Source organism: Oncorhynchus mykiss, chromosome 12 (assembly GCF_057628025.1).
Source record: "Oncorhynchus mykiss isolate SJ-2025 chromosome 12, ASM5762802v1, whole genome shotgun sequence".
Classification (NCBI taxonomy): Eukaryota; Metazoa; Chordata; class Actinopteri; order Salmoniformes; family Salmonidae; genus Oncorhynchus; species Oncorhynchus mykiss.
In genome coordinates, this window is record NC_143033.1 from 45,344,834 (window position 1) to 45,620,167 (window position 275,334).

The following is a 275,334-nucleotide window of genomic DNA, read 5'->3' on the forward strand; positions in this document are numbered from 1 at the left end:
TACCTTTCCACAACACACAGAGTCGAAATGGGATTTGTCCACGTGTTTACGTACAGATGACAGTCGGCAAACTCAGCATCACAACAAACAGGAGGGGCAGACACGGGGTAGCGACGTCGAATAATGATGTATTCATCTCCATGTCCGTTGACACGTCTGTGTGTTGCAGCTCGAGAATCGGGATGTTAGATTTACTCAGTGGATTTATTTTTTATTAAAACGTTTTTTTTTTGTTGTTAAAAATAAATAAATCAGGCTCTATTCATTCATACATACTTTTAACTCGGCTCTCGCACCTGAGTACATGGACAGAGAATTGCGTAGTCGGTACGCAAAATGCGTGCATGTTGTCAGGTCTGTAATAGGCCTGTGATACTGACCTGTAAACAACAGCCATATCTACAGTGTTGGTCACCAGGAGGTTGTAACCAACGACCTCAACTTCTGAAAAAAGTATTTATGTCGCTGTTCTCAATTAATCCTATTATTACATTTCATTTTTTTGTGATTTTTCACAGTTCCACAACGATTGTCAGTGTAACCAAACATTCCCTCTCTCCCACCTCTACATAGAATGTTCAATATACAGGGATGCAAACTGGTGAGGGGCCAAAAAAGGTTAAACTTTTTTTTTTGCACTGAATTAATTAATTAATTAACAAAGAATATGATCTACATGATCAGTCGCGTGAACCTAACTCACAGCTAAAAAATTTAAAGAAAGCAATCCAATGTTATTTGTGGGCCAGAATTTACCACAAATGACACTCAAGTCTTGAGAAGAAAAAAAAACACTAATATTGCAGTTAACCATGACAGCCTTTATAATAGAACGCTTGTGACCACACACATCTAAATGTTGCACTTGAAACAGAATGAAACAAACAGGCTTTCTATTTTTTTCTCTATTATAGTGGCCACTGTAGTAGACATCGATCAAGTGCACAAGGCTACATGTGTACAAAAATAACGTTCACCGAGTAAAAAATGTAATAATCACCCCTCACTCACACGTGTAACTGTCAAGTTCAAAACAACAAAAACAATATATTTGGGCTACACTGCACATGATTACATTGTACACTGTCTGCCTGTGGACATCTGTTCTACATTGTGCCAACAGAGCATGATACCCTTTGTTGGCATAATTGATCTCTTTTAGGCAGAGAGTACACCTGGCATACCCCTTTTTATCCACTGTATTGAAAAAGTGAGAAAGAGGTTAGGTATGTGGTGTTCCTTTCAACTCTATGGTGGCATCCAGTTTAAGCCAGGCCCAGCTCCAGCTACACTTGATCCCTGAATCCCTGAAGTAACGACTCATTTTCACCTACTTCTCTTATTCTAAATTGACCACATACTGTAGAGGGAAAACGTTAGTTCACAGATAATAGTTAGTTCATTAGCTATTTAACATTTCACGGATTGCCAGGGTCCAGAAAGCTACTAACGCGTTATAACTTGAGGAACAGCAAGGATCCGTATACCAGTTAATACTAGAGCGAATTGGTTAGGTTAGTAACGTTCGCTCACCTGATGTTGTAACGTTAGCTAGCTGACTTCATTAGCCATCAAATTTTCAGACCATAACTCAATTATTTGATCAGTAAAGTTGGCTAATGTTGCTCAACATTTTTCTGGCTAACTAACGGAGAATTCGATCAAACTAGCAATGGTAACAATACTTGTTCCACCACACTTTCTCCCTCACCTAAAACTTTCCAAATGCCAGTTGTTTTTAGGTTACAGCTCATGAAATACGCTTCATCACTTTCTCGCCCCCATGGTCAGGCTTCTCACCTACCTCTTTGTTATCGTTCAGGAGACACGCTGCTGTTAGCTGGCAAACTGCCATTGCCCTCTCCTCTCTTTCCAGAGCGCGCGCTGATGCTATAATTAGCTAATTGTTGCCTCTTCTCTCTTCAGTCGCGTGCTGCATTCTGTTGTTCTGTAAACAATGGGCTGAGCTTTGGATACAGACAGTATTGCCACAAACACGCATCACTCGTTCGCATACAGCCAGTAGTGATCCAAAGCCACCCCCTCGCCCAAACTTTTCTCATCGGATCTACACGAATCACACAGGTCACCTATTTTGGATTCAAAACAGCGGATTTCGCCGAAAGGTGACTAGTTAGCATACCTGAATATACCAATAGCTCCACCTAGCCCAATGTTAGGCTAGGGAGAGGTTCTGACCAAATGCTCTCTCCTCCCATCTAATCATTTCAGACGGGGGATTTAACAAAGTGGGTGTTTGAGATTGATTGCAGTAGTGATGTGATGCTCTCCAACATCTAATCCGTGTGGACGCATGTAAAAACAGACACAAGATGGATGGGTGACCACAATGGAAAAAACAAACAAACACAGGAATTCAATGCATTCCAAAGTGATGTAGCTAAACATCCAGCCTTGTTTTTTTTGGTGAAAGGGATAGTCCACTCAAAGTACCACCTTTGTTACCTTGCTAGCTATGTATAGTCATAGTAAGAGAGAGTGAGCAAGGTGGCCACTGTTAGGTTAGGTCGCAAATGGCACCCTTAACCCTATATAGTGCACTACTTTTAACCAAAGCCCTATGGACGCTGGTCAAAAGTAGAGCACTAAATATGGAATAAAGTACCAATTGGGGCGCAATTTTTGATGGGGTAATTTGTAAATTGTGTATAGGCCATCCTCACCAGGTACAGTCTGGTCCACCAGAGCCAGGCCCACGCAGCTGTTCTGACAGCTGGCTGAGAGACGACGACCGCCGGGGATACTCAGCACATCCAGCCACAACACACTGCAGAAAGAGGGCACAGTGAATACACACACACAACTGAGAGGCAACAGCAGACAGAGGGAACACAAACTAACTTGCTGGGCAGCTCAGGGATGAGTCTCCACTGGCTGCTCTTCAAATTGGTGAAAGGAAGAGTTCTATTGGAGAGAAAAGATGTTTACTCGTCTCCCACACCAAACATTACAAAACTCACTGTACACACACACAGGCACATAGGCTTACTTCCTTGTAAAGATGAATCCACTGGTCATGACCACTGAGCAGAAACACTGTCTCACTGCATCCATCTCCACACTACACTCTGGCAGAGTTGTTATTCATGTCATTAACAATGTAAGGAAGGGATAAACATGGTATCATCATGCCAGGCTTTTTTATACATTTTATGTAAATAGTCCAGTGGCCATTTGATTAATTGTTCAGCAGTCTTATGGCTTGGGGGTAGAAGCCGTTAAGGAGTCTTTTGGTTTTACGGGCTTTCCTCTGACACCGCCTATTATGTAGGTCCTGGATGGCAGGAAGCTTGGCCCCGGTGATGACATGGGCCGTACGCACTACGCTCTGTAGCGCCTTACGGTCAGATGCCATACCAGGCGGTGATGCAACCGGTCAGGATGCTCTCGATGGTGCAGCTGTAGAACCTTCTGAGGATCTGGGGATCCATGGCAAATCTTTTCAGTCTCCTGTGGGGGAAAAGGTTTTGTCATGCCCTCTTCACGACTGTCTTGGTGTGTATAGACCATGAAAGTTCGTTGGTGATGTGGACACCAAGGAACTTGAAACTCTCAACCAGCTCCACTTCAGCCCTGTCAATGTTAACGGGGGCCTGTTCGGCCCGCCTTTTCCTGTAGTCCACGATCAGCTCCTTTGTCTTGCTCACATTGAGGGAGAGGTTGTTGTCCTGGCACCACACTGCCAGTTCTCTGACTTCCTCCCTATAGGCTGTCTCATCATTGTCTGTGATCAGGCCTAGCTGTTGTGTCGTCAGCAAACTTAATGATGGTGTTGCAGTCGTGTTTGGCCACGCAGTCATGGGTGAACATGGAGTACAGGAGGGGACTAAGTACACACCCCTGAGGGGCCCCAGTGTTGGGGATCAGCATGGCAGACGTGTTGTTGCCTACCTTTACCACCTGGGGCGGCCCGTCAGGAAGTCCAGGATCCAGTTGCAGAGGGAGGTGTTTAGTCCCAGGGTCCTTAGCTTAGTGATGAGCTTTGTGGGAACTATGGTGTTGAACACTGAGCTGTAGTCAATGAACAGCATTCTCACATAGTGAAAAAGGGCAGTGTGGAGTGCGATTGAGATTGTGTCACGGTAGTGTGTACAATACTACTCTTTGCGGTAAAGCTGGAAGGGGGTGAACTGCAGCTCCAGGTTCAGACAGCTCTCTAAGAAGACAAAGCAATAGGCTATAATCATGTTCACTAGGCACTAAACAGAAGAAAATTATTCATAACAAAGTGAAAGGGGGAGCTACTATCTGAACTGTCCAATAAGAAACTGTTGTTTTCCATCATATAACATTTTGAAACACTTTACTATGGTGTTCTTAATTAACACAACCCTGCAGAACTACGTGAATACCAGAAGGGAATTGTGTGTTAACTTCTATGTGATTCAACTGCAGCGGGTGACAGATAACTTATGTGCAATGAACTCCAGGTTAAACTCTGACCATGGCTTGTAGTCACAGTAGATGTTGAGGAACAGAGTGGCTTTGTGTTATGGATACAGTGATGGATGAATACACTTTCAAATACCAAAGAGACAGAGAGAAGTGATCAGGGTCATATTATGTTCAGTAGTCAAGAAATATAAGAAAATGTCGTAAAACAGATGGAGAAACATGGAGGCACTGTCTGAACTTGCCCAGGAGAAAAGCTTTTTTCCAGTTGTCCTACAGTGTTGCCTAATGAACATGACCCATGGAGGATATGTGTATGGGTTGGATATGTGTACAAATCCACTCACTAGGAGAAGGGTGGGGCATTTAAGAATATCTTGATGGACGTTATGCCTACGACCAGCCCCCTGTTTGGTGGGGATTCGTTGATAGCATCAGTTGATACAATCTCTGCATCAACTGAAGAGACAGACATACATTAATTAGCAAGTTGACTGACGTTACACATTTTGTACACACGCACGCACATTTTGAACTTGTATGAGTCGATTAACTTTTATGGCTTTAAGACAGGATAGTACCTATTACTTCTGAGCGGATGTGGGCTCTCCTCTTGGGCAGGCGTTTATAAAAAATAAAAAAAATCACTGTCTTTCTTACAGAGAGCACACCTCACTGTCACAACCAAGTTCACCAGTGTAGCAATAATGCAACAGTAGCAGGATACATTACGGAGCTCTCATCTTCACCTGGTATGTAGATGTACTTCTTTAGCAACAGGTCTGATTTTCTGTTGGAGGTATTGGTACCTGAAACAGACAACTTTACCTTTCAGAGTAGCGGTGAGTAACGTTAGCTCTTGCTCTCTAGCCAGCAGAGTCCGTACATGTGTTACTCTGGGACAGAAAAAGCGTCTGAAACTATCCTCTGCGAAGGGACACACTTCTTTCCCCTCACGCAGCATGCTCTTGACCTAGTAAATGCCATTTATTTCATATTTATTTGCCAAAACTAGTGCAAAACACCATCTCATGTAAATAATCACAACTTCCCATCACCGGCATAGGAGCAATCGAACAGCACAACATCCGAGTGTGGGAGGAACCACGAGTCAAATGGTCAAGACTTCTAGCAAATCAGCGTGGAGTTCTTCAACCAATCACTTCACTTCACAGTTTAGCCACTGCAAAGCAATTTGTTAAATCAACCACTAGCTGTCAGCAAAATCTCAATAAAAAAGTATATGATCCTGTCTGTGGATGTTCCAAAGCAACGAAAGAAAAAGCATACACATTTCTTGGCGTTGTATATAAATATAAGTCATCCGTTGGTTTATTCAGTTTATATATTGACTTATTTGACTCAGTGTCCTCAAACGGTTTTCATTTGTGGCTTTAAGACAGGATAGTACCTATTACTTCTGATCCGATGTGGGCTCTCCTCTTGAGCAGGCGTTTATAAAAAATAAAATAAATCACTGTCTTTCTTACAGAGAGCACACCTCACTGTAACAACCAAGTTCACCAGTCAGTCCCTGACACATTTCTACATATATCTCTGTGAGTCAAGCATCTCTAATTAAAACAATTGTTATATTGAGGAGGTGAGATGAATGATGAGTTTTTTGAAGACCCCATATCAGACAGTAGGCTTAAACAATTTAGAATATGGTTATCAGTGTGTGTGTGTGTGTGTGTGCTAGTGATGTGCGGGTCAGTTGTTCATAACCCATCCGCAACGGGCCGACTATATGTGATTAAGTGAAAATCTGAGACCTGACCCGACCCTAACCCGCAAAAATATAAAATGCGCTTTACATTCAGTAATTTTTTTGATAGGGCGTGCAGGATCTTTTTTAAAGCCTTATTTAGATAGACCTATGTTCCTGCTTAATATTTCCGACAATTTGGTAGGCTATGTTAGACAACTTGTCTATACATTCAGCTCTTCTGTCTTTACTTGTTTCCCTAGAATACTAAATAGGCTGGGTTTCTGTATAGCACTTTGTGACATCGGCTGATGTAAAAAAGGGCTTTATAAATACATTTGATTGATTGATGGATTGATAAAGAGCCTAAACCCTTGCTCACCAGAAAATATGTCATACATCGATAGAATGCTTTAATCTAAGTGATATTGGTAAAGTTATCTTTCATATCTGCTTCTCTTGAGCAGCAAAGACATTTACAGTCCGGGGAGAACATGCAATAAGTCAACAACAAAAAAACAGGAAATATATTCCATGCAAAATTTCCAAATGAGATCATTTTGACCAGTTTTAAGGGAACTAAAAGCTGTGAAAACGATACATATTTTATTTGGATGAAATAGCCTACTAGCTGTTATGATGTTGATAAAGATAGGCCCTAGCACATTTCTCCACCCCTGTTCCCAAAATGTACATTTGATGTAGAATTTTCACAAGAACTGCTTCATTTTGTTCATATTTTATTAGGCTATGTGAGAGGTTCTAGACCTAGAGTCAGTGTCCAGATTTCATTTACTGTTCCATTTAACCCATCTGAACAATAGCCTAGCCTAGTTCCCTTGACATGCCATATTTGAAGTCCCCGTCTTATGACTGTCGACACATTTATGACACATTTCCCAAACATTAGGGTACTGTTCTGGCCCTCCCTTCTCTTTATTTTCTACTCTCCATTTTGCAGATTTTCTCTTATTGAATTAAACTCTGACATAGTCCTTTTTGCCTCAGTTGATCAATGTTAACATTTTCTGCCCAAATTCCCAAAAGCATTTGGCAATTGGCCTGTAGTTGGCACCCATGTAGTAAGGCCCTAAGGAACAGGAGGGTTTCTAGGTCGAAACTAGGTCTGACTGAAAAGATAGGGTGGAATAATTTTGTGCTCTGAGACTTGACGACTGTCGCCTCATCCATAGTGAATTGCACTCGTAAACACCCCACTGGGCACAGGTGCAAGTTAAACATTTACATTTGGTTGAGTTGTCAACTAACTGAATTCAACGCGATATCAACAAAAAAATTAACCATGACGTTGGCTTAGGTTAAAGTTGGGTGAAAAAAAATGAGAAGGGTGTAATTGCTGCCTGCAATTTGGGGCATTCCTACATTTGGGCATTCCTGCATCTGCTGGAACCCCTCTTTATACTTCTATTGGTCAGTTTATAAGCTAGAACAGGTGGGGGAGCACCATTACAGTAGGTGGCATTAATGCACAATGACGTTGGATGCCAACCGCCTATAAACTCCACCGAAGAAGGGGAGGGGGCGACAATGATAGCTAGCTAGCGAACAACACTGTGTGCTAGCTTAGCCAGCTAGTCCGGTACACAGCAGGCGGGGGCAACACTGTGTGATAGATGCTAGCTAGCATCTATCACATGTGCTAGCTAGCAAATGGTGTCCCTAACTAGCAAGCTAGCTAGTTAGGCAACACACAGTGTGCCCCAGCCTCCCGCCTGCTGAGCTAGCGACCGGTAGGCAGAAGGCGGGGGCCACACTGTGTGCTAGCTAACTAGTTAGCTAGCTCATGGTGTCACCCCAGCCTCTCGCCTTCTGTTCTAGCGTGTGGCAGGGGCGACTGGTAGACAGTGCCCTTTGCCCCTGCCAGACGGGTACTATTTTCCAACAGTTCTGTTAACGACGGTGAGGCGTTCATGCAGGAACCAAATAGGTGCTCGAGGGGGGCCGTTCAAGCAGGGAGACAGTTCCAGAAAAAAAGGAAGTCTGTTTTAATGAAAAACTGACTTTGTCTTGTCCTGTATTAGTCAGTGAGATCATTGGCAATTCTTGCGGAGTAATAATGAACTTGAGTATTGAATTGAAGAAGAATATGGAGAGAAACTAGGAGCAGATACATTTTTATGTATTGTTGAGGTTAGGCTACTTAAATTGCACTAGGAGATGAATGGAAATACTGTGTCATGGTGTAATACAGATTCTAAATGTTTTTTTTTTCTGGAGATGAGATGCTGAATTATTCTGATGACACCAATACCCTTCACAATTTTATTGGAGACAAATGACGTGATCTTTCCAGTTGTGGATTCCTAGGAACTTGGAAGATTGTATATGGCATATTGGACATGCAGATATCCTCATGGAAATGTTTTTTTAAATTTTAGGTAAGAAATCACATATGCACATTTTTGACAACTTATTTGCTTTGAACCAGTTGTCTATCAAGTTCAATATGACTATACGTTTTGGGGTATCTTTATCTGATATAAAAATACTGGTGTAATTCATTCATCATTTACAAATAGTTGAACTCGGAGGTTTACATACGCTTATGTTGGAGTGTAACGGCTTTCATCGGAAGAAGAGGAATCATCAGACCAAAATGCTACAGGGTACGTGTTCATCTTTAATAATTGCACTGAACACTGAATATACAAAACAACAAAAGGAAAACCGAAACAGTCCTGCAAGGTGAAAAACACTAAACAGAAATGAACTACTCACAAACTAAGATGGCAACACAGGCTACCTAAGTATGATTCCCAATCAGAGACAATGAAAGAGCTGTCCCTGATTGAGAACCATACCCGGCCGAAACATAGAAATACAAAAACCTAGACAAACAAATATAGAATGCCCACCCAAATCACACTCTGACCAAATAAAAACAGAAACATACAAAGCAATATACGGTCAAGGCGTGACAAAAGGTGCGGACTCCGGCCGCAAAACCTGAACCTACAGGGGAGGGTCTGGGTGGGCATTACTCCGCGGTGGCGGCTCTGGTGAGGAACGTGGACCCCGCTACACCTTTGGCTCGGCCCACTTAGGTGATGCCTCTAGAGCGAGGACCCTCACCGCCGACCCCGGACTGAAGGACGCCTCTGGACTGAGGGGCGGCGACTCTGGCAGCTCCGGACAGGAGGGCGGCGACTCTGGCAGCTCCGGACAGGAGGGCGGCGACTCTGGCAGCTCCGGACAGGAGGGCGGCGACTCTGGCAGCTCCGGACAGGAGGGCGGCGACTCTGGCAGCTCCGGACAGGAGGGCGGCGACTCTGGCAGCTCCGGACAGGAGGGCGGCGACTCTGGCAGCTCCGGAGTGAAGGGCGGCGACTCTGGCAGCTCCGGAGTGAAGGGCGACGACTCTGGCAGCTCCGGAGTGAAGGGCGACTCTGGCAGCTCCGGAGTGAAGGGAGAACCTGGAGGGAGAGGACGGAGAGACAGCCTGGTGGGTGGGGCTGCCACAGGGCTGGGGAGACCTACAGGAGGCCTGGTGCGTGGAGGAGGCACCGGATGAACCGGGCTGTGGGGGAGCACTGGAGCTCTGGTGCGCAGCCTTGGCACCACTCCTCCAGGCTGGATGACCTCTTAAGCCCGGCCCCTCCAGAGTGCAGGCACAGGTCGAACCGGGCTGTGGGGGAGCACTGGACATCTGGTGCATACCAATCTCATTGGTATGAGATATTAGCGATATTCCCCAGCCTGTGCCCAAGGTCCCTTGACGTCCAATATCTCCTTCCATGTCCATGAGTCCAACACTTTCTGCTCCCTGTTACCCCGCTGCTTGGTCCGTTTGTGGTGGGTAGTTCTGTAACGGCTTTCATCGGAAGAAGAGGAATCATCAGACCAAAATGCAGTAGGGTACGTGTTCATCTTTAATAATTGCACTGAACACTGAATAAACAAAACAACAAAAGGAAAACCGAAACAGTCCTGCAAGGTGAATAACACTAAACAGAAATGAACTACCCACAAACTAAGATGGCAACACAGGCTAGCTAAGTATGATTCCCAATCAGAGACAACGAAAGACAGCTGTCCCTGATTGAGAACCATACCCGGCCGAAACATAGAAATACAAAAACCTAGACATACAAACATAGAATGCCCACCCAAATCACACCCTGACCAAACAAAAATAGAAACATACAAAGCAATCTACGGTCAGGGCGTGACAATTACTATACTAATTGACTTGGAGAACTGAGAATGAAGGGTTTGGAATTATGAAGTTTCTGTGTTGATTTCCCTTACTTTAAAAGGAGTATAGAATATTTTGATATAGAAGCTAAAATCTAAATGCCTACATTAAAATGTAATGTCTATTATCACACAAGTGATAAGAGGACGGAATGTGATGCAAAATTTTATGTTGGTGCATTTCTATATTATACATTTCTGTGTACAATGTTTGCGCTTTTCTATAAACCAATATCCGTGTTAATGTAAGTGACTTATTGAACGAATCCTCACTATCAGTATCTGCAATTTGGCAGTACGCCCAGACCCTTGTTTTGAGAACTATATCACAGTTTCAAGGTATCAACTTAGAGAGAAGAAGCCTTGTGAGGTATTGGTCTGTCACATGCATGACCCATTATTGTTTTTTCACAGGAATGAAGCAAACATGAATGATGAATAAGCTAAGTCATGCAAATATGACTTGTCAGTACAGAAGAGAACTAATGGGACTGCCCCGTTAGCGCTCCTGACAGATGTTCACTCTGGTGCATCAAGTTTGTTGGAACCTCTCCAACGCGCTGACAATAAACAATGATTAATTTAAGATTGACTTTGAATGTCCCTGTTTAAGAGTTTCCACAACAGTGTGTTGTATGTAGAGACAGTGAGATCTCCTGTTGGACTATGTTCTCCAGTTCAGGAATAGCTTGTGCCACACTCCCAGTTGCCCTAATACCACCTGGATAATCTCTAGGCAGGATTACTGTCCACTGTAATCAATCAACCACATTGTCACCTAATATAGCATCCTCTGACTAAACACACACAGAGAGAGAGAGAGAGAGAGTCGGCCCTAGCTTTTTGGGGGCCTAAGCAAAACAGAAACAAAGTACATTTCCTGCAATTCTACACATTTTGCCATGGGGCGTAGAGAAAGTGATGCAGTTTTTAAGCAAGTTTACTGCAATTCAACACATTTTCCCATGTTAGCAGAGAGAAGATGTTTCAGTTGTATAACTTGTTTTCATGCAATTCTACTCATTTTGCAATGGGGTGGAGAGACAAATGTGCAGTTTTACAGCTAATTTCTTGTAATTCTGCACCTTTCCCATGGGGTGAAGAGACAGTATTTGCAGGTTTTGAAGCTAATTTATTGATATTCTAATAATCTTGCCCTGAGTTATGTCATGTAATATGATATTTGAGTGAGAGTGACGAATAAAATCAATGAGGGCCCCCTGGAGGTCAGGGCCTCTGGGCAAGTGCCCTGCGTGCCTGGTCGGTAATTCGACCATGATTAGTACAAGTTTAGATAGTCCAGTCAGCTAACATACCAATCTAAAAAAATGAGCTGACATGGGCTAATTGAGTGATTGTCACTGACTGACATAAAAAGAGAAAAACTGCTGATGCACAACCAAATTCCAGAATTGCACCTTGTGTGTTCTACTATTCTAACTCTCAAAAGTAAGTTGAGTGGCTAGGGTGTGCTCTGCAGACACACACATGCATTCGCACGCACACACACACACACACACACACACAAGCATGCACACACATGCACCTTACACACAAATGCACGCAGGCATGCACACACACACACATATGTATGCACATTACTATCTTACTCATCTCACTCTCTGTCACAGAAACACACACCCACACATAAAGAATAACACACACCGTGTTTTGTTTTCCTTTACTTTGTCTCAAGTCGATTGTGTTTGTTCTTCGTCTTGTTGAGGCAAGGAGCAGAGAATGTCTGGATTGTGCCTTTAATTATTCTGTATCAAATGATAAAAAGTAGTTCAAGTGTATTGATTGAATGATTGATTACACACATTACCATTCATGGGGAACTGTGGTTCAAATGCCGGGACAGAGCCACTGGGCACAAGCTGGTTGAATCAATGTTGTTTGAACGTAATTTGTCAACGTTTTGAAAAAAATGAATTATACACTAACGTTCAAAAGTATGGGGTCACTTAGAAATGTCCTTGTTTTTGAAAGAAATGCATTTTTTTTTTGTCCATTAAAATAACATAAAATTGATCAGAAATACAGTGTAGACATTGTTAATGTTGTAAATTACTATTGTAGCTGGAAACGGCAGTTTTTTTAATGGAATATCTACAGAGGCGTACAGAGGCCCATTATAAGCAACCATCACTCCTGTGTTCCAATGGTACATTGTGTTAGCTAATCCAAGTTTATCATTTTAAAAGGCGAATTGATCATTAGAAAACCCTTTTGCAATTATGTTAGCACAGCTGTAAACTGTTGTTCTGATTAAAGAAGTAAAAAAACGGGCATTCTTTACACTAGTTGAATATCTGGAGGATCATAATTTGTGGGTTCGATTACAGGCTCAAAATGTCCAGAAACAAAGTACTTTCTTCTGAAACTCGTCAGTCTATTTTTGTTCTGAGAAATGAAGGCCATTCCATGGGTAAATTGCTAAGAAACTGGAGATCTCATACAATGCTGTGAATACTTATGTAAATGTGATATTTCATTTATATATATATATATATATATATATATATATATATATATATATATATATATATATACAGTGCCTTGCGAAAGTATTCGGCCCCCTTGAACTTTGCGACCTTTTGCCACATTTCAGGCTTCAAACATAAAGATATAAAACTGTATTTTTTTGTGAAGAATCAACAACAAGTGGGACAAAATCATGAAGGGGAACGACATTTATTGGATATTTCAAACTTTTTTAACAGATCAAAAACTGAAAAATTGGGCGTGCAAAATTATTCAGCCCCTTTACTACTTTCAGTGCAGCAAACTCTCTCCAGAAGTTCAGTGAGGATCTCTGAATGATCCAATGTTGACCTAAATGACTAATGATGATAAATACAATCCACCTGTGTGTAATCAAGTCTCCGTATAAATGCACCTGCACTGTGATAGTCTCAGAGGTCCGTTAAAAGCGCAGAGAGCATCATGAAGAACAAGGAACACACCAGGCAGGTCCGAGATACTGTTGTGAAGAAGTTTAAAGCCGGATTTGGATACAAAAAGATTTCCCAAGCTTTAAACATCCCAAGGAGCACTGTGCAAGTGATAATATTGAAATGGAAGGAGTATCAGACCACTGCAAATCTACCAAGACCTGGCCGTCCCTCTAAACTTTCAGCTCATACAAGGAGAAGACTGATCAGAGATGCAGCCAAGAGGCCCATGATCACTCTGGATGAACTGCAGAGATCTACAGCTGAGGTGGGAGACTCTGTCCATAGGACAACAATCAGTCGTATATTGCACAAATCTGGCCTTTATGGAAGAGTGGCAAGAAGAAAGCCATTTCTTAAAGATATCCATAAAAAGTGTTGTTTAAAGTTTGCCACAAGCCACCTGGGAGACACACCAAACATGTGGAAGAAGGTGCTCTGGTCAGATGAAACCAAAATTGAACTTTTTGGCAACAATGCAAAACGTTATGTTTGGCGTAAAAGCAACACAGCTGAACACACCATCCCCACTGTCAAACATGGTGGTGGCAGCATCATGGTTTGGGCCTGCTTTTCTTCAGCAGGGACAGGGAAGATGGTTAAAATTGATGGGAAGATGGATGGAGCCAAATACAGGACCATTCTGGAAGAAAACCTGATGGAGTCTGCAAAAGACCTGAGACTGGGACGGAGATTTGTCTTCCAACAAGACAATGATCCAAAACATAAAGCAAAATCTACAATGGAATGGTTCAAAAATAAACATATCCAGGTGTTAGAATGGCCAAGTCAAAGTCCAGACCTGAATCCAATCGAGAATCTGTGGAAAGAACTGAAAACTGCTGTTCACAAATGCTCTCCATCCAACCTCACTGAGCTCGAGCTGTTTTGCAAGGAGGAATGGGAAAAAATGTCAGTCTCTCGATGTGCAAAACTGATAGAGACATACCCCAAGCGACTTACAGCTGTAATCGCAGCAAAAGGTGGCGCTACAAAGTATTAATTTAAGGGGGCTGAATAATTTTGCACGCCCAATTTTTCAGTTTTTGATTTGTTAACAAAGTTTGAAATATCCAATAAATGTCGTTCCACTTCATGATTGTGTCCCACTTGTTGTTGATTCTTCACAAAAAAATACAGTTTTATATCTTTATGTTTGAAGCCTGAAATGTGGCAAAAGGTCGCAAAGTTCAAGGGGGCCGAATACCTTCGCAAGGCACTGTATATATATATAAATTAGCAAACATTTCTAAAAACCTGTTTTTGCTTTGCCATTATGGGTATTGTGTGTAGATTGATTGGGGGGAAAACAATTTAATCAATTTTAGAATAAGGCTGTAACGTAACAAAATGTGGAAAAAGTCAAGTAGTCTGAATACTTTCCGAATGCACGTTATATAGTGCAAGAGAACAGCAAACCTGGTTTTAAAAAAACAAATAAAGCAACACCTCATGGCACAACGCCTCTCCCCCATGTGACCTACTTGTTGTGTGTATATACTGACGTGTATGTGTAACTGATTGATGCACACACACACACACACACACTACATTACATGATAATGTTTTTAAATGTATGTAAATTGAGTCTTTTGTCTGTAATGTATTTTTCGTTATATGTCGGACCCAAATAAGACTACCTGTTGCCATTGGTGTCGGCTAATGGGGATCCTAATAAATCAAATCCTAATGAAAAATGATCTATCTACAGCTAATGGGGGATCCTAATAAATAACAAATACAAACAATACCAGGGTTTTAACCAAGCCCAGCCTGCTTAGCTTTGATATTTGTCACTGACCACTACCAATGTGCTATCATGAGAATGATTATTAAGAGATCCCTTAATAACTAAATATAATCACTGTTGCTATTGAAATCAGGGTAGGTTAAAAAGAGCAAATGAAATGTAACCATACTTTATAAGTAATGTATCATCAATAATACTATTTAGGCCTATATTGCATTTGCAAAGTCATCAACAGCTATTGTTTCAATTCAACCCAGGATAAAAAAAAAAAATAGACAATACATATAAGCCTAGGACTTCAAGCTTTGGTTGATTTCAAATATATCTTCAAGTTAATCATTAAACTGGTGGATTTTGATGGGGACTTTTTTGTATTATGTTAATTAAGGATTTTTAATGTTGGATTCAAGTCTCCATCTCAACCAAAAATCGAAGTTAAAGAATAGGGCTAAATCAAATCAAACTTAATTTAAAGTGGATTTAAAGTTTGATTAGATTAGAATTAGGCCTATTCTTTCATTTAGATTTTTGGTTAAAATGGAGACATGAATCCGACAATATCAATGACTCATTTGTAGACAAACTGTATATTGAATTGTCAACACAACCAAATATAAACATTTGAAGGAGATGTATCTTCTGCTTGGATAGTTCCATCTCATCCATGCCAATGACTTAGTCTGGTTTTAATTTCAGTTTGTCTACAAATTAGAAATTGACATGTTGGATTAACGTCTCCATCTCTACCAAAAAATCTATGCAAAATTGTTGCAATATAATTGCAACTGGGTTGGGGATGTGTGCGTGTGTGTGTTTGTGTGTGTGTGTGTGTGTGTGTGTGTGTGTGTGTGTGTGTGTGTGTGTGTGTGTGTGTGTGTTTGTGTGTGTGTGTGTGTGTGTGTGTGTGTGTGTGTGTGTGTGTGTGTGTGTGTGTGTGTGTGTGTGTGATTGGGACTGACAGCAGTCTGCATTACTGGCTGGCCAGCAGATTTAGCCGACCCATTTTAGACACTCTAATCTGGATTAACCACTGCAGTGTGTCAGTGGGGACACGGCCCGCACCCTCCTTCACCCTCTTTATTCCTTCACCTGCTTCCCCCTCTCCATCCCTCCCTCCCTCCATCCACCTCACCCCCATCTTCCCTCTGCCACCTTGTTCCTCCTCCCTCCAACTCTCCCTACTCTCAATCTCTCTGAGTTTACCTGTGTTTTTCCTCCCCTCCTCTTTCCTATCCTCCTCCTTGACCGCCTTAGCCGATTCTCTGTAATCACTTCTGTCTACCTGTCCCCCTCCCTCTCTCTCTCTCGGTTTCTCTCTCTCACCTGATTCACTCTGTCCTCAATCTGTTTCCATCTCCCTGTCTCTCTAACTGCACCATCTTCAACAATTCCATCCCAAAGCTCTCCCGTAGCGTAATTTGGTGTGTGTGTGTGCGTGCGTGAGTGCATGTGTGCATGTGGGGTGCGGCACGTGGCAGCATGTGGCCAAGGATTACGGGGGCTCAGTCCTCTTCCTCTACTTCCCTAATTGCTCCTGCAGCTGTTCCACAATCTAGCCTGGCTGCATGTCTGAATCATCTGTATTATGACAATATGTAGACACTGAATAGTTGCTGACTGTCAATAAAAATGAAATATCAAAAAAGTTTAGAACAAAAGTGGTTAACTATTGGATTTTACCAAATATTTATTTGACAAAAAAAATCCTGAGGAAAATATCCAGCCTTAAAATTATTGTTTTGTCCAAATATTAATCAACATTGATCTCCAAAAAGACAGCTAACGAAAGCCACAACCACGTAGTTAATTTTCTCTTAGCTTGAACTGTTGACCAACACATTGGCACTGGCACACTCACACTCACACACACACACATGGGCATCAATGATGTTAGTCCACAAAAATGCGGTCGTTGTTCCATCTCGCTCGTTTCATGAGTTTGGTGACTTGTCTTTTCTGTCTATGTAAAGTATTTTTGTTGCTGTAACTTTTATTGTTTTGAGTTGCATGTGTAGAAGATATCTATATTTTCTTCATTTATATCTGTCTGCCAGCTGTCTGTACATCTCTACACCTCTCTGTCTGTCTGTCTTTATACCTACATGCCATTCTGTCTTCTTGTCTGTCTGTCCAAGTTGTCTATACTTCTCTTTATTCTATCAGCTGATAGCTCATTCTCTCTATCCTTGTTCTCTCCCTCTGCCACTGAATGGATTGCTCTTTCTTGCCTGACTTTATTTGAAGATAAGATACTTACTTTTCAGATGAAGTATATTATTATAGCTACATCGAATTAGCTTTGTGGATGTTTGTGAATCTGTGAGTGTGTGTTTGTTTTTACACTGGTTTATTACAGCTCACTGTAATCTTTTGATGATGTGTCAATGAATGCGTGAAAGGCTTGATTTGATGAACAGCAATTTAATGTGTGATGCACCTGTTCAATAACTGATTGAAAACCTTGAGCTGCAATTTAGAATCAAAGTTGAAGCCACATTCCTGAGTTTCAGCCAGGCTAAAAACCAAAATATACATTTTGGACATTTAGGCTACAAGTTGTAATATGCTAATAAAGCATAAGTTATATTCTTAGAGAATGGTTATATCATTGAAATTACCATTAAACAGAAGAACATATTGAAGATTGTGCAACAATCACCATCCTGTTTACAGTTGTGTTCAATCGTTTTGGTGCTATTTTTACAAGTTTCTGGTGAATTTTCAAAACTCTTACTACAAAACTCCAAACTGATAACACTTATAACAGAGCAAGTTTCATATTCAAAACTTTTTTCCCATGTTTTTTTCAATCACTTTGGTGCAATTTCCACAAGTATGTGGTACATTTTCCCAACTCTTAGTACAACATTCAAAAAATATATCCTCAAAAAAGCAGTTGTTTCAAAAACTATAAGCACATTTTCAATTGACTAAGTACAACACACAAAACCATGCAGACACTTTTTCATCAAATGTCATTGGTGTTTCGTCTAGAAATACACGTTCCTGTTAATATAAAGTAATTGCCTTTCACAAGGCAATGCTCACATTACTTTTGAAAATACATTTGACTATTGCTTAATATGACTGCTCTTAATTGATAATCACTTACAAAATGTAAATCTGATATTGACAAGATCAGATATGTACTGTACTGTATGTAACAAATGCATCCCCTATCCAAAATAACGTTTTTTTATGGGGAGTTAGGTAACACTGCGTTACTAAAATTGCATTGGCCAATGCAATACTGTAACACCGTAATATATGCCATTTACGTAGGAGCCACTTTTACCCGAAGTGACAACAGAGTCCACAAATGTTCATATGTGACCCCAGTGGGAATCAAACCCAACAACTCTGCTGTTGCTAGTGCCATGCTCTTACAAACTGAGTCACGTACAGAAGCACTACAATACATAAGTACAATACAATACTGTAAAATACAATATATGATTACAATAGAGGTAGAAGATGTATGATTGTAATCCCCATGAGCCCCACCCTCCTTGGGGGCAAGGATGAGGCATGCAATAACATCAATCCAGACCTGTCAGGCAAAATCTATATTCATCATCATCATAATAATACATTACGTATATATCATACTTTATATGTTTATACACCATAGACATACATCGACAAACCAGTTTAAAATCTATGTGATTACCAAACGGTTAAATTATTATAAATTAAGAGCAGTCGGATTAATTCAGAGTAAAATGTATTTTAACAGATTAGAAGAGGATCATTTCAAGTAATGTGGAAGGCAATTATTTTATATGAACATGTATTGCAATGTGAAACATGTAGGCCTATTTCTAAATGAAGCACTGATTCAGTTTGGTGAAAAGTGACCGTATGATTTTGTGTGTTGTACTTAGTCAATTTAACATGTGCTGTTGAAACAACTGCCTTTTTGAATATCTGTTTTTATTTTTGTAGTAAGAGTTGTGAACATTTACCACATACTTGTGAAAATTGCACCAAAGCAACTGAAAAAAACTGCAAATCAGTTTAATTTAAATAAAATTTGCTTAATTTGTCAAATTATTGGCAACATGTTTATTGTCCACCATATTCTAAATAAAAATGCAGTTTAGTTGGGCCAACATAACTCTACAAAAATCCCGTGAAAACATCGCAAAAACACATGTTTTTACAGATCAAATTAAACGAATATGAAATATTTTTCGGCGTATCACAAAAAAGTCAAAAGAAATTATGAATAAAATGTTGGTTCAGAGGATAGTTAATTACATCAACGTTTTAATTTGATTCCAAAGTAGGCTAATCGAAATGACTCTGGACCAACATTAACTAATTTCTCATTGATTTTCAAATTATAATTACAAATTGAAACATAAAATTATAGGCTTATTTGAGAATTTAATGGGAATATACTTTTTGAGTAATGCAATATATTAACCATGGACTCAATTCAGTCATTTTAATTACTATATTAATATAGTCCTAGGTCAAATATGTCCTCGGTATAATTTATAATATTATGTCTCGATTTCAAATGTTTAGAGAACGAATGTTTATCAGTTGTCGTTAATAAATCCTCGCATTTGAAAAAGTAGACTACAAAATATTATTTTTTGCTACAGCCCTGTATGTATAGTTTGAAATATACATATGTTCAACAAAAACAAAAAACGTTACCCAACCCATTACTAAGCAAAGATAAATCAGCCCAGGGCGTATATTATTTTGTTCCATGGAAATGTGACGAATGCGAAAATCTTAATGTGACATATTTCGTTTTCTACTACGAAAAAGTAGACCTATCTGCAAAATTGTTTGTAAATGTATCTGTGAATAAAAGTTTAATAGATGATGCGATGAAGTGTAGTGGGATGGGCAGAGACAAAATAGAGCGAGAAAGAGAGAGAGGGAGGGGGGTTCTGTGCGTCCACTTGGTACCTTTAATTAGCTCACCGTGTCTGTAAAATAAGTCAGTGTCGTGGCATCACCCCGCTCACCGGCAGCACCCACCTTTACCTGCTCCTGGCGCGCCAAAATATAAGAGTCCGCGCACTCTACTATGTCCTAAACTGCGGTGCGCAATTGTCACGAGGGTTGCACTTTACATTTTTTTGTGTTTTCGACAAGTCAAGTGAGAAACAGTAAGAGGGAAAATAAAGAAAGGCAAATAACTTTGAGACATCTCAAGATACCTTTGTCACTTGGCGAGGTCGATTTGGAGCGGGACCTAAACTTCAATACATTACCAACGGAGAGGGACTAGTGGGAAATAGCCAAATAAGTCCGTCGTGTGTGCCTGTTCAGAGAGACGACCAAGTGAGGGAGAAGGCATAAAAACCCGGTGCGAGGATGATGTCCTACATTAAGCAACCCCATTACGCCATGAACATGTCTGGGATGGACCTGCTACACACCACCGCTGGATACCCATGTGAGTAAAATAATATTACCTTTTTTTTATTGTCATTTACCTCCTTTTGTATTTTTTTTGTCAGAATTGATTTTAAAAAACATACACAACAACACAAAACATACACATAAAACGACGATAACATCACCCATGCCCAGACCCACCTGCTCATACCCCCATCTCCAGCGCACATATCATTCTCGGCCACATGGCCTCAAACTGCACCATTGTGTTTATCTCCATTGCCTACGCACTTTCAACATTTAGATAATAAAGACTTTACCACATTTTTTTCAATTTACCAATGTTTTTTCATTTTTCAAATATATATATATATATATATATTTGAAAAATGAAAAAACATTGGTAAATTGAAAAAAATGTGGTAAATTCTTTATTATCTAAATGTTGAAAGTGCGTTAGTTGGCCCAACTAAACTGCATTTTTATATATATATATATATATATATATATATATATATATATATATATATATATACTAAAACAAAAATATAAATGCAACATGCAACAATTTAAACGATTTTACTGAGTTACTATTCATATAAGGAAATCAGTTAATCAAATAAATTCATTAGGCCCTAATCTATGGATTTCACATGACTGGGCAGGAGCTTAGCCACAGGTGGACCTGGGAGGTCATAGGCCCACCCACTTGGGAGCCAGGCCCGCCCACTGGGGATGCAGGCCCAGCCAATCAGAAGGAGTTTTTCCCCACAAAAGGGCTTTATTACAGACAGAAATACTCCTCAGGGTGGCTGGTCTCAGACGATCCCGCAGGTGAGGAAGCTGGATGTGGAGGTCCTGGGCTGGAGTGGTTACATGTGGTCTGAGGTTGTGAGGTCTGTACTGCCAAAAAATTGTGTTGGAGGAGGCTTATGGTAGAGAAATGAACATTCAATTCTTTAGCAACAGCTCTGGTGGACATTCCTGCAGTCAGCATGCCGATCGCACGCTCCCTCAAAACTTGAGACATCTGTGGCATTGTGTTGTGTGACAAAACTGCACATTTTAAAGTGGCCTTTTATTGTCCCCAGCACAAGGTGCACCTGTGTAATGATCTTGCTAATGAATCAGCTTCTTTATATTCCACACCTGTCAGGTGGATAGATTATATTGGCAAAGGACAAATGCTCATTAACAGGGATGTAAACAAATTTGTGCACAAATTTTGAGAGAAATAAGCTTTTTTGTGCGTATGTAACATTTCTGGGGTATTTTATTTCAGCTGATGAAATATGGGACCAACACTTTACATGTTACGTTTATATTTTTTCTCGGGATACATTGGCCAAAGCTTGACGCTGCTCATGCGTAAAACAGTGTGCAGTGTATGCATTATGTCCATGCACCATGGATTTTTCAGCCCCTAAGGATTGGACCCTTTTTTTAAATTTTCGCCATAAAATACATACCCAAATCTAACTGCCTGTTTCTCAGGACCTGAATCAAGGATATGCATATTCTTGATACCATTTGAAAGGAAACACTTTGAAGTTTGTGGAAATGTGAAATTAATGTAGGAGAATATAACACATTAGCTCTGGTCTCCCCATCATCTTTGAAAAGCAAGAGAAAGGCCACAATGTATAATTCCAGTTTAGGCGCAATGTAGATTTTGTATGTATGTGCAAAGTTTTAGACTAATCCAATGAACCATTGCATTTCTGTAAAAAATATTGTACCAAGTCTGCTCAAATGTGCCTAATTGGTTTATAAATACATTTTCAAGTTCATTACTGTGCACTCTCCTTAAACAATTGCATGGTATTATTTCACTGTAATGGCTACTGTAAATTGGATAGTGCAGTTAGATTAACAAGAATTAAGCTTTCTGCCCATATCAGATATGTCTATGTCCTGGGACATTTTCTTGTTACTTACAATCTCATGTTAATCACGTTAGCGCACGTTAACTCAACCGTCCCACAGGGGGACACCGATCCTGTAGAGATTTTAATAATGTATAACAACATAACATAATAATGATAATAATAACTACAACAACAATAAGAATAAGAATATCAATGATAATATCAATAAGAATATCAATACTACTAATAATAGATTATTTTGAGACTTGTTCATGTGACAATATTCAACAAAGGGTAGGAAATAAAAGCGATTCCTATTCAAAAAGAAAAAATGAAATCATTGTGAGAATTGAAAAGAATAGAGAATAAAACAAAAAACAATGTCGATAGTCCAGGTTGGATAAATGTCAGAGTAGTCCTTTACATTCGGCTATGCATTTCTGTGTCAACATTTCTATTTTTGCATCTGCCATTACCATCATCACCAGTTGTAACACTTCTTCAACTAGCACACAATCACCATTTAGTGTAACACATATCTTCCCATATATGGGGAAAGACTAGTCAGGAAACTAATAGTTTTCTCATAGCCAACATTAGCATATGTGCCTTTCTTTTTTTTGTGCCTTTTTTTTATTACTAGGCTATGATTCATTTGGATATCTCAAAATACCATAAAGATAATAGAAACTATAGGCTATGACATTGCCCAATGACTTGTTTTACCATAGAGAGTGGTCATGATAGATATTGAAACCAATACCACTGTTATCAACAGATATAGCTACATCCCTTTACCAATGAACTGTATGACTTGCCAGCCTAATGAAATGCAATGTGAATGTCAATCACTTTGAGCACTGAGGAGTGCTACTGTCCATTAATGCCATTCCATCATACCATTATTGTCACACAGTCTCTGTGTCTCTGGATTTCTCAGCCACCCCGCGGAAGCAGCGTCGCGAGCGCACCACTTTCACACGCAACCAGCTGGATATCCTGGAGGCCATGTTCTCCAAGACCCGCTACCCCGACATCTTCATGAGGGAGGAGGTGGCCCTCAAGATCAACCTCCCCGAGTCGCGTGTACAGGTACGGTCTAATGATGATGGAATTATGTTTAACGTGATTTTTTCATGACTACCTTATCTCTGTACCCCACACATACGATTATCTGTAAGGTCCCTCAGTCGAGCAGTGAATTACAAACACAGATTCAACAACAAAGACCAGGGAGGTTTTCCAATGCATCGCAAAGAAGGGCATCTATTGGTAGATGGGTACAAATAAAATAAGCAGACATTGAATATCCCTTTGAGCATGGTGAAGTTATTTATTACACTTTGGATGGTGTATCAATACACCCAGTCACTACATAGATACAGGCGTCCATCCTAACTCAGCTGCCCGAGAGGAAAGAAACTGCTCAGGGATTTTACCTTGAGGCCAATGGTGACTGTAAAAAAAGTTACATGGCTGTGATAGGAAAAAAACTGAGTTAGTTACTCCACAATACTAACCTAAATGACAGAGTGAAGAAAAGGAAGCCTGTACAGAATAAGACTATTTCATCACATGCATCCTGACAAATTAAGTGTTCCCGAGTGGCCTAGTTACAGTTTATACTTAAATCAGCTTGAAAATCTATGGCAAGACTTGCAATTGTCTATCTATCAATGCTCAACAACCAAATTGACAGAGCTTGAAGAATTTTTTTTTTTTCAATTTTTTAATTTGACCCCTTTTTCTCCCCAATTTTGTGGGATCCAATTGTTTAGTAGCTACTATCTTGTCTCATCGCTACAACTCCCATACGGGCTCAGGAGAGACGAAGGTTGAAAGTCATGCGTCCTCCGATACACAACCCAACCAAGCCACACAGCGCCATCCAACCCGGTAACCAGCCGCACCAATGTGTCGGAGGAAACACCGTGCACCTGGCAACCTTGAATAGCGTGCACTGCGCCCGCCCCGCCACAGGAGTCGCTGGTGCGCGATGAGACCAGGATTTCCCTACCGGCCAAACCCTCCCTAACCCGGACGACGCTAGGGCAATTGTGTGTCGCCCCACGGACCTCCCGGTCGCGGCCGGTTACGACAGAGCCTGGCCGCGAATCCAGAGTCTCTGGTGGCGCAGCTGGCGCTGCAGTACAGCGCCCTTAACCACTCTTGAATAATTTTTTAAAGAATAATGTGCAAATATTAGACAATCCAGGTGTGCCAAGCTCTTAAAGACATACACAGAAAGATTCACAGCTGTAATCGCTGCCAAAGATTATTCTAACATGTATTGACTCAGGGGCATGAATACTTATGTAAATGAGATATTTCTGAATTTCATTTTCAGTAACTTTGCAAAAAGTTCTAAAAACATGTTTTCACTTTGTCATCATGGGTTATTGTGTGCAGATGGGTGAGAGAAAAATATATATTTTATCCATTTTGAATTCAAGCTGTAGCACAACAAAATGTGGAATAAGTCAGAGTATGAATACTTTCTGAAGGCACTGTAGATAAAGTAGCCAATATGAAAATATAAAGAAGAGATAGTGGCATATGCTCTCAGAGTACAATTCACCAGTATTGTGGTAAAGACTGTAGAAGGACATGTAGCCTACTAAATGCTCTGTACATACACATCCCACACTCGTGACAGTTTAGCTCACAGTTCTGTCCGATACGGTTTTGACACACAAATACTATCACAGAGTATACAGATGTAGGATCTTAAGTTGAGCCAGTATATTATGTGGATTATAATTAATGTAGACAGCCAGTATGAGGGTTTGCTTTCAAGCTAGTAAGAAAGGTGGGTTGTGCGTAGGAGAAAAAAATCAAGTTCAAAAGGTTTTTCCCTTACAAAAAAATGAATCAACCCTGACAAAAATGTCCATTCATTACAATCGAGAGTTCAAAAGGTACTCGCACTCAAACCATACAAAGGAATAACCCAAGGAGGCTGATTGATATAATTTAAGCATGGATTAAATAAAGTATATTATTTTAGCATATCAGCCTCCTTTGATTCTTCCTTTTCATGATTTGAGTGCGAGTACCTTTAGAACTCTCAATGGTATAATTAATGTACAATTTTGTAGGGAATGATACATTTTCATAAGGGAAAATCAACTTCAGAAGCATTTTTAAACCTCAAATATACAACAAGTTTTTTTCATTTCAATAAAGTTCTCTTGCAACAGGGTGATCAAATGAAGATCCTACATCTGTAGGTGCACATTGGCATAGTGACAGATATATCAACAATTATGTAGTAACATGATGTCCTTTTCCCTCCACCAAACAACTTACTTTCACAATCACAGAATTTCTACATATTTTCTTTCTCTATTCTAAGGGGTTGTGTTTGTCTGTCTCGGTCTCTGCAGGTGTGGTTCAAAAATCGCCGTGCCAAGTGCCGCCAGCAGCAGCAGCAGAGCAGCGGCCAGTCCAAGCCCCGCCCGCCCAAGAAGAAGGCGTCACCGGCCCAGGACCAGCCCAGCAATGGCCCCGACCCCTCATCCAACAACCCCTCTGGCTCCTACAGCCCCTCCCCCGACCCATCAGGCCCCTCCCTGCCCACTAGTGGCAACAACCCTGGCAATGCACCCATCTCCATCTGGAGCCCAGCCATCTCGCCACTCCCTGACCCTCTGGCCTCCTCGGCGCCCTGCATGCAGCGGCCCTCTGCCTACCCCATGAGCTACGGCCAGCCTCAGGCCTACGCCCAGGGCTACGCCGGCACCTCCTCCTATTTCACAGGCTTGGACTGTGGCGCCTACCTTTCGCCCATGCACTCACAGCTGTCGGCAAACGGCGCCCTCAGCCCCATCACCGTGCCCTCCATGGGGGGCTCGCTGAGCCAGTCACCCGCCTCGCTCTCCTCCCAGGGCTACGGCACGGCCGCTTCGCTGGGCTTCACCTCCGTCGACTGCCTGGACTACAAAGACCAGCAGGCGTGGAAGCTGGGCTTCAGCACCATGGACTGCCTGGACCACAAAGACCAGAATTCGTGGAAGTTCCAGGTGCTGTAGAGAAGAACAAGAACAAGAACAAGAGTGGGAGGAGTTGTGAATGAATGAGGCCCTCACCAGATACACGATCAAATACGATCAAATTATTCTGACAGATTACTTTGTTTTGGTTATTTCTTGTTTGTAAGTTTTGTTTCTCATTTATAATCTTGGTTTTTACAACCCCTGTAGAATGTGTTTTCCATTCAGGTGAGAGAGGAGAAGATAGACGCAGGGATATAATTGATACCTCCTGACTGTGAATGCAGGAGATCAGGTCCAGTTCATTTCTCATACAGTAGAAGGGAAGGATGCCCCTGAGGATCATACTATATGGAAAGACACTCAACTAGAAACGGACTTAAACACACAGGCCATGGTTCAGATGCATTGATTGGTCTGTCATGGAAAGACATCCTCAAGAGAATTCTATTGATACAACCACGCAATACTCAATCATTCCTCTGTTCTTTTTTCTGCTGTTTTCAAGAAACATATCAATAGATCATATTCACAGGGCTTTAATACTCTCTTAGTCTCTCTCTTTTTTGTTCTGAAAGACTATCAGTGTTAATTTGAGTTTAGTTGTTGTTATATATGCTACAATTTAAATCTTAATTTGGTTACTTTTAGGCTATTGGAGCTAACATGTTACTATGGTGTTAGGCTAGTGTCGTTGCTATTACATTTTGATGGGAGAAAAAAAAATGGCTTCTATGTTTTTTTGTGTGAAATATTAAAGCTAACTTTGAATCTACATTTATGCCCAACGAACGTCATTGTGATTACAAGTTTGAGTGACATTTTCGTTTCACAATTTATATGAAGGGGTTCAGGTTTTTTTGCATTCAAATATACTGTACATCATGTATTGGTATTCCCTATTTGGATTTTAAATTGGTTGAGTTGAAGTACAAAACTGACCCAGAACTTAACAAGTGGCCATGTTGTTATGTGTTATATTATGTGCGTGTAGTTTCTGTTGTGTTGCCCCCTTGGCCCACGAGTGCGTCTTGCTGTCAGGTATTTTTGCTGATCTGATTCTGGAGTGGCCCAATCCTCTTACCCTCCCTTTAGCAATGCCCTAAGTGAATTAGTCAGGATTACTCCTTTGTCCCCCTCTATCTCTCTTTCCTTATCTCTCTCCCTCCTTCATTCCCTCCCCATCTCTCTCTCTTTTCTCTCTACCTCTATCTCTCCCCCTCTTTTCCTCTTCCTTCTCTCTCGCAGTCTCTTTCCCTGTTTGTCGGTCATCTACATGTCTCTCAATCTCCTCTACCAATGGTCTCAATTTTTCCCTTTCTCCTTGAAAAAAGCTAAGTATACCCTATAAAAAGAAGGAAGGACACCCTTGATGATAATACTATATGGGAAAGACTTAACTAGAAACTGATTTAAACACACAGGCCATGGTTCAAACATATTTCAGATCAACTCAAACTCTGCTATAGAGGAAAATGAGTGACTCAGAGATGTCATCACTTCCTCTTTATTTATTTCCTTACAAAAATTGTTCAATGTCCAAAGAACAACCAAGGCTGTCATCTGTGACATAAAGTATTGTCTATCGTCCCTCAGGGTAACACAAAGAACATTTACTTCCTGCCGTATCCCACCCCTTCCCTCAAACCCATCTATTCCCCTTCATCTCTGCCAGCCTCTTATCCCCCTTTGCCTCCCTCCACACCCCCACTACTCCACCTCACCCCCCTCTTCTGACAACTCTTACAACTCAGTAATCCCTAGTTGACCTGGTTACATGCCATGCAATTTGACCACAAGTGGACATTTGTGTGCGGGTGTATACTTGTTTGTGAGTACAATATGTGTATTCAATGTGTATGCGATGTGTGTGTGTGTGTGTTCGTGTGTGTTATAAAATCGATGGACACTGAGTTACTCTGCAGCAATGTTCCTATCTTTGCCAATACGACATCTTCATTACAAATGTGTGTTGAAATCTAGACATTGCAAATGATGGATTCCATAAAAATGTTACAGTATCTGAAGATGACTAGATTCCTCATTAGGTGACAGAGTAACAATTTGTTACTTTAAACTTGGACAAATATGGACTCTGAAAATGAAAAACCTATTAATTTATAGAACAGAATAACTTTGTTTTTCAGAGTGGAACAAAAGTATATTTATCTAACAATGTTGCAAGTGAATAACATAGGAGGGTGATGAATTGATGAAGAGTTCCTTTGAACACAAACATAATAGAGTATAGCATTGAGAAAAGGGAAACTGGAGAGTTTTCCATAGCGCACTCAATACGCACACCACATACGCACTCAACTCGCTGGGTTAATCCCACACTTTAATCCCTCTGCCCTCCCTCTCTGTGATCTGATTGGTTAATCCCTGCCCTCTCTGTCTGGGTCCTGATTGGTTAATCTCTCTCAGAGTGTGCAGTGCGGTTGTAATCTGCCCGTCATCAGCACAGAGAGTTTTAGACAGACAGACATGTTGCCAGTAATCTCTGAAAGGAGCAGATGTGGTGGGGGATGGAGGAAGGACAGCAGCACTCAGCAGACCTTGGGGAAGGTGAATATAGAGACACAGCATTCCCAATGTGGGTCGTGTTCATTAACCACCAAACAGACACACAGGGAGGGACTAGCTGGAGTTGTCCAATCACAAACAACATCACAAACAACAACGTCCTACTACATACCCCAGCTGCAAAACTAACCCTGATATCTTCTTTTCCATTGCAAAGAGTTTTAAAATGTTGCCCATTGTCTGCCCTTCTATCTGAAGTATACTCACAAACTGTAAACCCTTAACACATAAGACGTAAATCACCAAATCATGACCCCTTAAAATATAGCATTTCCTTTCTCTTTAGGGAATAAGGAACACAAACACTCAACCACATCAGTTTAAACTTTTGAGTCCAATGACTACTCTAACTCAATGATGGAGAACTTAGTTCAGACGAGATGTGCGTACCCTAATGCAAAGAAACACTTATTCACACAATAAACGCTATTCACAAAATAAAGAGTGGGTCAAGTGGTATATGTATACAACATAAACCTGTATAAACCAGTTTTAAAAAACAAACAATTGTAAAACAATGGTCACCAACCCTGGTGATCATTGGAGAGCTACTGGACGTGGAGGTTTTACCTCCAGCCCAGCACAAAACTACTTCATTCATCTGAGTTTATCGAGACCTAGAGTTGATTAGCTGTATCAGGGTGGTATACATTCCACCGATTCTGTTGCAAAACATTTCTTAAACGGGAGCAAATGGAATGAAACGGGGAGGGACATACCTGAATGTGTTCAAAATAAACTCACATTTTGCTCTGTTTGCCTCCGTTTGGTTCTTAAACAGTAAATGGTTTCCGTCATGAATACACCCCAGGTGTTTTGGTGCTGTGTTGGCCGGAGAAAAGCCCTGCACACCACCGTACCTCTGCAGGACCAGGTTGATATTCATTAGTATCAAATTTGAGAGAATTTGTGCCTTTTGTGATAGAGGCACCACATTTCACACACAGCTAGGGCAAGTCCTACTACCTTCCCCAGCTGCCAAACTAACCCTGATTCAGATGACCATCCTACCCATGCTAGATTACGAAGATGTAATATAGATGTTTTTTTTATCCTAGCCCTTGTAGGAGGATGACTTGCCTATTTAAATAAAGGTTAAATAAAAAATGGAAGAAATAAACATAGGCTACCTGGGTCGTGTTCACTAAGCAAGAAACTGATGGAAAAAAACTGTCCAAAACAGAGAGATACTATTTTAACTTCAGAAACACTCATTTTCATTTTCCACCGCACGTTTGGAAACTTTTGGCAACTATATATCCCTACTAGTTGGTGGAACTGTAGCGCAGTACAAACTGTGCCAAATCTACTGCTGTTCAACTTCTTACCCCTCTGGTCAGGCATTGTAAGAGGAACTAGGAAAGAAAACAGGCATGTCTACCTACGCACACAGATCTCTGATGATGTAACAAAAATAAATACATTTACAAAGCTCTGACAACCTAATCTAACTTGGGATTCGCTATCTTACACTGCTATATAGCACATTTTCGACAATTCCTCTTGGAGTGGGCCACTAACAAAAGTGTAAGCAAGGAGCATAGGATTGCAATGCATATTCACATGCAAAAAGCAATTGGTTTCTATTGTGCTTTAGGAATGACATTCCATGAGAGCAACATTACTTTCAAAAACATGATTTCAAGCTGTATATCATTTGTTTGCTTTGCCTTATTGGCAAAGATAGGAACATTGCTGCAGAGTAACTCAGTGCCTGCAAAAACAAACATTTGAGTTCTAGCTCCTTAGTTTTTTGGATACGACAGGGCAGGGATGGGCAACTGTCTGCCGGCGGACCGCACCCCTTTCGAAGGCACTCATTCGGGGTCTCAACTTACTGTTGCAAGATAGAGGGGGAGGCACACAATGCAAATAGTCCGGGTAACCATTTGGTTACCTGTTCAGGAGTCTTATGGCTTGGGGGTAAAAACTGTTGAGAAGCCTTTTTGTCCTAGACTTGGCACTCCGGTACAGCTTGCCATGTGGTAGTAGAGAGAACAGTCTATGACTAGGGTGGCTGGGGTCTTTGACAATTTTTAGGGCCTTCTTCCGACACTGCCTGGTGTAGAGGTCCTGGATGGCAGGCAGCTTTGCCCCAGTGATATACTGGGCCATTAGCACTACCCTCTGAAGTGCCTTACGGTCGGAGGCCGAGCAATTGCCATACCAGGCAGTGATGCAACCGGTCAGGATGCTCTTGATGTTGCAGCTGTAGAACCTTTTGAGGATCTCAGGACCCATGCCAAATGTTCTATGTTTGCTGAGGGGGAAATCGGCAAGTTTCTCTTATGTGAGTCACTGCTAGTCACTCAATTAGCCCATGTCAGTTAACATTTTTTAGATTGGTAAATAAGTCTAGCGGTCAGGTATCTAAATTTAGTAATCATGGTTGAATTATCAGCCAAGGGTTTCCACATTGATTGTTTTTATTTAACTAGGCAAGTCAGTTAAGAACATATTCTTATATGCAATAACGGCCTACCCCGGCCAAACACTAAACCGGACGACGCTTGGCCAATTGTGCGCCACCCTATGGGACTCCTAATCACGGCAGGTTGTGATACAGCCTGGAATGAAACCAGGGTCTGTAGTGACGCCTCTAGCACTGAGATGCAGTGCCTTAGACCGCTGCGCCACTTGGGAGCCCTGTCAGTCTCACTCAGATATTAAAAACTGCAAACATTTCTCTCCAGTTTATGGCAAAATGTGTAGAATCACAGGAAATTAGCTCTAAAAAAGTTATTTCCTCTCTGCCCCATAGCAAAATTAGTAGAATTGCATGATGCACATGTGGGTATACAGACATGTGAGCAACCCCAGTCCCTCAATGACTTCAGATTTTTTGTGGCCCCCACCAAAAGGTTCCCATCGGTAATCTAGTTGCATTTATAAGTCATATTCTTTCAAATCAAAATGGGTAGCTCACCGGAATGTTTCATCAATCAAAACCCTACATCTCTTAGACTACGCACACAACAAGTAAAGAGCGAAACATTTGTAGAAAAGGAAACGGACAAAGACACCCATTTGGATATCTATTTATTACCACCATAATATGAGAAATTTGGAAAATACAAACATCAGCTTATTTAAACATCTGAAAATCTGGAGGAATAAGAAAAAATAAGAAAACAAACATGAGGTTATATTGTGTATCACAAATTTCGAGGAAAAGGACAGATTCTATCGTCAGAGCTAGAGACGTGAGAGCAACAGAAAAGAACCCAAACGTGCAGAGTAACTCTTGCTACTACAAAGTCAATTTATACAGATGTGACAACTCTAATGCTCATCTTAAGAGACAGAGATCAGGTAAAGAGATTGAGAGTAGCATCATGGATAATGACAAACTGATAGTGAGAAACGAAATAGGAAGGCGGCTGGTATATATCGGCCCCGTGTGGCTGCCATTGGAACAGGAGCTCGCTTATGAAACAGAGCTCTTCCTGATTGGTTTAAAAATAATTCTGTAAAAACAAGAGTTTCCCATGTCTGAAAACATCAATCACTTTTTTTCTCCTTATTCCTATTTTGACATCTCTGGCAGTTGTAAAAAGAAAATGTATGAATTATATATATATTTTTTAATGACACCATATCCACAATGATAGTAATAATAATACAAAAAATTAAGTAGCCAAGAAGAGATACTCGTTTGCCTTTGAATACAATTTGCTTGGCTGATCAGAGCTCTCACACCAACAGACTAATGGCGCTCCACAGACAACCACCCCCCAACCATCAATTTAGAGGGGCAGGAGAGTGTGGAAGGGCTGGATAGGGATCAGGGGAGTAGGCGGGGAAGGGGTCTGGCTGTGGTGGGCAGGAGGGTGCATGGGGAGAGTACCCCAGATCAGGTGTAGAGGATGGAGCAGGAAGTGGGTGAGAATGGGAGGTGGGCAGACAGGGCAGAGGCCCTGGGGTTAGTTTAAGTAGCACCCTGCTGTGGAAGTTGCCACTCCCCTTAAGCAGACTAGCCCCGGGCGACACCCCTATGGTCTGCCCCCGTGTGTGTGTGTGTGTGTGAGTGTTGCAGAAACCCGACGCCTGTCGCAAAACACACACACATGCCTGATATCTCCCCTGGTCAATCAGAGTGGTTTTGTTGTAGGAGAGCTGAGAATGCATGGTTCTAAGCATGTGTGTGTATTTGTCTGATCAGCGACTCCTACTACATGCACAAAAAAGATACCCTATAGCATCTGCTGAAGACAAAAACTATGAGAGACGAGACTTTTCAAACACATTTCTATCTCATCATAATCACTGTTACTCTAAAGTCTACCAATAAGAATACAGCGAGAGGGGGCTGAGGAGAGAGATGGAAGGGCGGGGGGAACGAGAGAGTGAAGGTGAGGACAGTTAGAGGTAAAGAAAAAAAGAGAATAGAGCTGAAACATTGGAGAAAAGAAAGGACAGCATCTAAGCACGCTCTCCACGGATGCGGCGTGCCAGCTGGATGTCTTTGGGCATGATGGTGACACGCTTGGCATGGATGGCGCACAGGTTGGTGTCCTCAAACAGACCCACCAGGTATGCCTCGCTCGCCTCCTGCAGACAGAATCATTTTCACACACACACACGCATGGTGAACAGTGGGTCAGCACAAAAATAGGAATTTTGAGATGTGTATAGGCCAATTAGGACATGATCTGGGTTAGGAGGAACAGAGCTTCACTCACACACAGCCACTGACCTGAAGTGCTCCGATGGCGGCGCTCTGAAAGCGCAGGTCGGTCTTGAAGTCCTGAGCAATCTCCCTCACCAGGCGCTGGAAGGGCAGCTTGCGGATAAGCAGCTCAGTGGACTTCTGGTACCGACGGATCTCACGGAGCGCCACAGTGCCGGGCCTGGAACCAACACACTGTCAGTATGACTAGGGGGAAAAAGTCATTATATTCTTTTCTCTTTTACTATAGTACTTCACTGCTCATATCCCCATGCTGAATGCTACTGCCCTGGTTGTTTCTGGCCATGGTAAACACTGAATGGTGACGACCGTTTACCAGCAGTCACTGCTTAGTTATAAGGCTTGTTGAACGGCTAATTGAAAACAGTGTCTGCGTCTGAAATGTCCCCCTATTTCCTATGTGTCCTGGTCAAAAGTAGTGCGCTATATAGGAAATAGGGTGGCATTTCGGACACACAGGGACTTATAGGATTGTCAAGTCATTTCCATAACAATATGGATTGGTAGCACCTGTGTGGTTTCACACAAGCTCTACATGTCATAATAGGGCTGTATCCACGTGTGTACTTTCAATGGTGAACACAAACTTTTATTTCTAGGGGTGAACCGATGCTTTACCTGTAACGATGGGGCTTCTTGACCCCACCGGTGGACGGCGCACTCTTGCGGGCAGCCTTGGTGGCCAGCTGCTTACGTGGAGCCTTTCCTCCAGTGGATTTACGGGCGGTCTGCTTGGTACGAGCCATGACGAGTTAGTTATACTTGAAAGACAGGAAAAACCACATTGGAAACGCGTTGAATGTGTCAACAACGCTCTGTTATACACATTCTGTGAGTTGCAAATATATTGAAATACAATTTTTCCAAGTGTTAAGCGTACTAGTCTGATTAATCAGACTAATACACAATTCATTGGAATATACAGCCTGATACATTTGTGTGGAAAATCTTGTAAATGTTCCTTACGAGCCAGAATGTTAAATAACAATACATTTAAACTTACTGTACCAGTTGTCTGTGCGGTTTGTCCTTCTGCTACTCAAAATGAGAAAAAACATCCATAGGAAAGTATTGCTAACCTGACTTTTTAGAGAGCTGGTTTATGGTTCAGTACCTAGGCAGTTTGTTTTATATTGGAAATTGAATTTTAAAAAATTAAAAAAGATCGTTCTCCATCCTCCCCTGATTCAGAATATACAAGTTTCTTTGTCATGTCATGCTTGCTTCAATAGGTACTGATGGAAAAAAAAAATCATAAAACTTTACCTAAGTCCCAAACAAATATAGGGCGCGTTCGCAAAGTATTCAGACCCCTGGACTTTTTCCACATTTTGTTATTTTGCAGCCTTATTCTAAAATGGATTAAATGTTTATCGTTTTCTACCCTTTATCAATCTACACGCATAATGACAAAGCAAAAACATTTTGGGGCATTTTTGCAAATTTGCAATAACAAAAAAATACAACAAAAAATACAAAAAGAAAAAAAAAGAAAAAAAAAGTATTCAGACTATACTCAGTACTTTGTTGAAGCACCTTTGGCAGCGATTACAGCCTTGAGTCTTCTTTGGTATGACGCTACAAGCTTAGCACACCTGTATTTGGGGAGTTTCTCCCATTCTTCTTTGCAGATCCTCTCAAGCTCTGTCAGGTCTCTCCAGAGATGTTCGATCGGGTTCAAGTCTGGGCTCTGGCTGGTCCACTCAAGGACATTCAGAGGCTTATCCCGTAGCCACTCCTGCGTTGTCTTGGCTCTGTGCTTAGGGTCGTTGTCCTGTTGGAAGGTGAACCATTGCCTCAGTCTGAGGTCCTGAGCACTCTGGAACAGGATTTCATCAAGGATCTCTATGTATTTTGTTCCGTTCATCTTTCCCTCGATCCTGAGTAGTTTCCCTGTCCCCGACGCTGGAAAAACATCCCCACAGCAGAATGCTGCCACCACCATGCTTTACTGTAGGGATGGTGCAAGGTTTCTTCCAGACGTGATGCTTGGCATTCAGGCCAAAGAGTTCAATCTTGGTTTCCTCAGAGCAGAGAATCTTGTTTTGTATTGGATATTGAACCTGGCTGGGGAGCCAGCTCTAGGTGGTTCCAAATTTCTTCCATTTAAGAATGATGGAGGCCACTGTGTTCTTGGGGACCTTTAATGCTGCAGACATTTTTGTTACCCTTCCCCAGATCTGTGCCTTGCCACAATCCTGTCTCAGCGCTCTCCAGACAATGTTTTCAACCTCACAACTTGGTTTTTGCTCTGACATGCACAGTCAACTGTGGGACCTTATATAGACAGGTGTGTGCCTTTCCAAATCATGCCCAATCAATTTAATTTACTACAGGTGGACTCCAATTAAGTTGTAGAAACATCTCAAGGATTATCAATAGAAACAGGATGCACCTGAGCTTAATTTCGAGTCTCATAGCAAAGGGTCTGAATACTCAAGGTATCTGTTTTTCTATTTCTAATAAATTTGCAAAAATGTCTAAAAATACATTCTCGCTTTGTCATTATGGGGTATTGTGTGTAGATTGATGAGGACTTATTTATTTAATCCATTTTAGAATAAGGCTGCAACGTAACAAAATGTGGAAAAAGTCAAGGCGTCTGAATACTTTCAGAATGCACTGTACCTACAAGCTCTCTTAAAAAGTCAGGTAAACAATACTTTCCCGTGGATATTTTGTCTGAAATTTTGAGCAGCAAAAGGCCAAACCACACGTACAACCGGTATAGTAATTGTAAATTCATTAAACATTCTGGCTTGTAAGGGATATTTAGCTGATTTTTTTGCAAACAAATGTCTCAAGTTTATATACCAATTTATTGTGTATTACAGCCTGATTAATCAGACTAACTAGTATGTTGCTATTATGGAGAAATTATGATTGAAATGGTTCCATCTGGAGTACTACTCTGTTATGACAACTTTCTATTTTGCTGAACAGCTGCAATGCTACAGCAACAGTGGGCCAGTCATGGAAATCTATTTCTCTGAGCCAGTATCCTACCCGTGAACACTCAGATACTGCCCAACCAATCAAACTAGTATGCAGATCGCCTATCGAAAAACATCCAATCCAGTGGGCATTTTTCTCGCTGTCGACCAATCAAGATACACTACTTAGAACGTAGGGATGGGTCCACAAACCATTGTGCCGCCTCTAACCGCAAGATTATGGCCGCAGATGAAGAGGCAATCGAATAGTCTACCAATGTACTGGCAAAGAGCGGGACATGAACTTTGAAAAATCTAATAAAAACAAAGCAAAATTCAGGACTAAGAGTATTAAAACATCAAAGTAGACAACTGTAGCTATCCAAAAAGTTGCTTTGAGTTGTATGTGAATGTTTGTTTACACCGTACAAGCGAAGTAAAACTATACATGAAATTGGATCAGAATTTTATATCTGCTTCCGCCAGTGGAAGTAGAAAGCCTCTGGCATCGCGGCAGTCGCTTTTCCATTTCTACACCGACGGAATGGAAGGATATTTTGAAATAAAATGAAGTTTAACCAATCTAAAACTTATATAAAAATGTGGCTAAATGTTTTAGACAAAACAACATGCTAAAATATGCCACTTACCTGACGTGAATATAAATGTTTTTTCGCAAGGAAATAAATGTTATGGTTGTCTAGCAGTTTCAGTATTTACTATCTCTCACACAATGGTGGGAACACGGCGTCCAGCAGGAAAATGGCTGCCGTGTCAATCATTCTACTCCCATAATGCAACGTGTTTCATTTTTGTAAACACCGTTTTCTGATGATCGAATCTTTCCCTGAAAGGAACATTTGCATTGCTTTCTAGTGAATTGTCTATCAATGTGAAGTAATATAATAAGAAATACCCTAAAGACCCTAAATACCCTAAAGAAAGAATATGGTAGTAACCACAGTTTTATCTGTCTGCTTTTCCAACAGCGTGTGCTATGCCAAAGAGGCAGTCTCCTCTTTCACTGCAACAGCCTACATTTATTTGTAGGCTAAAACATGTACGTAGGCCTATATTATGCAATAAGGCATCAGCTGGCATATAAAAGTTAGCTAACAATTTATTAAGCAAATACAATATATTCAAAACTATGAGGATTCTGTGTTATGCAATATAGCAGTTACCATATATGTGATTGAATATTATCTGCTGTTGGCTTGTGTGGATGTATGTGTTATGCAACATTGCTGACTTGAGACATTGAGGCTTTTCTCATGATGGAAAAATACAGAATAACATGAAGACAGGACCTGTGCAATGAGTTGGGGGGGGGCACATTCAGAACGTAGTGTTGCGAGAACAAACGGTCTTTTGTTAGATAACAGGAGCCAGGTGCCTGCTAACAGTATATTCTACACAGCTACAATGACTGACCGCTGAAGCGCTTAGGGCGCTGGGACCAGCCTCTGAGCCAACAATCAACGATAGGCTGGGTGAGTCTAAACCACACCCAGTCTCTACTCTGACAGGCCGGCTCGGAAGCAGGAACTACCTCTGTAAGAGTATATCTATAATATCTTTGTCAGGAACAAGTTAGTTCTCTGTTTTGCCCTGTGAGGTGGGACAGAGAGCCCGTATATACGAAAATTGCATTTACCACTTATTGCTTAGCTAATAAAAAATACATAGTATACAATCGGTGACTCAGTGTCATACTTATCCAGATAGCAGATTTGAATTGGCGCAACCCTAACAAAACAACCACACAATCTGGGAAAGGGTTAAGAAAAAAGGAGAGAGGCACAGATTGGTGTCATTGACCATCAAAGTGAGTGTCATGGACATTTAAAGTGAAAATCAAGGATAATTTAAGGTTTTGTTGATTAATCATGGCTGATTTGAGAGCTTCATAAAAAAAATATAATTTTATCGTTTAGAGATTAAGTAAATAATTATATTAATTTGCCTTACTGTAGGTCTGCTTTAAAACAGCCTTCCCATTGTGTGTGATGAATTGGATCACTGAATTACAGTGTTATTAAGAAGTTGTAACCACTGACATTTAATTCAAACAAAAAATAACACTTGATTTTGTAGGATGGTTTATTTTTTATGGTGGAAAGGCATGGTGTAGAAGGGTCAGACTTGATTTATGACTCAATGCTAAAAACCACATGAACAAGCAGAGTTTAATAGGCTTTTGAATTCAGTTTTAAAATATTTGTAAATATTGCCGCTTGTTTCTAATATTTCAAGTGAAGGTCTTTTAGGGGAGTATGCGAGGCACAGACATTCGCATAGGCTAGCAAAATTCTGCTAGGAGCAAACCATTAGATGTTGGTTTCATGTGCTCTGTCTCCCTCTAGTGGTATGGTTTGCTTCTGCTTCTCTGAAGTTCACCATCATGTGAATATTGTTTTGGAGAAAAACTACATCAACATAGATTGATTGACAAGTGTGTAGGCTACAACTGATGTCTAATAAATTATACATGTATTCCCCTATGTATTTATTTGGACAATGAAGCTAAACCTTTTAATTCGGCTCTCTCAGCATTTTGGATATGAGATACAATGGCTATAGTACAAAATGTCACCTTTTATTTGAGGGTATTTTCTTACATATTTGTTTTACCGTAGAAATGAAAGCCTTTTATGTATATAGTCCCCATTTGAAGTTGTTCAGAAACATATTCTATTCTTATTTACAATAAAATTGACTACAAAATCACCCAATGCATTATTTACTATACATTTCTATTGGGCACAACATAATCCGAAACAACCAAAACCAAATGCAAATGCTTCCAACAAGTTTGTAGAGTCACAAGCTTGATTTAGTCATTGCATGCTAGGAATATGTGACCAAATACTAAACTTTGAACTACATTTAATGCACTTGGTTCAAATACTTATGACACCTTCAAATGCGATACATAAAGTGCATTCATTTCTAAACTATAAAACAGATATATATGAAAATACCCTCAAATAAAAGGTGACATTCTGTACATTCTGTGCCTCATATAAAACATTTGATCTGAAATCCAAAATGCTGGAGCATAGAGACAAATTAAACTTTTTTAACTTCACTGTCCAAATATATAAGTAGGGGCGTGTATTTGATACATACAGTGCCTTGCGAAAGTATTCGGCCCCCTTGAACTTTGCGACCTTTTGCCACATTTCAGGCTTCAAACATAAAGATATAAAACTTTATTTTTTTGTGAAGAATCAACAACAAGTGGGACACAATCATGAAGTGGAACGACATTTATTGGATATTTCAAACTTTTTAAACAAGTCAAAAACTGAAAAATTGGGCGTGCAAAATTATTCAGCCCCCTTAAGTTAATACTTTGTAGCGCCACCTTTTGCTGCGATTACAGCTGTAAGTCGCTTGGGGTATGTCTCTATCAGTTTTGCACATCGAGAGACTGACATTTTTTCCCATTCCTCCTTGCAAAACAGCTCGAGCTCAGTGAGGTTGGATGGAGAGCATTTGTGAACAGCAGTTTTCAGTTCTTTCCACAGATTCTCGATTGGATTCAGGTCTGGACTTTGACTTGGCCATTCTAACACCTGGACATGTTTATTTTTGAACCATTCCATTGTAGATTTTGCTTTATGTTTTGGATCATTGTCTTGTTGGAAGACAAATCTCCGTCCCAGTCTCAGGTCTTTTGCAGACTCCATCAGGTTTTCTTCCAGAATGGTCCTGTATTTGGCTCCATCCATCTTCCCATCAATTTTAACCATCTTCCCTGTCCTTGCTGAAGAAAAGCAGGCCCAAACCATGATGCTGCCACCACCATGTTTGACAGTGGGGATGGTGTGTTCAGGGTGATGAGCTGTGTTGCTTTTACGCCAAACATAACGTTTTGCATTGTTGCCAAAAAGTTCAATTTTGGTTTCATCTGACCAGAGCACCTTCTTCCACATGTTTGGTGTGTCTCCCAGGTGGCTTGTGGCAAACTTTAAACAACACTTTTTATGGATATTTTTAAGAAATGGCTTTCTTCTTGCCACTCTTCCATAAAGGCCAGATTTGTGCAATATACGACTGATTGTTGTCCTATGGACAGAGTCTCCCACCTCAGCTGTAGATCTCTGCAGTTCATCCAGAGTGATCATGGGCCTCTTGGCTGCATCTCTGATCAGTCTTCTCCTTGTATGAGCTGAAAGTTTAGAGGGACGGCCAGGTCTTGGTAGATTTGCAGTGGTCTGATACTCCTTCCATTTCAATATTATCGCTTGCACAGTGCTCCTTGGGATGTTTAAAGCTTGGGAAATCTTTTTGTATCCAAATCCGGCTTTAAACTTCTTCACAACAGTATCTCGGACCTGCCTGGTGTGTTCCTTGTTCTTCATGATGCTCTCTGCGCTTTTAACGGACCTCTGAGACTATCACAGTGCAGGTGCATTTATACGGAGACTTGATTACACACAGGTGGATTGTATTTATCATCATTAGTCATTTAGGTCAACATTGGATCATTCAGAGATCCTCACTGAACTTCTGGAGAGAGTTTGCTGCACTGAAAGTAAAGGGGCTGAATAATTTTGCACGCCCAATTTTTCAGTTTTTGACTTGTTTAAAAAGTTTGAAATATCCAATAAATGTCGTTCCACTTCATGATTGTGTCCCACTTGTTGTTGATTCTTCACAAAAAAATACAGTTTTATATCTTTATGTTTGAAGCCTGAAATGTGGCAAAAGGTTGCAAAGTTCAAGGGGGCCGAATACTTTCGCAAGGCACTGTATTTCTCTATGCTTTATATCATTAAAGAAACAGCTGCTACCCTAAAGAGACACGGAGGAAAAGCCAAGAAGATGAAGGACTGTGGAACACCATCACCAGACAGGCTGAATACAGGCAACAGTGATGCACTCTCATGAAAGCCTTATATTCCACATAGGAATTATGATTATGCAAGTAAGTATTCTGTCATCTTATATACATTTTCATAGCCATGGTTTTGAAACTATTTTATTCAATTTGAAAGTAACAACAGCATTGCACTCAAACATAGTGAATGGAAAACTGTACCTGAAATTAAGTAAAGGATCTAAGGTTAATAAATGTAATCAGCGTTTGCACCTCAATGTTTCAAGTAAAAAAAGTATTGCAGTCAAGGGTTCTGTGGGGTGCCATAAACCTCAAGCAGCTGAATATGCAGGTCGGGTCATTTATGTTTTTCATATACGTTGCATAACGTATACGTTTCATATAGAGTACCAGTCAAAAGTTTGGACACACCTACTCATTCAAGGGTTTTTCCTTATTTTTTCCTATTTTCTACATTGTGGAATAATAGTGAAGACATCACAACTATGAAATAGCACAGATGGAATCATGTACAGTAGTAACCAAAAAAATGTTAATAAATCAAAATATTTTGAATATTTTTGATTATTCAAAGTAGCCACCCTTTGCCTTGATGACACGTTTGCACACGCTTGGCATTCTCTCAACCAGCTTCATGAGGAATGCTTTTCCAACAGTCTTGAAGGAGTTCCCACATATGCTGAGCACTTGTTGGCTGCTTTCTCTTCGCTCTGCGGTCCAAGTCATCCCAAACCATCTCAATTGGGTTGAGGTCAGGTGATTGTGGAGGCCAGGTCATCTGATGCAGCAATCCATCACTCTCCTTCTTGGTCAAATAGCCCTTACATAGCCTGGTTTGGGTCATTGTCTTGTTGAAAAACAAATGTTAGTCCCACTAAGCACAAACCAGACGGGATGGCGTATCACTGCAGAATGCTTTGGTAGCCATGCTGGTTATGTGTGCCTTGAATTCTAAATAAATCACAGTGTCACCAGCAAGCACACCGACACCATCACACCTACTCCTCCGTGCTTCACGATGGGAACCACACATGCAGAGATCATCCGTTCACCTACTCTGTGTCTCATAAAGACACGGCGGTTGTAACCAAAATCTCAAATTTGGATTCAGACTAAAGGACAGATTTCCACCGGTCTAATGTCCATTGACATTATTTCTTGGCCCAAGCAAGTCTCTTTTTCTTATTGGTGTCCTTTAGTAGTGGTTTCTTCTAAGCAATTCGACCATGAAGGCCTGATTCTCGCAGTCTCCTCTGAACAGTTGATGTTGAGATGTGTCTGTTAGTTGAACTCGGTGAAGCATTTATTTGGGCTGCAATCTGAGGTGCAGTTAACTCTAATGAACGTATCCTCTGCAGCAGAGGTATTTCTGTGTCACGAACGTTGTTGTAAGAATCGGATCAAAATGCAGCGTGGTTTGGGTTCATCATCTTTATTACGTGAACCGGCAAAAAACCCCAATAAAGAACAAAAAGAACGTGACGCTATGCAGTGCTCAAGGCAACTATACACAAACAAGTGGGAAAAAGCTGCCTAAATATGATCCCCAATCAGAGACAACGATAGACAGCTGCCTCTGATTGGGAACCATACCAAGCCAACCTAGAAATAAAGAAACTAGAAAGCCCACCCTAGTCACACCTCGAACTAACCAAAATAGAGAATAAAGGATCTCTAAGGTCAGGGCGTGACACTCTGGGTCTTCCTTTCCTGTTGCGGTCCTCATGAGAGAGCCAGTTTCAACATAGCGCTTGATGGTTTTTGCGATTGCACTTGAAGAAACTTTTCGTCATTGACTGACCATGTCTTAAAAGGAATGATGGACTGTCGTTTCTCCTTGCTTATTTGAGCTGTTCTTGCCATAATATGGACTTGGTCTTTTACCAAATAGGGCTTCCTTCTGGATACCACCCTTACCTTGTTACAACACAACTGATTGGTTCAAACGCATTAAGAAGGAAATAAATTCCACAAATTTACTTTTAACAAGGCAGACTTGTTAATTGAAATGCATTCCAGGTGACTACCTCATGAAGCTGGTTGAGAAAATGACAAGAGTGTGCAATGCTGTCATCAAGGCAAAGGGTAGCTAATTTGAAGAATCTCAAATATAAAATATATTTTGATTTGTTTAACACTTTTTTGATTACTACAGGATTCCATTTGTGTTATTTCATAGTTTTGATGTCTTCACTATTATTCCACAACGTAGAAAATAGTAAAAATAAAGTAAAATCCTGGAACGAGTAGGTGTGTCCAAACTTTTGACGGGTACTGTACATTCATACTAAATATGCTGTGTGAATTTAGCCTATGTCATTAAGGACAAATGTACAACAAATGATGATACACACACACACAAACACGTGCACCCATATTCTGCAATGGCAGTGGTCTAAAGTACTTAAGTAAAAATACTTTAAAGTATTACTTAAGTAGTGTTTTGGAGTACCTGTACTTTACTATTTATTTTTTGGAGTGTGCCCCTGGCTATCCATAAAAGTTTTTTTTATTTTTTATTGTGCAGTCTGGTTTGCTTAATATAAGGAATTTGAAATAATGTATACTTTTACTTTTACTTTTGATACTTAAGTATATTTAAAACCAAATACTTTTAGACTTTCTCAAGTAGTATTTTCTTGGGTGACTTTCGCTTTTACTTGAGTCCTTTTCTATTAAGGTATCATTACTTTTACTCAAGGATGACAAGAAAATAAGACTTTTAGGAGTGATGCCTACAGCAGCACTCCTACATATATGAGCCTGGGAGTTTCCCAGCCGTGCCTCCCTGCTTATAGAGGTCTTCTATATCAGCAGAAAAAGAAGGGCATCCAGAGAAAGGAGCGCATAGCAGCGCCTGCCGCCATGCCAGCCAGTAGCCCCAGTGCCACCTGTTCTCCTATGCCATCGTATGGGTCTCTCTGGATCAGTATGTGGTGGGTACCTGAGAGAGATGGAGGGTGAGACAGGATGCTTAATATATGGTGTACTACTGTATACAGGAGCATAGGTGAATATATGAGTGTGTTTTATAAGAATTTCCGGATTTGATATAACCAGGATAGTTTTCTCAACAACTGATTTCAGGGAGTCTTGGAAAGGATTGCTAGATTCACACTGTTTACTTGCTGACATCAGTCGTATTCACTAGGCACCAAACGGAAGAAAACGGATTGAAACAGGGAGGGACTACCTGAACTTGTGATAAACAATGTTTAGTTTTTTATTGCAAAAAGTTTTGCTACGGTGTGCAGTAATGAATATGACCCAGAGCTCGGGTGTGTTGTCTTTACCTGATCCAGGAGCCAGGTAGATGGTGTTGTGGCCGTCCATTGGGACGGACGGGTAGGAGTCATTATACGGGTCATACACAAACTGAAAAGGATGAGAAGATAAGATAAGGCTAGGGATAAAACAAGACTGTCCTCTGAGCATCCCAATAAACATTGATCATATACTGTATGCTATGAGTATATGGATATGGGATATATTGATACAGTACTCAGTGGTGCACGTTGTAGAAATATACTGGGTTACTTACTGGGTTTTGTCTCACCTCTAGAATTGTCAATTTCCACGCTCTGCCAAAACAGAATGAGAAAATGAGAAAGAAAGGAAGGGAGAATTAGAGAGAGAGTGAGAGAGAAATAAAGAATGTGTACTGTAAAACCGAGGGAGTGTGTGTGTGTGTGTGTGTGTGTGTGTGTGAGGGAAAGAGAAAGAATACAGACTCACAGTGCCTCGTCCTCACTGTTGGCACACAGGATCACTGTGGTACTGTCTTTAAGCTGCACCACCACCAGGTTTTCCCTGGGGTGGTTCTCTGGGGGAGAGAGACCTGCACAACAACAGAGACAGCTAGGGTTACACACACTTACACACACATTATTAGGGTGTCCATATTAGGACAGCCTCAGTATAAACTGGTGTTGTGTCAGTCTAATATGGACACCGTACATTTCAATGCTTTATTTGGGTCCACAGCAAAGTCACAAATCTTTTGTAGGTCAATAAAGATATTTGGACTCCACGTTCTTTCTGTAATAAAGAATACAGCATGTCTTAAGAAACTCTGGTCAAAAGTAGTGCACTATAAGCCCAGGGAATAGGTTGCCATTTCGGAAGCATCCATTGTCTGTTGAACACCCCGATCTTTCCATACACTCCCTCCTCACCTGCACACTCCAGGCCAGACTTGACGCTCACACAGCTGGTCTTGAGGCCCACTCGGTGCTCAAATTCTCGCCTACTGTCCGTCTTGTAGAAGGCCAGGGTTCCATCGATCCACAGGTCACACCAATTCAGCTTCCAGTGTTTTAGGATAGAGGCTGAAGGAAGTAAGTAAGGAAGAGAGGGAGGGAGGAAAGGAGAGAGGGAGGGGGAGATGGAGTGTGAAGTGGAGTAGAGTAGATTTCGGGTTAGTTTATGATGTCTAGTTTTCAATCGGTCAGGTCGAATTTGACAACTGTGTATACTTGTATTTAATTTATCCACATACTGAAATGCTCCAGCTATTTCATTTATTCACATGAACTGAAATGCACCGTCAGCCAGATTCTGTCTCAATTCAGCACAGTGGGTAGACCTACAGCCATTTTAAGTGTTTTTTATTTATATGGTTGAAGCTCTAAATCCGTTTTTGTTTTTCTCCGGCGGTTGTGGTTGGCTTGTGGCCTGTCTGTGTGAGTCACTGATTCGCTAACGCTCATTAGATTATGGCCAGGCTGCACAAGTAGAGTGAGGATTGGAATTTCACAACCATCGTAACATTCACCTTCTAGAATGATTCTGATCTTATTTAAAAGTCAAAATCAATCGATCTTGATGGCATCAACAGTCTTAAGAACATGGGAGAACAGTTTTTGGAGTGAGTGGCATGGACTGCGAATGGGAGAAAAGATTACTACAGACCTCACACGCCACTTAACCTGTCTTTCAAAGTGTACTATATAGTGCTGATATCACTCTTATACTAGTGCCCCACACAACTTCTTATGCTTTGTTGAGCCGTTGAGGTCTATACTTGGTAAAGATAGTACCTGTAAAGGCTAAGGCTGTATCCAAGACCAAAACATGTAGACACTAGGTTAGACTACAACATGACATTATTCGAGAGACATTGAAGCTACAGTACTCACTCTGTCTCCAGAGCCAGCCTGACTTCAGTAGAGCCATGGGTACGGTCAGTGAGCTGTCCACAACACAATTCCTCACCCCAAATAATATGTTTGTGACAGGAGTGTTTGTCCTGTGTATGTTGAGAGTTTGTTCTTGGTTGAAGAGCTGTCTGCAGAGAGACAGAGGGACATACGGTGCCTTTATTTTGATTCTGGCCCACACGTCTAATCTGAGAGCGAGGGGCGGAGACGGGGGCTAAACTAGATCATTTGGGATTAGTGGGCCTGGATTGGCCACACCTTTTCTCCTGACTCATCTACCTCTTCCCTCTCGGACTGGAATGTTCTCACTTCCTATCTCCTCCAACTCCTCTTCTTCCTCCTCTATTTACTCTGCTTGGCCTCTATTTATATTTTATGTATCATCTCATCTGCCTTTAGGAACTAGGGTTATTGGACTACTGCATATGTTGATAGTGTGTAGTGAAAAAGGCATACCACACTAACACACCTTAATCCCTGCATGAATTAGATAACTGTTACAGTTTCTTTGGGTCACTGGTGAGAACCTTTTTTCCTTAAACCCCCATTATTAGCCAAATAGTGGTCCTTCTGCATACATTTTTTTTTTGACCGGACCACTGGGCTAAAGTTTGATCAGCCCATCTGGCATTTTCTCAAACTGCCCTATGGCCAGTCCATTTCTGCTTCCTGTTTTAGCTCAGATGCCCTTGTGACCCGAGTATTCTTGAGTCACTGTTTTAATATCATTATGAAAGCTGTCCAAGTATTTTCACAAGCAGAAATGTGGGTCTGCTGAGAAAGAAATCATGATGCCAATTATATGACGTGAACCCAGTGGAAATGCTAAGGAGTATCAGATTGATTCAGTAGGGAATCACCTTGGCTCTATTTTAAACCTTACTAGAAGACTGTCTATTCTGTCCAAGTGAGCCAATCCCATGGAGGTATAATGATGACCTCATTTCTGTTGCCTGTATCATGGACACTGCCTCAGGTCAGTGCGTTATATAGAGGGTTTGAGTTTGAGATGGTTAGAATGATCTGGATATAGCCAATAAGAATTAGCTAAACAATATCAATAACTGTATTTATAGAAGTAAGAAACAATATCAGTAACTGTATTTATAGAAGTATACATACATTAGGTATTTATTGATGCATTATTACTAATCATACTGTAATAGTACACAATGAATGCCTCTATAACATAGTCCATCCCTGCCATGGTGGAACTGGGAATTTTGGGAAGTTGAAGCTCATGTACTGCAAGGAATTTTCTGGAAGTTGAAGCTCATTTATTACATTCCTACACTATTTAAAAACTCTAAAATGCTATTTGGAGAACAGCAAAAACAAGCACATATCGAATAAAATTGTATTTGTCACATGTGCCAAATACAACAGGTATTTCACCTTACAGTGAAATGCTTTCTTACAAGCCCTTTAACCAACAATGCAATTTTAAGAAAAATGTGTTAGGTAGAAAGTAGATAAGTAAGAAATAAAAATAAAAGAGCAACAGTAAAATAACAGTAGCGAGGCTATATACAGGGGTTACCAGTACAGAGTCAATGTGGAGGCTATATACAGGGGTTACCAGTACAGAGTCAATGTGGAGGCTATATACAGGGGTTACCAGTACAGAGTCAATGTGGAGGCTATATACAGGGGTTACCAGTACGGAGTCAATGTGGAGGCTATTTACAGGGGTTACCAGTACAGAGTCAATGTGGAGACTATGTACAGGGGTTACCAGTACAGAGTCAATGTGCGAAGGCACAGTTTAGTCGAGGTAATTGAGGTAATATGTACATGAGGTAGAACTAAAGTGACTATGCATAGATAATAATCAGAGAGTAGCAGCAGCGTAAAAGATGGAGCAGGGGGGTTGTTCAGGAGTCTTATGGCTTAGGGGTAGAAGCTGTTAAGAAGCCTTTTGTAGCTAGACTTGATGCTCCGGTACTGCTTGCCGTATGGTAGCAGAGGGAACAGTCTACAGTTGAAGTCGGAGGTTTACATACACCTTAGCCAAATACATTTCAACTCAGTCTTGTAATCCTAGTAAAAATTCCCTGCCTTAGGTCAGTTAGGATCACCACTTTGAATTAAGAATGTGAAATGTCAGAAAAATGGTAGCGAGAATGATTTATTTCTGCTTTCATCACAGTCCCAGTGGGTCAGAAGTTTACATACATGCGATTAGTATTTGGTAGCATTGTCTTTAAATTGTTTAACTTGGGTCAAACGTTTTGGGTAGCCTTCCACAAGCTTCCCACAATAAGTTGGGTGAATTTTGGCCCATTCCTCCTGACAGAGCTGGTGTAACTGAGTCAAGTTTCTAGGCCTCCTTGCTTGCAGACCCTTTTTCAGTTCTGCTCACAAATTTTCTATGGGATTGAGGTCAGGGCTTTGTGATGGCCACTCCAATACCTTGACTTTGTTGTCCTTAAGCCATTTTGCCACAACTTTGTAAGTATGATTGGGGTAATTGTCCATTTGGAAGACCATTTGGAAGACCATTTGCGACCAAGCTTGAACTTCCTGACTGAAGTGCACCAGCCCCTCCTGCAGCAAAGCACCCCCACAACATGATGCTGCCACCCCCGTGCTTCACGGTTGGGATGGTGTTCTTCGGCTTGCGAGCATCCCCCTTTTTCCTCCAAACATAACAATGGTCATTATGGCCAAACAGTTCTATTTTTGTTTCATCAGACCATAGGACATTTCTCCAAAAAGTACGATATGTGTCCCCATGTGCAGTTGTAAACCGTAGTCTCGCTTTTTTATTACGGTTTTGGAGCAGTGGCTTCTTCCTTGCTGAGCGGCCTTTCACGTTGTGTCGATATAGGACTCATTTTACTGTGGATATAGTCACTTTTCTACCCATTTCCTCCAGCATCTTCACAAGGTCCTTTGCTGTTGTTCTGGGATTGATTTGCACTTTTCGCACCAAAGTACGTTCATCTCTAGGAAATATAACGTGTATCCTTCCTAAGCGGTATAACGGCTGCGTGGTCCCATGGTGTTTATACTTGCGTACCATTGTTTGTACAAATGAACGTGGTACCTTCAAGCATTTGGAAATTGCCCCCAAGGATGAACCAGACTTGTGGAGGTCTACAATTTTTTTCTGAGGTCTTGGCTGATTTCTTTTGATTTTCCCTTGATGTCAAGCAAAGAGGCATTGAGTTTGAAGGTAAGCCTTGAAATACATCCACAGGAACACCTCCAATTGACTCAAATGATGTCAATGAGCCTATCAGAAGCTTCTAAAGCCATAACATCCTTTTCTGGAATTGTCCAAGCTGTTTAAAGGCACAGTCAACTTAGTGTATGTAAACTTCTGACTCACTGGAATTGTGATACAGTGAATTATAAGTGAAATAATCTGTCTGTAAACAATTGTAGGAAAAATTACTTGTGTCATGCACAAAGTAGATGTCCTAACCGACTTGCCAAAACTATAGTTTGTTAACAAGAAATTTGTGGAGTGGTGGAAAACGCGTTTTAATGACTCCAACCTAAGTGTATGTACATTTCTGACTTCAACTGTATGTCTAGGGTGGCTGGAGTCTTTGACAATTTTTAGGGCCTTCCTCTGACCCGCCTAGTATAGAGGTCCTGGATGGCAGACAGCTTGGCCCCAGTGATGTACTGGGCCGTATGCACTACCCTCTGTAGTGCCTTGCGGTTGGAGGCTGAGCAGTTGCCATACCGGCAGTGATGCAACCAGTCAAGATGCTTTCGATGGTGCAGCTGTAGAACCTTTTGAGGATCTGAGGATCAATGCCAAATCTTTTCAGTCTCCTGAGGGGGAATAGGCTTTGTCAAGCCTTCTTCATGACTGTCTTGGTGTGTTTGGATCATGATAGTTTGTTGGTGATGTGGGCACCAAGGAACTTGAAGCTCTCAACCTGCTCCACTACAGCCCCGTCGATGAGAATGGGGGCGTGCTCGGTCCTCTTTTTCCTGTAGTCCACAATCCTCTAATTTGTCTTGATCACGTTGAGGGAGAGGTTGTTATCCTGGCACCACACGGCCAGGCCTCTGACCTCCTCCCTATAGGCTATCTCATCGTTGTCAGTGATCAGGCCTACCACTGTTGTGTCGTCTGCAAACTTAATGATGATGTTGTAGTCGTGCCTGGCCTGCAGTCATGGGTGAACAGGGAGTACAGGAGGGGACTGAGCACGCACACCTGAGGGGCCCCCGTGTTGAGGATCAGTGTGGCAGATGTGTTGTTACCTACTATTACCACCTGGGGACGGCCCGTCATGAAATCCAGATCCAGATGCAGAGGTAGGTGTTTAGTCCCAGGGTCCTTAGCTTAGTGATTAACTTTGAGGGCACTATGGTGTTGAATGCCGAGCTGTAGTCAATGAATAGCATTTTCACGATGGTATTAATTTTGTCCAGGTGGGAAAGGGCAGTGTGGAGTGCATTAGAGATCGCATCATCTGTGGATCTGTTGGTGCGGTATGCAATTTGGAGTGGGTCTAGGGTTTCCGGGATAATGGTGTTGATGTGAGCCATGACCAGCCTTTCAAAGCACTTAATGGCTACAGACATGAGTGCTATGGGTCGGTTGTCATTTAGGCAGGTTACCTTAGTGTTCTTGGGCACAGGGACTATGGTGGTCTGCTTGAAACATGTTGCCATTACAGACTCAGTCAGGAACAGGTTGAAAATGTCAGTGAAGACACTTGCCAATTGGTCAGCGCATGCTCGGAGTACACGTCCTGGTAATCCGTCTGGCCCTGAGGCTTTGTGAATGTTGACCTGTTTAAAGGTCTTACTCACATCGGCTACGGAGAGCGTGATCACACAGTCATTCGGAACAGCTGATGCTCTCATGCATGGTGGGGCGGCAGGGTAGCCTAGTGGTTAGAGCGTTGGACTAGTAACTGGAAGGTTGCAAGTTCAAACCCCTCGAGCTGACAAGGTACAAACAAATCTGTCGTTCTGCCCCTGAACAGGCAGTTAACCCACTGTTCCTAGGCCGTCATTGAAAATAAGAATTTGTTCTTAACTGACTTGCCTAGTTAAATCAAGTTTTTTTTTATTGAATTTTTTTAATAATAATTTTTAAAAATGCTTCAGTGTTGCTTGCCTCAAAGCAAGCATATAAGTAATTTAGCCTGTCTGCTAGGCTCGTATCACTGGAGCGCTTCCCTTTATAGTCTGTAATAGCTTGCAAGCCCTGCAACATCCGACGAGCGATGGAGCCAGTGTAGTACAATTCAATCTTAGTCCTGTATTGAAGCTTTGCCTGTTTGATGGTTCGTCTGAGGGCATAGCAGGATTTCTTATAAGCGTCTGGTTTAGAGTCCCGCTCCTTGGAAGCGGTAGCTCCACCCCTTAGCTTTGTACGGATGTTGCCTGTAATCCATGACTTCTGGTTGGGGTATGTACGTACTGTCACTGTGCGGACGATGTCATTGATGCACTTATTGATGAAGCCAGTGACTGATGTGTTCTACTCCTCAATGCCATCGGAAGAATCCTGGAACATATTCCAGTCTGTGCTAGCAAAACAGTCCTGTAGCTTAGCATCTGCGTCATCTGACCACTTCTTTATTTACCAAGTAAATGGTGATTCCGGCTTCAGTTTTTGCTTGTAAGCAGAAATCAGGAGGGTAGAATTATGGTCAGATTTTCCAAATGGAGGGCGAGGGAGAGCTTTGTATGCATCTCTGTGTATGGAGTAAAGGTAGTCTAGGATTTGTTTTCCTCTGGTTGCAGATTTAACATGCTGGTAGAAATGAGGTAAAACGGATTTAAGTTCCCTGCATTAAAGTCCCCGGCCACTAGTAGCGTTTTCCTGTTTGATTTAAGTTTCCCTGCATTAAAGTCCCCGGCCACTAGGAGCGTTTTCCTGGTTTTTAATAGCCTTATCTAGCTCATTGAGTGCGGACTTAGTGCCAGCATCGGTTTGTGGCAGTAATAGACAGCTACGAAAAATATAGATGAAAACTATCTTGGTTAATAGTGTGGTCTACAGCTTATCATGAGATACTCTTCCTCGGGTGAGCAAAACCTTGAGTCTTCCTTAATATTAGATTAGATAAACAACAGCACCAGCTGTTGTTTACAAACATACACAGACCGCCACCCCTTGTCTTACCGGAGGCAGCTGTTCGACTTGCCGATGCAGCGTAAACCCTGCCAGCTATATTTATCCATGTCATCGTTCAGCCACGACTCGGTGAACCATAAGATATTACAGTTTTTAATGTCCTGTTGGTAGGATATTCGTGATCATAGTGCGTCTATTTTCTTATCCAATGATTGCACATTGGCTAATAGGACTGATGGTAGAGGCAGATTATCCACTCGCCGTCGGATCCTTACAAGGCACCCCAACCTACGTCGCCGATATCTCTTTCTCATGCGAATGACGGGGATGTTGGCCTTGTCGGGTGTCTGAAGTAAATCCTTCACGTCCAACTCGTTAAAGAAAAAATATTTGTCCAGTACGGGGTTAGTAATCACTGTCCTGATATCCAGAAGCTCTTTTCGGTCATAAGAGACAATGGAAGAAACATTATGTACAAAATAAGTTACAAATAACACAAAACGACACACACACACAATAGCACAGTTGGTTAGGAGCCTTTAAAACGGCAACCATCTCCTCCAGCGCCATTCAGTTTCCTCAGCCATTAATTATTTAAGGGATAATCAACAAGGAGCTATGTGTTCTCTGGAAAATAATTAATGACAAGGAAGGTGTGTTCCACAACACGCTAGCGGATTGGTTAAAACCTCATTCCAGCCGACAAAAGTTACCACTGGCTAAATCTATGACGTTAAAATGCCTATTTACTCTGTTCCATCTGACTGCGTAATCCACTGTCTCATCAGCCCAGCCAAGCAATTTATAAACTTGATATCCACTATAAAAAGCATCTTGACATTATCTCACATTTCTAATAGACTAACATTTAGTTTTCAACAGCGTAGAATTGTATGAACCTTGCCGTCTGTCACTCCAACATTTGCAACATTGTTTCAATATTCAAATTCGATCTCCAATTGTCCTATAGTAATGAACAAATCAGGATAATACAGACATGCATGCAGCGTTTCTCAGCCAGTCGAAATCATGAATCAGCTGGCATCATTTTTTTTTTCATATATCCAAAGAAATTGAAAAAAAGTCAAATGAAACAAAGAGCTTGCTGTTTTTCCATCTTTAGTTTGTTATTGGCTAGCTCCTCTGAACAACAGTGTCCTGACGAGTGAGCACATTTTCTACGCCAGGCGAAGTCGCGTCTCGTTCGCTCATTGTTATGGATGTATCCAAATAAATGTTACTATAAAACATCTTAAACAAATGCAAATGCAGTTACTTTGCTTTTATTCTGGCTGCACTTCTTGACGTGACTGTACGTTAGCCATAGTTGGCTAGCTAGCAAGCAAGGGATAAGAACATTGCCAGCCAGTATGGCAACGGAACATTTATAACGAATGAGTGGGTCACATCCATAGTTACAGTGCCTTGCGAAAGTATTCGGCCCCCTTGAACTTTGCGACCTTTTGCCACATTTCAGGCTTCAAACATAAAGATATAAAACTGTATTTTTTTGTGAAGAATCAACAACAAGTGGGACACAATCATGAAGTGGAACGACATTTATTGGATATTTCAAACTTTTTTAACAAATCAAAAACTGAAAAATTGGGCGTGCAAAATTATTCAGCCCCCTTAAGTTAATACTTTGTAGCGCCACCTTTTGCTGCGATTACAGCTGTAAGTCGCTTGGGGTATGTCTCTATCAGTTTTGCACATCGAGAGACTGAAATTTTTTCTCATTCCTCCTTGCAAAACAGCTCGAACTCAGTGAGGTTGGATGGAGAGCATTTGTGAACAGCAGTTTTCAGTTCTTTCCACAGATTCTCGATTGGATTCAGGTCTGGACTTTGACTTGGCCATTCTAACACCTGGATATGTTTATTTTTGAACCATTCCATTGTAGATTTTGCTTTATGTTTTGGATCATTGTCTTGTTGGAAGACAAATCTCTGTCCCAGTCTCAGGTCTTTTGCAGACTCCATCAGGTTTTCTTCCAGAATGGTCCTGTATTTGGCTCCATCCATCTTCCCATCAATTTTAACCATCTTCCCTGTCCCTGCTGAAGAAAAGCAGGCCCAAACCATGATGCTGCCACCACCATGTTTGACAGTGGGGATGGTGTGTTCAGGGTGATGAGCTGTGTTGCTTTTACGCCAAACATAACGTTTTGCATTGCTGCCAAAAAGTTCAATTTTGGTTTCATCTGACCAGAGCACCTTCTTCCACATGTTTGGTGTGTCTCCCAGGTGGCTTGTGGCAAACTTTAAACAACACTTTTTATGGATAACTTTAAGAAATGGCTTTCTTCTTGCCACTCTTCCATAAAGGCCAGATTTGTGCAATATGCGACTGATTGTTGTCCTATGGACAGAGTCTCCCACCTCAGCTGTAGATCTCTGCAGTTCATCCAGAGTGATCATGGGCCTCTTGGCTGCATCTCTGATCAGTCTTCCCCTTGTATGGGCTGAAAGTTTAGAGGGACGGCCAGGTCTTGGTAGATTTGCAGTGGTCTGATACTCCTTCCATTTCAATATTATCGCTTGCACAGTGCTCCTTGGGATGTTTAAAGCTTGGGAAATCTTTTTGTATCCAAATCCGGCTTTAAACTTCTTCACAACAGTATCTCGGACCTGCCTGGTGTGTTCCTTGTTCTTCATGATGCTCTCTGCGCTTTTAACGGACCTCTGAGACTATCACAGTGCAGGTGCATTTATACGGAGACTTGATTACACACAGGTGGATTGTATTTATCATCATTAGTCATTTAGGTCAACATTGGATCATTCAGAGATCCTCACTGAACTTCTGGAGAGAGTTTGCTGCACTGAAAGTAAAGGGGCTGAATAATTTTGCACGCCCAATTTTTCAGTTTTTGATTTGTTAAAAAAGTTTGAAATATCCAATAAATGTCGTTCCACTTCATGATTGTGTCCCACTTGTTGTTGATTCTTCACAAAAAAATACAGTTTTATATCTTTATGTTTGAAGCCTGAAATGTGGCAAAAGGTCGTAAAGTTCAAGGGGGCCGAGTACTTTCGCAAGGCACTGTACAGAACAAAAAGACTGAACGACTGGGATGCGTCTCTGGCAATGGAACCGTTAGAACAAATGATCAGCTGGTTTAGGTAGCAAACCTAGATTAGACCTAGACTATATCTTGTGGAAGGATGAAATAGTTTTTTTGTTTTTCATGAAAATATGTCAATCATTATTTGAATATGTTGGTAACCAGTTGTATAAAAGTGCCTTCGTCTTGGGCCTATAGGGATAGGGGACCCGTCCGCTGGACACCTGTCGACAACATCCGGTGAAATTGGAGGGTGCGCAATTCAAAGAAATAATCGTATTATTAAACATTATGAACATACAAGTATCTTATATCGGTTAAAAGCTTAAATTCTTGTTATTCTAACTGCATTGTCCGATTTACAATAGGCTTTACAGCAAAAGCATACCATGCGATTGTTTGAGGACGGCGCCCCACATCAACACATTTGTCAACCAGCACAGGCTTCATAAAATCACCAATAGCGATTAAATAATCACTTACTTTTGAAAATCGTCTTCTGTATGCAATTCCAAGGGTCCCAGCTACAACATGAATGGTTGTTTTGTTAGATCAAATCCTTCTTTATATCCCAAAAAGTCTGTTTAGTTGGCGCCATTGATTTCAGTAATCCACTCGTTCAACATGCAGACAAAGGAATCCAAAAAGCTTCCACTAAACTTTGTTCAAACAAGTCAAACTACGTTTCTATACAATCCTCAGGTACCCCAAAATGTAAATAAACTATAATATTTTATACGGAAAGAAGTATGTTCAATAGAAAAGGTAAATTAGCAAGTGCGCATCCTGTTTGTCACGCGCACACAGATTGATTTTCCACTGTGACTCTGTACCAAAACTCCAAATTCTACCTTGTTTTGGAAGAAATAAGCCTGAAACCTTGAACAAAGACTGTTGACATCTATTGGAAGCCATAAGAATTGCAATCTGGGATCTGGAATTGCATAGGACTCATAGCTTTCCATTATAAGAGCCTGGGACCTAAAAAAATAAAAAATAATTCTGGTTGCTTTTCCTTTGGATTTTCGTCTACCATACCACTTGTGTTATAGTCTAATACATTATTTTAAAATTTCTACAAACTTCAAAGTGTTTTATATCCAATGCTACCAATTATATGCATATCCTGGCTTCGGGGCCTGAGTAACAGGCAGTTTACTTTGGGCACGTCAGTCAGGCAGAAATTCTGAAAAAAGGACCCTAGCCTGAAGAAGATCCTCCAAACACCGGCTTCATAGGCATTATGACTTAAATAATGCACACTCTAGAATGCCCTTCAAGCTAATCAGAAACGAGTTTTCAACAATGCCATGGTACTGTATATACAGTTGAAATCAGAAGTTTACATACACTTAGGTTGGAGTCAATAAAACTAATTTTTCAACCACTCCACAAATTTTTTGTTAGCAAACTATAGTTGTGGCATGTCAGTTAGGACATCTACTTTGTGCATGACACAAGTATTTTTTTCAACAATTGTTTACAGATTATTTCACTTAATCACAATTCCAGTGGGTCAGAAGTTTACATACACTAAGTTGACTTTGCCTTTAAACTCAAATCAAATTTATTTATATAGCCCTTCATACATCAGCTGATATCTCAAAGTGCTGTACAGAAACCCAGCCTAAAACCCCAAACAGCAAGCAATGCAGGTGTTGAAGCACGTTGGCTAGGAAAAACTCCCTAGAAAGGCCAAAAACTAGGAAGAAACCTAGAGAGGAACCAGGCTATGAGGGGTGGCCAGTCCTCTTCTGGCTGTGCCGTGTGGAGATTATAACAGAACATGGCCAAGATGTTCAAATGTTCATAAATTACCAGCATGGTCAAATAATAGGTCTGGGACAGGTAGCACGTTCGGTGAACAGGTCAGGGGTCCATAGCCGCAGGCAGAACAGTTGACACTGGAGCAGCAGCACGGCCAGGTGGACTGGGGACAGCAAGGAGTCATCATGCCAGGTAGTCCTGAGGCATGGTCCTAGGGCTCAGGTCCTCCGAGAGAGAGAAAGAAAGAGAGAAAGAGAGAATTAGAGAGAGCATACTTAAATTCACACAGGACACCGGATAGGACAGGAAAAATACTCCAGATATAACAAACTGACCTTAGCCCCCCGACACAAACTACTGCAGCATAAATACTGGAGGCTGTGACAGGAGGGGTCAGGAGACACTGTGGCCCCATCCGATGATACCCCCGGACAGGGCCAAACAGGAAGGACATAACCCCACCCACTTTGCCAAAGCACATCCCCCACACCACTAGAGGGATATCTTCAACCACCAATTTACCATCCTGAGACAAGGCTGAGTATAGCCCACAAAGATCTCCGCCACAACCCAAGGGGGGGCGCCAACCCAGACAGGAAGATCACATCAGTGACTCAACCCACTCAAGGAACGCACCCCTCCTAGAGACGGCATGAAAGAGCACTAGTAAGCCAATGACTCAGCCCCTGTAATAGGGTTAGAGGCATATAATCCCAGGGGAAAGAGGGGAACCGGCCAGGCAGAGACAGCAAGGGTGGTTCGTTGCTCCAGAGCCTTTCCGTTCACCTTCACACTCCTGGGCCAGACTACACTCAATCATATGACCCACTGAAGAGATGAGTCTTCAGTAAAGACTTAAAGGTTGAGACCGAGTTTGCGTCTCTCACATGGGTAGGCAGACCATTCCATAAAAATGGAGCTCTATAGGAGAAAGCCCTGCCTCCAGCTGTTTGCTTAGAAATTCTAGGGACAATTCGGAGGCCTGCGTCTTGTGACTGTAGCATACGTGTAGGTATGTACGGCAGGACCAAATCAGAGAGATAGGTAGGAGCAAGCCCATGTAATGCTTTGTAGGTTAGCAGTAAAACCTTGAAATCATCCCTTGCCTTGACAGGAAGCCAGTGTAGGGAAGCTAGCACTGGAGTAATATGATCAATATGATTCTAGCAGCCGTATGTAGCACTAACTGAAGTTTATTTAGTGCTTTATCCGGGTAGCCGGAAAGTAGAGCATTGCAGTAGTCTAACCTAGAAGTAACAAAAGCATAGATTAATTTTTCTGCATCATTTTTGGACAGAAAGTTTCTGATTTTTGCAATGTTACATAGACGGAAAAAAACTGTCCTTGAAACAGTCTTGATATGTAGAGCATTGAAGTAGTCTAACCTAGAAGTAACAAAAGCATGGATACATTTTTCTGCATCATTTTTGGACAGAAAGTTTCTGATTTTTGCAATGTTACGTAGACGGAAAAAAGCTGTCCTTGAAACAGTCTTGATATGTTCGTCAAAAGAGAGATCAGGGTCCAGAGTAATGCCGAGGTCCTTCACAGTTTTATTTGAGACGACTGTACAACCATTAAGATTAATTGTCAGATTCAACAGAATATCTCTTTGTTTCTTGGGACCTAGAACAAGCACCTCTGTTTTGTCCGAGTTTAAAAGTAGAAAGTTTGCAGCCATCCACTTCCTTATGTCTGAAACACAGGCTTCTAGCGAGGGCAATTTTGGGGCTTCACCTTGTTTCATTGAAATGTACAGCTGTGTGTCATCCGCATAGCAGTGAAAGTTAACATTATGTTTTCGAATGACATCCCAAAGAGGTAAAATATATAGTGAAAACAATAGTGGTCCTAAAACGGAACCCTGAGGAACACCGAAATGTACAGTTGATGTGTCAGAGGACAAACCATTCACAGAGACAAACTGATATCTTTCCGACAGATAAGATCTAAATTAGGCCAGAACTTGTCCGTGTAGACTAATTTGGGTTTCCAATATCCCCAAAAGAATGTGGTGATCGATGGTATCAAAAGCAGCACTAAGGTCTAGGAGCACGAGGACAGATGCAGAGCCTCGGTCTGATGCCATTAAAATGTAATTTACCACCTTCACAAGTGCAGTCTCAGTGCTGTGATGGGGTCTAAAACCAGACTGAAACACTTCGTATACATTGTTTGTCTTCAGGAAGGCAGTGAGTTGCTGCGCAACAGCCTTTTCTAAAAATGTTGAGAGGACTGGAAGATTCGATATAGGCCGATAGTTTTTTATATTTTCGGGGTCAAGGTTTGGCTTTTTCAAGAGAGGCTTTATTACTGCCACTTTTAGTGAGTTTGGTACACATCCAGTGGACAGAGAGCCGTTTATTATGTTCAACATAGGAGGGCCAAGCACAGGAAGCAGCTCTTTCAGTAGTTTAGTTGGAATAGGGTCCAGTATGCAGCTTGAAGGTTTAGAGGCCATGATTATTTTCATCATTGTGTCAAGAGAAATAGTACTAAAACACTTGAGTGTCTCTATTGATCCTAGGTCCTGGCAGAGTTGTGCAGACTCAGGACAACTGAGCTTTGAAGGAAAACGCAGATTTAAAGAGAAGTCTGTAATTTGCTTTCTAATAATCATGATCTTTTCCTCAAAGAAGTTAATGAATTTATTAATGCTGAAGTGAAAGCCATCCTCACTTGGGGAATGCTGCTTTTTAGTTAGCTTTGCGACAGTATCAAAAATAAATGTAGGATTGTTCTTATTTTCCTCAATTAAATTGGAAAAATAGGATGATCGAGCAGCAGTAAGGGCTCTTCGATACTGCACGGTACTGTCTTTCCAAGCTAGTCGGAAGACTTCCAGTTTGGTGTGGCGCCATTTCAGCATTTCCGGCATTTCCGTTCCAATTTTCTGGAAGCTTGCTTCAGAGCTCAGGTATTTTCTGTATGCCAGGGAGCTAGTTTCTTATGAGAAATTATTTTAGTTTTTAGGGGTGCAACTGCATCTAGGGTATTGCGCAAGGTTAAATTGAGTTCCTCAGTTAGGTGGTTAACTGATTTTGTCCTCTGACGTCCTTGGGTAGGCAGAGGGAGTCTGGAAGGGCATCAAGGAATATTTGTGTTGTCTGTGAATTTATAGCACGACTTTTGATGCTCCTTGGTTGGGGTCTGAGCAGATTATTTGTTGCAATTGCAAACGTAATAAAATGGTGGTCCGATAGTCCAGGATTATGAGGAAAAACATTAAGATCCACAACATTTATTCCATGGGACAAAACTAGGTCCAGAGTATGACTGTGAGAGTGAGTAGGTCCAGAGACATGTTGGACAAAACCCACTGAGTCGATGATGGCTCCGAAAGCCTTTTGGAGTGGGTCTGTTGACTTTTCCATGTGAATATTAAAGTCACCAAAAATTAGAACATTATCTGCTATGACTACAAGGTCCGATAGGAATTCAGGGAATTCAATGAGGATGCTGTATATGGCCCAGGAGGCCTGTAAACAGTCGCTATAAAAAGTGATTGAGTAGACTGCATAGATTTCATGACTAGAAGCTCAAAAGACGAAAACGTCATTTTCTTTTTTGTAAATTGAAATTTGCTATTGTAAATGTTAGCAACACCTCCGCCTTTGCGGGATGCACAGGGGATATGGTCACTAGTGTAACCAGGAGGTGAGGCCTCATTTAACACAGTAAATTCATCAGGCTTAAGCCATGTTTCAGTCAGGCCAATCACATCAAGATTATGATCAGTGATTAGTTCATTGACTATAATTGCCTTTGAAGTAAGGGATCTAACATTAAGTAGCCCTATTTTGAGATGTGAGGTATCACGATCTCTTTCAATAATGACAGGAATTGAGGAGCTCTTTATCCTGGTGAGATTGCTAAGGCGAAAACAGCCATGTTTAGGTTTGCCCAACCCAGGTTGAGGCACAGACACGGTCTCAATGGGGATTGCTGAGCTGACTACACTGACTGTGCTAGTGGCAGACTCCACTAAGCTGGCAGGCTGGCTAACAGCCTTCTGCCTAGCCTGCACCCTATTTCATTGTGGAGCAAGAGGAGTTAGAGCCCTGTCTATGTTGGTAGACAGCTTGGAAAATTCCAGAAAATGATGTCATGGCTTTAGAAGCTTCTGATAGGCTAATTGACATCATTTGAGTCAATTGGATGTGTACCTGTGGATGTATTTCAAGGCCTACCTTCAAACTCAGTGCCTCTTTGCTTGACATCATGGGAAAATCAAAAGAAATCAGCCAAGATTTCAAGATTTCCAAAAATTATAGATCTCCACAAGTCTGGTTCATCCTTGGGAGCAATTTCCAAATGCCTGAAGGTACCACGTTCATGTGTACAAACAATAGTACGCAAGTATAAACACCATGGGACCACGCAGCCGTTATACCGCTAAGGAAGGAGACGCGTTCTGTCTCCTAGAGATGAACGTACTTTGGTGCGAAAATTGCAAATCAATCCCAGCAAAGGACCTTGTGACGATGCTGGAGGAAACGGGTAGAAAAGTATCCATAGCCACAGTAAAACGAGTATATATTGACATAACTTGAAAGCCCGCTCAGCAAGGAAGAAGACACTGCTCCACAACCGCCATAAAAAAGCCAGACTACGGTTTGCAACTGCACATGGGGACAAAGATCATACTTTTTGGAGAAATGTCCTCTGGTCTGATGAAACAAAAATAGAACTGTTTGGCCATAATGACCATCGTTTTGTTTGGAGGAAAAAGGGAGAGGCTTGCAAGCCGAAGAACACCATCCCAACCGTGAAGCACGGGGGTGGCAGCATCACGTTGTGGGGGTGCTTTGCTGCAGGAGGGACTGGTCCACTTCACAAAATAGATGGCATCATGAGGTAGGAAAATTATTTGGATATATTGAAGCAACATCTCAAGACATCAGTGAGGAAGTTAAAGCTTGGTCGCAAATGGGTCTCCAAATGGACAATGACCCCAAGCATACTTCCAAAGTTGTGGCAAAATGGCTTAAGGACAACAAAGTCAAGGTATTGGAATGGCCATCACAAAGCCCTGACCTCAATCCTACAGAAAATGTCTGGGCAAAACTGAAAAAGCGTGTGCGAGCAAGGAGGTCTGCAAACCTGACTCAGTTAAAAACCACCTCTGTCAGGAGGAATGGGACAAAATTCATCCAACTTATTGTGGGAAGCTTGTGGAAGGCTACCCAAAATATTTGACCCAAGTTAAACAATTTAAAGGCAATGCTACCAAATACTACTTGAGTGTATGTTAACTTCTGACCTACTGGGAATGTGATGAATTAAATAAAAGTTTAAATAAATAATTCTCTCCACTATTATTCTGACATTTCACATTCTTAAAATAAAGTGGTGATCCTACCTGACCTAAGTCAGGGATTTTTTACATTTTCATTTTGCACTAAACTATGGATTTCACATTACTGGGAATACAGATATGTTGGTCACAGATACCTTAAAAAATGGGCCTCACATTGGGCCTCAGTGTAAGGGCTGCGTGTTGGTGGCAGGAAAGTCAGGCGCAGGAGAACGAACTTGGTATAACGAACTTCCCACTAAGACAGCGCACCGTTTGACCAATCCCAGGATGACCAGAGGGTGACGTATGGGCCCAATAGATCAGCCGATCGTGGACTGCAGACGGAATGTACAGACGCCCAGCTGAACACAGAGGGGGAGTGGGCTCTGCACGTGACGCCCGCTCAATGTCCACGTCCAGCTCCCACACTACCGGCTCCACCAAACAAGAGGCGGAGAGTATGGGAGTGGGATCCATGGGCCGCTCCTCTCTGTCATACAGCCGGGACAATGCGTCTGCCTTAACGTTCTGGGAGCATGGTCTGTAAGAAAGGGTAAACACAAAATGGGTGAAAAACACGGCCCACCTTGCCTGGTGGGGATTCAGTCTCCTCGCCGCCCGGATGTACTCCAGATTGCGGTGGTCAGTCCAGATGAGAAAGGGGTGTCTAGCCCCCTCAAGCCAATGTCTCCATGCTTTCAGGGCCTTGACGACAGCCAACAACTCCCGGTCCCCCACGTCATAGTTTCGCTCCGCCGGGCTGAGCTTCTTTGAGAAGAAGTCACAAAAGGGCGGAGCTTCCGTGGCGTACCCGAGCGCTGAGAGACAGCTCCTATCCCAGCCTCGGACTCGTCCACCTCCACTATGAACGCCAAAGAGGGATCCGGATGGACCAGCACGGGAGCCGAGGTAAACAAAGCCTACAGGTGACTGAAAGCCCTGTCCGCCTCAGCGACCAAGCACTTTGTGCACCAGGGACACATGCTCGGCGCATGTAGCGGAGTATATCAAAATGTCATCAATATACACCACTATACCCTGCCCGTGCAGGTCCCTGAAAATCTTGTCTACAAAAGCTTGGAAGACTGATGGCGCATTCATAAACCCGTACGGCATGACGAGGTACTCATAGTGTCCAGAGGTGGTACTGAAAGCCGTCTTCCACTCGTCTCCCTCTCGGATACGCACCAGATTGTATGCGCTCCTGAGATCTAGTTTGGTGAAGAAGCGCGCAGCGTGCATTGACTATATCTCTGTGGCTATGAGCGGTACCTCACCGTGATCTGATTTAGACCCAATAAACTCGAGGGGACGGGTGAAGTGGAGGACCGAATGTACCCCTGACGCAAGGATTCGGAGACATATGTTTCCATAGCCTCTGTCTCCGCCTGTGAGAGTGGATACACGTGACTCCTGGGAAGTGCAGCGTCTACCAGGAGATCTATCGCACAATTGCCCCGTCGATGAAGTGGTTATTGAGTCGTCTTCTTTTTAGAGAAGGCAAGAGCCAAATCGGCATATTCAGGGGGAATGCGCACCTGGTCTGGACTATCCACCGTAGTAGCACCAACGGAACCCCCTAAACACCTACCTGAGCACGACCACCCGTGAGAGTCCTCTTTGGCCAAGAAACAGTGGGGTTATGACAAGCTAACCAGGGTAGGCCCAGCACCACTTGAAACGCAGGAGAGTCAATAAGGAAAATACTAATTTTCTCTGTGTGACTCCCCTGCGTCACCATGCCCCTAATGGTTGACTATCTAAAGTGTGAACAGGGAAGGGCACATCCACGGGAACAATGGGGGTCCCTTAACTATGAGCTAACGCTCTATCAATTAAATTCCCAGCCACGCCTAAATCTACGAGCGCCTTATGCTTGGAATGCGGGGAAAACTCAGGAAAAGTGACAGACAAACATATGTGCAACAGAGGACTCTGGGTGAGAATGGTGCCAGCTCAACTGGGGTGACGCCAGAGTGCCCTGCCTGCTGCCTCGATTCCCAGAGGAACCAACCCGGTACCGACCAGCAGTGTGACCTCTGCGGCCACAGATGGTGCAGAAGCGGAAACCCCCTCCGGTCTCCCTGCGCACCGCCCCTCCCAGCTCCATGGCTATCAGAGTGGGGGTGCGGGAGGATGGAACCACCAGACCCCGATCTGGACGTCCGCGAGTAGCCAGCAGGTTGTCAAGCCAGATGGACAGGTCCACCAGCTGGTCGAAAGTGAGGGTGGTGTCTCTGCAGGCCAGCTCCCGACGGACGTCCTCGCGCAGACTGCAGCGGTAGTGGTCGATCAGGGCCCTGTTGTTCCATCCCGCCAGGGTCCTAAACTCCAGGGCAAACTCCTGGGCGCTTCTGATCCCCTGCCTCAGATGGTAGAGGCGCTCACCCGCTGCTCTGCCCTCGGGCGTGTGGTCGAAGACTGCCCAGAAACGGCGGGTGAATTCCTCAAAATGGTCCAACGCCGCATCTCCCTCTCTCCACACGGTGTTGGCCCACTCCAGGGCTTTCCCGGTGAGGCACGTGACGAGGGCGGACACCCTCTCACAGTCCGATGGAGCTGGGTGAACCGTGGTCAGATAGAGGTTTAGTTGGAGGAGGAAACCCTGGCAGTTGGCAGCACTGCCGTCGTACTCCTGTGGCATGGAGAGACAGATCCCACTGGGTTCAGGCGGGAAAGGGGCGCTCAGGATAGACCCCGGTTGTGCTGGTGGAGGCGCTGGAAGAATTCCCTGTCTCTCCCAGCGGTCCATTGTCTGGACAACGCGATCCATGGCGGCGCCCAGATGGTAAAGCATTAACGCATGCTCCTGGACGTGCTCCTTCATCTCCATGACCGGGGTACCTTCTCCTGCTGACTCCATAGGGGGTTGGAGTTTCTGTAAGGGGTGCGTGTTGGTAGCAGGGAAGTCAGGCGCAGGAGAACAAACTTGGTATAAACGGAGTTGTTAAATAAATAAATGCTGACCAAACTCCAAAACAACCAAAATGTACAAAATAACAAAGTGGGTACAAAACCCGTCGCACACCAACACTAAATAGAACATCACATACAAACAAAACAATCTCCAACAAGGACATGAGGGGAAACAGAGGGTTAAATACACAACATGTAATTGATGGGATTGGAACCAGGTGTGAAGGAAGACAAGACAAAACCAATGGAAAATTAAAAATGGATCAGTGATGGCTAGAAGGTCGGTGACGTCGACCGCCGAACACCGCCCGAACAAGGAGCGGGACCGACTCCGGCGGAAGTTGTGACACTCACATTCTCTGGCAACAGCTCTAGTGGACATTCCTGCAGTCAGCATGCCAATTGCAAGCTCCCTCAAAACTTCTCAAAACTTAAGACATCTGTGGCATTGTGTTGTGTTACAAAACTGCACATTTAAGAGTGGCCTTTTAGTGCCCCCAGCACAAGGTGCACCTGTGAAATGATCATGCGGTTGATGTATTGTCTTGGCAATTGAGAAATGCTCACTAACAGGGATGTAAATACATTTGTACACAACATTTGAGAGAAATAAGCTTTTTTGTCCGTATGGAAAATTTCTGGGATATTTTATTTTAGCTAATGAAACATGGGACCAACACTTTACATGTTGCATTTATATTTTTGTTCAGTGTAGATGCATAATACAGCTATCAAGTCACAACAAGGTCGACTTCAAATGCCGATATCCATAGGCGCGGCACTTGAGTTTCAAGTTTGGAGAAGCAATTTTTTCACTATAAAATTGCATCTTTATAATAAACGATTGCATACATCTATCATCGCATTACTAGACTAATTTAAGATGGGCTATTATTCCTAATGTGATGAGTAGGTCATAATTTAGGATAATAATGTAACTCAATCCCTCTATGCTGGTGTCAATTGGAGGACAGATTAGAGTATTTTCTTTGTCTTCTCTTTTCAGCCATAGCCATTTGCTTTCTAAACTTTGTTTTTCTTACGATTGTATTGTAACATTTTGCAATTGGCTTATTTAACTGCCTTTCACTGACCGCTGCAACTCAACAATCAGCTATTTTGTAGACCATATGCTTCACACACTGCCCAAATTGCACACTTAAAACAATCTAAAGCTAATGATTCTCTGTGGCCAAATCATGCTCTCTGGTCTAGTATTTTGAATGATATAGCTAATTTTGAAATGATATAGCTAATTTTGGTACATTTTAATAAAATGTACATTAGGGGAAGCTTACCTTCTCCTAGCCTATTGGATGTGCCACCTATGCCAACATCAATGTGAAAGAACCAGTGCATAAAACAGCTGGCTGAGTTCAAATTCAAAGCAATAAACGCCTGACCAGCAAAGCAAACTGTCTGGCATTGTCTCTGCGCTCTGCTTTCTTAAAGTGAGAGAAAGGGGTGCAGGCTGACAGCTTCTCTCTGAGCGATTTAATCGAGAGTGGAATGATTTTAGTCTACATTTTTGTCGCCTACTTTTACATTTTTTGTCTTGAGCTAGGGTATGTCAGCATACCCTGCCAAACCAAACTGAAGCCCCTGTCTCAGGGTTTGACCTTGAACTAGACTCTATTTTTTCTCTCTGTACACTCTGTGGCCACTAGATGGTCCTATTTCTACCCCTATCAGTACCACACACTATTGTATTGAAGATCATGGTCAGCAAAGTCAGCAGTGACCCACTGAGTTCCATGACATTAAATTACATAACATGACAGTCCCTCAACATTCATCATAGCCCACCAAATGCATTTCTCTACTAGTGTGTTCTGTAGGATATTGTATCAGTGGTCAATGGTACAGATGTTGGTGACAGTAGCCCTATGTTTAGAGTATAAGTGTTTTTAGACACAGCCCACCAACTTCCTGTCCTGTTAAGATAACAGACCCTCTTTAACCCAATCCACTGGCCTGCCCGAAATAACACTGACTTCTAGCTGTTTGGAAAGCACTCTGTCGAAAGGGGCTACATAACGCATATCATATGTCAATAACATTCATGACAGCTAGTGTCTTGACAATTATCTCAACAATCATGATGATTGTTGAGGTAAAACACCAGCCAACTTTGCTTGGTAAAACACCAGCCAACTTGTAAAATAACTATCAGCTGTCACCTGTTATGACATTATTATGACAGCAATCAATTATATGGCTTCTAGGAAAGAGTGCTCAAGTCAAGTCATTCTGCAAACTGCACAGGCCTATCACATTACTTGTGGTGATAAAAGCAGAATTAGACTGCAGGGCCTGCAAATGTCAATAGATTTCAGAAGACTGTGCTCTCTGCAAATTAACACTCAGAGTTGAAGTAGGAGGGTTACATGCACCTTAGCCAAATACATTTAAACTCCGTTTTTCACAATTCCTGACATTTAATCCTAGTAACAAAATTCCCTGTTTTAGGTCAGTTAGGATCACCACTTTATTTTAAGCATGTGAAATGTCAGAATAATAGTAGAGAGAATGATTTATTTCAGCTTTTATTTCTTTCATCATCATCGTTTTGGGTAGCCTTCAACAAGCTAACCACAATAAGTTGGGTGAATTTGGGCCCATTCCTCCTGACAGAGCTGGTGTAACTGAGTCAGGTTTGTAGGCTTCTTGCTCGCACATGCTTTTTCAGTTCTGCCCACAAATTTTCTGTAGGATTGAGGTCAGGGCTTTGTGATGGCCACTCCAATACCTTGACTTTGTTGTCCTTAAGCCATTTTGCCACAACTTTGGAAGTATGCTTGGGGTCATTGTCCATTTGGAAGACCCATTTGCGACCAAGCTTTAACTTCCTGACTGATGTCTTGAGATGTTGCTTCAATATATCCATATCATTTTCCATTCTTCATGATGCCATCTATTTTGTGAAGTGCACCAACCCCTCCTGCAGCAAAGCACCCCCACAACATGATGCTGCCACCCCCGTGTTTCACAGTTGGGATGGTGTTCTTCGGCTTGCAAGCATCCCCCTTTTTCCTCCAAACATAACGATGGTCATTATGGCCAAACTGTTCTATTTTTGTTTCATAAGACTAGAGGACATTTCTCCAAAAAGTATGATCTTTGTCCACATGTGCAGTTGCAAACCATAATTTGGCTTTTTTATGGCAGTTTTGGAACAGTGGCTTCTTCCTTGCTGAGCGGATATAGATACTTTTGTACCTGTTCCCTCCAGCATCTTCACAAGGTCCTTTGCTGTTGTTCTGGGATTGATTTGCACTTTTCGCACCAAAGTACATATGTCTAGGAGACATAACGCGCCTCCTTCTTGAGCGGTATGACGGCTCCGTGGTCCCATGGTGTTTATACTTGCGTACTATTGTTTGTACGGGTGAACGTGGTACCTTCAGGCATTTGGAAATAGCTCCCAAGGATGAACCAGAAATATGGAGGTCTACAAATCTTTTCTGAGTTCTTGGCTGTTTCTTTTGATTTTCCCATGATGTCAAGCAAAAAGGTACTGAGATTGAAGCTAGGCCTTGAAATACATCCACAGGTACACCTCCAGTTGACTCAAATGATGTTAATTAGCCTATCAGAAGCTTCTAAAGCTACGGCATAATTTTCTGGAATTTTCCAAGCTGTTTAAAGGTACAGTCAACTTAGTGTATGTAAACTTCTGACCCATTGGAATTGTGATACTGTGAATTAATTATATGTGAAATAATCTGTCTGTAAACAATTGTTGGAAAAATCACTTGTGCACAAAGTAGATGTCCTAACCGATTTGCCAAAACTATAGTTTCTTCACAAGAAATTTGTGGACTGTTTGTAAAATGAGTTTTAATGACTACAACCTAAGTGTATGTACACTTCTGACTTCAACTGTACCTGCTGCTAGCTCACCTCACATCAAACCCTTACACCAAACTAGCCAAGGTAACTTAATAGATTCTTTGTCTGGTGTGTTTATCTTCAGTTGCCACTGTAAAGCTTGGCCCTAAATTCCGTTGCATGTTTTTGTCCCTTTACTTAACCTCCTGGTAGCTTTCTGGGGCTGAGGCTTTTGAGTTTTTGTTGAGTTTGGTATTTTGGGGTATTTTATTAGGATCCCTATTAGCTGTTGCAAAAGCGGCAGCTACTCTTCCTGGGGTCCACACAAAACATAAAACATGACATAATACAGAACATCAACAGACAAGAACAGCTCAAGGACAGAACTACATCAAAGTTGTTTTTTAAAAGCACACATAGCCTGCATATCAATACATACACAAACTATCTAGGTCAAATAGGGGAGAGGCGTTGTGCCGTGACTTGCCTAGTTAAATATAAAAAAAAAAAACAGGTTAGAATTTGGTTTTCTGTTGACTTGCCATGTTTGTCTGATTCTATAAAACTCAGTCAAACTATCAAAAAAAAGTGGGACTCCCACTGTTTGTTATCCGCATACAAAACATATTATAGTGCTATTATGTCCATCACTCATGATTGCCATGGCAATAGTGAAAACACAACAGAGCTCAAAAGGCAGGAATGCTAAGCATGTTTTGCAAAGTCATCTGGCACAAATCTCCAATTTGATTTCCAATATTTCTTATGAGGTCCGTAGCCTGCTAGTTTTCAGTTCTACCTGATAATTAAATAGAATGGAATAAATGGAACCGAGTCAAACATGTTGTTTCCATATGTTTGATACCCTTACATTCCATTCCAGCCATTACAATGAGCCCGTCCTCCTATAGCTCCTCCCACCAGTCTCCTCTGGTAGCGACACTTCTGAATTGGTCCCTGTTTGACATTCACCTATAAGAAAAAGTTCCTCCCATTGTGTTTGCAAGGTTTTACCCAAGACAGTACAATATGAAGACAGAAACTGATTTTTCAATATATAGCCTACGAGGTCTTAGCCTACTGGTTTTCAGTTCTACCTGATAATTAAATGGAATGGAATAAATGGAACACTACGTTGGCTAGCTAAGATCATGCGCATAAACAGTCATCAGCTCTAACGGTCGTCTCGCGCTGAACTGCGCATATGCAGACTGTCAAATCAAGGCTCTCCTTCAATATAAAGTTGTTTTTGACGAAAGCTTGTCCGTTTGAAAATAAATTATCTAAATTACTTCACAAACCCCAAACACCGGCCTGGTCTGCTTGGTCTGCTTCGCAAGCGTTCCCGGAAGTATCGCGATGTTGCGCCTCTGGGTTTAGAAACTCTGTGGTTTTACTGCCACTCGGATACCTCTCCTTTGCTCTCTCTCAATATTCCCATCCCCCCACTTTGTGTGGATGTCGACGTTACCAAAACGCTACTTAGAGAACCCACCGAAGTAAACCTTGGAGAAAACTGCCAGCACTGATCAAGGGGAAACAGTGACAACACCGAACTCGGCATATAATTAAAGGCAAGGTGCTCCACGATAACAAATTCCCTTTGACATTTGGTGAGTTTGATATTATAACGTGATCTAATATTTTAGACAGATGTGCCCTGAGAATGTAAATATATAGGTTTGCTATGCATATATAAAATATGTAATGGTCATGCATGGTTCAAAATATTACAGATGGATGAACTAGGCTACACGTTGCACGCCATAGATCCAAGGGCAAAGAAAACAAGACAATAGTGTTTGTGTGTAGCAATGCGGCTTGATGTGTGCAACAATGTAGCCTTATCGCGGTTGCAACGGCTTTGGATCTAAATGATGCATTGTAAAACATGACAGGGACCGAGAGTGAGTGCAAAGGAATTGCTGCCGACCTCTTGTCCCGGCTATACATTTTTCCTACTCATGCAGCAACATTTCGGCTGTTGGTAAAGGTTCGTGCTGCTCAAAATGGTGTCGGGACGTTGAATGTGTGACATAAAAAAAAACAAGTACATTTCTGAGCGCTGTAATTATTTCAGGACCGCGTCCACATGATAGAGAGGACAGATAGGGAAAACTATTTATTTCACTTTCTCACATCAGCTGAATCCAAGTCAATCTTTCAGTTTGATATAGGACAGGAGCTGACATTCATTGATGTGTTGTAGACCTATGCGTGCAATAGCTGCCAGGGAAATGTTTTATTACTTTTCTCTATTTGCGGTGGTGATTATGCTTTTGCAAAGTAGGCTAGTACGATGGCAAAATAGCCCCTTGAGTAGCTATGAAGTTACAATAGGCCTAGGTGGGCAAATTGTGCTTTGTGCAAGGTAAAAAAATAGGCCTTATGATCAAATCTAAACTGTTCAGTGATAAAAATAAAACGCCTAATATTCATAATATAAGCATGCATAATAAAAATGATACTGTAATAACACTACAATATAACGAGAATAAGAATAATACCACAAATATTGTAGTTGTGATTTTCATTTTGAAGGAACAGTTCACTAGCCAATAGCCTGTTGCATGTCCAAACAATTCACATTTAGAAAAATGTAGATGTCATTTGCTGCTGCTTTAGACAGGATGAGCAATCGTTAACAAAACCAAATATGTTGCTTTATTGACAATGCACTTTGCTTTAGGACTTTAAAACCATCATTTAGGCCTGTGTAGGCTTGCCACATTTGTGCATCTGAAATGGCACCCTATCCCTACATAGTGCACTACGTTTGACTAGAGCCCTATGGGGAGCCTTAAGGGGATGTTAATAAGACGGCACAAGGGGTGCATCTGAAATGGCACCCTTGGGCTAGGGGAATATGGTGCCATTTTGGATGCACACCTTGTGTTGGGTTGGTAACACCCCTTTATTGTTCTGGAAGGACAGGATGGACTGGCATGAGTGTCATCTTTATATTGTTGATGTTGATTGATGAAACCTCCAGAATCCATATAGACTTGTCTCTTTTGACTTAGATTTAGTGTAAAAAAATGCAAGCATCTGTATTTCAGATCTATCCCTTTCACTGTGCACTGGTAGCTACACTTGCAGTTACTTATACTTGCAGATACTACAGTTAACTGATGTAGCTTACAGGAAGGTCTAGATAGAGATTTGGGAGTATATCAACTACTTTCAATGTTGTTTTCAATTGCCAAGTACTGTATCTGCAGTGATATAACCCACTACACTCCTCCTGCCTCTCCTGGCTTTATCAAACCATGGATGTGCTTCACAATCACCCCTTGGGCTCTCCCTGCCTTTACCAACAACACAAGGGAGGGAGTGAGAGAAAATAATGACTGAGCAGAGCAATAGAGGAGAACGAGAGAGAGTGATGAACCAACATGCCCACGGCTATGACCAACTGAACAATTCCCCTGTCTCTGTCTTTGAAGACACCCCAGGGATGTTGAGGATTTTTTTCTTTGCTGTTTTTTCTTCAAATGTTTTATTTATATCCCACTTTATCTCTCCACGCTGTGTATGTGTCTTTCTAGTTGGTTTACCTGAGGCTGATGGGGATCTCCAAAGCTCACTGAGTCATGCAGCAAGGCCTAGGGCAGAGGCACTGAGACGAGTCTAGCTTAATGTCTCAATGTCACAATCTGCTTTTTTTGTGGTTTGTTTCACATCTACCATAAAGCGAATCTACAGAGATGACTTGTAAAAATGTAATGAAAACTCAGAGATGACTGCATTGGGTTAGCACTGGACACTGTGAACAGACACATTGGCAATGCAGGGCATTGTGGGATTTGTAGTTATGTGTGAAAAGGCTCATGCTGTCCTCACCACAGGACTGAAAGTCACATCAAACATGATGCCCCACATGGTCATGAACCTGAAGACATCCTTCAGTGCAGCAGAGCCATGTTCAATAGGCAAACATTGTGGAACATTTTAGATAGAAATGACATGAATCCCTATTCCACCCGTCAGAGGCATGTTTGTTCTACATAACATATTTCTACCTGAACGGTCCAGTTCCACTTCGTTGTGGCCTGCAGAACATGTTCCAGGTGTACACTGTGGCGTAGTGTAGTGTTGTGTTGCGCGAGGTGAATCTGCTGCTCTACCACCATCTGTGAGGGTGCTGCTGTGTGATCTGCCGGGCTCCAGAGGGCAGTGAGACAAAACACACCACAGAGATGTAGCGATGCTCCAATGTAATGAAAACTCTGTGGAAAGGCACTTGTTCCCGTGTTACTGTTTTAATGTGTCTAAATGGCTGATTTCTTCGTTAATGATATACCATTTCTCATTGTTTAATGACTAATCGTTTAATGTCTCGTGTAGCTCAGTTGGTAGCGCATGCAAGGGTTGTGGGTTCGATTCCCATGGGGGACCAATACAAAAAAAGTATGAAAATGTATGCACTCACTACTGTAAGTCACTCTGGATAAGAGCATCTGCTAAATGACTAAAATGTCAAATGTAAAAATGACTAAGGCCTACCCTGTTCCACCATGTCATGTTAAAACGGTTGTTTCTGCAAGTCCTTTATCTGGATACATACATAGTATATTGTAATTAATGTGTTGTTGGCCAGTGGCCAGGCTGTTTGTAGTGAAAGGCACAGTGCTGTAAAGTTGCTTTGAAGTTTTATCCGCTAATAGTTATAGTTAAGATTGGAAGAAGGGGAGCTGATCATTAATCTGTACTTAGGGGAAATTCAATCGCAGATTGAAGGGGAGGGGTCAGGTCCGTAGGAGGATTGGACCCGGCAGTAGGAAGCTGATTGGCTCGTTGCTCGGTCCTCTGGGACAGATGTGTCAGAGGGAATCTGAACTCTCTCTCACCTTAGGTAGCCCTGGGCCGCTGAAACAAGTCTCCACACACGCATACTGTCGAACACGCACAACCCAAACACACAGCAGGCAAAAACACTTGCATTTGCAACTCACACACACACACACACACACACAAGTTCTTTCTCTCTCTCTCTAACACACGCAAAGTGCACACACTCTCTCACACATTCACTGACTATACAAAACATTAAAAACACCTGCTCTTTCCTTTACATAGATTGACCAGGTGAATCCAGGTGCAAGCTATTGTAAGAATATTTCCTATGTTTCTCACCCTGATTTGCTTTGGCGTCTGTGTTATTGAAGAGTAACATCAACTGCTAACACTGATCCCTTATTGATGTCACTTTTTATATCTACTCCAATCAGTGTCGATGAAAGAGAGGAGACAAGTTAAAGGATTTTTAAGCCTTGCGATGTGGATTGTGTATGTGTGCCATTCAGAAGGTGAATGGGTAAGACATAAGCATTTAAGTGCATTTGAACGGGGTATGGTAGTAGGTGCCAGGCGCACTGGTTTGTGTCAAGAACTACAACGCAGCTGGATTTTTCACGCTCAACCATTTCCTGTGTGTATCAAGAATAATCCACCACTGGCCTCCCGGGTGGCGCAGTGGTTAAGGGCACTGTACTGCAGCGCCAGCTGTGCCACCAGAGACTCTGGGTTCGCGCCCAGACTCTGTTGTAACCGGCCGCGACCGGGAGGTCCTAGGGGCGACGCACAATTGGCCTAGCGTCGTCCGGGTTAGGGAGGGCTTGGCCGGTAGGGATATCCTTGTCTCATCGCGCACCAGCGGCTCCTGTGTGCACAGCGCAGTGTGCACTAACCAAGGTTGCCAGGTGCACGGTGTTTCCTCCGAAACATTGGTGCGGTTGGCTTCCGGGTTGGATGCGCGCTGTGTTAAGAAGCAGTGCGGCTTGGTTGGGTTGTGCATCGGAGGACGCATGACTTTCAACCTTCGTCTCTCCCGAGCCCATACAGGAGTTGTAGCGATGAGACAAGATAGTAGCTACTAAAACAATTGGATACCACGAAATTGGGGAGAAAAGGGGGTAAAAAAAATAAAAATAAGAATAGTCCACCACACAAAGGATATCCAGCCAACTTGACACAACTGTGGGAAGCATTGGAGACATGGGCCAGCATCCCTGTGGGTTGAGTCCATGCCCCAATGAGGGGGTGCAACTCAGTATTGGGAAGATTTTCCTAATATTTGGTATACTCAGTGTGCATACACACCTCAAAGTTATGAGGCGTGCAGGCTCACAGTGAATAGAGAAGGCTGACTGCTGGCTGAGGAATAATTTTCTCCGGGAGGAGAGCCATCTTGAGATGGTTTCTATTCTCAAAATTGAGGAGAGAGAGAAATTGCGATTCCTTGGCGGGTTCTATGCGGGCTCTATTAAAAACTAGTGCACTATATAGGAAATAGGGTGCCATTTCGGATGCATCGTAATCCTCTCTCTCTCTCTCCACAGCCCTGCAGTTCCTGTAACTGCTCTGTTTTGCTGTAAAGGAGGCACAAAAAACTCACCCCTCTCTACCGCTGACGTCATGGGTTCACTCCTTTCCTGTCTTCCTCTCTTCACCTAACCTCCACATGTTCATTTGAGCCCTTCCCTTCATTTGTGTGCTGTGTTTTGATGCAGAGCTGAGGAGCTGACAGACACAGGGTTATTTTCTATGGGGGAGATCTGCTGGAATGTGTGTACAGAATTCTCCGCTGCTGTTCCGTAGGCTTCCTCCTGTGGAATGATGGAATGTCGGAGTTGTTCTTTTGGAATGTTGTACCTCTGAACCCTGTCGAGGAGGCTGCCAAAGGGTGTGTGTTCGAGTCTACAATGACTCCGTAAAATGCCCATAGGATTAGGGCTGTGGCGGTCACAACATTTTGCCGGCTGGTGATTGTCAAGCAAATAACGGTCGGTCTCACGGTAATTGACCATTTAACATAAACACATTTAGCATCTCCTTGCTTACACACACAGCCTCCAAGCCATTTTAAAAAGTCGAATAAATACAGTTGAAGTCAGAAGTTCACATACACTTAGGTTGGAGTCATTAAAACTCGTTTTTCAACCACTCCACACATTTCTTGTTAACAAACTATAGATTTGGCAAGTCGGTTAGGACATCTACTTTGTGCATGACACAAGTCATTTTTCCTACAATTGTTTACAGACAGATTATTTCACTTATAATTCACTGTATCACAATTCCAGTGGGTCAGAAGTTTACATACACTAAGTTGACTGTGCCTTTAAACAGCTTGGAAAATTCCAGAAAAGGATGTTATGGCTTTAGAAGCTTCTGATAGGCTCATTGACATCATTTGAGTCAATTGGAGGTGTACCTGTGCATGTATTTCAAGGCTTACCTTCAAACTCAGTGACTCTTTGCTTGACATCATGGGAAAATCAAAAGAAATCAGCCCAGACCTCAGAAAACAAATTGTAGACCTCCACAAGTCTGGTTCATTCTTGAGCAATTTCCAAATGCCTGAAGGTACCACGTTCTTCTGTACAAACAATGGTACGCAAGTATAAACACCATGGGACCACGCAGCTGTCATACCGCTCAGGAAGGAGATGCATTCTGTCTCTTAGAGATGAACGTACTGTGGTACGAAAAGTGGAAATCAATCCCAGAACAACAGTAAAGGACCTTGTGAAGAAGCTGGAGGAAACGGGTACAAAAGTATCTATATCCACAGTAAAATGAGTTCTATATCGACATACAGTGGGGCAAAAAATGATTTAGTCAGCCACCAATTGTGCAAGTTCTCCCACTTAAAAAATGACAGAGGCCTGTCATTTTCATCATAGGTACAATTCAACTATGACAGACAAAATGAGAAAAAAAATCCTGAAAATCACATTGTAGGATTTTTTAATGAATTTATTTTAAAATTATGGTGGAAAATAAGTATTTTGGAAAATGTCCTCTGGTCTGATGAAACAAAAATAGAACCGTTTGGAATAAAGGAGTGGTTCTGCAGGTGGGGACCACAGACCACTTCTCAGTTCCTATGCTTCCTGGCTGATGTTTTGGTCACTTTTGAATGCTGGCGGTGCTTTCACTCTAGTGGTAGCATGAGACGGAGTCTACAACCCACACAAGTGGCTCAGGTAGTGCAGCTCATCCAGGATGGAACATCAATGCGAGCTGTGGCAAGAAGGTTTGCTGTGTGTCAGTGTAGTGGCCAGAGCATGGAGGCGCTACCAGGAGACAGGCCAGTACATCAGGAGACGTGGAGGAGGCCGTAGGAGGGCAACAACCCAGCAGCAGGACCGCTACCTCCGACCTTTGTGCAAGGAGGAGCACTGCCAGAGCCCTGCAAATTGACCTCCAGCAGGCCACAAATGTGCATGTGTCTGCTCAAACTGTCAGAAACAGATTCCATGAGGGTGGTATGAGGGCCCGACGTCCACAGGTGGGGGTTGTGCTTACAGCCCAACACCGTGCAGGACGTTTGGCATTTGCCAGAGAACACCAAGATTGGCAAATTTGCCACTGGTGCCCTGTGCTCTTCACAGATGAAAGCAGGTTCACACTGAGCACATGTGACAGTCTGGAGATGCCGTGGAGAACGTTCTGCTGCCTGCAACATCCTCCAGCATGACCGGTTTGGCGGTGGGTCAGTCATGGTGTGGGGTGGCATTTCTTTGGGGGTCCGCACAGCCCTCCATGTGCTCGCCAGAGGTAGCCTGACTGCCATTAGGTACCGAGATGAGATCCTCAGACCCCTTGTGAGACCATATGCTGGTGCGGTTGGCCCTGGGTTCCTCCTAATGCAAGACAATGCTAGACCTCATGTGGCTGGAGGGTGTCAGAAGTTCCTGCAAGAGGAAGGTATTGATGTTATGGACTGGCCCGCCCGTTCCCCAGACCTGAATCCAATAAAGCACATCTGGGCTACACTAGTTCATTTATCAGACAAGATTTGTTCAGAATTCCATGGAATATTTTATATTGTTTTATAGTATGAAGGATACAATTGAACAAAGCTGAATAAAATATATATATATTTTCTCCAAACGATTTGAGGGAGTGCGCACATGCGACTATTCTGTGTTGAGCGGTTAACAAATAAATAGGTACTCCTATGTGCTTAATTTAGAGTTATTCATGTAACTTGTTCTACAAACGTTGGGCTATATGTATTGATTTTTAATACATTGTAAGGCTGCATGATGAAACTCTAATGATGATTTGGTAGGCTACTAATGACCAGCAGCAGCATCAGAGCTTGATTACTGTGACTAAATGGTAATGTGGAATTTGACAGCCTTCATGACTTGTGACCGCCGGTGTGGCGTTAATACGGTCACCACAACAGCCCTACCTAGGATGCCTATCGGCTCTTAACCTGTAGGGTCATAGCTTTGTCTCCATAGGTACAGCCAGGTATGTCAAAAGAGACAAATCTCTACTTTACAATTCTACTAATTTCTCATCACTTATAGTTGAGGATTCAGCACTGGACCTCAACAAAAATAAAAACTATGGAGCCCTCTCGCTCTGCCATTTTGTTTACCTTGATCCAAGTGTCAGCGTCTGAGAACTAGAACAGCTTCTGTCGTGCTTCCCATGGCTGGTAAACACTTGTTTGCCGTCAGGGAGAGAGAAGTTAAGAATTAATTATCTCCTTTTTGGAGGCACTCTTGTGTTCGATACATGGGGCCTGGCGACAGACAGCCCACAGCAATCAGGAGTAGAGTAGTCCTGGCTGCAACGCATTCCAATCATGCACGGCTACGCTACAACGCTCCTACAAAGTTCCGGAGCTTGGTGTGCAATAGTGTTCTACACTCCAGTCGTCTCTCCTCTACATCTATTAAAGTGTTGCTCTCAGTGGCGTGTGCTACTAAAAGGAGACTATAAAAGGCAATAGATGGTGCTGGGTGATAGGGTGAGGAATGGGTAATTCAGGAAGGTTCTGGGTGATAGGGTGAGGAATGAGTAATTCTGGGAGGTTCTTCTGAAGGTAGGCTATCAGAATTGTGCAAATCATCACATTGACCTTCAATCCTGGCTGTGCTAAATATCAAGGTATTATCCTGGATGGGATCAGATCTATGTAGATGTATGGTATACACAGTAGAGGTCGACCGATTAATCAGAATGGCCGATTTAATTAGGGCCAATTTCAAGTTTTCATAACAATCGGAAATTGGTATTTTTGGATGCCGATTTGCCTATTTTTATTTTTAAATATTTTTTACACCTTTTATTTTACTAGGCAAGTCAGTTAAGAACACGTTCTTATTTTTAATGACGGCCTAGGAACGGTGGGTTTACTGCCTTGTTCTGGGATTCAATCTTGCAACCTTACGGTTACCTAGTCCAACTCTCTAACCACCTGCCTCTCATTGCACTCCACGAGGAGCCTGCCTGTTACGCGAATGCAGTAGAAGCCAAGGTAAGTTGCTAGCTAGCATTAAACCTATCTTTTAAAAAACAATCAATCAATCATAATCACTAGTTAACTACACATGGTTGACGATATTACTAGTTTATCTAGCGTGTCCTGCATTGCATATAATCGATGCAACGCTGGGGGATGATTTAACAAAAGTGCATTTGCGAAAAAAGCACACTCGTTGCTCGACTGTATCTAACCATAAACACCAATGCCTTTCTTAAAATCAATACACAGAAGTATATATTTTTAAACCTGCATATTTAGCTAAAAGAAATCCAGGTTAGCAGGCAATATTAACCAGGTGAAATTGTGTCACTTCTCTTGCTTTCATTGCACGCAGAGTCAGGGTATATGCAACAGTTTGGGCAGCCTGGCTCATTGCGAACTAATTTGTCAGAATTGTACGTAATTATGACATGACATTGAAGGATGTACAATGTAACAAGAAGATTTAGACTTAGGGATGCCACCCGTTAGATAAAATACGGAACGGTCCCGTATTTCACTGAAATAATAATGTTTTCGAAATGATAGTTTCTGGATTTTACCATATTAATGACCAAAGGCTCCTATTTCTGTGTGTTATGTTATAATTAAGTCTATGATTTGATAGAGCAGTCTGACTGAGCGATGGTAGGCAGCAGCAGGCTCGTAAGCATTCATTCAAACAGCACTTTCGTGCGTTTTGCCAGCAGCTCTTCGCAAGCACAGCGCTGTTTATGACCTCAAGCCTATCAGCTTAATGGCTGGTGTAACCGATGTGAAATGGCTAGCTAGTTAGCGGGGTGTACGCTAATAGCGTTTCAAACGTCACTCGCTCTGAGACTTGGAGTAGTTATTCCCCTTGCTCTGCGAGGGCCGTGGCTTTTGAGGAGCGATGGGTAACGCTGCTTCGAGTGTGGCTGTTGTCGATGTGTTCCTGGTTCGAGCCCAGGTACGGGCGAGGAGAGGGACGGAAGCTATACTGTTACACTGGCAATACTAAAGTGCCTATAAGAACATCCAATAGTCAAAGGTTAATGAAATACAAATGGTATAGAGAGAAATAGTCTCATAAATACTATATTAACTACAACCGAAAACCTCTTACCTTGGCATATTGAAGTCTCATGTTAAAAGGAACCACCAACTTTCATATGTTCTCATGTTCTGAGCAAGGAACTCAAACGTTAGCTCTTTTACATGGCACATATTGCACTTTTACTTCTCCAACAATTTGTTTTTGCATTATTTAAACCAAATTGAACATGGTTCATGATTTATTTATTTATTTGAGGCTAAATAGATTTTTATTGATGTATTATATTAAGTTAAAGTAAGTGTTCATTCAGTATTGTTGTAATTGTCATTATTACAAATATTTAAAAATCGGCCGATTTTAATTGGTATCGGCTTTTTCTGGTCCTCCAATCGGTATTGGCGTTGAAAAATCATAATCGGTCGACCTCTAATACACAGTATTATAAACAGGGTGGTTTGAGCCCTGAATACTGATTGGCTGACAGATGTGGTAAATCAGACCATATACCATGGGTAAACATTTATTTTTACTGCTCTAATTACGTTGGTAACCAGTTTATAATAGCAGTAAGGCACGTTGGGTGTTTGTGGTATATGGCCAATATACCACGGCTAAGGACTGTATCCAGGCACTCTGCATTGCGTCGTGCTTAACAGCCCTTAGTCATGGTATATTGGCCATATACCACACCTCCTCGGGTCTTATTGCTTAAATACATTCTGGTGGCATGGCTTTCAAGTGTCATGGATCATTAAATTCAATTATATTGCTTTGTTTGGTTTCCTTCCACCCACAGTTTTTTTGCATTTGCGCATCTGTCATACTGCTATATGTGTGCTCTGTGCTTCTACTTTAGAGGTGACCTACCTTGGCTTCTTCTGTTCAATTATCATGACCTATCTCCCTCACTCTTTCTCCACCTCTCTCTTTACCCCTTCTGTCTCCCCCCTCTCTCTCCTTCCCCCCTCAATGTCTCTTTCTCCTTCCATCTCTCTGCTTATGCTACAGTCATACCCTCTCACTGCTACCTCTCTCCCAGTTTCTCTGCTTCTGTTATAATCATGGTTCTTTTGTTCATTTTCACAGATTTGCATTGCCATTTCCTCCTCCGCTCCTACACTAGCATTGCCCCGAGAATGGCCGGCGGGCACCCCACCGACCAATTCAGTTTCTTGTACCAACCAGAAAGTGCTCAGAACCTGAAGAGGTCAGTGTAGAACAACTTCGATGCTTTAACCCCCCCATCCTCCCCTACCAATGTGATGAAATGGCCCAGAGTCTGTTCAGGAACGGAAATACGTTAGAGCGTTGAGCTAGAAATAGATTGTGTAGAATAGGGAATCGTGCTGGCTCTATCCGTTACACTTCTATCTGCAACGTTCTGAAAATTTTAACCTCACTGAATAGGCTACAGGTGTGAGGTTAAGGTTCACGAACTTTGACCTTGCTGACCTCCAAACATGTCACCAAATGAATATCTGAAAGTGATGAAAACAAAATTAGCAAAATGGATGACCACATCGTAAGTCCTTACAGTATGTATATATTACAGTATAACATGCTGACCAGACAGCGCGTGTGCAAGTTGATTTTGTCCACCCACACCAGGCGCGATCAGGACAAGCAGGTTGAAATATCAAAACAAACAACAAACTAATTATATTAATTTGGGGACAGGTCGAAATGCATTAAATATTTATGGCAATTTAGCTTGCTAGCTTGCTGTTAATTTGTCCTGGGATATATTGCTGTTAATTTGTCCTGGGATATAAACAATGGGTTGTTATTTCACCTGAAACGCACAAGGTCCTCTACTCCGACAATTAATCCACCGATAAAATGGTCAACTGAGTTCGTTTTTAGTCATCTCTCCTCCTTCAGGCTTCTTCTTCTTTGGACTTTATATGGCGGTTCGCAACCAACTTTAAGGTGCATTACCACAACCGACTGGAGTGTGGACCTCAGTTCATCTTTCAATGACCCATGTGGGTATATGCTCCTAAAAATCATTGAGGAGATGGTACATGGTTATATGCTCCAAAAAACCAATGAAGAGATGGGAGAGGCAGGACTTTCAGCGTGTCGAGCATCACAAATAGAACCAAGTTGTATTTTAGCGCCTAGCTACGCAGATGCTCGCGAGCAGTATGGGTGCAATGATTTAATGACATGTATGTGTACATTTATTTTGCAATGCTAGCGCATGTGACGCGTCCGGGTCTGGTCAGCATGTAATGGTGTTATATAATTTCACCTTTTTTTTCTCTCTCTTCTGCAGTATATGCAAAAATGAGTTGGTACCGAATTAACTGAATATATTGTAATTTTATTTCTGCATTTACTCGGTCACAAGCTTGGGTGGATGATGGATGTCCTGACATGTTCGCTACTTGTTTTTCTGTGTTTGAGATTTTTTGCCTATGACATTATTTTATTTCCCAACCTTTATGTACAGTACCAGTCACAAGTTGACACACCTACTCATTCAAGGGTTTTTCTTTATTTTCACTATTTTCTACATTGCAGAATAATAGTGAAGACATCAACACTATGAATTAACACATATGGAATCATGTAGTAACCAAAAGTGTTTAAACAAATCTAAATATATTTTAGATTCTTCAAATTAGCCACGCTTTGCCTTGACAGCTTTGCACACTCTTGGTATTCTCTCAACCAGCTTCAACTGGAATGCTTTTCCAACAGTCTTTAAGGACTTCCCACATATGCTGAGCACTTGTTGGCTGCATTTCCTTCGCTCTGCGGTCCAACTCATCCCAGACCATCTCTATTGAGTGGAGGTCGCGTGATTGTGGAGGCCAGGCCATCTGATGCAGCACTCCTTCACCCTCCTTCTTGGTCAAATAGACCTTACACAGCCTGGTGTGTTGGGTCATTGTCCTGTTGAAAACAAATGATAGTCCCACTTAGCGTAAACCAGATGGGATGGCGTATCGCTGCAGAATGCTGTGGTAGCCATGCTGGTTAAGTGTGCCTTGAATTCTAAATAAATCACTGGCAGTGCCACCAGCAAAGTACCCGCACAATCTCACACTACCTCCTCCCTGCTTCACGGTGGGAACCACACATGTGGAGATCATCCGTTCACCTACTCTGTGTCTCACAAAGACACAGCGGTTGGAACCAAAAATCTAAAATTTGGACTCGTCAGACCAGACCAAAGGACAGATTTCCAATAATCTAATGTCCATTGCTTGTGTTTCTTGGCCCAAACAAGTCTCTTCTTCTTATTGTCCTTTAGGAGTAGTTTCTTTGCAGCAATTTGACCACGAAGGCCTGATTCACGCAGTCTCCTCTGAACAGTTGATGTTGAGATGTGTCTGTTACTTGAACTCTGAAGCATTTATTTGGGCTGCAATCTGCGGTGTAGTTAACTCTAATGAACGTATCCTCTGCAGCAGAGGTAACTCTGGGTCTTCCTTTCCTGTGGCAGTCCTCATGAGAGTTTTTGCATCTGCACTTGAAGACATTTTCAAAGTTCTTGAATTGACTGACCTTCATTACTTTAAGACATGATGGACTGTCATTCCTCTTTGCTTATTTTAGGTGTTCTTGCCATAATATGGACTTCTTTTACCAAATAGGGCTATGTTCTGTATACCAACCCTACCTTTTCACAACACAACTGATTGGCTAAAACGCATTAAGAAGGAAAGAAATTGCACAAATACACTTTTAACAAGGCACACCTGTTAATTGAAATGCATTCCAGGTGACTCCCTCATGAAGCTGGTTGAGAGAATGCCAAGAATGTGCAACGCTGTCATCAAGACAAAGGATGGCTACTTGAATAATTTGTTTAACACTTTTTTGGTAACTACATTATTCCATATGTGTTATTTCATAGTTTTGATGACTACACTATTCTACAATGTAAAAATAAAGTAAAACCCTGGAATGACTTTTGACCGATACTGTATATATATATATATATATATATATATATATATATATATATATACACACACACAAACATTTTGCTTTCGACCCATTGGTCAATATATGCATTTTTGACCGGACACCCTACATACATGTGTTTTGCGTGAATATATGATCCTTCCTCTATCTCTCTAACTGATACTCAGGGACAGAGTATAGGCCTTGTTATACAGTGAAGTATAATCCTATACATGGACAAAACATACATGAGTTATGTATGAAAAAAACATAAGGGATTTCAAGCGTCTCCGTGCTATTTTGTGTGTGTATATTTGGACAGCCAATCGCTGGCACTCTGCTGTCATATGAATCCTCTGAGCCCACAGTCTTGATGCTTTTTGTGTGTAGCAGAGCAGCCTGTTTTTCTCAGCAAGAACCCACCAGTTTATTTAGGGAAGGCTGAGGTAGATGCCAGCCTTACTGCAGTGAGTGGGTAGCAGCTTGGAAGCCCTGCAGTGCTGTACCTGGGAATCATTGTATGTTTCAAGCTAGGTAATATATGTACATTATATAATATGCATGATTTATATGTGTAGTACACTGTATATGTGCAACATATAACAAATATATTTGTAGAATATGGCAAATATATTTGTGAAATATGGTCAACGTATGTTTAGTATATGGCCAATGTAGTATACAGTCAGGTCCAAAATGATTTGCAACCTTGATAAAGATGAACAAATAAGACTGTATGAAATAAATTATACAAATTCTGAGCTACAGTGCATTAGGAAAATATTCAGACCTCTTGACTTTTTCAACATTTTGTTACCTTAGTCTTATTCTAAATTTGATTAAATTGTTTTTTTTCTCTCATCAATCTACACACAGTACCCCATAATGACAAACCAAAACCAGGTTTTTAGACATTTTTGCAAATTTATATACATTTTTTAAACTGAAATATAACATTTACATAAGTATTCAGACCCTTTACTCAGTACTTTGTTGAAGCACCTTTTGCAGCGATTACAGCCTTGAGTTTTCTTGGGTATGATGCTACAAACACCTGTATTTGCGGAGTTTCTCTGCAGATCCTCTCAAGCTCTAAGGTTGGAAGGGGAGCGTCGCTGCACAGCTATTTTCAAGTCTCTCCAGAAATGTTCAATCGGGTTCAAGTCCGGGCTCTGTCTGGGCCACTCAAGGACATTCAGAGACTCCCGAATCCACTCCTGCATTGTCTTGGCTGTGTGCTTAGGGTTGTTGTTCTGTTGGAAGGTGAACCTTCGCCTCAGTCTGATTTCCTGAGTGCTCTGGAGCAGGTTTTCATCAAGGATCTCTCTGTACTTTGCTCTGTTCATCTTTCCCTCAATCCTGACTAGTCTCCCCGTCCCTGCCGCTGAAAACATCCTCACAGCATGATGCTGCCACCCCCATGCTTCACCGTAGGGATAGTGCCAGGTTTCCTCTAGACGTGACGCTTGGTATTCAGGCATTTTGTTTCTCATGGTCTGAGAGTCTTTAGGTGCCTTTTGGCATACTGCAAGCAGGCTTTCATGCTCCTTTTACTGAGGAGTGGCTTCCGTCTGGCCACTCTACCATAAATGCCTGACTAGTGGAAGGCTGCAGAGATGGTTGTCCTTCTGGAAAGTTTCCCCATTTCCACAGAGGAACTCTGGAGCTCTGTGAGAGTGACCATAGGTTTCTCCCCCGATTGCTCAGTTTTGCCGGGCGGCCAGCTCTAGGAAGAGTCTTGGTGGTTCCAAACTTATTCCATTTAAGAATGATGGAGGTCACTGTGTTCTTGGGGACCGTCATTGCTGCAGACATTTTTTGGTACCTTAGCCCTAACCCTAACCCTAACCCTCATTTTAGAATAAGGCTGTAATGTAACAAAATGTGGAAAAAGTCAAGGAGTCTGAATACTTTCTGAGTTCCCTGTATATTGCATTAACTTGGTAGGTTGCATGTATCTTTCTTTCAATGTCAAACCCACCACTGATGTGCGTGGCTAAAGATCTCTATTTACAGTCATGGCCAAATGTTTTGAGAATGACATAAATATTAATTTTCACAAAGTCTGCTGCCTCAGTTTGTATGATGGCAATTTTCATATACTCCAGAATATTATGAAGAGCGATCAGATTAATTTCAAAGTCCCTCTTTGCCATGCAAATGAACTGAATCCCCCCAAAATCATTTCCACTGCATTTCAGCCCTGCCACAAATGGACCAGCGGACATGTCAGTGATTCTCTTGTTAACACAGGTGCGAGTGTTGACGAGGACAAGGCTGGAGATTACTCTGTCATGCTGATTGAGTTCGAATAACAAGACTGGAAGCTTCAAAAGGAGGGTGGTGCTTGGAATCATTGTTCTTCCTCTGTCAATCATGGTTACCTGCAAGGAAACATGTGCCGTCATCATTAATTGCACAAAAAGGGCTTCACAGGCAAGTAAGATTGCTGCCAGTAAGATTGCACCTAAATCAATCATTTATCGGAGCATCAAGAACTTCGAGTTGTTGTGAAGAAGGCTTCAGGGTACCCAAGAAAGTCCAGCAAGCGCCAAGACCATTTCCTAAAGTTGATTCAGCTGCGGGATTGGGGCACCACCAATACAGAGCTTGCACTCACACCTGCCTGTTGCCATTCCTGAGCATCTGCACGCACAGTGAGATAAAGACTTTGAGCATGGCCTGGTGTCAAGAAGGGCAGCAAAGAAGCCACTTCTCTCCAAGAAAAACATCAGGGACAGACTGATATTCTGCAAAGGGTACAGGGATTGGACTGCTGAGGACTGGGGTAGTCATTTTCTCTGATGAATCCCCTTTCAGATTGTTTGGGGCATCCGGAGAAAAGTTTGTCCGGAGAAGACCATGTGAGCGCTACGATCAGTCCTGTGTCGTGTCATGCCAACAGTAAAGCATCCTGAGACCATTCATGTGTGGGGTTGATTCTCAGCCAAGGGAGTGGGCTCACTCACAATTTTGCCTAAGAACACAGCCATGAATTAAGAATGGTACCAACACATCCTCCAAGAGCAACTTCTCCCAACCATCCAGGAACAGTTTGGTGACGAACAATGCCTTTTCCAGCATGATGGCGCACCTTGCCATAAGGCAAAAGTGATAACTAAGTGGCTCGGGGAACAAAACATTGATATTTTGAGTCCATGGCCAGGAAACTCCCCAGACCTTAATCCCATTGAGAACTTGTGGTCAATCCTCATGAGGCGGGTGGACAAACAAAAATCCACAAATTCTGACAAACTCCAAGCATTGACTATGCAAGAATGGGCTGCCATCAGTGTGTGGCCCAGAAGTTAATTGACAGCATGCCAGGGCGGATTGCAGAGGTCTTGAAAAAGGAAGGGTCAACACTGCAAATATTGACTCTTTGCATCAACTTCATGTAATTGTCAATAAAAGCCTTTGACACTTATGAAATGCTTGTAATTATACTTCAGTATTCCATAGTAACATCTGGCAAAAATATCTAAATACACTGAAGCAGCCAACGTTGTGACACAAACATTAATTTCCATTCTCAACACTTTTGGCCAGGCTGTACATGTCATCCAACAAATGTAAATGCCTGGAATCTGCTAAACGGCATTGGCACTTCGATTGGAACCGGTTCTATGGTCAGGTGACATGAAAATAGAGCTCTTTGGCCATGCACATCAGTGGTTGGTTTTGTGTCGAAAGAAAGATGCATATGCAGAAAAGAACCCCATAAAAATGTATTTGGTCATGGATCTTTGGTGTTCTGGTGCTATTTTGCTTCTACTGGTCCTGGGGTCATTCTTAATGTCAACTATTGAAATTTGAATAGGGCAGTCCATTGGCGCAGAGGAAGGATTTCAAGGATCTGGAAAGATTCTGTATGAAGGAATAGTCTAAGATCACTATGTGTGTCCAAGCTCATAAAACATTTGAGAAAAAGGCTCAGTGTCTTGCGAAAATCTCTGAACAATTTTATTTAGTACAAAATATTTCCAATTTTTTTTGAGCATACAGTAAAGGTCAGTATTTGTAATATATACAGTTGAAGTTGGAAGTTTACATACACTTAGGTTGGAGTCATTAAAAGTCATTTTTCAACCACTCCACAAATTTCTTGTCCTAACTGACTGATAGTTTTGGCATCTACTTTGGGCATGACACAAGTAATTTTTCCAGCAATTGTTTACAGACAGATTATTTCACATATAATTCACTGTATCAGAATTCCAGTGGGTCAGAAGTTTACATACACGTTGACACCATGGGACCACTCAGCCGTCATACCGCTCAGGAAGGAGACGTGTTCTGTCTCCTAGAGATGAACGTACTTTGGTGCGAAGTGCAAATCAATCTCAGAACTACAGCAAAGGACCTTGTTAAGATCCTGGAGGAAACCGGTACAGAAGTATCTATATCCACAGTAAAACAAGTCCTATATCAACATAACCTGATAGACCGCTCAGCAAGGAAGAAGCCACTGCTCCAAAACCACCATAGAAAATCCAGACTACGGTTTGCAACTGTACATGGGGGAAAATATTGTACTTTTTTGGAGAAATGTCTGATGAAACAAAAATAGAACTGTTTGGCCATAATGACCATCTTTATGTTTGGAGGAGAAGGGGGAGGCTTGCAAGCCGAAGAACACCAACCCAACCGTGAAGCACGTGGGTGGCCGCATCATGTTGTGGGGGTGGTATGCTGCTGGAGAGATTGGTGCACTTCACAAAATAGATGGCATCATGAGGGAGGAAAATTATGTGGATATATTGAAGTAACATCCCAAGACATCGGTCAGGAAGTTAAAGCTTTGTCGCAAATGGGTCTTCCAAATGGACAATGAATCCCTAGCATAGTTCCAAAGTTGTGGCAAAATGGCTTATGGACAACAAAGTCAAGGTATTGGATTGGCCATCACAAAGCCCTGACTTCAATCCTATTGAAAATTGTGGATGGCTACCCGAAACGTTTGACCCAAGTTGAACAATTTAAAGTTAATTTTACCAAATACTATTTGAGTGTATGTAAACTTCTGACCCACTGGGAATGTGATGAAAGAAATATAAGCTGAAACAAATCGTTCTCTCTACTAATATTCTGACATTTCACGTTCTTAAAATAAAGTGGTGATCCTAACTGACCAAAGACAGGGAATTTTTACTAGGATTAAATGTCAGGAAATGTGAAACTGAGTTTAAATGTATTTGGCTAAGGTGTATGTAAATTTCCGACTTCAACTGTATTGTACATTCTTTGTTCATCTTTATCAAGGGTGCCAATATTTTGGGACCTGAGTGTATATGTCTGGTTTATCACCTCTCTGTTTGTCTGCTGTCCTGGACTTTCCCTAACCAGTTGTAAATATTCTCTCTTTCATATACCCCTCCTTCAGTTCATCAACCTTTTCTTCTCACCTTGTCCATGCATCAATCCAGCATCCCATCCCATCTCATCTCATCTCTCCTTATCTCATCTGTCTGTCACCTCTCTTCCTCCACCTTTCCAGCTCCACTGTCTGGCCATCATGTGATCATGTCTTTTTATTCTGTTTGTCAGTCATCTTTTTGTATTTCACTCTATTTTTTTATATCGTTTATCTTATTGATTTGTTTATTACTCTTAAACTCCCCCAGCGCATGCGTACACACACACACATACACAACCCATCCATCTCTTCACTCCTCTATCTGTCCATTCCTTTTGCTCTATCTCTCTGTCTCTGCAGCGGTTTCTTGGTTATTACATTTTTCTCAATTGCATAAAAGCATTTTTTGGAACTGAGGTCCAAAGTATCAACAGTAGAACAACAATGATCAAAATGCATTAATACATTTGCCCAAATTCTTGCCTTTGTATCTGGAATGCATATCTTCACACCCCTTTGCAAAACTATTAATTTAATTGGCATCAGGGAAATACTCTCCATCACGGTTGACAACTCCACAGTGCAATGAACCTTGACGTGACGTCGGGCAACAGCCTGCCATTCTCTGCTAAACAAACATCAGAGCAGTGACTCGCTCCTGCAGGTTCATGCTCTACAACATCCGTAGAGTACAACCCTACCTCACACAGGAAGCGGCGCAGGTCTTAATCCAGACACTTTACATCTCCAGTCTGGCCTACTGCAACTGGCTGTTGGCTTGGCACCTTGCTTGTGCCATCAAACCCCTGAAACGTATCCTGAACGCCGCAGCCCGCCTGGTGTTCAGCCTTCCCATGTTCTCCCATGTCACCTTGTTCCTCCGCACACTCCACTGGCCTCCAGTCGAAGCTCACGTCCACTATAAGACCATGGTACTTGCCTACGAATCAGCAAGAGGAACTACCCCTCTACCTTCAGGCAATGCTCAAACTCTACACTCCAAACCCGAGTACTCCGTTATGCCACATCAGGTCTCTTGGCCCTCCCATCCCTATGGGAGAGCAGCTCCCTCTCAGCCCAGTCAAAGCTCTTCTCTGTCCTGGCACCCCAATGGTGGAAACAGCTTCCCCCTCAAGCTAGGACCGCAGAGTCCCTGCCCATCTTCCCAAAAACATCTGAAACCCTACCCTTTAAAGAGGATCTGAAATAATCCCACAGCAGTGGTGTGACTGTCCCAGGTAAGATTGTGGAACTTAAATTCAAAGTTAATTAGTTAAAACATGAATACAATTCCCTTCACCCACTCTTGTTATTATGACACGCAAGCATTTTCAAGAAACAGTAGTCCCCAAATCTATTCAATATACAGTGCCTTGCGAAAGTATTCGGCCCCCTTGAACTTTGCGACCTTTTGCCACATTTCAGGCTTCAAACATAAAGATATAAAACTGTATTTTTTTTGTGAAGAATCAACAACAAGTGGGACACAATCATGAAGTGGAACGACATTTATTGGATATTTCAAACTTTTTTAACAAATCAAAAACTGAAAAATTGGGCGTGCAAAATTATTCAGCCCCCTTAAGTTAATACTTTGTAGCGCCACCTTTTGCTGCGATTACAGCTGTAAGTCGCTTGGGGTATGTCTCTATCAGTTTTGCACAACGAGAGACTGAAATTTTTTCCCATTCCTCCTTGCAAAACAGCTCGAGCTCAGTGAGGTTGGATGGAGAGCATTTGTGAACAGCAGTTTTCAGTTCTTTCCACAGATTCTCGATTGGATTCAGGTCTGGACTTTGACTTGGCCATTCTAACACCTGGATATGTTTATTTTTGAACCATTCCATTGTAGATTTTGCTTAATGTTTTGGATCATTGTCTTGTTGGAAGACAAATCTCCGTCCCAGTCTCAGGTCTTTAGCAGACTCCATCAGGTTTTCTTCCAGAATGGTCCTGTATTTGGCTCCATCCATCTTCCCATCAATTTTAACCATCTTCCCTGCTGAAGAAAAGCAGGCCCAAACCATGATGCTGCCACCACCATGTTTGACAGTGTTCAGGGTGATGAGCTGTGTTGCTTTTACGCCAAACATAACGTTTTGCATTGTTGCCAAAAAGTTCAATTTTGGTTTCATCTGACCAGAGCACCTTCTTCCACATGTTTGGTGTGTCTCCCAGGTGGCTTGTGGCAAACTTTAAACAACACTTTTTATGGATATCTTTAAGAAATGGCTTTCTTCTTGCCACTCTTCCGTAAAGGCCAGATTTGTGCAATATACGACTGATTGTTGTCCTATGGACAGAGTTTTAACCTTAAACTCTGACTGCCTTTTGTGTATTGTCCATCGGTGTGACATAATGTCCTATGGGGTGACACCAATAAATAGTGTTGCCTTGAACAAAACACAAAAAATAATGTTAAGCATGAGGCAGGTGACATCATCATAATACACAAGTAAACAAATAGCTTTTTATCTAGTTTTTTGTCAAATTACTTGATCTTCATTATACAACTGAAATTCCAGAATATAATTACTGATTTAAAAACAGAAGTAGCTAATGAGTAAAAATAATTTTGTCTATTTGAGAATCATTAAACCTTTTTATATTAGCATTAATTGTCACACCAAAGGACAAAATCAAGGCTTAAAAGCCTGAAATGGTTCATTTAAATTATATATTTTTTTATTAATTGAAGATGGCCACAACATTATGTTTAGACAGTTTATTGCAACTGTGTATAAAAAAACTTTAATTATGGAATACATTTTTTTTTTAAAACTTTTGTTTTGGCTATATGGCAACTACCCAAATACTAGTGGACAGAATTCTAAATGACTCTATTCATGTACAATATAGGGAACGATCTAGGCAATGGGGGACTGACTTTTTTTCTTTTTTGCATTTTTTTTATCAGGAAAAAATATTTGTGTATGACATTTTTTGTGACATATACAAAAAAGGAGAGAGCGCCCATAATATTGCACTTCTTGATAATTGTGTTTCCAATTTTGATCGTGATTATTTAGTGACTGCAAAGAAAATCTCTTGATTTAAATGGGATTTTTTATACAAAGACTTGCTTTCTGTTTTGTTGGCGGCTTGACTCAATGTGTTTGTATGTATGGTTGTAATCTCAGACACTCAGAACTAAAATCTTGTGTATTTGTGTCAGATGCTCGATTAAGTTCTGGACAGATGTTAGAAACGGGGACTACCTGAACTATTCCAATAAGAAACGCTTGTTTTCATTTTACATTTCTAAATGTTTTGCTACGGTGTTCACTAATGAATACAACCATGCTGTGAGTGGAAGGGTGACAGGGTCCATGTGAAAGGTCACATGAATCCCTTGAGGAAGGCATTTTCTCTCACACGTCAAGTGTGCACACATATTATCGTGTTTTTTTTTATCTGACTTAATATTATTGCATTGTTGAGGAAAAGCCTGTAAGTAAGCATTTCATTGTACTGTTGACAACTTTGATTCAATTCCACACACACACACTAGGAGAGATCTCTCTAATGTGTGGGAGGTCCTTTTGTTCCTGGTATACCCTCTAGACTGGGGATAGGCTCTTGGCTGGTTGGGTTACAAACAGGACATTTTATACATTTTTGTCAATAACCAGACACTCTTATCCAGAGTGACTTACAGGAGCAATTAGGGTTAAGTGCCTTGCTCAAGGGTACATCGACAGATTTTTCACTTAGTCAGCTCGGGGACTCAAACCAGAGACCTTCCTTTCAATTACTTGCCCAATGGTCTTAGTCTAGCGGTTAACTGCCTCCTAGAACGAAGAGAGAAGTGTGTGTGTGTCAAATCAAATGTTTTTTGTCACATACACATGGTTAGCAGATGTTAATGCGAGTATAGCGAAATGTGGGTGCTTCTAGTTTTGACAGTGCAGTAATATCTAATTCACAACAACTACCTTATACACACAATTGTAAATGGATGGAATAAGAATATGTACATATAAATATATGGATGAGTGATGGCCGTGCAGCACAGGCAAGATGCAATGATTACCGTATATCCTGTCTAGGACTTGAACCCCATTCCGCTAGCGCCAAATACAAATCAACAGAAATCTCATGAATCAAATTTCTCAAACATACAAGTATTAGGTACCATTTTAAAGATAAAATTCTCGTTAATCCAGCCACAGTGTCTGATTTAAAAAAATGCTTTACAGCGAAAGCTCCACAAACGATTGTTAGGTCACCACCAAAACCCAGCCATTTTTCCAGCCAAAGAGAGGAGTCACAAAAAGCACAAATAGACATAAAATGAATCACTAACCTTTGATGATCTTCATCAGATGACACTCATAGGACTTCATGTTACACAATACAAAGTAAAGTTCATATTTATATCCAAAAATCTTATTTTACATTGGCGTGTTAGGTTCAGTAGTTCCAAAACATTCAGTGATATTGCAGAGAGCCACATGAATTCACAGAAATACTCATTATAAATGTTGATGACACTTGAAAATTCAAGTGTTATGCATGGAACTTTAGATACACTTCTCCTTAATGCAACCGCTGTGTCAGATTTTAAAAAAACTTTACGGGAAAAGCATAATCTGAGAACGGCGCTCAGAGCCCAAACCAGCCAGAGAAATTTCCGCCATGTTGGGTAGTCAACATTATTCATAAATAGCATTATAAATATTCACTTACAGTGCCTTGCGAAAGTATTCGGCCCCCTTGAACTTTGCGACTTTTTGCCACATTTCAGGCTTCAAACATAAAGATATAAAACTGTATTTTTTTGTGAAGAATCAACAACAAGTGGGACACAATCATGAAGTGGAACGACATTTATTGGATATTTCAAACTTTTTTATCAAATCAAAAACTGAACAATTGGGCGTGCAAAATTATTCAGCCCCTTTACTTTCAGTGCAGCAAACTCTCTCCAGAAGTTCAGTGAGGATCTCTGAATGATCCAATGTTGACCTAAATGACTAATGATGATAAATACAATCCACCTGCGTGTAATCAAGTCTCCGTATAAATGCACCTGCACTGTGATAGTCTCAGAGGTCCGTTAAAAGCGCAGAGAGCATTATGAAGAACAAGGAACACACCAGGCAGGTCCGAGATACTGTTGTGAAGAAGTTTAAAGCCGGATTTGGATACAAAAAGATTTCCCAAGCTTTAAACATCCCAAGGAGCACTGTGCAAGCGATAATATTGAAATGGAAGGAGTATCAGACCACTGCAAATCTACCAAGACCTGGCCGTCCCTCTAAACTTTCAGCTCATACAAGGAGAAGACTGATCAGAGATGCAGCCAAGAGGCCCATGATCACTCTGGATGAACTGCAGAGATCTACAGCTGAGGTGGGAGACTCTGTCCATAGGACAACAATCAGTCGTATATTGCACAAATCTGGCCTTTATGGAAGAGTGGCAAGAAGAAAGCCATTTCTTAAAGATATCCATAAAAAGTGTCGTTTAAAGTTTGCCACAAGCCACCTGGGAGACACACCAAACATGTGGAAGAAGGTGCTCTGGTCAGATGAAACCAAAATTGAACTTTTTGGCAACAATGCAAAACGTTATGTTTGGCGTAAAAGCAACACAGCTGAACACACCATCCCCACTGTCAAACATGGTGGTGGCAGCATCATGGTTTGGGCCTGCTTTTCTTCAGCAGGGACAGGGAAGATGGTTAAAATTGATGGGAAGATGGATGGAGCCAAATACAGGACCATTCTGGAAGAAAACCTGATGGAGTCTGCAAAAGACCTGAGACTGGGACGGAGATTTGTCTTCCAACAAGACAATGATCCAAAACATAAAGCAAAATCTACAATGGAATGGTTCAAAAATAAACATATCCAGGTGTTAGAATGGCCAAGTCAAAGTCCAGACCTGAATCCAATCGAGAATCTGTGGAAAGAACTGAAAACTGCTGTTCACAAATGCTCTCCATCCAACCTCACTGAGCTCGAGCTGTTTTGCAAGGAGGAATGGGAAAAAATGTCAGTCTCTCGATGTGCAAAACTGATAGAGACATACCCCAAGCGACTTACAGCTGTAATCGCAGCAAAAGGTGGCGCTACAAAGTATTAACTTAAGGGGGCTGAATAATTTTGCACGCCCAATTTTTCAGTTTTTGATTTGTTAAAAAAGTTTGAAATATCCAATAAATGTCGTTCCACTTCATGATTGTGTCCCACTTGTTGTTGATTCTTCACAAAAAAATACAGTTTTATATCTTTATGTTTGTAGCCTGAAATGTGGCAAAAGGTCGCAAAGTTCAAGGGGGCCGAATACTTTCGCAAGGCACTGTACCTTTTGATCTTCATCAGATTGCACTCCCAGGAATCGCAGTTCCACAATAAATGCCTGTTTTGTTCGATAATGTCCATTTATGTCCAATAACTTCTTTTGTTAGGGCGCTTGGTAACCAAATCCAAAAGCGTGATCTGATCCAGTCGGACGAAAAGTTGAAAAAGTTATATTACAGGTCGAAGAAACTTGTCAAACTAAGTATAGAATCAATCTTTAGGATGTTATCATAAAAGTTCATTAATGTTCCAACCGGAGAATTCCATTGTCTGTAGAAAAGCCATGTAACGCAGGTTGCTCTCATGTGGTTGACATCTAGTGGAAGCCTTAGGAAGTGCAAAATAACCCATATCCCACTGTATTCGATAGGGGTGAGTTCAAAAACTACAAACCTCAGATTTCCCACTTCCTGTTTGGATTTTTTCACAGATCTTTGCCTGCCATATGAGTTCTGTTATACTCACAGACATCATTCAAATAGTTTTAGAAACTTCAGTGTTTTCTATCCAATACTACTAATAATATGCATATATTAGCATCTGAGACTGAGTAGGAGTTCACTCTGGGCACGCTATTCATCCAAAAGTGAAAATGCTGCCCCCTATCCCAAAGATGATATACATATGAGATGAGTAATGTAGGATATGTAAACATTATTAAAGTGACATTATACCTTTTTATTAAACCCATTTATTAAAGTGGCCTTGCCTTCTAAACTCATTTATTAAACTGACCTTGCCTTCTGGATGATAGCAGGGTGAACAGGCATTGGCTCGGGTGGTTGTTGTCCTTGATGATCTTTTTGTCTTCCTGTGTAATTGGGTGTTGTCGGTGTTGTCGGTGTCCTGTAGGGCAGGTAGTTTGCCCCCCGGTGATGCGTTGTGCAGACCGCACCACCCTCTGGAAAGCCTTGCGGTTGAGGGAGGTGCAGTTGCCGTACCAGGCAGTGATACAGCCCGACAGGATGCTCTCGATTGTGCATCTGTAAAAGTTTGTGAGGGATTTAGGTGACAAGCCAAATTTCTTTAGCCTCCTGAGGTTGTGAGGTTGAAGAGGCGTTGTTGTGCCTTCTTCACCATGCTGTCTGTGTGGGTGGACCATTTCAGTTTGTCCGTGATGTGTATGCCGAGGAACTTAACTTTCCAACTTCTCCACTACTGTCCCGTCGATGTGGATAGGGGGGTGCTCCCTCTGCTGTTTCCTGAAGTCCATGATCATCTCCTTTGTTGATGTTGAGCGAGTTTTTTTCCTGACATTACACACCTCCCTATAGGCTGTCTCGTCATTGTTGGTAATCAAGCCTGCAACTGTTGTCATCTGCAAACTTGTGTGTGTGAGAGAGAGAGAGAGAACGAGTACTCTCGCGAACCTTCTTTGAAATCTTGAACGAGCTAAATATGAATGGCTGTCGAGAGAGACAGAGAGTATGTGTGTGCGTGTGGTTCAGTTCTTGCATGCGTGTGAAAGAGATGGGTGGTGGAAACAGGTTGAGAAAGAGGTGGAGAAAAGTGTTGCAAACAAATGAGCTCAGGTTGAAGAATGTCCTAGTATGTCAGTCATGTTTGTGCTAGTGTCTTCTTATGTGACTGTTGAAGATGTTCAAAACAGTCAGAAATACCATAATACTCAATACAGAAATATTTGAATTTTACTCATTTTTATTTAGCAACAATTGTATTGTATGCTTTCGCATTTTCTACCTGATTTACTTTTATCCTGCGGAAATAAATTGCTGCCTTCTCACGAACATCGAAAAAAAACAACTTTCAAAATCAGACCTGCTACAATATTGTGAGTTTAACGGTAGTTTTTGTGGAGTACCTTTTAGTTTTTCAGATGTCAGATGTCTTTAAGCTGGCTATGGAACACTTCCAAGATGGAGACCTCTGAGCTTATGCATATTCTCAATGAATAATTATTGAATGCCATGACTTTCTTCTCACCATATGTTTGTATCTCGCTCTGTCTCTCGGTCTCTCTCTCTATCTGTTCTCCTTGCAGTAAGGGTAGACTATCTTCCAACATGAATCCTGTGTACAGTCCTGTCCAGCCCGGGACACCGTACGGCAACCCTAAGAACATAGCATACGCAGGTGAGTGCCAAATCAACATCAGCAATAACCGCATCAATGCCATACCAATACTGTGTGTGTATGCATGTGTGTAGGAGTGCGCATGCCCCTCCCACCTATTTCTTGTGTTTGAGGGGTGCAAAATCCACTTGTCACTTAAATCTCGCTGGATTGATTGCTTTCATTTTACACTTTCCCACTCTGGCTTGTGCCATTCTTTTTTAAAAAATTTTTTACCGTTAATGTAACGACAGCGGAAACGTTTGTAATGACCTCTCAAACACACCAGTAATAGCTGAAATGGGCTCAATGGAACACATTGGCTTTCCGTTCAATCTATAAAAACAATAATGCTTCGTCAGGGATTAAACTCACGTTCTAGACACAGTCGCTAATGAAAGTCTACATACCCTTTGCATAGTCTTCACATTTAGCTGCATCAAAATAGGAATACATTAGATTTCTTCCCTTCAGATCTACACATCCTACTCCACATTTTCAAAGTGAAAGACAAATTATAGAAAATCTTGCAAATAATAATAATAACAATAACAAAACAAATAGACCAGTATTGATTGCATGTCTCCAAGCACCTTTGAGAGCCATTACAGATGCTACCAATCTTGCACAACGCTTACAGTAACATATTCTCAGTAAATTTGTTTGGGGATCGTTGACGGACAACAATGTTCAAACCTTGTCTCTGATTTTCAAGCAGGATTTAAGTCGGGCTGAGACTGGACCATTAAGGAGCACGCAATACCTCTTGGAAAGCGTGTGTAATTGTCCCACTGAAAAATATAACTGTATCACGTGGTTAGGTTTTCAGCAGACTATGACTGGTTTTCTCCCCAACATTTTACCCGGGCTTAGCGCCTTTCATATTTTTGATCCTGACAAACTCCCCAGTCCCTTCCGGTGACAAGCATACCCATAACATAACATGGGCCACCACAATATTTGAAAATCAAAGATCCACCACCATATTTTACAGTAGGTATATGGTTATTTTCTGCTTATGCATTGTCATTTTGATGCCAAACCCACCACTGGTCTTTGATTTTCAAGTATTGTTGTGGCACATTTTGTTGCGTTACAGCCTGAATTTAAAATGGAATAAATTGAGATTTTTTTATCATTGGCCTACACACAATAGCCCATAATGTCAAAGTGGAATTATGTTTTTAAAAATGTTTACAAATGTATTACAAATGAATGCTGAACTGTCTTGAGTCAACCCCTATGTTATTGCATGCCTAAATAAGTTCAGGAGTAGAAATGTGCTTATCAAGTCACATAATAAGTTGCATGGACTCTGTGTGCAATAACAGTGTTTAACACGATTTTTGAATGACTATCCCATCTCTGTACCCCACACATGCAATTTTCTGTAAGGTCCCTCAGTCGAGCAGTGAATTTCAAACAGATTCAACCACAAAGACCAGGGAGTTTTTCCAATACCTTGCAAAGAAGGGCACCTATTGGCAGATGGGTACAAAGATACAGGCATCCTTCCTAACTCAGTTGCCTGAGAGGAAGGAAACCGCTCAGAGATTTTACCATTAGGCCAATGGTGACTTTAAAATAGTTGCAGAGTTTAATGGTTGTAATAGGATAACTGAGGATGGATCAACAAGATTGTGGTTACTCCACAATAATAACCTAATTGACAGAGTGAAAAGCGGGAAGCCTGTGCAGAATAAAAATATTCCAAAACATGCATCTGTTTGCAACAAGGCACTAAAGTCATCTGCAAAAAATGTGGCAAAGCAATTCACTTTTTTGTCTGTAATACAAAATGTTATCTTTTGGGGCAAATCCAACACGAACACATTACTAAGTACCACTCTCCATATTGTGTTCTTGTAATCGTTAAGGACTGGGGAGTTTTTCAGGATAGAAAATAAACCGAATGGAGCTGAGCACAGGTAAAATCCTAGGGGAAAACATTGTTCAGTCTGCTTTCCACCAGACACTGGAAGATGAATCCACCTTTCAGCAGCACAATAACCTAAACACAAGGCCAAATCTACAATGGAGTTCCTGAGTGTCAGAGTTAGTTTTGACTTAAATCTGCTAGAAAATCTATGGCAAGACCTGAAAATGGTTGTCTAGTCAACAACCAATTTGACAGAGCTTGAAGAATTTTGAAAAGAATAATGAGCAAATGTTGCACAAGCTATTAGCTATTAAAGCTATTGTGGATCAGACTTACCCAGAAAGACTCACAGCTGTAATCGCTGCCAAAGGAGATTCTTTTTATTAGATTTTTTATTAATTTTTTTGTTGTTGTTGAATTTTTACCCCTTTTTCTCCCCAATTTCGTGGTATCCAATTTCTGACTCCACTCCATATCCTTTTCCTGCTCTCTTTCTGAAAATAAATAAATGACTTACTCTCTTTTGCGCTTTAATTCATTTCAGTTGCTTTCCATTTTCTCTCCTGTCATCCGCATGACTGGGTTTACAATGGAGATTAATTGTTTTTCGTTTTAGAAGGACAGTGCAGCATTGAAGGTGTCCCCACTGATACAAACTTTGCAGTTTCTTAGTCCCTCCTCCCCTTTTCCCCATTAAGCAGTCTAATGTGGGTCATAAAATGATTGGGTGCCTTCAATAGATTTTTGAAGGGGAAAACCTATGTATGGAAATGGTGTAGTGGTGGTATATTGTGATCTGTTTACAAAACAAACCCTTGTAGTAAGAATGGTAGAATGGTAATGATTAGTAAGCTCCTCTAATGGCTGGTTGGCATAATGGGCTGTTTTGTCACCGAAAGCCAAATGTCACCGCCTCTGTCACATACTGTATTAGGATGTATGAACCATATGCATGTAGAAGTAGTGCATCCACCACCGGATGAGTCTATGCATCGAATGAGCTGTCTGTGCAACAAAATAATAATTCACATGGTATGTCCAAAGAAAGGTGAAAAAAGGAAAGGCAGGAAAGGTGGAAATAGAAATGTGATTTCTCTGGTGGTGTTTTCCTCCACTGGCTCAGGAGGGCAGGGCTGGTTACTTGGCTTGTGCTTCATAGGCCAGGCTGTTACCACATCACTGGCTTTCATAAGAGAGAGATTATTTTAAAGGTGCCCTCAGCTCTCAATGTTTTTTTTTTCTCTAGTCGCTTCTTCCTACCCACAATGCATTGCTGCTCATCCTTAAGTTACAGCTGATCAGGGAGTTAAGAGAAAGGACAGACGCTTGCAGTGGTTGCAGTAGGCTTGTGTTATGGATGCTGTGTGGAGGGAGGCAGGAGGTACATATGCAGGAGCTCACACACATACACAGACACACATGTACACACACCCCTGGGGACAGCAGACCAAGGGAGTGCAGTTGTCGTTCTCAGATACTGCTGACAGTAGGGATCCCTCCCTCTATTCCATTCCTCCTTCAGTTCCTCCCTCCCTTTCAGTGTCACTCTCTTTCTACTGCTCTCTCTCTACCTCTCTTGCTCTAATTGTCTCTGGCTGATTCTCTTTTGCTCACAATTAGTCCACAGTCACACTGTTCCATAAATACGAGGGCTAATTAGTGTGTGTGTGTGTGTGTATAAATACTGAGGCTCTGACTGTGTGTGCGTGTGGGCTGTCGGATCAGGTTGCGTAGGTGTTGTGTAGCCTCAGGATTGAGACACACACACAGGCTGCTCCTGCATTCTATGTTATTTCCAATAATAGGCTACTTTGTTTTAGTGTGATTGCTATGCGATCAGTACAATTCATAATCAATTCACAATTCATAGTCATATCAATAGCACCTGTCATTATAGCATAGAGAAGGCATACATTCATAATATATGTCTGCCTAACCTTAAATAAATATTGTCCCTTTTCTTCCATATTCTCTCCACATTCCATACTCCTTTATTTTCCTTATAGACCGCCTACTGTCAAGTAAATATTTGTCTTTATGTTCCTCTTCTATATCATCCATACCCCATATTTTCCATTTACAGGGAAATGCTGTGTGCTTTTTAGTTTAGTTTGCATCTGATTGCTTTTTGACTATACTATAATCTAGGCTTTGCAGTGTCTTTGGATGCATCCCAAATGACACTCTATGCCCTATATAGTGCACTAGCTTTGACCAGAGCCCTATGGGCCCTGGTAAAAAGAAATGGACTATATAGGGCATAGGGTGCCATTTGGGATGCAACCCAAAGACACTTCTATGCCTAGATTACTAGCGTAGTATATAGTGCACTATTCACAGTGTACAAAACATTAAGGAACACCTTCCTAATATTAAGCTGTACCCCTTTTTGCCCTCAGAACAGCCTCAATTCGATAGGACATATTGGGAGAGAGTAGCTCCGTTTTGTACCGACAAGATTGTGGTTATATGAAGAAACCGATAGATTAATATATATCCAAGTAACCAGGAGAGAGTGAGCGGTCCGTTACAGTGGCTTGCAAAAGTCAAATCACATTTTATTTGTCACATACACATGGTTAGCGGATGTTAATGCGAGTGTAGCGAAATGCTTGTGCTTCTAGTTCCGACAATGCAGTAATAACCAACGAGTAATCTAACCTAACAATTTCACAACTACCTTATACACACAAGTGGAAATGGATGAAGAATATGTACATAAAGATATATGAATGAGTGATGTTTAACAGTCTGATGGCCTTGAGATAGAAGCTGTTTTTCAGTCTCTCGGTCCCTGCTTTGATGCACCTGTACTGACCTCACCTTCTGGATGATAGCGGGGTGAACAGGCAATGGCTCGGGTGGTTGATGTCTTTGATGATCTTTATGGCCTTCCTGTGACATCGGGTGGTGTAGGTGTCCTGGAGGGCAGGTAGTTTGCCCCCGGTGATGCGTTGTGCCTCACGACCCACTGGAGAGCCTTACGGTTGTGGGTGGAGCAGTTGCCGTACCAGGCGGTGATACAGCCCGACAGGATGCTCTCGATTGTGCATCTGTTTGAGTGCTCTTGGTGACGAGCCACATTTCTTCAGCCTCCTGAGGTTGAAGAGGCGCTGCTGCGCCTTCTTCACCACGCTGTCTGTGTGGGTGGACCAATTCAGTTTTGTATTCAACCCCTTGGCATTTTTCCTATTTTGTTGCCTTACAACCTGGAATTAAAAAGGATTTTTCTGGGTCTTTATATCATTTGATTAAACACCCAGATGATTGAAGATGAAAAATATGTTTTTATTGTCAAACAAACAAGGAATAAGACAAACTGAAAACTTGAGTATGCATAACTATTCTATTCACCCCCCAAAGTCAATACTTTGTAGAGACACATTTTGCAACAATTACAGCTGCAAGTCTCTTGGGGTATTTCTCTATAAGGTTGGCACATCTAGCCACTGAGATTTATGCCTATTCTTCAAGGCAAAACTGTTCCAGCTGGATGGGTTCCACTGGTGTACAGCAATCTTTAAGTCACACCACAGATTCTAAATTGGATTGAGGTCTAGGCTTTGACTAGGCCATTCCAAGACATTTAAATGTTTCCCATTAAACCACTCAAGTGTTGCTTTAGTAGTATGCTTAGGGTTATTGTCCTGATGGAAGGTGAACCTCCGTCCCAGTCTCAAATCTCCTGAAGACTGAAACAGGTTTCCCTCAAGAATTTCCCTGTATTTAGTGCCATCCATCATTCCTTAAATTCTGACAAGTTTCCCAGTCCCTGCCAGTGAAAACATCCACACAGCATGATGCTGCCACCACCATGCTTCACTGTGGGGATGGTGGGGTGTTGAGTTTGCGACAGACATAGCATTTCCATTGATTGACAAAAAGCTACATTTCAGTCTCATTCTTCCATATATTTGGGGAGTCTCCCACCTGCCTTTTGCTTATTTTTTTCTTTAAGCAATGGCTTTTTTTCTTGACACTCTTCCGTAAATCCCAGTTCTATGGAATGTACGGCATAAAGTGGTCCTATGGACAGATACTCCAATCTCCACTGTGGAGCTTTGCAGCTCTTCAGGGTTATCTTTGGTCTCTTTGTTGCCTCTCTGATTAATGCCCACCTTTCTATTTTTTAATAATGGATTTAATGGTGCTCTGTGGGATGTTCAAAGTTTCTGGTATTTTTTTTATAGCTCAACCCTGCTCTGTACTTCTCCACAACTTTGTCCCTGACCTGTTTGGAGAGCTCCTTGGTCAGAATAGGTGTGTGTGTGTATATATATATATATATATATATATATATATATATATATATATATATATATACTGAGATCATGTGACACTTAGATTGCACACAGATGTACTTTATTTAACTAGTTATGTGACCTCTGAAGGTAATTGGTTGCACCAGATCTTTTTAGGGGCTTCATAGCAAAGGGGGTGAATACATACAGTGCCTTGCGAAAGTATTCGGCCCCCTTGAACTTTGCGACCTTTTGCCACATTTCAGGCTTCAAACAAAGATATAAAACTGTATTTTTTTGTGAAGAATCAACAACAAGTGGGACACAATCATGAAGTGGAACGACATTTATTGGATGTTTACAACTTTTTGAACAAATCAAAAACTGAAAAATTGGGCGTGCAAAATTATTCAGCCCCCTTAAGTTAATACTTTGTAGCGCCACCTTTTGCTGCGATCACAGCTGTAAGTCGCTTGGGGTATGTCTCTATCAGTTTTGCACATCGAGAGACTGACATTTTTTCCCATTCCTCCTTGCAAAACAGCTCGAGCTCAGTGAGGTTGGATGGAGAGCATTTGTGAACAGCAGTTTTCAGTTCTTTCCACAGATTCTCGATTGGATTCAGGTCTGGACTTTGACTTGGGCATTCTAACACCTGGATATGTTTATTTTTGAACCATTCCATTGTAGATTTTGCTTTATGTTTTGGATCATTGTCTTGTTGGAAAACAAATCTCCGTCCCAGTCTCAGGTCTTTGCAGACTCCATCAGGTTTTCTTCCAGAATGGTCCTGTATTTGGCTCCATCCATCTTCCCATCAATTTTAACCATCTTCCCTGTCCCTGCTGAAGAAAAGCAGGCCCAAACCATGATGCTGCCACCACCATGTTTGACAGTGGGGATGGTGTGTTCAGGGTGATGAGCTGTGTTGCTTTTACGCCAAACATAACGTTTTGCATTGTTGGCAAAAAGTTCAATTTTGGTTTCATCTGACCAGAGCACCTTCTTCCACATGTTTGGTGTGTCTCCCAGGTGGCTTGTGACAAACTTTAAACAACACTTTTTATGGATATCTTTAAGAAATGGCTTTCTTCTTGCCACTCTTCCATAAAGGCCAGATTTGTGCAATATACGACTGATTGTTGTCCTATGGACAGAGTCTCCCACCTCAGCTGTAGATCTCTGCAGTTCATCCAGAGTGATCATGGGCCTCTTGGCTGCATCTCTGATCAGTCTTCTCCTTGTATGAGCTGAAAGTTTAGAGGGACGGTCAGGTCTTGGTAGATTTGCAGTGGTCTGATACTCCTTCCATTTCAATATTATCGCTTGCACAGTGCTCCTTGGGATGTTTAAAGCTTGGGAAATCTTTTTGTATCCAAATCCGGCTTTAAACTTCTTCACAACAGTATCTCGGACCTGCCTGGTGTGTTCCTTGTTCTTCATGATGCTCTCTGCGCTTTTAACGGAGCTCTGAGACTATCACAGTGCAGGTGCATTTATACGGAGACTTGATTACACACAGGTGGATTGTATTTATCATCATTAGTCATTTAGGTCAACATTGGATCATTCAGAGATCCTCACTGAACTTCTGGAGAGAGTTTGCTGCACTGAAAGTAAAGGGGCTGAATAATTTTGCACGCCCAATCTTTCAGTTTTTGATTTGTTAAAAAAGTTTGAAATATCCAATAAATGTCGTTCCACTTCATGATTGTGTCCCACTTGTTGTTGATTCTTCACAAAAAAATACAGTTGTATATCTTTGTTTGAAGCCTGAAATGTGGCAAAAGGTTGCAAAGTTCAAGGGGGCTGAATACTTTCGCAAGGCACTGTATACAAAGAACTTTAATCCATTACTCAACAATATGAAAGCAAATCTAATTCAAATGGAAAAATCTTCCCATAAATCTTACAGGTAGAATAAAACTTTTTTTCTTTTTTTCTCGGTGCTACCAATTACCCCACCGAAGAAATAATTTAAAAAAGTATACTCGGTCATATAACTTTTTTTATATGGGCGAATAAAATTCAGAGAATAAAAAGGAAAGTTTTACATCTTCCTAATTCTTAGGGTGGTTTTAACTCGCTACCCAAGGCTTTTACTTATAGCATATAGTTAAATGCACTGAGGACCAATGGGTACATATTGAAGATGCTCATCCCCAGCATTGAAGGTCCCCAAGAACAGAGTGGCCTCCATCATTCTTAAATGGAAGAAGTTTAGAACCTTCCAGAAGGACAACCATCTCTGCAGCACACTCCACCAATCATGCCTTTATGCTAGAGTGGCCAGACAGAGGCCACTTCTCAGTAAAAGGCACACGATAACCCTCTTGGAGTTTGCCAAGAGGCAAATAAAGGACTCGCAGACCATGAGATACAAGATTCTCTGGTCTGATGAAACCAAGATTGAACTCGTTGGCCTGAATGCCAAGCGTCACGTCTGGAGGAAACCTGGCACCCTCCCTACAGTGAAGCATGGTGGTGGCAGCATCATGCTGTGAGGATGTTTTCAGTGGCAGGGACTGGGAGATCAGTCAGAATCGATGGAAAGATGAACGGAGCAAAGTACAGAGAGATCCTTGATGAAAAATGTTGTAGCGTCATACCCAATAAGTATTTTTACTGTAATCGCTGTTAAAGGGGCTTCAACAAAGTACTGAGTAAAAGGGTCTGAATACTTATGTAAATGTGATATTTCAGTTTTTTTAATACATTTGCAAAAATTATTGCTTTATCATTATGGGGTACTGTGTATAGTTTTCTTATGATAAAAACAACATTTGAATCCATTTTAGAATAAGGCTGTAATGTAAAAAAAAAATGTGGAAAAAGCCAAGAGAAAGATTCTAATTCATGTTCTAAAAACCCAACAGACCTGAATACTCTCTTAATGTATGTATTTTGAATGTAACCTTTATATACCTAGGCAAGTCAGTTAAGAACAAATTCTTATTTTACAATGACGGCCTACTCCGGCCAAACCTTCCCCTAACCCTGACGACGCTGGGCCAATTGTGCACCGCCCTATGGAACTCCTGATCACGGTCGGTTGTGATACAGCCCGGGATCGAACCAGGGTCTGTAGTGATGCCTCTAGCGCTGAGATGCAGTGCCTTAGACCACTGAGCCACTTTCGAGCATTATACGTGGATGGGTTGCATCCACTACATTGCCCAATCCATATGTTTTATGAATCTGGTGCAGGAGGGTGGTTTAGGGCTGTAAATCACTGTGACAGGGATGTGGGGAGATGGAGGCTCCATAGAGTAATAAACTGATTTTTCTCCTCCACACAGGCACTCTGGAACACTGTCTTTTTGCTGTCCTCCCTTTGCCCTTCCATCTCACAACACACACATTCACTTGTATACTAATGTGCATTCACGTACATATACACTCTCACACGCGTGCTACACACACACACACACACACACACACACACACACACACACACACACACACACTCACTCACTCAGTGGATGGTGTTCTAAATAGCTTCTGTTCTCTGTCCTCAGGCTATCCTGCAGGTTATCCTCAGGCTCCTACCTACACACCCAACCTCTACCAGACTGGCAGCCCAGGCTATCCCCAAGGTAAGAACACACATGTACACATGAACATGCACGGAAACACACATCCGCGGAAACAAACATCCACGCAAGCACACACAGACATGCTTGCAAGCACACACAGACATGCACATACAGTGCCTTGCGATAATAATTTTGCACGCCCAATTTTTCAGTTTTTGACTTGTTTAAAAAGTTTGAAATATCCAATAAATGTCGTTCCACTTCATGATTGTGTCCCACTTGTTGTTGATTCTTCACAAAAAAATAGTTTTATATCTTTATGTTTGAAGCCTGAAATGTGGCAAAAGGTCGCAAAGTTCAAGGGGGGCGAATACTTTCGCAAGGCACTGTATGCACAGACAAGCCTGTTTTATCAAACTAGAAATCCACTCTATCTCCGCAGGTAAGAATATACACACATGTAATAGAACACACACTACATGAATCAGATTGCTGGTGCATGCTATTCAAAGGTAAGAACACCTGCATGCACAGTTCTTGAGTGCATCACTCACAGCACTCCCGCAGAACGCCAGAAGGTCTCAATCCACATATTCACAGTATTCATGGAATGGGATCTAGACATTGTCATGTGTCTAATCTTGGCACCTACTCAGAACGTGGAAGGAAAAGGTGAATTTGCCCCTAGACACTGATCTTGGATCAGTTTGGCATTTTCCCCACTAATGGTTAAGATTAGGTGAGGGGATGCTGATCCAAGACCTGTACCTATGGGAAACTTCACCCCAGAGCCTTCACAATGCCTTGAGTACTCTTATGTAGAGCTGCTAAAGAGGCTTTGTTCATATTGCATCCACACAGTGCTCTAGAAAGTTCTGTTCAGATTCCCGAAGTGTGTGTGTGTGTGTGCGCGCTGTGTGTTAAGTCATAGGGAATATATGTTGGCCATGGCCACAAAAAAGATTGTTAATAAGATAATTCCTAATTTATTTTCTGTTTTATTTGGATAAACGATTTTCAGATGTAGGCCTTAGTATGGTTGTTGGTTAAGTTTGCCCTTTGTTGTTAGATGATGGCTTGAGATGTTTGTCACTTAGTGAAACTGAAATAACCTGGGGTTGAATTGGCTTTTTATTATCATAAATACTGTAATACTATTTATCATTGAGATGGCTAGAAGCAGGTCTCTCTATCACCTCCTTGTGTTAGCTAGTACACATGAATATAGTTCCAATGTAATGCATCTCTCAACCCCTGTGCATGGAAAGGGAAGGGTTAGGTAGATACAAGGGTTGGGGTCAATTCCTTTTAAATTCAGTAAGTACATTTCAATTCAAATTTCATCCATGGTTCTCTATGAGAAAAAATTGTACCTGAAATTTCAGTTTACTTCCTGAATTGTCTGAACTGAGATGGAATTAACCCTAGCTGTGGTAGCTAGTAGTTTGTGTCGTGGTTGGTGGTGATCCATATTTGTTATGTGTAGTGGTTTTACTGCATTTCTCCTGAAGCTCCAGTGGGTTTGATGGGCTTCAAAGAGTGTAGTGAAATAGGTCAGTGAGAGCTGTGACAGCTGTGCCATGTTGTCGTCGACAGTGCAGCACTGCCTTTACTGGGATGGGTCATGTTTACTAGGCATGAAACACAAGAAAATACATCCAAAACTAAGCCCAAGTGTGTGTGTTGATTGTGTGAAACGTTATGTATTCTACTGTATATGTGTACTCTCTGTGTGTGCACACTTTGTGTATGTACTCTATTTCTGTGTGTGTGTGTGTGTGTGTGTGTAAAGTGCCTAGTGAAAGTCTAGTCTTCACATTTTGCTGCCTTAAAATGTAATCTAAAAATGTATTTGAAAATGTTTTCCTTCCAATGTACACAACGTACTCCACATTTCAAAGTTAAATATAAATTATACAACATTTTCCTAATTAATACAAATTATAAAACAAAGATGTATTGATTGTGTATGTCTTCACACCCCAGAGTTAATACTTGGTGGTAGCACCTTTGGCAGCCATTACAGCTGTGAATCATTTTGAATATGGTTCAACAAACTTTGCAAAACTCTTAGGTCAACATATATCCATTGTTTTTGTCAAAATTGCTCAAGCTCAGTAAATTTGGTTGGGAGTCATTGATTCACAGCAACATTCAAATTATCTCTGATTTTCAAACAGGTTAAAGTCAGGACTGAGACTGGACCATTGAGGAACACTCGACACCATTCTGGTGTGACTTTGGCGTAAACATTTGTAATTTTCCCGCTGAAAAATCCCAGGGTTAGGTATTCCGAAGACTGAGGCAGGTTTTCCTCTAACTTTTTATCTGGGGTTTACTCCTTTCATATTTATTTTGATCCTAACAAACTCCCCAGTTTCCTTCCAATGACAAACATACCAATAACATGATGCTGCCACTAAAATACCAGAAAATATTTTATTTTATTTTTTTCACTTTGAAAATGTAGAGTAAGTTCTATAGATTGGTAGGAAAATTATAATTTGTTACATTTAAAAATAACAATAATTTCAAGGCAGAAAAATGTTAAGACTGCAAGGGGTGTGTAGACTTTCTCTAGTGACTGTATGTGTACTGTTTACTCTGTGTGTATTCTCTATGTGAGTGTTTGTGTGAGTTCATTTGCATGTGGTGTGTGTTCTATTACTATCTATCCATGTCTGTCTTCTGTGTCTCTGTGTTCTATTGTATGTGTGTGTGTGTGTGTGTGTGTAATCTCTCTGTGTCTGTGTCTGGGACAGTGCTGCTGGTGAAGCAGGGCTGGCCCCAGGCCTCCGGTGCTGCAGGGGCCCTAGAGGGCTCCTATGACCTGGCCATGGACGCGGGCTCAGAGGGCCGCCAGTACCAGGCCTCAGCCGCAGCTTTCAGTAAATATGACCCTATGTACTCTACACACTCACACACAAACACAGATCCTATATGTATGCACACAGACATACACACACATTTGTACGCACACACAGATGTATGTACACACATGTTGCACACGCTGGCATGGCTAGGGTACATTCAATGCTGGACTGGGTTTTTGAGCTGTTGGGAAATGGGTTAGGAAAAGGTTTGGAGTAGGACAGGCCGTAGAAAGATGTGAGGTAGTGAGTGAAATCACAGGGGCAAGTGACATCTTAGGGGAAGGGGCTGTGTGTTGGCATCATGCTTGGTTTTGTGCTGTGCTGTATCATATAACACGCATGCTGGCTACTGCAGCAAACGTTCTTCTCATATAGGAAAACAATGTTTCAGTTGGATAGGTAATGTGTGTTTCAGTCATGAAAGGGATTTGGTGGTGTCCTATCACCCACCAGAACGGACAGTTATGTGTGTGTGCGTGCCTGTGGGTGTTTTTACGTGTTATTTGTTTTGGTTAACATTCTGTGTGTAGTTAGTCATCGCTAAGTTGTCTAACGTGAAATGTTCACCATTGCAGTTGACTACCGACTGATAAATATACAAATTACCGTGCGTCACAATAACTACTAATTATTATTTGTAGATCAGTCGGTCACAATTTACCAAAACTGCATCACGTCTGCTGCAATGTCGAACAAACCCAGTAGGTTGAGGTTTATTGTAATGAGTCTTGTCCTGGGGGAAGAACTGAGGAATTTCCTCTTAGAAAGGCCAGCTGCAAAGTCAACATTTGATATATTGTTAAAAATTCATGAAAGCAAAAATAATGTTTTTTAATTTAAGGTTAGGGTTAGGCATTAGGTTTAGCAGTGTGATTTGGGTTAGGTTTAAAGTCAGATTTTGTGGCTTTGCCAGCTAGTGACCACTCTGCAGAGCTGTTTTCTGAACAAGATTCATGATGAAAAACACTTTGGGCATTCATACCGCTGGTTCTGCTTCAAGTCTATGGAAACCATAGACTAAGATAGACAATGCATCATTATATCTGTCCCATTATGGCGTCTGTGACAGCATGGGCAGCACGCCATTGAGACCTTTTTTATTTTACTGCTATGCGTTGGCAAACAAACTGAAAGGGTGCACACTGCCATCCAGAGTCTGTTGTTTGAACAAGTATAAAGCCAAGGTTGGCAATTTACTTGTCACCTGTAGTTATGGAGTATAATTCATTGGCTGATGCCTCAGGGGGACCTGGATGGAATTATGTGATCCTTCCTTAAAACTTCTTAGGGCTGAAATCCCGTTAACGGGATCGATATGACAACAGCCAGTGAAAGTGCAGGGCGCCAAATTCAAAACAACAGAAATCTCATAATTAAATTAAAACATACAAGTATCTTATACCGTTTTAAAGGTAATCTTGTTGTTAATCCCACCACAGTGTCCGATTTCAAATAGGCTTTACAGCGAAAGCACCACAAACGATTGTTAGGTCAGAGCCAAGCCACAGAAAAACAGCCATTTTTTCCAGCCAAAGAGAGGAGTCACAAAACGCACAAATGGAGATAAAATGTATCACTAACCGTTTATAATCTTCATCAGATGACACTCCTAGGACTTCATGTTACACAATACATGTATGTTTTGTTTGATAAAGTTCATATTTATCTAAAAAAAATCTGAGTTTACATTGGCGCGTTACGTTCAGTAGTTCCAAAAACATCCGGTGATTTGGCAGAGAGCCACATCAATTTACAGAAATACTCATCATAAATGTTGCTGAAAATACAAGTGTTATACATGGAATTAGAGATATACTTCTTAATGCAACCGCTGTGTCAGATTTCAAAAAAGCTTTACGGAAACAGCAAACCGTGCAATAATCTGAGAACGGCGCTCATAAAACAAATAAATATATCCTCCATGTTGGAGTCAACAGAAATCAGAAATAACATTATAAATATTCACTTACCTTTGATGATCTTCATCAGAATGCACTCCCAGGAATCCCAGTTCCACAATAAATGTTTGATTTGTTCGATAGTGTCCATCATTTATGTCCAAATAGCTTCTTTTGTTAGGGTGTTTAGTGCACAAATCCAAACGCGCATTCAGATCCAGCCGAACGTCGGACGAAAAGTTATATTACAGGTCGTAGAAACATTTCAAACTAAGTATAGAATCTATCTTTATGATGTTTTTATCATAAGTCTTCAATAACGCTCCAACCGGAGAATTCCTATGTCTGTAGAAAAGCAAAGGAACGCAGCTCCCTCTCATGTGAAATGTGCGTGACCAGCGTGTGGCTCTCTGCCAGACCTCTGACTCATTCCCCTCTCATTCGGCCTCAATTCACAGTAGAAGCCTCAAACAAGTTTCTAAAGACTGTTGACATCTAGTGGAAGCCTTAGGATGTACAACAACCAATATCCCACTATCTTTAATAGGGGCTTGAGTTGAAAACCTACAAGCCTCAGATTTCCCACTTCCTGTTTGGATTTTTTCTCAGGTTTTTGCCTGCCATATGAGTTCTGGTTATACTCACAGACATCATTCAAACAGTTTTAGAAACTTCAGTGTTTTCTATCCAATACTACTAATAATAAGCATATATTAGCAACTGGGACTGAGGAGCAGACAGTTTACTCTGGGCACCTTATTCATCCAAGCTACTCAATACTGCCCCCAGCCATAAGAAGTTAACCCATAGGAAGTCCCAGCCAGTTGACTACTTCAAAATCGTGAAAGTACTCAGTGGCTCTGCCCATGCTAAAACAGGCTTTTGGGCTCGAGTCCTATATCTACCTCTGTGGTAGAAACTCAGCAGAAAGTGTTCATGGGTAGTGTAGTTCTGCATGACCAACTCCATGGTCCAGCGACTAGATAACCTCATACACTTATATGCATGGTTGACATCATTTACATGTCTTGAGCCCTCATCATTTTGTATCATTGAAAGGGGTTAATGGTAGAAGATGAGTAGTCACCTTGTATCTCCAAGTTAGGCCTAGATAAGCTTTCACTACAAATGGACTAATTCATTTATATGTATATTGTATAATGATATATTTTATATATTTTTGCCAAAGGTAACTGACAAAATAATGGAAACGCTTGAGTAAATGAGGGATTCAAAGTATATTGAAAGCAGGTGCTTCCACACAGGTGTGGTTCCTGAGTTAATTAAGCAATTAACATGCCATCATGCTTAGGGTCATGGTAGACCATTATTTTGTCTACCATGGCTATGACCCCAAGGGTTGACAATGCCCCCATCCACAGGTCACGGGGTGGTAACTGAATGGTTTGATGAGCATGAAAAATATGTAAGCCATATACCATGGCCGGCACAGTCACCAGATCTCAACCCTGTAAAGCTTAGAGAGGATCTCATGTCAAATGCTGTTGAAGTAATGGGCTACAGGTTCACCTGCCTCACCTAAAGCCCGTTCTGGTGGGAAGCTGCTACAGACCACCAAGTGTTAACAGTTAGTATCTGGATAATATGTGTGAAAGGCTTGATAATAAATGTGATATTCACAGAGGTATATTTTCTGGGTGATCTAAATATTGACTGGCTGCTCACTCAAGAAAAAGCTTCAAACTGTAACCATGCCTGCAACCTGGTTCAGGTTATCGATCAGTCAACCTACCATGGCATTTACAAACAGAACAGGAATAAAATCATCCACATGTATTGATCACATCTTCACTAATGCTGCATAAATCTGCTCTAAAGCAGTATCCAAATCCTTTGGATTTAGTGATCATTATATAGTAGCCATATCTAGGAAAACCAAAGTTTCAAAGGCTGGGCCTAATATAGTGTATAAGAGGTCATATAATAAGTGTTGTAGTGATTCCTACGTGGAAGATCTGTGGTGTGTAACGAGGGGCAACCAGACGCTGCAGTTGACACATTAACGAAATAAATAGCTTATTCCAGTTACTAATAAGCATGCGCCTATTAAGGCAATTACTGTAAAAACTGTTAAAACCCTGTAGATTGATGAGGAATTGAAACATTGTATGGTTGATTGATGAGGGAAAAGGAATGGCAAATAAGTCTAGGTGCACAGCCGATTAGCTAACATGCTGTAAATTGAGAAATCATGTGACTAAACAAAAATAAGAAGAAACTACTATGAAACAAAGATGCATGATAAGAAGAATGATAGTTAAAAAGCTTAAATTACATTTTGGCCAAAAGTACAAACTCTGCTTCATCATTCATTGAATCAGATGGCTCATTTATCACAAAACTCACTGATATTGCCAACTACTCTAAAGATGTTTTTCATTGGCAAGGTTAAAATCCTTAGGCATGACATGCCAATAACAAACCCTTAACTTTTTCCACATTTTGTTTTGTTACAGCCTTATTCTAAAACTAATTCAATGTTTTTTTCCCCATCAATCTACACACAATATCCCATAATGACAAACCAAAAACGTTTTTTTACGTTTTTTTTGCAAATGTATTTATAATGATATTTTTCACATTTACATAAGTATTTAGACCGTTTACTCAGTACTTTGTTGAAGCACCTTTGGCTGTGATTCAAGCCTTGAGTCTTCTTGTGTATGACATTTGGGCAAGTTCTACCATTCTTCTCTGCAGATCCTCTCAAGTTCTATCAGGGTGGATGGGGAGTGTTGCTGCACAGCTATTTTCAGATCTCTCCAGAGATGTCAGTTTGGGTTCAAGTCCGGGCTCTGGCTGGGCCACTCAAGGACATTCAGAGACTTGTCCCGAAGCCACTCTTGCATTGTCTTGACTTTGTGCTTAGGGTTGTTGTCCTGTTGGAAGGTGAACCTTCACCCCAGTCTGATATCCTGAGTGCTCTCAAGCAGGTTTTCATCAAGGATCTCTCTGTACTTTGCTCCGTTTATCTTTCCCTCAGCCTGACTAGTCTCCCAGTCCCTGCCACTGAAAAACATCCCCACAGCATGATGCTGCCACCACAATTCTTCACTGTAGGGATGGTGCCAGGTTTCCTCCAGACTTGACGCTTGGCATTCAGGCCAAAGAGTTCAATCTTGGTTTCATCAGACCAGAGAATCTTGTTTCTCAAGGTCTGAGAGTCCTTTAGGTGCATTTTGGCAAACTCCAAGAGGGCTGTCATGTGCCTGTTACTGAGGAGTGGCTTCCGTCTGGCCACTCTACCATAAAGGCCTGATTGGTGGAGTGCTGCAGAGATGGTTGTCCTTCTGGAAGTTTCTGACCTCTCCACAGAAGAACTCCAGAGCTTTATCAGAGTGACCATCGACTTCTTGGTCACCTCCCTGACCAAGGCCCTTCTCCCCAATTTCTCAGTTTGTCCCGGCAGCCAGCTCTAGGAAGAGTCTTAGTGGTTCCAAACTTCTTCCATTTAAGAATGATGATGGCCACTGTGTTCTCGGGGACCTTCAATGCTGCAGACATTTGTTGGTACCCGTCCCCAGATCTGTGCCTTAACAAAATCCTGTCTCGAAGATCAATGGGCAATTCTTTCGACCTCATGGCTTGGTGTTTGCTCTGACATGCACGGTCAACTTTGGAACCTTACATAGACAGGTGTGTGCCTTTCCAGATCATGTCCAATCAATAGAATTTAACACAGGTGGATTCCAATCAAGTTGTTGAAACATCTCAAGCATTATCGATGGAAACAGGATGCACCTAAGCTCAATTTCGAGTCTCAGCAATGGGTCTGAATGCTTATGTAAATAAGGTATTTGTTTATTTTTTAAAATAAATTTGCAAAATGTTTTAACCTGTTTTCGTTTTCGTTTTGTTATTATGTGTAGATTGAGATTTAAAAACAAAGCTGTAACGTAACAAAATGTGGAAAAATGGAAGGGGTCTGAATACTTTTCGAATGCGTTGTACACATCCATTCATAACTGACCGAGTTATGAAAGACGGGCATTGTCATTTTTAATTCTGTAAACTAAGTGTCGAAGAGGTGAGTTTTTGTTGTTGTCTATCAACAATAACAGGCCACCTGGGTCTGACAACTTGGTTGGAAAATGACTGAGGATGATAGCGGACGATATCGCCACTCTTATGTAGCAAAATTTCAAATTGTGATTTTATTTTACATTGAATTAAAGTAGAGACTCAGAGCTAGAAAATTATATATCATACACTGCATTTGAGGAACAATGGGGAAAGTAATTCTGCTTTGAAAGTTGATCAACCCTATTAAAAAAAAAGGCCCTTGAATGTTTTGGTACACCTACTGGCGAGTTGTGCATGTTGTTACACGTGGTCTGCTACTGCAAGGACGGTCAGCTGTCCGTCCTGTCTCCTTGTAGCTCTGTCTTAGGCGTCTCACAGTACGGACATTGCAATTTATTGCCCTGGCCACATCTGCAGTCCTCATGCCTCCTTGTAGCATGCCTAAGTCACGTTCACGTAGATGAGCAGGGACCCTGGGCATCTTTCTTTTGGTGTTTTTCAGAGTCAGTAGAAAGGACTCTTTAGTGTCCTAAGTTTTCATAACTGTGACTTTAATTGCCTACCGTCTGTAAGCTGTTAGTGTCTTAACGATCGTTCCACAGGTGCATGTTCATGGTTCATTGAACAATCATGGGAAACCGTGTTTAAACCCTTTACAATGAAGATCTGTGAAGTTTTGTGATTTTTACGAATTATCTTTGAAAGACAGGGTCCTGAAGATGTCCTGAGTTTAGTTAGGTAAGTTAGCTTCTGAAACAGATTGTTGTTTTGCTATGTTTTTGTGGAAGAACATTGTTTTCACCCATGAGCTTTTTATGACCAGCACTGTAGGTGCGCAAGACAACTTTTACCAGCATCATAGCGTACGTATTGATGAATAGTTGTGATAATTGAAATACGAGTGGTAGTGTAATCAATGTGTAATAACTACGTAAAAATTGTATGAACGCATTAAATTATTATGTGACGTGCAGTCATATTCAGGTCCTGATTGGTCAACAAGCTTATTTGACACGCAAAGACCCAAACAGCGTTCCATAGTATGAGAAATCCTGGTTGAAAATGAAACGACTGAACAAATGAACAACGAAACAGCACAGCAAGTAAGTGAAAGAAATAGGTTTGATTATGTTTTACTGGTAATGGGGACATACGTAAATGCCAACAAAATAACTTTTTGGTGTGTGTGTAACCTTTATTTAACAAGGCAAGTCAGTTAAGAACAAATTATTATTTACAAATGACGGCCTACCTTGGCCAAACCCGGACGACGCTGGGCCAATTGTGCACCGCCCCTATGGGACTCCCAATAACAGCCGGATGTGATACAGCCTGGATTCGAACCGGTGACCGTAGTGACGCCTCTTGCACTGAGATGTAGTGTCTTAGACCGCTGTGTATGTGTGTGTGTTTCTATTTAACTGTACTAGATTGCTTAAATGGCTGCTAAAATTAAAAAATATATTTTATTGGTATTGTGTTTATTTGGTAAGGAAAATATTGGATATCGGTATCAACCAATAATGTCATAGCGGTGCATCACTAGCTTGGACCAGGTTAGTTTGTTGTTGATGTGGATGCCAAGGAACTTGAAGCTCTCAACCTGCTCCACTGGTAGGCTCGTGTCACTGGCCAGCTCTCGGCTGTGCTTCCCTTTGTAGTCTGTATTAGGGCGAGGGAGAGCTTTGCATGCGTCTCTGTGTGTGGAGTAAAGTTGATCTAGAGTTTTTTTCCCCTATTGTTGCACTTTTAACATTCTGTTAGAAATGAGGTAAAAACTGATTTTAAATATCCCAGCATTAAAATTCCCCGGCTTCTAGGAGCGCCGCCTCTGGATGAGCATTTTCCTGTTTGCTTATGGTGGAATACAGCTCATTGAGTGCGGTTTTAGTGCCAGCTTCGGTCTGTGGTGGTATGTAGACAGCTACGAAAAATACTCTATCTACCTAGAGAGTTTATCTGTATCTCATGATAAGCTGTAGACCACACTACCTCAGACGAGCAAAACCTCAAGACTTTCTTAGATATCGTACACAAGCTGTTGTTTACAAATATGCACAGGCCCCTGCCCCGTGTCTTACCAGAGGCTGCTGTTCTATCCTGCCAATAGTGTATAACCAGCCAGTTGTTTGTTATTGATGTCGGCTTTCAGCCACGACTCTGTGAAACATAAGATATTACGGTTTTTAATGTCCCGCTGGTAGGATATACGTGCTTTCAGTTCGTCCCATTTATTTTCCAGCGATTGAACGTTAGCTAACAGTACAAGGCACCACAATCTCTTTCCACGAAATCTCAGTTTTTCTCCAGCGAATGTCGGGGATGAGGGCCTGTTTGGGTGTTTGGAGTATATCCTTCCCGTCCGACTCATTCAAGAAAAATTATTAGTCCAATTCGAGGTGAGTAAATTGCTGTTCTGATGTTCAGAAGCTCTTTTCGGTCATAAGAGACGGTAGCAGCAACATCATGTACAAAATAAGTTACAGGTGGTGGGTTTGGCCTTCGAAAGAACAATGCATATGCAGAAAATACCTTAACCTCTCTGGGATATGTGAAAGCAAACAATGCTATTATCTGAGGATAGCACCTCCATAAACAAAGAGAGGAACCATTAATCAAACCCTGCAGGCGTGACACAAAACGCAGAAAAAAAATATAATTCATGCCTTACCTTTGACGAGCTTCTTTTGTTGGCACTCCAATATGTCCCATAAACATCACAAATGGTCCTTTTGTTCGATTAATTCTGTCGATATATATCCAAAATGTCCATTTATTTGGCGCGTTTGATCCAGAAAAACACAGGTTCCAACTTGTGCAACGTGACTACAAAATATCTCAAAAGTTACCTGTAAACTTTGCCAAAACATTTCAAACTACTTTTGTAATACAACTTTAGGTATTTTTTTAAACGTAAATAATCGATAAAATTGAAGACGGGATGATCTGTGTTCAATACAGGAAGAAAACAAACTGTAGCATGCTTTCTGGTCACGCACCTCTAACAGTACACTTCAAGTGACCCTCGTTCAAGATGGCCGTACTTCTTCATTACATAAAGGAATAACCTCAACCAATTTATAAAGACTGTTGACATCCAGTGGAAGTGATAGGAACTGCAAATCTGGAAATCTGGATTCCCAATGAAAACTCATTGAAAAGAGAGTGACCTCCCAAATATATATCTGAATGGTTTGTCCTCGGGGTTTCGCCTGCTAAATAAGTTCTGTTATACTCACAGACATGATTCAAACAGTTTTAGAAACTTCAGAATGTTTTCTATCCAAATATACTAATACTATGCATATCTTATCTTCTGGGGATGAGTAGCGGGCAGTTGAATTTGGGCATGCATTTCGTCTGGACGTGAAAATACTGCCCCCTGTCACCAAGAAGTTAACTATCTTGTGTCTAGCTCTTTTAATAAACATAGGATAGGCCTAAATTCCATTCTCTCTCCATTCGATAGGCTATTTATATGATTTTGGGCAAGGCTACTCTACACTTCAGCGTTTTATGCATCCATGGCTTCCTCCAGATCAAACAATGAATGAATCTAACGGAGTTCCATGTCCTAAAGTTGCCACTTTAAAAATAAAAAAATAATTAGTCAGTCTATAGACAGGTTAGCTGAGAACATCACGGAAACGATTTGCAAGCATCAATGGGACAGAAGGCCGTGTGTAGCTAGCAGATAGCTAGCAACAATGACAAACTGCCATGTGGGGAATTTAAAGTGGCTCGTTTCATCTTGTTCTTAATAGCATGAATTGTTTTGAGTTGTTTTCACTGATGTCATGTCTATGCTAATATGGCTCAAATTAGATATCCAACAACTGTAATGAAGTATTTGAGAATCAGGTGCTCATTGTGCAACTTAATTTGATTTAAATAAAGGTTGGAGACCATATATTTTACATGTTGTCAATCTAAGCCAGCCCTGTCTGTTTTGCCCCGTAGTTGCGCACACATTGGATTTGTTGCTAAACAACCAACCCGTCTACAGGCCTAGGCATAGTATAAGGAATGCGCTGAGAGTCAGGAAGCAAGTTCAGGGCGTGAGTGTTTTTAATAAATTAACAAACCATGAAACACAAACAACGCACCGCCATGAAACAGAGTCAATAACACCTGAGGAAAGAACCAAGGGTAGTGACAGATATAGGGAAGATAATCAAAGAGATGGAGTCTAGGTGAGTGTCACGAGGCGCTGGTGCGCTAGACGATGGTGACAGGTATGCGGGATAATCAGCAGCCTAATGAACTAGAGGCTGGAGAGGGAGTATATGTGACACATTGGCTATTCTCAATCACAGATTTCTGAGAGATCAAGAGATTGAACAAACAATACTAAGAGAGGAGGCAAATAGTCATTACTATCCAGTTCTGAAGACAGTAGACTTTGCTTCTATCCAGCCCATGATTTATAACTTAACTCACTAAAGTAAAACAGCGTGTTTCTCATCAGTTGACTGTCACTTTTCTCCATAATGTGCGTGCCACACAGATGCAGTGTCACGTGTGCTCCCTCCCCGGCCTCTAGGTCACCAGGCTGCTCATTATGGTGCACCATCGTTACGCGCACCTGCGCATCATCAGACTCACCTGGACTCCATCACTTCCTTGATTACCTGCCCTCTATATGCCACTACCTTTGGTTCCTTCCCCAGGCATTATTGTTACTGTTTCGTGTCTGTGCGTTATTCGTGTTTTGTTTATTGATTAAATCACTCACTCCCTGAACTTGCTTCCCGACTCTCAGCGCACATCGTTACATGCAGACAGACGCACACAAACTTGTTTCATGCTGAAGCTCCACCAGAAAGGCACTTATAGTAGTCTCTGTCCAGGGTTCCAAAAACATTATCTCTCATGATTCGTACAGTTGTAGCATGTGTTTTTGCGCTATAGCCCAATGTTTTTTTTTTTAGCTGCATTTTATTTATAAAATATATATATGTATATGTGTGTGTATGATTATGTTGGCCAATAGAGGGCATTACCATCATATATCACAATGTTTTGTGAGTATGTAATCACAAAACAAAAAAAGTTGCCCAACCAGCGCTTTGGAGCAGGCAGAATGTTTTCGTGTTATTTAGTCAGTGAGACGTGTGCTCTCACTGTTCTGCTCCTTCAATGAGACACTGAATCTCAAGAGAATGACAAATGATCTGAAAACTGAAACTAGGTCTCTCACCCCATCTTTTCTTCCCCTCTGTCTTTCTGCCCCTCGCTTTCTCTTTCTGCACCCCCCCCCCCCCCCCCTCTGCTTTCTCTCACATCTAGGATACACTGCTGGGACACCCTACAAGGTGCCCCCTGGCCAGTCCAATGGGGCGCCCCCTCCGTACTCCCCATCCCCTAACCCCTACCAGACGGCCATGTACCCAATCAGAAGTGCCTATCCCCAACAGAACCTCTACGCTCAGGTAAGGATCTGACATGGGCTCTATTCATTGGGGTTGGTTGTCTGTTAATATCGCCTATCTGCCTCTATAAGACGTGATTGATTTACTCCCTGTACTTGTTTTTGGATTGTTAGTAGACTGCTAGCTTGCTGAGTAAAATGATCTGTGCTATAAAAGTAAGATAGGCCAATTCTCCCTTTGTTCCTTTTCTCTCACTTCTTTCTCTTCCTCCCTATCCTCTCTCTCTCTGGCCCACCCTCTCGCTCCTTTATTGTATTATCTTCCTCTCTCTCTCCCCTCGCTCCCTATCTCAGATCAATTCAAGATGCTTTATTGCCATGACATACATTCTTCAATATTGAATATTGCCACGGCAATATTCCAAAAACCACTTCTATCTTCTCTTCTCTTTCTCTCAGGGTGCGTACTACACACAGCCGATGTATGCGGCTCAGCCTCACGTTATCCACCACACAACAGTGGTGCAGCCCAACAGCATCCCCTCCACCCTCTACCCTGCCCCCGTCCAACAACCCCGCTCCAACGGCCATATGGCCATGGGCATGGTAGCCGGCACAACCATGGCCATGTCTGCTGGTAAGAAGTCAACACTCAACTACTAGGGTTGCAAAATTCCCAGATTTTCCAGAATATTTGTGGAATCAGGAGGTAATAACTAGGAAATACTACAACGAAGAATTCTGTAAAAACCTGGGAATTTTGGGAAAGGTACTTGAATTTTCAACTCTACAAACAACTCAAAAAAATTGTTCACACTATAATTTGCAGTCATGTTTCTGTTTGGGGTGAAGGCTCTGTGTTTATAACAACTTTATAACAGTACTCGGCAACCAGCGTGTTTCCTTAATGATAACTGTCTGTCCATTGTTACCATGGTGACCTCTGTATGTCTGATTGACCCTCTCTGCCCAGGTACTCTGCTGACCACGCCTCAGCATGCCACTCAGCACATCGGTGGGCATCCGGTCACCCTGCCAACGTACCGGCCCCAGGGGACGCCTGGGTATAGCTATGTGCCTCCTCACTGGTAGACCCCACTGGACCCCATTCATGTAAGTTTCTGTTCCTATAACCCAATGTTATCCCAGTCTATGGTTAGGAGAGTTAAGGGTCGATGCTTTGATGCGTAAGTGCATAGATTTTGTATACATTTTTTATTATGATAACTCTAATTTTGAGTAATTGTTACATTTGCTTTTGGAAAATGATTTGCAAGACAAATGTGATATTTTCTTTGAAAATTACATGTACTGTGTGTAGTGTATATATACAGTGGGGCAAAAAAGTATTTAGTCAGCCGCCAATTGTGCAAGTTCTCCCACTTAAAAAGATGAGAGAGGCCTGTAATTTTCATCACAGGTACACTTCAACTATGACATCACATTGTAGGATTTTTTATGAATTTATTTGCAAATTATGGTGGAAAATAAGTATTTGGTCACCTACAAACAAGCAAGATTCCTGGCTCTCACAGACCTGTAACTTCTTCTTTAAGAGGCTCCTCTGTCCTCCACTTGTTACCTGTATTAATGGCACCTGTTTGAACTTGTTATCAGTATAAAAGACACCTGTCCACAACCTCAAATAGTCACACTCCAAACTCCACTATGGCCAAGACCAAAGAGCTGTCAAAGGACACCAGAAACAAAATGGTAGACCTGCACCAGGCTGGGAAGACTGAATCTGCAATAGGTAAGCAGCTTGGTTTGAAGAAATCAACTGTGAGAGCAATTATTAGGAAATGGAAGACATACAAGACCACTGATAATCTCCCTCGATCTGGGGCTCCACGCAAGATCTCACCCCGTGGGGTCAAAATGATCACAAGAACGGTGAGCAAAAATCCCAGAACCACACGGGGGGACCTAGTGAATGACCTGCAGAGAGCTGGGACCAAAGTAACAAAGCCTACCATCAGTAATACAGTACGCCGCCAGTGACACAAATCCTGCAGTGCCAGACGTGTCCCCCTGCTTAAGCCAGTACATGTCCAGGCCCGTCTGAAGTTTGCTAGAGAGCATTTGGATGATCCAGAAGAAGATTGGGAGAATGTCATATGGTCAGATGAAACCAAAATATAACTTTTTGGTAAAAACTCAACTCGTCGTGTTTGGAGGACAAAGAATGCTGAGTTGCATCCAAAGAACACCATACCTACTGTGAAACATGGGGATGGAAACATCATGCTTTGGGGCTGTTTTTCTGCAAAGGGACCAGGACGACTGATCCGTGTAAAGGAAAGAATGAATGGGGCCATGTATCGTGAGATTTTGAGTGAAAACCTCCTTCCATCAGCAAGGGCATTGAAGATGAAACTTGGCTGGGTCTTTCAGCATGACAATGATCCCAAACACACCGCCCGGGCAACGAAGGAGTGGCTTCGTAAGAAGCATTTCAAGGTCCTGGAGTTGCCTAGCCAGTCTCCAGATCTCAACCCCATAGAAAATCTTTGGAGGGAGTTGAAAGTCCGTGCTGCCCAGCAACAGCCCCAAAACATCACTGCTCTAGAGGAGATCTGCATGGAGGAATGGGCCAAAATACCAGCAACAGTGTGTGAAAACCTTGTGAAGACTTACAGAAAACGTTTGACCTCTGTCATTGCCAACAAAGGGTATATAACAAAGTATTGAGATCAACTTTTGTTATTGACCAAATACTTATTTTCCACCATAATTTGCAAATAAATTCATTAAAAATCCTACAATGTGATTATCTGTTTTTTTAAATTAATTTGTCTGTCATAGTTGAAGTTTACCTATGATGAAAATTACAGGCCTCATCTTTTTAAGTGGGAGAACTTGCACAATTGGTGGCTGACTAAATACTTTTTTGCCCCACTGTACATACAGTGCCTTGCGAAAGTATTCGGCCCCCTTGAACTTTGCGACCTTTTGCCACATTTCAGGCTTCAAACATAAAGATATAAAACTGTATTTTTTTGTGAAGAATCAACAACAAGTGGGACACAATCATGAAGTGGAACGACATTTATTGGATATTTCAAACTTTTTAAACAAGTCAAAAACTGAAAAATTGGGCGTGCAAAATTATTCAGCCCCCTTAAGTTAATACTTTGTAGCGCCACCTTTTGCTGCGATTACAGCTGTAAGTCGCTTGGGGTATGTCTCTATCAGTTTTGCACATCGAGAGACTGAAACATTTTCCCTTTCCTCCTTGCAAAACAGCTCGAGCTCAGTGAGGTTGGATGGAGAGCATTTGTGAACAGCAGTTTTCAGTTCTTTCCACAGATTCTCGATTGGATTCAGGTCTGGACTTTGACTTGGCCATTCTAACACCTGGATATGTTTATTTTTGAACCATTCCATTGTAGATTTTGCTTTATGTTTTGGATCATTGTCTTGTTGGAAGACAAATCTCCGTCCCAGTCTCAGGTCTTTTGCAGACTCCATCAGGTTTTCTTCCAGAATGGTCCTGTATTTGGCTCCATCCATCTTCCCATCAATTTTAACCATCTTCCCTGTCCCTGCTGAAGAAAAGCAGGCCCAAACCATGATGCTGCCACCACCATGTTTGACAGTGGGGATGGTGTGTTCAGCTGTGTTGCTTTTACGCCAAACATAACGTTTTGCATTGTTGCCAAAAAGTTCCATTTTGGTTTCATCTGACCAGAGCACCTTCTTCCACATGTTTGGTGTGTCTCCCAGGTGGCTTGTGGCAAACTTTAAACAACACTTTTTATGGATAACTTTAAGAAATGGCTTTCTTCTTGCCACTCTTCCATAAAGGCCAGATTTGTGCAATATACGACTGATTGTTGTCCTATGGACAGAGTCTCCCACCTCAGCTGTAGATCTCTGCAGTTCATCCAGAGTGATCATGGGCCTCTTGGCTGCATCTCTGATCAGTCTTCTCCTTGTATGAGCTGAAAGTTTAGAGGGACGGCCAGGTCTTGGTAGATTTGCAGTGGTCTGATACAGCACTTTGAGATGTCAGCTGATGTACGAAGGGCTATATAAATAAATTTGATTTGATACTCCTTCCATTTCAATATTATCGCTTGCACAGTGCTCCTTGGGATGTTTAAAGCTTGGGAAATCTTTTTGTATCCAAATCCGGCTTTAAACTTCTTCACAACAGTGTCTCGGACCTGCCTGGTGTGTTCCTTGTTCTTCATGATGCTCTCTGCGCTTTTAACGGACCTCTGAGACTATCACAGTGCAGGTGCATTTATACGGAGACTTGATTACACACAGGTGGATTGTATTTATCATCATTAGTCATTTAGGTCAACATTGGATCATTCAGAGATCCTCACTGAACTTCTGGAGAGAGTTTGCTGCACTGAAAGTAAAGGGGCTGAATAATTTTGCACGCCCAATTTTTCAGTTTTTGATTTGTTAAAAAAGTTTGAAATATCCAATAAATGTTGTTCCACTTCATGATTGTGTCCCACTTGTTGTTGATTCTTCACAAAAAAATACAGTTTTATATCTTTATGTTTGAAGCCTGAAATGTGGCAAAAGGTTGCAAAGTTCAAGGGGGCCGAATACTTTCGCAAGGCACTGTATATCACATATATCACATTTACATAACTGTTCAGACCCTTTTCTCAGTACTTTGTTGAAGCCTCGAGTCTTCTTGGGTATGACTTTACAAGCTTGGCACACCTGTTCTTCTCTGCAGATCCTCTCAAGTTATGTCAGGTTGGATGGGTAGAACCCTGCATAGCCATTTTCAGGTCTCTCTAGACATGTTCGATCGGGTTCAAGTCCGGGCTCTGGCTGAGCCCCTCAAGGTCATCCAGAGACTTGTCCCGAAGCCACTCCTGCATTGTCTTGGCTGTGTGCTTAAGGTTGTTTTCCTGTTGGAAAGTGAACCTTCACCCCAGTCTGAGGTCCTGAGTGTTCTGGAGGAGGTTTTCATCAAGGATCTCTCTGTACTTTGCTTCGTTCATCTTTCTCTCAATCCTGACTAGTCTCCCGGTCCCTGCCGCTGAAAAACATCCCCACAGCATGATGCTGCCACCACAATGCTTCACCGTAGAGATGGTGCGAGGTTTCCTCCAGACGTGACACTTGCCATTCAGGCCAAAGTGTTCAATATCGGTTTCGTCAGACCAGAGAATATTGTTTCTCATGGACTGAGAGTGTTTAGGTGCCTTTAGGTAATGTCCAATCGGATTGTCATGTGCCTTTTACTGAGGAGTGGCTTCTGTCTGGCCACTCTACCATAAAGGCCTGATTTGGTGGAGTGCTGCAGAAATGGTTGTCCTTCTGGAAGATTCTCCTGTCTCCACAGAGGAACTCTGGAGGTCTGTCAGAGTGACTATTGGGTTGTTCGTCACCTTCCAGACCAAGGACCTTCTCCCCCGATTCCTCGGTTTGGCCGGACGACCATTTCTAGGTAGAGTCTTGGTGGATCCAAAACTTCTTCCATTTAAGAATGATGCCAGTCACTGTTCTTGGACCTTCAATGCTGCAGAAATGTTTCGGTACCCTTCCCCATATTTGTGCCTCGACACAATCCTGTCTCGACCCTCTACGGACTATTCCTTCAACCTCATGGCTTGGTTTTTGCTCTGACATGCACTGTCAACTGTGGGATCTTATATGGACAGGTGTGACTTTCCATATTATGTCCAATCAATTGAATTTACCACAGGTGGACTCCATTCAAGTTGTAGAAACATCTCAAGGATGATCAATGTAAACAGGATGCACCTGAGCTCAATTTCGAGTCTCATAACAAAACGTCCAAATACTGTAATTAAGGTATTTCTGTTCTTTATTTGTATTTTTTTTGCAAACATTTCTAAAAAACCTGTTTTCGCGTTCTCATTATGGGATATTGTGTGTAGATGGATGATTAACAAAAAATAATAATTACATTTTAGAATAAGACTGTAACGTTAAAAAAAAGTGTGGGAAAAGGGAATACTTTCCGAATGCACTGTATATACTTTTCCCACATTTAGTTTGTTACAGCCTTATTCTAAAATTGATTAAATAAAACCCCATAATAACAAACGAAAAACAGGTTAGAAATGTTTGCAAATAAATAAAAACGAAAGAACAGAAATACCTTATTTACAAAGTATTCAGACCCTTTGTTATGAGACTTTCTACAACTTGATTGGAGACCACCTGAGGTAAATTCCATTGATTGGACAGTTCCTCTGTGGAGATGGGAGAACCTTCCAGAAGGACAACCATCTCTGCAGCACTCCAACAATCAGGCCTTTATGGTAGAGTGGCCAGACGGAAGCCACTCTTCAGTAATAGGCACATGTCACACTGACTCTCAGACCATGAGGAACAAGATTCTCTGGTCTGATGAAACCAAGATTGAACTCTTTGGCCAGAATTCCAAGCATTACGTCTGGAGGAAACCTGGCACCATCCCTATGGTGAAGCATGGACCTCAGACTGGGACAGGACATGACTTAAACCCGGTCAAACAGCTCTGGAGAGACCTGAAAATAGCTCTGCAGCGACGCTCCCCATTCAACCTGACAGAGCTTGAGAGGAAAGAAAATGCAGAAAAGAATGGGAGAAACTTCCAAAATACAGGCGTGCCAAGCTTGTAGCGTCATACTGAAGAAGAATCAAGGCCGTAATCACTGCCAAAGGTGCTTCAACAAAGTACTATTTAAAGGGTCTGAATACTTATGAAAATGTTATTTCGGTGTTTTATTTGTAATAAATTAGCAAAAATTTCAACAATCTGGTTTTTGCTTTGTCATTATGGCGTATTTGTATGTAGATTGAGAAAAAAATAACTATTTGATCAATTTTAGAATAAGGGTGTAACGTAACAAAATGTGAAAAAAGTCAAGGGGTCTAAATACTTTCCGAATGCACTGTATATAATACATTGTTCGTGTGAAATTTTTCTTCTCCATCCCTCCACTTCTCTTCCTCTCTCCATCTCTCTCTGTACCTCTTTCCCCTCAGATCGGGAGTCAATATCACTCACAATAACTCAAGTCTTACATTGGTGCAGGAGGCCTGGCATACAAGCACCAAGTCTGTCTGCAAGAACAAAAAACTAAAGTGCAAGGATCACTTAATGCATTCTTTTGTGATTTGGAAAAGCTGCTTTTTCATGTTTTTATTATTTTTGACCAGCCTCAGTTTTTTGGGGATTAGTTTCTTTGATTTTGACTCTCTCTTATAATCCAGACACACACTGACCAACAGTATGGTACATTTATAATACATTTGTGCTTATTTTTTATGTTTGTGTGTGTGTGTGTGTGTGTGTGTGTGTGTGTGTGTGTGTGTGTGTGTGTGTGTGTGTGTGTGTGTGTGTGTGTGTGTGTGTGTGTGTGTGTGTATTTTTGTGTTCTGAACACTGGTTCTGACGCAAAGCCAGTCCCTTCGCCGTGAGAATGTACACGTCTTTGTATGCTGCCAAATTCTAATGTTGTAGGAAAAAATCATACTTTTTCAGGCGAGTACCGGTCGTTTATTTTCCAGTCATTCTTGGGGGGGGGGGGGGGGGGGGGGGGGGGGGAGCACCGTACAAGTGTTACGCCTCAATTTCCTTTCACCCTTTTTGATTTGCCTTCTCATTTGTGTTTACGTTCACACACAATCATCTTCCAGCACAAGATAATAAGGGTCGTCTTCCAGCTTGTAGCAACAGTGCATTAACTTGGCTTCTTTAATATTTTACCCACTATATCAGTCAAGTTGGGTGCACATTTTTGTTTTTTTGCCCTAGCACTACGCAGCTGATTCAAATAACCAACTCATCGTCAAGCTTTGATTATTTGAATCAGCTGTGTAGTACTAGGGCAAAAAATTAAATGTGCACCCAGAGGGGACCCCGGAACCGACTTTGGGAAACCCTGCACAAGGAGAAAGACTAATACCGTAAGTACCATAATAGTTACACACCATGTAGAGGATATTTTCAGTAAGTTCAGTGGACATAGTTAGCTTGTAAGTCTACTAGAGTAGAGTAAGAAATTGAAATATCTATACATGACTATATTATATATAGGTATACTGATGTGACAGCGAGCGCCTGTGCGCGTTTGTAGTTCTTTTGTACACATAAAAGCTTGCCGAACATGCAAACGCACTCGCATTTAGGTATTTCAGTTGGCATGCGTAAGGTGCGCACTGACACACTTGTTCACAGATATACATTACAGATGTATAGGACATCGCACACATTTTAAAAGTGTAGATGGTATAGGATGCGATGGATCGATGACTGGATAGGGTCTCCCTCGTACCTTGCAGGCTATGTTGTGAACTGAATCCAGTTCTGGTGTCGTATCAACGAAGGTGCATGGAGTTTGAGGGGTGAGGCAAATTGTCAGGACCAGGGATAGCTAAGTCAAAGGAGTCAAAAGGGATTTTAAAGTCAATAGCTGGCCGACACACATAAGAACAGCAGACTTGAAAGAGGGAGAAAGGAGTACAAGGGGGAAAAGGAAGAAAATAATCTCAATTGTTTAGTGGTCAAGTATCAATACCCATAGCCCTGTGCTGCATGCCTCCCATAAATCTTACAGGCTAGAGATAAGTGTTATTTGCAATAAAGATTCCATGTCATGTTTACATGTTTAATAGAGATTTAGCCCCTGATCAGAGTGTCATCAGTTCCTCAGGTGACCAGGAGAGGGCAGAAGTGAGGGGTGCAGGGCCCCCTATTCCTTACCAATATAGGGCTCTGGTCAAAAGTAGTGCACTATATAGGGAATAGGTTTTAGAAACCTGACTGACCTCAACACAGATGTGTCCCAAGAGAATTGTGTTCCAGAGAATTGTCATCTGGTCTCTATGTGTATGTTTCTGAGTAGTCCATGCAATTGAAACTAGTTCACCAGTCTGGTGAATGCTTTTAAACAATGGCAGGTGGAAAAACACTTTATTTTGGACCTAGGTCTCATACAATTAGTGAAAGGAAACATTTTGTTTGCATGTTGGTCAACCTGCTACCTTGCTAGGCCCTCCCTCCTCTGCCCTCCCTCCCTTCAGAGTAGCTAATAGAACAGGCCCAGGACATCATTGTTTCCAGGGCAAACACCATGGAAGGAAGTTAGGATCGTGAAGGGAATCATGCGTATGAGGGATTTTTTTTTTTGAAACAGGAAATTGGAAGGAAAAAATTGAATGATTTCATGTCCCTTTAGTCTGTGGGGCAAAAACCCTATGACTGGGGCACTGGGTTGGGAGAGGTCCGTGTGGGACATGTGTTGACTTCCAAATCGAACCCTAGCCCCCAGGTTTAGGCTCAATTCCAATTTTATTTAAAATTCCAATTAAATTCTTGAATTCACTATGAAATAGAGAATTTGTTGAATTCAATTTGAATAAAAAAAAATATTTGGAATTTTATGGAATTGTAATTGAATATTTGTTAGTTGATGGAACTAATGCACTTAGTATTTAAAAAATGGACTGCAGGATTTGTGTTGAATCATTTCAACTTGTAATTTTTGGGGATAATATTGAATTATGAATTGAAATATTGGAATTGACCTAACATTGGAATTGAGAGGAATTTAATTATCTCTGGATTCAATGACTGACCTGGCATTTGAATTGTATTTATTGGAATTTACAGGGAGAGGGAATTGAATTAGTGGAAGTAACCCCAACACTGCTAGCCTCAACTCCCTCCCTAGTCCCTACAACTGCAGACCTGAGAAGATTGGGATAGGCGAATGCAATATGGCTGACATTTCTACCTAGCCAATCAGAAGGCAAGATGAAGCTTTTACTGTAACGCGTACGGTATATTGACCCAGTCCGCCTAGATCCACAGGAGTGGCTAGCAATCCATTTGGAATTTATAAATGGAGTTGGCAAGGAAACAGGGTTCAGCTTGGGTTGAGTTCAGCTTGGGTTGTGAGGAGGAGTTCCATACTCTGTTATTATGGTTCAACACTAGCTTACTGTGTCATGACCACATATCAGTTATCATGTGAGTGTGTAAAAAATGTATTGCACAAACATCTAAAAGTAATAATCTATGCTAAATAACAGGTACTTAGCTCATCTTTTAAGAGACATCTTACGATTTCTTAAGAGTTAATTTAGTTCAGTGCATTTTGATAGTGTACTCTTTGGTCTCAATAAACAACTGTACATTTAAGATATCTGTTGTGAATAATTGCTACTGCTTCTTTCAATCTGTTACAATTAGTTAACCACTACGTACAATTCAAAATGCTATTTTATTTGATGCCACGTTACCTCGCCAGTAAAAAAATAACATAAAGGTATCCTGCGCCCAAAATATTACAATTTATAGAGTATCATTCACTAGTGAATGGGGTATAGATGTGTGTGTTGACTGTGTGAGGAAAGTTATCAGTATCAGCCCCTCACCTCCCGTGTAGTGTAGTGTGTCTGTGCGTGTGAAGCATGTATGCAGTCCTGTGTGAATTTCCTCCCAAAATTGCACTGGTCAGGCTGTAGAGCTAACGTTGCCCAACCTCCACTTTCCCCTGTCAGTAGCATATCACAAAGCCAAATAGGACAAGAACATTGAAAACAAGTCTCAAATGTACATTTATTGTGCTACATTTTTTTTGGGGGGGGGGGGGGGGGGGGGGGGGCATTAGAGCAAAGAAACACAAACAACCAGACAGCTTTTTTTTTGAGACCATTGACAAATATTGTTTTGTAGTGCTATTCACTAGAACATGTAATGTGATGCAAGAACTGAACAAGGCATATGACTAGTTGCACAGGCCCAAATTTATGTGAATGCTATGCTGAGTGCTAAATATCTGGAGGTTCAAAACCTCCAAAATAACCATGTGTACTACGAGTATAACCTCTGTGTTAAAAAAAAAAAAAAAAAAAAAAAAAAAAGGATTAAAAGAATGATACACTTTTCATTTCTGGTATGTAATTTAAGAGCTTTTTACCATAAGTGTTATTTAAGGTTTTGTTGATTGATTGATGTTTATTATTCTTAAAATAGAAGATCATTATGGTTGAGCTGATGTGGGTTGTCTCTTAGGGCTTCAGGGGGCATTTCAGAACACAAGTCTGTAGGATGAGTGGAGCAGATGTGGGGAGGGGCACAATCTGGCAACCTGGTCAGAAACGACTGGCATACAGTCCCCACTCGCTGGCCTTTCTCCTCAAACGCCCAGGGCATTGAAACACGAGAAATGTTCCCAAAACCTAACTGACACCATAAACAGATGTTCCCTGAAAAATCTAGGGAACTGAATGTGCTAACTGGGCATACTGTAGACTGAAATCTAGCCTGGAGTCAAGTCCTTACACTACAATTCATGTTTATTGAAAAATGCTAAAGGGTATGGGTCCAGAGATTGTGGATTGAGACATGAGATTTGTAAACGGGGATCAAAACTCCTTTTGCTACAGTATGTTTCACCGCTGTTCACTTCATGTTATGTGTAACATCCCTGCAACGTAGCAAACTCAGTCTGCAATTTTAAGAGCTGGGAGCTGCCCTGGGTGTCTCATTGCCTGGAGGTCGAGAAGCAAGCAGCTCCACCAATGTTGAACATGAAAGAGTAACAATCCCTATGCCTTTTCTGTTTCCTTTGGTCACGATGAACTTCGGCCTTGTCAAACTTTTGATTTGAACACTAATTTCGAGAGAGGGAAGTATACTCGTCTTCACAAAAAAGTCTATTTTTAAGACCGACTTTATAAGAGTCAGCACCTTGAGATTAAAACTACTTCCCGACTAATGGCCCCCAGAGTCTTTGCTATGTTCTGTCACTACGTTGCAGCAATGCTGGCAGAACGTTTTATAACATGCGGTTGGGACGTTCTTGAAGCAAAGACCCACATCAGACTTGTGTATATGAAGTGTAAATCTGATTTTGTTCTAATGAGGATCGGATAGTGGTCCTGGTGACAAGGCAAGTTTGTAATTGTATAATACTTACTGTACGATGTAGAACATTCAATAACTATTAAAATATTTCCCAAAAAGCCCAGCTTTTACGTGTTTGTGTCCTGCGCCAATTCATCATAAAGGAACGTTGTGGCCTCTCTTGATTTGTAAATGATTGTTTTGACTAAACTGCAAAAAAAAAGCAAACGTTCAAGGGATAAGATGTACACTACACATCAGATTTCTAACAGCCGCTATGCTATTGAATGAGCCGGTGTGGGAGCCTTGAGGAAAAGCCGGGGCCAATTTCTGGTCCAAGTCTGTCCCTGTTCACAATTGCAATGCAATTGCATTCTCCCATGAATCTCTTATCAGACTCAGTGCACTGCTATCTGCTGATAGCCTTTAATCATAATAGTAGGCCTGTACAAAACAACTTGGAAATTGTTTTACTCAACCATGTTGAATCTGTATACTTTTGCCTTGACATGTCACTTATCTGTAGGAATAAATCTCTATATTAATCTGAGATAATTGAGGGGAAATTATAAAATAGGTGTTTTTCTGAGGGCCACAGCATAGATTTAAACGCAGTGGTCAGATATGATTCACCTCATCTCCAACGAATCCCCATGTTTATGCAGCGGACATGGCCACGATGAGTCTACATCTCAAATTCCCAACAATAAGCAATGCAATCCCCACGAAAAATCCCATGTACTTCCTCAGTGTGCCGCCATCCCCCATCTCTCCTCCACCGGAAACCCTGCTGTATCGCAAACTTCGCTTTTATGTTCCCGGAGGCAGTCGATTTTCAACAGGACTTCATCGGTGTGTTGAGTTGGGTCGTCATGGCCGCCTGAACCAGACTAAATTCACCCAGTGCGTGGTTCTCATTCTGTAATTTACATACAATCGAAAGTTTTTTTGCGGATTAACTTCAATATTTGTTAGGGGGGAAAACATCCATGTAAAAATTCTAACATGCAGCCTCCACCAAGAAAGGTGAGTTGGCCCGGTTTTACTTTTCTCTGCAAATGTTTCGACGAATGTTGCTTATGTAGCCTAATTGTTGAAAGATGCACGCTTTGTTGTTGTCCAATTTTAAGATATGCAACCACCAGGTCGGCACAACGTGTTATAACGTCAGTTCTTATCAAACGCAAACACGACCTTTTGGTTAGTGAGTTGTTTTAGATATTCTAAACTTAAATATTTGTATTATGTTCCAAAGTAGCCTAAAATGTCCTGGGTAAAATGGTACTCAATTCAATAAAAAAAACGAATGTTCTCACGGTTCCAAATTGTAGCCTTTGCTTGGATTAAACTATAAAAATATATATACATACATTGTAACAGTCTTAGTGGAGAGTCGTTACAAGCGAACGCGGTGCTGGATGGCAGAATTTAGACCTCTAAAGATTAAAGGTAACTAAAACAGCAACAAACATATGGGAATCCTGTTATATATCATGTTCCAAAAACATTACACAGAAGTATGTTGCTGTTTGGATAATAAATTGTACTTCTGTTAGAATTCCTACAGTCGAGGTTCAACTATATCAAATTATTTAGAGTCGAGTTGTTGTTAATGAAATAGAACTTGATTTTATACTGGACAAAAATATGAATGCAACAAGTGTTGGTTTCATGAGCTGAAATTAAATATCCCAGAAATGTTTCATATTCACAAAAAAGCTAATTTCTCTCATTTTTTGCACACATTTGTTTACATCCCTGTTAGAATTTCATCCACTTGACAGGTGTGGCATATCAAGAAGCTGGTTAAACAGCATGATTACTACACAGGTGCATCTTGTGCTTGGAACATTAAAAGGCCACTCTAAAATGTGCAGTCACAACACAATGCCACAGATGTCTCACGTTGAGGGAGCGCGCAATTGGCATGCTGACTGCAGGAATGTCCACCAGAGCTGTTGCCAGATAATTGAATGTTCATTTCTCTACCATAAGCCGCTTCCAACATCCATTTTAGAGAAGTTTGCTGTATATCCAACTGGCCTCACCACCGCAGACTACATGTCACCCTGCCTTCTTCACCTGTGAGATTGTCTGAGGGGGCCCTGAGGAGTATTTGCGTCTGTAATAAAGCTTGTTTGTGGGGAAAAACATTCTGATTGGGTGGGCCTGACTTACAAGTGGGTGGGCCTATGCCCTTGCCCAGTCATGTGAAATCCATAGATCAGGGCCTACTTCATTTATTTCAATTAAATTATTTCCTTATGAACTGTAACTCAGTAAAGTCTTTGAAATTATTGCATGTTGTGTTTATTTTTGTAAAGTATGAATTATCACTGTTACAGTACATTTGCCAATTGTTATGTTGATGATTGTTTACGGATTACATTTCTCTCACAAACAGGGGAGCTTTAGCATACTAATTGCTGAGGAATAGGCTAAAGCCATTCAGATGTCAGTGGTAGCGCTACAGATGATTCATTTCCTGAAATAGAAACACCGTGTTCTATTAGATCAACCACTTGACCTGTTTTTGTAGTTGTCTGAATATAGCCTTATTTTAGCCTCAGTATATTTTCCCCTAATGATCGGCTGTGTTAGTCAGACAACTAATGCTCGTGTGAGATCATTGAATAGTGTTCGACCTGACCATTAGTTTCAAGTTTTTAATGTCACGTGCACAATTACATTGAAATTCCTTTCTTGCATGCTCCAAACCCAACACTGCAGTACTCAATATAGCACTAAAAATAACATAAGGTCAAAGCTGTGGGAAGTAGGAAAATCTGAATTTAATATACACCACATGACCAAAAGTATATGGACACCTGCTTGTCAAACATCTCATTTCAAAATTATGGGCATTAATATGGAGTTGGTTCCCCCTTTGCTGCTATAACAGCCTCCACTCTTCTGGGAAGGCTTTCCACTATATGTTGGAACATTGCTGTGGGGACTTGCTTCCATTCAGCCACGAGCAGTAGTGAGGTTTCGCACTGGTATTTCATATTTTATTAGGATCCCAATAAGCTGTTGTGAAATCCGCAGTTACTCTTCCTGGGGTCCACACAGAACATGACAATACAGAACATTAACAGACAAGGACAGAACTACATACATTTAAAAATGCCACACACAGCCTACATATCAATACATACACACATCATATCTAGGTAAAATAGGGTGATGTTGGGCGATTAGGCCTGGCTCTCAGTCGGTTTGCCAATTCATCCCAAAGGCGTTAAATGGGGTTGAGGTCCGGGCTCTGTGCAGGCCAGTCAAGTTCTTCCACACCACTCGACAAACCATTTCTGTGTGGACCTCACTTTGTGTACGGGGGCATTGTCATGCTGAAACAGGAAATGGCCTTTCACAAACTGTTGCCACAAAGTTGGAAGCCCAGAATCGTCTAGAACAGTGGTCACCAACATTTTCTGCGTCAAGATCACTTTCACAGTCAAAAAGTAAGCTGAGATCAACTGCTCAGATTTTTTAAAAATATATATATAGATATATTTTTTACATTAACCTCACACAAACAGTTTTGTAGAAATTATGTTTGGGCAGTAGGCCTAATACATTATCACAGCATATTGGCTACATGATTGGCCTGCCAATATTGTTAATCAGACCATATTATATTTCAAAACTCGAGCTTTGATAACAAAATAGATTAGTTGGTTTAGCGCTTGTGAGGCACTGTGGAGCATGAATTGAAATCAGCTTTTTTATTTTACTTGACTGATGGTACCTGCATCTGATGGTCAACAAGGTCAAATCACGACGTCAGTGATCTTCAGGTCGAAACGTCGGAGCTCTAGAAAGATGCCGAAGTTTCCGACTTGGAATTCCGAGTTGGTTGATCATTGAAAAATATTTTTCTCATCCGCGTCTCACGGTCCCTGCTCTCTCCTTCCTTTCCACCGGTGAGACTGACCAGAGAGGGGACACCGTCTTCCACCTGATGGTGAAACTCAAGTCACACCGCGTCTGCCTCATGCACAAATTCATGTTGTTCCTATGACCAGAGAAAGTTAAATATTCCTTAATATTAAAATCGACACGACGAGCTGTTAATAATAATAAAACGCAGGGCTATCTACTTGGCTACTCAGAAGCGCATTTTGTAATAGTGTAAAATAATTTCTACAGAAATATTTGGTGATAGACTAGGAATGCCTTGAAGATCGACCAGTCGATAGTGATCGACCGGTTGGCGACTACTGGTCTAGAATGTGATTGTATGCTGTAGCGTTAAGATTTCCCTAAACTGGGTCTAAGGGGCCTAGCCCGAACCATGAAAAACAGCCCCAGACCATTATTCCTCCTCCACCAAACTATACTGTTGGCACCATGCATTGGGGCAAGTAGCATTCTCCTGGCATCTGCCAAATCAAATTTAGTCACCGATTACAACAGATACTGTGAAAAACACATTAAAATAGTTGAAAAAAGTTTTAAAAAATATATATATATAGTAACACAATAATGAGGCTATATACAGGGGTACTGGTACTGAGTCAATGTGGGGTACAGGTTAGTTGAGGTAGTATGTACATGTAGGTAGGGGTAACGTGACTATGCATAGATAATAAAGAGCGAGTAGCAGTAGTGTGCAAATAGTCTGGGTAGCCATTTGATTAACTGTTCAGCAGTCTTATGGCTTGAGGGTAGAAGCTGTTAAGGAGCCTTTTGGACCTAGACTGGGAGCTCCGGTACTGTTTGCCATGCGGTAGCCGAAAGAACAGTCAGCATCCCGGAGTCACCTCTTCACTGTTGATGTTGAGACTGGTGTTTTGCGGGTACTATTTAATGAAGCTGCCAGTTGAGGACTTGTGAGGCGTCTGTTTCTCAAACTAGACACTCTAATGTAGTTGTCCTCTTACTCCGTTGTGCACCGGGGCCTCCCACTCCTTTTTCTATTCTGGTTAGAGCCAGTTTGCACTGTTCTGTGAAGGGAGTAGTACTTTTACGAGATCTTCAGTTTCTTGGTAATTTCTCGCATGGAATAGCTTTCATTTCTCAGAACAAGAATAGACTGACGAGTTTCAGAAGAAAGGTCTTTGTTTCTGGCCATTTTGAGCCTGTAATCGAACCCAAAAATGCTGATGCGCCAGATACTCGACTAGTCTAAAGGCCAGTTTTATTGCTTCTTTAATCAGACCAACAGTTTTCAGCTATGCTAACATAATTGCCAAAGGGTTTTCTAATGATCAATTAGCTTCTTAAAATGAAACTTGGATTAGCTAACACAACGTGCCATTGGAACACAGGAGTGATGGTTGCTGATAATGGGCCTCTGAATGCCTATGTAGTTATTCTATTGAAAAATCTCCAGCTACAATAATAATTTACAACATTAACAATGTCTACACTGTATTTCTGATCAATTTGATGTTATTTTAATGGACAAAAAATGAGCTTTTCTTTAAAAAAGGACATTTCTAAGTGACCCCAAACTGAACGTGTGTGTGTGTGTGTGTGTACACAAATAAATACAGTACATGACAAAAGTTTGGAAACCTTCTCATTCAAGTGTTTTTCTTTAGCTTTACTTTTTTTCTACATTGTCGAATAATAGTGAAGACATCAAAACTATGAAATAACTAGAGGTCGACCGATTTATTGGAGGACCAAAAAAAGATGAGACAGATTAATCAGCCGGGTTTTTTATATATATATATATTTGAAATAATGACAATTACAACAATACTGAATGAACAATTAACACTTTTATAACTTAGTATAATACATAAAATCTACATGTTCAATTTGGTTTAAATAATGCAAAAATGCAAAAAGTGTTGGAGAAGAAAGTAAAAGTGCAATATGTGCCATGTACAAAAGCTAACATTTAAGTTCCTTGCTCAGAACATATGAAATCTGGTGGTTCAATATTCCCTGTAAAGAAATTTCTCTCTATACCATTTTGTATTTCATATACCTTTGACTATTGGATGTTCTGATAGGCACTTTAGTATTGCCAGCCTAATTTCAGAAGTTGATGGGCTTGAAGTCATAAACAGCGCTGTGATCAAGCATTGCTAAGAGCGGCTGGCAAACGCAGTAAAGTTTGAATGAATGCTTACGAGCCTGCTGCTGCCTACCACCGCTCAGTCAGACTGATATTTCAAATCATAGACTTAATTATAATATAGTAAACACAGAAATATGAGCCTTTGGACATTAATATGGTCAAATCCGGAAACCATAATTTAAAAAACAAAACGTTTACTCTTTCAGTGAAATATGGAACCGTTCCGTATTTTATCAAACGGGTGGCAACCCTAAGTCTAAATATTGCGGTTACATTGCACAACCTTCAATGTTATGTCATAATTATGTAAAATTCTGGCAAATTAGTTCGCAACGAGCCAGACGGCCCAAACTGTTGCATACACCCTGACTCTGTTTGCACTGAACGCAAGACAAGTGACACAATTTCCCTAGTTGATATTGCCTGCTAACATGAATTTATTTTAACTAAATATGCAGGTTTAAAAGTATATACTTGTATATTGATTTTAAGTAAGGCATTGATGTTTATGGTTGGGTACATTGGTGCAACTACAGTGCTTTTTTTTTGCAAATGTACTTGTTAAATCATCACCGTTTGACAAAGTAGGCTGTGATTCGATGATAAATTAACAGGCACCACATTGATTAAATGCAACGCAGGACAAGCTAGTTAACTACACATAGTTGATGACATTACTAGCTTAGCTAGTGATTATGTGAAGGTTGTTTTTTATAAGATAAGTTTAATGCTAGCTAGCAACTTACCTTGGCTCCTTGCTGCACTCGCGTAACAGGTGGTCAGCCTGCCACGCAGTTTCCTCGTGGAATGCAATGTGATCGGCCATAATTGGTGTCCAAAAAGGCCGATTACCGATTTGTTATGAAAACTTGAAATCAGCCCTAATTTTAATTGGTCCACCTCGAGAAATAACACATGGAATCATGTAGTAACCAAAAAATTGTTAAACAAATCAAAATATATTTTATATTGAGATTCTTCAAAGCAGGCACCCTTTGCCTTGATGACAACTTTGCATGCTCTTGGCATTCTCGCAAGCGGCTTCATTTTAAAAATTTTATGCTAAGTTTTCTGTTGCAATTGTTTTTGCTACAGTGTGCCCTAATGAACATGACCCTGATCGATTCAACGACTTGCCCCTGTTAATGCGTCAACCGGAAACATGCAGATATACAGAGACTGTTAAAAATAATGTATTTGTGCTTTTATGACATTCAGTGCACTTTTTAGGAGTTTACGGCTTTCTTCACCAAAAGATGGATTTGGTTGTCTATTCCATTTCTTCTGACATTTCTTTTCTCCCTCAGGTCAAGGTTACACAGGAGCTAAAGCATACTCATGCTGAGCAGATGAGCAGACTACACATCAAACACCAGACAGAGTGTGACCTACTAGAGGACCTGAAGTAAGGGGAGGGTGGAAGTTGGGGGTGGAGGGAGCCGGTGGATGGCAATTGAGGATGTGTCTCTATCCCCAGTTCCAAATCAACCCCTACTACCTAGGCACTTGCGTAGTTGTGAAAGGCTTGGATAGATATAATCAATGACAATTCTACATGGGGGGGTAGCCACTATTACCATATTGGCAATACCAATCTGATCTTTGTACATGTCTATGATATGAAGTACCCTGGCAGGGAGGCTACGGGTTTATTTGGAATGTAACGGTAGTCTTGGGTTTCGCTTTCTTTTCTTTGGCTTGGGTGAGGTGGCACCGCCCACACTAAACAGATGGAAGTGAAAAGCAAGGAGGGCCTCCACTCCAGATGTTCTGGCTGCCATAAGTAGTTTGTTGGGGGGGGGGGGGGGGGGGGGGGGAATAGAGGATAACAAAGAGAGAGAAGAAAAATACCTAGAGATCGAACAAGCCCGAAATGTTCAGCCAGTCACTCTTGGAGGAAAATCGAAGTTGGATAAAAATACCTTTCAGTGTTAAAATAAGAGTGGCATCATTCCCAAAGATTCCTGGGATCAGGATGGAATAATCAGGAATCCTGCAAATGGGATTTCGATTAAGTTACCAGAATAAAATTTTAAAAAATGTCACAGGGAGATTGATAGGGACAGGCAATGATATAGTATAGGGAGGCAGGGATGTGTTCATTAGGTACCAAACATACTGAAACAAGGAGGGACTGCCTGGACTCTAATAAGAAATTCATTTTCGTTTTCCATTGCACAGAATTTTAAATCAATGTTCTCTAATGAACACGACCCATGCAGAGGGAAAGGATCTGTTGTGTCAGTATGGCTTTGCTGTATACTGGAGCACTCAGACAAATATTAACACACTGTAATTTACTATAAAATGCCCAGTGAACGTGTGCTAGAAAAGAAGACTCACGAGCAAGGGTGTCTGATTGTGGCCCTAGAACTCAGAGGCTCTCGTCCTCTAATCAAGGAGGCTGTAGGGTAGGGAACACGCAGGAAGCCCCCAGTGATGCACCACCTTTTGTAGAGCCTTCCAGATGAGGGAAGTGCAGTTGTTGTACCAGGCGGTGATCCAGCCGGTCAAGATGCTCTCAATTGTGCAGTTATAGAACTTCTTGAGGACCCGAGGGCCCATGCAACATTTCTTCAGTAACCTGAGGTTGAAGAGACACTGTAACGGTGGTGGTGTGATTGGACCATTTTAGGTCCTTTAGGTCCTCTGGTGTGCACGTTGAGGAACTTGATGCTTTTGACCCTCTCCACTGCAGCCCCGTCCACTGCATCTGCTGTTTCCTGAAGTTCATGATCAGCTCCTTGGTTTTGCTGACATTGAGGGAGAGGCTTTTCCTGGCACCACTCTACCAGGGCTCTAACCACCTTCCTCTAGGCTCCCGTTGCCGTCGGGGATAAGGCCCACCACGTTCATGTTGTTGGCAAACTTAATGATGGTGTTGGAGTCGTGCATGGCCACACAGTCGTGGGTGTACAAGAGGGGGCTGAGCACGCACCCTTGGGGGGCCCCTGTGTTGTAGGTCAGTGTGGCAGAGGTGTTGTTGTCTATCCTCACCACCTGGGGTTTGCCTGTCAGGAAGTCCTGGATTCAGTTGCATAGAACAGAGCCTAGAATAGGGAGAGAGACCGGGAGAAAGGAGGGACTAGTGGCCCTGGAACGGGAGGAAAAATAAGTACAGTTACTGAAAGAATTCAGATTATTTTTGTTGTGAGAGTGGAGGGAAGGACATAGCTCAGTAGACGCTGTGGTTCTCCAACTGTGAGAGAGAACAAGCTGTGCCATACTCTGCTCACTCCTGGAACTGTAAAGACAATATCACAACTGGGACCCTGGGGATTATTCATTAGACATCAAATGGAAGAAAACAGACTGAAACAGGGAGGGAATATTTTAACCAATAATGCATTTGAATCTTTGTTTTCTGTTGTAAGTGTTTTTTGTTGCATGCCCTAATGAATATGACCTCGATAAGCAGTGAAATAGAAAAATAAAATAGTAAAAATATTACAGCACGTCTACACTGCATAGTTATATGCACCACTCTACTATTTTGATCAATCAAACGATTTGTCACAATTTAATAACAAGCCATCACATTCATTAGAAATCGGATTGATACACTATATATACAAAAGTATGTGGACACCCCTTCAAATTAGTGGATTTGGCTATTTTAGCCACCCATTGCTGACAGGTGTATGAAATTGAGCACACATCCATGCAATCTCCTTGGCCATGCTGAAGAGCTCAGTGACTTTCGACTTGGCACCGTCACAGGATGCCACATTTCCAACAAGTCAGTTCATAAAATGTCTGACCTGGTAGAGATGCCCCTGTCAACTGTAAGTGCTGTTATTGTGAAGTGGAAACGCCTAGGAGCAACAACGGCTCAGCCGCAAAGTGGTAGGCCACTCAAGCTCACAGAACGGGACCACCAAGGGCTGAAGCGTGTAAAAATCATCTGTCCTCGGTTGCAACACTTATTACAGAGTATCAAACTGCCTCTTGAAGCAACATCAGCACAAGAACTGAATGGCTTACCGCCATTGGACTCCAACAGACGAATCTGGGTTTGGCAGATGCCAGGAGTACGCTACCTGCCCCAATGCATAGTGCCCACTGTAAAGTTTGGTGGATGGTTGTTTTTCATGATTAGGCCACTTAGTTCCAGTAACGCTAGAGTAGCCAATAACATTCTAGACAATTATGTGCTTTATTTTTTATTTAACTAGGCAAGTCAGTTAAGAACAAATTCTTATTTACAATGACAGCCTACACCGGCCAAACCCGAACGACGCTGGGCCAATTGTGCGCCGCCCTATGGGACTCCCAATCATGGCCGGATACAGCCTGGATTCGAACAAGGGTGTCTGTAGTGACACCTCTATTACTGAGATGCAGTGCCTTAGACAACTGCGCCACCCGGAAGCCCACTTTGTGCCAACAGTTTGGGGAAGGCCCATTCCTGACTCAGCATGACACTGCCCCCGTGCACAAAGCGAGGTCCGTACAGAAATGGTTTGTCAAGATCAGTGTGGAAGAACTTGACTGGCCTGCACAGAGCCCTGACCTCTACGCCATCGAACACCTTTGGGATTAATTGGAACGCCGACTGAGAGCCAGACCTAATCGCCCAACATCAGTGCTCAACCTCACTAATGCTCTTGTGGCTGAATGGAAGCAAGTCCCCACAGCAATGTTCCCACATCTAGTGGAATGCCTTCCCAGAAGAGTGGAGGCTGTTATAGCAGCAAAGGGGGAACGAACTCCATATTAATGCCCATGATTTTGAAATGAGATGTTCGGCGAGTAGGTGTCCCCATACTCTTGGTCATGTAGTTATGATGCCTAGCATGTCATTGGCTTTAAATCAAAATGTACCATGCATTGCTTAACACATATAGTCTTGTAGTGTCCATTCAGTCTCTTTTCCCAGTTAATTATTATATGGTGTATATAATTCTGTTCTACCTTCGTTCCTTGTAGGACATTCAGTCAGAAGAAAGCCGCTGTAGAGAGGGACTATGCCCAGGTGAGTCTTCTCTCTCTCTCTCCATCCTTAGTTCGCTCTCTCTATCACTCTGGAGGCGTGTTCATTTCTGCATCTGGATGACATTATATTGTGGCATTGCTGTCGTCTTATTTGTGTCGCCAAAAAAATAATCTTCCAATAATGACACACAAAGACACCAACTGCGCCCCCATACGAGGTTTGGGTATAGTTACGGTTGGCGTCGTTGGGAGGATCAGGGCTCAGTTGTGGTCTGATGGATTACTCCTCTATCTGAGAGTACCACTCTAAGGGCTCAGAAACATTTGCTGGCTGAGCGTACTTAGCACCTCCTGAACGTAATTTGCGAACTGAGTGCGCACCTACTTCACATTGTAGAATCTCGTGAAAATGTTGCTAGTCATACGGTACAGTGGGTGGTCCCTAAATCAGACGACCACAATATCCTCATTCGATGTGATGTATGTCAGCTCTAAAGTCTTCTGTCTCAGTTGTGGCGTTTTCGTGTGGCCCACTTCCTTGTTGTGGAGTTGTTTTGGCCACAGCTTCCTGTGAATATAAATGTACTGTTTCAAAACCCCCCTATGCTCCTGCTTTGGTCTATTCAGGCGTGGCATCCCCGTGTTGAATGTGAACCATTACTGTGATTAAAAGAGGGTTCTGGCTTGGGAGTAACCCCAACCAGGCACTACCCAGACACTTTTGTGGGGGGGTGTATTTCGAGGATTTCATTCATATCCTTTCTCACATGCCATTTATATGTACTACAGTCTTCTATATATCAAGAGTCACCTCCAAGACAGAGTGCCTCCAAGACACTTTCTCACACCCACTCTCCAACCAACACTATCTAGTCGGCTAAAGATTCAGGGTGCCACACAAGAAAACCAAGTATTTCGTGCACACACTGTGAGGCTGCTGAAGAAGGACACTGAACAATTCCCATCACCACATTATCTATTCATGAATAGCGTTGTTGTGCTAGTAGCTGTGTTGTGCCGCCTGTCTCTATCTGCCCTAAAACCAATCCTGTGAGCTGCTATAGATGCACACACATTAAGAGATGTATTATTTAAGATACTCTTTGAAGAGGTAGGATTTCAGATGTTTTCGGGAAGATGTGCCGGGACTCTGCTGTCCTAGCATCAGGAGTAAGCTGGTTCCATCATTGGGGTGCCAGGACAGAAGAGCTTTGACAGGGCTGAGCGGGAGCTGACCTCCCATAGGGGTGGGGTGGCAAAGAGACCAGAGGTGGCAGAACGGAGTACTCAGGTTTGGATGTAGATTTTGAGAATAGCCTGAAGGTAGGGAGGAGCAGTTCCCCTTGCTGTTCTTTAGGCAAGCACCATGGTCTTGTAGTCAATGCGAGCTTCAGCTGGAGCCAGTAGAGTATACGGAGCAGCATGGGAGTACTTGGGAAGGTTGAACACCAGACAGGCTGCGGCATTCTGAATAAGTAGCGGGGGTTTGATGGCACAAGCGGGGAGCCCATATAACAAGTGCCTGGAATAGAACCTGCGCAGCTTTATGTGTGAGGAAACGTTGTACTCTACTGATATTGTAGAACATCAATTTGCAGGAGTGAATCACTGCTTTTATGTTTTAACAGAACGACAGTGTGTTGTCCAGGATCACGCCAAGGTTCTTTGCACTCTGGGAGAGGGACCCAGTGGAATTGTTGACCGTGATGGAGAGGTCATGGAGCGGGCAGGCCGGAAGAGGAGCGGGCAGGAAGAGCAGCTCCGTCTTGCCGAGGTTGAGCTTGACATCCAAGCAGAGATATCTGCTAGGCACGCAGAGATGCGGGTCACCACCTAGGTGTCAGAAGGGGGGAATGAGAAAAGTAGTTAAGTGTCATCCGCATAGCAATGATAGGAGAGACCATAAGCGGATATGACGGAGCCGAGTGACGTGGTGTATAGAGAAAAGAGGGCCTAGAACCGAGCCTTGGGGGAGACCAGTAGTGAGGGCATGTGGTACAGACACAGATTCTCTCCGCGCCACCTGGTAGGAGCGTCTTGCCAGTCAGGATGCAATCCAGGAGTGTGCAGAGGCTGAGACGCCCAGCCCTGAGAGGGTAGAGTGGTGGATCTGATGCTCAAATGTTTTGGAAAGTAAAGAAGGAAGGGAAACTGGTCTGCAGTTTTTTACATGTGATGGGTCGAGTGTTGGTTTCTTGTGATGGGGAGCGGCTGGCAATCTTGAAGTCAGAGGGAACGCAGCCAGTAATCAGGGATGAGTTGGTGAGAAATGGGAGTAGATCTCCAGATATAGTATGGAAGAGGGATGGGGTCCAGTGGGCAGGTTGTCGGGTGGCTGGACATCACTAGTTGTAGTATTTCATCTGGAGAGAGAGGGGAGAAAGAGGTCAAGGCGTAGGGTAGTTCTGGGTGAGTAGGACCATTGGACTCAGTAGACTGAGTGAATGAGGAGTGGATGTTGTCAACTTTTTTTTCAAAGTGGTTGACAAAGCTGTCTGCGGAGGGGGGAAGTGGAAAAGAGTTTATGGGGATTGGAGGCAGAGGCTTGGAATTTAGAGTGATAGGAAGCACCTTTAGAAGTGGATACAGAAGAGAAGGTAGAGAGGAGGGATGCTAGGTCCTTGTGGAGTTTCGTTTTCCCAAATTGTCATTCAGCTGCCTGCTGCCCTGTTCTGTGACGACTCAGTCACTCAGCCACAGAGCAGGAGGGGAGGGTTGAGCCGCCTAGGAGGAAAGGGGACAGTGGGAGTCAGAGGCGGAAAGGGAGGGTCGAGGAGGCAGGAACAGGAGGCAGGAGGGAGAACGATTTAGCGGAAGGAAGAGATTATGGGATAGAAGAGGGGTGGTAGGAGGAGAGACAGAGCGAAGTTTGCGACACCATGACCATCTGGGTAGGGGCTGAGTGGGTAAGGTTGGAGGAGAGGGGGAGAGGAAAAAAAACAAAGTAGGGATCAGAGAACTGGATGGGGGTTGCCGTGAGATCAGTCATCGAACAGCCCCTAGTAAAGATGAGGTCAAGACTATTCCCTGCATTATGAGTGGTAGGTGACTGGGAGGTCAGGGTGAGTTCAAAAAGGCAAGGAGAGGAAATAGAGGTGGAAAGAAATGAGTCGGCGCCAGGAGGTTGACATTGCCCAGTACGATGAATGGTGAGCCATCGTCTGGAAATTATGGGTTGTGCTCACAGGGTACACTAGATTAGAAGGGTTGCATCCACTGGGTGGGGAGCATCTGTAAAACATACTGAGAGGAGTGAACAGGGATAGAAATTACACACATACTTGACAAAGTTCCAAAAGAGAAAAATGAGAATCTGAAAATAACTACATAAGATACTGAAGTGAGAGAGTGCCGTGAAGCCTTTGGCTCTTTCCTTCCTCGAAGAACTCTGCAGAACGTCTTTGTTTTGGGTGACAACGCCACCGCTGAAAAAATAGGGGCAACTGAAGTACTATAACTATTTGATGATTGCCTAGCAGAGGAGATGAAAAATACCCCCTCTAACACTCATCTGACAATTATCAGAAAGCTATCACAAATTGATCTGAAACCAGTCAATGTTCCCAACACTTCGCAGCCACAAGTACTTAGCATTCAGTTGTTCAAATCAATGATTAAACATGCTACTAAATGTAGACGGGCAGCACTTAACTAGAATTGACTTAGCCAGACTATACCAACAAAACTTATTGAAAGAATATATACTTAGGCTACTCTTGCAGACATTAGCTGTCTTCGCTCTGTCTCTCTGTATATGTCTCTCTCTCTTACCAAGACACTTAGGACATCACAGCAATGTGCTGGCATCCCAGTAGAGGTTGAAGGTCATCACGCAGCCCTGCTGTTGATATCCTGTCACTGTGTGTGTGTGTGTGTGTGTGTGTGTGTACTTACCAGGAACCAAATGATAGCAACGTTTTCTAAACTCATTTTTCATTGCAAAATGTTTCTCAACGATGTGCGCTAATGAATAATTTGCAGGACAGACATCCCAGCACAAAGTTTTACATGTAACTCAAAAATGCTACTCACAACGCACAAAAACAAATATTAGACATCAAGGCTCTTGATCCAGGAGGGGATTCTCTGCTATTAGGCTAACAAGTGACGCTTGGTTTTGGAAGCAGCTAACCACTTAGCTAGATAGCTAACTAGCTACTACATTAGCAAACAAAACGCAGAACTGCAGAACATTTAGTACATTTTAGACCGTTAACATAATAGTTATAAGTAATTAGATCACCTGGAGCATGCTGCACAACAGTGAGTGAGCAAACACCACGCGAATGGCGGCTACCAGTAAGCTTCATCGTGAAAAATGATGTGGGAAATGAAATGAACGCAATCTTCTTTATATCGTAGTGTATTGCACAAGTTGACTGCAGGTATTGTAACTACAAGTATTCAAAAACTTAAAATAAATTGTTTTGGCGGTATTGAAAAACCATCCCGTGGCTATTTCCCTTATACCCCGGTATACCGCCCAAGACTAGCGTCAAGAACTGCAACGCTGCTGGGTTTATTACCCTCAACAGTTTCCCGTGTGTATCAAGAATGGTCCACCACCCAAAGGACATCCAGCCAACAGCAGGCCAGTGGTCAAAAATGGTTCATTGATGAAAGAGGACAAAAGAGGCTGATGTGAATTGTGCAGAGCAACAGACTGCTATAGTTAGTCAACTGACAGTCCAGTACAACATTGGTGCCCAAAGACCCATAAAAGAATGCACAACTTATCGTACTTTGACACAAATGGGGTATGGCAGCTGACGAACACCCCCTGTCTACCTAGAACGCGTTTGTGGCTTCTTTTTTTTTCGTAATAGGTAATTATAGTAATTATAGATTATAGCCATTTTGATTTCCCTAAAGAGCACACACACTGGCACAGATCGAGCAATGAGGCAGATGTTTAACCGGATGTATACATCTAAAGGGAAAGGGGGATACCTAGTCAGTTGTACAACTGAATGCGTTCAATTGAACTGTGTCTTCCGAATTTAACCCAACCCCTCGGAATCAATGGTGCGGGGGGGGGGGGGGGGGGGGGCTGCCTTCATCGACATCCACGTCTTCGGCGCATGGGGAACAGTGGGTTAACTGCCTTGCTCAGGGGAATCCGGTTGGCATTTCCACTTCCATTTCCACCAAATATGATGATGAGAGGAAGCCCAGTGGGAGGAGATGGATTTCTGTCATTGCCAAAACATTTAATCTCAATTCAGTTTTTCCCCAAAACTAAAATCTGTTAAGAACCGAGTGCACTAAGTTTTGTAGACTTTACCCTTTGCCAAAGTTTTCAAAAATGTTGTTGTTTAGGCACGCAAGAGCGAATGTAGTTATTGCATACGCACACTTCAGAGTAGGCGTTCCGTAACGGAAATATGCCAATACATCCTAGAACGCGCCAATAGCATCCCACTAGCACGTGCTTGGGATCTGCTTGCCTGCTCTATGATTAATTTGCTCCCATTGGAATTGACAGGCTGTGGTATATCTTGGGTTAGTTATATAAAAATCTCTGGTGGTGAGAAGTTTCCCCTAGGATCAGCTTCCCCTCACCCAATCCTAACCTTAAAGTGGCACTCTGTGATTGCTACATAATTGTTTTTACCTTTATATTGTTAATACCCATTTGATTATTTTGTAAAACATATTTTGAAGGATTATATATATATTTTTCACAGTACAGCGGGAAATGTATAGATGAGGTCATAGACAGAGGGTGGCCAAGATGGGTCTCGAACCCTCGTCGCCAGGGAGCATTTGTGGTCCGCTACACCAGACTTCGGCACTACCCATTGATTTGTTGAGGTATATAACTTAGAAATGCCTCATGCGCTTGTTTACTCCAACGTTTGTAAACATTGTAATTGTAAAAACATTGTATTTTATTTGTATTTTTTTTAACTATAGGCTCATAACAAGGCTCATATAAATTAGATCTCACAGATAGTCAGTCCTTGCATCCATAACTCTGCCCATGAATTTGAGTGGCACCATCAGCTGTTTACCAAATCAGTGGTGGGGTGTGACCACTTTATTGTTTGAACGGCAGATTGTCCCTTTGACCATTAGTCGGGAGAATGAAAAACGGACTCAGAATCAGCGTCTAAGGGCACCTTTCCCTTACACCAAGAGCACACACTGTATAGTTGTTCAGCAATGAGGATTGACGGTACATGCAATCAATATGACTTTCCCAATATGTTTCAATGACAGACAGTTGTGATAATACAACAGTATTCTTCTCACTCGGCTTTTCTACTTTGGTCTCTGAACTATTAGGTTGTGTGCCTTTGGCATCAAATGGAGGAAAAGAGACAAACAGAATACTAATTAATTTTCCATTGCAAAATGTTTCAAAACGTTTGCCGTAATGAACAGGACCTTGGTACAAGCAGCAGATGTCTTTATTGGGCCTGTGCAGGTTAAATGGCATCCTCTGTTTTTTGGCGCCAAATTAGAGACTAGAGTTAGACTGTTAAATCAAAGTGGGTCACAGTGGACTCTGAAGCTCTTCTTTTCCTCTAGCCTACCCCTCCTCCTTCTGGCTCTTCTTCACTAACCCTCTCTTTTTCATCTCTTAACACCTGCATGCTGCCATGACCCAATTTGATATTCAAATCACAGTAAGTGATGAAATGACACTCTGTCCCTTGTTCTTACCCCATCCTGCCATCCCCTCTTCCCTCACACCCTGCTGGCTGCACTCTCTGTGACTCCCACAATGGCTGGGTTTGTGGTGGTAGATTCTGCCGTTTGGGGCTTTGACGCCAGAACCTAGAGACTGGGCCTAAAGTGTGTCCCTTGTGGATTGACTTTAGCCTGGTCCCATCTGTTGGTGCTGTATAGCCAACTCAAATAGTTCTGGTATGGCAATGACCATAGAAGTTGGCTAGATGGATCTGACTGCCCTGCATGAACTTTAAGTCCCAATTTAGATCACCTGTCTTTCTGTTCAGCTGAGAATGTGCTCTGTATAGCCCTGCGTGCGTGCGTGTGCACGTTTTTGCGAACAAATGCCCCCTCGCATACTAGGGCTGGGAATTTCTGAGAGACCTTACGTTACGATATTATCATGATACTTAGGTGCCGATGTAACCGGTGTGAAATGGCTAGCTAGTTAGCGGGCTGCGCGCTAATAGCGTTTCAATCGGTGACATCACTTGCTCTGAAACCTTGAAGTAGTTGTTTCCCTTGCTCTGCAAGGGCCGTGGCTTTTGTGGAGCGATAGGTAACGATGCTTCGAGGGTGTCAATTGTTGTGTGCAGAGGGTCCCTGGTTCGAGCCCAGGTAGTGGCGAGGAGAGAGACTGAAGCAACACTGTTACACCGCTACGATATCTATTCAATACTGTGATTTTATTGTGATTTGATGTTCCAAACATATTGCTGACCATATGTCTGTTGCAGAGGAACAAGAGAGAGCCATGAGAAAATGAGTTTTGATTAGTCATGGAAATAAAAGTGCTAGAAACAAATTGGCTCCCTATTTAACAAGATGGAGAGGAGAACAAGCTATGAATGAAAAATACTGGAGTTTTGGTGCCGGTACAGCCAACTAGTGTGAAAATAATATTGCGATATTGTCAAAACGATATAATATATTGTCAACTGTAGCGGGGTCCCCCCCCCATCACTATCGCATGCTAAAGTCCAGAAATAAATAAATGTAAAGATGTATGTTCTTTGTTTTCTCTGCAACGCTATTTCAGTTCCTCAAAGCTCAACCTTACTGCCGTCCCACGGTATTTCCGGGGGTGCTGCTCTGGTTTAACTCAACTCTGGACCTCGAAGCCAGTTGCACTGCATTTCATTGTTCATCTCTAATCAGGGACTGATTTCAAACTGGTACAAGAGGTGTGTGTGTGTATATAATTAATTATCAGGTAGAACAGAAAACCAGAAAGCTCTACATAGTACAGGTGAATGAGTCCATGGCTGCTTCTGAAATGGCAATCTCTTCCCTATATTGTGCTGCACTACTTTGACCAGGGCTCGTAGGGCTCTATACACAGATTACGGTTTAGTGTCGTGTTCATTAGGGCATACCGTAGCAAAACGTTTTGTAATGGAAAGCGAAAAACGAGCATTTCAGTATGTACAGTTGAAGTCAGAAGTTTACATACTTAGGTTGGAGTAATTAAAACTTGTTTTTCAACCACTCAACAAATTAATTGTTAATCAAACTATAGTTTTGGCAAGTTAGTTAGGACATCTGCTTTGTGCATGACACAAGTCAATTTTCCAACAATTGTTTCAGACAGATTATTTCACTTATAATTCATTGTATCACAATTCCAGTGGGTCAGAAGTTTACATACACTAAGTTGACTGTGCCTTTAAACAGCTTGGAAAATTCTAGAAAATGTCATGGCTTTAGAATCTTCTGATAGGCTAATTGACATCATTGGAGTTCATTGGAGGTGTACCTGTGGATATATTTCAAGGCCTACATTCAAACTCAGTGCCTCTTTACTTGACATCATTGGAAAATCAAATTAAATCAGCCAAGACATCAGATTTCAGCAATTTCCAAATGCCTTAAGGTACCACGTTTATCTGTACAAACAATAGTACGCACAATAGTACGCAAGTATAAACACCATGGAACCACGCAGCTGTCCTAACGCTCAGGAAGGAGATGCGTTCTGTCTCCTAGAGATGAACGTACTTTGGTGCGAAATGTGCAACTCAATTCCAGAACAACAGCAAAGGACCTTGTGAAAATGCTGGAGGAAACAGGTACAAAAGTATCTATATCCACAGTAAAACTAGTCCTTTATCGACATAACCTGAAATGCCGCCCTGCAAGGAAGAAGCCACTGCTCCAAAGCTGCCATAAAAAAGTCAGACTACGGTTTTCAACTGCACATGGGGACAAAGATCATACTTTTTGGAGAAATGTCTGATGAAACAAAAATCGAACTGTTTGGCCATAATGACCATCGTTATGTTTGGAGGAAAAGGGGGAGGCTTGCACGCCAAAGAACACCATCCCAACCGTGAAGCACGGGGGTGGCAGCATCATGTTGTGGGGGTGCTTTGCTGCAGGAGGGAATTGTGAAAACTGAGTTTAAATGTATTTTCCTAAGGTGTATGTAAACCTCCGACTTCAACTGTAAGATCAGTAAGTGGGGCACAGTAAGTGGGTCTGGAGTTCAGAGATTAAAGGTCATCGATCCTCTTCCTCTCCCTCCCAGGCTCTACACAAGCTTGCCAATCAGTACCTGAAGAGAGAATGGCCGGACAGCCTATCAGATGAGCCAACAGACCACGGGTAAGACCTCTAGCCAAAGAGTGAACCATTATTGTATCAGCAGCGTCAGAAATGTCTCTCTCATTCTCTCAAGTGTTCTTCCGTAATAGTACTACCAGTATCAGTGTGTATAATTGAAAGCTACATATTGTTATTTGGCATTTTTTGCTAGACTCTTTGATATTTTGTGCTGATTTTAGTCCAGGTCCTCTCATGTCCGAATTGTCATTGCCTTTTAAATAAAGGTTCTTGTGCAAAAGATTAACTGGCTGAACCAACAGTTGTTGTATTGTGTCGTCACAACCATGAACATAAAAAAATATCAGGGATATTACCAGTATTCACACTGACTATTGTGTGTCTGTTGTCACAGGAACATGTACACATTGTGGAAGGCATACCTGGAGGGCATAGTGCATGTGAGCCAAACCAGGATCACGGCCTGTGAGAACTACAGGAACCAAGTGTCGGACCCTGCCAAGACTGCCAGGCTGCAGAAGGAGCAGCAGCTCAGGAAGGTATGGAAGGCAAATCACCACAAAACTGCTGAGCTTTCCATAGTTTAGACTCCCCCCACCCCGTCTCTATCCTCAATCTCGCTCGCCCTCTTGCTCTCTCACATGGTTTAGATTATTTGACGCATGTCTCCATTTATACAGCTGATGAGTTGAAATGACTGAAGCAGTTTCAGGATATGTGCTTTCTAAAGGAGAAGTCTGCTGTTCTTTGGATACAAACCAGTGTATACAGTGCATTTTGGAAAGTATTAAACCCCTTTTACTTTTTTTTTTACAGCCTTATTCTAAAATGGATTAAATCAAACATTTTCCCCATCAATCTACAAACAAAACCCCATAATGACAAGTGAAAACTGGTTTTCTACATGATTCAATATGTATTACAAATAAACAGATACCTTATTTACATAAGTAATCAGACCCTTTGCTATGATCACATGTATTTATAAAGCCCTTTTTTACATCAGCATATGTCACAAAGTGCAATACAGAAACCCAGCCTAAAACCCCAAACAGCAAGCAATGCAGATGTAGAAGCACGGTAGGTAGGAAACACTCCCTAGAGATTCAAAATTGAGCTCATGTGCATCCTGTTTCCATTGATCATCCTTGAGATGTTTCTTCAACTTGATTGGAGTCCATCTGTGGTAAAATCATTTGATTGAACATGATTTAGAAAGGTACACACTTGTCTATATAAGGTCCCACAGTTGACAGTGCATGTCACAGCAAAAACCAAGCCATGAGGTCAAAGGAATTGTCTGTAGTGGCCTCCATCATTCTTAAATGGAAGAAGTTTTGAACCACTAAGACTCTTCCTAGAGATGTCTGCCTGCCCAAACTGAGCAATCGGGAGAAGGGCCTTGGTCAGGGAGGTGACCATGAACCCAATGGTCACTCTTGACAGAGCTCCAGAGTTCCTCTGTGGAGATGGGAGAACCTTCCAGAAGGACAACCATCTCTGCAGCACTCCACCAATCAGGCCTTTATGGTAGAGTGGCCAGACGGAAGCCACTCTTCAGTAAAAGGCACATGCCAACCCGCTTGGAGTTTGCCGAAAGGCCTCAGGAGGCTAAAGAAATGTGGCTTTACACCTAAAACCCTCACAAACCTTTACAGATGCACAATTGAGAGCATCCTGTCGGGCTGTATCATCCCCTGGTACGGCAACTGCACCTCCCACAACCGCAAAGCTCTCCAGAGGGTGGTGCGATCTGCCCAACGCATTACCTGGGCAAACTTCTCACCCTCCTGGAGACGAAGGCCAAAAAGATCATCAAGGACATCAACCACCCGAGCCACTGCCTGTTCACCCCGCTATCATCCAGAAGGTGAGGTCAGTACAGGTGCATCAAAGCTGGGACAGAGAGACTGAAAAACAGCTTCTATCTCAAGGCCATCAGACTGCTAAACAGCCATCACTAGTACATCAGAGGCTGCTGCCTGTAGACATAGATTAGGAGTCACTGGCCACTTTAAGGAAATGAAACTGTACTCTATACTATGCCACCGTATCTTAGTCCAATGCCGCTTTGACACATTTATATATATTATTAAATCCTTCCAATATAACAAAAAAAAACATTTTAGTTACGAATTTAACTTTAATGAAATGAGTTGACTCTTCACATGGGATGATTTCACTGAACAACAAAAGAAAGGGAATATTGAAAGATCCATCGCATCTCCCAAAAACGTTTATATCATATCATATCATCATGTAAAATGATAGTCTAGAAACTAAAGCTTCTCCCTGGACCTTCTCAATGTCCACCTCTTGAACATCAGACTCTGAGGCCTCATCTTGACTGTCACTTTCCAACCTTGTTGAGGATGGCTTGTTGTTGGGCTCAAAAAGCCTCATTTGCCCAGATGACCACCACAATTTTTCAACCCTTGTTTTTGGTCAGCCTGTTGCTTGCTTTGGTGTGTGTGTGTTCCCAAACAAGGACCAGTTCGCCAGACTGCCCAGAACCTTGCCCTCATCCAGGCCACGGTGGCGAGACACAGTTATGATGACACCATAGGCCTTGTTGATCTCTGCACCAGACAGGTTGCTCTTGCCAGCATACTTGGGGTCTAACATGTAAGTTGCGGCGTGTATGGGCTTCAGGCGGAAGTCTTCATGCTTTTTGATGTATTTCATAACTGCAGTTTCCTCTACTTGGAGCAACAGTGAAGTGGGCAGGGCAGTACGGATTTCTGCTCTGACATCTGCAAGCAGACAGGATGGCATTGTCTCTCTCAATCCATGCAATGACTACTGCTATAGGTTTCAGGAGTTTCAGGCTGCTTACCACTCTCTCCCAAAATACATCATCCAGGAGGATCCTCTTGATGGGGCTGACCATATCGGCAGACTTTGATATAGCCATTTCTTAGAGAGACTCTTTCCCCTCCAGGAGACTGTCAAACATGATGACAACACCACCACAATGGCTGTTGCTGGGCAGCTTCAATGTGGCGCTCTTATTCTTCTCACTTTGCTTGGTGAGGTAGATTGCTGCTATAACGTGATGACCCTTCACATAACTAACAATTTCCTTGGCTCTCTTGTAGAGTGTATCCATTGTTTTCAGTGCCATGATGTCCTTGAGGAGCATATTCAATGCATGAGCAGCACAGCCAATGGGTGTGATGTGAGGGTAGGACTCCTCCACTTTAGACCAAGCAGCCTTCATGTTCACAGCATTGTCTGTCACCAGTGCAAATACCTTCTTTGGTCCAAGGTCATTGACTGCCTTCAGCTCATACGCAATGTAGAGACCGGTGTGTCTGTTGTCCCTTGTGTCTGTGCTCTTGTAGAATATTGGTTGAGGGGTGGAGATAATGTAGTTCATTATTCCTTGTCCACATACAGTCTGCTTTCTCTATGATTTTCTTGACCTTCACTTTAACTCTGTTGAACTCTGTATCCAGCAAATTAGTAGATAAAGCATGTCTGGTTGGAGGGGTGTATGCTGGGTGAACATTACTCAGAAATCTCTTTCAATACACATTGCCTGTGAGCATCAGAAGTGAACCAGTTGCATACACAGCTCGAGCAAGACATTCATCACCATTTCTCTGACTACATTCCTCCATTGAGTCAAAAAAAACTTCTGATTCCAGGAGGACCATGAGCTGTTGCTATCAATAGGGTGTCTGATTCATCATTATCACCTTGAATAGATTTAGAGGGACTTTTGTCAGAAGTTGCTTGTTGTGAGCGCTGAGGGAACTTTAGGCACTTGACCAAATGATTTTTGTATCTTTGTTGCATTTTTCACATATGACTTGGCACAGTATTTGCAAATGTACACAGCTTTTCTACATTAGCTGCAGTGAAATGCATCCATTTTCTTGTAAAGATTCTAAAAAATTTGTAAAAAGAAACATACAATTCCATGTACAGATAAATAGTTAAACAGTTATATTAAACAACTCCTTTGTAAGATAAATGTTTTAAAATAAACATTTATGGAAACGGGTGAATTAACACTCCTCAATTAGCAGGCTCAAGCAAGCTAAAACCGACATGGTAGCAAAAACTAACTAGCATAAAATGTTAACTTCTTGAGTGTAGGGAGCAGGATTTTTGTTTTTGGCTAAAAAACATACCCATTTGAAACTGCCTATTTCTCAGGCCCAGACACTAGAATATGCATATCATTGTCAGATTAGGATAGAATACACTCTAAAGTTTCCAAAACTGTCAAAATATTGTCTGTGAGTATAACAGAACTGATATTGCAGGCGAAAACCTGAGGAAAATCAAACCAGGAAGTGCTGTTTTTCCTGAAAGCTCTCTGTTCCATTGGATGCCTTGCCTCCATTTAAAGGGATATTAACCTTTAGACATAGTTTCAGGCTTTTATTTTGAAAAATGAGCGAGAAAGATAACATCGCGTCAGTGGATAGCTGGGTGTTCGCAGAGTTTTCCTTGCGCAACAGAATGGGGCAGCCATTGTCTCTCCTTCTCCTATTAAAAAAGCGACAGTCCCGGTTGATATATTATTGATTATATATTTTACAAACAACCTGAGGATTGATTATAATAAAACTTTTGACATGTTTCTGTGGACATTACGGATACTATTTGAATTTTCTTCTACGATGTCGTGACCGCTCGAGTCTGTGGATTTCTGAACATAATGCGCCAAACAAATGGAGGTATTTTGGATATAAAAATAATCTTTATGGAACAAAAGGAACATTTATTGTGTAACTGGGAGTCTCATGAGTGCAAACATCCGAAGATCATCAAAGGTAAGCGATTTAATCTATAGCTTTTCTGACTTTCGTGACCAATCTACTTGGCAATATTTTGTCTAGTGAGAGAGATGTTCTTACATGAACGCTTGTTATGCTTTCGCCGAAAAGCTGTATTGAAATCTGACACGCCAGGTGGATTAACAACAAGCTACGCTGTGTTTTGCCAAATTGCACTTGTGATTTCACGGAAATTAAATATTTTTAGTTATTTAATTTGAATTTGACACACTGCAATTCAGCAGGTGTTGATGAAAATGATCCCGCTAACGGGATGGGTGCGTCAAGAAGTTAACAAGTTAAAAATGATTTAAACACACTTTGCTGTAGGCTACTATTTACTAGTTAACACAATCATGTGTGACATATAAAATAAACGTCCTCTTGCTGTCAACTGCGTTTATTTTCAGCAAACTTAACATGTGTAAATATTTGTATGAACATAAGATTCAACAACTCCGACAAACTGAACAAATTCCACAGACATGTGACTAACAGAAATGGAATAATGTGTCCCTGAACAAAGGGGGGGTCAAAATCAAAAGTAACAGTCAGTATCTGGTGTGGCCACCAGCTGCATTAAGTACTGCAGTGCATCTCCTCCTCATGGACTGCACCAGATTTGCCCGTTCTTGCTGTGAGATGTTACCCCACTCTTCGAAGGCACCTGTAAGTTCCCGGACATTTCTGGGGGGATTGGCCACAGCCCTCGCCCTCCGATCCAACAGGTCCCCGATGTGCTCAATGGGATTGACATCCGGGCTCTTCGCTGGCCATGGCAGAACACCGACATTCCTGTCTTGCAGGAAATCACGCAGAGAACGAGCAGTGTGGCTGGTGGCATTGTCATGCTGACCCCTCCTGTCTCAGCCTCCAGTATTTATGCTGCAGTAGTTTGTGTCGGGGGGCTAGGGTCAGTTTGTTATATCTGGAGTACTTCTCCTGTCCTATTCGGTGTCCTGTGTGAATCTAAGTGTGCGTTCTCTAATTCTCTCCTTCTCTCTTTCTCTCTCTCGGAGGACCTGAGCCCTAGGACCATGCCCCAGGACTACCTGACATGATGACTCCTTGTTGTCCCCAGTCCACCTGGCTGTGCTGCTGCTCCAGTTTCAACTGTTCTGCCTTATTATTATTCGACCATGCTGGTCGGTTTATGAACATCTGAACATCTTGGCCATGTTCTGTTATAATTTCCATCCGGCACAGCCAGAAGACGACTGGCCACCCCACATAGCCTGGTTCCTCTCTAGGTTTCTTCCTAGGTTTTGGCCTTTCTAGGGAGTTTTTCCTAGCCACCGTGCTTCTACACCTGCATTGCTTGCTGTTTGGGGTTTTAGGCTGGGTTTCTGTACAGCACTTTGAGATATCAGCTGATGTACGAAGGGCTATATAAATACATTTGATTTGAGTTTAAAGGCAAAGTCAACTTAGTGTATGTAAACTTCTGACCCACTGGAATTGTGGGGAGGGTCATGTCAGGATGAGCCTGCAGAAAGGGTACCACATGAGGGATGTCTTCCCTGTCACACACATCATTGAGATTGCCTGCAATGACAACAAGCTGTCCGATGCTGCTGTGACACACCGCCCCAGACCATGACGGACCATCCACCTTCAAATCGATCCCGCTCCAGAGTACAGGCCTCAGTGTAACGCTCATTCCTTCGACGATAAACACGAATCCGACAATCACCCCTGGTGAGACAAAACCGTGAAGAGTGAAGAGCACTTTTTGCCAGTCCTGTCTGGTCCAGCGACGCTGGGTTTGTGCCCGTAGACAACGTTGTTGCCGGTGATGTCTGGTGAGGACCTGCCTTACAACAGGCCTACAAGCCCTCAGACCAGCCTCTCTCATCCTATTGCGGACAGTCTGAGCACTGATGGGGGGACTGTGCATTCCTGTTGTAACTCTGGCAGTTGTTGTTGCCATCCTGTACCTGTTCCGCAGGTGTGATGTTCGGATGTACCGAACCTGTGCAGGTGTTGTTACACGTGGTCTGCCACTGCGAGGACGATCAGCTGTCCGTCCTGTCTCCCTGTATCACTCTCTTAGGTGTCTCACAGTACGGACATTGCAGTTTATTGCCCTGTCCACATCTGCAGTCCTCATGCCTCCTTGTACTATGCCTGAGGCACGTTCACGCCGATGAGCAGGTACCCTGGGCATCTTTCTTTTGGTGTTTTTCAGAGTCAGTAGAAAGGCCTCTTTAGTGTTCTAAGTTTTCATAACTGTGACCTTAATTGTCTATCGCCTGTAAGCTGTTAGTGTCTTAACGACCGTTCCACAGGTGCATGTTCAATAATTGTTTATGGTTCATTGAACAAGCATGGGAAACAGTGTTTAAACCCTTTACAATGAAGATCTGTGAAGTTATATGGATTTTTACTAATTATCTTTGAAAGACAGGGTCCTGAAAAAGGGACGTTTATTTTTTTGCTGAGTTTATATTCACTCCACTCAGTATTGTAATCAAAACTTACCAGAAAGCATGTAGTCCTCGGCTCAGAAAGTGTATAGTTTGGGCTCAATAGCATCTCATTAGTGTGCAAGATCTTGAGAATCAGCAGGACATGTGATGGAAGAATGTACTGTGCATGCAGAGGGTTGCAATTCTATTGAATTGGGGATAGTTTAACCAAAATATGCCACAAGACCTAGAATTGCCTTGTGTATCCCACAAAAAAAGGTTCACTGTTATAAGCTAACTTTTTTTGATGGATTTATGCAAAATTCCAGGACTTAACTTCCTATGGAAAATTTCCGGAAATTTCCCGGGAAGTTTCTGACCCTTTGCAACCCGACTTAGATTTACGTGCATTTTTGTTGTTGTGTTGTGAAACTGTTGGATATTACTGCACTGCCTGAGCTAGAATCACAAGCATTTCGCTACACCCGCAATAACATCTGGTAAACACGTGTATGTGACCAATACATTTTGAGTTGATTTGAAAAGGCACCTAAAGGACTCTGACCATGAGAAACAAGATTCTCTGGTCTGATGGAAATAATATTGAACTCTTTGACCTGAATGCCAAACGTCACGTCTGGAGGAAACCTGACACCATCCCTACGGTGAAGCGTGGTGGCAGCATTGCGATGGGGGATGTTTTTCAGCAGGGACTGGGAGAACAGCCAGGATCGAGGGGCTGATGAACGGAGCAAAGTACAGAGATCCTTGATGAATCTAACAAAATGTGTACATATTTGACTAGGCAAGTCAGTTACGAACAAATTCTTATTTACAATGATGGCCTAGGAACAATGGGTTAACTGCCTTGTTCAGGGGCAGAACAACTAATTTTTACCTTGACAGCTCAGGGATTCGATTTAGCAACCTTTCGGTTACAAGCCCAACACTCTAACCACTAGGCTACCTGCCGACCCAAAGTCAAGGAGTATGAATACTTTCCGAATGCACTGTATATACAGGGCTGTGCAAAAGTATTCAGGCCCCTTGGATTTATTGTGTTACAAAGTGGGATTCAAATTGATTGAATTGTACTTTTTTTTGTCTACAGTCTACACAAAATATTCTAATGTCAAAGTGGAAGGAAAAATAGTAACATTTAAAAAAATATATAATAATAACAATGAAATAACTATAAAATATAGTCGTTGCATAAGTATTCAACTCCCTGGGTCAATACATGTTAGAAACACTTTTTGGCATTGATTACAGCTGTGAGTCTTCCTGGGTAAGTCTATAAGAGCTTTGCCCACCTGCATTGTGCAATATTTGCCCATTATTTTAACCATTCTTCAAGCTCTGTCAACATTGGGGATCATGACTAGACAGCAATTTAAGTCTTGCCATAGATTTTCACTCTGTCATTAAGAGTGGAGTCGACTACAATGTTGTTGATCCATCCTCTGTTTTCTCCCATCACAGCCATTGAACTCTGTAGCTGTCTTAAAATCCCCAATGGCCTCATGGTAAGACCCCTGTGTCTTTGTGGTTTAATACATACTCCACAGCATAATTATTACCTTGACCATGCTTAAAGAGAGATTCAATGTCTGATTTTGTTATTGTTATCAATTTACCAATCACTGCCCTTTGAGGCTTTCGAAAAGCTCCCTGATATTTGTAGTTTAATCTATGCTTGAAATTCAATACTTGACTGAGGGACCTTTACAGATGTTATATGTATGGGGGACAGAGGAAGTGTTAGTCATTAAAAAAGTGTGTCCATGTAACTTATATGATTTGTTATATCAAATTTGTCTTCTAAACAAATGTAGGCTTGCCTAAACAAAATGGCTGAATACTTCTGCAACGACTATTTTAGTTCTGAATTTATCTTAAATAAATAATAATTCTTCCACTGAAAATACAGAGTATTTGTGTGTAAATTGACAACAAAAAAAGACAATTCAATAAATTTTAATCCCACTTTGTAACAAAAGTGAAGACATCCAAGGGGGTCTGAATACTTTTGCAAGACACTGTATTAATATATACTGGGTCATAGTTCAGGTGGGCCTTCACACTTCAGCAAACAATGTTTTTCTTGGTATGCTCTTTTCATATACTGGGTCATGTTCAGTTTGGCACACTGTAGCAAAACCTTACCTCCATGTTTTAGTCCATTTTGAAACGTTTTCACCCTACTGAACATACCCAAGCCTGGACGCTTTGCTTCAATATCAGCTAAGAGTTGGCCACATGGCCGCCCTGTCCATATGATCACTGGATGTCTGGCTTTGGCCAACACTTGCTCTCTATTTATCTCTATCCATGTTCCACTGGCTACCATCAACTAGCACCCTCTTGTTCACCCTGACTGACCTAATAGGAATATAATATTTATTCTTAGTACAAACATCTTAGAATGGCTACCAGTGGAACAGGCATGCTTGTCCAGGTATGTTGTTAGTCACATGTACAGGAACGCAGATGTAATTGCAGGGTGGGGGGAGCAGGTAGCTGCCTAGTGGCTATTCATGGTCTGGGGGTAGAAGCTATTGGCCAGTCATTGCCCTGATAGTCCTGTACTGTCTGAGTGAAGGAAGTGAACCATGGCTCGGGTAACTGTATTAGCAATGAGTCAGGATATTTGACATGTTTCACCACATGAGCCATACTGTGCCAGCTGACTATGTGTATTGACCAGCTGACTGTATGTCTGGTTGTTTCTCCAGTAGAGCTGAGCTATTAGTGCTTTTTTAGGTCTATTTAGGTTTCGGTTCAATTATTTAAGAAATTATCACGGTTTTTGGTTGCGACTATTTTTTTAAACATGAAATGCATGATGAGATAATGACGTTACATTGATTTTAGAGCTTTTAATGGAAATTCCAAAGCCCAAAATAGTGAACATTGATAATATTTCATTGTCTCTGTCAGGTCCACATTGGGTAGACATCAATAGAAAAATAGGAAATTACTATGCAATATTTCAGCTACTTAGTTTTTATTTGATGGCTTTATTATTGCTCATTCCTTAAAGTAATCATCTCTGCTCAGGCAGTAGCAGGCAGCCAGGCCATATAACACCTATGTGCTCCCCATACTGTACGGTCTTCGTATTTTGCCAAACTGCATATTATGCTGCAGAGCTGTCTGACAATCATTTTACTAGTTCTTCAAAGTTGATAAGGCATACTTTCACAAACTGTCTCTGTCCCTCTTGTCGTTGTGTACATTACTCTCTCATGTGGTCTATGCAGTCTGTGTATCTAACCTAATGTAGCAGGTGTAAAATGTATCCGTCCAAAGATCTGTATATAATGACGAGATGCTCCCGTTTACCGCCTAACAATGGGAGTTGTTGTCCCAAAGGCGGGAATGCAGGCGACAAGCTTAGGTCCAAACTAAGCCAATAGACTTCGCAGACCTCTCACTTTTGCCTCTTCCTCTCTGAGCAGTCTGTCTAAATGGAATTCAAGTAATTGAACCGACATCAGTCAATTAGTTGTTTAATAACAGAAAACCCCCAGAAAAGTTGGTTAATCGCTCAGCACTATTCTCCAGTGTACTGACCAGCTGACTGTATGTCCTCTGGTTATTTGTTCAGTGTATTGACCAGCTGATGCTGGTGCAGGCAGAGCTGCAGGACTCGGTGAAGGAGCTGGCTAAGACCAGGAAGAAGTATCAGGAGACAGAGACCATGGCCCAGGCCGTCAGGGACAAGGCCGAGCAGGACGCCAAGTACGTGCACGCACACACACAAACAAAAAAATCCTACCCCTACGGCCCTGTGGAGATTTGAGAGGATCAGATGGGTAACAAATCTGAGGGAAAGGTGGAGCTATTGCCGTAATGCTACCTATCCAATCCTCACGAATGTACAGGAGTGACAATGTAAAAGACTATAGGGAATCATTGGTCTTGTGTAACTCTGTTCACATATATGTTCCATCTCTCCCTCTGTTCTGTCCAGGTCCAAACTGAGTCTCTTCCAATCCAGGTCCAGTCTGCAGAGGGCAAGTGTAAAGGTGAGAGAATTAAATGAATCCATTTTATGTAAGGCCAATTGGCCATGACTACAAACTCAAGTGCATATGGGAATGGAGAAAAAAAGTACAACTATCAAACTAAGTTACTGATGTGCATGTTTTCAGCTGAAAGCCAAGAGGAGTGAGTGTAACTCCAAAGCCACCCATGCCAGGAACGACTATCTCCTCACGCTAGCTGCGGCTAACGCTCACCAGCAGCGCTATTACGACACTGACCTGATCGACTGCATTAAGGTGAGGCGTTGGCACACACAAAGTATGCGGGCATTCCAGGTACTTTTTTTTGCAGTTGCCTCATATCTCAGGTGATTGCTGTGTCATAGTTAGCATGACTGCAAAAACAGACTACCTGGAATGCCACCACCAGTGTGCGAGTGTGTGAGATGGAGGGTTATTGCTGCATTACTGATAAATTACAAGTTAAGTTATTTCCCTGTTTACTGCGCTCCTCAGGTCCTGGATGGGAGCATCTATGAGCAGGTGAAGGACTACCTGGTCTCTCTGTGCCAGATGGAGCTTGAGTCCTATCAGGCTGTTCACAACACTTTCAACATCCTCCTGGAGAACTCCAATGGGGTGAGCGCACGCAAACTAGCCCAGTGGCCGTGTGTCAAGTGTCTCGAAGGAGCGCTGATCCAGAATCAGTTTAGCCTTTTAGATGAAAAAATGTATAGGAAATGAAACTTGAACGGGGAATTGTGGGATGCTTGATACTAATGGCCCCAGGTATTATCCTTCATTGAACTAGCCTGGACCAAGATCTGTTTGTGCTGTCTTGCCAACTCCTATGGTCTAATGATATTGGCTATACAGCACAAACCAGGCTTTTATTGGAGTTTTTTTTTCTCCCCAGCATTCTTCTATGCAGAGAATGCTGGGAAGTCGGTGTAACAGGTGGTTAGATCAGAACCTTGTCTGAAAGCTGAAGGATTGCATTAACTCCCCCAAGCTAATGCCTAGGCTTTAGCTCAGTGTGCAAGAGACCCAGGTTCAAAACCCAGATGGTCAAGTTAGCATGTATACCATTGTTTAGTTCCATATTTTTCTTTTAAAGCTAGAATTGTTCATTTAAACAAAACAAAGCATCTCCCCACCCCTGTTTTGCTAAAAAGCTCAGGGATGGGGCTAGAGAGTTATGCGTGCAACGACTGACCCTCCATGATATCAAATGTATAGCTTTAACCATGTTTTGAGGCTATACAAGTGTTTGTTTACGTTGTTTCCAACCAGTGGAGTGAGGCAAGCTTATGTTTTGGGTTCTGATGGGGTACGACCATTAAACAAAGCTCATGAGGCATTTATAAATGATATTCTAGACAAATCTATGGGTATAATATAATTTAAGTCCAAAAATTTATGTAGCAACTATGGAATCTAGCTTTAAGGATTTAGAGATTACTTATCCCAATAGGCTGTTGTCTTCCTACCTATTAGGTTACCCCTCAGCGATCTTAGTCCTGGGCTCTTGGGGTCATCTTGTGTTTCTGTAACCCGACTGTAGTTTACAGTTAGTTTCCGCTCAACCCAGCATGAACGTACAGTACCAGTCAAAAGTTTGGACACCTATTCAGGGTTTTTCTTTATTTTTAATATTTTCTACCTTGTAGAATAATAGTAAAGACATCAAAACTATGAAATCACACATATGGAATCATGTAGTAACCAAAAAAGTGTTAAACAAATTGAAATATATTTTAGATTCTTCAAAGTAGTCAACCTTTGCCTTGATGACAGCTCTGCACACTCTTGGCATTCTCTCAACCAGCTTCACCTGGAATGTTTTTCCAACAGTCTTGAAGGAGTTTCCACCATATGCTGAGCACTTGTTGGCTGCTTGTCCTTCACTCTGTGGTCCAACTCATCCCAAACCATCTCAATTGGGTTGAGGTTGAGTGATCAAATAGCCCTTACACAGACTGTTGGTGTGTTGGGTCATTGTCCTGTTGAAAAACAAATGATAGTCCCACTAAGCGCCAACCAGATGGGATGGTGTATCGCTGCAGAATGCTGTGGTAGCCATGCTGGTTAAGTGTTCCTTGAATTCTAAATAAATCACAGACAGTGTCACCAGCAAAGCACCATCACACCTCCTCCGCAATGCTTCATGGTGGGAAATACACATGCAGAGATCATCCGTTCACCTACTCTGCGTCTCACAAAGACATGGCGGTTGGAACCAAAAAAAATCAATTTTGGACTCATCAGACCAAAGGACAGATTTCCACTGGTCCAATGTCCATTGCTTGTGTTTCTTGGCCCAAGCAAGTCTCTTCTTCTTATTGGTGTCCTTTAGTAGTGGTTTCTTTGCAGCAATTTGATCATGAAGACCTGATTCACACAGTCTCTCTGAACAGTTGATGTTGAGATGTCTGTTACTTGAACTATGTGAAGCATTTATTTGGGCTGCAATTTCTGAGGCTGGTAACTCTAATGAACGTATCCTCTGCAACAGAGGTGACTCTGGGTCTTCCTTTCCTGTGGCGGTCCTCATGAGAGCCAGTTTCATCATAACGCTTGATGGTTTTTGCGACTGCACTTGAAGAAACCTTCAAAGTTCTTGAAATGTTCCGGATTGACAAACCTTCATGTCTTTGAAGTAATGATGGACTGTTGTTTCTCTTTGCTTATTTGAGCTGTTCTTGCCATAATTTGGACTTGGTCTTTTACCAAATAGGGCTATCTTCTGTATACCACCTCGTCACAACACAACTGATTGGCTCAAACGCATTAAGAAGGAAAGAAATTTCACAAATGAACTTTTAACAAGGCACACCTGTTAATTGAAATGCTTTCTAGGTGACTACCTCGTGAAGCTGGTTGAGAGAATGTCAAGAGTGTGCAGAGCTGTCATCAAGGCAAAGGGTGGCTACTTTGAAGAACACTGCATGATTCCATATTTGTTATGTCATTGTTTTGATGTCTTCGCTATTATTCTGCAATGTAGAAAATAGTAAAAATAATGAAAAATCCCTGGAATGAGTAGTTGTGTCTGAACTATTGACTGGTACTGTGTAAATGCAGGGAGGCAGCGAGCTGTAGGTGCCAGATCCCACAGAGGGGTCAGATTTCTACCGGCTGACTCATATAGTTCCTCTTTCACTGTGACGCCACAGCAGGCTGTGTGTGTGGGTGTATAGTTTTGACCTCTCTCTGGTAATCTTCCTATGACCCTTGAGGTGACCGTGAATGCTCCCCTGTGACTTTAGGTCATGCTGCACTCTGCTCTGACTGTCAGTGGTCCTTTGATGGCCCTGGCTTAAATAAGAACAGTGTGGTCACTCGCCGATGACATAGGCCTCTTCTGTCATGATAATGAGTTTTATCTATTCTAATCCCTTTATGCCTCTTTCAGATTATCAGTTGCTTCTATTGTGCTGTATTATGAGGTTAACTAAATGGCTATGTGTGCGTGTCTGCATGTGTGTGTGCATCTGCGTATGTTCGTGTGTTCTCTTCAGATGATGCAGGACTTTCACCAGCAGCAGTTTGTACAGCAGAACCAAGTGTTCCACAGTACCCCAGCCATCCTCTTCCAGCCCATCAACACTGACACGGTGGGTAGTAGTGCTACGCTAATGCTACGCTAATGCTACTTCTCTCATGGAACGTGTTGGCTAGTGCTACGCTACACACTAGCTATGCTAAAGCTACCCTCTTGTAGAACCACTGGTCCTTCTTCACCGCTAGGCTAGCTAACCTGCTCTACCGTACATGCTTTGTGCATATGTGTAACCAAGTTGAATTTGTAGGCTCACTCCTCAACTTGAAATGCCTCTACCCATGCCATTGAATTGCTAGCTTTTCTTTGGCGTAGCTGGCTAAGGCATTGCGAGACAGGATTGGGATTTGTAAAATCCATCACAGTAGTGGACCTGTGAGGGAGGAAGCAAGCTGTTAAATGACAGTGACGTCCATTACATGCAATGCTTGTGTTTTGGTGAGTGTGTTTGTGTTGCACGCAGGTTTTTTTTTTAAAGGGGTGGATCAGTTTAAAATTGCGGAAAGAATGTTAGCTTCCAATGTAATTGTCTGCATCATTTCCAATCCCCGGTATTTTTTTGTTGTAAATATATATATATATATCCATAAACACATGCATACATATACACATATATACATACACATACCTATATAGACATACTTTTTTTAAAGAATATACCTTTATTATTATTCCCTGCAAACCCTACCGCCGATCCCCCAATTGGAGTAAACTAATAAACACTTCTGCTTTTACCTTCAATTTCTACATCTTATACACATTTTACAGACACAGTCTACTTTACAATAGTTCTCTCTTGTTTGTTCTTAGTCCTTCCTCTATTTCTGATGTCCATCCAGTTTGATTTCTATTTGTAACTATGCTATTTCACAAAAGTTCCGAACCTATATACATTTTACAGATCCTGTATGCTTTACAATGTTTATCTTGTTATTAGTCCCACCCTTCAGCTCCATTCAACCCCTCCCATCTATCTCTCAACATCATCCATTTCGGATTTCTATTTGCCATATATTTTTCAACTGTGCTGTGATGCTTCACAAAATAATTGAACCTTCCTATTCTCATAGCTTCTACAGATTGTAAATGAAAAATAAACATTTTTGCTAAAATAATTATATTATTGATTGATTTGACTATGGCTTTTCAAATCACCCAGTATTGCTATCTGTAGCGTTAGTTCTAGGCAAATGTTGCAATTCTTCATCCATTCCTGGACCTGTGACCAAAAACGAGCTACATATGTACAATACCAAAATAAATGATCTAACGACTCTGCCTCCTCACAGCAGAATCTGCAGAGCTGGGAAGATTGTATCCCCCATATATATAACATTATATTAATTGCAAGAATTTTGTATAGTAGTTTAAATTGAAAAATTCAAAGTTTTGAATCCAGCGTTGTTTTGCGTATCAATTCATTGCACGCAGGTTTGTTTGTATGGTTTATGGTGTGTATGTATATGGTGTGCATGCGAGCCCCAGAGGAACATGTTCTCAACTGACCCAGCCTGCCAGTCAGTCCGTCTGCTCGCCAGTGCACTTGTCCGCATCCTCTGCCGCCTGCAGAGGGTGTTTGTCTCCAAGACCCTCGTTGTTTTCCGTTGGTAGTGAAACAAGCGGTGGCCTGTTCCTAAAGAAAACATTTAGTGATGCAGTTGCACCCTCCACCTCCCTCAAACCTACCCCCCCTTTCCTCTCCCTAAACAATGTGACAGAAGTATCCGTATCTGGCTCTCGCTCTCTCCCTCGCTGGCTCTCGCTCTCTCCCTCGCTGGCTCTCGCACTCTCCCTCGCTGGCTTTCTGTTCTTTTTTGCTCTGGCTCGTTCTTTCTCGCACGGTATCACTTTCTCAATTCAAAGGGGCTTTACTGACGTAATTGAAATGGGTTTTATTGACATGTAATTCAAAACATAAAAATGTAAAGAAACAAAACAAACTAGAAATGAACAGTAAACAGCAATCACTAACTCAGAGGTTGCTGCCTACACTGAGACCCAATCACTGGTCACTTTAATATATGGATCACTAGTCACTTCAAACAATGCCACTTTAAAAATGTTTACATATCTTACATTACTCATATGTCACTCGGCAATCGCTCATCCAAATATTTATATGTACATATTCTCATTCACCCCTTTAGATTTGTGTGTATTAGGTAGTTGTTGGGGAATTGTTAGATATTACTGCACTGTCGGAACTAGAAGCACAAGCATTTCGCTACACTCGCATTAACATCTGCTAACTATTTGTGTGACCAATAAAATTTGATTTAAATATTGCATACACCAAGGTTTCTGAAAGATAAAGGCATTTCTAATGTTATCAGCTGTGTACAGTGATTTAACAATGTGCAAATATTTGAAATACAAATGGTAGGGGTGTCTGTGTTTTAGAATAGATAAAAGCGCATATTATTGTGACCGAAGAGCTCTCTCGCTCTCTCTCGCTGAATGTACTCATAATTATACATTTAGCCATTTGGACTGTGTTTATTATTTTGTCAGGGCTTAGAGATTAATCAGATGTGTGCGCATGAATCATGCCAGGGGTCATCATCAGTCATAGGAGTTGACCTATACACCTCCTGAGGAGAGGTGAGACCAAACTTTGTGGTCCTGTTGCGCGTGTCCATCAGATGGCCAGTGATCTCTGTTCATTACCGAGTGCAATGGAAAATGTTTCAAATCATTTTGTATTAGGAAACAAACATTAGCGTTTTGATTATTAGACAAGTCCAGGGACGTCCCTCCCCGTTTCAGTACGTTTTCTTCTGTTTGGTGGATAATGAACACTTAGTGTTACAGAACGTTCTGATATAAGTCTATTATGTAGAACGAATATGATTGTAGGTCATGTAGACTAGAGAACCGTGTCAGCTCTATTCCTTTATATTTTTCAGTGTTCAGAACATATCACATTACACATCAGAGAGGCCTGGACTGAGACTTCACGCCTTGTAGATGAGTTGTGGAGAGAAATAAGAACAAGATTATTCCATTTTAAATCTGGAATTTATGTTTTTCTGATCGCCTTCTAATCCTATATTATTGGAATCAACCTACCCCCGAGCAAATATCAGACATTTCACATTGTACTGATTACATCCCTGATTTAGAGACCTTGCCTTTCATGGATTGGCTGTGTTCCTCTTGTGAGGTCATCCATAGAGGAAGTGCTTTCCTCTAGGTTGTTTTCCTTTCGACACAAACATACACTGTTTTGTCGTCTGCCTCAATAGTGGAATAATGTTTTTTGCTACGCCGCCTTGAGTTCATTCCTCAAAAATCTAATTTCATAATATTTGCCAACATTCACCCTCAAACGAATACCAGCTCCAATATCCAACCATAAATATTTAGGTGAATGTCTGTTTTATATGTACCATATATTATGTCTTTTTGACTTATTTTAATAGATGCACGGACAGATACGGATGCTGAATATGTTTAGCTGAATATTATCAATTATTATTCAACTCTCTCTCTCCCTCCCCTATACATCATCCCTGGTCACTAGGTGGGGCAGTTGCAGAAGGAGAGTGGCACAGTGGAGGAGCACAGTCTGGATAAGGAGGCACGGAAGTGGGCGACCCGAGTGGCACGAGAACACAAGAGCATCATCCACAGTCAGAGGGTGAGAGAGAGAGAGGGAGGAAAAGAGAAAGGGATGGAAATTTTCAAAAGCGAGAGCGAGGGATCGCCTATTCAAAGTGTCTCAGAGTAGGAGTGCTGATCTAGGAAAAGTTTTCTGCCTTTTAGATAAGATTACATGGACTCATAGACTTTATGACTTTATGAATACGGGCTCAGATTTGTTCAACTTCAGTACACTTCCAATATAAAATACTAATAATTAATCCGTTTTATGATGCTTGCACTGTGTCAGAGGGAAGGGAAGTGATAACGTTTAGGAAACGTTCGAACCATCGCCCTACTGGCCTGATGGTTTGTTGTTCAAATTTGGTGATAAGATAACGGATGTAGGTAGTTCTTGGCCAAACTCTGACAAGTGTTTTCCAGTAAACCAGGATGTAACATGGCCCTTTAACAACCCCGTTACTTGAAATTATATTAAATGAGTCATGCTTTATCTGTGAGAGTTTTACAATTTCTTCTATTCACTGTAATGTTGTCTACCATTTATTGCTTGATTATTTCAGCGTTTCTCATTTTCATGGCCCTATTGTTTTAGCATTTCCTGCTTTTGATTTGGTTCCTCCTTTTCATTGTGTGGTGGTGTAGTTTCTTTTAAGATTTATCATAGGTTTTGTCTACTGTACTATGCAGGGAATAGGGCGCCATTTCAGACGCAGCCATTAAGATTGGTTTGTTCTCTACATGTTACCTTTCAGGCCCTGGAGGACTATGGGACCCAACAGGGGCTTCCGGAGCAGAACCTCAGCGAGCTAGAGCTCAAGATGGAGGAGGCCAGGGAGAACCTGCGGAGAGCAGAGGTAAACTTGTGCGTGTGTGTAGTGAAGTTTAGTAGGATTGTGATTTTATTTTTTATTTATTCAACTAGGCAAGTCCGTTAAGAACAAATTCTTATTTACAATGACGGCCTACACCGGACAACACTGGGCCAATTGTGTGCCGCCCTACGGGACTCCCAATCACGGCAAGTTGTGATATAGCCTGGATTCGAACCAGGGTCTCGCCTCTAGCGCTGAGATGCAGTGCTAGACCACTGCGCCACTCGAGAGCAATGAGGTAGCCCTGCCTGCTGCTTCAAATCTGTCACCCTTGGCCCAAGAAGGAGACGTTGGTTTCCTGAGCAGGAGACCATGGTTATGATTCCACCAGTGCTCACATGTGTGTGTGATCCCTTACTGAGGTTTGTTTATCAGTGGGCCAGCTCTTGCCTCTGATGCCCCCTGTTGGTGGATAAGGCAGAATACATCCAACATAGTTCTAATGGAGCTTTTTATTATAGCATCAGAGTCATTACTAGGGTTGCAAAGTCCCAGGTTTTCCAGAAATCCCAGTTCGTAGATTCCTGGAATTAGGAGGGAATAAGCATGAAATTCATAATATGTCACTAACTCCAGACCGTGAAGCTGAAGGCAGATGCTCGTCTGGCTCTACTGAGAGAGGCAGGCATCACAGTGGAGACGTGGCTGAAGAGCGCCATGAACCAGGTGATGGAGGAACTGGAGAACGAGCGGTGGGCCAACCTAAATGCCCATGATCTTTCACTCTCCGTGAGTCACAAAACACACATTATGTATTCAAATACGAGTCAACATTTCATACACACAAACGCATCTCGATTTGTCATTTTGTCCCCTTTATACCTGCCTACTGGAATTTGCCGGTCTCAGGTAAATCCCATAAGGGAGCTGAGGTGCGTCTTTAAGACACTGTTTCTCAACCTTAAGGTGCTAGCTTAGCCTGTGCTGTGTTTGTGTTTTGAGATTGACTAGCCTTGTGAAACCAAGCTAACAGCATGTGAGCTTGCGAGATCAGGATGATTTAACAAGGCTACAAATTTTGCAGTCACTGATCTACAAACCACCTTCTCACTATGTCACGTCTCAAACTCATTCCACGGAGGGCCGAGTGACTGCAGGTTTTCGCTCCTCTCTTGCACTTGATTGGTCAATGAAGGTCTTTAATTAGCAAGGAACTCCCCTCACTTGGTTGTCTAAGTCATAATTGAAAGGATAAACAAAAAAAAACAGCAGGAACTAGGCCCTCCATGGAATGAGTTTGACACTCCTGCACTAGGTGATTGAAAGTATAGATTCTGCGGCTTCCCTTGCTCAAAGGGATCCTCTACAACTTTCTGTGTGTGTGTTTTTAGGGTACAGGTGACCTAGAGAGGGAGGAGGATGAAGATAGTGGAGAGGTGATGGACGACAGCAGCTCCAGCCCCTCCAGTACCCTCAGGAACTACCCCCTCACCTGCAAAGTGCTCTACTCATACAAGGTACCCCCACACACAGTGCTTTCCTATTATCTTTAAGCTGGCAAGTAACTCAGCACCTTGGATGCGGTGCAGTATGGTACCGTACCTCGTACCATATACAGTGGGGAGAACAAGTATTTGAAACACTGCCGATTTTGCAGGTTTTCCTACTTACAAAGCATGTAGAGGTCTGTATTTTTTTATCATAGGTACACTTCAACTGTGAGAGACGGAATCTAAAGCAAAAATCCAGAAAATCACATTGTATGATTTTTAAGTAATTAATTTGCATTTTATTGCATGACATAAGTATTTGATCACCTACCAACCAGTAAGAATTGCGGCTATCACAGACTTGTTCGTTTTTCAGTACACTCGTTACCTGTTTAAAAGACACCTGTACACACACTCAATCAAACAGACTCCAACCTCTCCACAATGGCCAAGACCAGAGAGCTGTGTAAGGACATCAGGGGTACAATTGTAGACCTGCACAAGGCTAGGATGGGCTACAGGACAATAGGCAAGCAGTTTTGTGAGAAGGCAACAACTGTTGGCGCAATTATTAGAAAATGGAAGAAGTTCAAGATGACGGTCAATCACCCTCGGTCTGGAGCTCCATGCAATATCTCACCTCGTGGGGCATCAATGATCATGAGGAAGGTGAGAGATCAGCCCAGAACTACACGGCAGGACCTGGTCAATGACCTGAAGAGAGCTGGGACCACAGTCTCAAAGAAAACCATTAGTAACACACTACGCCGTCATGGATTAAAATCCTGCAGCGCACGCAGGGTCCGCCTGCTCAAGCCAGCGCATGTCCAGGGCCGTCTGAGGTTTGCCAATGACCATCTGGATGATTCAGAGGAGGAATGGGAGAAGGTAATGTGGTCTGATGAGACAAAAATAGAGCTTTTTGGTCTAAACTCCACTCGCCGTGTTTAGAGGAAGAAGGATAAGTACAACCCCAAGAACACCATCCCAACCGTGAAGCATGGAGGTGGAAACATCATTCTTTGGGAATACTTTTCTGCAAAGGGGACAGGACGACTGCACCGTATTGAGGGGAGGCTGGATGGGGCCATGTATCGCGAGATCTTGGCCAACAACCTCCTTCCCTCAGTAAGAGCATTGAAGATGGGTCGTGGCTGCGTCTTCCAGCATGACAACGACCCGAAACACACAGCCAGGGAAACTAAGGAGTGGCTCCGTAAGAAGCATCTCAAGGTCCTGGAGTGGCCTAGCCAGTCTCCAGACCTGAACCCAATAGAACATCTTTGGAGGGAGCTGAAAGTCTGTATTGCCCAGCGACAGCCCCGAAACATGAAGGATCTGGAGAAGGTCTGTATGGAGGAGAGGGCCAAAATCCCTGCTGCAGTGTGTGTAAACCTGGTCAAGAACTACAGGAAACGTATGATCTCTGTAATTGCAAATAAAGGTTTCTGTACCAAATATTAAGTTCTGCTTTTCTGATGTATCAAATACTTATGTCATGCAATAAAATGCAAATTAATTACTTAAAAATCATACAATGTGATTTTCTGGATTTTTGTTTTTTAGATTCCGTCTCTCACAGTTGAAGTGTACCTATGATAAAAAATTACAGACCTCTACATGCTTTGTAAGTAGGGAAACCTGCCAAATCGGCTGTGTATCAAATACTTGTTCTTCCCACTGTAGGTCCTGTGAGCAGCACGTAGCTCCAACCTATAATATATTAACGGAATTGACTGGGGCAGTCTTGCAGTAATGAAACATTACCTCTTTCCTCTCTCTTCTCTCCCAGGCGTCTCAGCCAGACGAGCTGACCATCGAGGAACAGGAGGTGCTGGAGGTTATCGATGATGGGGACATGGAGGACTGGGTCAAGGTACAGAGCGCTTTTCAAGAGTGGCGCTACCTCAGTTTGTGTTTTAACTAGAATAAAGCAAGAGGTACTCTGAAGTCATATCATACTCCTACTGTACACATCAGGGGTTGTGTCCAATGGGGAGGGAACTTTTTTGAAACAGAGTGAAATAGGGAGGTACTACTTCAACTTGTTCAATAAGAACTTTGTTATATTTTCCATTACAAAACATGTTGCAGCAGTGTGCCCTACTATCACTGATGATAACCCTGTGTGTGTGTGTGTTCCAACATTGTCTCCAGGCCAGGAACCAGACAGGCCAGGTGGGCTATGTCCCGGAGAAGTACCTGCAGCTGCCCTCGTCCAACAGCCTAATGAGCATGCTCCAGTCTCTGGCCGCCCTGGACGCTCGCTCCCACTCCTCCAGTAACTCTACCGAGCCTGAGCTGGCCGAGTCAGAGCTGCACACGCCGGGCACACCTATTGCCAACGGAGACTCCAGTGGTGGTGAGAGACAGTGAATTTTGCCGAAACGTTTGGACAAGTCACTTAGTCATGCATTGATGTCAGTGGGAGATGAAAGGAAATTGGACTTAAGTAAAAGTTAGGATTCGCCCCACATTGAATAAACAATGTCATTGAGATGTTGTGACCATTTATTTTTTAAATGTTCTCTTCATTCTGCTCTCTTACTCTCTCTTTCCCTCAGTGTGCTTCGCCAAGGCCCTGTACGACTACGCGGGCCAGACAGGTGAGGAGCTCTCGTTCCCTGAGGGCGCCATCATCCGTGTGCTGAGCCGCGAGACCTACGAGGATGACGGTTTCTGGGAGGGCGAGTTCAATGGCACCGTGGGTGTCTTCCCTGCTGTGCTTGTGGAGGACCTTCTGGCAGCGGGTGGTGCCAGTGGAGACAGCGAGAATGGCGACGTCTCAGGAGAGGCCAGCAGCAATCCGCAGGTACACACATGTATGCAATCACCCTAGGAGCTGTTTACCATACAGATGGATAGAGGACTAGTGCCCAAAAGCCTGTTTTAGCATGGGCAGCACCATTGAGGATTTTCACCATTTTGTTGAACCTGGATGGAATTATATGATCCTTCCTTATCAGGAGCCAACCTTTGCTTTATAGCTGTTCAAACAACACACTACAGGTGGCAGTATGCATCCTTTCAGTTTGTCTTCTACTACTTCTATGAGTTGGTAAACAATGTACCACTACAAAATGGAGATGGCCTCAACGGCGCTGCCCATGCTATCACAGATGCCATAATGGGACAGATACAATGTTGTGTCCTCTATCTATCTATATGCTGTTTACACACATGAATCAATGAGGGAATGAATGGAGAAAAAAAGGTTCTCACGGCTCACATTCTCATCCATACAGTATACGTCATAAAGATACTGTATAACAGTATCAATATATTACTGTTTTATTTCATTCTGTGGTGTGCGCTGTCTTCCTAGGCGTCCCCCGCTCCTCTTTCCGAGTGCTCTCCACAGAGTCCCTTCCTTCTGGGCCCGTTCCATAGCAGCCCCTGTCAAAGCAGCCCCCTCCTGACCCCCACTCTGCCCTCGCCCCAGTCCAGCCCCTCCAGTGCCAGCGCCTCCCCCATACCCCGCCCCCCCTCCATCAATGGCCACCATAGGCCACCGCCCGCACCACTCAAAGGCCACTTGCAAAGTAAGAACCACTCCTCAAAGGCTGACTATTTATTATTTTGCACTTTAAACATTATTGCAATGCATATCATTCATTGCCTGGTCCCAGATCTGTTTTGTGCTGTATTATAGTCCATGGCATGACAACAAACATAGGAGTTGGTAAGACGGCACAACCAGATCTGGGACCAGGCTATGTTATTTATCATAATAAATGCACACAAAATAGACCATGTAAAAAAAGTAGGGATGTGGACAAGTAATAAACAACCACATGGATTTTAAGAGTCCTCATTCTGAGATTTGACACATCTGGGTTGTTTTCATTAAGGCACAATGTCACTACCCTGTAGTGATTTCTATGCCAAGACGTGGTGATGATGACTCTGTCTGCCCCCCTCACCTTCAGGTCCTGCCCAGAACTCCACCCAGCCCCCCAGGTACCCAACAGATGGTGGTGCGGGGGGCACCATTCGACCTGTAAGTCACACTGTATGGATACTGACCCTTGTCCGGTTTGAAAAGACTCGTTGAGGTTCCACTTGGCGCTCAAAGGAATAACCTTTGTATGTTATGGACAGGTCCGCGCTGCACCGCCGCCCCCCAAGCCGCAGCAGCCTCGTGGCCAGGTGAAGAAGAGGGAGGAAGTGGAGATCACGCTGGTGTAACACCGCCGCCGTGGCTGCTACCCACAGCCAGATCAGACCTGACCCCCCCCCAGATTGGCTCCAGAGCCCCTGAACCAATCAGGGGTTATCCCCACTCCCCACCGGAGAGGCTCCATGAGGTAGCCCGAAATTTGGTTTGTCTGCCTCCACACAGTCCAAAGCCAGTAGGGCTGAAATGTTGTGCGGTGCGGAGAACCCAAATAATTGTGCAATTGACACTGTTTCCAAATTCCAACCCCACATCCCATTTTCTAGTTCACTTTATTATTTTTCTCTGTTACCCATCTTTTTCCTTGGTCAATAACTATTTTTCTCTGTGCTGTATTCTAACTGTGTTTTCTTACTCTCTCAACCTCTTTCTCTTTGTCTCTCTCTGGCTAGCTCCCTCGCCTTCATAACTGGGCATTGAGCAATGGGGGGGGGGGTCTTGCCTTGTTGTTCGAGCAAGATATCGCCATTGGATTACTATTCAACAAAGTGTTGCTAATTTTGTGAGAGGATTGTACATCTGTCACTATGTTTTGTTTTTTTAACACAGCTAAATTCCAAGCCAGATCTCTGTTTGGTTCTTGGTAGATTGTGTTAATGTTGTCTCCGCACATTTCAGGGAAATTGACAACACGGTAGAGGCGGGTATCACTCCTGTACCTGAAATACGTCTTTAAAAAGTGTTTCCAACATTTCATAAACAAGGGAAAAGTGGCAATTTTGGAGGGTTTAATTGTTTAAGATAGGAATAGCCCCATTGAGGGCAAAATCTGGGTCACACTGTGAAACTAGAACAAAACTGCCCCTGACATGTAAATTTACTTCTCTTCTAAATGTATTTGTACAACTTCCTTGTGTTAAAACTTGGGACATTTCAAGATTGCCAGGGGCAGTCTATAGTGTATGTATGAGTAAATGTAGACTATTTTTGTGCTACTTTTTGTTGTAAAAACAAGGATCTAACTATGTTGTCATCAATACTAATCTAGGCGTAAACTAGCCAATAATAGTTGCTGGTGAGAATAGTTTTTTCAGTCAGGAATGCAGACTGGGTCGCAGTTCAAGACGGAAAGCATCGCAAGGTGATTTGCAGTTGTGCGGTGCGTCCCTGGGTCAGACCATGAGTCAGACGTGCCTTAAAGTTCCCGGAAGAGAATCTCCATAGTTTCTAATTCCCTACAGGAAGTGTGAACTGACTGAAATACTGAAGCACTTTTTTGATATTCTGTTAATGCTCTTTTCAGTATTGCTGCTTGGTCTCTCTCGTGGTTGCTGCATTGTTTGTCTACTTTGATTTTTTTTGCTCCATCTATATCGGTATGAGTATTGTTCTCCTTGTGAAATGCATTTGATTTATGTCGCCAAAAAATATATATTTGTTTACGTTGGGAGGTATGATTGATTTTATTTGATGTATGATTTTTAATTGTATCATTTAAATATTAATAGTTTACAGAGCTTTGTGATGGATAGCTGTGCAGCAATTTTACATTAAGGATTAAAACATACGGAAACGTATAAATTGTTGATCATAGGAAATCAGGAATCTGTCAGCCACGTTGCTGTGTTCTCATTGATCTCCTTGAGATTTGAATGTCAAACTTATTTTGAAGTTTACCCTGTTATATTGAAAAAATACATGTGGTTGTGAAATACTTTGACACAACCATGAAGTAGTTTTTTGTCATTATGTTCCTGATTTATTTTCAGTATCTTCAGAGATACGGTAGAAACAAAACGGCCCACTCTGATGTAGCATCTGCAGCAATAGCAGAAAATCTAAATTATTTAATTGATTAAGATTTTTTTTTTGTTAAAATAAATATGGAATAAAATTGGCTGAAATCACATTTTGTTCTGTTTTATTCAACATTTCACAAAATAATCGTGGGTTTCCACTAGGATGCCACAGACACGAAGTCAACATTGGCTATAAACTTTCACTCAACGTCAACAAATGAGATTATTGTGGACTTCAGGAAACAACAGAGCGAGCACCCCGCTATCCACATCTATGGGACAGCAGTGGAGAAGGTGGCAAGGTACGTTCCATCAGCGTACAAATTGAAATGGTCCATCCACACAGACAGTGTGGGGAAGAAGGCACAACAGCGCCTTTTCAACCTCAGGAGGCTGAAAAAATGTGGCTTGTCTCTTAAAACCCTCACACTTTTATAGATGCACAATCGAGAGCATCTTGTCGGGCTGTATCACCGCCTGGTACGGCAACTGCACCGCCCACAACCACAGGGCTCTCCAGAGGGTGGTGCGATCTGCACAACGCATCACCGGGGGCAAACTACCTGCCCCCCAGGACACCTGCAGCACCCGATATCACAGGAAAGACAAAAAGATCATCAAGGACAACCACCCGAGCCACTGCCTGTTCACCCCGCTATCATCCAGAAGGCGAGGTCAGTACAGGTGCATCCAAGCTGGGACTGAGAGACTGAAAAACAGCTTCTATCTCAAGGTCATCAGACTGCTAAATAAGCATTCACTAGCACAGAGGCTGCTGCCAACATACAGACTTAAAATCATTGGCCACTTTAATAAATAAAACACTAGTCACTTAATAATGTCACTTTAATGTTTACATATGTATAATGTATTCTATATTATCTACTGTATCTTAGTCTGTCGCTCTGACATTGCTCGTCCATGTATTTATATATTCTTAATTACATTCCTTTACTTAGATTTGTGTATTAGGTATTTGTTGTGAAATTGTTAGATATTGCTGCACTGTCGGAACTAGAAGCACAAGCATTTCGCTACACCCGCAATAGCATCTGCTAAACACGTATGTGACCATAAAATTGTATTTGATCATAAACTAAAAATCGAATTGTTTTAATTAATATTTTAAGGTTAGATATAAAACGTAGAAATAGTTGTGGTTTGTGACTTTGTGGCTGTGGTAACTAGTGACAACCAGAATTGTGGCAGACTGGTTTGGTCTGTGTATCTACCATTCATTGGTTAATTGATTCAAAAGACGACGTGAAAAAAACGAAAACGGCCCGTTTCTGAATTTGAAAAACGAAAATCGGAAATAGACTTGTTTTCTCCTTTATTGGGTCAAAACATGGGCATGGAATAACAGAAAACAAATAAAACTATTCCGATTTTCGTTTTGTTCATACCCGGAAGTACTCACTCCCTTATAGAATATTCAAGTTGTTTGGGGGGGTGTTTACAGCACAAATTATTTATTCTGTGACAGGAAGATAAAAATGATGTTGTTAGCTCAAATGCCTAATTTATCATGAAGATAGCTTGCCAATAGAACAATCTCTACATCGGCACAAAGTTGGTTTGCAGTAGCTGGCTAGCTAGCCCAACATGATCACTGGCTATAGTCATGCTAACTAGTAGTTCAAGTGGAAGTTAGTTAGCACCTCAACATGCTACAAGATTAAGCTGCCCGGCCAGAGCTACCTGCTGAAGAAAGGTGAGATTTCTCCATTTCTTTCTGTAGATAATTTAGCTAGACCTTCTGGCTGTGCTTAGTAACTGCTGTTCATTATTATTAAGTTATATCTGTCACTTTTAACTATCTGGCACTTTGCTACTGCTTACACATGCAACAATATCCAGTGAAGCTATATATCAACTTGTATTAGCCAAATACAACAGGTGTACAGTGAAATGCTTACTTACAAGCCCCTAACCAACAATGCAGTTATAAAAACATGAATAATAAATAAAAGTAACAAGTAGTGAAAGAGCAGCAGTAAAATAACAGTAGGGAGACTATATACAGGGTACCGGTACAGAGCCAATGTGCGGAGGCACCAGCCAGTCGAGGTAATATGTAAATGTAGGTAGAGTTATTAAAGTGGCTATGCATAGATAATAGAGTAGCAGTTGGTGTGTGTGTGTCCTGAATGTTACAGCAGGAGAAGGGCACAGTATGGCATCTGAGCAGATAATCATGAACTTCATGTAGTTACATCAGCCGATACAGTAAGTTAAAATGTGCCTTTTTATTGCTATGGGTATACTTCAAACATCCTACCTGCTCACTACAATTGGCCTACTTCTTGGAATGTATAGGGGGGGGGGGGGGCTGATTAATGATACATAGCCAGTCTGATATTACTTGATTACTGACCATTCCCTCCTCTCTCTCTCCCACCCACAGGACCATTCACACAGTTAAGTCATTCAGCGCTATCCATTGGACATATTCTCAAGGTCCTGCACTACCGTCTCCTACAACACCCTGGTGCGAAGCAATAAGCCTGGCCCCATGGCTGTAAATCAGCATATCTCTCTGATAAATGTTAACAGGAACATCTACATAAGTATTCAGATACTTAACTCAGTACTTTGTTGATGTACCTTTGGCAGCGATTACATCCTCGCTACAAGCTTGGCACATCTGTATTTGAGAAGTTTCTCCCATTTTTCTCTGCAGATCCTCTCAAGCTCTGTCATGTTAGATGAGGAGCGTTTCTGCACAGCTATTTTCAGGTCTCTCCAGAGATGTTCAATCAGGTTCAAGTCCGGGCTCTGGCTGGGCCACTCAAGGACATTCAGAGACTTGTCCCGAAGCCACTCCTGCGTTGTCTTGGCTGTGTGCTTAGGGTCGTTGTCCTGTTGGAAGGTGAACCTTCAGCCCAGTCTGAGGTCCTGAGCGCTCTGGATCAGGTTTATATCAAGGATCTCTCTATGCTTTGCTCCGTTCATCTTTCTCTCGATCCTGACTAGTCTCCCAGTCCCTGCCGCTGAAAAACATCCCCACAGCATGATGCTGCCACCACCATGCTTCACCGTAGGGATGGTGCCAGGTTTCCTCCAGACATTACGTGATGCTTGGCATTTAGGCCAAATAGTTCAATCTTAGTTTCATCAGACCAGATAATCTTGTTTCTCATGGTCTGTCTTTCGGTGCTTTTTGGCAAACTCCAAGCGGGCTGTCGTTTTTTACTGAGGAGTGGCTTCCGTCTGGCCACTCTACCATAAAGGCCTGATTGGTGGAGTGCTGCAGAGATGATTGTCCTTCTGGAAGGTTCTCCCATCTCCACAGAGGAACTCTGGAGCTCTGTCAGATTGACCATCGGGTCCTCGGTCACCTCCCTGACCAAGGCCCTTCTCCCCGGATTGCTCAGTTTGTCCGGACGGCCTGCTCTAGGAAGAGTCTTGGTGGTTCCAAACTTCTTCCATTTAAGATTGATGGAGGCCACTGTGTTCTTGGGGACATTCAATGCTGCAGAAATGTTTTGGTATCCTTCCCCGGATCTGTGCCTCGACACAATCCTGTCTCAGTGCTCTACGGACAATTCCTTCCACTTCATGGCTTGGTTTTTGCTTTTCCAAGTCATGTCCAATCAATTGAATTGACTCCAATCAAGTTGTAGAAACATCTCAAGGATGATCAATGGAAACAGGATGCGCCCGAGCTCAATTTCAAGTCTCATAGCAAAGGGTCTGAATACTTATGAAAATAAGGTATCTTTTTTTTGAGAGAGAGAGATTTGGAACATTTTCAACAAATGTGTTTTCTCTTTTTCTTTTTATGGGGTATTGTGTGTAGATTGATGAGAAATGTTTTAATTGAATCAATTTTAGAATAAGGCTGTAACATAACAAAATGTGGAACAAGTCAGGGGATCTGAATACTTTCCTACTGCACTGTATAGATGACTCTTAGACAGTTTCAAATTGTTTGCCTGTGAATGGTTGTCCACATCAAGTTATTTACGTGTTAACTTTGTGTTCTTATACTGAGTACCTCTCATAGAATTTGCATGATCCCTTAACTGCCACATACTCTTTCTCTCTACAGGATACATTAGGGGAGTTGCTTTGCTGTTGGCACCCCCTCATTCTAAATTTTGCTCACTCTTGTTCAACTGCTGTTTGATTAAATTAGTTTAATTCAATGTTTAAATTTGCTTCAAGTGGGTTTTTTTACGTAACGTTGACAGATGGCACTTGTATGGAGGGATGTGGGGGAGAGTGGATAGATGGCTGTAGATGGGTTTGGTTGAAGAAACTCCCTTTCCCCTTCTCTTGATGAGTAATAAAAGTAAATGTAATTGCAGCATTTTACCTGTGATTCAAAATCAAATAAAATGTTAGCTTTTAGCTTATACAATATAAGACAAAATGAGATTTATCTATTCACTACTGACCAAATGCGTTCACCAACCACTTCAAGCTAGCATTGCCTGTTTTAGGCCTGTTTAAGTCTTAAGGTAAAAGCACTTTGGATGAAGTGTTCAAATGTGATACAGGCTGTATTATTATGCTTATGTACAGACAACCCATAGCACGACAGACCACCGTGGCCAGGACTGAGCAGCCCAGCAGCTTGGGTTTGGCTAAATAGGCATCTCCCCTGGGCATGTTGTCAATACAGACTCCTTTAGTCATACTTTATTCAAAATAAGGCATCCAGACCTTATGAAAGTTGCCCAGTATACCCTTAATCTGGTAATAAATCAATTCTAGTGATACATAACGTGACATTGTGAGAGGATAACCAACCTTCCAATTAATGGCAATGCATTACTTAGCCGCTATAAATGCTTAGCTATACAGTTTCTACAGATAAGTCTCCAATATCAACATCTCCAAGCAAACAAAAACAGGAGAAGGGAGAATTGTTAGACATACTGAGATTAAAGAACATACTCTTTGCTAGAATTCAGCCAGCCTTCACAACACCATAACATATGCAAATATATGTCCCCTTTTGTGTTTTACACCTCCAGCAGAGGAATTACATCTCTGAGGGCATGATATTCCGTTTCATTGGCAAATAGTACATTCTATTGATGGTCTTAAACTGCAGTACTTTATGTCTGAGATGATATGAACATGACTGGGCATTGAAATATATCTGTATCCATCATCATCAATAGCTTCTACCAGGTCTTCCTCACATTTTTGTTTGATATGTTTTGTGTCATCTGGAAAAGCCTCTCAACCACATTTTGGAAATCAACATTGGAGGTTTGTCAGACTGCCTTAAAATAACATCTGGCTTGTCCAGTGTTTGCTGCACAAAGAGAATAAAGTGTTGTATCTGCAAAAATTCACCTCACCTCCATCACAGACTGGTCTTCCCTGACTGCCTAACCCTGCTGAGACACCTGTCACCATCTGATCCTCCTAAAATGAGGCATGACAAAGAATTATCTTGGTGTATATTTATACATTATCCAAGAATAGAATCAATGGTTCAATAATTGAAATTACCATTACTCTCATATCCCAGACTAGGTTTAGCTGCTGTCCTGTAGCTACTGTAGTTCTACCCATCAATTCAAGATGGAACTTTGTACTAGAGGTTGACCGATTAATTAGGGCCGATTTCAAGTTTTCATAACAATCGGAAATCGGTATTTTTGGGCGTCGATTTTGACTTTTTATTTTACTAGGCAAGTCAGTTAAGAACACATTGTTATTTTCAATGACGGCCTAGGAACGGTGGGTTAACTGCCTTGTTCAGGGGCAGAACGACAGATTTTCACCTTGTCAGCTCGGGGGATCCAATCTTGCAACCTTACAGTTAACTAGTCCAACGCAATAACCACCTGCCTCTCGTTGCACTCCACAAGGAAGCCTGTTATGCGAATGCAGTAGAAGCCAAGGTAAGTTGCTAGCTAGCATTAAATGTATCTTATAAAAAAACAATCAATCAATCACTAGTAATAACTACACATGGTTGATGATCTTACTAGTTTATCTAGCGTGTCCTGCGTTGCATATAATCGATGCAACGCTGGGGGATGATTTAACAAACGCGCATTTGCGAAAAAAACACAATCGTTGGACGACTGTACCTAACCATAAACACCAATGCCTTTCTTAAAATCAATACATAGAAGTATATATTTTTTAACCTGCATATTTGGCTATAAAAAAATCCAGGTTAGCAGGCAATATTAACCAGGTAAAATTGTGTCACTTCTCTTGCGTTTATTGCATGCAGAGTCAGGGTATATGCAGCAGTTTGGGCCGCCTGCCTCATTGTGAACTAATTTGCCAGAATTTTACGTAATTATGACATTGAAGGTTGTGCAATGTAACAATAATATTTAGACTTAGGGATGCCACCCGTTAGATACAATACGGAACGGTTCTGTATTTCACTGAAATAATAAACGTTCGAAATTATAGTTTCCGGATTCGACCATATTAATGACCAAAGGCTCGTATTTCTGTGTGTTATGTTGTAATTAAGTCTATGATGTTATAGAGCAGTCTGACTTAGCGATGGTAGGCAGCAGCAGGCTCGTAAGCATTTATTCAAACAGCACTTTAGTGCGTTTTGCCAGCAGCTCTTTGCAAGCACAGCGCTGTTTATGACTTCAAGCCTAACGGCTGGTGTACCCGATGTGAAATGGTTAGCGGGGTGCACTCTACTAGCGTTTCAAACGTCACTCGCTCTGAGACTTGGAGTCTCTGCAAGGGCCGCGGCTTTTGTGGAGCGATGGGTAACGCTGCTTCGAGTGTGGCTGTTGTCGATGTGTTCCTGGTTCGAGCCCAGGTAGGGGCGAGGAGGGACGGAAGCTATACTGTTACACTGGCAATACTATAGTGCCTATAAGAACATCCAATTGTCAAAAGTATATGACATATAAATGGTATAGAGAGAAATAGTCCTATACATACTATATTAACCTGTTAGGTTAAGTGGCAGCATGTCACTTTTTGATGAATTGAGTGCCCAAACTGAACCGCCTGCTACTCTGTCCCAGATGCTAATATATGCATATTATTATTAGTATTGGATAGAAAACACTGAAGTTTCTACAACTGTTTGAATGATGTCTGTGAGTATAACAGAACTCATATGGCAAGCAAGAACCTAAGAAGAAATCCAAACAGGAAGTGAGAAGTCGAATTTCAAAACAGAGCCAATTTAAATCCTTGATAGATATGGATGTGCTTGCACTTCCCAGGGCTTCCACTAGATGTCACCGTCTTTACATCCTAGTTGTAAGATTATACTATTAAAGAGGGGCTCATGAGACCCATTTTAGTGAGTGGTCTGTCAAGGCGCCTCAGTCTCATGAAGCGCGCTCCCGAGAGAGTGTCCTCTCGTTACAGGTCTTTTATGCAGACAATGAAATTCTCCGGTTGGAACCTTATTAATGATATTTGTTAAAAACATCCTCAAGATTGATTGCAGACATGTTTTGACTTGTTTCTACAAACTGTAACGGAAGTTTTTGAGTTTTTGTCATGGAGGAAATGGTCCCGCCTCCATGAAGATGGATTACTGGACGGAACATGCTAACAACAGGTGGTTAAATGATGGGCTATATGGAACAAATGAGTCATTTATTGTCGAACTGGGATTCCTGGGAGTGCCTTCTGATGAAGATTATCAAAGGTAAGTGAATATTTAGTGTTTTTTCGAACTAATGTTGACTCCAAGATGGCGGAATTGTCTAGTTGTTTATAAGCAGGTACTGAGCACCGTTGTCAGATTATGCTTTTTTGTAAAGGTTTTTTGAAATCTGGCACAGCGGTTGCATAGAGGATCAGTCTCTTTAATTCTGTGAAAAACACTTGCATCTTTTATCAATGTTTTATGAGTATTTCTGGGAAAATCACCAGATGTTTTGGAATCAAAATATTACTGCACCAATGTAAACTGGGATTTTTAAAAATATAAATATGCACATTATCAAACAAAACATACATGTATTGTGTAACATGATGTCATATGAGTGTCATCTGATGAAGATCATCAAAGGTTAGTGATTAATTTGATCTAAATTTCTGCTTTTTGTGACTCCTCTCTTTCGCTGGAAAATGGCTGTGTTTTTGTGACTTGACTATGACCTAACAATCATATGTGGTGCTTTCGCTGTAAATCATTTTTGAAATCGGACACCATGGGTAGATTAACAAGATGTTTCTTTCATTTGCTGTATTGGTCTTGTTAATGTGTGAAAGTTACATATTTATAAAAAATATTTTTGAATTTCGCACACTGCCTTTTCAGCGGAATGTTGAGGTGGGGTTCCGCTAGCGGAACACCCGTCCTAGATTAACTACAACCTAAAACCTCTTACCTTAGAATATTGAAGTCTCATGTTAAAAGGAACCACCAACTTTCATATGTTCTCATGTTCTGAGCAAGGAACTAACAAGTTAGCTTTTTTACATGGCACATATTGCACTTTTACTTCTCCAACACTTTGTTTTTGCATTATTTAAACCAAATTGAACGTTTCATTATTTATTTGAGGCCAAATTGATTTTTATTGATGTATTATATTAAGTTAAAATAAGTGTTCATTCAGTATTGTTGGAATTGTCATTATTACAAATAAAAAATATAAAAAAATTGTCAGTTTAATCGGTATCTGCTTTTTTTTTGGTCCTCCAATAATCGGTATCGGCTTTGAAAACTCATCGGTCGACCTCTACTTTGTACCATTCACTGATATTGTTAATATACTGTAAAATTCACCTGAGCTCCGTAGACTGGTCTTCCCTGGCTGTCTGATCCTGCTAAGACGTGATGAGCATAGTGTTGTGTACTGACTGCACTAGAGTTGAAATCCCACGGGATGCCTGAGGGACCAACAAAGATCATTACTGCGGTCTGCATTTTTCATGCTGCAGGTTGGAGCGGGCGATAAGACAACTGTGGGATGAAAATATTTGGTGTCCTCCCTATTGTATTAAAAGCACATTTCACATTTATACACACAGAATTCGCTGATTCAACTTCAGCCTACCTTTCCTAGTTGGGCGTGAGAGTTTAAGCCGCCTAGCATGTGTGGTCTCATTGAAATAGAGGTTGCGGTCCAAACACTTAAGACACCCTATCCCCTCAGCCCTCAAATTAAGTGGACACGTCTGATGAGTATACACTTGCAGGGTGAGGGAAGAAGGAATGATTTTTAAATGGACCACCCTTGGCTGGAAATTCATCACTTGTTCATCCCACGATGATTGTGTTTTCAGCCACCGGCAGCTTGTATGTGCTACTTATTTGCATTTGTTTTTACTTACACTTGTATGTTGACTTCTCCATTGCTGTTGTTTTTAAGTTTTTGCGGTTTTAGCGGATGTACAATCGTCCAGAATTGAATTATGGGGAGTTTCAGGCCCCGTAGTGAACATAATTGTACACTCGCAAAGCCGACTAAAAACGTGGGCTGAGGGGCTTACATTGCAAACTTCCTTTGCTTCGCTAATCATTCGGCCAACCCTCCAAGATGGCGATGGGGATATCCCCAAGGGCATAAGGTGAAGTTAAGTGGACGAGGGTGTGTCTTAAGTGTTTGGATCTCACCCAGAGTAGGCTGCCTACAAGGGTGGAGAAGCATTTGGCAGTTAATTTGAATATTGAATTAACTTCAATATAATTAGACTGTAGTTTACTACAGTATCTGTATATAAATATTGATAATGGAAAGAGGTGGAGGGTGCTCAACCAACATGAGTCGAAGTACAATCAAATGTAATCATGGAAAAGGCACAATACGCACATACAGTTGAAGTCTGAAGTTTACATACACTTAGGTTGGAGTCATTAAAACTCGTTTTTCAACCACTCCACAAATTTCTTGTTAAACTATAGTTTTCGCAAGTCGGTTAGGACATCTACTTTGCATGACACAAGTAATTTTTCCAACAATTGTTTAGACAGATTATTTCACTTACAATTCATTGTATCACAATTCCATTAGTGTTTGTAAACTTCTGACCTAAGTTGACTGTGCCTTTAAACAGCTTGGAAAAAAATCATGTCATGACTTTAGAAACTTCTGATAGGCTAATTGACATCATGTGAGTCAATTGGAGGTGTTCCTGTGGATGTATTTCAAGGCCTACCTTCAAACTCAGTGCCTCTTTGCTTGACATCATGGGAAAATCAAAACAAATCAGCCAAGAACTCAGAAAATAAATTGTAGACCTCCACAAGTCTGGTTCATCCTTGGGAGCAATTTCCAAACGTCTGAAGGTACCACGTTCATCTGTACAAACAATAGTACGCAAGTATAAACACCATGGGACCTCGCAGCCGTCTTACCGCTCAGGAAGGAGACACATTCTGTCTCCTAGAGATGAACGTACTTTGGTGCGGAAAGTGCAAATCAATTCCAGAACAACAGCAAAGGACCTTGTGAAGATGCTGGAGGAAACAGGTACAAAAGTATCTATATCCACAGTAAAACGAGTCCTTTATCGACATAACCTGAAATGCCGCCCTGCAAGGAAGAAGCCACTGCTCCAAAACTGCCATAAAAAAGTGGAGGAAAGTGGGGGATGCTTGCAAGCCGAAGAACACCATCCCAACCATGAAGCACGGGGGTGGCAGCATCTTGTTGTGGGGGTGCTATGCTGCAGGAGGGACTGGTGCACTTCACAAAATAGATGGCGGCATAAGGTAGGAAAATGATGTGGATATATTGAAGCAACATCAAGACATCAGTCAGGAAGTTAAAGCTTGGTCGCAAATGCGTCTTCCAAATAGACAATGACTCCAAGCATACTTCCAAAGTTGTGGCAAAATGACTTAAGGACAACAAAGTCAAGGTATTGGAGTGGCCATCACAAAGCCCTGACCTCAATCCTATCAAAAAAATTGTGGGCAGAACTGAAAAGGCGTGTGTGAGCAAGGAGGCCTACAAACCTGACTCAGTTACACCAGCTCTGTCAGGAGGAATGGACCAAAATTCTCCAGACTTATTGTGGGAAGCTTGTGGAAGGCTACCCGAAACGTTTGACCCAAGTTAAACAATTTAAAGGCAATGCTACTTCTGACCCACTGGGAATGTGATGAATGAAATAAAAGCTGAAATAAATAATTCTCTCTACTATTATTCTGACGTTTCACATTCTTAGGATCACCACTTTATTTTAAGTGACCTAAGACAGGGAATTCTTACTAGGATTACATGTCAGGAATGGTGAAAAATGTAGTTTAAATGTATTTGGCTAAGGTGTATGTAAACTTCAGACTTCCGCCACTTAGCCTAACCTACAGTTATTCTAGCTTGTATGGCTCCCTGGGCGAACTCACCCTTCAGCGCGAACCCAGCCTGGGCGAACCCACCCTTCCAGTGGGGAGACCTGAGGTCAACATGCCCCCGCCCCATCTCGTACTTCTGAGTGGGAGACCGTCCCAGGCAGTAGCCTGCCTAGCTCACAAACTAGAATAAAGGTGCCCACTCCGACAAGGTTAATTGACCCACAGTCCCACATGGTGACATGATATCATTGACTTGACGTGCAAATGAGTGATAGAAAAACAATCACACAAATGTCACCATTCCACATTTTTTTTGTGCAGGCGCCCCATGGGTGTGCGCCCATGTCGCCTATACCTAAATCCGCCACACAGGTTAGGCTACTATGGTGAGCAAGCGTTGCTCCTTTTTCTTTTTTAAGAAGTATCATTTACCCATTTATTTGTCTCTGCTAACAAATCGTCCTCCTAAAAGGTAAGCTATATCCTATAGGCCTACGCAAAACATAGCAAGTGTTGCTGTCCCGTGCATCCTGACAGTGACCTCTACTGTGCACCATGACAGTGAAACCTATAACATTTGAGCTGTTTGTTACTGTATCACTGTGAAAAGTAGGGATTTAGTTAGGGAAACTGACAGATCAATAACGTTACATTTGCCATACTGACCAATAAAACTCATATTGCACTGAAAAAACGTCAGAATATCTTCAAACGTTTGGCTGATGGTTTCATTGTTTGATTCAGGTCTAACGTTAGTGTGATTGAGGGGGTGGGTATAATTTGTGTAACGTTCCAACAGGAATCTGTTCCAAAAACTTTGTAAATAACATCAATGCATACAAAGTTGTATAGCAGCAGCATAAGATATCGGGTGGGCTATTTAAGTTTTTCACTCACCAGGTTTATTCCTAAAAGTGTCTGTCCTCACTCTGGTAGCCTATTCATTCACCTCAGCCGAGAATGGATGAAACATTAGACAACATTACATGTCAGTTATAATACTAACTCAGCACTACAAGTAAACACTTGTTTAGTTTTTTTTCTGTGAAGTTAAACAGCCGTTACCTTCCCAGCTACATCAGTCAACTGAAGAGTAGCCACTTTCTGCTATGCTCTCTTTTACAACTTGGTGAAAAAGAACAACACATACACACTGAACTATGCTCAACTCTCCTGTGCTAGTCCAGCCAGGCTTCCAGAAGCTTTGCCTTCACACAGCCTACCCGACCGCTCGGAGGCATCCTCATGGCCCGAAAGCACACCATTTTATTGATATTTTTTTTTACAAATTGCAATGATAAAACTGGGAGGGCCAAAAATCTTAATGACATAAAGCCTATTATTTGGCAGAGAATACTATTTGTAGATCAGTGATTTTACTCCTCACTTTGCTCAAGCTGATCCTCTCCAACAGACTCAGAAATTGTAGCTAAAAATGTTGCAGTTAAATGGGTCAATGAAACCAATTTAAGTATATTCTAGAACATTCGGGGGGTAGCCTCGACCGGGACTTGAACCCTAATCCAGTGACTGTCAACCCAACATTTTAACTCATATTTCCCAAACTCGGTCCTCAGGACACCAATGGTGCGCATTTTGTTTTTTCCCCAACACTACACAACATATTCAAATGATCAAACCTTGATTAGTGAATCCCTGCCTTGACAGTATGCAAATAGGTTTGGACCACACAAACCCAACAGTTGCTAGCCAGCTAATACAATCCAACTTTGTTCCGTTGTTGTTGAGTTTGTTCTTGTGCAGGGGTGGGCAATTCCATCCTCGAGGGCCTGATTGGTGCCACAGTTTACACACCTGACTCCAATAATCACCTAATCATGATCTTTAGTTTAGAATGCAATTTGATTAATCAGCTGTGTTTGCTAGGGATGGAGAAAACCAGTCCCCGAGTGTGAAACCAGTCCCCGAGGGCCTTATTGGAGTTGCCCACTCCTGTTCTAGTGGCATGCTAACGTCTGCATGTTAGCTAACATTTGTGTCTTCCTTTCACAGTAAACACACCTTAAGCGTGTGTTTAGGTAGAATAGCTTAAATACGTACAAATTGTAATTGATCTGGAATGTTATACCATTATATTTATTTCCGTCAAGTAGTGTACGTTTTAGTTTGTTAGTTTTAGCTTTGCTGTTTAAAAATATATATACTTTCAGCTGTGTTTGAATCTGTTGTGTAGTGTTGGGGCAAAACCAAAGACAACAGAGCTAAAACAGACAAACTAAAACGTACACTACTTGACAGAAATAGAATTGTATAACATTCCAGATCAATTACATTGTGTACGTATTTCAGCTATTCTATCTAACGCAGTGAGGAATCTGGGAATGTGCATGCGTTTAAATGAAAACAATAGCATATGGTTATTTCCGGGTAGCAGGAACAGTCTTTCCGGTCTATGACACGTCCAAAGATGGCAGTGCAAATATCTAAGAAGAGGAAGGTTCGTACCGATTTCTTTAGTTTTAGAGATTTCAGTTCACATATATAGAAAACACCCTTATAGTTAAGTAGTTAGTTACTGCGGTAACATGTCCAGTGATTAGATGTACAATTTTCCGAAGTTTTTAAAAAAATTTAAAGCTACGGCTGGTGACCTAGCATGCTAGGCAGCACGCGCACATGATCCCATACTGTAGTGTTTAAATCTATTCTTCATTGACCAGTGTAGTTTTCTAAAAATGTTAACTAACTAGTTACTTTGCTAACCCACTGGTACCTTATCTACAGCTTCAAAATGTCAATCAATCCCCAACCTGCAGGGTATTCTCCTGGCCATGCAAGTTTAGTTCGTACAATATTACTATGCCAGTTTTCCATAAAACAACAACATGTCACCGTGATGCCAGATAATGTGTGCGTCGGTAAAATAAGTTGCCTCCGGATAGATGGGGTTTTCTCGGTTCGACCAGGAGAGTTAAACTGTATTTTCTAATGTGATCGAAGTGTACATGTTACATTCCAATCGTTACTTTGGTTAGACGTGTCCTTGGTAAGTCTACTGATTGTTGCAATGAGCAGCCAGGATGCTGTATTTCAAACGGGCCCTGCCAAATTACTTGCTGATTACCTCACTCACACTCCTGTCTTCATATTTTTACAGTTTGTCGCTGATGGCATCTTCAAAGCTGAACTGAACGAGTTCCTCACCAGAGAGCTCGCTGAGGATGGCTACTCCGGTGTGGAGGTTCGTGTCACCCCAACCAGGACTGAAATCATCATCCTGGCTACCAGGTGAGTCCAAAAACCTGGAGATCAAAACCACAGGACTAGTCCAAATCAATGCCTGTCAGATGTTTTGACCTCAAAAGTAGTCTGTCAAGATGAATCCACAGTTGGTTGTGCATGTCCAGCTACATGCCTGAACACTGCTGTTGCGAGCCAGTGAATTGACTCAAACTGTTGAGGTGCCAACAGACCAAATACTCTTTCTCCAGGACACAAAACGTTCTTGGCGAGAAGGGGCGTCGTATCCGTGAGCTGACTGCAGTGGTGCAGAAGAGGTTTGGCTTCCCAGAGGGCAGTGTTGAGGTAAGGGAGGCTTGGTTTCAGACACCCATTGTCATGTTATGGGCATGATAGATCTCTACTTTTTTGTTTTCATTGCTTCAGTATCATATTTTAGGGGTGGTGGATGACTATAAAGTTAATATTTGCTTGTGGCTCATTCCTTGTCAAATACTACCAGAAATTCTATCATTGTCATCTGGTCCCCTAAACACTTTCTACTCTGTGAAAGTTTACAACATACTGTGAGTGTGGTTATATAACTGTCCTTGTCTGTTTTTCTTGCCATCAGCTGTATGCTGAGAAGGTTGCTACTCGTGGTCTGTGCGCCATCGCCCAGGCAGAGTCCCTGCGCTACAAGCTTCTTGGGGGTCTGGCTGTCCGCAGGTGAGGATTTTTTGCCCAGTGGTTTGTCGTACTAACTATGGTTAGTACTTAAAGGTTTGTATTAGTTACTTTTTTATTTAACTAGGCAAGTCAGTTGAGAACAAATTATTATTTACAACCTACCAAAAGGCAAAAAGCCTCCTGCGGGGGTGGGGGCTGGGATTAAAAATAAATTAAAATAAAAAAAATATAGGACAAAACACACATCATGAAAAGAGAGACCTAAGACAACAGCATAGCAGCAACACAACATGACTACAACATGGCAGCAACACAACATGGTACAAACATAATTGGGCACAGACAACGGCACAAGGACAAGAAGGTAAAGACAATAATACATCATGCAAAGTAGCCACAACTGTCAGTTAGTGTTAATGATTGAGTATTTTTTTCTCTCCAGCTTTAAAGCAATTTTCCTGCAATTCTACACATTTTGCAAAGGAGCTGAGAGAAAATGTTGCACTTTTAAAGATGTCCTGCAATTCTATGCATTTTTCTACGGCTAATGCTGTGTTCTTTTGATCAAACATAATTAACTAAATCAATACTGCTAAATTAACTGCTTTTGGAATGTTCAATTCTCCCTGACTAGTTTTGTATTTTGTTGATTGTTAGTTATCAAAGATTATATATATTTTTTTTTTAAATTGTCCATTTATCTTTCATACATGCTCAGTCTGGTTTTAGGGGTTTTAAGTTTCCACTGAAAGTGTTTTTCATCCTGAGAAGTTGTGTTCATTAAAAAAAAAAAAAATGTTTTACTCTGCTCTAAATTTGGAGATGCAACTATACTGGCACCTGCCAAATATTTCAATGGCAAAAAATCCCTGCTATATATTTTTTTAATGCAACTATTTAGCGGGTAAAATGTATAAGCACTGGCAACATTTCAAACTCTAAGATGTTTGTGGAGTATGTCAAGTGCTGTGAAAATGTTACCTTTTTGTTTTCAGTTGTGTACTGTAAGCTTTTTGCTTTACGCCCCTTTTCACTTTTTAAAATGCAAATTAATATTTTTCATGAGTACTTCAATGGACATTCTTAATACCCATCCTGTCAAACCTTGAAAAGATAGTGAAGTGATGCAGTGGTATGGCATACCTCTTGTGACTTCAGTTATTCTTTTAGGTGTTAGTTGAAACTGGAAGATCCCAGTGTTTGAGCGCAATCAACTTTTACAATATTTTACACACGCAGAGTTGAAGACCTGGGACTTGTAAGAATATATGTTTTAATTCTGCTTGTTTTGGTGTTGCAGAGCCTGCTATGGTGTCCTGCGCTTCATCATGGAGAGCGGATCCAAGGGTTGCGAGGTGGTGGTCTCTGGAAAGCTCAGGGGTCAGAGGGCCAAATCTATGAAGTTTGTGGATGGCCTCATGATCCACAGCGGAGACCCCGTTAACTACTACGTCGACACTGCTGTCCGCCATGTGCTGCTCCGTCAAGGTGAGGTCACCCTGGGGTTTTATGCCTGATTCACACTATAGGCCCAAGCTGTCTGGATTGGCCTCTTTACGCATCCACCGTGGTTGCTGTCCATTCCAGCAGTTCCAATGTGGCAATGTCCCAATGATCTCTTATTCGTCCCAAAGTGTGTAATGCTTGCTTGTTTACTTCCCTTAACTGATTTGAAAGGAAATGACTGCTATAAGACATGGTGGAAACTTTTTTTTTGGAAGTAGGCAATGAATGCACACTTCAAGAGAAAGGCAATATTATTGGGATGCACACAGTGAGAAGAAATAACCCAAGCTATCTCCATATGGTTCGGATCGGCCCTATAGTGTGGATCGGGCATTAAGTGGGCCAGGTCAAGACTAGTGTTGCACAGTATACCGGTACCACAGTAGTATCACGATACCAAAATGCCATGATACTTATGTTACCAAAATTTTAAGATACCGTAGTACCGTTTCATGATACTACCACATTTTTCAGCCCTACCGATTTAAAGAACCTGCTGGCGTCGGTTATAAACATGTTATGAAGTCTGTTTCATTTAAGCAACAGGCTCTAAATCAAATTTATTTATAGAGCCCTTTGTACATCAGCTGATATCTCAGTGCTGTACAGAAACCCAGCCTAAAACCTCAAACAGCATGCAATGCAGGTGAAGAAGCACGTTGGCTAGGAAAAACTCCCTAGAAAAGCCAAAACCTGGGAAGAAACCAGGCTATGAGGGGTGGCCAGTCCTCTTCTGGCTGTGCTGGGTGGAGATTATAACAGAACATGGCCAAGATGTTCAAATATTCATAAATGACCAGCATGGTAAAATAATAATAATCACAGTAGTTGTCGAAGGGTGCAGCAAATCAGCACCTCAGGAGTAAATGTCAGTTGGCTTTTCATAGCCGATCATTAAGAGTATCTCTACCACTCCTGCTGTCTCTAGAGAGTTGAAAACCGCAGATCTGGGACAGGTAGCACGTCCGGTGAACAGGCCAGGATTCCATAGCCGCAGGCAGAACAGTTGAAACTGGAGCAGCAGCACGGCCAGGTGGACTGGGGACAGCAAGGAATCATCATGCCAGGTAGTCCTGAGGCATGGTCCTAGTGCTCAGGTCCTCCGAGAGAGAGAATTAGAGAGAGTATACTTAAATTCACACAGGACACCGAATAAGACAGGAGAAGTCCTCCAGATTTAACAAACTGACCCTGGTCCCCCGACACATAAACTACTGCAGCATAAATACTGGAGGCTGAGACACGAGGGGTCAGGAGACACTGTGGCCCCATCCGATGATACCCCTGGACAGGGCCAAACAGTAAGAATATAACCCCACCCACTTTGCCAAAGCACAGCCCCCACACCACTAGAGGGATATCTTCAACCACCAACTTACCATCCTGAGACAAGGCCGAGTATAGCCCACAAAGATCTCCGCCACGGCACAACCCAAGGGGGGGCGCCAACCCAGACAGGAGGATCACGTCAGTGACTCAACCCACTCAAGTGACGCACCCCTCCTAGGGACAGCATGAAAGCGCACCAGTAAGCCAGTGACTCAGCCCCTGTAATAGGGTTAGAGGCAGAGAATCCCAGTGGAAAGAGGGGAACCAGCCAGGCAGAGACAGCAAGGGCGGTTTGTTGCTCCAGAGCCTTTCCGTTCACCTTCACACTCCTGGGTCAGACTACACTCAATCATATGACCCACTGAAGAGATGAGTCTTTAGTAAAGACTTAAAGGTTGAGACCGAGTCTGTGTCTCACTTGGGTAGGCAGACCATTCCATAAAAACAGCGCTCTATAGGAGAAAGCCCTGCCTCCGGCTGTTTGCTTAGAAATTCTAGGGACAATTAGGAGGCCTGCGTCTTGTGACCTTAGCGTATGTGTAGGTATGTACAGCAGGACCAAATCAGAAAGATAGGTAGGAGCAAGCCCATGGCTCTAGTCTCTTGTATGTTCATGTGCAATAATATCCACATCACTTTCATGCGCATAACACGTCAGCCCTCACTCACCTGCTGCCCTCTGTCTGCTCTTCATAATAATCTATTCCTCCATCAGTTTTTAAAATATAATTTTGCCTTAGGGTCTGCATCCCCATTCGCCATTGAGTCTTGATTTGTTACATTGGAGCAGCAGGCAGAGCAAGCAATGTTGACACATAGTATAAATTCATCACCTGTTATAACCAAGAGCACAGGCCAGTCTGAATAGATTTTATAATTTCACTGTCATGCAGCCTCTGAGTGCCAGAGAAGGCATAGAAAATGGCTCGTCTCTAGCCAAAAAGGTTAAAAACATGACCCTTATTACCGGAAATGCCTTTAGTGCTTTCCATTGGGTTTCGCGTGATATTTAATTTCACAAACCATGTAGCAGGCCGTTTTAAACTAATCCTGGGTCGCAAATTATTGGTTTGATAACAACCAACAGCAAACAGTCAGTTTGCCTAGCTAGCTAACAACCTGGTAACTTAACAGCAAATTTGATTAGCACAGGAAGAAAAGGGTAGGAAACTCATGAGATGTGCTTCAAAGGAAGGTTTCATATAGGGCTAATGTAAGCCTGAACTACAGTGGGGCAAAAAAGTATTTAGTCAGCCACCAATTGTGCAAGTTCTCCCACTTAAAAAGATGAGGCCTGTAATGTTCATCATAGGTACACTTCAATCACAGACAAAATTAGAAAAAAATCCAGAAAATCACATTGTAGGATTTTTAATGAATTTATTCGCAATTTATGGTGGAAGATAAGTATTTGGTCACCTACAAGCAAGATTTCTGGCTCTCACAGACCTGTAACTTCTTCTTTAAGAGGCTCCTCTTGTCCTCCAGTCATTACCTGTATTAATGGCACCTGTTTGAACTTGTGGACAGGTGTCTTTTATACTGATAACAACCTCAAACAGTCACACTCCAAACTCCACTATGGCCAAGACCAAAGAGCTGTCAAAGGACACCAGAAACAAAATTGTAGACCTGCACCAGGCTGGGAAGACTGAATCTGCAATAGGTAAGCAGCTTGGTTTGAAGAAATCAACTGTGGGAGCAATTATTAGGAAATGGAAGACATACAAGACCACTGATAATCTCCCTCGATCTGGGGCTCCACGCAAGATCTCACCCCGTGGAGTCAAAATGATCACAAGAACGGTGAGCAAAAATCCCAGAACCACATGGGGGGACCTAGTGAATGACCTGCAGAGAGCTGGGACGAAAGTAACAAAGCCTACACACTACGCCACCAGGGACTCAAATCCTGCAGTGCCAGGCGTGTCCCCCTGCTTAAGCCAGTACATGTCCAGGCCTGTCTGAAGTTGCTAGAGAGCATTTGGATGATCCAGAAGAAGATTGGGAGAATGTCATATGGTCAGATGAAACCAAAATATAACTTTTTGGTAACTCAACTCGTCGTGTTTGGAGGACAAAGAATACTGAGTTGCATCCAAAGAACACCATAGCTACTGTGAAGCATGTGGGTGGAAACATCATGCTTTGGGGCTGTTTTTCTGCCAAGGGACCAGGACGACTGATCCGTGTAAAGGAAAGAATGAATGGGGCCATGTATCGTGAGATTTTGAGTGAAAACCTCTGTCCATCAGCAAGGGCATTGAAGATGAAACGTGGCTGGTCCTTTCAGCATGACAATGATCCCAAACACACTGCCCGGGCAACGAAGGAGTGGCTTCGTAAGAAGCATTTCAAGGTCCTGGAGTGGCCTAGCCAGTCTCCAGATCTCAACCCCATAGAAAATCTTTGGAGGGAGTTGAAAGTCTGTGTTGCCCAGCAACAGCCCCAAAACATCACTGCTCTAGAGGAGATCTGCAAGGAGGAATGGGCCAAAATACCAGCAACAGTGTGTGAAAACCTTGTGAAGACTTACAGAAAACGTTTGACCTCTGTCATTGCCAACAAAGGGTATATAACAAAGTTTTGAGGAACTTTTATTGACAAAATACTTATTTTCCACCATTTGCAAATAAATTCATTAAAAATACTACAATGTGATTTTCTGGATTTTTTTTCTCATTTTGTCTGTCGTAGTTGAAGTGTACCTATGATGAAAATTACAGGCCTCATCTTTTTAAGTGGGAGAACTTGCACAATTGGTGGCTGACAAAATACTTTTTTGCCCCACTGTATATACAAAATCAATCTTTCTTTTGCTCCTTAAATTCTGTTTGGTGCCTAATGTTTTAAGCTGTGAGCAATGTGCGTGTGTTTGTGGGAGAGTGTGAGGAAGGGCGGGAGAGGGTATTTTGTTAACTGAAGAGTAAAGAACGTTTCATGCAGTGTTTTACCCTTACTGCCACAATGACATGCAGCTCATTATGCATGTATATTCCTCCAACCAAATCACAGGTAGGCCTTTGCAGATATGAGCAAATCAGCCATTCTACTATACACTGAACAGTGAAGTTAAATTGAATGTGTTGTATTGAATAGGTGTGACTTTGACCGCTTTTTGCGTAGGACATACGTAGAACGTTTAGAAAACGCAGGGTTTGCACAAGGTGCTTAGAGTGCTTGAATTTGGGACTCAGAAATTAAAGTATTGGAATACTTTAAATCAGACATTTTCTCAAGTTGTTACTTGAAAAGTACTTGGATTAAAATGAGAGAACAAATATGTTCATGAAAAATATTAGAAAAATGTATTTGTTTTACAAATTAATTTCCAGGCAGACTACTGAGTTTTATTTCCTCACGTGTTTCATGCTGTGGTTGCCAGGTGAGCTCGCTCATCCCATCCACTCAGCCAGGCAGGTACAGAACTGACTGTACCTGCCTGGCAACGTCACATCGATAGCTAAAATGCTAGGCAAATGTAGATTTAATCCTACCTTTTGTGGGTATGGAACATTTCTGGGATCTCTAATTTCAGCTCTGAAAACATTGGACCAACACTTTACACGTTGCGTCTTATATTTTTGTTCCGTATAGTTTACCCACCTTTTTTTACCACCCCATACATCACTGGACCCAATCACCCCACACTTCTCTGCAACAACCTCCAGCTTTGTTGCCAATAGCTCTATTTACAGGGCGGGGCGCCCGCGATATTCTGCTTTATCAAGCGGCAGCCATGTCCCTGCTGTTCTGGTGGCTGTTCGCATGCCATTTTCCCCTCACACAAGCCACCCGCTCTTTCCCAACTAGCAACACTAAAGCTGCAGTCGGACGCAAGATGTTTTTCTGTAACTATTAATTAGTAGATTCCCAAATACCCAATAAAAACAGTCATTCAGCTGGAATTGTGAATAGGAAATGTGTTCACCAGTAGGCATGTCTCAACTCTGCTCCTCATTACTCAAATTACAAAATCATTAGTACTGACTTAACACTCATGTAGTGAAACATCGTATTATTTAGTGGAACTTGTAAGGTAGTGATGAATACTGTTTTTCCCCCATGAGGTTGTGGCAATATATTGCCACCTGGTGGCAACTAGAAACAATCACATAATATTAACTGTTACAAATTGATGGTCCTTGAAAATAGATATTAGTACTTGAAAGTCCTTACTTGACTTGCCACTGTGTGTACGAATCCTGAAACCGGGAACACGCGTCTGTGGGGGGTGAACAGGACACTAGGCTGCTGATTTCCCCCTATGGTATCGCAATACTGCTTGGTATCGTGATAATTGGCCTGGTATCGTTAGTACAAGGTTTGTATAGTGACAACATTAATCAAGACGAATTGTCGTCTTATGGAACAGGACCAGAAATGATAAGTGGTGAAATGGTGTCATATTTGAGGTGCAATCTGTTCTGCCTGTCCAAAGGTGTGCTGGGGATCAAGGTGAAGATCATGCTGCCCTGGGATCCCAGCGGTAAGATCGGCCCCAAGAAGCCTCTCCCCGACCACGTGAGCATCGTGGAACCCAAGGACGAGCAGGTCCCTTCAACCCCCATCTCAGAGCAGAAGGGAGCCAAGCCGGAGGCCGCTGCCGTCGCACCTGCGACACCTGTCCCTACAGCATAACCATGAGGGAGCCCCAAACCAGAGTCACAATTTTCCCAGTGTAAGGCAGGTTTAGCGAAGTGTTAAAAAGGCAGGATAAGTTCCAGTACAGCTTGCACAGTGCTGCTTTGTCGTTCCCCCTGAACACAGAAACCCTGTTTCCTACTATCTCGGTCTGTCTGCATCCCACAGCTGGCAGGGACGCTTGGTTTCAGACACCACGTCGCCCGTTGACATAAATCTATGCATTTTGTTAGCATAGCCTAAAGGGAGTGCTAAAAAGGTTAAGGTAGCAAAATGTCTGATCTAATTTTCCCTATTAAAAAAAATAATAATTTAACAGGTCTTCATGAGTCATCTGGAAATTCTCCAAATACCTTTTTTCAATTGTTGATAAAAATAATTTTAAAAATAGTAAGTGTCTGTAAATGTTTTCTTTGAAATGATTTGACCAAATTGCCTTTCACTATGGGAAGTTACACAATGCTTGCTTTAAAACTGAGCCGTTGCCTTTTAAAGTCACTTTGGGTATCTTGATACCCACCCCAGAGCATCTAGAATGTAGTTGCAACCTATTGCCAAACTGTTACTTTTACTTAATTTGTCATAATGGTGGTTAAGTTAGCAATTTAACAAGTGGCTGTGTGAATTGCATGAGTAATGTAAAAAAAAAAATGTATCTGGAACATTTTGTATGACAAAGTATGGACAACTGCTCATGCCAAAATCATGGGTATTAATATGGAGTTGGTCCCCCCTTTTGCTGCTACAACAGCCTTCACTCTTCTGGGAAGGCTTTCCACTAGGTGTTGGAACATTGCTGTGGGGACTTGCTTCCATTCAGCAACAAGAGCATTAGTGAGGTCAGGCACTGTTGGTCAAATCAAATTTTATTTGTCACATACACATGGTTAGCAGATGTTAATGCGAGTGTAGCGAAATGCTTGTGCTTCTAGTTCCGACAATGCCCCCGGTGATGCGTTGTGCAGACCTCACTACCCTCTGGAGAGCCTTACGATTGTGGGCGGAGCAGTTGCCGTACCAGGCGGTGATACAGCCCGCCAGGATGCTCTCGATTGTGCATCTGTAGAAGTTTGAGTGCTTTTGGTGACAAACCAAATTTCTTCAGCCTCCTGAGGTTGAAGAGGCGCTGCTGCGCCTTCTTCACGATGCTGTCTGTGTGAGTGGACCAATTCAGTTTGTCTGTGATGTGTATGCCGAGGAACTTCAAACTTGCTACCCTCTCCACTACTGTTCCATCGATGTGGATAGGGGGGTGTTCCCTCTGCTGTTTCCTGAAGTCCACAATCATCTCCTTTGTTTTGTTGACGTTGAGTGTGAGGTTATTTTCCTGACACCACACTCCGAGGGCCCTCACCTCCTCCCTGTAGGCTGTCTCGTCGTTGTTGGTAAGGTCAATTAGGCCTTTCTCGCGGTCGGCGTTCCAATTCATCCCAAAGGTGTTCGATGGGATTGAGTTCAGGGCTCTGTGCAGGCCAGTCAAGTTCTTCCACACTGATCTCAACAAACCATTTCTGTATGGACCTCGCTTTGTGCATGGGAGCTGTGTCATGCTGCAACAGGAAAGGGCCTTCCCCAAACTGTTGCCAAGAAGTTGTAAGCACAGAATCATCTAGTATGTATGAATACTGTAGCATTAAGATTTCCCTTCACTGGAAGTAAGGGGCCTAACCCGAACCATGAAAAAACAGCCCCAGACCATTATGCCTCCGATCGGGTAGCGTTCTCATGGCATCAACCAAACCTAGATTGGTCCGTCGGGACTGCCGGATGGTGAAGCGTGATTCATAACTCCAGAGAACTCGTTTCCACTGCTCCAGAGTCCAATGGAGGTGAACTTTTATAACACTCCAGCCGAAACTTGGCATGGTGATCTTGGGCTTGTGTGCGGCTGCTCTCCCATGGAAGCTCCCGACGAACAGTTCTTGTGCTGACGTTGCTTCCAGAGGCAGTTTCGAACTCGGTAGTGAGTGTTGCAACTGAGGACAGACTATTTTCATGCATTTCAGCACTTGGCGGTTCAGTTCTGTGAGTTTGTGTGGCCTGCCACTTTGTGGCTGAGCCTTTGTTGCTCCTATACATTTCCACTTCACAATAGCAGCACTTACAGTTGAAGGGGGCAGGGCAGATATTTTACAAACTGACTTGTTGGAAAGGCATCCTATGACTGCCATATTGAAAGTCACTAAACTGTTCAGTAAGGCCATTCTACTGCAAATGTCTGTCTATAGAGTGCGTGGTTGTGCTGGATTTTATACACCTGTCAGCAACGGGTGTGGCTGAAATGGCCGAATCCACTCATTTTAAAGGGATGTCCACATACTTTTGTTACATTACCTGTGTCAGTATTTACCATCACTCATTGCATTCGAAAAACCAGTGTAATTGACTTCTAAATCATTAGCAAAATCATGTTTTAGTTGGGTGAAAGACAGCTTTGCATGGTGGTTAAGCTTTGAATCTATAATTCTATAGTTTTCCCAAAATTATATTTTTGCTGTGGAGACTCATCCAACGGACAAATAAGTTATCCCAAAAAACGAAGTATTTTTTTTTTATCTGTACTTCACTATTTATTTTTTGACAACTTTTACTTAACTACATTCCTAAAGAAAATAACGTACTTTTTGCTCCATACGTTTTCCCTGACACCCAAAAGTACTCGTTGAATTTTGAATGCTTAGCAGGTCAGGAAAATTGCCTAAATCACACATTTATCAAGATAACATCCCTACTGCCCCTTATCTCACTAAAGACATACTTTGTTTTCAATTATTCCTGAGTGTTGGAGCATGCCCCTGGCTATCTGTAAAAAAAAAAAAAAAAAAAGACGATGCCATCTGGTGTGCTTTTTATAAGGTATTTGAAATTTATTTATACGTTTACTTTTGATACATAAGTATATTTAAAAGCAAATACTTTTAGACTAACTCGAGTAGTATTTTACTTGGTGACTTTCATTTTTTTTTTTGCCATTTTCTATGGTGCTCCGGTACTTTTATCCCCACTGATTGATTGTTCGTGGCGTTATAAGTGGATGAATTGATACTTGTCAATAGGCAGGCAGTGTATCACATTGTAGAAGTTATTCAAGCTACAAAATGGCAGCTGCGTCCGAGCCACTGTATGGCAGACTTACCATGTATTTCTTTGGGGCTAAATTGCCTAACTATGGAAGAATGTGAAACTGTTAACACCTTCATCAGTGCCTAAATTATCACTGAAGGATCATTCCCCGCGCATACTCTTTACATTAGTAATTTTACTTTTTACCGCAAAGACCTCTGGGCTGCTATTTTCTTTTTCGCGGTGAATTGTGGGCAATCATTGGTCCTCCGAGCTTTTCGAGTCTGCTGCTCCACCATTGGAAAAGATGGCTGCCTCGGCTCCATCGGTGGGTTTCTCCGATTTGTGCCCAAGCTACGCCGTGATATGCTCTTTTCTAGAGCGTTATGGAGCTTTGCTGGATCTACCGGAGCTCACATTTCCGCAGTTGGAGAGATATCTCCAAGACACATCTTCAGGTATAGTTTGAAAAGCGCGAGCTGCTGTGGGGGACGTGCGACTCCACACCATTGCATAGTGTTCTGTGTCGTTTGTCCCAGCTAGCTAGTTGTTATTGTGTGTTTTCCAAACGTTTTCTATGCATTTTTGCTGTCCCAAATTCATACGAAAGATCCCCGGTGAGTCAGATACTTTGTTTTTGCACAGTTTAACTCCGAACTTTTCAAAGACTGAAAGACTTCGGTGTAATTTGCTGATTTTAAAATGATTGGATTTTCCAGCCTTTATCTGCCATGGACCGAATTGCACGATATCACATCCTACAGAAACTGCTTTGAGCTTTTGCACAAAGATTAATTGCTGTTAACATTTGAAAGTATGGGGCACACCTGTTCTTCGGGTTATGACGTATGTTGTGATACGGACAATTGTCCATTTGTATTTACCGTTAAGTAATATTTTTGCTGTGGTTCGCTCGCGCTGTATTGCGCACGCGCACACCTGGTCTTCCTGCTCAATGGACTCGTTCAGTAATTAAGTTCCAATTAGCTTGTATAGTAGCCACAAAGTCCAAATTGTCAACAAATCTTAATGGTTAGGTTTAAAATAAAAATACAAATGTATGATTTCGATGCTTCAAATAAAAAAACATATTTGGGTCCGATGTAGTAGTGATTTGGAGGTCCTGGGCAGAGCACCCCCCCCCCCCCCCCAATTGTTTTCATTTATAAGGAAGAGTAATTTAACTGTAAAAATGTATTAGCTTTTAATGTGCCATGAACCAGTCACTTTTTGAAGTTATTTGCTGAGAGAAAAAATGTTACCATAGTACATTAATCCCAAAATAATTCTAGCATCTGAACAATTGCCAACTTTCCTTCAATTCACAAGTGACTGAAACTATCTCATTGGAGAAAGCATCAGAGTGATTGAAACATCGCCACTCTGTCTTACTGTATCTGTAACTGTACCATGTATCTGATGCCAAAATCTTTTTGGGCAGACCGCATCAGATAGTGCCTATAGAAAGTCTATTTCTTCATTTTATTGTTAAAGTGGAATTCAAATGGATTTAATTGTATTTTATTGTCAACGATCTACACATTACTCTTAAGTAAAACAATTCTCTCTATATATATTTTTTAAAGATTAATGAAGAAAATAAACTACACTGCTCAAAACAATAAAGGGAACACTAAAATAACACATCCTAGATCTGAATGAATTAAATATTCTTATTAAATACTTTTCTTTACATAGTTGAATGTGCTGACAAAATCACACAAAAAATATCAATGGAAATGAAATCTATCAACCCATCGAGGTCTGGATTTGGAGTCACACTCAGAATTAAAGTGGAAAACCACACTACAGGCTGATCCAACTTTGATGCAATGTCTTTAAAACAAGTCAAAATGAGGCTCTGTAGTGTGTGTGGCCTCCACGTGCCTGTATGACCTCCCTACAACGCCTGGGCATGCTCCTGATGAGGTGGCGGATGGTCTCCTGAGGGATCTCCTCCCAGACCTGGACTAAAGCATCCGCCAACTACTGGACCGTCTGTGGTGCAATGTGGCGTTGGTGGATGGAGCGAGACATGATGTCCCAGATGTGCTTAATTGGATTCAGGTCTGGGGAACGGGCGGACCAGTCCATAGCATCAATGCCTTCCTCTTGCAGGAACTGCTGACACATTCCAGCCACATGAGGTCTAGCATTGTCTTGCATTAGGGGGAACCCAGGGCCAACCGCACCAGCATATGGTCTCACAAGGGGTCTGAAGATCTCATCTCGGTACCTAATGGCAGTCAGGCTACCTCTGGTGAGCACATGGAGGGCGGTGCGGCCCCCCAAAGAAATGCCACCCCACACCATGACTGACCCACCGCCAAACCGGTCATGCTGGAGGATGTTGCAGGCAGCAGAACATTCTCCACGGCGTCTCCAGACTGTCACGTCTGTCACGTGCTCAGTGTGAACCTGCTTTCATCTGTGAAGAGCACAGGGCGCCAGTGGGGAATTTGCCAATCTTGGTGTTCTCTGGCAAATGCCAAACGTCCTGCACGGTGTTGGGCTGTAAGCACAATCCCCACCTGTGAACGTCGGGCCCTCATACCACCCTCATGGAGTCTGTTTCTGACCGTTTGAGCAGACACATGCACATTTGTGGCCTGCTGGAGGTAATTTTGCAGGGCTCTGGCAGTGCTCCTCCTTGCACAAAGGCGGAGGTAGCGGTCCTGCTGCTGGGTTGTTGCCCTCCTTCGGCCTCCTCCACGTCTCCTGATGTACTGGCCTGTCTCCTGGTAGCGCCTCCATGCTCTGGACACTACACTGACACACAGCAAACCTTCTTGCCACAGCTCGCATTGATGTGCCTGCCTGGATGAGCTGCACTACCTGAGCCACTTATGTGTGTTGTAGACTCCGTCTCATGCTACCACTAGAGTGAAAGCACCGCCAGCATTTAAAAGTGACCAAAACATCAGCCAGGAAGCATAGGAACTGAGAAGTGGTCTGTGGTCACCACCTGCAGAACCACTCCTTTATTGGGGGTGTCTTGCTAATTGCCTATAATTTCCACCTGTTGTCTATTCCATTTGCACAACAGCATGTGAAATGTATTGTCAATCAGTGTTGCTTCCTAAGTTGACAGTTTGATTTCACAGAAGAGTGATTGACTTGGAGTTACATTATGTTGTTTAAGTGTTTCCTTCATTTTTTTGAGCAGTGTATATACCTTGATTAGCTAAGTACTCACCCCCATGAGTCAGTACATGGTAGAAACACCCTTGGCAGCAATTACAGCTGTGAGTCTTCTTGGGTCTCAGAACAGCTTTGCACACCTGTGACCGACCGGCTTGATTTGGTCTTGAAATGGTGTTTTACATTGGATAAAAGTAGAGAATCAACATTTTCTAGCTATCTCATACACTTCAGTTGAGGAACAATGTGAAAGTAATTCTGCATTGAAAGTTGATAAACTTGTAACCTCACCTTTGACAAAATGGCACATTTCCCATCTGCGGCTATGTACTAAACAACCAAAGATTTCAACATTAAAGGTTAGTTTATACTACGTGTGTGTTCGTAAATTTAATCTGGAGTAGAGGTCGACTGATTATGAATTTTCAACGTCGATTATTGGAGGACCAAAAAAGCAGATTCCGGTTAATCGGACAATTTTAAAAATAATAATAATTTATTTGTAATAATGACAATTACAACAATACTGAATGAACACTTATTTTAACTTAATATAATACATCAATAAAAATCAATTTATCCTCAAATAAATAATGAAACATGTTCAGTCTGGTTTAAATAATGCCAAAACAAAGTGTTGGAGAAGAAAGTGGAAGTGCAATATGTGCCATGTAAGAAAGCTAACGTTTAAGTTCCTTGCTCAGAACATGAGAACATATGAAAGCTGGTGGTTCCTTTTAACATGAATCTTCAATATTCCCAGGGAAGAAGTTTTTTTAGGTTGTAGTTATTATAGGACTATTTCTCTCTATAGCATTTGTATTTCATTAACCTGTGACTATTGGATGTTCTTATAGGCACTTTAATATTGCCAGTGTAACTGTATAGCTTCCGTCCCTCTCCTCGCTCCTACCTGGGCTCAAACCAGGAACACAACGACAACAGCCACACTCGAAGTAGCGTTACCCATGCAGAGCAAGGGGAACAACCACTCCCAAGTCTCAGAGCGAGTGACGTTTGAAACGCTATTCGAGCGCACCCCACTAATTAGCTAACCATTTCACATCGGTTACACCAGCCTAATCTCGGGAGTTGATAGGCTTGCAGTCATAAACAGCTGCTGGCAATCTCACGAAAGTGCTGTTTGAATGAATGCTTACGAGCCTGCTGCTGCCTACCATCGCTAAGTCAGACTGCTCTTATCAAATCATAGACTTAATTATAACATAATAATACACAGAAATGCGTGCCTTCGGTCATTAATATGGTCGAATACGGAAACTATCATCCTGAAAACAAGGCATTTATTCTTTCAGTGATATACGGAACCGTTCTGTATTTTATCTAACGGGTGGCATCCATTAGTCTAAACATTCCTGTTACATTGCACAACCTTCAATGTTATGTCATAATTACGTACAATTCTGGCAAATTAGGTAGGCCAAACTGTTGCATATACACTGACTCTGCGTGCAATGAATGCAAGAGAAGTGACACAATTTCACCTGTTTAATATTGCCTGCTAACCTGGATTTCTTTTAGCTAAATATGCAGGTTTAAAAAATATATACTTCTGTGTATTGATTTTAAGTAAAGCATTGATGTTTATGGTTGGGTACACATTGGAGCAACGATACGCACCGCATGGATAGATAACTACACATTGTTGATGATATTACTAGTTTAACTAGTGATTGTTTTTTATAAGAAGTTTAATGCTAGCTAGAAACTTACCTTGGCTTACTGCATTCGCGTAACAGGCAGTCTCCTCGTGGAGTGCAATGTAATCAGGTGGTTAGAGCATTGGACTTGTTAACTGTAAGGTTGCAAGATTGAATCCCCCGAGCTGACAAGGTAAAAATCTGTCATTCTGCCCCTGAACGAGGTAGTTAACCCACCGTTCCTAGGCCGTCATTGAAAATAAGAATGTGTTCTTAACTGAATTGCCTAGTTAAATAAAGATTAGAGGTTTCCGATTACTTGAAATCGGCTCTAATTAATCGGCAAGTTTGATTAATCGGTCGACCTCTACTGGTGTGCAAGATTTTGCACTGGGTGTAAATAAACTGTTGTCAGATTGTCCATTCGTAAATTGAGTGTTTCGCTCTCGGAGTGCACACTGGATGCTCTGGCCAAAAAGTAGGGTTGATCCAAGCGTTCTGACATAACAGCAGTCAAGCACCCACGCTAACATTGACTAGCTTGCTAGCTAAACTCAGCAACAAAAAAAAAACGTCCCTTTTTCAGGACCCTGTCTTTCAAAGATAATTCCCAAAAATCCACACACAAAAACATGCAGTGAAATTGCAGAGAGCCACATGAATTCACGGAAATACTCAAATGTTGATGAAAATTCAAGAGATATGCATGGAACTTTTGATACACTTCTCCTTAATGCAACCGCTGTGTCAGATTTTTTTTAAACTTGAAGGAAAAAGCATAATTTGAGTATGGTGCTCAGAGCCCAAACCAGCCAAAATAAATATCCGCCATGTTGCGCAGTGAACATTAGTCATAAATAGCATTATAAATATTCACTTACCTTTTGATGATCTTCATCAGAATGCACTCACCAGGAATCGCAGATCCACAATAAATGTTTGTTTTGTTCGATAATGTCCATCATTCATGTCCAAACAGCTTCTTTTGTTACGGCGTTTGGTAAACAAATCCAAAAGGTCCAGTTGGACAAAGTTCAAAATGTTATATTACAGGTCGAAGAAACTTGTCAAACTAAGTATAGAATCAATCTTTAGGATGTTTTTATCATAAATGTTTAATAATGTCCCAACTGGAGAATTCCATTGTCTGTAGAAAAGCAATGGAACGAGAGATACCTCTCATGTGAAATGCACGTGACTGAGAACAAGGCTGCTGGCAGTCCCCTTAGTCAAACCGCTCCCATCCGGCCCCCCTTCACAGGAGAAGCCTGAAACAACGTTCTAAAGACGGTTGACATCTAGTGGAAGCCTTAGGAAGTGCAACATAACCCATATCCCACTGTGAATTCGATAGGGGCTGAGTTCAAAAACTACAAGCCTCAGATTTCCCACTTCCTGTTTGGATTTTTCCCCAGATTTTTGCCTGCCATATGAGTTCAGTTATACTCACAGACATCATTCAAATAGTTTTAGAAACTTCAGTGTTTTCTATACAATACTAATAATAATATGCATATATTAGCATCTGGGACTGAGTAGGAGGCAGTTTTATTCTGGGCACGCTATTCATCCAAAACTGAAAATGTTGTCCCCTATCCCAAAGAAGTTAACCTGTTACGGCTAGACGTTCTGCTAGCGGACAATTGCACAAGTGCAGTACACCAAAATAAAGCTTAACTTCTTGTTAATCCAGCTACCGTGTCAGATTTCAAAAAGGCTTTATGGCGAAAGCAAACCATGCGATTATCTGAGGACAGCACTCCACCATACAAACACATGAAAATCATATTTCAACCAAGCAGGTGTGACATGAAAGTCAGAAATAACGATGTAATTCATGCCTTACCTTTGAAGATCTTCTGTTGGCACTCCAATATGTCCCAGAAACATCACAAATGGTCCTTTTGTTCAATAAAGTCATCCTTTTTTTTTATCCCCAAAATGTCAATTTATTTGGCGCGTTTGATTCAGGAAAACACCGGTTCCAACTCGCCCAACATGACTACAAATTATCTAATAAGTTACCTGTAAACTTGGTCCAAACATTTCAAACAACTTTCCTAATCCAACTTTAGGTGTCCTAAACGTAAATAATCGATACAATTTAAGACGGAATATACTGTGTTCAATAGTGGATAAAATTAACGTGGAGCGCGCACCAAACAAAAGAGTACACTTGGCTTGACACTCATTCTGAACAGCCGTACTTCTTAATTTCTCAAAGGAAAAACATCAACCAATTTCTAAAGACTATTGACATCTAGTGGAAGCCATAGGAACTGCAACCAGGTGCCTCATAAGCTAGTTCCCCATAGCAAATCAATAGAAAAGTCACCAAGTGTTTTTTTTTTCTGGGGGTTTCAGGGGTTTTGCCTGCCAAATAAGTTATGTTATACTCACAAACATTATTTTAACAGTTTTAGAAACGTTAGTGTTTTCTATCCAAATGTAAAAATTATATGCATATCCTAGCTTCTGGGCTTGAGTAGCAGGCAGTTTACTTTGGGCACGCTTTTCATCCAGACTTGAAAATACTGCCCCCTATCCCAAACAGGTTAATGCAGCTGGTGGCCACACCAGAGATAATATTTGCCCATAATTATTTTTAAAAATGTTCACGTTCTGTCAAGGTGTTGGATTATGGCTAGACAGCAATTTTCAAATCATGCCATAGATTTTCAAGCAGATTTAAGTCAAAATGTTAATTTAGCCACTCAGGAACATTCAATGTCTTCTTGGTAAGTAACTCCAGTGTAGACTTGGCTTCGTGTTGTAGGTTTATTGTCCTGCTGAAAGGTGAATTCATCTCCCAGTGTCTGGTGGAAAGCACACTGAAGCAGGTTTTCCTCCATGATTTTGCCTGTGCTTAGCTCCATCCCGTTTTTTTTTTTCCTGAAAAACTTTCCAGTCTTTGCCAATGTCAAGTATACCTATACCATGACACAGCCACTACCATGCTTGAAAATCAGTGTTGGAATTCACCCAAACATAATGCTTTAGATTTATGCCAAGAAGTGTGTAACTTTGCTGTTTTTTTCCCCAGTATTACTTTACACATGCATGTTTTGGAATATTTTTATTATGTGTATTTGTATCTCCTCTGTAATTTAGGTAATTATTGTGGAGTTACTACAATGTTGTTGATCCATCCTCAGTTGTCTCCCATCACAGCCATTTAATTCTGTAGTTGGCCTCAAGGACAACTACATCTTTGAAGTGTCTGGGTGTTTCAATACATCATCCATAGCATAATTATGAACTTGACCATGCTTAAAGATCTGTTCAATGTCTGATTTATTAACTATCTACCAATCACTGCCCTGCTTTGAGGCTTTTAAAAAGCACCTCGTCTTTTGTAGTTGAATCTGTGATTGAAAATTAGTACTTGATGGACCTTACAGATGTATGTATGTATGTATGTATGTATGTATGTATGTATGTATGTATGTGGGACAGAGGAAGGTGTAGTCATTCAAAAATCATGTCAACCACCAATTATTTCAAACAGTGAATCCGTATAACCTATGTGATTTGTTTCGCCAAATTCGACTTCTGAACTAACTTATGCTTGCCTAAACAAAAGGGGTGAATACTTATGCAACTACTTTTTATTCCATTTTTATTAATCACATTTTAATAATATAATTTTCTTTTCACTTTGAAATTATGGAATATTTTGTGTAGATCGATGACTGTAAAATGAATATCCATTTAAATCCTATTTTGTAACGCAACAAATGTGAAAAAACTTCAAGAGGGTGTAGACTTTCTATAGGCACCGTACATGGGCTACACATGTCCGTTGCCTCGGTGTCGGTGGCACTATTATCAGCAGCACCTGAAATGTGTTATTTTACAGTATAACTACCCATATATATTTTACATGGAAATGCCCTGTTCACTTCCATTTATTTTTCGTATGTTATCAGGTTACCTTCAGACGAGTCCCGTGACTCTTGTGGGGGTAGAGCAAAATGGAGAACATCGTGTTCGTGAGGTTCTCATCTTTCCATAGAGGGGTCATAATAGTGTGCTCTGACGCTACAGATGTTTTCGTGAGAAGACCTGTATTCTGGATGTCTCCTGGTCTGACAAACACTGCTGTAGCTCGGTCGCCTTCCACCTCAGATGTGGAAGGTCAACATTGCCAGATGTGATGGATTGAGACGGAGCCCATGCAAAAGAACATATCTCAAGCTTAAACCGATGAGTATTTTTTTATTATGCCTCGAGTGGTACATGTGAGGGCCTCATATGTGGGGGCCTTAAAAATATACAGTGGGGCAAAAAAGTATTTAGTCAGCCACCAATTGTGCAAGTTCTCCCACTTGAAAATTACAGGCCTCTCATCTTTATCATAGGTACACTTCAACTATGACAGACAAAATGAGGAAAAAAATCCAGAAAATCACATTAAATGAATTTATTTGCAAATTATGTAGGAAAATAAGTATTTGCTCACCTACAAACAAGCAAGATTTCTGGCTCTCACAGACCTGTAACTTCTTCTTTAAGAGGCTCCTCTGTCCTCCACTCGTTACCTGTATTAATGGCACCTGTTTGAACTTGTTATCAGTATAAAAGACAGCTGTCCACAACCTCAAACAGTCACACTCCAAACTCCACTATGGCCAAGACCAAAGACCTGTCAAAGGACACCAGAAACAAAATTGTAGACCTGCACCAGGCTGGGAAGACTGAATGTGCAATCGGTAAGCAGCTTGGTTTGAAGAAATCAACTGTGGGAGCAATTATTAGGAAATGGAAGACATACAAGACCACTGATAATCTCCCTCGATCTGGGGCTCCACACAAGATCTCACCCCGTGGGGTCAAAATGATCACAAGAACGGTGAGCAAAAATCCCAGAACCACACGGGAGGACCTAGTGAATGACCTGCAGAGAGCTGGGACCAAAGTAACAAAGCCTACCATCAGTAACACACTACGCCGCCAGGGACTCAAATCCTGCAGTGCCAGACGTGTCCCCCTGCTTAAGCCAGTACATGTCCAGGCCCGTCTGAAGTTTGCTAGAGAGCATTTGGATGATCCAGAAGAAGATTGGGAGAATGTCAAATGAAACCAAAATATAACTTTTTGGTAAAAACTCAACTCGTCGTGTTTGGAGGACAAAGAATATTGAGTTGCATCCAAAGAACACCATACCTACTGTGAAGCATGGGCGTGGAAACATCATGCTTTGGGGCTGTTTTTCTGCAAAGGGACCAGGGCGACTGATCCGTGTAAAGGAAAGAATGAATGGGGCCATGTATCGTGAGATTTTGAGTGAAAACCTCCTTCCATCAGCAAGGGCATTGAAGATGAAACGTGGCTGGGTCTTTCAGCGTGACAATGATCCCAAACACACCGCCCGGGCAACGAAGGAGTGGCTTCGTAAGAAGCATTTCAAGGTCCTGGAGTAGTCTAGCCAGTCTCCAGATCTCAACCCAATCGAAAATATTTGGAGGGAGTTGAAAGTCCGTGTTGCCCAGCAACAGCCTCAAAACATCTCTGCTCTAGAGGAGATCTGCATGGAGGAATGGGCCAAAATACCAGCAACCGTGTGTGAGAACCTTGTGAAGACTTACAGAAAACGTTTGACCTCTGTCATTGCCAACAAAGGGTATATAATTATATAACAAAGTATTGAGAAACTTTTGTTATTGACCAAATACTTATTTTCCACCATAATTTGCAAATAAGTTCATTAAAAATCCTACAATGTGATTTTTCTGGATTTTTTTTTTCTAATTTTGTCTGTCATAGTTGAAGTGTACCTATGATGAAAATTGCAGGCCTCGTCTTTTTAAGTGGGAGAACTTGCACAATTGGTGGCTAAATACTAAATACTTTTTTTGCCCCACTGTATGTTGTTGTGACCACACCACGTCTCGTTAACCATAAGGCATACGCCCCCGCCCCTCTTCTTACCAGAAAGATGTTTGTTTCTGTCGGCGCTATGCGTGAAGAAACCAGCTGGCTGCACCGATTCCGTTAGCGTCTCGAGTGAGCCATGTTTCCGTGAAGCAAAGAACATTAGTCTCTGATGTCCCTCTGGAATGCTACCCTTGCTCGGATTTCATCAACCTTGTTGTCAAGAGACTGGACATTGGTGAGAAGATGTGCCCGTCTCCGGAGCCTGACCAGAAGACAGCTTTGTTTCCCTCTTTTACAACGTCTTTGTTTTGGGTCGCAGGCTGGGATCCATTCCGTTGTTCTGGGTGAAAGTCATATTCCTGGTCGTACTGATGGTGAATTGACGTTGCTCTTATATTCAGTAGTTCTTCCCGACTGTATGTAATGAAACCTAAGATTACCTGGGGTACCAATGTAAGAAATAACACGTAAAAAAACTAAAAACTGCATAGTTTCCTAGGAACGCGAATCGAGGCGGCCATCTCTGTCGGCGCCGGAAGTATTTACAAAGCAGGTAGAGGTCTAATTTTTTGTCGTAGGTACACTTCAACTGTGAGAGATGGAATCTAAAATAAAAATCCAGAAAATCACATTGTATGAAGTAATTAATTTGCATTTTATTGCATGACATAAGTATTTGATCACCTACCAACCAGTAAGAATTCTGTCTCTCACGGATCTGTTCGTTTTTCTTTAAGAAGCCATCCTGTTCTCCACTCATTACTTGTATTAATTGCACCTGTTTGAACTCGTTACCTGTATAAAAGACACCTGTCCACACACTTAATCAAACAGACTCCAACCTCTCCACAATGGCCAAGACCAGAGAGCTGTGTAAGGACGTCAGGTTTAAAATTGTAGACCTGAACAAGGCTGGGATGGGCTACAGGACAATAGGCAAGCAGCTTGGTGAGAAGGAAACAACTGTTGGCGCAATTATTAGAAAATGGAAGAAGTTCAAGATGACGGTAAATCACCCTCGGTCTGGGGCTCCATGCCCCACGAGGTGAGATCTTGCATCAATGATCATGAGGAAGGTGAGGGATCAGCCCAGAACTACACGGCAGGACCTGGTCAATGACCTGAAGAGAGCTGGGACCACAGTCTCAAAGAACCATTAGTAACACACTACGTGGTCATGGATTAAAATCCTGCAGTGCACGCAAGGTCCCCCTGCTCAAGCCGGCGCATGTCCAGGCCAGTCTGAAGGTTGCCAATGACCATCTGGATGATCCAGAGGAGGAATGGGATAAGATCATGTGGTCGGATGAGACAAAAATAGAGCTTTTTGGTCTAAACTCCACTCGCTGTTTTTGGAGGAAGAAGGATGAGTACAACCCCAAGAACACGATCCCAACCGTGAAGCATGGAGGTGGAAACATCATTCTTTGGGGATGCTTTTCTGCAAAAGGGACGGGACGACTGCACCGTATTGAGGGGAGGATGGATGGGGCCATGTATCGCGAGATCTTGGCCAACAACCTCCTTCTCTCAGTAAGAGCATTGAAGATGGGTCGTGGCTGGATCTTCCAGCATGACAATGACCCGAAACACACAGCCAGGGAAACTAAGGAGTGGCTCCGTAAGAAGCATCTTAAGGTCCTGGAGTAGTCTAGCCAGTCTCCAGACCTGAACCCAATAGAAAATATTTGGAGGGAGCTGAAAGTCCTTATTGCCCATCGACAGCCCCATCGACAGAAAGGTTTCTGTACCAAATATTAAGTTCTGCTTTTCTGATGTATCAAATACTTATGTCATGCAGTAAAATGCTAATTAATTACTTAAAAATCATACAATGTGATTTTCTGGATTTTTGTTGTAGATTCTGTCTCTCACAGTTGAAGTGTACAGACATGCTTTGTAAGTAGGAAACACTGCCGATTTTGCAGGTTATCAAATACTTGTTCTCCCCACTGTAGACTTGGCATTGATAGGGGCTCCCCTTTAGCACCTCGGACTCAGTGCCCGCCTGCAGGGAGAAACTTTGTAGCGGGGCAGGGGAAAAATAGGGAGGAGTGTTTGGGCTAGTCACATTAGAAGGGGTGGGAGATAAGGAAATGTTGGACGGGCAAGGAGGCATGGCTGAAAACCTGCAACATCGGCAGTGCATCAAATACTTGTTCTCCCCACTGTGTGTGTGTATATATATATATACAGTGCCTTGCGAAAGTATTCGGCCCCCTTGAACTTTGCGACCTTTTGCCACATTTCAGGCTTCAAACATAAAGATATAAAACTGTATTTTTTTGTGAAGAATCAACAACAAGTGGGACACAATCATGAAGTGGAACGACATTTATTGGATATTTCAAACTTTTTTTAACAAATCAAAAACTGAAAAATTGGGCGTGCAAAATTATTCAGCCCCTTTACTTTCAGTGCAGCAAACTCACTCCAGAAGTTCAGTGAGGATCTCTGAATGATCCAATGTTGACCTAAATGACTAATGATGATAAATACAATCCACCTGTGTGTAATCAAGTCTCCGTATAAATGCACCTGCACTGTGATAGTCTCAGAGGTCCGTTAAAAGCGCAGAGAGCATCATGAAGAACAAGGAACACACCAGGCAGGTCCGAGATACTGTTGTGAAGAAGTTTAAAGCCGGATTTGGATACAAAACGATTTCCCAAGCTTTAAACATCCCAAGGAGCACTGTGCAAGCGATAATATTGAAATGGAAGGAGTATCAGACCACTGCAAATCTACCAAGACCTGGCCGTCCCTCTAAACTTTCAGCTCATACAAGGAGAAGACTGATCAGAGATGCAGCCAAGAGGCCCATGATCACTCTGGATGAACTGCAGAGATCTACAGCTGAGGTGGGAGACGCTGTCCATAGGACAACAATCAGTCGTATATTGCACAAATCTGGCCTTTATGGAAGAGTGGCAAGAAGAAAGCCATTTCTTAAAGATATCCATCAAAAGTGTCGGTTAAAGTTTGCCACAAGCCACCTGGGAGACACACCAAACATGTGGAAGAAGGTGCTCTGGTCAGATGAAACCAAAATTGAACTTTTTGGCAACAATGCAAAACGTTATGTTTGGCGTAAAAGCAACACAGCTGAACACACCATCCCCACTGTCAAACATGGTGGTGGCAGCATCATGGTTTGGGCCTGCTTTTCTTCAGCAGGGACAGGGAAGATGGTTAAAATTGATGGGAAGATGGATGGAGCCAAATACAGGACCATTCTGGAAGAAAACCTGATGGAGTCTGCAAAAGACCTGAGACTGGGACGGAGATTTGTCTTCCAACAAGACAATGATCCAAAACATAAAGCAAAATCTACAATGGAATGGTTCAAAAATAAACATATCCAGGTGTTAGAATGGCCAAGTCAAAGTCCAGACCTGAATCCAATCGAGAATCTGTGGAAACTGTGAAAACTGCTGTTCACAAATGCTCTCCATTCAACCTCACTGAGCTCAAGCTGTTTTGCAAGGAGGAATGGGAAAAAATGTCAGTCTCTCGATGTGCAAAACTGATAGAGACATACCCCAAGCGACTTACAGCTGTAATCGCAGCAAAAGGTGGCGCTACAAAGTATTAACTTAAGGGGGCTGAATAATTTTGCACGCCCAATTTTTCAGTTTTTGATTTGTTAAAAAAAGTTTGAAATATCCAATAAATGTCGTTCCACTTCATGATTGTGTCCCACTTGTTGTTGATTCTTCACAAAAAAATAGTTTTTTATGTTTGAAGCCTGAAATGTGGCAAAAGGTCGCAAAGTTCAAGGGGGCCGAATACTTTCGCAAGGCACTGTGTATATATATGTATATATTATTGCTGATGTCAATATTGTAAACCCCACCATGGGGCACTCTGTTATGGTATGGGCAGGCATAAGCTATGGACAACTAACATTAATTGCATTTTATTGATGGAAATTTGAATGTGCAAAGAAACAGTGCCGAGATCCTGAGGCCCATTGTCTTGCCATTCATTCACCTCAATCACCTAATGTTTCAGCATGATAATGCACAGCCCAATTTCGCACGGATCTGAACACAATTCCTGCAAGCTGAAAATGTCCCAGTTCTTCCATGGCCTGCATACTCACCAGACGTCTCACCAATTGAGCGCGTTTGGGATGCTCTGGATCAACATGTACGACAGCATGTTCCAGTTCCCGCCAATATCCATCAACTTCGCACAGCCATTGAAGAGGAGTGGGACAACATTCCACAGGCCACAATCAACAGCCTGATCAACTCTGAGATGATGTCGTGCTGCATGTGGCAAATGGTGGTTTTCTGATCCACACCCCTACCTTTTTTTTTGTTTTTGGTATCTGTGACCAACCGATGCATATCTGTATTCCCAGTCGTGAAATTCATAGTTCAGTCAATTGAAATGAATTAATTCAGCCCCGATGTCCTTATGTGAACTGTAACTAAGTAAAATCTTTGAAATTGTTGCATATTTATATTTTTGTTTAGTTTAAATGACAGAGTGAAAAAAGGAAGCCTGTAGAGAATAAAAATGGTTATCCTTTTTTAGATAAAACAATACTAAATACACTGCTCAAAAAAATAAAGGGAACACTTAAACAACACAATGTAACTCCAAGTCAATCACACTTCTGTGAAATCAAACTGTCCACTTAGGAAACAACACTGATTGACAATAAATTGCACATGCTGTTGTGCAAATGGAATAGACAACAGGTGGAAATTATAGGCAATTAGCAAGATACCCCCAATAAAGGACTGGTTCTGCAGGTGATAACAGTTCCTGTGACAGTTCCTATGCTTCTCAGTTCCTATGCTTCCTGGCTGATGTTTTGGTCACTTGAATACTGGCGGTGCTTTCACTCTAGTGGTAGCATGAGACGGAGTCTACAACCCACACAAGTGACTCAGGTAGTGCAGCTCATCCAGGATGGAACATCAATGCGAGCTGTGGCAAGAAGGTTTGCTGTGTCTGTCAGCATAGTGTCCAGAGCATGGAGGTGCAACCAGGAGACAGGCCAGTACATCAGGAGACGTGGAGGAGGCCGTAGGAGGGCAACAACCCAGCAGCAGGACCGCTACCTCCGCCTTTGTGCAAAGAGGAGCCGGAGAAGCACTGCCAGAGCCCTGCAAAATGACCTCCAGCAGGCCACAAATGTGCATGTGTCTGCTCAAACGGTCAGAAACAGACTCCATGAGGGTGGTATGAGGGCCTGACGTCCACAGGTGGGGGTTGGGCTTACAGCCCAACCGTTTGGCATTTGCCAGAAAACACCAAGATTGGCAAATTCCCCACTGGCGCCCTGTGCTCTTCACAGATGAAAGCAGGTTCACACTGAGCACATGTGACAGACGTGACAGTCTGGAGACGCCGTGTAGAACTTTCTGCTGCCTGCAAAATCCTCCAGCATGACCGGTTTGGCGGTGGGTCAGTCATGGTGTGGGGTGGCATTTCTTTGGGGGGGCCGCACAGCCCTCCATGTGCTCGCCAGAGGTAGCCTGACTGCCATTAGGTACCGAGATGAGATCCTCAGACCCCTTGTGAGACCATATGCTGGTGCGGTTGGCCCTGGGTTCCTCCTAATGCAAGACAATGCTAGACCTCATGTGGCTTGAGTGTGTCAGCAGTTCCTGCAAGAGGAAGGCATTGATGCTATGGACTGGCCCGCCCGTTCCCCAGACCTGAATCCAATTGAGCACATCCTAGACATCATGTCTCGCTCCATCCACCAACACCACGTTGCACCACAGACTGTCCAGGAGTTGGCGGATGCTTTAGTCCAGGTCTGGGAGGAGATCCCTCAGGAGACCATCCGCCACCTCATCAGGAGCATGCGTTATGTGTTATTTTAGTGTTCCCTTCATTTTTTTGAGCAGTGTATATTCAGGGCACCAAATAATGTTTTAAAACATACTGTTTTACTATGAAGGTCTACATTACAGGGATGCAAACCTAGTCACCTTTTGGCAAAATGTCTCAGTTTTGAATCTAAAATAGGTGGCCTATGTCATTCGTGTAGATCCGATGAGAAAAGTTTGGTGGGGCGCTTGGATCACTACTGGCTGTATCCAAGGCTCAGACAATCGTTCATATAACAGAATGCAGCACCCGACTGAAGAGACAACCAATTTGCCAATTTCTGCATCACCGCGCGCTTTGGAAAGACAGCGGGAGAGTGTAAAGTCCGTTTTCCAGTTACAGCAGCTTGTCCCCTGAACAATAACAAAGAGTTCGGTGAGAAGCCTGCCCACGGAGACCGGGGCGAGAAGGTTATGGTGCATACTTCATGAGCTGTAACCGAAAAACAACTGGCATTTGGAAAGTTTGAGATGAGGGAGAAAGTGTGGTGGAACAAGCATTGTTAAGTATCTTGCTAGCTGGATCGAATTCTCCGTTAGTTAGCCAGAGAAATGTTGAACAACATTAGCCAACTTCACTGATCAAGTAATTGAGTTTATGGTGTAAAAATTAGCTGGCTAATGAAGGCAGACAGCTAACGTTACAACATCAGTTGAGGTAACATTAGTAACCTAACCAATTCGCTATAGTATTAACTGGTATATGACTCCTTGCCGTTCCTCAAGTTATAACGCGTTAGGTGCTTACTGGACCCTGGCAATCTGTGAAATGTTAACTAGCTAACAAACTAACTACTATCAGTGAACTTCTGTTTTTTTTTCAAAAGTATGTGGTTAATTTTCAGAATGAGAGAATTAGGTGAAAATGAGGCATTGCTTGCTAGGTCACGAAAATCAGAAAATAATCAAATTAATCGTTTACCTTTTGATCTTCAGATGTTTTCACTCACGAGACTTCGTTACACAACAAATGTTCCTTTTGTTCCATAAAGATTATTTTTATACCCAAAATACCTCCGTTTGTTTGTCGCGTTATGTTCAGAAATCCACAGGAAAGAGCGGCCACGACAACGCAGACGTATATTCCAAATAATATCCATAATGTCCACAGAAACATATCAAACGTTTTTTATAATCAATCCTCAGGTTGTTTTTAAAATATATATTCAATAAATATCAAACGGGTCTGTAGGTTTTTCAATAACACCGGGAGAAACAATGGCCGCTTTACTCTGTAGCGCAAAACTCACTCTGAGAGCCCCCACCTATCCACTTACGCAATGTGATCTTTCACGCTCATTTTTTCAAAATAAAAGCCTGAAACTATGTCTAAAGACTGTTGACACCTTAGGGAAGCCATAGAAAAAGGAATCTGGTTGATATCCCTTTAAATGGAGGATAGGCATGCATAGGAACGAGAGGTTTCAAAATAAGAGGCACTTCCTGATTGGATTTTCCTCAGGTTTTCGCCTGCAATATCAGTTCTGTTATACTCAGACAATATTTTTACAGTTTTGGAAACTTTGGAGTGTTTTCTATCCTAATATGACAATTATATGCATATTCTAGTTTCTGGGGCTGAGAAATAGGCAGTTTCAAATGGGTATGTTTATTTTAGCCAAAAACAAGAATACTGCCCCCTACACGCAAAAGTTTAAGCAAGTGGATGCGGGGATGACGTGTAGCTGGACCTGGCTTAAGCTGGATGCCACTATAGAGTTGAAAGGAACACTACAAACCTTCCCTCTTTCTCACTTTTTCAGTACAGTGGATTAAAAGGGGTATGCCAGGTGTACTCTGCCAATTATGCCAACAAAGGGTATCATGCTCTGCTGGCACAATGTAGAATAGATGTCCACAGGCAGAATGTGTAATGTAATAATGTGTAGCCCAAAGACATTGCTTTTGTTGTGTTGAACTTGACAGTAACACTTTTGTGTGTGAGTGAGGTGATACTCTCTTTTTTATACTCAACGTTATTTCTGCACACATGTAGCCTTGTGCACTTGATCGACGTCTACTGTAGTGGCCACTATAATAGAGCAAATATGGAATGCCTGTTTTGTTTCATTCTATTTCTACTTTTTTCCCCAAGTGCAATATTTCTATAATAAAGGCTGTCATGGTAACTGCAATATTGGTGTATTGTTTTTTCTCAAGACTGGAGTGTCATTCGCAGTGAAGTCTAGGCAACAAATAACATTGGATTGCTTTCTTAACATTTTTTAGCAGTTAGGTTCACTTTAACCTCCCGTATTTATTTATTTTTTACACAGAATGATCATGTAGATCATAATATTTTGTTGTTTAATTAGCAGAGGTTTGTTTGCAGGTTTCAGTGTAAAAAAAAAACAGTGTCACCAGTTTGCTTCCCTGACAATAACCTTAATAACACTCTGTAGGTTAGCACCATGGTGTTGCTGGAGGACAGCTAGTTTCCGTCTGTCCTCTGGGTACATTTTAATCCAAAACCGAGTAGGCTCATGGTTCCTTCCCCCTTCAATAGACTTACACAGTAATTATGACAACTTCCAGAGGACGTCCTCCAACCTATCAGAGCTCTTGCAGCCTGAACTGTTGTCCACCCCATCAAAGGATCAGAGAATGTGCATAAGCTACAGCTAGCTAGCACCGTAGTTCATCAAAACTGGTGAGTAGTTGACTCTGAGCGAGACAATAGTTTAACAGTTTTGAACAAATGAATTTATTGAAAAATGAAGGAGAAGCGCGAGGGAGAGATCTAGCTAAATTTATCTTATTTAGCTAGCGAATGCAGCTAGCTAGTTTAGCCTACTCAAACACCCGGCTCAGAGAGGGATGCCATGTTAGCTAGCTGTCTATAGATGTCTAACACTGGAACTCTTTCAAGTTAAGATAACCTTTTTTTGTTTTATTAATTTATTGTCACCGGGTCTGCCGGTGTAACTGCTAAATGGCTTGCTTGTAGCGGGTTTACTAACATGTCAGGTCAAGTAGCTATGTTGACTATGATGTTCTCTAATATGGTGATGACAATGTAGGCTGTGTGCAGCAATTATGATATGAAGGTTTGGCTTGGAAAGTCTTATTTTTATTTTGCCTGGTCACAGACAACTGATGTGTTGTGCACTGAAGTCCCCAAGCATAGGGAAAAGGTGAGAGCGCATAGATGTGAGAAGGAATACAACGAGCATAGTGATCATGCTGTTTATATGTGGCTGCTATGTAAGTAAACAGTGTTTGCATGTGATCAGGGGTGTACTAATTCGTCCGTTGAAAAATGTTTCTTAAACGGGTATAAACACACCTGAATTTGTCCAATAGAAACTCTTGGACTAATCAGCTAGATGTATGCAAGGCAATTTTAAATGGGTCACTGTCTGTCACCTTGATTACTCAAATGTTTCTCTCAACCTGTGCACCTACGTTGTAAACCACTGAAAAATGATCCGTTTCTCTGGTTACTATTTATAGGTATGTGTTTGGGTACAACAATGTTTTTCTTGTTTATTTTCTATAAACTACTGAAAACATTTTTCCCAAATTCCAAATAAAAGTATTGTCATTTAGAGCATTTATTTGCAGAAAATGACAACTGGTCAAACTAACAAAAAATATGCATTATTGTCAGACCTTGAATAATGCGTAGAAAATAAGTTGATATTCATTTTTAAACACAATACTAATGATTTATGAAGGAAGAGTTCAGAAATAAATATTTGGTAGAATAACCCTGATTTTCAATGACTACTTTCATCAAATCAAATGTATTTATATAGCCCTTCGTACATCAGCTGATATCTCAAAGTGCTGTACAGAAACCCAGCCTAAAACCCCAAACAGCAAGCAATGCAGGTGTAGAAGCACGGTGGCTAGGAAAAACTCCCTAGAAAGGCCAAAACCTAGGAAGAAACCTAGAGAGGAACCAGGCTATGTGGGGTGGCCAGTCCTCTTCTGGCTGTGCCGGGTGGAGATTATAATGGCCAAGATGTTCAAATGTTCATAAATGACCAGAATGGTCGAATAATAATAATAATAATAAGGCAGAACAGTTGAAACTGGAGCAGCAGCACGGCCAGGTGGACTGGGGACAGCAAGGAGTCATCATGTCAGGTATTCCTGGGGCATGGTCCTAGGGCTCAGGTCCTCCGAGAGAGAGAGAGAAAGAAAGAGAGAATTAGAGAGAGCATATGTGGGATGGCCAGTCCTCTTCTGGCTGTGCCGGGTGGAGATTATAACAGAACATAGCCAAGATGTTCAAATGTTCATAAATGACCAGCATGGTCGAATAATAATAATAAGGCAGAACAGTTGAAACTGGAGCAGCAGCACGGCCAGGTGGACTGGGGACAGCAAGGAGTCATCATGTCAGGTAGTCCTGGGGCATGGTCCTAGGGCTCAGGTCCTCCGAGAGAGAGAAAGAAAGAAAGAGAGAAGGAGAGAATTAGAGAACGCACACTTAGATTCACACAGGACACCGAATAGGACAGAAGAAGTACTCCAGATATAACAAACTGACCCTAGCCCCCCGACACATAAACTACTGCAGCATAAATACTGGAGGCTGAGACAGGATGGGTCAGGAGACACTGTGGCCCCATCCGAGGACACCCCCGGACAGGGCCAAACAGGAAGGATATAACCCCACCCACTTTGCCAAAGCACAACCCCCACACCACTAGAGGGATATCTTCAACCACCAACTTACCATCCTGAGACAAGGCTGAGTATAGCCCACAAAGACCTCCGCCACGGCACAACCCGGGGGGGGGGGGCGCCAACCCAGACAGGATGACCACATCAGTGAATCAACCCACTCAGGTGACGCACCCCCTCCAGGGACGGCATGTGAGAGTCCCAGTAAGCCAGTGACTCAGCCCCTGTAATAGGGTTAGAGGCAGAGAATCCCAGTGGAAAGAGGGGAACCGGCCAGGCAGAGACAGCAAGGGCGGTTCTTTGCTCCAGAGCCTTTCCGTTCACCTTCCCACTCCTGGGCCAGACTACACTCAATCATATGACCCACTGAAGAGATGAGTCTTCAGTAGAGACTTGAAGGTTGAGACCGAGTTTGCGTCTCTGACATGGGTAGGCAGACCGTTCCATAAAAATGGGGCTCTATAGGAGAAAGCCCTGCCTCCAGCTGTTTGCTTAGAAATTCTAGGGACAATTAGGAGGCCTGCGTCTTGTGACCGTAGCGTACGTGTAGGTATGTACGGCAGGACCAAATCAGAGAGATGGATAGGAGCAAGCCCATGTAATGCTTTGTAGGTTAACAGTAAAGCACCTACCTACCTTCATTGGGAGAAATGTTTTCAGTATTTTATAGAAATAAACAAAATGTTAATTTTACCCAAACGCATACAGTGGGGCAAAAAAGTATTTAGTCAGCCACCAATTGTGGAAGTTCTCCCACTTTAAAAAGATGAGAGGCCTGTAATTTTCATCATAGGTGTACACTTCAACTATGACAGACAAAATGAGAAAAAAAATCCAGAAAATCACATTGTAGGATTTTTAATGAATTTATTTGTAAATTATGGTGGAAAATAAGTATTTGGTCACCTACAAACAAGCAAGATTTCTGGCTCTCACAGACCTGTAACTTCTTCTTTAAGAGGCTCCTCTGTCCTCCACTTGTTACCTGTATTAATGGCACCTGTTTGAACTTATCAGTATAAAATACACCTGTCCACAACCTCAAACAGTCACACTCCAAACTCCACTATGGCCAAGACCAAAGAGCTGTCAAAGGACACCAGAAACAAAATTGTAGACCTGCACCAGGCTGGGAAGACTGAATGTGCAATCGGTAAGCAGCTTGGTTTGAAGAAATCCACTGTGGGAGCAATTATTAGGAAATGGAAGACATACAAGACCACTGATAATCTCCCTCAATCTGGGGCTCCATGCAAGATCTCACCCCGTGGGGTCAAAATGATCACAAGAGCGGTGAGCAAAAATCCCAGAACACACCTAGTGAATGACCTGCAGAGAGCTGGGACCAAAGTTTCAAAGCCTACCATCAGTAACACACTACACCGCCAGGGACTCAAATCCTGCAGTGCCAGACGTTCATTGCACAAAGCCTATTATTTGGCAGGGAATACTATTTGTAGATTCTACAGAAATTGATAAATTAAGGGCAGTTCAAGGGGAGAGTCTGACCATGGAATTATGTTGTAGCGAACTCTGGGTAGCCCCGACCAGGTCTCACTATGTGTTGGCTTAAGATTGCTTCTTCACGTTTCTCTATATCAAGTCCCTCGTTTTTACCCACCTCTTCATTGGCCTTACTGGCGGCATCCCACTTCTGACGCAACTGTCAAGCCAACACCTTAACCATTATGCCAAGTAATCCAAACCTCTTGGCGTAACGGTCAGTGTGTTGGCTTAACAATCGCGTCAGATCCTGTTTGCCCCAGAAGGCTACATTAGTGCTCACCAGAATAGAATAATGTCAAACATCGATAGAATGAATGCATAAGTAGGCTAGTTACCACTGGTAAAGTTGTATGTTCCGTTTAGGGACCGGGGAGAGAACCTAATAACTCGAAACAGTGGGAAGTTTGGTCCTGTGCAAAATGTCCAAATGTCATCAGTTTGACCGGTTTTAAGAAATGAAAGCTGAGAAAACGAGTGAACACGTTCGTCTTGGAGGCATATTTTATGTGGTTGAAATGCTGTCTGCTTGCGTACAGTGCATTCGGAAAGTATTCAGCCCCCATCACTTTTTCCACATTGTTACGTTACAAACTTATTCTAAAATTGATAAAATAGTTTCCCCCCCCTCATCAATCTACACACACATAATGAGAAATAATAAACTGTTTTTAGACATTTTTGCAAATTTATTCAAAGCAAAAAACTGATCACATATAAGTATTGAGACTCTTTACTCTGTACTTTGTTGAAGCCCCTTTGGCAGTGATTACAGCCTCGGGTCTCTTTGGGTATGACGCTGCAAGCTTGGCACACCTGTATTTGGGGAGTTTCTCTCATTCTTCTCTGCAAATCCTCTCAAACTCTGTCAGGTTGGATGGGGAGCGTTGCTGCATAGCTATTTTCAGGTCTCTCCAGAGATGTACAATCTGGTTCAAGTCCGTGCTCTGGCTGGTCCACTCAAGGACATTCAGAGACTTATCCCGAAGCCACTCCTATATTGTCTTGGCTGTGTGCTTAGTGTTGTTGTCCTGTTGGATGGTTAACCTTCGCCCCAGTCTGAGGTCCTGTGCACTCTGGAGCAGGTTTTCATCAAGCATCTCTCTGTACTTTGCTCCGTTCATCTTTCCATCGATCCTGACTAGTCACTAAGTCTCTGCCGCTGAAAAATTCTTCACAGCATATTGCTGCCAGCACCATGCTTCACCGTAGGAATGGTGCCAGGTTTCCTCCAGATGTGATGCTTTGCATTCAGGCCAAAGAGTTCAATATTGGTTTCATCAGACCAGAGGATCTAGTTTCTTATGGTATTTCGGTCCTTTAGGTGCCTTTTAGCAAACTCTAAGCGGACTGTCATGTGCCTTTTACTAAGGAGTGGCTTCCGTCTGGCTACTCCACCATAAAGACCTGATTGGTGGAGTAGAGATGGTTTTCCTTCTGGAACGTTATCCCATCTCCACAGAAGAACTCTAGAGCTCTGTCAGAGTGACCATCGGGTTCTTGGTCACCTCCCCCGATTGCTCAGTTTGCCCAGGCGGCCAGCTCTAGGAGGAGTCTTGGTGGTTCCAAACTTCTTCCATTTTAAGAATGGAGGCCACTGTGTTCTTGGGGACCTTCAATGCTGCAGACATTTTTAGTACCCTTCCCCAGATCTGTGCCTCAACACAATCCTGTCTCAATTCCTTCAACCTCATGGCTTCATTTTTTTTTTCTCTGATATGCACTGTCAACTTTGACCTTTTTTTATAGACAGGTGTGTGCCTTTCCAAGTCATGTCCAATCATTTGAATTTTCCACAGGTGGACTCCAAGTAGTTGAAACATCTCAAGGATGATCAATGGAAACAGGTTGCACCTATGCTCAGTTTCGAGTCTCATAGCAAAGGGTCTGAATACTTATGTAAATAAGGTATATCTGTTGTCTTATTTGTAAACCTGTTTTTGCTTTGTCATTATGGGTATTGTGTGTAGATTGAGGGAAATAATTGTATAATATGCCTGTAAAGTAATGAAAAGGGGAAGAGATCTGAATGCACCATAAGTGTCAAAGATTACACGTGCGTTCACATTTTCTCAAGAAATGCTTAAAGAAATGTAATATTTCTTAACTCCTGTTCCCGAGACAAAATGAACATTTGTTGTGTAATTTCACTGCAAGAATTGCATCATTCTGCAGGAGTTAATATTATATTAGCTAGTCAGTGTCCGTATTTCAGTTACTATTACATTTAACCCATATGAACTTAAATATTCTGTTTATTCATGGATACAGGGATACTCATGAGCAGGATATCAAAGGTGTATGTAAACAGCTTATCCCAAATAAGAACTTAAGAGGGATATGAGCTACCACCCACAATACTGTGCCCATGTAAACTGCCCCTAATTTACCCATTTACCCAAGTCTGTTGGAGAGGATCAGCTTGAGCAAAGTGAGGTTTATAATCACTGATCTTCAAATGGTATTCTCTGTCAAATAATTAGTAGGGCTCCGCCTTATACTATGACAACATTTTATTAAGTTTGTTTTGGTGTTCAGCGGGGGGGTTTTCTTCTTTTTTTCGGCTGTTCGAGCAAAACAAAAATCTTGAGGGCTTGTTGAAGTTCGGTAGCCGAAGCCTACGCCCCTTCGTCGGTGATTGATCAACATTAGGGATTCTTGAAATGTGGGTTGTCATTCAATGACAGACGACTAGTTTTTATTACATTTTTTTCACTAGAGAAATACTGCACCAAACATCTTTAAGTAAAAATAGCCTTTTGATCAAAACATCACCCATAGTATTTTTACATTTAAAATGCATACTGCACCAAACATCTTCAAGTAAAAATAGCCTTTGATCAAAACATCACCCATAGTATTTTTACATTATTAAAATGCATACTGCACCAAACATCTTCAAGTAAAAATAGCCTTTGAATTATCAAAACGTCACCCATATTATTTTTACGTTATTAAAATGCTCTGAATTTATCGTACCTTTTCTCTCTAACTATCAGAAAGCCTGAAAGAGCAGGCTGAGCTTATGTTAATGAGCTGGCCTTGACTGAAAGCTCTTTGAAATGCCCTTGTGGTCGTTGCCAGGTAACAATGTAAACAATGGGCCACATGTCATTGACGACAAGGTAAACGATGGACCACATGTCATTCTTACCCTAAATAGTATGCCTCAACCCATTTTTTTTTTTCTGCAAAATGCTCTCATGTTCAGCAGGGTGGATCATAGACTGTTGGATATCAGACAAACCGCAATACACAATTGCATTATTGTTGTTTTGTAACTAATTACAGAATACAGTTAGTTCACTGATACACTTCACAATAATTAGTAAAGTCTCAGTCACCTTAGACGCTTTGATATGAATGTACACAAAAACAGCATACAATAAGTGTACTGGACAATTGATTGGTGCTGCTGCATTAGCATTTTACAAATGGCCATATGTTCAGAATTGTGTGTATTGATCAGACCTTTATTTTAATTTATTTTTTATTTATTTAATTTTTACCCCTTTTTCTCCCCAATTTCGTGGTATCCAATTGTTGTAGTAGCTACTATCTTGTCTCATCGCTACAACTCTCGTACGGGCTCGGGAGAGACGAAGGTTGAAAGTCATGCGTCCTCCGATACACAACCCAACCAAGCCGCACTGCTTCTTAACACAGCACGCATCCAACCCGGAAGCCAGCCGCACCAATGCGCCGGAGGAAACACCGTGCACCTGGCCACCTTGGTTAGCGCACACTGCGCCCAGCCCGCCACAGGAGTCGCTGGTGCGCGATGAGACAAGGACACCCCTACCGACCAAGCCCTCCCTAACCCGGGCGACGCTAGGCCAATTGTGCGTCGCCCCACGGACCTCCCGGTCGCGGCCGAACCCAGGAACTCTGATGGCACAGCTGGCGCTGCAGTACAGCGCCCTTAACCACTGCGCCACCCGGGAGGCTCGATCAGACCTTTATTTGATCATTTACAATTGGCCAGCATAGCCAAAATATTGATCAACATGAACACACAACATGACTTTTTTTTCTTACAGCCATAAGCCTAATATAGGCACCTGGCTGCCATGCAGTGTGCAGGACCTGTTGATTCTTACCATTTTTAAAACTCATCTCTCATCTGAATGCTTGAAAAAAATGACAAAGTAACAAAATGTGATTTATCATATTACGTAAAAGTTAATTACTTAGTCTTTAGGAAATGCAACCAATTACAGAGATTGATCAAGTGAGGAAGGGGAACCATGTACCTTGCTTTAATCAAGTATGCTTCAGTCAGCCACTTGGCTTCAGTCACCCCCAAGGTTGAAACGGGATACAAATCCAGCTATGGCGTCCTTGTCAGGGTTCTCACACTGGGCAGACGAGTCCTGAGATGGACAACCCGCACAGCTTCCGACGATGGATCAAGGGTGACCTCATTGAAGAGGAGATCCAGGAGCCTGTCCACGTAGCCTGTAATGTTTTTGAAAAGAGAAATGTTTGTTAAATGGGTAGTATATTTAATTTCCTTTTATTTAATGTTCTGAGTTACTGTTGTAGTGGTCTACTCATTCGATAATGTATTTTTGAAGTACTCAATTTGAAATATGCAATATTTGGTTGTGCACTTTTTTTTAAACTTCTCAATGTTTGTATTTGGAAATGTTGGTATGCTCAATTGATGCAGATTTGAAATGAATAACTATGTTGGGTCTTTCTGCACAGGCTTCACAGCATACCCCCCCCCCTTTGCCTTTGGGAAAGCTGATTTTGTACCACGGCATTCCTGTTGCGGTGGTTGCCTGAGAAGCTGTGCAGACAGATGTTGAATTCTCTAAAATGCCTATCATTACTGCTTGATGATAGTGGAAAGACAAAAGGTGATGGAAAGTGAAATGACTGTTGGCTTGCTAGCTAAGTCACACCACAGATGAAAGGTTACCGGGGCGGCAGGGTAGCCTAGTGGTTAGAGCGTTGGACTAGTAACCGAAAGGTTGCAAGTCAGTTAACCCCCAAGCTGACAAGGTACAAATCTGTCGTTCTGCCCTTGAACAGGCCGTCATTGAAAATAAGAATTTGTTCTTAACTGACTTGCCTAGTTAAATACAGGTAAAAATAAATGTTAAAAAATACCAGTATCTTTGGTCTTACACTAGTAGCTTGGTCTGTAAACAAAACCAAAGCAAGGTGTATATATGTGATGACTGTTTTTAGGCGGTACATATTTCAATTAGTAAAGATAAGATGCTACCAAAGCCGGAAGTAAATCCTTGATAATGCCTGCCTCCTATATCTAAGCTTTGGACACTGGGGGAGGGGACCGGTAACTTTATGTTCAAACCTGATCTTTTATTTTTAAGAGCTGCAGTCACTTTTCATTCTTGGGCACTTTACTTTGAACTGGATTCATCCAAATATTGTCAACCTTGAAGAAAATAACATGATTTTGATTGTTTGGGACCAAAACACTCATGGGCAACCAGACGATTGATTGATTGATTGGAGACCGCTTGAGTCAATTAAATGACATTTTCTAGGATTTTCTACCTGCAGCAAACCTAGTGGATAATGCTGGATATACCGGTCACACAAAACAAAAACACTAAAAACAACTGCCCTTACCTATACAATATCTGAATGTGATGTGTTGTTGAGAAATTGTGCCATTTATCCCACCTCTCCCCTCAGTTCCAAAGCTCTTGGTGGACCTTCATGTGAAGTTGCTGAGGAAGATTGGCAAGTCGGTGTCCGCAGACAGATGGGAGAAGTACATTGTGAAGGTAAATAGAGCTCAACAAGGCTGGTCATTTTTCTGCACACTCCGACACAGTTAGGCTTAACTTTATAGATGATTAAGCTGTACCCCTGCACACTGACTCAGTACCAGTACCCCCTGTATATAGCCTCGTATTATTATTTTGTTACTTTTTATTATTTTTTACTTTAGTTTATTTGGTAAATATTTTCTTAACACTTCTTGAACTGCACTGTTGGTTAAGGGCTTGTAATCTCTGCACTTGTTGTATTCGGTGCATGTGACAAAGTTTGATTTGATTCAACTATCAATCTATTTAATTTGAATAAAAATACAGGCATCAGCATAACTGGGCGTTCTGAAAGATGATTCTGTATATTGTAGAGGTTAACCAATGGCTGATGGAATGTGTTTCCTTACAGGTGTGCCATGAGTTCAACAGTACCTGGGCATGGGAACTTGAAAATAAAGGATACAAAGACATGTCTGTGGAGTGTAAGACTGGAATCCTCAAAGTAAGTGGCCAGTCTTTGTAATTAGTAGGCCTAACCTCTAGGGATGCACTGTTTATTTTCTATCAAAATCTCAATATTGACATGTCCGTTATATTGCAAGAGTTTGCCATATACTGTGCATTCGGAAAGTATTCAGACCCCTTGACCTTTTCCACATTTTGTTACATTACAGCCTTATTCTAAAAAAAAATATTTTTTTTTAGCTACACAAAATACCCCATAATGTCAAAGTGAAAACAGGTTTCTAGAATGTTTTTTCAAATGTATTACATTTGTATTAAAAACATACATTATTTTCATAAGTATTCAGACCCTTTTTTACAAGACTCGAAATTGAGCTCAGGTGCATCCTTTTTACTTGATCATCCTTGACATGTTTCTACAACTTGATTGGAGTCCACCTGTGGTAAATTCAATTGAGTGGACATGATTTGGAAAGGCACACACCTGTCTGCACAAGGTCCCACAGTTTACAGTGCATGTCAGAGACAAAAACAAGCTATGAGGTCGAAGGAATTGTCTGTAAAGCTCCGAGACAGGATTGTGTCGAGGCAAAGATCTGGGAAGGGTACCAAAAATGTCTGCAGCATTGAAGGATCCCAAGAACACAGTAGCCTCCATCATTCTTAAATGGAAGAATTTTGGGAACACCAATACTCTTCCTAGAGCTGGCCAAACTAGGTAATCGGGAGAGAAGGGCCTTGTTCAGGGAGGTGACCGAGAACCCGATGGTCACTCTGACAGAGCTCCAGAGTTCCTCTGTGGAGATGGAAGAACCTTCCTTCCAGAAGGACAACCATCTCTGCAGCATTCCACCAATCAGGACTTTATGGTGGAGTGGCCAGACGGAAGCATAAAAAAAGGGCATCTGAAGGACTCTCAGACCATGAGAAACTAGATTCTCTGGTCTGATGAAACCAAGATTGAGCTCTTTGGCCTGATTACCAAGTGTCTGGAGGAAACCTGGCACCATCCCTACGGTTGAAGCGTGGTGGCAGCATCATGCTGTGGGGATGTTTTTCAGTGGCAGGGACTGGGAGACTAGTCAGGATTGTAGAAAGATGAATGGAGCAAAGTACAGAGATCCTTGATGAAAACCTGCTCTGCTCAGGACCTCGGACTGGGGTGAAGGTTCACCTTCCAACAAGACAACGACCTTAAGCACACAGCCAAGACATAGCAGGAGTGGCTTCTTGACAAGTCTGAATGTCTTTGAGTGACCCAGCCAGAGCCCGGACTTCAACCCGATTAAACATCTCTGGAGAGACCTGAAAATAGCTGTGCTGCAACACTCCCCATCCAACCTGACAGAGCTTGGCAGGATCTGCAGAGAAGAATGTGAGAAACTCCACAAATACAGGTATGTCAAGCTTGTAGTGTCATGCCCAAAACGACTCAAGGCTGTATTCGCTACCAAAAGTTCTTCATACCTTTTACTCAGTACTTTGTTGAATACTTATGTAAATGTGGTATTTCTGTTTTTGTATTTATTTTTGCTAAATAAAAATAAATATTTTTTCTTTGTCATCGGGTGTAGATTGAGGTGAAAAAAAACAATTAACGTAACAGGCTGTAACGTAACAAAATGTAGAAAAGATCAAAGGCTTGAATACATTCCGAATGCACTGTAGCTATAATTAGGCTAGTTCTGCATGCAAACATTTCAACATATATTTCCAAACAAGATGCAGGTGGTAAAAAGGACCCCGCTTTTCACCTAAATAGATCTACATATTTTATGTGTGATACAAAAGTTAATTCTCTGAAAATAGTGGTTACCAGTGGTGGTGGCGGCACAGACCTTGTTCAGTTCACTCAAGTGTGTTGTGTTGCTAGTCATATCGCAATATTCCATTTAAAAAAATTGTCCATATCTTGCAGCCCTACTAACATCGGATTTTTGTTTTTGCCAAAGGAAACCTTTCTCATACTTTTTATTTCTCTGTCCAGCACTTATGTGAGTGCCAGTTTGATGACAATGTCAAGTTCAAGACTGCAATTAATGAGGAGGATCCTGATAAGATGCGGCTCCATCCCATTGGCAAGGACAAGGATGGCCTAATGTACTGGTTCCAACTTGACCAGGATAACAATGTGAGGGTCTATGTGGAGGAGCAGGACGACCTGGACGGGTCCTCCTGGAAGTGCATTGTCAGGTACTATGGCACTTTTTTTTTGGGGGGGGGGGGGCTTTAGGGGGTGAAAGAGGCATACTGTTGTACTGCAGAGCCTAAATGTCAAGTCTTGTATTCCATGTGGATTATAGATTACTTGGTTCATATGTCATTTTACCACAAGACTTCTGAGAATGTCTGTCTGCCAAACTGGAAAGATTGAATTGAATTATCCATCTCTATGTAGAGACAGAAACAGCTTGGCTGAGATCCTGGCACAGCTGAAGACTCAAATCGACCCAGCACTGTTGACAAAGAAAGAAGGAGAGGAGGAAGATGAGAACAAGAAGACTGGCGGAGAAGGTAAAGTTATATGGACAAGGCTTGTTATGTCAATGTCATATGCCATCTGTTTTTTGCTGTTTACTCAGACATATTTATGATATTGCACGAGTTCAGTCATTTGCCTTGGATCTATTTTATCCTATTTTATCCATGTATTTCACTGACAGATGCAGTTATAAATGTTGTACTTGTATTTTCTATTTATAATACCTTTGTCCATTAGGGGAAATTAAAAAGACAGAGGATACCTCTGGGGATGAAGAGGACAAACTCTCCAAGTATACAGCATCTTTAGTATCCCCAAAAACAGAGAATACAGAAAGAAAATCCCCAAAAGAGGAATCAAAGCTGGACGAATCAGATGCCAAATCCCCATCGAATGGCCTCAAAGACAACCAAGTCGAGTCAGAGTCAACAAGACAATCCGAGAAGCCAATGGTGGATGACAAGGCCACCATTAACACCCAGGCCATCAAAGAAGAGCTGATGGAGGTGTCAGAATCCAAGGAGAGCACAGGCACAAGTGCTACAGAGCCTCTTGCAGAGAAACATTGTGTGACGCCACAGACAGAACAGACTGAGGAAGCCAAGAGGAAGACTGCAGAGGAACTCCAAAGGGTGATGAAGAATGACCAGCAGGCCAAAATCCCCTTGAAAAAGAGAGAGATGAAACTTAGTGAAGATTTTGATAATAGTAGTGGCGGTGGCAGTAGAATCATTGTGCGTAACCCATCTGTTGCTCCTGTCAAAGACGCTCCTAAAGTTGAGGAGACAAGTAAAGAGGTCTCTGTTGCCCTGGTGGGGACGATGGAGACTAAAAGTGATCAAGTGAATGGTGATGCTCAGCCTGTCACAGAAAAAAGTGTCAATAAGGGAATGAGAGAATCTCCTAAAGAGATGGGAATACAGAGAGAATCTGCTGATAGCAAAGAACAGCAAACAAAAGCTGTTGCTAGGGAAGAATGTGAAGCAGCAGAAGCTAGTGAAAAAGAGAAAACAAATCTGTCCCTGGACATGGACAAAAAGGAAGGGGAGAAGGCAAGCAATGCTGAGGAGCCCATGGAGGTGGCCATGGCCGATGAAACTAACCTACAGAAAACTGTTCCAGCCCCAAAGGCAGAGAAGGAAAGCACTGAAGCACTGAAAAAATCATCCCTAAAAGAGGCTAAATCTTCATCCCCTCTGACAAAGCCATTGACTTCATCTAAGGATGCGACAAGCACACCGGAAAAGTCCTCTGATCTTAAAGAGGAACAAAAAGTCAAGGTATCCAAGTGGGATGTGAAAGTGCGTCGTACAGAACACAAGACATCCACATCAATAGAAACAGATAAAAACCCTTTATCTAGTAAGAAACCAGATGAAACTAAAGGAACAGATTCATCCATTGCATTTCAAGAGGTAAATTTGTCTGCCTTTAAGGAAACAGTTGTCCCTAAAGACAGTTGTCCCCTTTCTGTAGTGAAAGAGATGGAAAAAACATCCATCATAAAAGCCACAGAAAAGTTGTTGAACCCTAAAAACCCAGAAACATCAGTCATCACTAAACAAGCCGAGAGACCTGATCCCATTACAGATAAACCAGAAAGCTCAAAACGCCCTGAGTCGCCAGCAGTCATAAAAAATACAGAGAATCCATCTAATAAAGAGAGCACAGAGAAATGTGATGGTTCTAACGATATCAAAACATCTTCTGTCATTAAAAAGACAGAGATTTCAGAAAAGAGTAAAGATGCCAAGAACCTGGCCAGCTCTAAAGAGACCAATACGTCCTCATTACTTAAAAAGGCAGACAAACCAGTTCCCAATAAAGAAGCAGAGAAACTGGAGAGCACTAAAGAGACTAATAAATCGTTGGTCATTAAAATGACAGTGAAACCAGAGGCATCTAAACATACAGAGAAATGTGATACCCCTAAAGACATTATGTCAGCTCTCACCAAGGAGAAACCTGCTGTCAGTGCTGTAAGCACAAATACAAATGTTGCCCCTGAGGTGAAGAAAAAAAACGTCCTGGAGAAAAACTCTAAGAAAACAGCCATCTGTAAAGATGAGACGAGAGCTGTTGCAGCAGTGACTGAGACACAATCTGGCCCTAAAGACATGGAGATGGCAGACATCTTTGAGAAATCAAACCAATCCCAACTGGAAGGACCCAAAAAGGTAGAGAAATGGGGTATCCCTAAAGACACGTTGAAATCGACAATGCCTAAATACGCAGAGAAATCTGCTAAACTGGCTACGCCTAAAGACGCAGAGAAAATGGCTACGCCTAAAGACGCGGAGAAAATGGCTACGCCTAAAGACGCGGAGAAAATGGCTACGCCTAAAGACGCGGAGAAATTGGCTACGCCTAAAGACGCGGAGAAATTGGCTACGCCTAAAGACGCAGAGAAAATGGCTACGCCTAAAGACTCTGAGAAATTGACTACGCCTAAAGAAGCTGAGAAATTGGCTACGCCTAAAGACGCGGAGAAATTGGCTACGCCTAAAGAAGCGGAGAAATTGGCTACGCCTAAAGAAGCGGAGAAATTGGCTACGCCTAAAGAAGCGGAGAAATTGGCTACGCCTAAAGAAGCGGAGAAATTGGCTACGCCTAAAGAAGCGGAGAAATTGGCTACGCCTAAAGAAGCGGAGAAATGGGCTACGCCTAAAGAAGCGGAGAAATTGGCTACGCCTAAAGAAGCAGAGAAATTGGCTACGCCTAAAGAAGCGGAGAAATTGGCTACGCCTAAAGAAGCGGAGAAATTGGCTACGCCTAAAGAAGCGGAGAAATTGGCTACGCCTAAAGAAGCGGAGAAATTGGCTACGCCTAAAGAAGCGGAGAAATTGGCTACGCCTAAAGAAGCGGAGAAATTGGCTACGCCTAAAGAAGCAGAGAAATTGGCTACGCCTAAAGACGCGGAGAAATTGCCTAAATCGGCTGAAAATGCTGGGAAATCTGCTACCCCTACAGACGCTGAGAATTCAGCTAAATCAGCTACACCTATCCCTGAAGACACGGAGATATTGGCTACTCCTGAAGAAGCGGAGAAATCGGCTACCCTTAACACAGAGACTGCTTCTAAAAAGATTGAAGATTTCACAATCTGTGAAGGACAGAAACCAGATGCCTCTAAAGAAACTGAGAAACTGGCAGACATAATGCCAGCTGCAGCAAAAGGAGAGAAACATGTCGCCTTTGAGGATTCTAAGCAATTGCCTTCTCTCAAAGAGTCTGTCCCAGTGGGGAGGAAACAGGAAGAGCCTATGGAAATAAGTTCGGAAAAGTCAACAGATGACAATGTAATTATTAGGGGACATGCCGATAAAGGCTGGACAAAGAAGTCTGTTAAAAGTGGAGAGAATTCTGAGAGCGAGCCTATCAAAGACTCAAACCGCATGGACTGTAATGCACCATCAGAAAAACAGGCTACCAGCAAGAAGGCATCATCTCTCACTGATGCTGAAGGTGAGACAGACAAAAGCCAGGTCAAAGTAATCAAGGAAGATGCCACAACACAGGGATGCCCTAAAGAGGATGAGAAGGAAGATGATCAGGCTAAGAAAAACGACCAAAAGGAGGATGATGGTGCTGAGAAAGATAACTCAACTGCAGCAGAGAAACTGGGTGAGGCAAAAGCAAGTAAAGGGTCTGAGAATAAAGAGGATGAAAAAAAGGATGCAGGAACAACATCAGAGATTCAAGAGGAGGGGATTCGCCTGAAAATACGGGGAATTACTCATCGAAGGAGAGCTGAGCTCCAGAGAACGGAGAGGGACTCGGGGTCCGATACTGGTGAGACTGGGAGATCCCTGAGGAGGTCACCTAGGATTTGCAGGCCAACCCCTAAGGGGGTGGAGTTCCAGGACAGGAGGCTGGAGAAAAAAGAGACCACGCCCCCTGAGGAGGAAGAGGACGAGGAGGAGGAAACGGTTCAGAGGAAACCGAGAGAAAAGGTTGATCAAGATGGACAGTCCAAATCTAAGGTAAGTTCTTTCAGTAACTGCAGATATTTCTACATTCATATTACAGGTGGATTGTGAATGCATGTTTTTGGATCAACAGTATCTTTTAAATCAGGGATCCACAGTGTCAGCCTTCAGTAACTTGTGCGTATGCTGTGCTACATTAGCCTCATGAAATCCAAAAATGAGGTGAGGTCTTTTGTTTTCAGGGGCGACGGAGGAGAAAGACCCGGTGGTCCAACACTCGAACACGTCGGCGCAAAAAGAATGGTTCTGGTGATGACAATGAAAGCGAATCAAGCGAAGAGGAGAGTGAGGAGGATGACAGTGATGAGAGCTTTAAGGTGGAGAAGGGCAAGAGGAGGTGGAGGAACCGGAACAGAGAAAGGCACAGCGACGACTCTGACACCTCCTCGGATGATGACCTCCCTCCTAACGAAGACCCCTGCAAACACTGCGGCCTCCCCAACCATCCCGAGCTGGTGGGTCCTCATTGAAAAGCATTTAATTGAAATGGAATTGACCCCAACCCTGGTGGGCTGTAATCATGGTTATACTAGGCTGTATCACAGTCTCATAGGGCGGCGCACAATTGGCCCAAGCGCCGCCCGAGTTTGGCCGGTGTAGGCCATCATTGTAAATAAGAATTTGTTCTGAACTGATTTGCCTAGTTAAATAAAGGTTGAATAAAAAAAAATATAAAAAAATGTACTACAGTGCCTTGCGAAAGTATTCGGCCCCCTTAAGTTAATACTTTGTAGCGCCACCTTTTGCTGGATTCAGGTCTGGACTTTGACTTGGCTATTCTAACACCTGGATATGTTTATTTTTGAACCATTTCATTGTAGATTTTGCTTTATGTTTTGGATCATTGTCTTGTTGGAAGACAAATCTCCGTCCCAGTCTCAGGTCTTTCGCAGACTCCATCAGGTTTTCTTCCAGAATGGTCCTGTATTTGGCTCCATCCATCTTCCCATCAATTTTAACCATCTTCCCTGTCCCTGCTGAAGAAAAGCAGGCCCAAACCATGATGCTGCCACCACCATGTTTGACAGTGGGGATGGTGTGTTCAGGCTGATGAGCTGTGTTGCTTTTACGCCAAACATAACGTTTTGCATTGTTGCCAAAAAGTTCAATTTTGTTTTCATCTGACCAGAACACCTTCTTCCACATGTTTGGTGTGTCTCCCAGGTGGCTTGTGGCAAACTTTAAACGACACTTTTGATGGATATCTTTAAGAAATGGCTTTCTTCTTGCCACTCTTCCATAAAGGCCAGATTTGTGCAATATACGACTGATTGTTGTCCTATGGACAGAGTCTCCCACCTCAGCTGTAGATCTCTGCAGTTCATCCAGAGTGATCATGGGCCTCTTGGCTGCATCTCTGATCAGTCTTCTCCTTGTATGAGCTGAAAGTTTAGAGGGGTGGCCAGGTCTTGGTAGATTTGCAGTGGTCTGATACTCCTTCCATTTCAATATTATCGCTTGCACAGTGCTCCTTGGGATGTTTAAAGCTTGGGAAATCTTTTTGTATCCAAATCCGGCTTTAAACTTCTTCACAACAGTATCTCGGACCTGCCTGGTGTGTTCCTTGTTCTTCATGATGCTCTCTGTGCTTTTAACGGACCTCTGAGACTATCACAGTGCAGGTGCATTTATACAGAGACTTGATTACACACAGGTGGATTGTATTTATCATCATTAGTCATTTAGGTCAACATTGGATCATTCAGAGATCCTCACTGAACTTCTGGAGAGAGTTTGCTGCACTGAAAGTAAAGGGGCTGAATAATTTTGCACGCTCAATTTTTCAGTTTTTGATTTGTTAAAAAAGTTTGAAATATCCAATAAATGTCGTTCCACTTCATGATTGTGTCCCACTTGTTGTTGATTCTTCACAAAAAAATACAGTTTTATATCTTTATGTTTGAAGCCTGAAATGTTGCAAAAGGTCGCAAAGTTCAAGGGGGCCGAATACTTTCTCAAGGCACTGTATATTCATAATATTTATCTCCACTGACAGATAAGACTACCATATAATGTGTTCCAGCTAATCCCTCTCCGTGTTTCCTCCACAGATCTTGCTATGTGACTCGTGTGACAGTGGCTACCACACGGCCTGCCTCAGACCCCCTCTCATGATCATCCCAGATGGGGAGTGGTTCTGTTCACCCTGCCAACATGTAAGTAACATCCAGATGCTAAACAATCGGTACTCACACTACAGTTTGGATGCTAGCCACATCACTATGTTTTGAACTAATGGCTTAATTATGCACTCCCCTACATATTTATTTGGACAGTGAAGCTAATACTTTTAATTTGCCTCTACTCCAGCCTTTTCCATTTGAGATCAAATTTTTATGAGGCGACAGTACAGAATGTCACCTTTTATTTGAGGGTATTTTCATGCTTGCAGTCCGGTCCATAATTACTGGCACCCTTGATAAATATGAGCAAGAAAATACTGTATAAAATAAATAATAAAAATACTGCGCTACAGTATATTGTATGCTCCCCAAAATTGGGAGAGATTATAAATTAATTTTTTACCAAGTAATAAATAAAAAAAAATCTCAAAGATGGCACCCCTGTTTTCAATACTCTAGCACTCCCCGTGCGAAGATAACGACACAGCCTTTTTCTGAGATTGTCATGTCATTTTTATTGTAAATAAGAATAAAATATATTTCTGAACATTTCTACATTAATGTGGATGTTGCCATGATTACGGATAATCATCAATGAATTGTGAATAATGATGAATGAGAAAGTTACAGATGCACAAAGATCATGGCCCCAAAATGTGCTAACCTCTCACCATTACCAATGGTGAATAATGATGAGTGACAAAGTTAGAGGCATAAATATCATACCCCTAAAAAATGCTCACGTTATTGGTAATGGTGAGAGGTTAGCATGTTTTGGGGCCCTGATCTTTGTGCATCTAACTTTCTCACTCATCATTATTCACGATTCATTCGTGATTATCCGTAATCATGGTAGCATCCACATTAATGTAGATGTGTTCAGAAACATATTCTATTCTTATTTACAATAAAAGTGACTTGTGAATGACAAAACAAACCAAAACAAGCTGAAATTGCATCCAACAAGTATGTAGTCACTTGATGTCAACATTGCGTGTTAGGAATATGGGACCAAATACTCAACTTTTGAATAAATGTTATACACTATCAGTGAATTTGTCCAAATACTTAGGACATCTTCAAATTGGGGGATTAGATCAATAAAGTGCTTTAATTTCTAAATGGTAAAACAGATAATGCCTAAAAGTATTCACACCCCTTGACTTTTTCAAAATGTTCTTCTGTTATGCTTTAGTCAAATAATAAGTTACATGGACTCACTCTGTGTGCAATAATAATGTTTAAAATTATTTGTTTATGACTAGCTCATCTCTGTACCCCACACATACAATTATCTGTAAGGTACCTCAGTTAAGCAGTGACTTTCAAACACAGATTCAGCAACAAACACCAGGGACGGTTTACAATGCCTTGCAAAGAAGGGCACCTATTGGTAGATGGTCAAAATAAAATAGAAAGCACACATTGAATATCCCTTTGAGCATGGTGAAGTTATGAATTACACTTTGGATGGCGTATCAATACACCAGGTCACTACAAAGATACAGGTGTCCTTCCTAACTCAGTTGCCGGAGAGGAAGGAAACCGCTCAGGGATTACTCCACAATTTTATCATGAGACCAATGGTGACTTTTTAAAACAGTTGCTGTGATAGGATAACTGAGGATGGATCAACAACATTGCAGTTACTCCACAATACTTACATAATTGAGAGTGAAAAGAAAGACGCCTGAACAGAATAAAAAATATTCCAAAGAACGTGTCCTGTTTGCAGACAGACACTAAAGTAATACTGCTAAAAATGTGACCAAGCAATTATCTTTTTGTCCTGGATACAAAATGTTATGTTTGGGGCAAATCCAATACAACACACTGCTGAGTACCATATTTTCAAGCATAGTGGTGGCTGCATCATGGGTATGGGAGGACAGGGGACTTTTTCAGGATAAAAATTTAATGGAGATAAGCACAGGCAAAATCCTAGGGGAAACCCTGGTTCAGGCTGCTTTCCACCAGACACTGGAAGACAAATTCACCTTTCAGCAGGACAATAATCTAAAACACAAGGCCAAATCTACACTAGAGTTGTTTACCAAGAAGAATATTTTTGACTTAAATCTACTTGAATATATATACCAGACCTGAAAAATGGTTGTCTAGCAATGATCAACAACCTTGAAGAATTTTGAAAAGAATTATGGGCAAATGTTGCACAATCCAGGAGTGAAAACGTCTTTGACTTAACCAGAAAGACTCACTGCTGTAATCGCTGTCAAAAGGTGCTTCTACAAACAGTTGACTCAGGGATGTGAATACTTATGTAAAATAGATTTCTGTATTTGATTTTCAATAAATGTGCAAAAAAAAAAATCTCAACATGTTTTCGCTCTGTCATTATTGGGGTATTGTGTGTGTGTAGATGGGTGAGGGGGAAAATTAATAATTTAATCCCTTTTGAATTCAGGCTACAACACAACAAAATGTGGAATAAGTCGAGGGGTATGAATACTTTCTGAAGGCACTGTATGTATGAAAATAAACTCAAATTAAAGGTGGCATTCTGTACTGTCGCTTTTAAAACCCAAAATGCTGGAGTATAGAGCCAAATTAAAAGGTTTAGATTCACTGTCCAAATAAATATGTAGGGGAGTGTATGTGTGGTGTTCTGTCATTCTTACCCATCTCCTGGTGACCCCCTGCAGAAGCTACTCTGTGACAAGCTTGAGGAGCAGCTTGCTAATCTCGATGCTGCCCTGAAAAAGAGGGATCGCGCTGAGCGAAGGTGAGAACCTCTGAAACATGACCCTTGGTGTAAAACAGCAAATGACAACAGGAAGATAAATACATTTAGTTGGGTGGTTCTTATTAAAGAACATGAGGCTCAGTCCACAATCGATGCAATTCTACACTGAATTGCATTGGTTCGACAATGGAATAGGTACAATCACCCTGATCTGTGTATCGATCTCAAACATTTAATGGAGCTTACATTGCTTGACATTTCTTGTTGTACAATGGCAGTGGGCCTCTGATAATGGGAAAACTGTTTTTTACTTGTTTATTCTATCATAAGTTGTTTTAAATAAAATTGTATTTTTTCCCTCCAGAAAAGAACGTTTGGTTTATGTTGGAATAAGTGTCGAAAACATCATCACTCCCTCTGTAAGTAGCATTTGGTTGTTATGGTTATATACCATCATGAAAGTCCATTGCAAAACATCCAGAATTCAGTGTTTGTGTTGGACGTCCTTGTAAAATGGTCTGTCACACTGTTCACTGCCCAGCCTAGACTGATTGCTTCCTATAGTGTACTGACACGTTGCCTGCTCTCATTTCAGTTGGAGGTAGAGGAAGAAAAGGAGGAAGAAAGGGAGGAAGAAGTGAAGAAGGAGAAGAAAGAGAAGAAAGAGAAAAGCAAGAGCTGGGGTCGAAGGTCGACAAGGGCAAAGAAAAGCATAAGTTACAGGTATGAAGTCTACTAAACTCAGGGTTATTAGAAAAGTCTGTGGTGTGTGTGTGGTTGGTCTTTATTGTTTCAGTATGGTGGCTGTTAAATCCCTGAATAATTTCGACATCTTGTTTGCAGGTTTGATGAATTTGATGAGGCTATCGAGGAGGCAATTGAAGAAGACATCAGAGAGGCTGATGGTGGAGGTACAGTTGGACATTATGGAATCTGGCAACAAAGTCACAGAATTATGAATTTAATTCAATGTCTCTTAGTTTTGTTCTGAAATGACTTCTGGCTGCAGCATTTCACCTGTGCGCCCCCTGGTAATTGTGCATTGTTCAAGCTTTAAGAAGGGTTATGAAGAGTCAAGTCTGAGGCTGCGTTTCATTTTAGATCTGTCAAGGAGCGTGAACGAGGGCAAAGGAGGGAACATCTACCCTGAATGAAACACAGCCTGAGAGCCTTTTTAACTCATGTCGCCTGCAAACAATCTTTCATTCTTTAGTCTAAGACATTGGGGGAGGGGGGGGGGGGTGCTAAGCTGACATTTGGAATTGGTTTAAGATTGTCATACTATGTATAATTTAACTATTTTGAATTTTAGGACCCCTTTAGGTATAGAAAAATACACTACCGTTCAAAAGTGTGGGGTCACTTGTTTTTGAAAGAAAAGCAATTGTTTTGTCATTTAAAATAACAAAATTGATCTGAGATACAGTGTAGACATTGTTAATGTTGTAAATAACTATTGTAGCTGGAAACGGCTGATTTGTAATGGAATATCTACATAGGCGTACAGAGGCCCATTATCAGCAATCATTACTCTGGATGGAATAGCTATTTATTTTAGCACATTTAACCCCTTTTATGTGGGGGGGTAGGCACAAAACTACTTTCACACTCCCATTCTTTAGAAAAATAAACTGTACCGGTTACGTTGACGTGCTGCGTGACACGTGTGGGAGTCGTAGAGCAAAACAAAGAACACCATCGTGTTCATGAGTCTCTCCTTTCCATAGAATAGTTTCGGGATGTCTCATGGTCTGACAAACACCTCTCTAGCTCTGCTACCTTTCACCCAGATGCGGAAGTACGATCTCTAGCTTAAATTGACAGATTTTGATGGGAATTCTTTTGTTATGTAACTTTGATTGATGCACCGGTTTGTCAATTGACTCTAGGGGGTTAATGTGTGCCTGTTGGATTGTCTAAATGTTGACGTATGCTGCCCTCTACAGGAGCTGGTCGGGGAAAGGACATGGCCAACATCACAGGCCATAGCAGAGGGAAGGACATGTCCACCATCCTGGCAGCAGGCGAGGTTGGTGAGGGCAAGGAGAATGGACGCCCGCCACGGCCCAACGCCGGCCAGCGCAGGAAGAAGCGCCGGCGTCTCAACGACCTGGACAGCGACAGCACTGTGGAGGAGGAGGAGAGCGAGGACGAGTTTCGTCTCAGTGACAGGTAGGGTCATCAGGTGGGTGGGAGGTAGGGGTGCATAAGTCAGGACAAGGACGACAGGGTTGTGTTCATAAGGCACCAAATGGAAGACGACAGACTGAAACACGGAGTGACTACGTTCACTTTTTAAAAATGTTTTCTGTTGGGTGCCATAATGAACACAACCCAAGGTACCACTTTATTGACAGCTATTACAGCCAGAAAGGTGTGACACAAAGGGGTGTTGAAATAATTTATCATTTTCTTCTCTCCCCCTGCACACTTTTATGCGTAGTACGGAGGAAGAGGAGTTTGTGGCGTCAGACAAGAGCGACGCAGAGAGCGAAGTGGCAGTCGACTCTAATGACGACAGTGACTTCGGCAGCACGCGACGCAGAACTGCCAGGACAAGGAGGCCGGCCAAATGTCAAAGGAGCACTCGGCCGCGAAGGCGCCTCAGAGCGAGAGGGTACTCAGACGATGAAGAGGAGGAGACGAGTGATGAAGATGAGGACGAAATTAGTACGTTGGTGTCGTCAATTCCTCTTTGCTGTTTGAAGGGACATCACTCTCCAGAATTACACTTTGTTAGATGTTTTCAGATCTCAAAAGTGGTCTTTTCCTGAGACAAGTTCCAGGCCAACTGTTTTGTGGATTCTGCTTTATGCCACAACCCAAAATAATTTGAAAAGGTCCTTTGTGGCGATTATGTTTTAAGCTAATTTGTGCTTTAGGCCTTCGTTACAGTGGTTAGACAGCTGCTTGGGTGGGACATGGATCCATCTTGATATTATAAAAATCTTATGGTCTGAAAACATATGACATTAAGTATTGATTTTGTAATTCTCCTTTTAAAGACCAATAAGTACAGTGCCTTGCGAAATTATTCGGCCCCCTTGAACCTTTTGCCACATTTCAGGCTTCAAACATAAAGATATAAAACTGTATTTTTTTGTGAAGAATCAACAACAAGTGGGACACAATCATGAAGTGGAACGACATTTATTGGATATTTCAAACTTTTAACAAATCAAAAACTGAAAAATTGGGCGTGCAAAATTATTCAGCCCCTTTACTTTCAGTGCAGCAAACTCTCTCCAGAAGTTCAGTGAGGATCTCTGAATGATCCAATGTTGACCTAAATGACTAATGATGATAAATACAATCCACCTGTGTGTAATCAAGTCTCCGTATAAATGCACCTGCACTGTGATAGTCTCAGAGGTCCGTTAAAAGCGCAGAGAGCATCATGAAGAACAAGGAACACACCAGGCAGGTCCGAGATACTGTTGTGAAGAAGTTTAAAGCCGGATTTGGATACAAAAAGATTTCCCAAGCTTTAAACATCCCAAGGAGCACTGTGCAAGCGATAATATTGAAATGGAAGGAGTATCAAATCAAATCAAATTTATTTATATAGCCCTTCGTACATCAGCTGACATCTCAAAGTGCTGTATCAGACCACTGCAAATCTACCAAGACCTGGCCGTCCCTCTAAACTTTCAGCTCATACAAGGAGAAGACTGATCAGAGATGCAGCCAAGAGGCCCATGATCACTCTGGATGAACTGCAGAGATCTACAGCTGAGGTGGGAGACTCTGTCCATAGGACAACAATCAGTCGTATATTGCACAAATCTGGCCTTTATGGAAGAGTGGCAAGAAGAAAGCCATTTCTTAAAGATATCCATCAAAAGTGTCGTTTAAAGTTTGCCACAAGCCACCTGGGAGACACACCAAACATGTGGAAGAAGGTGCTCTGGTCAGATGAAACCAAAATTGAACTTTTTGGCAACAATGCAAAACGTTATGTTTGGCGTAAAAGCAACACAGCTGAACACACCATCCCCACTGTCAAACATGGTGGTGGCAGCATCATGGTTTGGGCCTGCTTGTCTTCAGCAGGGACAGGGAAGATGGTTAAAATTGATGGGAAGATGGATGGAGCCAAATACAGGACCATTCTGGAAGAAAACCTGATGGAGTCTGCAAAAGACCTGAGACTGGGACGGAGATTTGTCTTCCAACAAGACAATGATCCAAAACATAAAGCAAAATCTACAATGGAATGGTTCAAAAATAAACATATCCAGGTGTTAGAATGGCCAAGTCAAAGTCCAGACCTGAATCCAATCGAGAATCTGTGGAAAGAACTGAAAACTGCTGTTCACAAATGCTCTCCATCCAACCTCACTGAGCTCGAGCTGTTTTGCAAGGAGGAATGGGAAAAAATGTCAGTCTCTCGATGTGCAAAACTGATAGAGACATACCCCAAGCGTCTTACAGCTGTAATCGCAGCAAAAGGTGGCGCTACAAAGTATTAACTTAAGGGGGCTGAATAATTTTGCACGCCCAATTTTTCAGTTTTTGATTTGTTAAAAAAGTTTGAAATATCCAATAAATGTCGTTCCACTTCATGATTGTGTCCCACTTGTTGTTGATTCTTCATGTTTGAAGCCTGAAATGTGGCAAAAGGTCGCAAAGTTCAAGGGGGCCGAATACTTTCGCAAGGCACTGTATGTGTTGGTGGCCATGTGACGTGGCTCTCTGTGTTGACTGGCTCTCTCTCTTTGCTGACCTTTTTAACTAGTGTCAGAGGGTTCCAGCGAGTTCAGCGACAGCGACCTGGACTGTAGCCAACGCCGATCCCGCCGTAGTCATACAAAGAGGCAGGTCAACTACTGCGAGTCGTCCGGTGACTCCGATGGCTCAAAGGCCGGCACCAACCGGGACAAAGTCAAACCGCGGAGGCGCCTCGCCAGCTCCGACAGCGAAGGTCAGCCAGACTTTTTTTTCTAGACACGCACTCTTTGCTTCACTGCCACTGCTATTAGCGTATGTTTTCTGTAGTGTGTCTGTAAGTCAAATGAATTAGATTCTTAAGCAAGTCCTCACTGGCCATTACTTTAACTGATATTAACAATATGGTTTTACCTAACGTCCACCGTTTCATGCCTTGCTCTTTCAGCAAGCTCCTCCAGAGGCTCGGACGACGGCAAGAGGGAGAGGACTAGGTTGAAGAGGAGAGCTGACTCGTCTGAGGAAGAGTCCCAGCAGCGCCGCAGACGCCTCTCGCTAAAACGGAGGCGAGCCTCCGAGGAGGACGATGACGATTCCGATGAATCATCGGAGGGAGAGCGTCCGGTCCGCAAGCGTGTGAACCGCATCGACTCGGACGACTCTGACAAGGAGGAGGAGAAGGAAGAAACAAAGGAAGAGGAGGAAGGGGGGGTGCTGGGGAAGGGAGCCAGCCCATTGGACTACAACCTGGTGGAACTGCACCCCCCTACCAACGGACAGAGTCCCATCAAGGCCCTGGAGGGCCTGGCTCACATTGGGCCCCAAAAACCTGGAGCCACAGCTGTCACCATAGCCCCCAACGGACTGGAGTTGGCGCCACAGGACGATGATGAAGATGACCTGCTGGGGGTCACAGACCTAGTGGACTTTGTCTGCAATAGTGATGTGTTGTAAAACAAAGTTGTACGTTTGTTCATTTCTGTAGTATTGTATTTTTTTTATATTGTTTTTTTCTCCACTGAAGTCGTCCACCGTTTATTCCTGTCCTCTCCTCTTGTGTTTTTTTGTTGTTTTTTTCAATTCATCCTCCTTGTCCCCTCCTCAGTGTGGCCCCATCCATCCATATGAACTGGATGCCTTACGGGGAGAAGTTAATTCTCTTCACTCTTCGCACCTCTCGCAGTTGGATTGTACAGTCATTGAGAGCACTAACTCTAAAGGTTGTTTTGTGGTACGTGAATTAGCTTTGTCTTATCCTCTGTACTCCGTCACCGATGGACATGCGGGTCAGATACTTGACTACAAATGAACCTACCTGTTTCTCCAGCCAACTTCCAGGGTTTCCTACTCAGGGGTATGTCCACTACCCCACATGACCCCACCATACAAAGAATCCATCTCTCAACTTCATGGTTTTGTTCATTAGGCCCCAAACGGAAGAAAGCAGACAGAAACTGGGAGGGACTAACTAGACTTGTCCAATAAACACTCATTTTTGTTTTCTGTTGTGACTTAATGAACACGACCCATGAGAAGCTCCTCAGTGTTCCTGCTTGGGAAAGAGGATGTCTTATTGTAGGATATAATTAATTGTTTGTAGGAAGTAGATGTGTTTTAGCTCAGGTGGGCCTAAGCTTCAGCAAACAAAGGAATGGAGGGGTGCTCAACCGCGACAAAAGTCACGAGAATGGCTGACCGAATTCTTTTTTTTTTTATTGGTAAGCCATTCTCGTAGATTTGTATTGTTTAGTCTGTATACCTCTTGTAAGATTTCTAAATTTGTATATGAGAATAGAAAATGGCAGAGGTAAGGGGTCAAACTGCTTCCATTTACAACTTAAATGTACGTTAGTTTTGTGGATCAGCTGCTGGAAACCAATCATTGTTTTTATCCCCCACTCTTTTCCCCAAACATTTAATATCAATGTCTTTCACTTTTTTTATATTTGAATTCTACATTTTAATCCTCAAACAATTTATTTGTTTTGGTGTGTTAAATTCTATTAGTCAGTTGTTTGACTAAACCCTTAAACAGATTTCCCACCCACCTTAACACCATATATAACAAGCATTGGATGAAAAGCATGAGCGCAACAGAGTTTCCCTTGAGAAAACCGGACACAGAACCATCATGCTAGAAACAGCTTTTTTTAATAGACAGATTGAGTGACCAGAACCCACAACCATTCCCATACTTTCTTGTAATTACAATCTCCAAAAGAGTATGTGTCACAGATTTGTTCAATTGTTTTTACCCAAAGTATTGTAACGTTCTACTGTCACGTAGAGTTGAAGTTGGAAGTTTACATACACTAACAGGCTGATTACACCGCTCGTGTCGCGTGCGCTGCAAAATATATTTAGAAATCTGTTTTTCAATTTTTGCACCCAAACTGCTCGCTCGTGCCAACAGATCGCACTGCAAGTCCTGCTTCTCCCATCTCATTGGTTTATATAAGCAGGTACCCACGTGGGTTCTCCTAATTGGTTATACCCACGTAGGTAACTGACTGACAAATGAGGTCAGTGTCGTTAATGCATCTGATTTATGAAAGTTGCCAATCGCAATATAACATCAAGAGAAGGAAAGGCCTGGAAGGAGGAGAGATGACTAGAAATGATTTGGTTGACTGTTTTACGTGTGGATTAATTGGAGGAGTAGAGGACCTTGTGCATTTCAGGTAAAATAACTATGTTTATATCCCAGGACAAATTAGCTAGCAACAGCAAGCTAGCTAAATAGGACAAATTAGCTAGCAAATGCAAGCTAGCTAGCTAAATTGACATAAATGTTTAATGCTTTTCGACCTGTATCCAAATTAATGTAATTGTTTCAGAGTTGGTTTTGATATTTTAACCTGCGTGTCGTGATAGCATTTGGTGTGTGGGTGTACAAAATACATTTACGCCCGATGGCGCACGCGCACAGCCGGTTTGGGTTCCGTGAGTCATTTAAAACTCATTTTTCAACCACTCCACAAATGTTTTGTTAACAAACTATAGTTTTGGCAAGTCTGTTAGGACATCTACTTTGTGCATGACGTAAGTCATTTTTCCCACAATTGTTTAGACAGATTATTTCACTTATTCACTGTATCACAATTCCAGTGGGTCAGAAGTTTACATACACTAAGTTGACTGTGCCTTTAAACAGCTTGGAAAATTCCAGAAAACGATGACATGGCTTTAGAAGCTTCTGATAGGCTAATTGACGACATTTGAGTCAATTGGAGGTGTACCTGTGGATGTATTTCAAGGCCTACCTTCAAACTCAGTGCCTCTTTGCTTGATATCATGGGAAAATCAAAATAAATCAGCCAAGACCTCAGAAAAAATGTTTGTAGACCTCCACAAGTCTGGTTCATCCTTGAGAGCAATTTCCAAACGCCTGAAGGTTCCACGTTCAACTGTACAAACAATAGTACACAAGTATGAACACCATGGGACCACGCAGCCGTCATACCGCTCAAGAAGAACACACGTTCTGTCTCCTTGGGATGAACGTACTTTGGTGCGAAAAGTGCAAATCAATCCCAGAACAACAGCAAAGGACCCTGTGAAGATGCTGGAGGGAACCGGTACAAAAGTATCTATATCCACAGTAAAATGAGTCCTATATCGACATAGCCTGAAAGGCCGCTCAGCAAGGAAGAAGCCACTGCTCCAAAACCACCATAAAAAAGACAGACTACGGTTTGCTACTTCACATGGGGACAAAGATCGCACTTTTTGGAGAAATGTCCTCTGGTCTGATGAAACAAAAATAGAACTGTTTGGCCATAATGACCATTGTTATGTTTGGAGGAAAAAGGGGGATGCTTGCAAGCCGAAGAACACCATCCCAACCGTGAAGCACAGGGGTGGGAGCATCATGTTGTGGGTGTTCTTTGCTGCAGGAGGGACTGGTGAACTTCACAAAATAGATGGCATCATGAGGAGGAAAATTATGTGGATATATTGATGCAGCATCTCAAGACCTCAGTCAGGAAGTTAAAGCTTGGTTGCAAATGTGTCTTCCAAATGGACAGTGACCCCAAGCATACTTCCAAAGTTGAGGCAAAATGTCTTAAGGACAACATTGTCAAGGTATTGGAGTGGCCATCACAAAGCCCTGACATCAAGCCTATAAAAACATTGTGGGCAGAACTGGAAAGGTGTGTGTGTGTGTGAGCAAGGAGGCCTACCAACCTGACTCAGTTACACCAGCTCCGTCAGGAGGAGTGGGCCAACATTCACCTAACTTATTGTGGGAAGCTTGTGGAAGGCTACCTGACACGTTTGACCCAAGTTAAACCATTTAAAGGCAATGCTACCAAATACTAATTGAGTGTATGTAAACTTCTGACCCACTGGGAATGTGATGAAAGAAATAAAAGCTGAAACAAATCTTTCTCTCTACTATTATTCTGACATTTCACATTCTTAATATAAAGTGGTGATCCTAATTGACCTAAGACAAGGAATTTTTACTAGGATTAAATGTCAGGAATTGTGAAACTGAGTTTAAATGTATTTGACAAAGGGTATGTAAAACTTCCAACTTCAACTGTATATCCTGTTTGTTTGTTTTTAATCAAATGTTTTCATGAAGTGGTATTGACTGTTTAATTAATTCATTATTGATACGAAACAATATCAAGGCAGCTCCTCAGTGCATCATGCCAAATGACAGGTGTCATTTAGTCAACATTCAAATCTGTTCACCACCACATTTACAAGACTTTCCTTTTTAAATAAAAGTTTGATTGTATATAATGTGACCAACTAGAGTAGACCAATCCTGGTCTTCTCACATCTAATGTGTGCGCATGCACCTGTTTCTAAAAACCCTAGTTTAGTTTTTGTATACTGTATACATATATAAATATTATTTTAAAGTGTGTGCTGCCAACACTATAAATGGATTAAATGTCCATGTTTTAGACAAATGTTTTAATATGCTAATATTTAAAGGGATTTGTTATGTGTGAAATCACTGAGTATTTACAGAAAACTCTGCCTATTTTCTTTGTCCATCAAATCATGAGACTTTAGTATAACCATGTCAGCATTTTAACCATTATCTTGCGTTGCATTTTTATAATGTTTTTCTTTCTATATCAAACCCTCCTTCACGTGTATTGTTTTCCTCCCTAGCAAACCATCAAGTGGCATAATGTTTCCTATGTACCTTCTAGTCAATACTGTGTGTAGGTTCAAAACCTGGAAACTAGATGTACTTACTGATTACTACCTGTTGTTGTTCATCAGACTATTTTGAAGTAATTATTTTTGTCTTTCTTCCCTGGTCTTTTCGTAACCCTCTGCCACCACCAGTGTGCAGTGTTGATTGTAGAGAACACTACGCTTGCTCTAGTCTCCCCTCTACATCTTACTGAATCAACTAAATAAACCTCTCTCTGATCTCAGAAAGCCTACCCTTTTGTCTGTTCTGAAATATGAGCTCATTTTGGTTTTAAGGTTACATTTTGAGGTCAGTTTTTAAATCACTGACTTTCTGGGCCCGTATAGGAGTGCTGTCCATATCTTCTTCATTATTATCTACAAGGTAAAACTGATCCTATATTAGCACTACTTTTCTGAGACTGTGAATACAGGCCCTCACCTCAAATCAAGAGGATTATGAATTAAAGGCATGCTGGATTGATCTTTGTTTGGAAAATGGTATAGAGAAACCTCAGTAGGAACTAAATTGACGTGTCTGTGTGTAGTTTTTACTGTAATAGGCCTAGATATTTAGAGGCATTTTTTTTTTATAATTGAAAAAACTATTTGGCAATTTTTTACAATTCTGTCTCTTTATAATTGTTTTCCTTGTAGAGGAGTTGTGATATTGGCACAACTGTTTCGTAATGAATTAATCGGAGACCTGGCATGTTTTGTTGGATATAATTTTGTTATGTGCAGACCTATGCGCCGACCGCCCTACGGATTTGCGAGGTTCAATAACCACAGACCTCTAAATTCCTTTGCTCAGCAGTGTTCATTGAGTCCTGCTACTGGACAGGAGAGCATAAACCAACCATTGGAGGCATGGACAATACCTGGGAGGACTGCTGGGTTGTGTTCAGTAGGCACAAAATGGAAGAAAATGTGGTGAATTGGGGAGATACGAACTGAACTTGTCCAATAAGAAACGCTTGTTTTTGTTTTCCGTTGTGCCCCAATAAAGAAGACCCTCGTCAGAATCCTAGGAACAGTTCAAGATAAATGCGCTCCAATTAAGAAATTAGGCCTATTTTGTACATTTGTGTTTTGTAAAATAGTTTTGGCATGTGTTCTTCACTGATGGTAAACTCATCTTATTATTTTTGGTTGATCACAATGTTTGATACAGTTTGAAGTAAAGGATGATTTCCAAGGCAAAATGCTATTTCTGTGCTGCCTGCAATGCACTCAACTAACATGGTAATATTGACTACAGTTACCACAAGATTAGTTGGACTGCTTCTACTGGCAGTTAAATTGTGGGAATTTGACAAAAAAATACTAGGGTTGGTTTACCATTGTTTTGGGATGAAGAAATTTACGATTTCTGGTATGATGTTCCCAAGATATGACGTTTCTTAGCTGTATGCATGAGTTTGACATAGTTAGTGGGCATTTTTTAAATCAATGGTAGAAAGACAGTAGTTGGGAGGGGCAGTGTCAGTCAGCCACTACAGGTTGTCCTCTGCCTGGGGGTTGGTGCCAATGATTCAATAGTGTTTGTTCATTATTGTCTATTACGGGTAGATATGGAGGATTGAGGATGCCACTACAGGTCCGGGGTATAAATATAAGCCCCTCGAGTGGTTGCCTATGTTTTCTGTTCCTCTTCAAGACCTTTTTGTTAACTGTCCTGTATTTTCTTTCATGAATACGATCTTGTACATTTGTCATAATAAAAAGGTTTTTACCTGGTATGGTAGGCGTACTTGTTTTCTTTCGGCGAAAGGGAGTGGTGTGAAATATTGTTCAAATAAATGTGAAATTATTAGCTTTATGACTAATGCAGGCGTATCCACATAAACCTCTGGAAAAAGTGGTGAGGGATGTCCTTAAAGATGCATTCATGGAAGTTTAATTTCTTTTTTTTTTCAGAAATGTTGACTCGTGTTGGCTGTATGGTTTATTTACAAATTATATATTGATATCTTAAGTCATATTCAGTCTCTTTTTTCGAATGGGTGTGGAGATGTGTGCCCCTTTCTATCAAATGTCTGTCAAGTACTTTTTTATGTCTATTTAGGGGATCCTTTTCGGCTCAAGAGCACCCCTAGTTGTAAATGTTCAGTATAGTTTTTTGTTTATAACCCACCAATTGCAGTGCTCAGAGGATAAATGGGATGCCCGTCCAGGTAACCTCAATTTGGCTACACTGTCAACTGCAGAAACTGGTTTGGAAGGTAAGGCGAGGTAGGACTAGAAGGCTGTGTTAAAGCCGTGTTCACATTGGCATTTTGAAGTAACTCAAATCCTATTTATTTGCATATTTGAATCTGTTCTTTTTCCTGCAGCCAAAAAGCGCGTGGAATTTCGCGTCACATTTCAAACCACCTGCAAATCTGATTCCTGGCCATGTGACTTGTCTGTATGGTCAAATATGATACATTTACCACCAGTTTTAGACTGGTGTCTGTATTTGGCGTATCTTGTTGCTTGCTAGCTACTCTGTTGACAGTTTGACAAGAACATGTGGTAGTTAACTAGCCTGTTAATTGTTTACAAACAAATTCGTGAATGTGCTCAGTGTTACCATGTTTGCTGTTTTCCTGAAAATTAGGCTACTTTGAAAGTTACACCGCGGCAGCCATGGCATTTGTCTTAAATATTTATTTCACTGTGACCTGCTGACTGTGAGGCAGGCTGTTGCTGAGTGAGTGGTGGGAAGGGCGGGAGGGCTGTGTATGGGGGGTGAAACATGCCAGAATTAAGCCTAGGCAACCGTACCACCGCGTGGCTGTCGTCTACCATTGAACACCTGACTGACATGACACCAAAGCCTTACTAACGTCTGCGGGTAACTAACATGTCATACTAACGTTTGCGTGTTAATGAAAGTCATAGTTTATATTAATTAAATCGCAACCATAAATGTTAGAAACGTACCGTTTTTGTCCGTGCAAGACAACATTCCGAAGTAGCCACCTTGAGCTATAGTGTAGCCTTAGGCTTGTGTATTTCCTGTTATCGCTAATTGCATTGAAAATATGTCCAGTCTAATAGGTAATCTGTCTTTCCCTTATCTTATCTCGCTGTATACAGATCTAAATGTTGTTAGCCAATCACAGACTGTGTTTCCAGTTCCCAGTAGCCTACACCAGACAACCAATAAGAGTTGTGTCCATGGCTTTCAGTGTCTGCTATTCGGAATCCTTGATGTCCCTACCTCAATTAAGTATAAATATAAAATGGTTAAGTTTACTGTTAAGGGTTATAGTGTAGGGTTCAGGGTAGTGACTTCCCAAGGAATCAGGATAGCAGTGACTGTTCATAGAGTGCGGGACGGGCACGGTATTTGAGAGCTTGGCGGCGACACAGACATCTTATTTGTTTGTTTTTTTACAAGCGGCAGACCCGATTTTCGAGAGTGTCTGCCCCAGATAGTTTCCTTAGAAACAATGAAAATAATGACCAAGATGTCCTTGATCCGATTGAGGAGTAAGTAGGCTATATTTAAGTTGTGATATCGTTAGGAAGTATTTAGGCCTACTGTGTGATAAGGCACATTTGGTTTATTTGAAAATAATTACTCTTTGTTTAATGTTTTTTTTTAACTAGGTTGTAGGTTGTCGTGGAAATGTCCTGTATTTACCAAATGATGAGAGCAAACCTCACACAAGTGAGTTATCACAAAGTCCATTTTTAATTATATGAGCTCCATCACAACCCTGTGACTCTCAGATCAATTCAGTGTCTATAAATTAATTCTCTGAGAGTCCCTTACACATTGCAACTGAGATCCTGTATAGCAAAGACACACATAGCCAGACAGCATTGGCATAATTTATCGTTCAGCTTTGTCTCCTAAACTATGTTATTTTCTCAAACTCAGAACCATAAACCGATCCTCCATATCAACAGGCATATATCAAATCCATCCTATCTTGACAAGATCACAGAGACACATTGACTGGCACACAGACATTGTGGAGCCAAGAGATACACACGCTTGACCTCTCTCCGGCCCAAATAACTTAGTCTTGACAGAGACCAGATAACTGCAAACCCCGCCACAGTATTATACAAAAATAAACATTCTGATGAGGAGTAACTTACAAACATATGATGAATATAAAACATCTTACCTTTGTTACCAACTAATTCTGATTATTCCCCAACAAGGTTCACAGCTCCAATCCAGATGTGTTCGTCATTACTGAGACGTAGTTAAGGAAGTGTTTTGAATACTGATGTTACCTTTCTGGTTATAACCTTTTTCGGCAAGACAGATCTTCCAAAGGTTGGGAAATCGCAATCTTTACCTAGGATCTCATTCAGTGCTTGGTTGTCTCCATCAAGTCTGTCCCATAACAATTTGATTTGCTAGATTTAAGCATTACACTTTCAATTAGCTCTTTGATGTTGCTGGGTGCTATTTTTCTCCATTAGCACCAGCCTGTACCCTACCTGCCCTAAGTTCTCTCCTGGCCCCTTAGACTAAGTCTGAATTTATCCTGCTAGGTGACCTAAACTGGGATATGCTTAAACACCCTGACCAACTCCTAAAGCAATGGGACTCCCTAAATCTTTCTCAGATTATTACCAATCCCACAAGGTATGACTCCAACCCAGAAAAGGCTACTCTCCTCAATGTTATCTTCACAAATAATCCTGATAGGTACCAGTCTGGTGTTTTCTGTAGTGACCTTAGTGATCACTGTTTTACAGCCTGTGTTTGTAATGGCTGCTCAGTGAAACGACCTGTCCTGATTTGTCATAGATGCTTGCTAAAAAAACTTTAATGAGCAAGCCTTCCTTCATGAAATGTAAAATGGTATAGAATCAGCTTGAACCCCTCTGTCGAAGACGCTTAGACCTTTTTTGTTTTGTTACCAAACACGCCCCCATAAAGAAAATTAGAATTAAAACAGGTTCAGCCCCTGGTTCGACAAATGATCTTGCTGAGTTACTCCACCTCAAGAATTCCATCAGGCAAAAGGCTCGGCACACTTGGACTGACTGGCTCTCATTCAGGCAAATGAGAAATAAGTGCACGCAGGCTATCTAGAAGGCCAAAGTTAGTTACTTTAAGGAGCAGTTCTCTCTCTTTGGGTCTAACGCAAAGAAGTTCAACAAAACAGTTAAAGATCTGGAGAATAAACCCTCCTCACAGCTGCCCATGTCCCTTAATGTTGATGTGGTTGTTACTGACAAGAAGCACATGGCTGAGCTATTTAATCACCACTTAATCAAGTCAGGATTCCTATTTGACTCAGCCATGCCTCCTTGCCCATCCAAAATGTCCTTATCTCCCACCCCTTCTAATGTGACTAGCCCCAATAGCTCTTTTTCCCCTGCCCCTCTTCTTCCATAGGTGAAGAAATAAAACAGTATAAAGACAGGCAATATACAGTAGCGAGGCTATAAAATTAGCGAGGCTACATACAGACACCGGTTAGTCAGGCTGATTGAGGTAGTATGTACATGTAGATATGGTTAAAATGACTGCATATATGATGAACAGAGAGTAGCAGTAGTGTAAAAAGAGGGGTTGGGGGGGGCACAGAATGCAAATAGTCTGGGTAGCCATTTGATTACCTGTTCAGGAGTCTTATGGCTTGGGGGTAAAACTGTTGAAAGCCTTTTTGTCCTAGATTTGGCACTCTGGTTACCGCTTGCCATGCGGTAGTGGAGAGAACAGTCTGACTGGGGTGGCTGGGGTTTTCGACCATTTTTAGGGCCTTCCTCTGACACCGCCTGGTGTAGAGGTCCTGGATGGCAGGCAACTTAGCCCCAGTGATGTACTGGGCCTTACGCACTACCGTCTGTAGTACCTTGCGGTCAGAGGCCGAGCAGTTGCCGTACCAGGCAGTGATGCAACCAATGTTGCAGCTGTAGAACCTTTTGAGGATCTCAGGACCCATGCCAAATTTTTTTAGTTTCCTGAGGGGGAATAGGCTTTGTCGTGCCCTCTTCACGACTGTCTTGGTGTGTGTGTTTGGGACATTCTAGTTTGTTGTTGATGTGGACACCAAGGAACTTGAAGCTCTCAACCTGCTCCACTACAGCCCCGTCGATGAGAATGGGGGCGTGCTCGGCCCTCCTTTTCCTGTAGTCCACAATAATCTCCTTTGTCTTGGTTACGTTGAGGGATAGGTTGTTATTCTGGCACCACCCGGCCAGGTCTCTGACTTCCTCCCTATAGGCTGTCTCGTCGTTGTCAGTGATCAGGCCTACCACTGTTGTGTCATCAGCAAACTTAATGATGGTGTTGGAGTCGTGCCTGGCCATGCAGTCGTGGGTGAACAGGAAGTACAGGAGGGGACTGAAACACGCACCCCTGGGGAGCTCCAGTGTTGAGGATCAGAATGGCAGATGTGTTGCTACCTACCCTCACCACCTGGGGGTGCCCCATCCATTTGCACAGGGAGGTGTTTAGTCCCAGGATCCTTAGCTTAGTGATGAGCTTTGAGGGTACTATGGTGTTGAACGCTGAGCTGTAGTCAATGAATATTATTCTCACATAAGTGTTCCTTTTGTCCAGGTGGGAAAGGGCAGTGTGGAGTGCAATAGCGATTGCATCATCTGTGGATCTGTTTGGGCGGTATGCAAATTGGATTGGGTCTAGGGTTTCGGGGATAATGGTGTTGATGTGAGCCATTACCAACCTTTCAAAGCACTTCATGGCTACGGACGTGAGGGCTACGGGTCTGTAGTAATTTAGGCAGGTTGCCTTTGTGTTCTTGGGCACAGGGACTATGGTGGTCTGCTTGAAGCATGTTGGTATTACAGACTTAATCGGGGACAGGGACATGTTGAAAATGTCATTGAAGACACCTGCCAGTTGGTCAGCACATGCCCAGAGCACACGTCCTGGTAATCCGTCTGGCCCCGCAGCCTTACTCATGTCGGCTACGTGATCACACAGTCACCTGGCCACTAGGAGCGCCGCCTCTGGGTGAGCTGACAGCTGACTGAGTGCGGTCGTAGTGCCAGCATCTGTCTGTGGTGGTAAATAAACAGCCACGAAAAGTATAGCTGGAACTCTCTAGGCAAGTAGTATGGCCTGCAATGTATCACAATATACTCTACTTCAGGCGAGCAATATCTAGAGACTTCCTTAGATTTTGTGCACAAATAGATTTTGTTTACAAATATTCACAGACCACCCCCCCCCCCCCCCCCCCCCTCGTGCTGAGGAACATTACAGTTTTTGATGTCCCGCTGGTAGGATATTCGTGATCGTACCTCGTCTAGTTTATTGTCCAATGATTGCACGTTGGCGAGTAGTATTGATGGTAACGGCAGCTTTCACACTCACATTTTTCGGGTCCTGAGCAAGCATCTGGCTTTTTGTCCTCTGTACCTGCGTCACTTCCTCTTGCAAAAAACGTGGATGTCAGCCCTGCCGGGTGTTTGGAGAATGTCTTGTGCGTCTTGTTTGTTGAAGAAAAAATCCTTGTCTAATCTGAGGTGAGTGATCGCTGTCCTGATATCCAGAAGCTCTTTTTTTGCCGTAAGATACTGTTGCGGAAACATTATGTTACAAATTAAGCGAAAAAAACACATAATAGCACAATTGGTTGGGCGTCCGTAAAACTGCTGCCATTTCTTCCGGCGCAATTTTGAACTATAGGCCTATTTCTATTTTGCCCTGCATCAAAAGTGTTGAAAAAACTTGGCAATATTCAACTGACTGCCTTGAAGTCTACAGTATTGTCTCTGGTATGCAATCTGGTTGACACTCAGGTTATGGATGTGTCACTGCAACCTTAAAGGTCCTCAATGTCACCATTACCCTTGATTCTAAGCAATGTTGTTCTGCTATTTTTATGGACCTGGCCAATGCTTTTTATACGGTAGACCATTTCATTCTTGTGGGCCGGCTAAGGAGTATTGGTGTCTCTGAGGGGTCTTTGGCCTGGTTTGCTAACTACCTCTCTCAAAGAGTGCACTGTATTAAGTCAGAACATCTGCTGTCTCAGCCACTGCCTTTCACCAAGGGACTACCCCAAGGCTCGATCCTAGGCCCCACACTCTTCTCAATTTACATCAACAACATAGCTCATGTAGTAGGAAGGTCTCTCATTCATTTATATGCAGATGACCGTCTTATACTCAGCTGGCCCCTCCCCGGTGTCATGACGTGACTGTCCATTAATGCGATGACGGCTATTTTTTCAAATCAATGAACTATGTTTAATTATTAAGTGATTAAATTAATCATGTAACAATTAACTCATTGTAACTTGGGGCACCACGGAAAGTTAATGAGTTACCGTTTCCCGAATTAACTCAGGAATATATCGGTCACGAACCGGCTCGAAGCCCGTAACAAAAAGGGAGACGACATGTAGATAAGGAATAACAAAATATGTAGTGGCTTCCTTTCCTCTTTACCAAAGCTACTGCCCAAGCCTGAAGCGGGGTTGTTTGGTACGCATACAGTCCATACTCAAGGTTTCCTAACGGCCAAACATTCAATGACATCCAGGGATATGGTGCAACAAAAATGTTTATTCTTCTTATATCTAACAAATAAATGATTCTCCAAACACTGAATTACACTAACAAATGAATATATCTCAATTAGGTAAATATAAATCATAAAGGTACCTAATATTTCATCATGTACATTAATATATTTACACAAATATACATGGAACTCCGTATGTTCAGTCTTTTATACAAATATGTCCAAATCGGCTCTTAAAAAAAATATTTATTAACTAAAGTAAACTAAATACAATTAACAATGGTGTGTGTGTGTAGTCAGTAATCATTAGTGTAAGTGAGTGGTTGCATGCATAAATGTGATAATGAGGGGTGTTGAAAGGTGCCAACGCAAACAAAAACAGACGAGCCCAGGTGTGTCCCATTTCGCTGATGACCCTCCCGGCTCCACTCACCGACACCCTATTAAAAACCTCTTGAGTGTAGGGGGCAGTATTTTGATGTTTGGATGAAAAACATACCCAAATTAAACTGCCTATTTCTCAGGCTCAGAATCTAGAATATGCATATAATTGTCAGATTAGGATAGAACACTCTAAAGTTTCCAAAACTGTCAAAATATTGTCCTTGAGTATAACAGAACTGATATTGCAGGCAAAAACCTGAGAAATCAAACTAGGAAGTGGCTTCTATTTTGAAAGCTCCATGTTCCATGCCTTCACTCCATTTAAAGGGATATCAACCAGATTCCCCATGGCGTGAACAGTCTTTAGACATAGTTTCAGGCTTTTATTTTGAAAAATGAGCGAGAAAGATCATATGGCTGGGTGCCAGCAGCGTTTTGTATGCGCAACAGCTTGGTGCAGCCATTTTCTCTCTCTATTGAAAAAGCTACATTCCCGGTTGATATATTATCGATTATATATTGTAAAAACAACCTGAGGATTGATTATAAAAAAACGTTTGAAATGTTTCTACGAACATTTCGGATACTATTTGGAATTTTCGTCTGCGATGTCGTGACCGCTCGAGCCTGTGGATTTCTGAACATAACGCGCCAACCAAATTGAGGTATTTTGGATTTTAAAAAATCATCTTTATGGAACAAAAGGAACATTTATTGTGTAACTGGGAGTCTCATGAGTGCAAACATCCGAAGATCATCAAAGGTAAGCGATTTAATTTATTGCTTTTCTGACTTTCGTGACCAATTTACTTGGCTGCTAGCTGTTTGTAATATTCTGTCTACTGAGCGAGATGTGCTTACATAAACGCTTGGTATGCTTTCGCCAAAAAGCTTTATTGAAATTTGACCCACCAGGTGGATTAACAACAAGCTAAGCTGTGTTTTGCTATATTGCACTTGTGATTTCATGAAAATGTCATATTTTTAGTAATTTAATTTGAATTTGGCGCTCTGCAATTCAGCGGTGGTTGACAAATGATCCCGCTAACGGGATGGGTGCATCAAGAAGTTAAGGAAAACGAGCAAAGAGAGAATTTGGCAGACAGAGTGGGAGGGTCGTCACATTTCAGAATATATCGTTATCGTACCAGTCATCCATTAATCATTATTACCTTATATCATTCTCATTCTGAACGTTGCAAAATTCTTGGATATCTGCATGAACCCTAGTCTAAATGATTCAGCAATACACTAATTGGCTTATTTATTTACTAACTAAATAACCACACAGAAAAACATAAACACACACACGGTATATGTTGAATTGATTACTAACATAATACAATCACAAGTCCCTAGTGGACTAACCCGATATGATGGCTTGTTACCCAATGGAAGGGGAGGGGTAAGATGAAGAGAGTGGGCTGGTACATACATGTGGAAGCTATGCTTATGAAAAATGAGTACTTCGTACATGAACAACCGCTGATTTGAAAAGAAATGCAACACATATATTTACGCTTGTATGCCTTTGTCTTCTCTCTGTTGAAACCACTTGTCCATCTATGGTGAGTAGTTTGATGTAAGTCTCTGGCTTATGTAAGTCTCTGGTTGTCCACCAGAGGTCACAATGTCCTCAGTGTTCGTTAGACTGGGTCCAAAGGTACACAGCTGTCCTCGGCTGAGTTTACTAGACTATTGTACTTAAAGAACTGCAGACTGAATGTTCCGATGTAGTCTTTATCATCTTCACTCGTGTTGAGAGTTTCTAACCATTTCGTAAACATTCAGCTCACACTGTCGGTCACGCTGGTCTCTATTTAAATTGCAACCATTTAAACATATTCAGCTCGGGCTGCACGTATACTGCTGTTGTAGTTTTAACCATTTCAACATGTAGCCCCACTCCACACTTTCTGGTCTAATGTAAATTTTGTTAGCAGTCCTTTTAATGCACTCTGGAAAAAGGGGCATTCCATCCTGTTGGCATAACGTCTGTGCTCATGTGGGCGTGGTTACTGACTGGGTAAAACTTTATACAACAATTATCTCATTTAGAAGGCTAAAATAACCTTGCTTTCTTTTCACATAGTTTTGTATTTAATCATATGTTTTACAACATTTAGATGTAAACTGATTTACAGTTATTTAGAGTTACAGTTATTTAGTTATACCAGGTATACACATCCCTGGGTCGCTCATCTTTTCAGTTCGCTGCAGCTAGAGACTGGAACGAGCTGCAACAAACACTCAAACTGGACAGTTTTATCTCAATCTCTTCATTCAAAGACTCAATCGTGGACACTTACTGACAGTTGTGGCTGCTTTGCATGATGTATTGTTGTCTCTACCTTCTTGCCTTTTGTGCTGTTCTCTGTGCCCAATAATGTTTGTACCATGTTTTGTGCTGCTACCATGTTGTGCTGCTGCCATGTTGATTTGCTACCATGTTGTCGTCATGTTGTGTTGCTACCATGCTGTGTTGTCATGTGTTGCTGACTTGCTATGTTGTGTGTTGTCTCTCTTGTCGTGATGTGTGTTTTGTCCTATATTTTTATTTATTTTTAATCCCAGCCCCCTTCCTCGCAGGAGGCCTTTTGGTAGGCCGTCATTGTAAATAAGAATTTGTCCTTAACTGACTTGCCTAGTTAAATAAAGGTTAAATAAAATAAATATATGTGTTAAAAGAGAAATACAGCTATTGACTGAGTCACGTTAGCGAGAGGCAGCAGCGTGCGCACATGGTGACAAATTTAGATCAGTTGTAGGTAGGCTACTTAGATTGTCATTATGGAGGCAACTATTTCCAACTTTTTTTTTTTTTTCTTTTTTTTTCTCCATAAAACATTAATATGCTAGAAAATATGAACATCAATATTAATGGAGACAGAGTACTGGAAAATGACTTTGGGCACACTATAGTGCATTACATAAATTTGCTCAGTGGTGGTTTAAACTGCATTCTAATGTTGACTTTGCTTAAAGAAAATGGTGTCAAGCAAATTACTTTATGCATGCTCAGTTCTTGGCTCTCTGGGGCTGCCCGTGTGGAAATTTGATATGGAAGTTATGGATTTCCCGCGCTGGTTCTTTTTATGAGGAAAAGTCCTCAATGAATCTGACAAATGTGGAGAATCAAGTAGCCTATTAATGTATACGCCATTGTAGGCTACCAATTTTATACAATAAACATGTTGAAATGATGATATCACTGGAGTCATTACAAATCAATGTGCCACTTGTGTAGCCTACCTGGAGCTGGCAAACCAATGTAATAAATAGCCTATAAATTCAGTTTATTGTAGTTTTTATGTAAATAATATTAATGGTATGTTTAGTTGATTAAATTATAAATTAACAAAGCTCTATCGCAATTGCCAATCAATTGTTAGAACGCATTAGATTGCCGGTAACATTAGTCAGATTAGGATACTGTTACGCTCCTCATTTGTAGAATGACCAGACCAAGGTGCAACGTGGTAGGAGTACATTTTCTTTATTAATGTTCCTCCAAAAATAAAAAATAAACAACACAATGAACGTAAAGCTTCGTAGTGCAAAAACATGCAACAAACAAAGACCAGATCCCACAACTGAATGTGGGGAAAAAGGGCTTCCTAAGTATGATCCCCAATCAGAGACAACGATAAACAGCTGCCTCTGATTGGGAACCATACCCGGCCAACAAAGAAATATACAAACTAGAATGCCCACCCAAATCACACCCTGACCTAACCAAATAGAGAAATAAAAAGGCTTTCTAAGGTCAGTGCGCGACAGATACAGGTAAAACTACAAAATAAACACTGGCTGTTGTTGACAAGCATATCTACATATTATTCATATTTAATTCAGTGATTGAAATTACAACCCCATCCTCAGTAGCCTATTCCAGCAGGCTATTGGGCAACACAAGCACTTCTTACCTCAATCACCTTGCTATTCATATTGAATAAATGTCTGTTAATTTGAGCTAAGCAAACTAAATCGTTGAGTTTACCTCTTGCCTACTACACATTGTCTGGGCTACTGCCCAGATTTTAGTATGTAGACTATGCCTATTGAAATGACAAGTCAATCCTGTGGTAAATTCAATTGATTGTACATGATTTGGAAATGTACACACCTTTCTATATAACCTCCCACAGTTGACAGTGCATATCAGAGCAAAAAAACAAGCCATGAGGTCAGAGGAATTGTCCGTAGTTCTCCGAGACAGGATTGTGTCTAGGCATAGATCTGGGGAAGGGTACCAAAAAATGTCTGCAGCATTGAAGGTCCCCAAGAACACAGTGACCTCCATCATTCTTAAATGGAAGAAGTTTGGAACCACCAAGACTGTTGTTAGAGCCAGCCGGCCGGCCGGCCAAACCGAGCAGTCGGGGGAGAAGGGCATTGGTCAGGGAGGTGACCAAGAACCCGATGGTCACTCTAACAGAGTTCCCGAGTTTCTGTGTGGAGATGGGAAAACTTTCCAGAAGGACAACCATCTCTGCAGCACTCCACCCATCAGGTCTTAATGGTAGAGTGGCCAGACGGAAGTCACTCCTCAGTAAAAGGCAAGACAGCCCGCTTGGATTTTTCCAAAAGGCACCAAAAGGACTCTGACTCGCACCTCACAAAAGTGAACAGTTTAAACACTGTTTAGTCATCTTTAGGACCAGAGTTTGAGCTAGCAAGTTCTACAGTGAAGGATGTTTTCCTGTGTTTATTTAGTTAATCATGCTTAATTATGGAGATGGGATCTGTAAGGCCAACTGTACTGGACGGACAATCCATACACAGTTTACCGCCTCCCCCAGAGACTAATACTGATTATAGGCTAACATGTTAAATTTTTTCTGGTGGAAGAATTGCCCAGTAGAGGTTAAACATTTGTATTTTCCCATTCCCATTATTCCTTTTGGGTGTTACGAATATGTGCTATGTGGGAATATTGCGATGTTGTTTTCTGAGCTATTCTCTATATTTCAAATAATTTGATTAAATTGCAAAACATTTACATTGAATGGCCAACTCTTCACATGGAATGTTTATTTTCAAAATTTTGAACATGAATTCAATTCTTTAACTTAATATAAGCTTCTGTGCAGCTAAAGCATCAAAGGTATATTTGTCTCAAATGACTGTACCTACAAGCAGAAATGTGTTCTGTAGATTCATTCAACGTACCATTCACCCATCTTAATAGGGCAGAACACTGAAAATTGAGGCAGCTTGAACAATTTTTTTGAACTATATAAAACAATCACCACGCTCCGTCTTAAAGAATAAAACAAAACCAATCCCAATGTATCATTAACAAATTGAATACTAGTTTTTGGCCTGAGAAGCTACTGAGGTGCTGCCAGACAAACAACACCATGCAATTCCTTACAGAATCAACATTATAGAACTGTTATTTACAAGATAGAAGTTGAGTAGTGATTTAAGTCTGGAGGCATGTCTGTCGGAAATGGCACCCTATTCACTGTATAGTGCACTACTTTTGACCAGGATCCATAGGGCAGTGCACTATATAGGGAATATGATGCCATTCCATACACAGTCACTGTTGTATAACTGCAGTGAGGTAATGCCAGGGTCTGACTATACATTGAGCTTGCTCTTTTGTCAAAAAGCAAAAGCGAACGTTTACCTATTGCAAAGATATTCGAGTGACTGCTCTAACAATGGAAATACATGTCCTCAAAAATGGAAGGCAGGCGTGAGGTGGCGTGATCAGTTAGGACCATTCGAGATCAGGTGGGACCATTCTAGCCAATGAGAGAGCAGATATGCATATGAAGAACAGGCAATAGAGATAGACTCATCGTTGTGCCTTATAGCATCTGTGACAGCATGTGCAACGCCATTGAGGCTACCTCCATTTTAAAGTTTCAATTTTCTTATTCATTGGCTGATTGCTCCCAACTCATAGGAATCCCAACCCAGTTGACTACTTTAAAATGGTGGAAGCCCTCAATGGCAATGTACATGCTAAAACTGGTTATATCCATGATGAGTCCTCTAGCTCTGACAACAGGCACAACTGATATATAAATCCCTTTCTTTCAAAGTTGCTGAAATACCACATGCGTCCACATATGCGGCAACATGCATCCACTTGACACAACAGTGCATTAATAAAAACCTAACCATTACAAAAATTAGATCAAATAAGCCTGATATAGCAAATTAGCAATTTTATATATATTTTTTTTTACCCCTTTTTTTTCTCCCCAATTGGTAGTAGTTACAGTCGTCTCGTCGCTGCAACTCCCATACAGACTCGGGAGAGGTGAAGGTTGACAGCCATGTGTCCTCTGAAACACAACTCAACCTAGCCGCACTGCTTCTTGACACAACGCACATCCAACCCGGAAGCCAGCAACACCAATGTGTCAGAGGAAACACCGTACACCTGGCGACCTGGTCAGTGTGCACTGCTTGGTCCGCCACAGGAGTCGCTAGTGCGCGATGAGACAAGGATATCCTTGCTGGCCAAACCCTCCCTATCCCGGACAACACTGGGCCAGTTGTGCGTCGCCCCATGCACCTCCCGGCCGCAGCCGGCTGCGACAGAGCCAGGGCTCGAACCCAGAATCTCTGGTGGCACAGCTAGCACTGCGATGCAGTGCCTTAGACTACTGCGGCACTCGGGAGGCCCAGCAATGACATTTTTGATGACCAAATTTGACACTCATTGACCTCCATACAAACATTCCTCACTTTGTGGGCTTATGTTCACGGACACATGTTGGGCGGAGTAAAACCTCACTTCGCCTCTTCCCCTCTGCCTATGGCAACTTAAACTGGACAGTTGAAGCACTGCCAAAACCAGCACACAAGCAAAGACTATGGTACTCCATCATATGGTACAGAACCTTTTCGGGTGCTGCAAACGCCTGGCTCCAAATTTGCTTCACAGAGAGATAATTATTTTTACTTTAAGGAACAGTATGTCACACTGCCTTATTGAGGTATGTACAGTGCCTTGCGAAAGTATTCGGCCCCCTTGAACTTTGCGACCTTTTGCCACATTTCAGGCTTCAAACATAAAGATATAAAACTGTATTTTTTTGTGAAGAATCAACAACAAGTAGGACACAATCATGAAGTGGAACGACATTTATTGGATATTTCAAACTTTTTTAACAAATCAAAAACTGAAAAATTGGGCGTGCAAAATTATTCAGCCCCTTTACTTTCAGTGCAGCAAACTCTCTCCAGAAGTTCAGTGAGGATCTCTGAATGATCCAATGTTGACCTAAATGACTAATGATGATAAATACAATCCACCTGTGTGTAATCAAGTCTCCGTATAAATGCACCTGCACTGTGATAGTCTCAGAGGTCCGTCAAAAGCGCAGAGAGCATCATGAAGAACAAGGAACACACCAGGCAGGTCCGAGATACTGTTGTGAAGAAGTTTAAAGCCGGATTTGGATACAAAAAGATTTCCCAAGCTGTGCAAGCGATAATATTGAAATGGAAGGAGTATCAGACCACTGCAAATCTACCAAGACCTGGCCGTCCCTCTAAACTTTCAGCTCATACATGATCACTCTGGATGAACTGCAGAGATCTACAGCTGAGGTGGGAGACTCTGTCCATAGGACAACAATCAGTTGTATATTGCACAAATCTGGCCTTTATGGAAGAGTGGCAAGAAGAAAGCCATTTCTTAAAGTTATCCATAAAAAGTGTTGTTTAAAGTTTGCCACAAGCCACCTGGGAGACACACCAAACATGTGGAAGAAGGTGCTCTGGTCAGATGAAACCAAAATTGAACTTTTTGGCAACAATGCAAAACGTTATGTTTGGTGTAAAAGCAACACAGCTGAACACACCATCCCCACTGTCAAACATGGTGGTGGCAGCATCATGGTTTGGGCCTGCTTGTCTTCAGCAGGGACAGGGAAGATGGTTAAAATTGATGGGAAGATGGATGGAGCCAAATACAGGACCATTCTGGAAGAAAACCTGATGGAGTCTGCAAAAGACCTGAGACTGGGACGGAGATTTGTCTTCCAACAAGACAATGATCCAAAACATAAAGCAAAATCTACAATGGAATGGTTCAAAAATAAACATATCCAGGTGTTAGAATGGCCAAGTCAAAGCCCAGACCTGAATCCAATCGAGAATCTTTGGAAAGAACTGAAAACTGCTGTTCACAAATGCTCTCCATCCAACCTCACTGAGCTCGAGCTGTTTTGCAAGGAGGAACGGGAAAAAATTTCAGTCTCTCGATGTGCAAAACTAATAGACATACCCCAAGCGACTTACAGCTGTAATCACAGCAAAAGGTGGCGCTACAAAGTATTAACTTAAGGGGGCTGAATAATTTTGCACGCCCAATTTTTCAGTTTTTGATTTGTTAAAGTTTGAAATATCCAATAAATGTCGTTCCACTCCACTTTGTGTCCCACTTGTTGTTGATTCTTCACAAAAAAATTGTTTTATATCTTTGTTTGAAGCCTGAAATGTGGCAAAAGGTCGCAAAGTTCAAGGGGGCCGAATACTTTCGCAAGGCACTGTATCAATGACTGATGGCATAAGGGACATGTCTGGTCTTCCTTTCAAGTCTGCTCAGTCCCGCCAGTCATCTTGAGTATGTTGTATTGATGTAGTAACTGAAGGTTAATCTCAGTTCATACTGCAACAACATGGTGTGCCAATGCTGTAGTCATCCAGAGTACAAGGTTCATTTGAGTTCATGTGCTCATGACAGCTTTGGAAAAGGTTATTTTAGTGACTAAAATGAATGCTTTTGCGTAGTGAGGAAAAGTCCAGGGACACTTTTCCCATATTAAAAGCTTTGATAGGACACAATCATTCACAAAACCACTCATAATGAACATTTACAGCACACAGTCCCATATCAAAAGCTTCCATGAGGTACATTAATTTGCGTTATTGTCCTAAATTGTTTTCAACCACTGGAAATAACTAATACTATGGCACGTTTTAGGGCGTCAATATTAAAACATTTGTAGAAACTGTTTCAATTGCATGGGCGACATGTAGTCCTTAGCACAGACAGAATGCTGGGTTTGGTTTGCGTTTGTTTTTTTAAATGGTGGGCACCAATATCAAGAATTCAATAGATAAGATATAGATTTTTCATATTGGTGCCCCTTACTAGTTTTTTTGGGTGAGTAAAATTCTCACAATGTTAAGACTTAGTATTTGTGAAAGCCCTTAGACCTAGTCAGGCTAAGGGGACCATACTATGACCAAAAACTAATGGCCGCCCCAGAACCCACATAGAAAGAGGGCCAAAGCCACAATCTCAGGTATCTGTGTTACTGAACATTTTTCTTCTGGACAACAGGGATGTCAAGGCCCATTGTGCTTTTCCCAGACAGGAGTGGGATGACTTTGTCAAAGAGCAGGATGCACATTGCCCTGCCTGTAAATACAGAGAGAGATTAGACAGGGTCCACTTAGGAGCAAGTTTTTCTCTATAGACCAACCCTGTCCTGAGCCCCAGGGAAGGGTGAAACTCAATTATCTTACCCCCCCTAAAAAAATAATTCTAGCCTGGTCCAAGATTGTCATGCCGTTGGCTATGCAGCACAAACCAATCTGGAACCAGGCTACCATTTCTTTATCCTAGTGGAACCAGACTGATCTCGCGATAGCTCACATTCTCTTTCACTTCACGTAATTTAAAGTATGACGAAGTGAGGTAAAATGAAGACCAGGCTACCATTTTCCTACAAACAGTAGGCCAAAATAGCACCTATGACTGGTCCCAGCCAGTAGACAAAAGCGTATTCCAGGAAGGTGTGTCCACTGCAGGGGAACTGGATGAAGAATGCCATGATTGGGCTGAAAACAGACCCTGAAATATGACCCCTGAGATGGGGGGGGAACAGCAAAGGCTGAAGGTTGACATCTCAGTAGGCTAGTTCTTCTCACATTCATATCATTTGTAGACTAAAAATTAACGCAAGAAGTCCAAACGGATATATTTGACTAAAACATAAGCCTTTCA

At 42.0% G+C, this 275,334-nt stretch overlaps 7 protein-coding genes and 2 long non-coding RNA genes across 21 annotated transcripts; 7 read left to right on the forward strand and 2 right to left on the reverse strand.

Annotated features, from left to right (window-relative positions):
• Positions 1 to 19,980: 19,980 nt before the first annotated feature.
• On the forward strand, positions 19,981 to 27,042 carry LOC110537660 (homeobox protein otx5-like). Of its 4 annotated transcripts, none has more exons than XM_021623869.3 (3): positions 19,981 to 20,465; positions 23,192 to 23,367; positions 25,662 to 27,042. In XM_021623869.3, the coding sequence occupies exons 1-3, from the start codon at positions 20,384 to 20,386 to the stop codon at positions 26,304 to 26,306; spliced, it is 903 nt and encodes a 300-aa protein (XP_021479544.1). In that variant the 5' UTR covers positions 19,981 to 20,383; the 3' UTR covers positions 26,307 to 27,042. The 4 variants fall into 4 exon arrangements, with proteins under 4 accessions (XP_021479544.1, XP_021479545.1, XP_090048687.1 ...); XM_021623870.3 differs by having other exon boundaries at positions 23,216 to 23,367; XM_090192561.1 differs by lacking the exon at positions 19,981 to 20,465 and adding an exon at positions 21,073 to 21,303 and having other exon boundaries at positions 23,216 to 23,367.
• A 978-nt stretch (positions 27,043 to 28,020) lies between these two features.
• On the forward strand, positions 28,021 to 28,294 carry LOC149979191 (uncharacterized). The gene is made up of 2 exons (XR_016485089.1): positions 28,021 to 28,102; positions 28,182 to 28,294. It is a non-coding gene; the product is annotated as an uncharacterized LOC149979191 (long non-coding RNA).
• A 3,581-nt stretch (positions 28,295 to 31,875) lies between these two features.
• On the reverse strand, positions 31,876 to 37,529 carry LOC110537661 (histone H3.3A). Its single transcript, XM_021623872.3, has 4 exons — positions 37,127 to 37,529; positions 34,162 to 34,304; positions 33,550 to 33,703; positions 31,876 to 33,404 (listed from the first exon to the last, which is right to left on the reverse strand). Exons 2-4 carry the CDS (start codon positions 34,287 to 34,289, stop codon positions 33,276 to 33,278), a joined length of 411 nt encoding a protein of 136 aa, XP_021479547.1. The 5' UTR covers positions 34,290 to 34,304; positions 37,127 to 37,529; the 3' UTR covers positions 31,876 to 33,275.
• A 3,921-nt stretch (positions 37,530 to 41,450) lies between these two features.
• LOC110539147 (pleckstrin homology domain-containing family B member 1) lies at positions 41,451 to 60,259 on the reverse strand. 4 transcript variants are annotated; one of them, XM_090192563.1, is made up of 6 exons: positions 57,428 to 60,259; positions 45,501 to 45,653; positions 45,061 to 45,163; positions 44,867 to 44,906; positions 44,619 to 44,700; positions 41,451 to 44,269 (listed from the first exon to the last, which is right to left on the reverse strand). In XM_090192563.1, exons 1-6 carry the CDS (start codon positions 57,561 to 57,563, stop codon positions 44,136 to 44,138), a joined length of 648 nt encoding a protein of 215 aa, XP_090048689.1. In that variant the 5' UTR covers positions 57,564 to 60,259; the 3' UTR covers positions 41,451 to 44,135. The 4 variants fall into 4 exon arrangements, with proteins under 4 accessions (XP_090048689.1, XP_021481786.2, XP_021481787.2 ...); XM_021626111.3 differs by lacking the exon at positions 57,428 to 60,259 and adding an exon at positions 46,464 to 46,668; XM_021626112.3 differs by lacking the exon at positions 57,428 to 60,259 and adding an exon at positions 46,464 to 46,659 and having other exon boundaries at positions 43,791 to 44,269; positions 44,882 to 44,906.
• A 10,104-nt stretch (positions 60,260 to 70,363) lies between these two features.
• On the forward strand, positions 70,364 to 134,192 carry LOC110537663 (protein FAM168A). Of its 4 annotated transcripts, XM_021623874.3 has the most exons (9): positions 70,858 to 71,035; positions 81,818 to 81,938; positions 98,316 to 98,407; positions 108,025 to 108,102; positions 110,805 to 110,930; positions 122,147 to 122,289; positions 122,688 to 122,865; positions 123,202 to 123,341; positions 129,204 to 132,363. In XM_021623874.3, the coding sequence occupies exons 2-8, from the start codon at positions 81,868 to 81,870 to the stop codon at positions 123,318 to 123,320; spliced, it is 807 nt and encodes a 268-aa protein (XP_021479549.1). In that variant the 5' UTR covers positions 70,858 to 71,035; positions 81,818 to 81,867; the 3' UTR covers positions 123,321 to 123,341; positions 129,204 to 132,363. The 4 variants fall into 4 exon arrangements, with proteins under 4 accessions (XP_021479550.1, XP_090048688.1, XP_021479549.1 ...); XM_021623875.3 differs by lacking the exon at positions 81,818 to 81,938 and having other exon boundaries at positions 70,364 to 71,035; positions 129,204 to 134,192; XM_021623876.3 differs by lacking the exon at positions 110,805 to 110,930 and having other exon boundaries at positions 70,862 to 71,035.
• Positions 134,193 to 134,824: 632 nt separating this feature from the next.
• Positions 134,825 to 180,966, forward strand: LOC110537662 (F-BAR and double SH3 domains protein 2). Of its 3 annotated transcripts, XM_090192557.1 has the most exons (21): positions 134,894 to 135,099; positions 141,418 to 141,515; positions 145,040 to 145,085; positions 146,674 to 146,819; positions 154,251 to 154,327; positions 154,680 to 154,824; positions 165,094 to 165,227; positions 165,460 to 165,514; positions 165,641 to 165,769; positions 165,989 to 166,111; positions 168,994 to 169,089; positions 172,558 to 172,674; positions 173,393 to 173,494; positions 174,089 to 174,241; positions 174,844 to 174,969; positions 176,735 to 176,818; positions 177,100 to 177,304; positions 177,507 to 177,754; positions 178,268 to 178,484; positions 178,872 to 178,942; positions 179,044 to 180,966. In XM_090192557.1, exons 4-21 carry the CDS (start codon positions 146,763 to 146,765, stop codon positions 179,128 to 179,130), a joined length of 2,226 nt encoding a protein of 741 aa, XP_090048683.1. In that variant the 5' UTR covers positions 134,894 to 135,099; positions 141,418 to 141,515; positions 145,040 to 145,085; positions 146,674 to 146,762; the 3' UTR covers positions 179,131 to 180,966. The 3 variants fall into 3 exon arrangements, with proteins under 3 accessions (XP_021479548.2, XP_090048683.1, XP_090048684.1); XM_021623873.3 differs by lacking the exon at positions 146,674 to 146,819 and having other exon boundaries at positions 134,825 to 135,099; XM_090192558.1 differs by lacking the exons at positions 134,894 to 135,099; positions 141,418 to 141,515; positions 145,040 to 145,085; positions 146,674 to 146,819 and adding an exon at positions 147,179 to 148,194.
• A 1,069-nt stretch (positions 180,967 to 182,035) lies between these two features.
• LOC149979192 (uncharacterized) lies at positions 182,036 to 185,017 on the forward strand. 2 transcript variants are annotated; one of them, XR_016485088.1, is made up of 3 exons: positions 182,051 to 182,572; positions 183,018 to 183,087; positions 183,266 to 185,017. It is a non-coding gene; the product is annotated as an uncharacterized LOC149979192 (long non-coding RNA). The 2 variants fall into 2 exon arrangements; XR_016485087.1 differs by lacking the exon at positions 183,018 to 183,087 and having other exon boundaries at positions 182,036 to 182,572.
• A 9,021-nt stretch (positions 185,018 to 194,038) lies between these two features.
• Positions 194,039 to 203,815, forward strand: LOC110537664 (small ribosomal subunit protein uS3). The gene is made up of 6 exons (XM_021623877.3): positions 194,039 to 194,534; positions 195,195 to 195,325; positions 195,529 to 195,622; positions 195,891 to 195,985; positions 197,247 to 197,434; positions 203,223 to 203,815. The coding sequence occupies exons 1-6, from the start codon at positions 194,490 to 194,492 to the stop codon at positions 203,420 to 203,422; spliced, it is 753 nt and encodes a 250-aa protein (XP_021479552.1). The 5' UTR covers positions 194,039 to 194,489; the 3' UTR covers positions 203,423 to 203,815.
• A 2,685-nt stretch (positions 203,816 to 206,500) lies between these two features.
• On the forward strand, positions 206,501 to 256,756 carry LOC110537665 (remodeling and spacing factor 1). Its single transcript, XM_021623878.3, has 16 exons — positions 206,501 to 206,946; positions 234,834 to 234,925; positions 235,323 to 235,415; positions 237,366 to 237,571; positions 237,777 to 237,892; positions 238,098 to 241,843; positions 242,032 to 242,304; positions 243,901 to 244,005; positions 246,636 to 246,715; positions 247,041 to 247,095; positions 247,272 to 247,399; positions 247,520 to 247,587; positions 248,623 to 248,848; positions 249,120 to 249,346; positions 251,415 to 251,600; positions 251,793 to 256,756. The coding sequence occupies exons 1-16, from the start codon at positions 206,796 to 206,798 to the stop codon at positions 252,296 to 252,298; spliced, it is 6,258 nt and encodes a 2,085-aa protein (XP_021479553.2). The 5' UTR covers positions 206,501 to 206,795; the 3' UTR covers positions 252,299 to 256,756.
• Positions 256,757 to 275,334: the final 18,578 nt, after the last annotated feature.

Excerpts from the sequence above, each read along its gene's own strand:
- LOC110537660 (XM_021623869.3), top strand. The coding sequence starts at position 20,384 with ATGATGTCCTACATTAAGCAACCCCATTACGCCATGAACATGTCTGGG. Across the intron at positions 20,466-23,191 it reads CACCACCGCTGGATACCCAT|TCTCTGTGTCTCTGGATTTC; the intron begins GTGAGTAAAATA and ends ATTGTCACACAG. Across the intron at positions 23,368-25,661 it reads TCCCCGAGTCGCGTGTACAG|GTGTGGTTCAAAAATCGCCG; the intron begins GTACGGTCTAAT and ends CGGTCTCTGCAG.
- LOC110537661 (XM_021623872.3), bottom strand. The coding sequence starts at position 34,289 with ATGGCTCGTACCAAGCAGACCGCCCGTAAATCCACTGGAGGAAAGGCT. Across the intron at positions 33,704-34,161 it reads AAGAAGCCCCATCGTTACAG|GCCCGGCACTGTGGCGCTCC; the intron begins GTAAAGCATCGG and ends TGTTGGTTCCAG. Across the intron at positions 33,405-33,549 it reads CCGCCATCGGAGCACTTCAG|GAGGCGAGCGAGGCATACCT; the intron begins GTCAGTGGCTGT and ends TTCTGTCTGCAG.
- LOC110539147 (XM_090192563.1), bottom strand. The coding sequence starts at position 57,563 with ATGATGACTCCTTGCTGTCCCCAGTCCACCTGGCCGTGCTGCTGCTCC. Across the intron at positions 45,654-57,427 it reads CCTATTATTTGACCATGCTG|CCTCTATCCTAAAACACTGG; the intron begins GTAATTTATGAA and ends TACTTCCTTCAG. Across the intron at positions 45,164-45,500 it reads GTCTGGCCTGGAGTGTGCAG|GTCTCTCTCCCCCAGAGAAC; the intron begins GTGAGGAGGGAG and ends GTTGTTGTGCAG.
- LOC110537663 (XM_021623874.3), top strand. The coding sequence starts at position 81,868 with ATGGCCGGCGGGCACCCCACCGACCAATTCAGTTTCTTGTACCAACCA. Across the intron at positions 108,103-110,804 it reads CAGCCCAGGCTATCCCCAAG|TGCTGCTGGTGAAGCAGGGC; the intron begins GTAAGAACACAC and ends TGTCTGGGACAG. Across the intron at positions 122,866-123,201 it reads AACCATGGCCATGTCTGCTG|GTACTCTGCTGACCACGCCT; the intron begins GTAAGAAGTCAA and ends CTCTCTGCCCAG.
- LOC110537662 (XM_021623873.3), top strand. The coding sequence starts at position 135,079 with ATGCAGCCTCCACCAAGAAAG. Across the intron at positions 166,112-168,993 it reads TCCTGGAGAACTCCAATGGG|ATGATGCAGGACTTTCACCA; the intron begins GTGAGCGCACGC and ends TGTTCTCTTCAG. Across the intron at positions 176,819-177,099 it reads ACATGGAGGACTGGGTCAAG|GCCAGGAACCAGACAGGCCA; the intron begins GTACAGAGCGCT and ends CATTGTCTCCAG.
- LOC110537664 (XM_021623877.3), top strand. The coding sequence starts at position 194,490 with ATGACACGTCCAAAGATGGCAGTGCAAATATCTAAGAAGAGGAAG. Across the intron at positions 194,535-195,194 it reads AAATATCTAAGAAGAGGAAG|TTTGTCGCTGATGGCATCTT; the intron begins GTTCGTACCGAT and ends ATATTTTTACAG. Across the intron at positions 195,326-195,528 it reads ATCATCATCCTGGCTACCAG|GACACAAAACGTTCTTGGCG; the intron begins GTGAGTCCAAAA and ends CTCTTTCTCCAG.
- LOC110537665 (XM_021623878.3), top strand. The coding sequence starts at position 206,796 with ATGGCTGCCTCGGCTCCATCGGTGGGTTTCTCCGATTTGTGCCCAAGC. Across the intron at positions 241,844-242,031 it reads ATGGACAGTCCAAATCTAAG|GGGCGACGGAGGAGAAAGAC; the intron begins GTAAGTTCTTTC and ends TTTTGTTTTCAG. Across the intron at positions 247,096-247,271 it reads AAAACATCATCACTCCCTCT|TTGGAGGTAGAGGAAGAAAA; the intron begins GTAAGTAGCATT and ends CTCTCATTTCAG.